At 46.7% G+C, this 276,114-nt stretch overlaps 3 protein-coding genes and 2 long non-coding RNA genes across 11 annotated transcripts; 3 read left to right on the forward strand and 2 right to left on the reverse strand.

Annotated features, from left to right (window-relative positions):
- Positions 1 to 13,528: 13,528 nt before the first annotated feature.
- Positions 13,529 to 96,685, reverse strand: SCARA5 (scavenger receptor class A member 5). Its single transcript, XM_045535294.1, has 9 exons — positions 96,302 to 96,685; positions 92,164 to 92,281; positions 77,722 to 77,850; positions 45,175 to 45,849; positions 40,659 to 40,739; positions 39,238 to 39,336; positions 37,506 to 37,562; positions 20,845 to 21,042; positions 13,529 to 15,668 (listed from the first exon to the last, which is right to left on the reverse strand). The coding sequence occupies exons 2-9, from the start codon at positions 92,273 to 92,275 to the stop codon at positions 15,532 to 15,534; spliced, it is 1,488 nt and encodes a 495-aa protein (XP_045391250.1). The 5' UTR covers positions 92,276 to 92,281; positions 96,302 to 96,685; the 3' UTR covers positions 13,529 to 15,531.
- Positions 42,326 to 43,430, forward strand: LOC123626376. Its single transcript, XR_006730836.1, has 3 exons — positions 42,326 to 42,491; positions 42,802 to 42,922; positions 43,247 to 43,430. It is a non-coding gene; the product is annotated as an uncharacterized LOC123626376 (long non-coding RNA).
- Positions 66,015 to 68,624, forward strand: LOC123626374. Its single transcript, XR_006730835.1, has 2 exons — positions 66,015 to 66,352; positions 67,570 to 68,624. It is a non-coding gene; the product is annotated as an uncharacterized LOC123626374 (long non-coding RNA).
- Positions 96,686 to 110,794: 14,109 nt separating the features above from the next.
- NUGGC (nuclear GTPase, germinal center associated) lies at positions 110,795 to 148,319 on the reverse strand. Of its 5 annotated transcripts, XM_045535541.1 has the most exons (20): positions 148,100 to 148,281; positions 145,210 to 145,329; positions 139,270 to 139,348; positions 136,338 to 136,442; positions 135,633 to 135,741; positions 134,618 to 134,840; positions 133,994 to 134,224; positions 131,711 to 131,920; positions 128,251 to 128,426; positions 126,915 to 126,933; positions 125,610 to 125,699; positions 123,719 to 123,824; positions 122,311 to 122,444; positions 118,353 to 118,517; positions 117,587 to 117,744; positions 115,977 to 116,115; positions 115,071 to 115,179; positions 114,347 to 114,483; positions 112,231 to 112,321; positions 110,795 to 111,040 (listed from the first exon to the last, which is right to left on the reverse strand). In XM_045535541.1, the coding sequence occupies exons 3-20, from the start codon at positions 139,295 to 139,297 to the stop codon at positions 110,901 to 110,903; spliced, it is 2,370 nt and encodes a 789-aa protein (XP_045391497.1). In that variant the 5' UTR covers positions 139,298 to 139,348; positions 145,210 to 145,329; positions 148,100 to 148,281; the 3' UTR covers positions 110,795 to 110,900. The 5 variants fall into 5 exon arrangements, with proteins under 5 accessions (XP_045391497.1, XP_045391498.1, XP_045391499.1 ...); XM_045535542.1 differs by lacking the exons at positions 145,210 to 145,329; positions 148,100 to 148,281 and adding an exon at positions 148,293 to 148,319; XM_045535543.1 differs by lacking the exon at positions 145,210 to 145,329.
- Positions 148,320 to 148,334: 15 nt separating this feature from the next.
- On the forward strand, positions 148,335 to 213,848 carry ELP3 (elongator acetyltransferase complex subunit 3). Of its 3 annotated transcripts, XM_045535548.1 has the most exons (15): positions 148,335 to 148,493; positions 150,336 to 150,435; positions 152,519 to 152,657; positions 155,430 to 155,500; positions 156,456 to 156,519; positions 158,865 to 158,933; positions 160,692 to 160,846; positions 173,238 to 173,399; positions 175,987 to 176,113; positions 184,844 to 185,037; positions 192,627 to 192,717; positions 194,028 to 194,093; positions 195,730 to 195,957; positions 196,833 to 196,914; positions 212,620 to 213,848. In XM_045535548.1, the coding sequence occupies exons 1-15, from the start codon at positions 148,475 to 148,477 to the stop codon at positions 212,694 to 212,696; spliced, it is 1,644 nt and encodes a 547-aa protein (XP_045391504.1). In that variant the 5' UTR covers positions 148,335 to 148,474; the 3' UTR covers positions 212,697 to 213,848. The 3 variants fall into 3 exon arrangements, with proteins under 3 accessions (XP_045391504.1, XP_045391505.1, XP_045391506.1); XM_045535549.1 differs by lacking the exon at positions 173,238 to 173,399; XM_045535550.1 differs by lacking the exons at positions 148,335 to 148,493; positions 152,519 to 152,657 and having other exon boundaries at positions 150,377 to 150,435.
- The last annotated feature ends 62,266 nt before the right edge of the window (positions 213,849 to 276,114 follow it).

Below are 276,114 nucleotides of genomic sequence, written 5' to 3' on the forward strand. Positions count from 1 at the left end.
TGAGCTTTACTCCCCACTCCGAAGACCAAATGAGGAGACTTTGCCAGAATTATAATGTATTTCAAAACCTTTTATATTCTAAAGGGGAAAAAAAGACATTTACATCACTTGTTTGGAAGATATTGTGCTTTGTCCTATTGATTCCTCATATTCCAAATAACTTGTGGGATGAGTGAATTATTTGATTTCTCTTGTAAAGGCGGAAAGCGGAAGAGAAAAATAAAAACTCTTACAATTCCCTGGAGGAACAGCATGAAATTAAAAATGGAAAACGAGGCAGCAGTGACACATTCCATTCACCTCCAGCAAACGCTGCGTAGGATTCGCCTTCACCGCAGGCTCCGCGATGCCAGAAACCAGTGCCGACTCTTTTCCCCAAATGTGACACATTTTCCACAGAACTTGATTCTGATCTTTGCTACGACTGCCTGTGGCCACTCAGTTACTGGAAACCTACCATGCCAGCTCTTTGCTAAGTGGCTTTGGCAAGGCCTTTGTCAGTGTTTAATCATCGTAAGAAAACTCCAGAGACTTTATTAGCTGTATGAAGAATTATAGAGATATTAGCCTCAGTTGGATGAAGTCCAGAGCAGCTGCTCTGCTCTTCAAGTACAGGAGAGTTTCTCAGAGATCTATTACTCTAACAGAAAAGCATCCTGGAATTTTAACCCTAAATTAGGTTAGTAAGGAACATAAGTATTGCTTATTTTTGCAAAGTAGCTGTATTCCTGAAAACAAGTGTGTAAATCTGACTTCCCGTACTCAATCCTGCTTCCCCATTCACACATTATAATTTCAAAAGTGCTTAATCTCCATTTATGGCTAAATGTCAATGTATAGACTTTTATCTTTCAATTCTAGTTCTCCAAGTTTCTTTGACAAGTACTTGAATATGAGAGGTGTAAATACACACTAGGATAGCTGTCTGTGTAAAGGAGTGTTTATCAAATATTTTGGTAAAGTGAATATTCACTCAGTATTTTCATTTTTATATATTAACAGAAATTATGTCTCAGCTCCATCCAAAATGTACAGTCTGGCATATTTAACCTGGCTTCCTTAACCTTCTAAAATGTATTTGCCTGCAATTAATATATATGGCCATGAGTTGATGGTGGTGTTTTGGCCACTGAATGAGATTAGCAAGCTCTTCCTTTCAAAATCATATATAAAAGTACCTCACTGTTGAAATAGGTACAATCAGTACATTTTCCATTAATCATTAAATATATCATTTTCAACTTAATCTAAATCTCAACTTATTCCAACACTCGATCAGCTTACATCACTGTCTCTTAAAGTAAATTTTGTGGAGCTCTAGTTCCCTGCACATGGTTCTCTGTGCCACATGACAAATGACCACAATCTTCACAGCAGGGACAACAATCACTTGGATGTCCACTTCTGGAGTGGCAGCATGAGCAGCTCCGCATCTCCAGCAGAGCAAATGTAAGTGGTGAAAAATATTTTTAAAACCCCAGTATTTAAAATCTCTGGGAATCATCCTAAGGGTATATAGCAAATAGATATAGCCAAGACGACCAGCGGCTGCCACCTCCACCTGGCACTCTGCTCATAAAGCAGGGTGTCACTCAGAGAGAAGCAGGCTGCTGCCCCCACCTGCAGCTCCAGGGCTGTGACTCAGAGACTTCATCCAGGGGGACAGGCAGGCCTGAAGGACAGAGAGCTCCCAAGCTCTCCCCAAAGGAACTGACTTTATTTGAAACAGAGCATGAGGATATTAAAGCCTCAAAAACAATGAGGGTTTTGATGGTAAGCAATTAAGAGGAGGCTGATATTAATAGCTTCGTGAAAGCCACAAACTTTAGCCGTAGGTCAGCTAGTTTACTAGAGAGAACCAGTAAAAGAGACAGCCAAGAAGAGTGTGCTCCTATTGTTAGGACCAAGCTCAAACACTGGCATCAAAAATGACCCTTGCAAGGGAGCTCGCATTTTGTTGGATGAGACTGTGGAGCAATTTGTGCCCCCAAGAAAAGCAGAGAACCATAGAGCAATAAACTGGGAATTCATGGAGTCTAGCATCTGGGTACGATCGGGGAAAGAGAGTCAGAGGGAACCCTGCAAAAAGGGCTCTTGTTAGGAAGACCGTGTGCATGCCAAGGGGCTTTCCCGCTGTGGGGAGCAATAGTCTTCACTAAAATAACCCAGCCAGTTACTAAACAAATAAGCAAGTAACAATAACAAGCCCTAGGCAAGGACAAGGGGTATCAGTACCCAGATATTCTATATTATCTAAAATGTTCAGTTTTCAACTACAAAAAATTACAAGACATGTAAAGAAATAGGAAGGTTTCTTTAAATAAGCAGAAAAAAGTAGGCAATAGAAATTGCCCATAAGAGGGCCCAAATGTTGGATTTAACAAAGTCTTCGAAACAATTATTGTAAATATGTTCAAAGAATGGAAGGAAACTATGCTTATAAAGTACAGGGATGTATAATGACAATGTGTCATTAAAAAGAAAATAAGAAAAAACATAGAAATTATTAAAAAGAACAAAGTGGAAATTCTGGAGTTGAGAGGTACAATAACTGAAATGAAAATTTCACTAGAGGAGATGAACAGTAGATTTGAACTAGCAGAAGAAAGAATCAGCAAACTTGAAGACAGGTTGATAGAGAATGCAATACAGAGAACAGAGAAAAAAGAATTAAGTCGGTCAACAGAGCCTCAGGGAAATACGGGACACCAAGGCACAGCAACATATGCATAATGGGACTACTCAAAGGAATGGAAAGAAAGGAGCAGAAACAAATATTAGAAAAAGTAATCAAAAACTTGGTTTAAAAATAAAGTTTGGAGGGTCCAACGTCTGTAATGATGTAGTAGGGACCCTGAAAAATCTATTCTTCCATAAAAGCAGAGTCCACCGGCAAATATTGTCAAGATTGACTTTTTAAAGTACTCTGAGAATTAAGCAAAGGCCTGCAACAATCTGGAAACACTGAATAAATGTTTCTTTATTTGCTATATACCCTTAGGACAATTTCCACGAAGGAGGGTGGAGGAGAAGGAGCATTTATTTAAAAACAAAAAATCAGGTGAATCCTGGTAAGAAGAATGAAATTTATGGCATTTTAACTTGTCCTATTCTCATTCCCTTTGTCCCCTACTCCATGGTAGCCCTAGAAAACAACCTCACAATCACAGGAGAGGCACAAAAGTTAGCAGCCCAGCAATCACTGGAGGGGGGAAACAGGTTTGAGCTCCCCAAAGCCCTATTCCCAGGGTAATGTCACTATTTGACCCAACTAGCAGTTGCCTGTAAACATCAGCATTCCGGGTTTGTCTTTGTTTGACCCAACACAGAGTTCACTCAGTATGAACAGCCTTTTCCCCAGTGCATTTGTTGAAGACAATCAGTGGCAATTGATAACATCACAGCTGCCTGAGGCAGTACTCACAACTGGGGCAACCAAGAAAGTAACTGAAAAATTTAAAAGGAAGAGCTGGGGAATGAGATATCCTTAAGGGGCTTTATAAAGCTCTGACACATTCCTGGGAATCCAGAAGGCCACACACATGTGTAGGGCTGGGAACATGCCCAGGAAAGACCTGAGAAATCACTAAACTGTCACCTCTTGCTGGCTTTGAGGCTCTGTCTAAGCGGAAGTGGAGGCCACGGCAGTATCACACACCACCTGCCAGAGCACTGAAGGCATTGCCCAACACACAACTTCTTGGCAAAGGCTGGGAGACTTATTGGTTCAAGATATTTAAGGAAATTTCCATCTAACCATTAGCTGACCACTAAGTTAACCAAGAAGAGACTCCAATAGCCATATGCTAAACATAAATTTTACAGAATTCATTCAGGAAAGTCACCAAACAAGCAGTAACAATAAAAACAACAACAAACATCAACAACAATAAAACCCCGTGGAGTGGAGGCGAGGGGAACTGATTTTCAGAATTGCCATATTATATTATTTATATGTCTGGTTTCCAATAAAAAAAATGAGGCATGCAAAGAAATAGGTAAGTGTAGCCTGTACACAGAAAAAATAGCAGTCAATAGTAACTGTCCCTGAGGAGGCCTGGATATTGAAATTATTAAACAATTTAAATCCTATTATAAATATTTTCAAAGAACTAAAGGACACTATGTTTAAAGAACTAAAGGAAGTATGAAAATAATGTCTCACCAAATAGTGAACATTAATAAAGATATAGAAAATATAAAAAGGAATGAAGGCCGGGCACAGTGTCTCACGCCTGTAATCCTAGCACTCTGGGAGGCCGAGGCAGGAGGATTGCTTGAGCTCAGGAGTTTGAGACCAGCCTGAACAAGACACCATCTCTACTACAAGTAGAAAAAATTAGCCAGATGTGGTGGCATGGGCCTATAGTCCCAGCTACTTGGGAAGTCGAGGGAGGAGGATTGCTTGAGTCCAAGAGTTTGAGGCTGCAGTGAGCCACGATGACTCCACGGCACTCTAGCCTGGCAACAGAGTGAGACTCTATCTCAAAAAAAAAAAAGAAAAAAGAGAAAACAAAGGAACAGAACCTCAGAGACCTGTGGGGCACCGTCAAACATACTAATATGTATGTAATGAGATTCCCAAAAGGACAAGAGAAGGAAAGGGATAGAAAGAATATTTGAAAAAAGAATGACTGAAAAATTTCCAAAGTTGATGAAAAATATCAACCTACACATTCAAGAAGCTCAACAAACTCCAGGTGTGAGAAACTCAGAGATCCACATCTAGAGAGATCATAATCAAATTGTTGAAAGACAAAGAGAGAATCTTAACAGCACCCAGAGAGAAGTGATCATCATATGTAAATGATTCTCACTAAGATTAACAGACAATGTCTCAACATAAACCATGCAGGCCAGAAGACAACTGGGTAACATATTAAAAGTGCTAAAAGAAAAAGGCAATGGGCAAAGAATTCTATTAACAGCAAGAGGGAGACCTAGTCGATACTAAAAATAGAAAAATTAGCTGGGCTTCCTGGCACGTGCCTGTAGTCCCAGCTGCTACTCGGGAGGCTGAGGCAGGAGGATCACCTGAGCCCAGGAGTTGGAGGTTGCAGTGAGCTACGACAGAGTGAGACTCTTAAAAACAAACAAACAAACAAAAAAACAGTATAATACTCCTGATAATGAGAATAACCCTGAGACAATTTTTCAGTGAGCCTAACAACTTTCATTTCTCTATTATCAAAATTTCCAATGTTAATGACCAAGGAGTTACTTTTACATAAAACACTTCTTTATAGTTTGTTGATATTAGCCACCTGCAATTTTTGCAGTCTCCAATTTAAACCATCCTTTAAACATATATTTAAATAAATTTTTAAACATAGCTAAAATGTACTTCGAGTCAAATATCTGGCTTTAGATCTTAGGTCATTTTGTCTTTTCATTTTATGCCATCTCCCAAGGCAATCTTATCTTTCTCCATGGCTTTAGTACTACCTAATACATGGCAAGTGCTAACAGCTTCTAATTCTGTATTTCCAGCTCAGTACTTACGTTTTGTGTTGCTTTCCTGACTCCTCGACCCGGATGTCTCAGAAATATCAGAATCCCGGGTTTGGGCACCAAAGGTGTCAGGGTGGCAGTCCCCCTTCAGTTCTTGGTGTGCTCTTGGCGGAAGAATGACCAGACACACCAAAGGGTCAGCTCCAGACTATTATCCAGGTCCTCTGACTCCTTTCTTGGAAAAATCTCCAGCAAGGCCGACAGGACCGAGTCACCTCAGGCAGGGAGCAGTTTCACACCAGCAGCTCCTTACTGTAGAATAAAACGCGTCCCTCTCCGGGAGTGGAGAGAGACAGACCCACTCACTCACTGACCCACTCACTACCCACTGACGCCTTGGATTCTTTCCCTGTTAGCCCAGTCTGGAGGAGGGCTCTTGGGAGGTGTAGGGTGTTATCAAATGATCGACAGGTGTCCTCAAAATTCCATCTGCGTGCATATACACGAGCTCCCTCTAAGAAAGCCCACCTGGCGGGATGAACTGCAATGCAGATTCAAGCTAATAGCGTATTAATTACCCTTAGTTACCCTAGGTCACTTTCTAAATCTTATTCTGCTGGGGCTGGGGAATTCCTAGATTGATAAAGCATGCCCTCCTGCTCCAGGTGTAGCGGTTGCTCGGGATAGGATTAAGGGTGGGGCAGCACCAAACCGGACTGCCCACCCCTATCCTTCTGCCCAGGTGGAGCAATTGCTCGAAACAGCACCGAAGCAGGGAGCCCTTGTCCCGAGAAGAGCGGGAGATCCTAACTATCTACCTAACAGAAGCACCTCAAATTCAATATGCCTCACACTGAACCTATGTTTCCCTTCCCCTTCCAAGTCCAAAGAACCCCCTTTTGCTCTGATGTTTTCTGCTGATGCTTCCAGAAACTTCTCTATCTGCCATCTACAACCAATGAACTTGAAATTCTACCTTCCTATTACAGATATATCTAGAATTTGGCATTTCTTTTTTCTTCTGTTTTTCTTTCTTTCTTTCTCTCTCGTTTTTTTTTTTGAGACAGGATACACCTTTCTTTCAACCGTTTGCTTTGACATCCTCCCTTCTCCCAGTTCTTAATCCCTTTCTTGGCACTTTTTCAAACTTCTTTGCCGCTTCCATCACCATTTTTAGATTTTCATGGTTGAGCTGTGCAATGCCACATACAGCACGTGGCAAAAAATACATTATGTTTAAGACAAGGCCTTTCAAAAAGCAAAAGGTATTTTCTGAGCTAGTGCAGCTGAAGTCATTGGTAAGCTTAGGACTGTTTCGGTGGCCCACAGGGGTGGAGGGGTTGGGACATGCTGAGGAGGGAGTGGAGGTGAGGAAATGGGGTCAGCAGATCAGATCTTTTGAGATTTAGCTTTAAAGAGGAGATAGGAGAGTAACCGGAAGTAGGAACAAGGAAATTGTGATATTAAGCCTTGCGGAAATTTTAGAATTTCTAAATTAACACTTGACTCTCTTTATTCACACACATGCACTCAGTGTTCATGAGGTCCTGCTGTGTGACAAATACTGTGCTACTTCCCGAGGAAACAAAGCCAAATAGGACCGAGGCCCCCGACGACAAGCCCCTAGCTATGTACGTGGTTTTCCCATCCATCAACCCAAGCAGAACAGACAGTTCTTATACAGCATTAGGGTGCAGGAGAGTTCTTACTGGTAACATTTTTCGTCTGTAGAAACTGTGGATTTTTTCTTAGACTATACAGGTCATAAAATACTGGAACGGGAAGGGAGCTGAGAAGTCATCTAATGCAAAGGAAGGAACTGGAATCCCAGAGAGGCTACGCAGCTTGCCCAAGGACACATGTGCAGCTAGTGGCAGAGTCGGGGAGAAAGCCCTTATCTTCTGCCTCCTGGCTCGGGGAATTTTCCACTCCCCCCTGCCAGAGTATACACACAAGTGTCAGTTTCTGCATTTCTAAATTCTTGCAGCTTAACCATCCCTTTGAATGGTAATATTAATGACTTCCATGAGTCAGTGCTTATGTTCCATATTCCACCAATTAATTGTAGTTTGGGGTAATCCGTTCCAAGGCCCTGGATTATTAAGTGCAGTGTTGGCTGTTCTTTGAAGGTAATTCCTTCCAAAGCTTGGACCGATTACACCTAATAGATGAGAGTTGGTTGAATTTGTCTCTAAATGTCCTTGAATTGAAAATCAATAGTCCTGTTTGTTTCCCCCATAGCGTGGCTACAGGAGCAACCATGGCATTGGGGAAGTGGATGCCCCAGGGAGTGGTGGCAGCCCTGCTGTCACCTGGTGGGTGACAGGCTGCAGCGGTCTGTTCTGGGAGTTGTCTTTTGTTATTACAGCTAGAGGTATAGAGGTGACAGTAAGAAGAACTTTTTATTTCTGTCCTTGACGCCCTCGCCCCTCCTTCCAGCCCCAAGCAATCTGGATTGGGCTCCTACCATTTGGGAAATATCGTTTTCATTTGGGAACCAGGAACATCTACCTCATCGAGAACTGCTTATGTCCCCAGCAAGCAGCAGGTCAAGGAGAAACTATATATATAATATCTTATATATATATAAAATCTATGGTACAAAACAGCGATTTTCATGCCCAAGGCTTTTGGCAATCAGATCACTCTTTGGTGGCCTCTGCCATTTTCACCTGTCCAGGAGGTAAAAGCCAGTCCTGCGCTGCTTGCTGTGTCTAGCAGTGTGGCCCTGGGCTAGTGATGTCACCATGAAACGTCAGAGCTGGAAAGTGTACAGGGGGGAAAAATAATGTCCCCTCTGTCCTTCTAAGTTCTTGGCTGGTGCTCCTGTAACGAAAGACAGATTAACAAGAGAAAAATGAACAGGAGTTTGTTCACGTGCCTGTCTCGTATATGCGTGGGAATGTATACACTTGTGGTGGTGCCTGCCGCTCTCCGTTTTATATCCTCACCCGTAAAATAAGGAGGTTGAATACTTCTGAGATCCTTGCCACCTCTGACATTCAATGCTCTGAAGTCCCTTCCAGCCTTGCTGCTCTAGGTGGCTGTGGACAAGTCGCAGCGTCACCTGGGAGCTATGGGAACGGGGAATCTTGGGCCCTGCCCCGGACCGAATGAATGAGAATCTGCATTTCAACAACATTCCCAGGGGATTCCTATGCACGTAAAGTCCGCTTTAGAGATCCAAATGATCTTGGCTCTGGACATTTTGTATTTTCCCTAACGCTTTCAGTTGTCTTTCTCTCATTAGCCTGCAGAGGTCACCAGAGAGCTGAGCGGTGGACCTTTTCCCTCTAGCTTTACTTACTCTTCTCCACCCTCCTGCCCTTCGAGCTCCCTTAAAGTCTCCGGCCTGCTACAAGGACACGGGCTGCGAAGCCGTCCACAGTGCAGATACCTCCCAGGAAAGAGCTGGACCCGAGGGCCCCTCTTGTCTCGTGGGCAGACTCCGCTGGAGTGACTGTAAAGAAAACAAAAATCTTGTGTTTCCTTGCAAAGTCAGGCAAATCTGTGGTTAATAATGCCACTCCAAGAATGTAATCTAATGAAGGATAATTTATTTTGGTCTTAGAATCTATTTACTAAGGCATTTATAATGTATTTTATTGTCAATCAATTCCCTACAATTATAAATAATGACTACCTGATAAACCAAAAGCCAGTCTTCCGTGTTATTATACAAAGGATATTATTTGTATAATGCTTCAATGTTTGTAAAATACTTTCAATTTCCCTTTATTTAAATCTTCTTAACACAAGGTGTATAGGATACTCCATTTACAGAGATGACGCTGAAGCCAGAGATGCATCCGGTAACTCGTGGAGCTGAGACTTGAACCCGGGTCTTCTAACCCCACATTCCATGCTCTTTCCTATTTTGCCAAATAGTCTCCAGTAATTATGATAAAATTCCTGCTCCATGATGGCATCAAGGTATAGTCACCCACCACTGAGATGTTTTATCTGGGGATTTAACATTTTTACCTACTAATATTTTTTTCATCACTGCAGTTTACCAGCAATAACTGATCAGATATTGATCCATTGTGTCTGCGGTTGGGAAGATGCTACAGTGCAAAATAGACTTTAAAAGTAATAATCCAAAATACCCCAGGACGGGGCTCTCTCCCCAGAAAGCACAGAGGTGCCCCCGCTAAGGTGCCCCCCATATAAATTCTCTTTCCCCTCTCTCATGCAGGAGAGGATTTTACCTTCCCTCTTTTCTCAAATATTAAGTACTTAGTGTCTCAGTCTTTTGGGGCTGCTATAACAAACCACCACAGACTAAGTAGCTTATAAACAACAGTAATTTATTTCTTACAAGCCTGGGGGCTGAAGTCCAAGATCAAGGCGCTTGCAGACCCAGTGTCTGCTGAGAGTCCACTTCCTGGTTCACAGACAGCCGTGTTCTCGCTGTGTCCTCACAGGCAAGGGAGCTCTCCCGGGTCTCTTCTGTAAGGGCACTAATCCCATCCATGACGGCTCCACCCTCATGACCTGGTCACCTCCCCAAAGCCCCACCTCCCAATACCATCCCCTTGGGAGCTGGGATGCTACATCGGAATTTAGGGGGAAAATAAACAGTCAGCCCATAGCACGTAGTATTTATCAGGTGCTGATGAAACGGTGGACAATAAGGCTCAGTTCTTGCCTTCGTGGAGTTGGCAGTCTATCGAGGACATCAGACACTGGACAAAGAGTGATGATGTGAAAGGGGAAGAGCTGGGTACCGTGACAGCTGACAAGGGACACACCCCAGTGTGGGCGTCAGGGAAGGCTCCCTTCAGAAGCAGTGATGTCTGGGCTGAGCCCTGAAGGACAGTTGTGGTAAGGGGTGGCAGCAGGGCGGTGGGACAAGCTGGGACTGGGGGGATGGCCGGGGCCAGACGGTCGAGGGCTCCATGGACCCAAACACCCTCCTTTCTGTTCCAAAATTTCAATGGACGTATTCTGCTGCTATTCATATCTTTTGAGAAGCTTAAACTGTAACACTGTGATATAATTTTTCATTTCTTAAAAATGTCTGAATTAAGAGTCTACCTGGAAGTGAGGAGACATGTGTGTTTACGTCTAAGTTCATTTGAGCATTGAACTCTCGCATTTATTCTAGTAATCTGTCCACAGAATATTTGGGGTTTTCTATGCACACAATCATATCACCTGCAAATACTTAGTTTTGTTTCTTCCTTTCCAATCCTCATGCATTTTATTTCTTTTCCTTTTCTTACCGTGCAGGTCAAGATCTCTGGCATATTACTGAAAGGTAGCAGAGATAGCTGTCATCTTTATCTTGTTCCTAATGTCTAAAACATAGGTTGCTAATATTTACAATTCAGTATGTTTGTTACAGGTTTTTGAAAGATACTTTTATGAGAAATTCTCACCTATCCTTGGTTTGCAAAGAGTTTTTGTTGTTAACGATTATTGAATTTTCTGTATCTATTGAGATAACGATATACTTTTTCTCCTTTAATCTGTTAATATGATGAAATACATGAATAGGTTTTGTGATGTTAAAGCCAAGTTTGCATTCCTAGGATACATCCAACTTGGGATGATGTACAGTGCTTTTCATATTTTTCAGGATTCTATTTGTGAATATTATTTATTGCTTTTGCATCGATGTCAATGGGCAAGATTGTCTTATATTCTTCCCTTTTTCATACGTTTTTGTCTTGTTTTGTGATGAAAGTTATTCGAGTCTCCTAAAATGAATCAGAGCATTTTCTCCTTTTCTATTCTCTGGGAGTTTTTGCATAAGACGCAGACGCTCTGTTCTTCGAATGTTTGTTAGAGCTTCCCTTTGAAGTCATCTGAGCCCAACCTTTTTTTGTGTGTGTGGGAAGATTTTTAATTACAGATGCTATTTTCCTAGATGTTATTGCACGATTCAGGCGTAGAATTGTAGATACGAAGTTGTCAGTAGGGGAGGGTTCACACTGAATAACAAGACGATCTCATACTCAAATCACCTTTCTCTTGTTTCCTTTTACAACAGAATCTGAAGTTCTGGGTCCTCGACTTCGAGCTCTGAATCCTCCCTCATAGGAGGCTCCAGATTGACAGCAAACCCGACTCACATCCTGATTTTCCTCCTGTTAATCGCCTCTTCCCTCAGAACTCCACCTCCTGCCGCAGCCTGAACCAACTCCCTCCTCACACCCACCTGTGCAAATGCAGAGATACCCCTGCCCCGGCCCCTCCCACCCAACACAAGCCTACCCAGGAAGGATCTCAAAAGACTGACCTTTGAGATATGTTCCTTAACTGTCTGGTTTTTCTATGTTCATGCATAAGGTAAGATCCGTGTCTGATCAGAACTAGATTAACTCAGGAAGTAAGTTCAGCATAAATAGTAAGTGACCCTTAATCTTGATCCAGGAAATGTTATTCCATTGTCACGATGGGCGCGTGTTTATGGTGGGACCTGGCTGACATTTCTTCTCTGCATCACGTTATAAAGCCCCAAATGTCAAACAACTTCCTCCTCAGTCCGGTTTGCGGTTCAAGAATAAATAAATATGCAAATGGATTTAGAGAGGGAAGAATTTTTATGCAAAAATAGTTTGGTTTGAAATTCTTTGCCAAGAGAGACTATTTTAGGAATAGTTGCAGACGAAAGGTGCTGAGTAATATGGAAAGGGAAAGAAAGAGACCCGAAGTCTTTCGGGTCATAGATGGACTCATCTGATGATGTAGCAGGTGAATGGATGATAGAAACTCCACAACTTTATTTTTCATTCATTCATTCATTTATATATAGACAGGGTCTCGCTTTGTCACCTGGAGTGCAGTGGCGTGATCACAGCTCACTACAGCCTCAAGTTCCTAGGCTCAAGCAATCCTCCCCTCTTAGCCTCCCAAATAGGTGTGACAACCTACAGGTGCACACCACCATGCCCAGCTAATATTTTAATTTTTTTTGTGGAGATGGGGTCTCACTCTGTTGCCCAGGCTGGTTTTGAGCTCCTGGGCTCAAGTGATCTTCCTGCCTAGGCCTCCCAAAGTGCTGGGATTACAGACATTAGCCGCCATGCCTAGAACTTGGCTCCTTTAAATATTGCAAAAAAAGCTAGATCTTCCAGGATTGGCCAGGGAAGAGTCGTCTCCAGCCTGTTTTGAGAGTCCAGTGGGGATTGTAAGGCATCTGTGATCTTTCTATCTGGGTCGGTCCTAGTTAGGGGGTGTGCTGTGGGCTTACTCTTTACAGGTGGTGCATGCGGGTCATTTGAATTTAAGTACGTGAAGGTAGAGCTGTCTATTTCTGCAGGCATGTTGGCAGGACTCTAGGGCTCAGATAGCTTGTATGCCAACATAATTGCTCTGTGATCCGCCTTCCTTCGAGTTGGCCTTCCAGAATCCTAGTGCTATTGTTTATCTTGCACAGAGTGGAGTGTTTAAGATTTCTTGGATTCGAGTCCTGACTTCCCCATTTACTGTGTGATCCTCAGCGCCTAAGTCTCCTCCCACGTAGAACGGGGCTGATTAGAAGAGAACCGGCGGTTACAAAGATTCAGGGACTTCATTCTTGTAAGGCCCTTAGAGCTACCGCCTGGTGAATGCTCCAGGAATGTAACTATTGTTTCTATCATGTGCTTGTCTACTACTGTTTTGAAGGAAAGGGTTTATGTGCTTAGAGTTTAATCATCTTCATCTCGTCTTGTTGATTATGTGTGTAACCAGAGCCACCTGTGCTATTGTCAACTCACTAGCAATGAAGATGGTATTATATTAAAAAAATTTTTTTTTTTTTAAACAATGAGCCATTTGTGCTTTCCTTAAGTAGCTGGGCAAGCGACCACTGTCCCCTTCGCCTGTGTGTTGCCTGTTGTTGGACATTGTTCTTGTTACACTGACAGCCTGTGGAAAGGGCATTTCGTTACCAAATAAGACTTGAGACATCACGTTCCACCATGTTCTTGGTCCAGACGGCGTCGATCATCATTCAGAAGTATTAAGGTAGCTTTTCGTTAGCCCTCCCCACTGAAAAATGATCAGACCGTCCAATTTCAGTAGCCCTCCCCACCTTCACCAGGTTTTCATGAGAAAGAATGTGATGGAAAGCTTGTTAGTGACATGTTTTTTGGCTTTATTGAAATTCTTTCGTACAAAAAAGGCTGGTCTAATGCATTTTGGGCCAGGCCCAATTTCCTTTAGTCCCTGAAACACAGATCCATGGTCATCTCCATGGCTGCCTACGTGGGTATGTAAACGAGTAGACTTTCACTTTTAACGTTCAAACGCCTTTCAACATTGTTTTCATTTAATGTAGAACGAGACTCCCGTTTTCCCGAATGAAAAGCCCAGAGAGTTACCCGGCTCTTCATCGGTGGAGTAATTGGACTCCTCGCCGGAACCAAGCTGGGAATTTATTCTGTTCAATGCGACATCTTTCCACCTGTAGTATTTCCTAATGCAAACTTTGCAATGTGTTGAGCTACGTAGTAAAGAGTGCTATGTTTATATATGAGTACGTATATTGGCTCTGGAAAAAGATGCATGAGTACATGCGTGTTATGTAAACATAGCAGTCGCTCAGAAGGGAAGGTTCTCGTCGTTGGGACATTAATGAGTAGCAAGCGCATTGTAAGCGAGAATGAACGACCGAGGGCACGTACTGGCTTAGCCGTCAGCCGGGAACTTTGCTGTCCTGCACCAGGAGGGCCCAGGCCCCACTCTGCCCGGGCAGGCCGGCGCCCACCTGACTTGACAGGTGATCGTGCGTCCGAGCCTGTGAGTCTGCGATTCCCCCACGGCGAGGTGGGTCTGTCCTCACGTGCAACTGTGTAGCATCCCTAGTTCTAGAACAAGAACCCAGTTCAACCTCTTCTGTGTTTACAAATCAGGCTATGATCTCCCTGTCACTAGGAGGGGAGGGCTGACAATGAATCCGTAGGGGCCCGAGGCCCCTCACCCTTCCTGGAGGTTACAGGGATCCTCACTTCCTCTCACCCCTGTAGGATGCACCAGGGCGTGTGTTTTCCTGACCACAGACTCACACCGGAAGAGGCTTGGGAGGTACAATATCCTCACCTCCAAACGGCTCTGACCTGGCTCTATCCTGACTGCCTGAGCACGGAGCATCAGGCTCGGTTAACACGGGCGGCTCCCACGTCACCCTCCAAACCATCCCCCTACACAGATGCTCGGCCTGGACGCCAGTCACATCCGATCTTGTGCTCACGCACTGTGGGTTCCAGAGCGCGCAACTTTACAGTCACACGTCTTGCGCCCAAGCTTCTTGCTCAGGGCTAGGAAAGACACGTTAAAGTTCAGCTGGGAACACACACTCCGTCATTCTGTCTTCTGACCTGTGGGCCAGGGGAAGGGCCAGTTAAGTGCTGCCTGGAGGTAAGGTCTTCCCCGGACTGACATGCCTTGGACCAACACAGCAAAGTGGATAAATGAATTTAGCACCCAAGATAGCGTTTGGCACACCACGGTAGTCGTTCAATGTTAGTTTCATTCCCCATCTCCAAATCTAGCTGGATTCCTGGGGGGGACTTGCATGTCCCTCTCGCTCCTACAGCTGGCGTCGCCGTGTGTGACGTCCCCAGACTGACACAGGGTGTGCAGAGGCAGAGAGAAGAGGAGGAAACACGTCATTCGGTGTTGCCTCTTGCTGGAGAGGAAGATAAACTCTTGGCCTAACTGAGGTTTGGGAATTATCTGAAGAGTGAATGATCCATACTATCTCCCATCTCCACGGAGGCACTTGTCTCTGACGCATTCTCAGCATCCATCTGCAGCTAACAGACCCAGGGGAGCACGGCTACTGGGGCCCGATGCACGAGTTCGGAAGGCTGGGCAAAGTCGCGAGCCAGCTGACCCGGGCTCCCCATGCAGGGACCCTGGTGGGAGGGAGGGACGGTCAGTAGATCCCAGAGTCACACTTTGGAGCAGTTGTCCAAGAGGAGAATGTCGACAGGCCCCCACGGCCCTGGGAAAGGGGGCTGGGGGCAGGGGGTGCTAGACTGGGCAGGGCAGGGTGGTCCTCAGGTGGCCCTGAGCCATGTCCCCACCCCAGGGACAGGGGAAGGAGGCTTGGCGCAGGGCCCCAGCCCCAGGCTGAGCCCGTTTTCAGTATCTATTGCACGTCACCCCGGCATCCTCGGCATGACCACAGTTTGTCACCCCCCATTTGGAGAAGCTGCAGCGGAAGATGGTGTCCTCCGTGCCCTTGCAGGCGACGTCGTCCATCCAAATCCTGCCTGTGCCTGCGGAGACAAGTCAACAGAGTTTCTCAGGGGGGGGGAAGGGGGAGCACGACTGTGTCTGCCCTCTGCTGGGCCAGCTCGAATCTGGGGCCTTCCAGCTGCCCTCTCTACCCCACAAAAACCCCATACTTATTTCTAGGTTCAGTTTCTTGAGGACAGAATCCCCCTAATCCGTGGTGATGCTGGGAGTGTCTACAACTGTCTTCTGCATGTCAGGCATCCTACACGTATGTGCTTCCTCTGTCCTCACCATGGTGCTGTGAGGTAGGTATTCATAAACCCATTTTATAGATGGGAAAACTGAGGCGCAGAGAGCAACGGTGCAAGGTCGCTCAGCGTGTAAGGCACAGAGTCTGAACCCAAAGCCAAGTCTTGCTGCCTCCGGGGCCCGTGCTTTGTGTGAGACGCTGCTCAGCGTTTGAGATGCACTGTCTCTCAGTATTGTCAGGCAGGACCTAACTAGAGGGACAATGTCACACTTGTCAGGCAGGACCTAACCAGAGGGACAAAGTCACACAGATCCTGGACTGTCCCGGTGCCCCAGAGCCAAGCCTGTCAGTCCCAGCATCGCTGCTGATCTTCTGAGGGTTACAGCAGCTGGGCTCATTCTGTCACCCCAGCAAAACGATGGCTCTGGAACGGCAAGGGAGCCGGAATTCCACACTAACAGCAGTTGTAGATTTAAGGATACACAGGAGCATCCCTAAACCATAGTAATGAGTTAGTTCTCTACACACAAGGTCCCTAAGACAATCCATTTGACAGCTTTCCCTGCAGCCAGCCCTGTTAACCCAGCTCCTAAGGACCAACCAGCTGGTGTGACAGTGCCACGCAGGGGCCCTACTGCTTTCGTGGGCCCCCCGGGTTTGCACCTGAGCCTGCAAGGCACACACTCGGCACTGAGGTCGCTCAGTGAACAGCAGGGGGACCGGGCGGCTGGGCAGCCCCCAAGAGTGACTGGAGAGGACTTGTCTAGGGTGAGGGGGGCCAGCAGATAGGGGAGTGGGCTGCACAGACGTCACCGCGGGGCTTCACTGAAGAGCTGACAGGGTCATCGCCTGTGGTTCTCGTGGGCTCTCTGGGCTGACGGCTCTGCCTGGCCCCAGATGGTGGGAGCCCATTTGGAAGCCCCCTGGAAGGATCTCTGAGCCCCAGGGGTCCCACGGAAGCAGGGCTGGAGCCTCACCGCTCAAGTGAGGTGTTGGACCCGCGGCATCTGCGTCACCAGGAGTGTTAGAACCGCAGGACCTCGGGGCCCGCCCGAGCCCTCGTGTACAAGTTGCTACTTTCCTTACAAAGCGTGTCCAGGGAACATCTCAGCCTGCTCACCTCTGACTGAATCTACCGCGGGCTCTAAGTGGCTTAGACGGCTTTTTGTTATGCAGGGATTTTCAGCATCTGTTGTCATGGGATTGCCATGGAGTGAATTTGGGGACAGAGCAGGGAGGGGCGGCCTTCTTCCACCGCCTTCTTGGACGTTGTCCCTTCTCCAGAGCCTCCTCCTGGCCTGGGCAGCCGAGGCTCTTACACAATAAGCCCTTTGAGGCAGAGAGCAATCATTTGCAGATTAAACGTCTCCTGGAAAACACATCGGTTTACAAATTACCCAGGAAGAGGCTGCAGGCCCAAGGGCTCTGTGGGATTAGTCCCACCCAAAGCAAATACAGGAGAATGACAAAGAAGGAACAGGCCCAAGGTCACCCAGCCTAAATGCATATATAGGATCTAGAAACTCAACTCTAGCTGCCGTGTAGCCAGGGAGTTCTGGCTAACGTCCCATCATGGACGGGTCAGTAAAATGGAACACGGTCATTAAGTGAGTGACAGTGAATCTCCGCAGTGACAATAGCAGCATGGGCGTCACTGAAGGAGAATTTATCCAACACACCCTCTCTGTTCCTCACACCATGTCACAGAGGCTAGACTCCGCCAGCTGCAGCTTCCAGTCATTGCAGGAGCTTCAGAACTGACATCTGATTGCTCCAAGTGTGGCTCGAGGACCAGAAATGCAGAGTCTGGGGCCCCACGTGGACCCGCATCAGCACCTGCATCCTAACAAGGTCCCGGGACGGGCGAGGCACTTGCTCATCTGGCTCTAGGGTAGATCTGTGCTTCCACACGGGCTGTCTCTTTTCAGCTACGCGACAAAGCCCCGTCAGGCAAGCAGGGTGGGTCCTATGCTCCCCGTTTTACAGATGAGAAAAACGAAGCAAAGGTGCCGTTTTATCTAGAGGAGGCCACGCTGAGACCAGAGCCCCGGCTGCCTGATGCTGGCGGTACTAGGAGCCGTGTGAAGCGGATGCTGCTTGGGTGAGTGTAGATTTTATTTTAGCCGTTTCATCCATTCATTCCACAAATAACTCAGGGCCTCCTGGGGGCTCAGGACTATTACGAATGTTTGGAATATTTCAGTGAACAAAAAAAGACAAAACAAAAGCAATAAATCTCTGCCTCACCGAGCTAATGTTCTATATGTTTATTTAGAGTAATATTAATAGTAGGAATAAGTTACACTGAACCCTGCAGGCTTCCATCTGGGTCTCTCGGGCAGGCAGGACAGATATTTACTAATAACAGATGTTCACAGAAGAAAACTGAGGCCCCAGAAAGATTGAGTGACACGTCCACTGTCCCATAACTACTGAGGGGAAGAGGCCACAACTTGGCCTCTGATGCCCGGCCAGCCCAGTCCTTGCTCCTTACACAACAAAGTCTGCGGCCTCATGCCTGTTTTTGTAAATAAAGTTTTATTGGAACATGGCCCCATTGTTTGATTAGATACTGTCTATGGTTGCTTTCCTGCTACAACTACAGAAATGAGTAGCTGTGACAGAGACCACCTGGCCCACAAAGCTTAAAATATTTATTACCTAGCCCTTTACAGAAAATGTTGGCTGAGCCTTGCACTAAGCCACCTCCCAGTACTGGAGTCTTATCTTAGGAAAAGGGGCAAAAATGGTAAAAATGATATAGTTATTAACAGAAGTGAATACTCTCAACCCTCCACCATCCACTCTGCCCTACAAATTTGTCTGATGTCCACCCATCCTTACCTCCTGTCTGTCTGTCCCTCTCATTGGGGGATGTTCCCTGCTGGTCTGAGGCCATTCCCCTGCACCCCTTCCCCCGTGCTAGATCCCACTCCCACCCGTGACCTCTAGAACCCACTCCCGCCATCACCCCTCCACCTCCACATTTGTGTCGCTCCCTCTCTAATGCCTCCTGGACCAATTCAAAATTTAAAACATCTTCAACGCTCTCCCATTTGGGTCTTTCCTTGTTTTTCCCCAGAGAAACAGATAATTTGATTACTAAGCCCTGTCCAGGAAAAATTTTTATGGTGCCAGACCCCTGGGAGAACTGCCAGAGATTGAGGACATCTTATATTACACTGGGCAGGACTCGGGTCAGGCAGACACTGGGATCCCTCCGCTCCCTCCCTTCCTTCCTTCCCACATTTATCCAGTTCCAATTATGTCCCAAGCATAGTGTTGGGTTTTGGAGCTATAAGCTAAAGCCCTCAAGATGTTTGCAAATATATCATCGACCAGGAGAGGTGCTATGACAGAGAAGTGCACAGAGGACACTGTGGGAGCAGAGATTAGGGGTGCTCGCATCATGGGGGAGACGATGGAAGTAGCCAGAAAGCTTCCCTCCAGAGACAGTAACTGGGCTGACTTTAAAAGCTGGGTAGGAGTTCCCTGGCTGGAGAGGGAGGGAAAGGCCTTCCAGCGGGAGGATGGCATGTGAGAAGATGAGACAGCATTATCCGTGCCCCAAGGGCCACAGCAGATGCACAGGACAGGACAGGGTGACAACGTGTGGGGTGGGCAGTGGGTGGGTCAAGAAAGGCCTTGGGTGTGGAACTAAAGAACCAGACTTGGTCGAGAGAACAAGAAAGATGCACTGAGGATCCAGGCAGGGAGGGACCAGAAAGACCCAGCAGCACGAGGAGGAAGGCCACAGGAGCCAGCCTGCAGGTGTGGTGGCCGCAGCAGGGTAGCTCATGGAGGATCAGAGCCTCTGCTACATCCACTTCCACTGACACCCACCTCCACCCGACACCCGCAGAGAAGTGGGCCCACGCTGCCTGCATTGAGCTAATTGCTTGACATGCAGGGTCCCATTCAACAATTGCAATAGTTCTGACACAGTGGAGAACTGAAGCTGAGCTTAGCCAGCCAGTAAGCAGCCCCGGGATCCTGCCATGGGGGGCTTGAGTCCAGAGCCTGGGCTCCACCCACGGCTCTCCCCGTCCAAGCAGGAATGAGGGTGGGCACAGGTGAGTAGGACGCTGGAGGGTGTGGGCGGTGGCCATCCATGGCTCAGCCGCTGCCAGGAGACGTGGGCCTGTCCTCCCCTCAGCCCCACGGCTGCTGCACCCTCAGAGCCCTAAGGACACTGCTGAGAATCCCCCTCTGAATTGCACATGCCGTCCTCAGCACCGGGCTTGTCAGCTCTGTCCCCCAGCCCTGCACCCCTCGCCTGGCCCATGGAAGGTGCCCGAAAACTGCTTGTGGAGGGAAGGAAGAGACGGTGGGTGCAGCCTGGGCTGGCAGAGAGAGCACCAGGAGGCCGTGGCTGTGCCAGGCCTGCCCTGCCCGGGCCCCCATGTCCCTCTGTGCACCGTTAGTGCCACCCGGCCTGCTTCCCAGCCAACGTCTTGAACAGCACACGAGTGAGATCAGTCAGTGCACTACGATGGGGACATAGTGCTGCGAAGTTTTTTCTACAAATGTTTCACTTCCACTTAGGTTTCCCAACCTCTCTGTGCCTCGGTTTCCTCATGTGAAAACCAGGGGTGGAATCTGTGTCTCCTTCCCAGCACTGTGTGGATGTGATGAGTGAACACTTGTCACGTGTTTAGAACATAGTTCTGTGCAAGAGTTAAATAGTAACAAAACCGTGGCAGAGACAAGAGAGCAGTTACAGAGATCTGAAGAGCCGGTGGGCGGGAGACCAGACCTGCGCGGGAGACAGGACGGGGGAGCCAGGACCAGCACGGGGAATAGACAGACAGAGAAGGAAGAAATGAAGACAACTGGAGACAGTTGCCTGGGGGACAGCGAGTTCCCGCTGCAGAAGTATCTGGGGCCAGGCCAGGTGACACTTGGCAGAATCGTAGTCGAGGGGGCTCAGGCTTTGGAGCGGCCCGTCCTAGGCTCCGGAGCCTTACCTTGCCCGAAGCGGGCGGTCCGGTACACCTCCTCCACGCCGCGGAAGCCCAGCATGCGGCACACCACGTCCCCGTCCTTCTTGTCCCAGCCGTCGTCGCACACGGTGCCCCAGCGCCGGTCGTGGTACACCTCCACGCGGCCCTCGTGCGGGCCCGAGCCGTTCACCAGGCGGATCAGCATCGGGGCCTCCACGACACCTGTGGGAGCAGCGGCCGTCACCACTCGGCTCCGGCACAGCGGGGCCGCCCTGGGACCTCCTCTGCCTCCCCTCCACCCCCGGGAAGGAGGCAGAGAGGCTGGGGCTCCAGCCACGGTAGGACCTGGGCCCCAAATCACCCTGTGTCCCTCCAGCCCTCTGTCAGCCTCCCCCACTCCCCACCTTTTTTCCAAGAGCTTTTTTTTAGAGAGCAGTTTTAGGTTGACAGCAAAGTCTGAAGGCACAGAGAGGCCCCATGCACCCCCACGCCCCCAAGCACAGCCTCCCCACCGCCAGCACCCCCCAGAGGGGAGCATTTGATGCCATCGTGGAACCTACACCAACACGTCCCTGTCACCCAAAGCCCAGAGTTTACACCAGGGCTCCCTCCCAGTGTTGTGCCTTCTGTGCCTTTGGACAGATGTATAATGATGTGACTTCATCCTTACAGAATCCTACAGAACATTCTCACTGCCCTGAAAATCCTCTGAGCTCCCTCTCTCCCTCCCTCCCTCCCCTGACCTGCGGCAACCCCTGATCTTTTACTGTCTCCACACTTTCGCCTTCTCCACAATGTCGCGGTTGGACTCATACAGAAAGGAGCCTTTTTAGATTGGCTTCTTTGACTTAGTGCTGTGCATTTGAGTCTCATCTGCAACTCTTCATGGCTGAGCTTCCTCAGTTGATGAGATATTGGAGTGGTCAGTGGGTCTGGAGTCTGGCTGCACTTCAAGGCCATTAGGAACGCCAGATTCCTGGGACAGCTCAGACCGACTGCATCAGTCTTGGTGGCAGGAGGCAGGGGGCTGGATCTTTCCAAATACGCCAGGTGATTCGGAGGGAACTGGCCTGTGGACGAGCGTTTGGGAGAGCCGGACTCGGTGATCAGTGAGGCTCCTTCCAGCTTCAACCCTCGGGGACTCCAAGGCCAGGGAAGAGGTCAAGATCGTTGTTTTTTGCAGCCAGAAACCACCCAGAACATGAGGGTGGGGGTGGCAGACACTGAACTGTGACCTGTGATAAGTGGGTCACACAGTACAGGAAACCCCCTCGTGAACTGCCAGAGAGAACAGCAAACCCGCCAGAGTGCTGCTCCCAGTGGGCACTGCACCCCTGCACTTCTTCTTTCATCTGGCAAGGCGGGCTGGGGACTCCCCCTTCTAACAGCTGTGACGTGGCAAAGGCCTTCACCTGCCCCTGCGGGAGACGGCAGCCTGACATCTGTGCCCATGAGACAAGGAGAGAACTCAGAACGAGCCACGTGCCTGGGCTAGGGAAACCCCAGAATGTTCTGCGCAGGGGACCAAGGAACCACACCGTCCCCAAGATGCTGGAAGACTTCAGCGTGATGACTTTGAAAGGCCCCTGTCACTATTTAGTGCATCGGCTGTGGATCCTTCAGCCCTGACCGGGTAGATGACCCTTCTCCCCGTACAGACTGGACTGCAAACGCAGCCTCCTGCAGGCTGTCAAAAAACAGGCGGAGGATGAACAAAAGAACATAAAAATCTGGAGAAGGAGAGCGCGGAGAGAGGCCGGAGGCCAGAGGCCGAGGCTGAGACAAGAGACTCCCTGGGAGCCGTCAGGACAAGCTAGCCTGGAGCCGGCAGCATCCGGAGGGGCCGGCCACCTCTTGGGGGCCCTGGGGGGGCTGGGGCTGAGTCGTCAGCCTTGGCTTCTCACAGACCCCCTCTGCCCACACCGTGTCACATGGCAGTGGCCAGCCGGCCAGCCTCCACTCACTCTGCGCTCTGGCTTTTTACCCAAGTAAGCGACCGAGGGTCTGCTGGAGAGCTGTGGGCACACGCGTGACCAAAGTCCCTGCCCGCATGGAGCCGCCGTTCTAGGGGGAGACTAGCAGCAAGGTGAGTAAGCAAACAACAGCCACAGCCGTGGCCAGGCAGCGGCGAGGGCACAGGGGGGAGCGGGGCAGGGGCTCGAGTGGAGGGCGAGGGCGGGTGCCCCTTGGATGGAGACCTAAGTGCTAAGGAAGGACACGGACTCCCCACCTCACAAGAACCCCTCTCTGGCCTAAGCTTTTCCTGTCCTATAGATCTCAGCTTACATGTCCCTTCTCCCAAAAAGCCTTCCCTAGTCCCCACACCTGGGAGGGGGTGTCCCTTCTAGGGATATATACTTATTCCTTCATATCATAATTGCCTCTTTGCCGTCTTGGGACACGGGGAGCAGCCCCCCCCAAGGATCACGTGCCTGATACGGTCGGTGCCTGGTGCGCTGAGGTACCCGGACAAACTCAGCCAATGACGGGGACCCAGGTGGGCAGGAGCTGTCTGGAGGACACATCTCCCCAGAGTCCAGGGCTGTGGGCTCCTCACTACGTCACACAGCCCTTCTAGTCACCGGCTTGCTGGCTTCTCCTTGTGACATGGCTCTGGGTTCTGCACCCAGAGCTCAGGCTGTGGGTGCAATGACCACACGTGCCAAATGACAGAACAGGGATGTGGTCTGTCATGTGGTTATGGTGGGTGCTGGAGGAAGTCTGGGAAATGTCACTTGGAGGCTGAAATATTGAAATTCCCAGGAGGTTTCAATGTATGTGGAATGACAGAAGAATATTTGGAAACAGGACAACTTTAAAAAAAGTAAAACACATGGTGATCATCATGATGGGACTCAGAGCATCAACTGCAAGGCCCAGGGCCCGAGCTCCCCGGGCACCAGGCAAGGTCATGGCCCCCAGGACTCCCGTGGTCCCCTAGTGGGGACCCCCCGCACCAGGACCACGTTGCTCTCAGGGCTGACAAGTGCCCAGGAGGGGGGGGAAGAACCAGTGAGCACCTGGCCGAGGCTGGAAGAGGCACCACCCACCAGACCCCAGTGTCGGTTCATCGGGCACGGGAGCCTGGTCCTCGTCAGGCATCCCCAGACCCAGGGCTCCCCGCCATGGGGCAGCACCTCCTGCCCACGGGGTCAGCAAACGCTGCCTGCCCAAAGGGGGCAAAATGATCCTGGAAGCCACATCGTCTGACCTGGACTCATGCAAATCCGATGGCACATTTTGCTGTAGCTCAGTCTTACAGAGCATGGCCCTAAGCTGTGGTTCTTTGCACGCTTTCCCCCCACTAACAAAATCTCAGCTGCCGCAACCTCTGTGGGAAACCGCAGACTGAGGTTTGATCTGCTTATGGCATAGACTGCCCCGATTCAGGAACTCGGACCGTCCGGGGGGCTTCTCCACCAACAGTGTCTCTGGCCTCCTTTGCCCTGAAGAGCTATGGGGGGTGGGGGGTGGGGGGTGACAGGCGGGAGCCTTCCCCAGGCCTGAGCAATGATGCCGCCTCCAGCAACGCACTCGGGGGTTCACCACACACCCTCCGACAGCGACCCCCTCTCCAGCCTGAGAAGGACGTCACGACTTGTTCAGAGGTTTAGGTTTCTGCGGGCAGAGGGTTTAAACTCTGCCTTTTCCCAGCAGTTTCTGCCCCCAGGCAAAGCTTTCCCACCAAGCAACCAACCACGCTCAGAAATGCTCTCGGCCGCAGATACGTCAGCCCCTACTTAACCAGACGGGTGCCTGAGAGGTGACCTCAGCCTGGTTTGCGACCCCCCACCCCTCAGGACACTTCTTGCTAGTCCAGGGAGCTCAGGCGCTCCACCAGGGTGGTCCCTGCAGGGCACTGGGGCTCCTTGCATGTGACAGCGGAGGAAAACAGGAGGCAGGTTCCTGACTGTCTAAAACTCAGGCCTGTTGCAACAAGGGACAGTCCAGTGAGGGGCCAAATGGCGAGGACACTCACGATGAATGACAGGACCCAGGCTTCCAACGCTGCAGCCACTTCCCCTAATAACATTGACCGGGAGGCTCTCATGGAAAATCCTTCCTGAGCAAACGGAGGTCAGCAAGCCCCAGGGAAGCCCTGTCCCCCACCAGCCCGATGTGGGGTATGGTTTGGATTCACCGGGTGAAGAACAGGGCACTTCCTTTTGTCCTGTGTCCCTAGAGACTGCGCTCTTCCTGTCCACGTGCCCACAATTTGCAAGTTGAGAGGGCAGTACTGACTGCAAGGCTGGCCCCACCGGCTTTGGGCACGCACGGCTCTGGCACGTTCCACCTCTTGGCTGGAGAACCCGAGCTTAAGGGAAACTGAGTAGCTGTTCCTCACCCAAAAAAGGGAGGCCAGGTGGGGGCTGTTTGAACTTGACAGCTTGTCCCAATCCTCAGCCCACAAGTCTCGGGCAGGGCTTTTCTTGCACCCCCACCCCGCCTGCCACAGCAGGGACACCCAGATGTCCACAGGGCTGGGTCTCTGTTCCTCTTTGCCCTGCTGGCCCAGAATCGGGGAACCCTGGGCCCTACAACACCCTATGGCAAAGGGTCTCCCCTTTTGTACAGAGAAGCAGACAGGGAAAGGTGCTTCCAAATCAAAGTCCAGACCAGAAGCCTCACTGCCTGGTCTTGCTGTGTAACCGGAAGAGAGAAAAGTGACGAGTGACAGTGACATGAGGGAACCCAGGGCGGGAGACGGGGCCCGTCTGGCTGGGCGGCCTCCCGCCGTCTCCCAGATCAAGGGACTCATCATTTCAGCCACAAGTTTTCTGCATTGTCAGTGTTTCCAACCTCTGCGTGGGGCTTTCTGCCTCGCTGCAGCCCAGGCCACAGGACCCCTCCCCACTGCCCAGGCCACCCTGGGACCAACCCTGTGGCCCTCCCTCAGCCACCCTCCTGCAGCAGGCCCCGGATCTCTTAGACCCTGACCCGGCTCCCCAGGAGAGAGGGCGGGGCCAGGTCAGAGAGAGGACCGTGCTGTGGATCCGGAGCGGGAAGCTGGTGTTGCCCGAGGCCAGCACCCACAACAGCTTCCGTCAGCCTAGTTGTGGGCGACAGATGTCCCATCGCTTAGTGCTTGGAGCTGCTTTTAAGTCATTGTGACACAGTCTTTGGGCTGTCCAATGACCACAAATGACAGAGCAGCATAAAATTTGCCAGCTGGCAGAGACCTGAAGATGATGCAATTCGTGCTCTTCACGTGGCACACGCGGGAGCAGAGGCCCAGAGAGGGGACATGCCTCACCACGTCACCCCACAGCTGGTAGAAGAGCTGGGGCCGGAACCTGAGACTTAACCCCTGGGCCAGTTCTCCATCTACACCCCCCCTTTCTTTCCGGGGTCCTTCACTCTTCATAAGATCTCTGGGCAGGGCCCACTAACCTGCTTCCCGGCTTCAATGCGAGATGCCATTTGATGCGGCAGTTCCATGAAAAGCCACGACTTTAACCCCGGAACCGCAATGCTTCTACCTACGACTCACCAAGACCGGGAGGGACTGTGATCCTGGCTCCTGCCGAGTACGCATTTCAAAATGAACATGTCAGTGATTCCAGGCAGGGGAAGGAAAACCCAGCCTGAGCTTTTGAAGAAAATAATAATATTCACTGACGTCCAGGGTGATTCTACTTCCTGTGCACAGATTTGGGACCCTAAAAATGCATCATCAGTATGAGTTCTTTACACAGGTCTTTATCAATGTCTGTGTTTCTTTTTCTGTTACTCATTTATTTACCCACCAGAGGCACGTCTGGAATCCCGACCACATTCCAGGGTTGCACTAGGCCTGAGGACACTGGGACAAATAAGTGTTGTCTTTGCCCTTGCATCACTGAAATGAACGAAAGGCTTAAAACGGATAAGAAAGACCATGGAATGTCAGAGTTGGCAGCGAACTCAGGGACTCCCAAGGCCAAACCCTGCATTTGAAGAAGAGGAAACTGAGGTTGACAGAGAGCATAACCCGCTATTCCCGGGATGCCAGATCCCCCTCGTTCTAGCCCCTGCTCCCTCCCCCGCCGGCCACTTTCAGCGAGAAGCCATAATCCCGAGAGGAGCTGGTCTGAAGTTACAGCAGCAGGGCCCGGGGCAGGCGGGCTGGCACCCTCAGACCAGCCGAGCAAGAAAAGCTCTTGATCTGTGAGGGTCACGTGCACACACCCTGTTTTCCCTTAGGAAGAGAGATCATGTCCCATTTGTTCACGGCCCCTCAATGCTTAACATCACGCCTGGCTGGCTGACAGCCTGAAGAATCGTTTGCAGAGTGCACGGCGTTGGGTGGGTGCATGACTTCCTTAGCGGCACGACTGGAATCTCCTTTGAAAGGCCTTGGGACTCCTGTCCCTCTCTGGCTCCAGTGTTAACCGTCAGTGCCTGGCTGTTCAGCATAGGTGCCGTGCCCGCCCCCAGGTCCCCCCACCTCCCGGTGGGAGGGGCAGGAACGGTGCTGCCCCAGCCTGCAGACCGTGGAGTCAGTCAGCCCCGCTGGAGAAGAGTCCCTGTGGCGGTGGCTCCCGAATGGTGGCCTCGGATTCTGAACGACCTTCTCACTCCACCTCTGCAAAGCCCACAGGTATTATGGAACCTGGTCCTCCAAAGTCTCCTCAGGGGTCCTCACAAGAAACCCCCTTTACTTGAAGTGACCCGGGTGAGTCCCTGGTCCTTGCCATCAGAAAAGCCCAAAGAGAGCACCCGTGAATCCCACCACGGGCCCACCTACGGGCTGATCCGCTACTTGCCTCCTCGGCCACCGGGAGGTCAGGGAATTGGGATGGAATCGAACACGGTTGTGGTGATTCCTGGGAGGAGGAGACTCGAGAGGGTGGAAGCTGCCTTGTTCTGGACTCAGAATCAGGGTTGGGATCTGGCTCCACCACCAGCCAGATGTGACCTCTCCACACTGACCCTCTTATTGAAATGGGTATGACGGTGGCCGTTGGGGACAGCAGGGGGTCAAAGACTTGGCACATCATGGGCATCCATAGCCGTGAGCGCCCACGCTGGCCGCCCGGCAGTCTGCCCAGCAGGGCATGGGACCTCTGAGGGTCCATGCGTCGCCAAGGACGGCTTGGACACCAGTGGCCGAGTAGGATCGTATCCTTGAAAGCCTCTTTGTCCCCGTGGGGAGTGGGAGCGAAGTGCTCACAAGCCAGCTGGATTAGTCTCCTGACTTCCTCTGGGCTCCCCAGGGCTCCGCTCCTGGCTCCTCAGCATATTAGGGGAGGGGGGACAAGGACGTCCCACGAGGCAGAAGACCGGCTCCTGCTGTCAGCAACTTTCTGCACAGGATGCAAACTGGATGGGACTCGTTAAGCAAGGCAGCTCTGGAATGGTCCGGGAGGGCTGAGGCCACTCTCCGGCTCCCGGCTCAGGCCTTACGAACCTTCCTGCATGTGGGGATTCTCCTCCCAAAACAGACATTTCTTTGCTCTCTCTGTCTTGTAAATACTCAGGCAGGACGGCAGGGGCCCGGGCAAAGCAGGCGGGGGCTCACCCAGAGCCCCAGAGCTGGAGGGCGCCTTGGACCCTGGAGCTGTCCTCCCCCACTTCAAGTGCGGGAACCCTGTCCTCGCTGTGCCACGCCTGACAGCTGCTCGTCCTGCCGCAGGGAATGGAAGGGAACTTGGCAGGGTCTCTGGGGAATCTGCTGCAGGATTTTAAAACCAGCATCTGGTTTCATTTAGGAGACACTGGCATCTCTGGGTGTCCGCAGTGTGTTTTTATCTGATTATGCTCTCCCTCATTTTACACCGTGTGCTCTGGGTTTCACAGCTCTAATTGGGGAGTGAGAGGAGGAATATCCTTCTCTTTCTCCCAGCAAGTGGCTTTATTACTGGGAGGGCCACTTAGTGGCCGGTAGCTACCACCTCTCAGAACCGCTCTCCAGGGCTGAGCTAACCTTGGCACTGTCTACTGCCCGCAGGGCTCGTCAACACCCGGCTCAGAGCAGCCTCCAAACCCGACTACAACAAAGCCAAGTCCTGGGCACTGCCCGGGAGAGAGTTCAAGTCACATATGAGCAGGGAGGAGAATTCAAGTCTGTCTACTGAGTTCCCCCTCGCCAGGCACTGTGCAGGGTGCTGAACACATGCATTTTCTCGTGTGTTCTTCCCAACAGCTCCATGAGCTGGTTACTACGGCTCTCATTTAAGAGAAGAGAAAACAGGCCCAGAGAAGTCCTGTACTGTGCCCAGGGTCACACGGGCTGCTACATGGCAGAGTCAGAGAGAAAGAGCAAAGGCCTTTTATTTTCAAACCACAGAGCCGACTCCCAGGCTGAAGACTTAACACAAATATTTACCAACAGCCCTCTCCAAATGTAAAATGATTCTCATCTCTCACAACAGCCTATGTCCTCGGCCGAAGGGAATGAGTCTTAGACTTAAAGCGGCGGTTCCCGTTCCATGTAGGAATCACCTGGGAAGCTCTGACACCCGCCAAAGCGAGGGGCCAGCTCTGAACAATTTGCAGGTGATCTTAATGCACAGAAGCACCGTCAGAGAGGACGGATCTGGGATCAAGCCCTGGCTACACGACTCCCCAAGTTGCTGGGCTTTGCGAGAAATGCAGATAGATGTCACCTCTTCTGGGAAGGTTTCCCTGACCCATGGCCCAAGATGTGCTCCCCACAGACGAGAAATATTGCACTGCAACTCCCTCTTCCTCCTCTCCATGCACCCCCAGGGCAAGCTCCCTGAAGGTGCAGCGTTCAGCATCCTTGTGGTTCTCGGTCTCACCCCCTCTTGCAAACAGACGCACTCGCAGCGCACAGCAAATCGTGTGGAATGAACGAGCGGGTGAACGAATGGATGAGCGACGCTCGCAGCACTTCAAGGGGCTCTGAGAATGGAACCGATCACCATATACCCCAGAACCCGCTTGGCAGTGCATCACAAGGGCCCTAAAGCTCGGGGAACTTTGCTTCTAAAGGAAAGCAGAGGAGAAAAAACCCACCCTAAGCCTGGAATATCACAGCTCCTCTATGTTTGTGTCCCCTGCCTCCCAGTCCCCCTGCCAAAGCAAAACAAGAGGGAAGAGAGGAGGTTGTGGAGCACAGAAATAAACACTTGGGGCTGGGAAAATAGGCTCTGATTTTCTGCAGCTGCAGAGTAGAGCCCCAGGGATAATTTGGACCATCTGCCCATTAAGGAAGTTGAACTTTCATTCTCTTGTAAAGAAAGAACTCCCCATGCCCCCAGCCGGCCCGCAGCACGGGGGCTCTGTGGCCCCACCTTCCTGAGACCGAGGTGACAGTGCTCAACGGGAAATGTGATCCATATGGGAAGGACAGGAGCCATCCCAACAGCAAAATAAGGAATTTCTGGTCCGGCTCTCCTGCAGGGCATTGCTTTCAAAGTGCGGTCTGGCCTGTGGGTGTGCGTTATAAAATGCGATTTCCTGATGGGAATCTGCCCTTAACTTAATAGGGTCCTTTGCGACTCTTCAAAGCACTTTTATTAGCCGGTCTCATTTGGTGTTTTCAGCCCTGCCCTAAGGTGGGTGGTGGGAGCCCCGTTTTATGGGGGACAAAGCTGAGACCCAGAGAAGGGAAGTGACTTTCTCCAGGTCACGTGATAAAGGGGCCACAGCCGGCCCACACGGATGTTTCCACCGCTGTCCTGCGTCTCTGCTGGGGTCACACAGGGTGCTCGGGACCTTGTTGGGCAGAAGCAACAGAGATATCTCCCGGGTTGTCATCGCTCTGATGAGCCACCCTGGACTCTGTAACTGTGAACTCACTCCTTTGTCTCCCCAACTGTGTTTTATATTCTTTGGAAAGTGGGAGTTTGTCTGATCTGATTTTGCTATTCCTGGCTGCCTGGTGTTCAATAAAAACCTGTCAGATCGAATAATAAATGAAGAGTTTCCCTGCCCGGCCCTGCATGGGGAGCTCACCCCGCTGCGGCGGGAGGATGTCATTAAGGCCCAGAAGCTCTGCTCCGAGTGGGGTTTGCAGGAATTTCCTGGGTGGCCTGGGAGGACAAGCCAGTCCTTTTCCTCCCTTTTGCTCCCAGGCCTCTCGAAGGGCCGTGAGAGGTCGGAGTCAACAGGCATTTAGGACCAGAAAGAATCCTGGCCCTGCTGAAGGCCCGTTTTATCAGGCCTGTAGCCCTCCTGGCAAACACCCCGGAGCAGGTGCTGGCATTTACAAAGCTCCTTCTCAAAAGCTTTGCGGACCAACCCTTGTTTTTATCTCCAGGCCTGGGGCTAGTGGCCTTTCCTGGGGGGCTTGTTTATCCCCCCTGCCTTCACTCACCCTGTCCGCACCCTGCCCTGGGGTTCCTTTCTCAGTGCTGCTCCTCCAGGTCCTAGGTCTGAGCCCCTGCCTGGGATGCTTCTCAGCCCTGAGCCGCAGGAAGTCCTCAGAGGCAGGCGCTGCCTGGAGAAGAGGTTCGCCACTCTCTCACTCCGTGGCCTCGGGCAAGGAATTTAACCTCTCAGGCGGTTTCCTCCTCTGTCAGCTGGGGGAATGGCACATGCCTCAGTGAGTTATTCTGAAAGACCAGAGCTCAGTGACTGGGGTGGTCGGGCTCAACAGTAGTGAACTCAGTATAATCCCAACGATCGTGGTGGGGAACCAGGGCACTGTGGCAAGTGGCTTGTGTGGCTTCTGAGTCAGCGAGGAAGCCAGCCACATGCGCCCCCTGCCACAGCCGGCTCAGGACCTCCCCACGAGGGCTGGGCTCTGCCTGCCCTTCCTCCTTCCGTCTGAGTTGGACAAACAGCTCCCTGAAGAAAAGAGGCTGAAATGCAGGGACAGCAAGTCCAGCTAGATAGCTGCTCCCGAGCACCCCGAGGGGTGTCTTCCACGGACAGGAGGGGACATGGAGCTGTGACGTTAATGCAGTGGCAGCCACAGCCGACCCACTTACATCAAAGGCACCTGGGGACCCCCCCACCAGCCTTAATCCGAGCTCCTACAGCCCCGTCACCTCCCAGCACAACCGAGAGCTCAGGGTCACGGGGATTAAGAACAATTCCCAAGTGTGTCTGAAATGTTTCCTACATAAACAAACCGTTCCTGGCTTTAATGTGTACATCTCAACCTAGTCTCCATGTTTCTTCGTACAAAACCCACACCAAAGATCCAAATTTCACTACTTCTGTGCTTTCAAGGCATTGTTCTTGTAGAAAATTTCTGCACTCACCTTTAGTTTGAGGTTTGAATCCTAAAAAGAGTTTTCTTGCAGGGCAAATCCCAGAAACCACTGCCTGTCTGCTTAAGGGTAAAACTGGTTACCTTGACCTGCAAGCACACAATGCCCCACGAGGGCAACAGTCAAAGCCGGGCAGCCGCACGGGCACACCTGACCGCCCCCTACAAACACCGCCCTGATTATTTTCTTCCAGCTAGTAGTCCTCAGGCTCCGGCCCTGGCTCCTGCTTTCACTTAGCACACACTCAGAAGACAAATATTAGTGGTCCTGTTAATGACCTCTTAGGATTACCAAGTGGGGACTTCGTTTCTCCTGCCTAAGCATATTCTCCTCGCCGGGGCACAGGCCCAGCACTTGTGTCTCCCGCTCTGGCCGGGGATGCTGAAATGCCTCCCCCCAACACCCCTCCACCTGCCCTCATTTTACCACCGGACCTCTTTAAGGGGCCTTTAATTTTTCCAGGTCCTCTTGAATTTGTGTGAAGCCATCAAACCAAGCACAACACAGATTAACTGGAATTGAACTGTTTTCTGCACACAGCGTCGTGAAAGCTCTCCTGGAAGGGGTCAGGGAGAGTCACTGGATTTCTTTCTGGAAGGCTTAGGGTAGGGTCTTGGCAAACTGGAATGCCTGGAGGCCAGATCCTGTCCTCTGCACAGAACAGGGGAGAAAAGAGGAAATTGTGGCTGGGGAGGCTGAGGGACTGGCCTCGGGGCCACACAGCCAGTCGGGTCAGGAGGGGACTCGGATCTCAGTTTGCTTCGGTGATATTGTGATATAGTAAGAAATACACATTTGGTCTTCACTCCAGCTCCTGGCCAGAGCTCCTGAAATTCTTGTAACTTCCTAGTGATAAGTGTGATAGGTGCATCTTTTATTATAATATTTGCTTTTTGTCCTTACTCCTGAAATAGCCCTGGAGCATCCTTTGTTATTTATAATAAGCCCCTTTCAACCCCACCGGAGTTTATGTTAATGAGGTGACCTTTGGAAAGCCCCTAAGGATTGGGGGCAGGGGCTGGTTGTCAGGGGTTTCACCTGAGCAGAGGGTTGGAACTTTCAGCCCCACCTCCCATGAGAGAAGAGGGGCTGGAGATTGCGTTCAATCACCAGTGGCCAAAGATTTAATCAATCGTGCTTATGCAATGACGCCTCCACAAAAACCCCCAAGGACAGAGTTCAGGGAACACCTGGGTGGCCGATCACCTGCAGGTGCCTGGAGGGGGGCACGCCCAGGAAGGGGGTGGGAGCTCTGGGCCCCTCCTCCCATTCCCTTCCCTGCACATCTCTCCACCTGCTGTTCCTGAGTGGAATCCTTTATAATAAACTGATAAACATAACTGCTTTCCCACATTCTGTGAGTCATTCTAGCAAATGATCGAACCTGCAGAGGGGGTCATGGAACCTCCAGTTTACAGCCAGTTGGTCAGAAGTTCCGGAGGCTCAGACTTGCAACTGCAGCTGAAGGCACACCTGCTGTGCTCAGTGTCCACGGTCACCACGCGGGTAAAGGCAAGCAAAGGGGGGAAGGTGGCCCAACCGGGCCTGTCTCAGAGCCACAGAGGCAGGTTAAGGCGGCCAAAGCCTGGCGAAATTAAGAGCAAAATCTGAAACAGAGGAGAGGACCTTAAAACAGTAACTGAGAATTGCTAAGAGATTAGCACCTTCTTACTAAATAAACCACTAAGAAGAAACACAGTGGCCCACGAGGACCCAGGCTGAACAGAACAAAAGATGGCAGCACAAGGTGTGAGAGTGTGGACTCCAGGCCAGACAGACGTGATGCTGTCCTGGCTCCGTCCCTTACAGACTCCGGTGACCGAGGGAAAGTTCCTAATCCTCCCCACCCTCCGCCTCCTCATCTGTCTAACACGGACGTGATCTGCCTCCCGAACAGCCTTGTGAGAACTAAGTGACGTGATGAGCATGGAAGCGTCACTATGCACAGCACCGGGCACAAGTTTAATAATAGTATAATATCATGGGAGTGGATAATGTTTCTTAGAAGTGCGGCTCGCTCTTACGTCTTGTCGTTGCTGCAGTATGAAAGTTATGTAAGAAATTGAGGACGTATGTGTGGTTAAATCAATAAAGAAATATATTTGCATATAAAAGGTGCAGTGGCTTTTATGGAGGTGCCCAAGATGAGGCTAACTTTTGTTAGCCCGGGGCACCTGGTGCAGCCAACGCCAGGCACAGAGATGGAAGGAAAGAAGCCCACAGACCCTAAAGCGCTCTCTTTGCCACTTTCATTCTAAAATATAGAAACATCTCAGCAACTATGGGAAAAACTGTCTAGAAACTCCCTCCCCTGGTTATTTTTGAGTTGACACCGCACACTGGGCCCCCCCCAAACTTACTTCCCTAAATATTGAAAACATGCAAAAAGCATTAAACATCTTTCAAGTGCTCTGAGCCACCGATGGTAACTAACAACAAGCGCTGGTTTAGAATTCACCCGTGTCATCTGCATATTTTTTTCCATGTGAAACCAAATTGAGAAAGGTTTTTTTAAGCAATCTGAACTTATATCCTGCTTTAAATTCACACTGTGGGACTTAAACAAAACCGAATCCTTTACCCACCCCTTGCTTGCAAAAATACTATTTATTTTTTTTGCAAACGGACCATATACTAGGGTAAAACAAATATCTTTCTCTCTTGAGATGTGTATATGTAACTTTTTTCTTTTCTTTTTTTTTTTTTTTTTGGCCAAACTTCCAAAAGCCAAACATCTAACAGAATGACTTATCACCCTGGCCCGAGTAAAAAAAAAAAAAAATCTTTGTTTCTCATGGAGCAGGAATCAGGAGATCTGGATTCTAGACCCAAAGTGGCCATGACCCAAGCGGGTGACCTTGGGCCTTCCCTCCGTCTCTCTGTTGCTGGTCTCTGTTCATGGACTGGTGGGGTGGGGTGGGGTGCAGACGCGGAGAGGAGCTGATCTGAAACCCATCCAACCCCCAAAGCCTAGGACTCCGGATCAAAACATGGGTAAACAATGGCAAGAGTTTTGTTCTGAAAAATGTTTTACTATTGACTCAAATGGGTCCTGAGAAGCCTTCTGAGTCGTGCCCTCCTCAAACAAAAGCCTCAGATTTCCATGAGCCAAGGGCGGGGTAGCTACCTTGTTTTCCCACCGATCCCTTTAATGTGGTAACATCCCCGCCTGCTGGAAGTTTAGGTTTCTGCTGCTAAAGGTGTGCACGGAGGGAAAGGTGTGTCTGGGAGAGGTTTAGGGGCCTCAGGCAAGGCCAGGTCACCAGAGACCAGCCCGGCTGGGGGCTCCCTCCCCACAGCACTGGCTTTTGGAGGAGGGCAGCTCCCGGGTGCCGAGAGCTCTTTCTTCCCACGCCGTGGGTCCTGCGCTCAGGCCGCCCCGGGCTCGGGGAGTGACTAAGAAAGCCCCAGACGTGGGCACCGTGTCTGTCAGAATTTCCACACTTTCCTGAAAGATGAGCCTCGGCGCTCTGCTCGGAGCCCGGGTCTCAGGGGTGTCCTTGACGCCTCTGGGCCCCGAGTGCCTCGGAAACATAAGCATGGCTTTGGCGTGGCCAGCGGTGACTGCGGGCGGGGGCTGTGGGAAGACGACCCCCCGCGGCGCACAAACCTCAGCCCTGAGTAGCTTCGGGCTTTCTGGTCAGCCCGAGGCGCTGTCGGGCTACCAGTAAAAGAGGGAATCCCTGGAGATTGTAAGACGCCCGGCCCTACCGCCCGAGGCTGGGGCCTAAGCTTTCGTCCCGGCGTTATCGGAAGTCGGGGGCTGGGTGTCCAGGTTAGAGGAGGAAGGCAGTCCTCCCCCCTGTCCCCCCTGGGCCTCTGGAAGAGGGAAGATGGAGGTGGCCTCCCCGTGCCTGTGTCCTGCCACTCCGTGTGCCCCCTGCTGTGAGCAGCCCCCTGGCAATGCAGCCGTCTCTGCCGAGACCCCCCGCCTTTCAGCTCCTGTGCCCACGGAGACCGTCCGGAGCGGGATGGGGTGGGGAGGGGGTCACACCAGGGAGCAGGAAGGAAAAACGCAGAGCTCTGTGCAAGCTCAGGCCCTCAGCCCCGTGTCTGAGTTCCGGGCTCCAGTGAGGGTGTAGCCTCTTGGCGGCGGGAACGAAAGCCGCAGTCCCCAGGGAGAGCCGTCCAGAGCTGATCTCAGCCTCTCGCCGTGCAGTCACGGGGCTCCAGGGCCAAGTGGATGGGGCGCCCTTCCCCCACACCTCCCCACCCTTCCCGGGGAGCCCCACCACTGTGGCCCTGGCCCCCACCTCCTCACGCCATGCCCCGGCCTTGGAGCCCGGTCCAAGCGCAAAACCCACTGAAGCAAGGTCCACACGGACCAAACCATCCTCCCTAGCAACGGTAACTAACGCCCTGCTAGGTCGGACCTCCGCCGGCCTCTCTCAAGGCAGCTGCAAGAACAGCTGCCCAGGCCGTCCTGACAAGGACCCCTCTGCCATGCGGGCAGCGTTTCTGATCTCCCTCTCCAAGGTCTTCTTTCCACACGGTTCCTCCCTTCCTGCCCACCCCCGGCAGGAGTTGTTTATTTCTCGGAACTAAATGCCACGAGCCTTCTCGGCTACCTCGGCAGCCTCCTTCCAGACGCAGTCAACACACAGAGCAGGAGAAAGCGGCGCCCCGAGGACAACGTTCGGGTCCCAGCCCTTCAGATACAAGAGCCTTAGCCGGGCTCTGGCAGACGGCCTCGTCTAGCCACACTCAGCCAGTCAAGCCCTCGCAGGGGACTCCAGAGACACTGCAAAGCACACAGATTGCTTTGTGGGTTTTAGCGTCTCAGTGAGGTGCGCACGGGAAGTCCGGGATCGGCCTGGGCACTTCCTTGGTTTTCCTCTGCTGGCTCCATCACTCTAGAGGACAAAGTACTGTCACATGCATTGTTCCCATGTGATCTTTAGTCACCGTCCCAGGGCAGGGGAGGGCAGAGGAAGCAGCAGGTAAGTTAAGTGTCCAGGGGCCTTGGGAGGGTCCTTGCCAGGAGCGAGGGCTCCTTCTGGTCCCGGGGTGAAAGTGTCATTTGAAAGACCTACTGAAACCAACCAAGATCGGCCTTAGGGAGGCCCCAGCCTGGGTCCAGCTTGTGACTCTGCAGTGGCGCCTGTCCCTGAGTGTGCACAGAGAACCTGTAACGCAGGCTCTGCTTCCCCGGGCCCAGTCCTCACAGACGCCCATGGAGGGGTATGCGCTTGTGCCCTCACATGGGGTAGCCACATTTCAGAGCCCAGCTAATACGACATGCTGGTTTTTTTTTGTTGTTTTTTTTTTTTTGAAACTTGGCTAGGAGACTGTGTTCACTCTTCTCTGGTATCTCTCCAAGATTCTCCATGTAGCCCTCTGGGGGGAAAATAAACCCCAGAAAAGAGTGGCACAGCTAGGTAAGCTGGCTTCCCTTGCCAACATTTTAGGAAGGACCCCCCATCAGAAAGACGCCCGTTCCTGCCCAAACTCGTGGGGCTGCTTGGGTGACAGCTCCCCCTGTGCCCACAGCATCCAGGGGCCCCAGCAGAATTTCCTTACTGGCATCCCCGGCTCTGTCTCCCTTCTCTCCTTTTTCTCCTTTTGGGCCTCGGTCCCCTAAGAAAAAGAGGAAGAAAACCGGCGTTAGGAATGGAAACAAATCCTAACTGAGACTACAGTGTTATCTGCAGGAGACTTACAAACCCAAGACCAGAGAAACCCTCCGGCAGGAGCCAAGAGGGACTGGGCAGGCCGGGTCAGAGCACACAGCCAGGTCTGCTGCCCGCCCTGGGCACCCGGGATGGGGAGGGGCCCGCTGAGAAAGCCTCACTCCCTCCTAGTTAAAGCACAAAAGAGCAGCATCTACCAGCCTCAAAGGGCACGTGGAATTCAGCAGGAAGAAGACAAAGCAAAGACATTCCCATTCAACAGTCAAGGTTGTAGAAGTCCACATCCAAGCACGAGGACAAACAAGGCAGGGAGGCTTCAGTTACGGAAGAGAGAGGCGGGTTATATATGTCAGGCAGATTTTCCTGTGGGAGAGACCATAACACATGGTGTGAGTTCCCAGGGAACTGTGGAATTTCCTTCCCAGGACATGGTTAAAGGAGCAGACTTCTTTTCCCAGCTGGCATCTCCCTCTACAAAGAAGTAGAAGTCCTGGCACCACTCAGTGGGCATGAAAATGATAAGGGACTTCTATTCCAAAGACCTCCAGAAAGACATCTTATAAATCAAAAGCCCATGGCATACTGTTGGTATAAAACACAAGCCAACAATTTCCAGGGGAGAATGCCAAGGGTGATCCAAGTTTTGAAAAAAATCACAGGCAACCTTATGTGTATACAGGAATGTGCTTAGAAAAATGTCTGGCAGGATGTGCTCCAAGGTGTCTACAGTGGTTACTCTAAAGAGTAAGAACTGAGGGGGCAAAGGGTAAAGGATTCACTTCTCGCTTTTTACTTTATGCATTTTTATATTGTCTCATTTTTTTAATAAGCATGTGCTGCTTTTATAACCTATTTTAACACCAATTTTTTCAAACGGGATCATAAAAGAAAGGAAAACTTCATCCTGTTTCAACATCAACCAAAAAGTAAAATAAAATTTCCCAGTGATCCAAGATCAAGGGACCGTCTTAGACACAGGGAAGGAAGGATTAACTGGATTTTTTTTCTTAGTTTTGATTTAGCAAGTGAAGAGCAGGAAACCTGGGGAAAGAGCATGAGATGTTCATCTTCTGTCGTGAAGACAGGCGATCTGGACAATTCTAAGAGGAGCGTGGAAAGACTGACTATAAAGCAGGTTCCCCTAAAGATGAACACGGGGACTGTCTATACGAAGGAAAAAAAATCAGAAGAAACATTATTTGGAGATGCAAATCTGAAAACTGAATTGAAGTTGGCATCTGGCAGGTCTGGGGAGGAGATCTGCTGTGGGCCTGTGGCCTCTGTGCCTGTCCCGCGGGTCCCCCGCTGGCCTCCTTACGTCACATGTCTGGGCTGCAAGTGGCAGCCTTGCATTTCTAGGAGGACTTTAGCATCTACAGAGCGTTCTCACACCCACGTGCTCACTTACGTGTCCTGGCAGCCCTGTGAGATACAGTGTCACGAGGATTTCTACTTTTATAGAGGAAAAACGAATGCTTCCCAAGATGAAGTGACTTGCCCAAGGTCGCTCTGTTGGCCAGAGGCAGAGTGAGGACGACAGTCCTGCCCCGCCTGCTCCGGTGCTGCCCGCCAGGGCTGGTGCTGCCCCGGGCTCCGGGGTGCGCTGAGAGATCCGTTATTACCTTTGAACCCGCGTATGCCCATTGGTCCTGTGGCCCCCAGCTTCCCTTCGTCACCCTTGGGGCCAGGCAGCCCTGGGGTACCTCTCTCCCCTGGCAGACCTGGGGAGAGACGAGACGAACAGTGGAGTCTTGGACACAGAGCAGGAGGGGCCCCGGGAGGTCATGGTCTGGTTCAAGGCTCAGTCGCGAGCCCCACAGCCTGGCGTCCCTAGGTTCACGTAAAGGTGCCGCAAAAGCAGAGTCCGGCAGGTGCAGACAGACCCTGCCCAAGAGCACCTTTAATCCGTTAGGCTCGGGTCCCTCCCCCAGAAAGGTCCTATGCTGCTGTGAGTGGTGGCGGGGCGGGGGTGCCAACCTCCTTTAGGAGATGTCCCTTTGCCCTCCGGCATGCTGGAGATTTGGATTCACCAAACCTTTTTTTTTTTTTTAGCACTTTCTATGTGCCAGGCACTGCTCTGGTTTGCTTTTCACAATGTATCTCATTTAATCGTCACAGCAAACTGGGAAGTATTATTTCACCTGTGTTACAAATGAGGCAACTGGGGCCCAGAGAGGTGAAGGAACCTGGCCAAGGACACACAGCAAAAAGTGTTGGAGCAGGACCTGAGCCCTGCTCTTCCTGAAGTTCCAGTTCATGGTCGGTCAGCTCTACCTCATGCTGGATCCAAAGGGCTCACTGGCACTTAGGGAGGGACACAAGATTGGGCACGATCAAACAGGAGGAAGATGAACAGCTCTTCATCCTTCTTAAGAAAAACCAGAAAGATCCCTTCCCTTTGGAGGTGGAACAAAAAGAACGAGGCCAGGGGTCAGGAGATGGGGGGGTGGCCTGCTGCCGGGTCCGGCCCCAGGGCTCCCAGCCACGAGGCCTGTGGCCGCAGCGGTACTGATTGCACCACGGAGAGCCAGCATAAACAAACGCCCGCTAGAGCCTGGCCGGGGCCCACAGTTATCTCTGCAAAACATAGCGCCCTTAATTAACCCACTAATTGTTCTTTCCTGCTTGGAATGCTAGTTGGCTTTCCTTGGGCTTTTTTGTGACACGCAGAAACCTGTCTGGCGGTAATTAATTATTCCTCCAGCGCTGATGTCAAATGTCTGGGAGAGGAAGGCCGCCCGAGGAGGGAGGGAGGACCTCAGGGAGCACTGCCTGAATTTGCGTCTCTTCCCTCCTCACACCACATATCTGTTCCCAGAGTCCAGTGGCTCCGTGGCCACAGAGTTCTGGATCTAGCGCAGGATGTGCGCCAGGCTCTGACCTGGCGATTCACCAAGGCAGAAGAAGTGGTTCCTCAGCCCGAGACCGAAGCCGAGCTGACGGGGCGGCCCTGGGAGCCCCACCCTTTATACCAACGAGAAAGTGGAGAGTCGGGGAGGATTTGGGGGTCTCTAGGCACCCCCCTCAGGGGCTTCCCCATTACCTCGAAGTCCAGGCAATCCAGGGATGCCAGGCTGGCCTTCCTTTCCTTCATTCCCCTGATCACCTTTGGGTCCCGGTGGCCCTGGAAGGGTTAAAACAGCACCAAGGTTAGCGGGGTTCATTCGAGAGCAGGGCCAGGCCGTCTGGAGAGGAAACAAAACTCCCTCTCTGAGGAGAGGAAGGGTTAGCTAGCATTAGCTTTGGAAGCATAAACGGTGACCCTAACCCGGTCTCGGGGGGCATCAGGGAAGGCTTCCTGGAAGAAGTAACATTCAAAGCGAAATCTCAAAGAGAAACAGGAGACAGCTAAGTAAAGGGAGGGGTGGGAGTATGTTAGGGAGCTAATGTTTGTCCCCTCTCAAATGCATATGTTGACGGCCTAATTCCCAATGTGAGGGGTTTAGGAGATGGGGCCTTTGGGAGGTGATTATGTGTAGATGGGGTCATGAGTGTGGGGCCCTCATGATGGGGTTGGTGGTTTTATAAGAAAAGACACCAGGGAGCCAGGGAGCTAGTGTGCACATGCACCCTCCCCTCCCTCTTCCTCTCTTTCTCCCCCACCTTCTCTCTCTCTCTCCCTCCCTTCTCCCCCCATCCCCGCCCCCCCCATGGAAAGACACAGCAAGAAGGCAGCAGTCTGCAAACCAAGAAGAGAGCCCTCACCAGAACCTGACCCTGCCAGCACCCTGATCTTGGACCTACAGCCTCCAGAACCATGAGAAATAAATGCCTTGTCCCATGGTCATAGCAAATGTGTTCTCTCTTTCCTAACAAAATTGCCAGCTCCCAGAAACAGGACCGTGTCCTTTCTGTCCCTGTACCAGCTGGGAAGCCCCAGACTCAGGCTCTTGCCTCCTGCTGCTTCGCAAGAGCAAAGGAGGCTCGAATCACACTGGACTTGGTGGCACGGCGTCCCCTCCCCCAATTCACGTCTACACAGAACCTCAGAATGTTACCTTAGTTGGAAATAGGGTCTTTGCAGATGTAATTAGTTAAGATGAGGACTGGAGTAGGGTGGACCCTAGTCCAACGACTGGTATCCTCATAAAAAGAGAAAACAGAGATGCGGAGACGTGAGCAGAACACAACGTGACACAACAGAGGCAGCGACTGGAGTGATGCGTCTACGAGCCGAGGATTGCCAGCAACCACACGGGTTAGCAAGAGGCCAGCAAGGACCCTCCTCCAGAGCTTTCTAAGGGAACTCAGCCCCGTGGACACCTTGACTTCAGACTTCCAGCCTCCAGAACCGTGAGAAAATAAACTTCTCTTGAGCCACTAAGTTTGTGGGGCGGCAGCCCTAGGAAACCAAAACACGCACACTCACGGCATAGCAGCAACGTCTTGCACAATAAATGCTTGGTGAGTGAATGAGCATGTGAGGTCAGAGGGTGTTAATACACACAGAGCAACCGGGCAGCCAAGATCGAGATGTACTGATACGTTGCACAAGTTGGCACTGTCCTCAGACCCTAAGCGAAGCTGACAGCTGTTTAACAATTCAATGGCGCAGACACAGAGAAAAGGCCATCGACAGTGTTTAAATGCACAAGTTATATAAATCATTTAAGGAGGACCGGGTTTCGTAGCCATTTTCCTCTTTTCTGTGAAGAAAAGCAAAGTTAGGCTGGCCACACTGTTCCCAGTTTTCAGACCACAGGGTTGAGACAGAGAACTGATGGGAACGGGCCTGAGATGACACGGCCACCTCCCCTCGAGGTCAAGGCTGCAGCAAAGGGAACCAGAGAGGGTGGCTGGATCTCGGTTGCTAGGACGGACCCGACCCCACTTCCCCCTTCTCCGCATCCTCCGGGCCTCCCCAGCGGGAACCCAGGTGAGCTTTTCCACTTCTTGATGTTTTATACCATCACATTCTTCGTCTCTTCCATCGCCAGGGTGTGCAGGTAGCTGGGACAAGGAGGAGCAGCATCCTGGGGTCCCCTCTCAGGGCCTGTCCGCCCGTCTAGCCCACCGCCCTCACACGGCCCCTAGTGCAGCTCTGCCCTTGCCTGGCTGCCCACTGGAAGCTGCTTCTGAACAGAGTGGAGCATCCGTGATGGAGCCTTCGGGAGAAGCACCAGGGTTTTCCTGGGGACCAGCCCATGGGAGGGAAAAGCAACCCCTTCTCCCTTCCTGGATCCTAGAATACGTGCCAGGGGCCGGGGCCTGCGTGTGCTGGAATCAGGGGTGACCCACCAAGAACAATGATCAAGGCAAGCAATGAGCCCTGCCTGGAGCCAGCAGTATGGCGACCACAACCGTAAGGTAAACCCTGTCCCAGAACCACGCGAACCCCCGGGCGCTGACAGAGAAGTGGCTGGGGCAGGGACTGCCAGCCCCACATCACAGCCAAGGAGACTCGGGCCCAAACAGGTGCAGGGACTGCCCCCGGCTGTGGTCCTCTGGGCCTCAAGGGCAACGAGCATGGTGGCGGGGCAGGGGGCAGCCCCACTCCCTGCCCAGCAGAGCCGGGGGGTGGGAGTAGAGGTGACCGAGTGCCACACAGACTCCCGGGGATCCCTGCCCCGGCCGCACTTCCCAATCCCTAGTAGAGTGGCAACACTACTTTCCATGTCGCTCCGTTCACAGAGATGGCCCCGCAGATCTTCAACAGACCCTACTAACTACTAATAGAAGCCAAGGCCCCAACGTCAGCCTGGAATCCGAACCCCAGCCCGCTCCTCCATGCCTTTACAAATATCTGCTGAACTGGACTCTCTGCTAGATCGTGTTTTTTCTTGAAAAAGCAGCCCACAGATAAATCTGCTTTGCAAACTTGTTTTCACGAATCCAGAGATGCATGTTCTAGTTCCAGCTGGGCCACTGGCTCAGTCTTTGACTTGGGCAAGTCATTTCCCCTCGCTGGGCCTCAGAGTCCCCAACTGCAAAACGAGAGGATCCGATCAGACAGTGTCAGAGGTCTAGCACCACTCCCAATTCCAGGATTCTGGAAAACTTGCAATCTAGCAAACAGCCATCCGAATGTCGCCGAGGGGCTGTGCCTGCGGGCTTCGCTCACACCTCCCCCCCGTGGGCCGCCTCCCGCTCTGATAATCTAAATTCTCTGCTGCTTTCAAACCCACAGACAGATTTCAACAGACCGGGTTAATGCTAAAAATCCAAAACAGAAAACACAAAGCCCCACTACGGATATCCACAAAGACAAACTGGAGACAAATCTCATGGAAAACTGTATAACAAAGTGAGGGAATAAAAACCATTTGGGTCAAGCACAAGAATAATGTAAATAAGCTCATGTTTGAAAAATACACATAGTTGGGTATCTGTGGATTCTGAGCCAGGAAAGGGCAAAAGGAGAGAGAGTAGTGTGTGCATGTGCATGTATGTATATATGCACACACCTGTTTGTGCATACATGTACATCTGTGCACATGTGTGTGGGTGTATATATGTATGTGTGTGTACCTATGCATGTGTATATGTATCTGTGTGTATATGTGTTTGTGTATGTTATACCTATGCATGTGTATATGTATGTATGTGTGTGTGTATATGTGTATATCTGTGTAGGTACAGGATAAAACAACTATCTTGGATGCTAATCCACCACATTGACTTCCAATTAACCCCTGTTCTGGGAATCCCTCTAAGATTTCTATTGTATCTACTGTTACTGTGAATCTTGCCCTTAGGTCAAAACAACCTTGACCATGAATCCTGCCCTTAGGCAGATCCACATAGCGTTCATGTCTTCCCCTGAGTGGTCGACTTCAATTGTCCTACACACTCCTCCTCTGTGGTATATAAGCCCTGGGTCTGAGGTAGCCGCCCAGGGACATGGCTTCTGTTTGAAAGTCCCTGTTAAATGTTTCTTTCTTTAAAAAATGGATTTGTCAGGCTCTTTCTTTGGCCTCTCAGCTTCCTCAGACTTTAGGGGTAGGTTTGAATAGACGTGCTCACTGCAAAATATGCATGTGTGTGTATATGCATATGTGTATGCACATACGTGTATACACATGTGCACACGTGTCTATGTGTACGTGCAGGTGTATATACATGTGCGTGTGTAAGCGCGTATATGTGTATTACGTATGTGTGTGCACGTGTCTGTTTAAAGACCTTAAGAGAGGAACTGCACAAAGCTAGGGCAGAAAGGCCACTCTAACAGCAGCGTGGGAAATGCATCTGGTGAAACACCCTCGTCCGACGCCAGGGCAGAGTTTTGTCTTGTTAGAGTTGAATGGTGATACATTCAGACGTGCCAGCAGGAGTCTTGTAAATCATGACCGTCATGCCTAGGGGTGTGGACGCTGCGTCCACTCTCGGCCCTAGGGAACTTTATACCAAGGGGAGAGGCCTGTGCAGGCCTTGGAAGTGGGCACAGGCCATTTGGGCAGAAAATTCCAGAGTCCTGTAGGGCGGGACTTAAAGGAGGGGGTGTGGGCTGGGAATGGCCCCTGCACCTGGGGATGGGGGACCTGGGGGGAGGGCGCGCAGGAGGAAGGCCCGGGCAGGAGGGGCCCTGGAGGCACTGCGGGCTTCGGGCCCGGCGGTACCTTTGGCGAGGGAGATGTTCCTCAGCGCGATGGAGTGCTCCCAGTCCTTGAGGCGCAGGTCCTCGGTGACGGCGTTGAGCACGGCCAGCTCCTGCTTGAGCTGCAGCTCCATGCCCAGGTGCGCCAGCCGCATGCGGCGCGTGTCCTCGCTGGCGTTGCTCACCAGCACCTGCAGGTCCCGCAGCCGCGTGTGGTGCAGGGCCACGTCGTAGGACAGGCTGTGGTTGAGGCCGCGCAGCGCGCCGCCCACATCGGCCAGCTCCTCGCCCAGCGCGCCCACCCTGCGCGCCAGCCCGTCCAGCAGGCCCGCGTGGCGCCGCAGCAGCAGCTGGCTGCCGTTGCTCTCCACCTGCAGCTGGTACAGCTCCAGCTGCGCCGCGTCGCTCTGCTGGCCCGTGCGGTCCCGCAGCAGGGCCACCGCCTGCTCCGTCTGCGCCGCCTGCGCGTGCAGCCCCCACAGCGCGCCCTCCAGCCGCTGCACCGCGCCCGCCAGCGCCAGCAGCGAGTCCGACTGGTTCTGCAGCGCGTCCTGCACCTTCCACACCTGCTCGCTCAGGTCCGCCTGCAGCGGAGCCTGCAGCAGCCGCAGCTGCAAGTCCCGGAAGCTCTCGTTCAGCCGGTTCACGTTCCGAGTCAGCGCCTTCAGGTCGTCGGGGGAGCTGCGGGGCCTGGACACTGCGGGGGGCAGGGGGGGAAGGGGAGAGGTCAGCGGCTGGGAGGGAGGTCTGGGTAACACAAGGCAAGCCCAGCCAGAGCCGGGCATGCAGTAGCTGCTCAATAAACGACAGATGAATGAAAAGCAGAGGTGGCTGACGTTGAGTGCTTTGATAGATCCCAGGTGTTGCGCTAAGCCAGCTGTCCCCAACCTGTCTGCACATAGAATCACCTGGCCAAGTGTCTCACCTGCAGAAATTGTGATTGAATTACTCTGGGCTTCAGAATTTTTAAAAGATCCCAAAGTGATTGCAGGGGGCCAAGTTTGTGAACTGCTGTGTTAGTCTAAGCATCAGGTATTAGGTTGATGAATATGAAACTGCCATTTTTTGCTGTTGAAAAGTGACCGTGTATCAGCAGTTTCGTGTAGGTCAACTTAAGACACTGGGTGTTGTTATGCTCTCAATTTTAGGAGTTAGGTACCTGCTATGGTCTGAATTTGTCCTCCCCAAATTCCTATGTGGAACCTAATCACCAAAGTGATAGCATTAATAAGAGGTGGGGCCTGTAGGAGGCAATGAAGTCACCAGGGCAGAGCCCTCATGAATGAGATTAGTGACCCTATAAAAGAGGTTCGAGGGAGCTGTTCTCTCTCTCTGCCTTGTGAGGACCCATAGAAGCCACCATCTATAAGAAACGGCCCTCCCCAGGCACGAAATCTGCTGGCCCCTTGATCTTGGACTTCCCAGGCTCCAGAACTGTGAGCAATAAATGTCTGTTGTTTATAAATGATCCAGTCTAGGGTATTTTGTTACAGCAGCTTGAACGGACTGAGGAAATACCATTATTACCTCCTTTTACGGTTAGAGCTGTGAACGTTGCCCCGGGTAATGATTTGCAGCAAATAAATCCTAACCCAAGGGCTTGCTCCAGAGCCCAGGGGCTTTCCCTCCAGTCGGCTCCAGAACTGCCTAAAGGAATGTCGTCTCCCCCCCACATGCTACAGCAACGGCCCCTCTGGGTGGGCGAAGACTGCCTTCACATTGACACCCTCTCTTCTCCACATCCTCCAACCCTTCTTCCAGTCCTCTATTTCCCTCTTCAGCAAACGACCATCCCGTAACACCTTCCCTTTCCTCATGGACAGGTTTCCTTACACGGCCCTTTCACAACACTAAGAGGAGGGAAGGGTAGCTTCATCACTATAACCCAGCATCCCTGTGTGTCCTGGGAGGTCGTGGGCTGCTCTGACTCGGGTGTGCTACAAACCCTGGGCAGGGCTGTCTAGGTATGATCGCTCACTGCCTGCTGTCCCCCGCTCTGCTCTGCACACAAGAGAAATGGAAATGGGGCTGGTGGGGGGACGGGTAGGAGGTGGGGGCAGACGAGGCACAGAGGGAATTCTGTGTTGAGGATCTTGGAGAGTAACGGGAACGTGACACACAGCGTGTTCAATAATGAGAAAAGTAGGACAGATTAAGTTCCCTTCCAGACCTTCATGCTGGGAAAGGGGACATAGGTTGTGGGGGTTCTTGGGGATGGGAAGACCAGCTGCTGCCATCTTCCAGTGATGCTTCTGGAAGCACACAGCATTGGTGGTGGCCACCCTGGGGGAGGGAAGTCATTTCAGATTAGGTTCAGAGACTCCTAGGAGGGGCCTTGGAGCCTCACTCTCAACTCCTCCCCCACCCAGCACTGTAACCCAAGAAGGTCACACAGCCGAGGGTCTCTGGTCCCCACTTACACCAATCTCTCACCTTCCATTAGTGCTGACGGTTGGAGCACTCTGCTTTCTGTTGAGACTCGAAAGTTGCCTTCCCACAGTTTCAATCCACTGACCCTGCCCTTTGGTGTCATTTAGAGCTAGAAAAATATTGTTTTCCACAAGGCAGGCCTTCAGAATTTGAAGAGTTACCATATCCTTGTTCATGATAAGTTTTCGGATTTGAAATCTGCAGTTCCTTCATTTATTTTCTCATGACTCGGTTCTGAGCATCCATACAACCTGGCTGCCCTCTTTTCTACACTCCCTTAAAATGGGGTATTCCAAGAGGACAGACTGGGCAAAGTACAGAGAGTATCCTGGTCACCTCCTTCATGCTGGGTGTGAGACTTCTAGAAAGATGGCCCCGCCTGGGCTCTGCTTGGTGTCATCAGGGCTTTGTAGACTTTAACCAGTGGGTTGGCTCTCTGCAGTCTCTGGTGAGCTGGACATTTCCCACATTTTACAGATGAGGGGGCTGAGGCCAGGAGAGGGTAAGGGACCTTCCTAACGCCATGCGTCCCACCCCCTGCTCCAGGGGTTCACACCACTGTTGTACCCTGGAAGGCTGACTAGAGTGGTCACTACAAGGAAAGGTTCCCAAGGAAACAAACTGATGGCCCAGTCACAGCCCAGGTAGCTGCTAGAATTATCTGCTGAAGAAATCATCCTAGCCCAGGATTTTATTCTAGAACCAGTGTGTCTGCCCAATATTCGACCTCAGTTGGGTGACAAGTATTGAGGCAGGGCTGTTGGAGAACAGAAAACCCGACAATTTCATGGAAGTGCTTCTCATGATGCTCCTGGAGCTCCAAGACACACCATAGCTCATCAAAAGTAGTAACAATACTCTTGAGTTTTTAAGTCCTGGTTTTAATATTGGGATCATGAGTGACAAAGAGAAATAGCGCAACCTCCTGGATGGAAACCCCAAGACTGATTTAAGGCCACATTTGCCCAGCTCCCCTGGTCCCTGCTTCCCTCTGCAGGGGTCCCCGTGCCTAGCTGGTCCTCTGTTTCCCAGGAGGCCCCTCCCTGCCCACTAGCCACCTCCTCTCAGCACCTGCCAGCTCTGGGCCCTGCTCCCTGTGCAGGAAACCGGACTGAAACTTGGTCCATATGGGGACGGCTGGCAGTCAGCTACCCCTTCCCAGAGAGTTCATTTGGGTCCTTTATTGTTGTTCATTGCACAACCAATATCCACACAAATCCAAATAAAAGGGAGGAAAAATTCTTCCACCATCCCACAACCTCCAACAGAGCACACTGGTTTTCTTTTCACTTCCCTTCCCTAGCTCCATCCATACGCATGCCCAATCTTCACTATTTGATTTCTGGCTTTTTCCCCCCACCTAATACAATTATTATAATTATTTCATAAGCATTTTCCCATCCCTCTCCCTGTCTTTCGTAATTATAACTTTGAAGACTGCATAAAAGTCCCTCAAGGGGACACATGGATCCAACGCTAAGAGAACGGGTAAATTATACTCATGATAAATACATGCAGAAAAGACTTCCCCTGTTTTGAAATTTTTCCTAATAATAAATTCCCAGCTGGATTAAGAGGTCAATACCACGGAGACTTTTATGACTTAAAAATTCCAGCCAAACTACTTTCCAAAAATCCTATACTAATTTATGTTTATATTAGAGACTTTAAACTTTGCTCATGAATCTGCCCTTTTCTGGCCTTGTCGTTGCCTAATATCTTGGAAGAGTAGATTACGCCTGCTAGTCCTAAAATCATTCCCTGCACCCCAGGAGGGCAGCACGGACCCGTCCTCTGTGCCTGTGCAGCCCCTGCCAGCTAAAGATATTAAAAGACCCTGCTGCAGACTGAATTGTGCACCCCGCAAATCCACATGTTGACGCTCTAACCCCCAATGCAGCTGTATTTAGAGACAGGGCTTTTAAGGAAGTAATTAAGGTTAAAGAAGGGTGGGACTGGTGTCCTTATAGGAAGTGGAAGAGACACCAGGCGGAAAGGCCATGTGAGGACACAGCAAGAAGGTGTCCTGTAAGCCAGGAAGAGGCCTCAGGAGGAACTAACCCTGTGGACACCTTGATCTCAGACTTCCAGCCTCTAGAACTCTGAAAAATAAATGTGTGTTGTTTAAGCTACCAGTCTGTGGATTTGCTCATTCAGAGCTGCTCTCTGGGCTTTAGAAGATTAACACTAGTTAGTTTTTTGGGGGGACCAGCTTCATAATTTGCAGGGCCCAGTGTACAGCGAAAGTGTAGGGTTTTCTGGTCCAAAAAGCAGGAAAAAAGCTGCATCCTTACTGCCCTGGTCTCTCCCTTGACCTGCCATGCTGTTTTTATTTGCTGTTTACCATTGCAGTCCCTCGGGCGTGGGGACACGTGGGGGCCAGTGCAGACCCTCACAGGCACCTGGGGCCCTGTCCTGAGACTCATCACACATACGGGACCTGACCCTGACCACCCCCACTGCAGGGGGCTGAGACCCCAGCTGGGTGCTGAGGGGCTGGTGGGAGATTGGGCAGCACAGAAGCCGGGGCGCCATGTCCCCAGCACAGACTCCACTGTCCCACATGGGACTTCACTGAGAAAACACAAATTTGAAGATAAATCTGTCACCAATTCCAGGAGGGCGATGGCAGAGCATTAAACCCCGAGGTGGGCCCTGGTTTTCTCCTACATGAACGAAGGCCCCTCCCTTGCCTTGGTGCTCCCATTGACGTGCTCGCTCGGCAGTGGCATCTGGCCCCACCCTTTCCCACACTCTGCCCACGAGGAGATGTCCTGTGAGTCCTGGTACCCGCCTGCCTGCCTTCCGTGTCACCGGCCTAAAGAGAAGGCAGGACTCGTGGGGGGGCAATGCAAGAGGCATGGGCTCAGAGCCACCTCCTACTAGCAGGGTGTCCTTGGGCTAGGTACCGAGTTGCTCTAGTATGGGTTTTTATATCTGCAAGATGGTGACTCTATCTGCCTGCAGGGTTGGGGCGACCTCGGGAGGACTGTGAGGCACCGGGCAACGTGCGCTCCACCATCGCTCCCCTAGAATGAAGGAGGAGAGAAACTCCATGCTATTTGGGGGGGAGGGGCAGCAGGGCCTTCGGAAATGGAGTAGCGTGAGCCTGCCTTCAGCCCTGCCACCTTCCAGAGCTTCTCCATCTGAAAATGAGCGTAACGATTCCCACTTTCTTAGGGGGCTGGGAAGAGCAAAGGAAGCAACTTCTAGTAAGAGAATAGAACCAAGCTTGGTATACAGTAGATGCTTAATAAATGCCATCTCCCTTCCCACTTCCCCTGCTTGGAGTTTGCTGTGTGACTGACTATCCCGGCAGCGGGTTTAGAGGACAGAGCACTAGAGTAAGGGACAGATGGCCCGAATTCACGCTTATTTTGCACTTCAGGCAGCCTCTTGACTTCCTGAGCCTCTCCTTTCTCGTCCATGCATGAGATGACGGCTTGTCCTCCCCACTGCCCAGGCTCAGTCAGGTGAAAGGTCAAGCGAGGCAATGCACGGGGAATGCTAGGCAGAGATAAAGGTGTCATTCACATCGATGCCCCAGGTTGAGGTCACTACACCTCCAAGAGAGCGCTTAGCTTTCGTCCTGCCTGCCCCACACAAGGCCCAGCTGGCACAGTAGGTCCGCGATGTTCGGGGAAACAGCCCGTCTGGTAGGTCACATTTGGAGCACCCTAACTAGCAGATGAGTACTTTTTTCATGGACATAAAGGACAATTAAGGAATGGGGGGCCGATGTGGGGCTGGAGTGCGGGTGGGAAGCACCCCCAGCTGTGCAGCAGGCAACCCAGCCCAGGCCGCGGCCCACGGCGACTGCATATGTCAATCAACGTGATCGCTGCATACACATTAGTACATTAGCTAGCATTCACAATCAGCACTGAGTCAGCATTCAAATTGGAATCCCTACTGATTTCTGCCAAGCAGCCTAACTCAGCCTGGGTTTATGACAAGGAACTCGCCCCCTTCAAAGCTTATTCCATTCTTGTGTGTCTCTGACCATTGCAGAGTTTGTCCTCTACCTCCCGCCCTGCCATCGGCGTGGCAAAGTGGAACCAAACTGCCGGCGCCCCCAGTCAGTCACCCCTGTCTACTGTCTGTGTCACCTTGTGAGTTATAGAACCTTTGTGTGCCTCAGTTTCCTCATTTGGACCATGAGGACACTAATAACATTTATCTCAAGGGCTGTTCCAGCCTTCAGTGTATTAATACAGAAAGCACTTAGAACGGTGCTTAGTGCATAATAAGTACACAGGAAATGCCAGTTATTATTGTTATTCTGTGATTTATTTTCCCATTGGTGAAAGGATAAAAGTCGAAGAATAATTAAAACACATTAAAAGTAGATAGGCCAGACGGAGCGATAAATGAACTGTTTGCATAAACATGAATTAAGAGAGCCACACTCAAGGCAGAGTTGTTCCCCGTCGAGGACGGCAAACATCTGGAAGGAATTAAATGGGGGAAGAGGGTGGGTGGTGGTGTGCGAGTGAGCAGAGAACATGCTGTGACTGTTGGAAGGAGATAATTCATTTCTGGGGTGTGCAAATGACCCCCAAAAAGGAGGTCATCCTAGGCTTATACAGCATGATTTTACCCCCCAAAAAATTTCTGATTAGCCCAGACACCTAAGATGTCTATATCATTCCTACGAGCTAATACATCACCTTGCAAAGGCCACTTCTAAAATGCAGTAGAACAACATAAAAAATACCCAGGTATCATTTTATATCTGTGAAATTAACAATGTGAAAATTGTGATGGTGCAGTGAGGTTACTCTGAAATCAGCACCTTTTAAAATCTATAACGTAAATATAAATTAGTGTAACTTTTGGGGGAAGTAATTTGGCTGGAATTTTTAAGAGTCATAAAAATGTTTATGCCTTTTGACCTACTAATCCAACTTCTGGGAATTTACTATAAAGAAAAATTTCAAAAGAGGGTATAACCTTTCTGTATTTATTTGCCATGACTGAAAAAAAAGATTCCACAGTAAGAGAATGGATAAATTACAATGTGTTCCCTTGTTATAATTATGAAAGACAGGGAGAAGGATGGGAAAATGCTTATGAAATAATTATATTAGGTGGGGGAAAAAAGCCAGAAATCAAATAGTGAAGATTGGGCATGCGTATGGACGGAGCTAGGGAAGGGAAGTGAAAAGAAAACCAGTGTGCTCTGTTGGAGGTTGTGGGATGGTGGAAGAATTCTTCCTCTCTTTTATTTGGATTTGTGTGAATATTGGTTGTGCAATGAACAACAATAAAGGACCCAAATGAACTCTCTGGGAAGGGGTAGCTGACTGCCAGCCGTTCCCACATGGACCAAGTTTCAGTCCGGTTTCCTGCACAGGGAGCAGGGCCCAGAGCTGGCAGGTGCTGAGAGGAGGTGGCTGGTGGGCAGGGAGGGGCCTTCTGGGGCACAGAGGACCAGCTGGGCACGGGGACCCCTGCAGAGGGAAGCAGGGACCAGGGGAGCTGGGAAGAGGGGGATGGGAAAAGATGTTGCTGAATTCTGGGCAAATGTGGCCTTAAATCAGTCCTGGGGTTGCAATCCAGGAGGTTGTACTATTTCTCTTCGTCACTCATGATCCCAATATTAAAACCAGAGCTTACAAAACTCAGAACGTTCTTACTACCACTAATAAGCTGTGGTGTGTCTTGGAGCCCCGGGAGCATCATGAGAAGCACTGCCACGAAATTGTTAGGTTTCCTGTTCTCCAACAGCCCTGTCACCCAACTGGGGTTGAATATTGGGCAGACACACTGGTTCTAGAATGAAATCCTGGCATATGGTGATTTCTTCAGCAGATAATTCCTGTGGCTACCTGGGCCATAATTGGGCCCTGGGTTCATCTCCCCCGGCAACCTTTCCTTATTGAGACCACTAGTCAGTTAACCTTCCAGAGTGCAGCAGTGGTGTGAACCCCTGCAGCAAGGGGCATTAGGCAGGTCACTTACACTCTCCTGGGCTCAGTCTCTTCATCAGTAAAATGGGGGTAAAGTCCAGCTAACCAAAGACTTCAAAGACCCAACCCAATGGCTAAAATCTGCAAAGCCCTGATGAAACTAACCAGGGCAAGGCGGGGCCATGTTACTAGAGGTCTCACACCCAGCATGAAGGAGGTGATCCTTTTACCATCCTTTGCCCAGTCTGTCCACCCCTTGGAAAGCCCCATTTTTCTCAAGCACCACCTTCTAAGGGATGTCGACGGACTGGAGTCTGTGCAGAAGGATTGCTGACACCCACCAGAAGCTGGAGAAATGCAGGAAATAGATTCTCCCTTAGAGCCTCCAGAAGCAACCAAAGCTGCCAACACCTTGACATCCAATATCCCACCTCCTGAATGGGAAGAGAGTAAATCTCTGTTGTTTTAAGCTGTCAACCTTGTGGTAACTTGGTACGGCAGCCCTGGGAAGCGAATACAGGTATCTCATGCCGGTTCCTCTTGGCATTAGAAACAGGTCTGTGCAGGTGATGAGTGTCATTAAAGAGGAGGACGGCACAGCACCCAAACCAGGCTGCCTAGCAGTGACAGAAATGGCCAACAGGGGGTTTACCAAGAGAAGAGAATGGGGGTCTCAGTGGGTGGTCTGAGCACAACCCCAGGAAGGGTGGGTCTTGAGCCAGGCTGGTGGGTATCACCCAGAAAGACCATCTGCAGTGACAGCACCCCAGCCACTGGCCTGGCGTCTGGGAGCAGGACTGGAGCGAGGGTCTAGTCTCTCAGGGAAGAGCTGGCAAGGGCAGGCAGGTGGCGGCACCAAAGCAGAAGCCAGCCCTGGGGCCAGAGGCACAAAGGGATGCGGAAGGCTGAGACCCAGTGTGTGTGTGGGGGGAGCAGCTAGGTCCCCAGCACTGGCCGGAAGTCCGGGAGGGCCAGGGAGCGCCCTGAGAGCCCTGGGCCGGCACCAGCACATCTGGATTCTAGGACCAGGCTGGTGGCCACACCCATTCCCACCAGCCACGGGGAGGGCAGGGGAAGTGGGTTGTTCAAATTCCGCCTGCTCTGGGCTGCATGTGGCCGTGGGGAGGGGCTGGGGCATTCACTGGGACATGCGGAGGAGGGCAGCAGTTCTGTTTTTTTTTTTTTTTTTTTTTCATCTTCTCAACCCAGTTTTTCCCAACTCCGGGAAGAACTGGGAAGAGAAAGCCCTATTTTTTTTTTTTTTTTAAGTACCGCATTTCTAGCTCGGCAGGAAACACAGGATAAATATTTACAGGCTGGAGACCGAGTTCTCCTTGGTGCCCACGGTCCCCCAGGCCCCCGCGCAGAAGCAGGAGGGAACGGGAGCTTTCGGCCCAGCTCGGCGCGGCAGGAGGCCCTGGCAGAAGCCAGACAGATGCAGGGTCTTTGCGCAGGTGGCCTGTGCAGCCCGATGCAGGGACAGTCTGGAGACTCGGCCGCCAGGGGCAGAATTGGGGTGCGGGACCCTGGACGCCTGCCTGTGCCGCCCTTCGTCAGTTCAGAGGCGGGTGGGACACTCGAAGTGAGCAAGGAAAGGTGGCCAATTCTGGGTCCTGTCGGCAGGATCCGACAAACGAGGCAAAGGATGCACCCCAGTTCCTAACAGGCCACCGACCAGTACCCGTCTGCAGCCTGGGGTTGGGGACCGCAGCCTCACAGGATGGAGAGTGGGGCCAGACACAAGACACAACACAGAAATAAAATGCACAGGACTTAGCAGCCTCTTGGAATTGGAGGTTGAAGAAGAGGAAGACCTTGGTACTGGTGACAGATGCCTGGTGAAATGCAGTCCTCAGCTCTGTTGGGTCAATACGCTTATTGGTGACCAGCTGCAAAGCTGGCAGCAACAATATTGTAGATGACAAAATCAAAACTCAAAATTATCTTAACATGTGAAACCTCAGCAGAAGAGGATTATCTTATATAAAATCGACCGACGTGATATTTTGCATTTACAATCAGACTCTGAAAGAGACCATTGGATTCAACAGCTGTCAGCTCACACTTATCAAATTCCTGTCTATTCCTCAGACACCCCACAAGCACCCTGCCCTGTGATCCTCAAAGCCAGCCTCTGAAGTAGGCATTGTTGTCCCTATTTTATTTTAAATTTTTTTTTTTTTTTTCCCAGAGACAGGGTCTCACTGCTGCCCTTGGATAATGTCCTTGCAGGGTCTGATGATTCAAGTTTAGAAACTTAAAACCTGTGGGGCACAACAATATCAATACATGTCACACTACTGAACTGTACACCTAAACATGCTTAAGAGTACAAATTTAATGGTATGCGATTATAACCACAATTTAAAAAAAAAACCATACTTTCATGGGTGGTGTTGGTGCTTTCTTGAAGTTATTTCTAGAAAGGGGCCCTCAAAGACCTACTAACTGAGTATAGCTATCAAAAAATAAAACCCTCTTCTGACAAATTCAGACCTTGTTCTGAAAGCTCACGAGGAACGCTAAGTCCCTTAGAGAGAAATGACTTCCCCGGGGAACCTTTCTTTGCATTTAAGCGAAATCCTCATTGCTCTGCGATACAGCAAAGTCCCGCCTACCATGCAGCAGCGCATCAGGAAAGAGCGGCGTGAATGCTGCTCTTCCAGAGCTCAGAGTCGACCTTATTATCTCCAGCAGTTTTCAATCTATTTGAAAAATTAAAGGGGGAAAAAAAAATCCTAACTTGTGAGATATTTCACTTTGTACCCAGCCCTTTTATATAAATGTAGCACCCGCCCATCATAAAGCAGCGACTACTTCCTGGAATCTCATTTCATCACTCAGCCGGCAAATGGGCCATTTGTAGATTTTTAAAAAACACAAATAAGTGGTTTAAACTTTATTAAGAAAATACATGAGACAGCTTCAAGACTTATTGCAGAGAGATTCTCTGTTGATGAAATAATGAGGTTCTGAATAATTAATGGGAGAGGAAACTTCCATTTACTCAGCACTTATTGACCGTGGGCACCATGTTGGCCTCTTTACTATATATGGACTATCCAATACACATCCAGATCTTTTAATTTTTATAGCAGTCCTGAGAGATGGATGCTGCAGGGAAACTTAGGGTTTTTGATTTGCAGGCAAGATACTTACATCAATGTGAAAATTAAATGTCTGTGGTGGAACATAGGCTGTTTGGGCCCCACCATCTCAAATATCGTCCCCTTCTGCCAGCCTTGAGAAAGGCTGGGCCTGTGGCCAGGGATGTCAGGGAGATGAACCGTGTGGGCTGTAGAGAGATGACCATGCAGGCAGCAGTGTCAGAGCTAGGGTCTGTGCTCACACGGCGTGGACCACCTTTCTCTCAGTCCAGCATCGCGGTTTCAACCTCCAGGTCAGCGAATGCACCCTGACTTTTCCACGTCCCCCAGCGGGGCCTCTCGTCCCTGCCCTTTAAGTCCACAAACACGCACTGCTGGTCTCAGCAGGACTCAGACCCGAGAGTGGCAACATCAGGCCTGAGAGGTACCTTGGCAACTATGCGGATGTCCCTCCCTATTTTACAGGGAAGCAAACGGAGTCCTAGACGGAAGAACACTCAGTAGACAGAGGTACAGGTGGGACAACTAGCCCACCTAACTGGACGGCAGAAGAAAGGAAGTTAATGTTAACGGTGTCTACTAAGTGCCAGACCGTGGGCTAGGGGCTGCATGTATTTTATCTCACGTGATCCTTTGAGGTCATTGTCCACACGTCCAGTTTAATAGGGGAAGCTTACAGAGATCGAGCAGCTTGCTCAGGATAACACCACTAGTGAATGGCAAACACCGAACTCGACCCCCCGACTCCCCGGCTCCCTGCTTTCCTGCAGCACACCCTCCGCCCCTGTCCCCAACTTTCCCGCAGCACACCATCCGCCCCTCTGTCCCCAGCGCGGCCGTCGGAGGCCCCGTCTACACTTCTCCAGTCTGCCTCCTGGCCGGAGTCCCACGAGGCTGTAATCTGAACCGAGCAAGGGTGGCGAGCGTGTTTCTCTGTTTCTATCTCTCTGGACAATTTGTTCTGTAAGTGCTTGTTTTCAAACAGCTCAACATCACTCCCCCAGGGCTTCCACGCCGCTTTCGTTGGGAGCAGTGTGAGCTCTTCCCGTTGGCGATTTTCTCAGATCCATCTTTCTTCGCTTGCTGAGCCTGTCATAAAGTATTTTGGGGAGGTTGGAAATCATTCTCACGAATAAGCATGTGAGGAATCTGTGCCGGACTTGCCAGGAATCTCAGCATTTATTGGGTTTTCTCTCTCGGAGCAGGAGGTTTGGAGCCCACGTGTGGAGTTTCTCATGTCGCTGTTCTTCAGAGAGTGGACTCACGGTGCAGTGAGATCGTAGATGCTTTCAGCTGAAAATGGCCTTAGTGATAATTCAGTTCTCACTTTCAGATGAGCAAAGACTGAAAAAGGTGGCATGCAATGTCACCTAGATCACTGGTGGCAGAACCAAGGCTAGTACGCATATTTCTCGAAACCCAGTTCCTATCTTTCCACTATACCACACTGCTGTGGAGGAAACCAGCATTATGCATCCACTCACCCACCCATCCATCCCCCCACCCACCTACCCACCCATCCATCTAAATCATCACTGACAATAACACAAAAGGCAGTTCCACCCAAACAGGCAGAGTTTCTCCAAGTTAACAAACATTTTCCAATTAAAAACATTAACACTAAGAGTAAGAGTCACTTTGAAAAGATTAATCTGTCCCTAGAGCATTCTGCATGATGAGGTTGGTTGGATAGCTCAGTATCGTAAAAGTATTTATTAACAGGATTGCAAAAGTCATATGAAGTCGTGGCCGTGGCTGTCATCCATCACAATGTGGTATGATGTAGATTTAGAGGCTTTTCCACACAAGAGAAGAATTTTGATGACAACTTTTAACATCTTGTAATAAAAAAATAACCCCACCACGAGGCATGCGTCTCATGTTTATAATTTTTTAAAAAAGCTGACAGCTTTGTGTGAAGTGCAGACGATGATAGAGAAGAAGTGGATTTTAGAATTTCATAGACTCTGAGAATTAGCTGGGGCCTTAGACACAGTTAGATTAGAAGGGAAGGAATATTGAGCTTGGGATCCAAAGGCCTGGGTTTGAGTCTCCTCCACCACTAACTTGCTACATATTCCTGGACAAGGGAATTTGTCTTTTCAAGTCTCTCACTTGCTATCTAAAAATGGAATTAACAACATCTGCCTCACGGGGTTGTGTGAGGACTAAAGAAAAGCGTGAACTCTTAACTGAGGACTTACTATGTGCCAGGAATGGTGCTTTGTGTTTGATGCAGGGTTATCTCATTTGAGGAAATGGAAGAGAAACCCACATATACGGCAAAGCCCCACTCAAGTTCAAACTGTGGACGTTATTAACACCCTTCCTACGTACACCCACGTACTCCCCTCTCTTCACTGATTATCAGATCTGTTGGCATTAATAGTCATAATGTCCCATCACTGGGGGACCCCAGTACTGCTCCCTCTAGGATGTGGTAGTTGCTCGGTACTTTCCAAAGAGATCCAGGGCACTGTCTTCCCTCTTTTCTGCCACCACCATGAAGATGATGGGCAGAGGCATTCCGGCACCTCGACCTTCTCCATTAGCTCCTCTCTGGCTCTACCTGGATCACTGTCGTGCCTGGATTTAGAGCTGCTGTCCAGTGCCCCAGGCCCCTGGGGTGGTTTATCTACTTCTATGCCCACCAGTGATGAGCCCTGGGCACCCGCATCTGCCCCCTTCCCTGTTTTAACTCCTGGTCCCCACGGCACTGCAGAAACATGGTGCTGACTCGATCCTTTCTTCTGCCGCTTGAACATCCCTGGGGCTGGGCTGCCTTGCGTGGCTTGGTGGGCTAGAAAAACATCCCCTTAGCTGCCATCTCAAAGCTCCTTCATGCTACGTAACACCCGAGCTTGCTTTGCCTCCCTCACTCTTAGAAGCAACTCTGTACCCACTTCACCAGGAATACGAGAGCCGTTCCGCATGAACTCCATCTCCTCTGCACCTGCACGGTCTCCTCTAGGATCAGGGCGAGAAGCATCCCTCTCCCTGCTCAAGGTGACCTGACCTGTCCTCCGTATGCAGGCAGTAGTGGGAGAGGTGCAGCTCTGGGATTCCTTTAAGGACTCATGTGTGACAGGGGCACCAAGTGGGAGGAAGGGTTGGGGTCACCCCCTAACTACATAGCCCTTTAAATATTGAAGACAGATCCCCTTTCTTTAAGGTTTCAGTTCCTTTATTACCAAAATCATTCTTCCTTGAATGTGTTTCAGTTTGAATGCATCCAAGGGCATGCTGGTAAACGTGTAACAACAAGTTCTCCAAGGGGGAAAAGAGCGAGCCCACTTTGTAGCGCTTGCCGATTTCTGAGGTGTAAATTCTCCCACTATGGTCGATTTCGAGCTACCAACGTGACATCACTGAACATAGAGCTAGGAAAAGGTACGCGTCGGAGCCAATTTCAGCACACCACTGTCTGCGTCCACCGTGCACTGCAGTGCCCGGAGAGGAAAATGACACTGAGGAGGGTTCGAAAAACCACCATTTTATGGACACTTCTGTAATAACTGATTCGGTCAAGAATTATCAGTGGATGCTAAAATCGCTGAAGGATTGTTGGGAAGCAGTAGACTGACACAGTATCAAAGCAACTCCCCGCAGATTACTTCTTCATTAGAGGGAACAAAAGATACCTTTACAGGAGGTAATTCTGGTGGGTGTCACCTTAACCAAACTTACTGTTGCCAGTAAAGGAACAAATTGACACAATCTGCCTCCTGAGCAGGCTTTATAAAGTGTCACTGCCAAGAATGTTTAACCTATATCAACCACGAGGAAACAATTAAATAAACCCAAGTTAAGGGATTGTATACCAAGTGACTGGCTTGTGTCTTTCAAAAATGTCAATGTCATGAAATACAGTAAAAGACAAGGAGCGATTCTAGACAAAGGAAGACTCCAGAGACATGACAACCACATGTGTGATTCTGGATTGGATCCTGCATCAGGGTTTTAAAAATTGCTACAAAGGACATTATCAGAGCATCTGAAGAAAGCTAAATATGCCTTTTATACTGTATATATAATAATATTATATCAACATTAGATCTCCTGAATTCAATAATTGTATAGTGGTGATATAACAATGTCCTTGTTCTTGTGAATACATTCTAAAGTATTTATTTTGGGGTGAAGTGTGCAACATACTGTCAAATGGTTCCACAGAAATTAAAATGGTAATAACAATTGGGAGAAAGGGAGAGAGAGAGAAAATATAGTGAAATGTTAACAATTGATGGACCAAAATGAAGAGTACATAGGTGCTCATTATAGCTTCCAACTTCTCTGTAGGTTTAAATTTTTTCCAAAACAAAAAATTGAAAAGAAAAAAAGGGCAAACACTACGGAGTTGTTAGATAGCAGCCTGTGTGTGGGTTACCACATAGAGCCAAACAGGACTGCAACCTCCCTTATTCCATATCCTACGTCTCTATTAATGTGACTTTGATCTCAATAGCTTGTGGTGGGCGGCTGTATCACACGTTTACTCATCTGGAGCATCCTGCCAACTCAAACCCTCAGCTTTGCTTTAAAAATCGTTGTCAAGCCACATCTTCCTCATTCTGCAGTGCACTCCTGCATGTTTCTCCACACTTACTTATCAGGCCTGAGCCATCTGTCTGGGTTTCAGGCTCCTCTCGGGTTCTGAGTCTGCATGCCTTTGAATCCAATGCAGACCTCTGTGAACCACAAAAGACATAAACATGCCATCTGGGATTGAACTACATATAAGAAAAATTTATTGAGCATACACAATGTACAAAGCAGTGGGGTGGGTAAAAGACATTGACAATAATAAATGTGGCTTTTTTGGTTTTTGTTTTTTTGAGACAGAGTCTCACTCTGTTGTCTGGCTAGAGTGCCGTGATGTCAGCCTAACTCACAGCAACCTCAAACTCCTGAGCTCAAGCGATTTCTCAGCCTCTCGAGTAGCTGGGACTACAGGTGCGTGCCATCACACCCAGCTAATTTTTTCTATTTTCAGTTGCCTGGCTAATTTTTTTTTTCTATTTTTCAGTAGAGATGGGGTCTCAATCTTGCTCAGGCTGGTCTCCAACTCCTGACCTCAAGCGATCCTCCCGCCTCAGCTTCCCAGAGTGCTAGGATTACAGGCGTGAGCCACCATACCCAGTGCAATGTGATTGTTAATTGTAGCCTTGTGGAAGATAAAAATCAGGCCTTATACTTCTTGGGTCACCCTATACCACCCCACGGCAGTGAGCACATATTAGGTGCTTAGTAAACACATGATTTGACCTTATGATACAATTAATAATCAAACGTATGGAAAGCTTTATGAGATCATTAGCTATCAAAGAAATCCGAGATGTTTTTTTAAAAAAGAAACTCTCTAAAACTAAAGGGACAGTGCTACATCATGCTGGCAAGACGATGGTGAACATCAGTGTGTTTGTACGTTGCTGATGACCGTGCAGAATACTTTTGGAAAGCAATCTGGCAAAATGTATTAAGAGCCATAAAAATGTTCACATCCTTTGTAAAATAATCTCGCTCCTGGGAATTTACCCTAAGGACTAATCCAAAGGAAGGGAAATGCTATAGCACAAAGAAATGTATTGCTCTCTTATTTGTAGCAGTGAAAACCTGGAGAAGTCGTAAATGAGCAATTAAGAATAATTAAATTATGGTCCATCAACTAGATGGACTTTGATGAAGCCCTAAAAAGACAACTGTGAGGTCTGTTACGTAAAAATGCAGGAAATGCATATGCTATAATAGTAAGCAAATACACACACACACAAACATAAGGATTAAAAGAAAACTGAGATCGTTGACAACAGCTGACTTGAAAGGAGTGGAATCATGAGTACAGTCCCCCATATCAACAGGGATCGGTACCAGGACCCTCCATGGATACCAAAATCCCCTCTGCCCAAGTCCCTTAGCTGGCCCTCCTGTACATGCCAGATCTGCCCACATGGATTTAACCAACTATAGTTAGAAAGAGGCCTCGAAGGAAACCAACCCTGCCAACACCTTGACTTGGACTTCCAGCCTCTAGAAGTGTGAGAAAATAAATGTCTTTCATTTAAGCCGCCCAGTCTGCAGTATCTTGTTACAGCAGCACGAGCAAGCTAATACAGACCATGACAGACACCCCAGCCGGGCAGGGCTGACTTGGCTCTATCTAAGACTCTGACCAGAGCCCTAGGCACAGTGGCTTGGTCATTACGGACACCACCAAGCGTGCCCAGGGGCAGAGAGAATCTGACAAGGCTTTTTTTGGCCACTTTCAGCCCCGTGAGTGGAATGTTCACCTTTCTGATTCAGGGGTGGGGGGCCCTGGGAATCTGCATTTCTAAGAACAACCCCTTCCAGCCCCATTTCTGTTTTAGCAACATAGTGGAGCTGAGATCCTGTAGGATGATTAAATCCATTGTCCCTCTAGCTTTTTTTCTTTTCTTTTCTTTTTTTTTTTTTTCTATTCTCCAGCCTCTTCTGTCCCTCCCAGCAAATGAGGTCCCAGGTGGTCAGAATGTCCTGTTGGACTTTGAAGTGAGAGCTGGTTTAAATATCCCAAGGGCAAGCAATTCTGCTGCTGGGGGGGTTCCCGAAAGAGCTGAAGGCGGGCCTCGGACAGGTATTTGCACACCGTGTTCCCAGCAGCATCATGCTCAATAGCCGAAAGGCGGAAGCAACCTAAGTGCCCTCCCACTAACGAGTGGATAACAGGGTGTGGCCCCTACGCACACGGAATATTACTCAGCCTTAAAGAGGAAGGAAATTGTGACATAGGCTTCAACACAGATGAACCTCAAAGACATTATGCTACGTGCACTAAGCCAGTCACATGAAGATAAATACTGCATGACCCACTGATATGAGGTCCCTGAAGGAGTCAAATCCACAGGGACAGAAAGTAGAACAGGGGTGCCAGGGTTGGGGGAGGGGAGGGCTGGGGCGTCAGCGTGTAAAGGGTGCAGAGACGCAAAGAGCTCTGGAGGGGGACGACAGTGATGGCTGCATAATGACGTGACTGTGTTTAACGTCACTGAAACTTACACTTAAAAATGGTTAAAATGGTAAATTTTAGGGTCTGTGTGTTTTACTGCAATAAAAGAATTCCAAAGGGTAACTAAAGAGGGGAGCTGGGTGGGTGGGGGCGGGAAGACAGACTAAGCCTCGGGCTGGGCCACAGGACTCCTCCCCAGGGTGAGGGTGGCGGCAGGGGAGGGTCTGGCTGGATGCAAGGGCGCTCGGGCGTGATTACTCAGCCTCAGCCAGTCCCACCCAAGGCCGCCTGACAGATGGGCCCGCTGGGATGGACACAGCGAAGCCCAGGCTCGGCTTTCACAACCGGGGCCTGGCCTGGGGCCGGAGAGCCGGAGCCTTCTCTCCCCTCCCCCATCTTCTCTTCCATCAGATAAAGACACGGCGGGGCCTGGGGTGGGACCGTTCCGTGGGCAGGTCGGGACGCCAGGCAGGAAGGGCACAGCCCGGTCCGCGTGTCAGGGTTTGTGTGTCTGGGGACCGGAGAGCTCCTCAAGCTGGCCGGTCCCACGGGGCTTGGTGGGTAACGTTCCCAAGTCCCTCTCCAAGGAAGAAAAACAAACAGCTGAGAGCAGGCGGCTCCGGCCGGGCCGCGTTCCAAGACTGAGAGGGGAAAGAAAGTCTTCCAGCCCCAAACGCCTAGTTAAATGGAAGGCCACGGGCTACGTTCTAGAATGGGCACTTTTCCATGAGCCCCGGTTTTATCAAGGAAATTTAAAAATCCGTCCTTGAGAATTCATGCGTTTTGCTGTGTAATTTGCAACGTGATAGTTCAGCCCTTTTTGCACATCTGTGTGTATAGTTTAGACTGTAAAAGCAGACGTTGTGACAATCCACACGGCCGGGCTGTGGGAACCGACCCCGGCGGGTGGAACAGAGCGCCGGCTTGGCACCAGCCTTCCTTGCGGGAACTCGCCCTCCTTGTCCCCCACTACTGGGTGCCTCAGTTTCCCTGTTGACTTCTTGCCAAGAGGCCGGTGGTACGGTGGATGGAACGGCGAGCTTTGGAGACCTGCGGCCCAGGCCTGTTCTGGTCACCTGTGGGTAGAGCCCTGCCTGCCCAGAATTCAGGTTTTAAGCAGATCTGCCGTCACTCACTCAGTGGGAGCCAATCATGTGGGGACATTGGGGGTTAGCGGGATGAGCTCTCGACTAGGAAACCGGAGTCCAACCTCAACCACCAGCGCCATTTAAATTCAACCAGCACCTGTTTATCATATTGTCTCCTATGGCAATGATCAATGTCACTGGGCCTCAGTCTTGTCATCTGTAAATGGGGATAATGACATCTCCCAAACAGCACTGAGTGAAGATCAAGTGACCCATCAGATGTGAAATATAAAGGTTACTGGAACGTGACAGTGGCACTGGGTGAGGCTGGCAGCTGCCACGTGGGGAGGTGGGGGCCTTTGGGACACTGCAAATCGGACAGCTTGGGAATCAGGCTGTTGTGGCCGCACGGTAAGTCAGGGTGTGGGGACAGGCAGTGGCATAGAATGACCCCAGCCTGGTAGGAGGGCTTTGCCCCAGGGAAGCTGTCATGCCCACGGTGACCGGAGCCAGGTGGGGAAGCCCCTGCCTGCCAGGGCTTCAGGTCCGGGCCATCTCCCCTGGCTCCTTGCAGGGAGAATGGGGCTGGGAGCCCTGAAGCAGCCCAGTGCCACCCACTGGCCACCTGGGAGTGAGTCCTTGCAGCCAGGGGAGGAACAGAGTCACCGAGGAGGGGAAAGGGCTTAGCACATTCCCACTGCCAGCTAGAGGCCAGCCCCAGGGTCTGCGGCAGTGACACCAACACACTCATTGCCATTAAGTCACTCGTGTCTGGCTTTTACAAGAGCCAGACCGTGAAGGTGCCAGGAACATGGACGTCTACCTGGAACCTGGCCCAGGCCCCTGCTGTGCGAGGAGAACCTCGCCTTCACCCACCCCCTTCCTGCACCATTATGGGCCCTACGCCCAGGCCTGGGGACACCCCAGCCTGCACACCGAGTTCCAGCCCCCACCTGACACCCGCGAGCAGCTCCCCGTTGCCACCCTCTGCCAGTAAGAACCGATCCTAAGGAAATGCCTGCCCCTGAGGACAACGGTCTGTGTCCAGGCATTATTCATGGCAGCGAAACACTGTGGGACAAATTGGATTTTTGTTCCCTCTCCTGTCACCCCTTCCTGGTCGTGACACACCCAGTTCCTTTTGGGACCAGGCTCAGGCCAAGCTGGGGTAACCGAAGGGGCCTTTCGTATCAAGCCACAGGGAGAAAGGAAGGCAGGAGCTGGCAGCAGGTCTCGTTTGCAGGTTAAATGTCTGACATGCAAAGACGTGTGACCCAGAGCAGAGCAGGGAGGGGTGACTTCCTCTGCCCCTTTCTCTTTCTGCAGCCTCACCCAGAGGGAGACCAGCTGGCCTGGAGGCTGACAACAGGGGCCAAAGCCTAAGAGGAAGTGGCAGGACAGGAGGGGAGGGGACTCGTGGGGCCAGGTGGTTGAAGCCACACGGAGGCCCAGGGCAGGGCGGCCTCTCAAGGGCCCAGGGGGACGTGCTGCAGGGGCCCTCTCCCCTTCCCACCCACAGAGCACTCGGTGGCCGCGGGACACTCCCTCGGGGGCCTGGCCAGCTGCAGATGCCCGTTACTCCACTGTTCCACCCTGTCCCTCAGGGGCACAGCTGGGCGGGAGTGTCCAGCAAGAGCAACTTCGTTTAGAAAACGACGGCAAGTGCGTGTTATTCACCCAGGTGAGGAATAAGGAGGCTGGGATGAGGGGACAGGAGTTGGGTCTGGGCCCGCTGAGTGGGACGTCCCCAGGGCCCTGTGCGTGGAGCTCCGTAGGGGGCAGCCGCCTGCGTAGACAGAAGTCAGGACACGCACGAGGCGGCCGAAGCTGCAAGCAGGTGCACGTCGGGACGCTCGGGTCAAACCACTGAGGTGTGTCCTTGACGTGGAAGAGGGGCGTGGGGGCCTGTGCAGGGAGTCCCCATCCAACAACCCTGTAAGGGGAAACTCGAGCATTCAAGTAACGATTTCACTCCCACGGAAGGCGGAAATGTTTGGTTGTAATTAGCAATGCCACAGCTTCAGAACCAAGACAGGTGTCAGAAAGCCTGGGTCAGAGTCAGAGTAGAGGGCCGGCTGGGACCCCTCTGGAGGGAGGCAGGGCTTTCCGGGACATCGGAGCCTGGGGTGCAAGTCCCACTCCGTCCGCTCCCTGGACTCTGCTCCATTTCCAAAGCTAAGGGCAGGACTCATCCTCCCAGCTCCATTTCAATTGTAATTCTGCCTCTCCCTTGCTTTGGTCCTCCGGGCACCGGCCCGGCTTCTGTCTGTGGCTCTTCAGGGACCTGGGGAGCCTCCCCTGGCAGGGATCTCACACCTGGGGAGGGACTAGAAGATTCCAGCCCGGCACACCTGGGGGAACGCTGGGGACCCCTCCACCTGGACAGTCAGCACGATGCCGGAGGCTGCGTTCTCGGGGTTAGACAAGATTCCTGTGGCTTTTTAAAAGGACAATCCTATTAACAACCCAACAACACTTGAGGAAATCAAAGGAGAGACATGTGTACCCGCAAGCCTTCTGCTGGCTCTGCCGCAGCTCTCGTTTCCCCGAGTCCCCTCCGCCCTCGGCCCTAGCGTGCACACGCGTGTTTGCACGACGGCGCTCAGACCGCAGACACACGCTGTGCTCTTTCCTCCTAACATGATTTCACAAACACTCTCCCACGTTGCTCCACAGCCATCATTTGAAATGGCTGCGTAATATTCCTGTGCTGAGTTACCATGATTTAGCCAAACAAATCAGCTAAAGGCGGCGCGTTTAGGTTCTTTCCAGTTTTGAGTGATTAGGAATAACGTTGCAAAGGGTTTTATACACGGGCCATTTTCCTTCTTTGTAATCATTTCCCGGAGACAAATGGAATAGGATTTCTGAGCCAAAGGGTATAAAATTCTTTTATAGAATTTTATAAAGGACATCGACTTCCTCAAGGAACCCTGCTTGTTTGGACACGCGAAATGGCCGCAGCCAACGGTCAGGGGACAAGTGTTAATGGGTAAATAAGAGACGCCTTTCCTCGGCTCCTCCCGGAAAGAGACGGTTTTCCAAAGCCCTGGCAGATCACATACTGCAAATGTTTCACAGAGACGCCGCCAGACCCTGTTGTTTTTGACAACAGTGACGAGGAGAAACAAAGCGCTTGCAGACGGCTCCCTCCCGCGTGACTCAGCGTGGCAGGGGCTCTTCCCACCCTCACAGGCGGCACTTTCATCTCCCAGAAGTCACTTCAGACACTGTCTTCACTGCCCACCCCGTGTTCATCCAGGGGCTACGCTGGGGAGGGGGCTCCAAAGACCCCTCTAGGGACGAGGATGCCCAAGACAAGGGGCGCTGGCTCTGGCACCCCCACTGGGTGACTGCTAAGCTCGCACCGGGGCTCTCGGCAGGAGAAACAGGGCAGGAACCCCGGGGAAAGGTCCCCTGAGCTGGAGTGGGGCCAGGCCTGCTCCTCTTCCGGGGTTCCTGACAAGGGGAGCCTGCGGAAGCCGCCACACAGCAGGGGGAGGTGGGAACACGGAAGGGGCCCCCTACCCCAGTTCTGTGTCCCCTGGGTCACTCCAGAAAGGACCTCAGGGAACGTGGGGCTCTCAGGAAGGAGTGCAGAGAGGGGCAGAGGCCCAGGGATGCTGCCAGCTGCCGGGTCACATTGGCTGCCCCGCTGGGAGGGCAGTTGGGCAAAGGAAGACTTGGATTCTCCGTCTCTGAGAAGCTGGATATTATCCGAACAAAACCAACACGACATCTGTCACAGTTATGGGCCACCAGGGTCTGCTGGAACCAGAGACCAGAGAGAGCCACCGCCCACCAATGCCAAAACCATCACTCTGCAGACATGAGACTGGCTGGTAACCTGAGAAACCCTCTGCCTTCCTGTCCTTCCTCCTGCCCCCTCCCAAATATCTGGTACCAACTCATACTAGAAAATTATTCATTGTTTATCTGAGATTCAAATTTAACTGGCTGCTATGTTTTTATTTGCTAATGCTGGCCACTGGAAATGACTGGAGGGGTCCGGGGAGAGATGCTGGGGGCCCCCCAGGGCTTCCTATGGCATGAGCGTGGCAGGCGGGTGAGACAGACCCCGGGGCATCCCGTGGTCTTTGGTTCCTACAACCAGACAGATCACGGTGCCATTTACAGAGTTGACGAGGATGGAGGAGAAACAGGTTTGGGAGGGAAATCAAGAGTTCTGTTTACATGCTGCATTTGAGATGATTATTAAATAACCCAGGGGGGGATGGCACAGGAGGTAGTCAACATATTAGTCTGAAATCAGGGCAAAGGGCAAAGGTGAACGCCAAGATGGAATCAGTGGAACTTGATGAAGGTCGCTAGGAAGAGAACTCAGTTCAGGAAGGGAGGAACTCAGTTCAGCCCAGGCCTGAGCTCCTGCCTGTGCCAAGATTTACAGGTGAGGAAGGTGTGGGCAGGCAGCAACGGACACCAATGATCGCTTCACTGAGCTGAACTGGGACCTCCCAGAACATTCTAGTACCGGGATTCTGAGATTTACAAGGAAACATTTAGAGCACCAGGCATTGTGCAAAGACACTTGACCTGTTGTCTCACTGAATCTTTATAATACTGACAATTGATCATTATTCAATTAATGGTTAATTTTAATGATTGTTAAAGATGAGGCTCAGAGAAGCTTTAATAGTTTCCCTAGATCACAGCTCGTAAATGGTCAAGCTGGTATCTGAACTCAGGTCTGTCCGGTTCCCAAATGTCATTCTACGCTGTGGTTTGTGGCATGTTTTATGCACATCTGCTCTACCAGTCAGTGTGATCTGCGAGGCAGGGGCCTCTCCATGTCTCCCTGTGGCTCACACAGTGCCAGGCACACCATTGGCGCTCAATGAGTGTTAGTTGCTTTGGATTTGACGGGAGAGAGCTCCACGCCCTTGGGCCAGGTTAGCCAAGGCACGATGCCTACAGGATTGCCATAGAAATTGCAAGAGCTCATACCTCCGTCTCTGCAAAAGGCAGAGGACCAGAACTTGTTGGTTGCTCAGCTTCAGTCCCAACCCAAACTCAAAGGCACCACTGAATGGCAACATCTACTGGATAGCCCTGGGCACACGCAGCAGAAGGCAGTACCAGAAAGCAGCGGGAAAGGTGGGTTTGGAAGGAACAAAGGCGGAGCCACGGAGGGGAAGGTGCAGAGCTGCGGAAGGAGGCGAGGGCTAACTCTAGCCCGTTCCCAGGTTCTTTTTGCGTAAGTAGGAAGCTCCTTTCCTTGGCAAGGTCTGACTGCTCCACAACCCCTCTCAAGTTCCCGCCAATCCTGGCTCTGGGAATAGAAGTCAAAGCACCCGACAAGTCTCCCTCCCGATATTCCCGTGGAGCTGGTGGCTCGAGGGCTGGGTCAGCACCGGTCGGCGGCAGTTACACCGGTTATAACCACTTAACAGACGCCGATGACGCTTCCCGTGTCGAGCACCGTTTTAGGCAGTTTACACTAGAAGTGAATCCATTTCATCCTCACCACGACACTTCCAGGTGGGCAGTGCAATCTCCTCCGCCGCACAGAGGAGGGCACTACGGATCAGGTAGGTTGAATAACTTGCCCCGGGCCACACAGGAAGCGGCAAAGCCGCTATTTGTACCCTGGCGCCCTGCACTTCACCACCAGGCGCTACATTCCGCCTCAGACCAGGAGGCTGGGAAAAGGGAAGGCCCAGAATAGCAGCAGTAGCCCAGACGCAGACTGTGGGCCGCAGGCAGGGACAGGCGACCCCGCTGAGCTCAGGCTCCTCACCCATAAATTGAACACTTTCTGGATTCCTTAGATTGTCGTAAGGATTAGATGACCGAACGTACGTGAAAATCTTTGAAAACTATAACACACGATCCAGAGGTGAAGGATGAAAGGGCTACTTAGTGAGCAGTGAAGCCTAGAGCAGGGTTGGCAAACGTTTTCCGTGAAGGGCCAGGTAGTGTTAACAAATATCTCAGGCTCTGCGGGCCACGCGGTTGCCATGTAGCCACTCAGCTCTGCCACTGAGGTGCCAAAGCCGCTATAAACAACGCATGCACCCTGGGCAGTGGGCTCTCTCCTGGGGACGTAGGGTCAGAGCTGTCTTGGCCCTTTCTTCTTCCCCTCCCCCGGGCCTGAGGTGAGATGGGGGTACCTTCTGCTGGGGCAGCTGACAGCCGGGGAAGCCGACAGAGCCATGGCAGGTGCTGGGGAAGAGTGTGAGCATTCCGGGTGAGAGTGGTCTGAGTCTAAGGAAGAGGCTGGGGCGGGGGGACTTCAAGGTGACTTAATCTGCTGTCCCGGGATGCAAGCAGCAAATTGCATGCCTGGGCTGGTGAGCCTTCGGTCACTTCCTCTGGGGAGCTGCACTCGTGGCAGCAGGCTATGGAACGAGGATTGGGTTGGGACACTGGCTCAGATGTGACTGACGGCACAAAGCTGAAAGGGAAAGATAAATGACATGTGTCCGAATCCAGAGTCAAATGGATCCAACAGGCTGCAACACTTGGCAGAAACCAGGGTGATGACACGGAACTGGGATTACCGACAAGGTCTGCATTGAAGTTGAAGCAACAACAAAACCAACAAAGTCAGTTGTACCGACATCGAATGGGGGAGCCACACAAGGCAGTGTCTCCTTTGAAAGAGATCTGGGGGTGGGCAGGGAGGGGAATTGACCTGATCATTCCCCTGCATAGTATTCTTCTGTTTGGATATAAGGTCGCGTATTTCTGAGTCATCGCTACAAAGGCTCATGCAAATCTAGGCTACATCAACAACCACGGGCCACATCAAACGTGGTCACAGCCACACACCCAGCCCTGGCCAGGCCACGCCAGGAGTAGTGTCTGATTCTGTTTACCCCTCACGCCTGCAGCCTGTTGGGAGGATGGCCACTGGATTGAGGCGTTCGGTTTAGTTCACCCATTAACTGAGCACCTGCTACACGCAGGCATCATGGAGGTACAAGGGGAACAAGAGGTGGTGCCTTGTCACGAGAGCTTTCTTGGACTAGAAAGGGGGCTGGCACGTGAGCTGATCATTTCAGTGCAACGTGGCAAGTGACAAGAGGGGGGTGGCATTCACAGAGGTGTCCCCACCAAGTCTGCCGAGCTGCCGCTGCTGGCAGAACCGGGCTTGCTGTCGAGCAGTCGTGAGGAGGAGGAGAAAGCCTTGTTGGGAGTGGCTCTTGCCAGGGGAACTAGAAACAGTTCACGGGATGGTCGAGGAGGAGAAGGAAGATATTTCTGTCGCTTGCGGGTGTCCTTCAGGGAAAGCACCACACGGCGTCTGTCCGGGAAGCAGTGAGGGAGGTTGTGCAAGCCGCCCTCTGCGGTCCCTGCCGGGGCTCAGCCCCTGGGTGCGACGGGTGGGGCCGGCCCGTGGGGCTGCCTCCTTCGCTCTCTGCACTGCAGGGCTGTGGTGCTGGGGACAATGTCCTGCTCCTGGGCTCACTGAGCCCTGCGCTGTCCGGTACAGCCGGGATCCTTAGACAGTGTCTCTAGGCTTCCCCGGTGTGTTTATTGGAAACACGTGGGGTGCTGGCCCGCGCTGAGCATGGTTCTCTCTGTTTACAAAGTCACTAAGTGCTCGGGCTAAACAAGTAGGTCTCTAAGCCTTTGCTATTCTGAAAGCAAACTCTCTGATTGTGTGAATGATAATATTTAGTATTTATTGAATACTTTTCATGTGCCCCGCACCAAGAGTTTTCATGTACTATTTAATTTAATCCTTACAACAATACTATGGGGTAGGTGCCATTATCATCCCATTTTACAGATGAGGAAACCAAGGCTCTTAGAGGTTAAATTATTTGCCTCAAGACGATAGAGCCATTCAGTGGCACAGCCCTGAACCCAGAAGTTTGACTTCAAAGCCCATGTCCTAAAGGGAACATAGCTGTTCTCTTGGAATGCCTGAAAGACACAGAGAACCACAGAACTATCCTTCAGCCCATTGTTTTTCAGACTACAGCTTATATTCCATCCATGGATTATGAAATAAATGGAGGGGTTGTGATCTTTTAAAAAATAGGAAGCCATCAGCATTCACCACAAAGTTAAGGGTGATCACAGTTACGTTTCCATGTGTGCATTGGTTGTGATGTAAAGTGTGTGTAGGCCACGGGCAAAGAAGTTTGAGTCCACCAACCTCGTCTAAGCTGCTCATTTTGCAGCTGAGGGCACTAACGTTCAGATGGCAAAGCAACGTTCCCAGGATTACAGAGCGTCAACAGATGACTGGGACTAAGTCCCGATCTACATTATCAAGGTTAATTGACTGCAAAGAAAACCAAGAAAAAGCAAAAGGAATGATACGAATAGTAGTGATAATGCTACTACTAACAGCTGTTTCCACCCTGCTCTAAAGCGGCATGCCAGCCACTTAGCTATATTACCTTACTTAACCTTCAGAACGACCCAACCAGGCAGGTACGTACACTGACTTCCCACATTTTCAGATGAGGAAACTCAGGTACAGAAAGGTCGAGTAACTTGGCCAGTGTCTCATAGCTGGAGACGGGGAAGCCGGGCTTCAAGCCCAGACAGGTTGGCTCCAAATCCTTACTGGTCACCAGTGTGAAGTATTGCGTGATCCTCCCTGTCTTAGTAGTCTTTCTAAATGCCATGATGTTAATACAGTGTATAGCACGATGCGTGTGCATGAACATAATCAATTACACACCTGCTGCTTCTACTGGCCCAATGTCCCTGGGTGGCGATTCCATGTTCATGTCATTTAGATACTTGGTTGAAACTGAAATAATCATCTCTTTTCCACAAATATTTTCCAGGCTTCCTTGTCTCTCATTCATTCATTCACTCAGTCATGTATTAAAAACATCATGCACTTGAAGACTCCAATAAAATAGGCAATTTTTTGTTTTATTTTTAAAGACAGGGTCTTGCTCTGTTGCCCAGGCTGAAGTATAGTGGTGCAGTCATAGCTCACTGCAGCCTCAAACTGCTGGGCTCAAGGGATCCTCCTGTCTCAGCCTCTCACCTCCCCAGAGCTTCTACTTTCTTTCTTTCTTTCTTTCTTTTTTTTTTTTGAGACAGTGTCTCACTCTGTTGCCCTAGGTAGAATGCAGTGGCATCAGCTTAGCTCACAGCAACCTCAAACTCTTGGACTCAAGCAATCCTCCTGCCTCAGCCTCCTGACTAGCTAGGACTACAGGTGCATACCACGATGCCCAGCTAATTTTTCTATTTTGAGTAGAGACGGGGTCTCGCTCTTGCTCAGGCTGGTCTCGAACTCCCAAGCTTGAGTGATCCTCCTGCCTCGGCCTCCCAGAGTGCTAGGATTACAGATGTGAGCCATCCCCCGGCCAGAGAACTTTTTCTAAAAGACAAAAGTGTGCATAATACTCTTCTTTGTTCCAAAAAGGATTAAGGCAGTTTACAAGGATACATAAAATACACCAAGATAAAAGGCAAGAACAAGATCAGCAAGAACAAGCGCAGAGACACTGGATGGGACCAGGAACGCAGTTCTCGGGAAAAGCTTTGCGTACAGTCTACACACTTGCTATGGGGGGACCACAGATCTGCCTGCAGGTTTTCATTTTAATTACCTGTTAAATTCACACGATCTACAACAGGATGACAGCTGACTTTCGGTTTGTGTTAATTACCTCCTTGAAAGTGATTTTGATGACGTTCAGACTCACAGTCTCTGTAAGGTGAAAACAACTAATTCCTCAAGGAAAGCGTGCCTCCTTCGCAACGGAGACAAAATAATTTTGGCATGGGTGCTGTGTGACACATTGTGTGATGTAACTGCGTCCTTACAGTAAGCACGAGGATGAAATGTCACGGTGTTGTTTCTGACAGTGTCCTAAAAATGGCTGATGGCATCATGCTCCTGTTTCCCAGATGCATGGTGGGATCCCGCAGCTACGGCTGGGATGGATGTGGGCTCTGAGCTCTCTGCTCTCTGACTGCAGAGCCCAGGGCCAGACCAGCTTAAAACACAGAGTGCAGAAAGAGGGGTGCTCAGTTCAAACACATTTTGACGATTCTCCCCAAGGCTGGGGTCTTCCCCAACCAGGCCAGCCCACAGGAATTGGGCCAGGTAACAAACAAAATGTGAAGAGATAGAAAAGCTTGGAGGAATTTGGGAGTGTAAGGACTCGACTGTTTAGCCCCCAGGGGGCTGATGGAAGGCTGTGAGCTGAAGGGCTGGAACCCAGGGGTGGGGTGAGAACATCGGAGGAAAGTTCCTGGGGGGACGCCGGAGTGGAGGGCTAGACAGGGGGTGGAAAGCCCAGCTGAGGGAAAAATCTGTGCAGTGCCTGGATTAACCTTCTGACAGGGGAAGCTGGGTGATGCATAAACACACAGTATGGTATTTGCCTTTTACTTAATATTTGCGCAAGGAGATGAATTGAGAGAAGTCCCATGTGGGGCTCCTAAGAGTAATATTGTGAAGTAATTAGATTGGAATTTTATAATATTGGAAAACAGTAAAAGTAAGCATTTCTACTCCAATGAGATGTTGCTAATCGGGTATTCAGACATGGCACTTGGTTGCAGTGGATAACTCTGCCATCCAGTTGCAGGATGCATGAGATCTGTGTTGATAAGGAGGTTCTAAAGTTGAAGAGTGGTTTAAACAGATCTCCTGTACATGGCGACCTCTCCAGAGCATGGGCAGTGGATGCCACCCGACAGGGGTGTCCCAAGACCAACAGAAGGCCAGGCCAGCTCTGGTTCACACTGAACCATGGCTCTCCCCATCGTCTTGGTATTTGCTGAAAGGGAGCATGGCTGGAGGACTTCCACCAGGTCACCTGAAGAAACCTCCTCTCTTAGATCAGACAGAGCCTCTTTAAAGAACCCCAGACTCATCTGCCCCACTGCCAAGTCCCCTCCCTGTGGGAGAGGCAGCTGGTGACTACACTCTCTCATTGGCTACCCTTGTCACACCTGTCCCGGAGGCCAACAGGATCATCCAGACAAGAACCTGAGGAGGTGACAGAGGCCACATGCCCAGAGCCAAGAGATAAAGTTCAACCCACTCAAACTTTTTGTTTCACACAGGCAACATGGTACCCAGAAACCTCAGGATCAAAGGTGATTATAATGATCAAAAACCTCCCTACATTTCCACCTGGAATGACAAAGGAAACGTGGCAATATTTTTATTAAATTGGGAAACCAGGTCCCACCCTCCTTTCTGAAGCTTCCAGGATGTCATCATAAACCCCATCTGATCTCCGAGCTGGCGCGGAGCCTTTCTGCATTACACTGGACAGCATGACTTGTGAGAAAATGCTGGTCTATTTTGAATGGGAACATCCACCCATTCGTGCTAGTTCTACCCTCTGCGGTCACACAGAGCATGTCCACCCTTTCCCCATGGCAGCCCTCCAGACGCCAGAAGAGAATGGTGGCTCTGTGCAAGCCTTCTCTTCCCCAGCAGTCGACGCCCTTCCAGGCCCTCCAGGCCTCCGGGGACCTGCCCCAGGCCCCCCACCAGCCTGGTCCCTCTCCTCCATCTGTCACCTCAAAGTTCTTGTTCTGCAGAGCTTTTCAGCATCTGTCACCTCAAAGTTCTTGTTCTGGTTTTCCTGCTGGGCTGAAACGCTTTCCAAACATTCCAGAAATTTGTTACGGTCTCAGCAGCCAAACCCACAAAACCCAGATCCCAGGCTGTCCCTTAGCAGCCCAAGAACATGCTCAAACCATCCTCCGGCTGGCTTGGCCCATGATAGATCTTGCTGGACACTATTCTTTGGTCCCTGGGATGCATCGTGAGGGTCTCTCACTGTTGCTGTTGGCCGGCCCCTCTAGGTCACTGGCTGGGGGACAGACACCACCCGGATATGTGGCCCTTCCCTGATCGTGGAAACCTGAAGGCACTAGTAGCATCGAACGTCCCATTACAACACCCAAGTGACTAGTTCCGCTTGATGCAAAGCGAGTCAAGACCCGGGAGGTCCTGGGCATTTGCCTCAGGATTTCCAGCAAAAGGTCATCTGTAAGGGCTGAACCTCCAGATTCCTGCCCTGAGGGTCACTCAAGGACCCCACCCTCAGCACTCTGCGTCAGCTCTGCCTGGCCCGCAGCCTCACTCCCACCAGCCCCTCCCTGCTCCACGCAGCAGCCACACTGGCCCTGTGCGTGCCTGCTGCTGTCCGCACCCCCCCCCCCAGTGCCCATCACGTTCCACCTCGAGGCAGGGCTTGATCTGCATGACCCTGTCTCAGTCCCTAGGCTGAAGCCTCCTTGAGAGAAGCCCCCAGGTCTTATTTAGTTGTGTCCCCAGTCCTAGCGGAGCCTGGTGCAAGGTAGGTCCTCACATCTGATGTGTTGGTTGAAATAAACAGATCCTTGGCCTTACTGGGTCGAGCCCCACCTATGGGAAAGATGGGAATTGAGCAGCCCATCCTCCGGGTGGGAGGCAGGAGGAGACCCTCACAGCCATCTCCTTTACCATCACCAACTTCACAGGGACCTGTGAGTGGGAGCTCACAGCCTAGGGCCAGGACGCCTCTCCGTTTTCTCCTTTCTGAAGCCCGAGTGCTCTCCTTCTCCCTGGCTGGAGAATGTGCTCCAAGCCTCAGCCCATCCCCTGCCTGTTTTGCAGGCAGAGCCTGGCTGAACTGGGGCAAAGCCATCCTACCCACAGTAAATGCAAGGGGCAGCAGGTTCACCACGACCCCAAGTCCCTCATGACTGTTTTAATGTCACCCCAGGACAAGGAGCTAAGAAATGCCCAGCCTGCTCTGTGCAAGCCATCCCCCAGAGGTCCTGGGAGGCCCAGTGGAATGCACAATGTACCATGAAGATGCAGGAAAAGTCAGAAGCCACTCTGAGCAGCTAGGTCCCTACTGCTGGACTCAGAGACCTCACCAGCTCACATGGCCCCTGCCAGCAATCCCCACACAAAACCGGCAACGCTGCTGAAGAGCTATGCCTGGTCGGGAAGACCAGCCAGCTTCTTCCTCTGTGGTTTCCATGGTGACAAGGGCAGTGTTCAGGCCCATGACAGTGGGAATGAACAGCAGAGGCTTCAAGTCTCCCTTCCTCATCCCAAAAGGCCGGGACAGAAAAGGGTTTAGCTCTTACCTGCTAAGATAAAGATGCCCACGAGAATCAGGAAAACCAGCAGGTAGAGCCCCAGGACAGCATGCTTCAGGGCCGACAGCGAGCCCAGCTGGGTGCAGCAGCCGCCCGCCCGCCGTTTGTGGCATGGACCTGGACAACAAGGGTGAGAGGAGGAAATAAAAAAGACACTTGAAAACTCCATAAGCTATTTTTTTTTGGTCCCATCTCTTCCCGATGCACACATGTTCATGTGGAACCTCTCATGCCCCTTCTGCACGTCTGTAACGTGGCCATCTTGGTGGGGAGCTTTCCAGAAGCATCACAAGATGTTCAGCCTCCAGCTCTCCTCCCACCTCTGTGCTCAGGACCGAGCCAGAGGACACATCCACAGCTCATGTGCTCACGCAAACCACCCTCTTGAGCCAGTTCAGGCAGCAAAGAACATCAAATAGGCTTGGATATGTGTCCTTTAAGAAACATCATTGTCCCATGGGACCTCTGGGACATGGAGAGAATTTAAAACAGGAGTTGCAAGCTCAAACTGCTACAGTAGCCAGGAAGGGATGGGAACAGCCAATGAAGCCCTGGTGGGACAGAGGGGAACAGACAGCACGTGCCCAGTCTGGGAGAGGCTGCCATGCAGGAGTGAAGACCCGGTGCTGCCAGATCCAGAATTTTCAAGACATCTCTTTATTTTTAAGTGTTGGCAACTAACTCAAAAAACAAAACACACTGGAGAATGTAAACAAAACACATTTGCAAGCCGGTTCTGAGCACCAGCTTGCAACCTTGGGTTTAGATTTACTGGTAAACATGGTAACTGCATCCTGTGAAATGACACAAGACTCCCCAGCTTCTGCCCAAAATGGAACAGCGAACCACCATCACCGTAGTCGGCCTTGCGGACCACGGAGTCCAACCCCTTCAGTTTACAAAGAACGTTGAATGGCGGTTAGCAGCAAACCCTGCCTCGGGACCCCAGTGATCTTTCAGCTGAATTTGTCCTTCAAGGCAGCCTTCTCAGACAGCCCATGCAGAGGCCAGGAAACTTACTAACCTCCACCTGCCCTGTGGACTGAAAGTGGAAGGGATGCTCTCCCACCCTGATGCCAGCAGATGACTTAAGAATTGCATACTTTCAAAATATGCATGTCCCTGTAATGCTTATTCCCCACCCACTGCAGGTGAGAGCCCCCTCCAGAGGGACTGTCGCCCACTTCGAGAGTGTTGCTCCCTGAAGCCTGTTGTGTGTGAAGAAGGTGTCGGGGCAGAAAAAGGTTGGCAAGAGAGGTTGAGATGATTGATATTCAGAAAATGTCTTGAAAGATGGTGTCGAGTTTGCAATTCCTTGGAAGGCTTGCATTGGCAAGGAGGTACTTCCAGGGCTACCTATTACGTCTCAGGTAACATGACTATCTCCTTGGCTCGGGAGGTTTTGTAACCACAAGGGAAATGGTGGTGACTATCGATGCCTTAGCACCCAAACAATCCTGCTCCCTTGAGAGGTATTGTTATATAAGCAACATTTTCCCATTCACTCTGTTGTATTGCAAATACTGCTGTAAAAACAGCTAAGTAGAACTACTACGTAATATTTCCATAAAACATTGAGTACAGTGTGGAACAAGTTGTCAAGAAATACATATTCAATAACCATTCTCATTAACCCTTAAATGTTGGCAAATTTTGAAGAGTTAACTTGATCTTCCTAAGCAAACTAAGACTTGACCAGAGCACATGTTTCTAACTCACGCTAAATATTCTTTTCTGGGATTTTCTATCCCTTTCCACACAGTAGGATCTATAACTGGTTTTGATCCTAACTATGTAGGTTTCTAGTCACATTTCATCTGTTTTTTTCTGGTGAGAGGGGCTAGCTGCCGGGTTGCAACTTATCAGAGAAAAATCCGTCCCTCAAGAGCCAGAGTGGCGGAAATAGCGTCGTGTAATATTATACAAATATTGGTTTTCATGCTTCTGATGGTTGTTCTAGCTCTTCTGCTTTGAATCCTGTTTCCTCTTTAGCCTCACGGCAGAATAGGAGGAGGAAAATCGCACAGCTATCAACACAGCCAACCCGAATGGTGCCTTAGTCGTCTGCATGTGTGTTGCTAGCTCGCTGTGGGAGTGGGTCAAGTTGCAATAATATTGCTGTATTTATCCCCACTAAAATAGTTCCACTGCCCTCTAACTAAGGCTGCCATTTAACAGCGAGCACCCAGCCGTGACAGGTCCCTCAGTCAACCAACACAGGCAGCATAGACCTTCCTCCCTGAGAGCTTAGTTCTTTCAGAAAAACTTGATTACTTCGCACATTAAACCAAATCTATTTTAAATAGAACATAATAAGGGTTTCAAATAGAGATTTTCCACAAGCGGTTAGACAAGCAGAACAGGAATGGCCTGGCAAGATGCTCAGAGAATATAACTGCAAGGGAAAGAAGACAATTTAAGAGAAGGACAAGTTATTAAGGCTGCCCAAAACACATTTATTGACTTTTTTTTTTTTCCAAGTGGCAGCAGCATGTTAGCTGGGTAAACCATTCAAATTATTTAAGCTTAGTGACAGATTAAAAACACTCCAAAATGATACAATTGGCAAAGCCAGAGCAAAAAGTACGCTTCCTTTTTTGTTAAAAATAACAATAACAAAATAAAATACATGGACTATATCAAGCCATGAAAAGACATGGAGGAATCTTAAAACCATATTACTAAGTGAAAGAAGCCAGTCTGAAAAGGCTACATACTATGTGATTCCAACCATACAATATTCTGGAAAAAAGCAAAACTATGGAGATGGTAAAAAGATCAGGGGTTGTCAGGGGTTAGGAAGAAGGGAGGGCTGAACAGGTGGAGCACAGAGGGTTTTTAGGCAGTGAAACTGCTCTGTGTGACACTGTAATGGTGGACACATGTCATTATACACTTGTCCAAACCCACAGAATGTGCAACACCAAGAGTGCCCCCTAATGCAAATGGTGCACGCTGGGTAATGACCAGGTGCCCGGGCAGGTTCACGGATTGTAACACACGCGCCGCTCTGGTGGGGGATGTGGACGGTGGGAGCCGTGCGTGTGTCGCTGGGGTGGGGTACATGGGAACTCTTTGTACTTTACATTTAATTTTCCTGCAAGCCTAAAAATGCTCTTAAAAAAATAAAGACTATTAAAAATAAAAGTAGAGGTTGGGACTTAAGGACTATAGGGATCCAAACTGAAACAGACATTACTGAACACCCACCATCGACTGCCCTGCTCTGGTAGCCTTCAAGATGCCGCCATGGTCCCTGCCTCTCTGGATGGTTTGTGAGACTGATAGGATGTGGCAGAAGTGATGGCATGTCACTTCTGAGACGAGACAAAGACACTGTAGCTTCCTTGTTGCTCACTGTTTCTCTTGGAACATGCATTCGAGGAGAAGCCAACTGCCATGTCATGAGGGAGAGGCCCGGGTGGTGAGGTGCTGGGGCTTTCTTTCAGCCAACAGCCACATGAGTGAGCCCGGAGCAGACCCCCCGCCCAGTCAAGCCTTCAGATGACAGCAGCCTGGTCGAAATCTCGACTGCAACCTCATGAGGGACCTTCAGCCAGAGCCATCCAGCTAAGCTGCTCCCAGATTCCTCCCAGATTATATTTTACATATAAAACAACATATTTTGTGCAAAATTTGTATCTGAAAACAATTAACAAAATCTTAGCTTTCCTTACACTCCCATGACTTCCTCAGAAACTGTGAGAGGAGTAAATTCCTGTTTGCTTTCTGCTGCTAAGTTTTGGGTTAGTTTGTTACGCGGCAATAGATAACTGATACACTTATCCTAGACACTGGGAGACGCAAAGATAACAAGCTGCATGGAGAGAGACTTTGTCAGTGTCATCCACTTCTAACTTCCCAGCTCCCAGGCCAGTGCCCGGCCCACGGTGGATACTCAGAAATTATTTGCTGAAAGAGAGATTAAGGTACAAGCCACTGCCCTTCAGATTCTCCCCTTAGAGGGGAAGAAGACACACAAAAGGGAAACTACGACTCAGGGAACAATGAAGGAGTGCAAGAGAGATACGGCACGAGCGACGTGCTGCAGGCAGAGGTGGTGTTTCGTTCCACGCCAGAAGTGGTCGCAGACTCTGCGTGGAGGCTGGGCTTGGAGGACAGGCCTTTTTAGATGGGCCAAGTTCCGTTTTCTTTTGCTTCAGTGTCATCATCCAATTTATCATTTGAAAACTGTGACATTGCAAAGAAAACTTTCTTCTTCCACGTGAGACAGCTCTGAAGAAAGTACCAGATGAAGCTGTTCGTTGTTAGGCATAGCTGTTTTCAGACACAGGCACACACGACACCAGACTGATAGGGAAAATGGTCAACAACAATGATAAGGACGACAGCAATGACAATGACAACAGCAACGACAACTCTCCCAAGCTCTAGCGAAATCACAGGAGAGGTTTCTCCATCTTGCAGTGGGCTCCGGAATTGCGTTGTGGCATCTCCAGATCGGGAAGCCGAGGGAAGGGGACTCAAGAGGTCTGGAGAGGGCAAGGCTAGTGTGTCCAAGAGAATAAATAGAAACTAAAAATTAAATGCAAAGCGACCTGAAGAGCCAGCCCAGGATGCCCTGAGCATGGAGCACACACAGCCCTCCCGTGATTGCGGGAAGCAGGGCATGTGGTTCCCCACCCTCCGCATCCTCATCTGCACGCAGCCCAGCATGCCTGGGCTCTGGTTTTCTTGACATCACTCCACTTAAATTTAAGTTTAAATTTATTTAAGGAGACTTTATCACCATAAATGGAAATTTAATATCTTCCTATTACACATTAAAATAAACACCTAACTATTAAAATAACAAATTTATACCTATGCATTGCTCAAAGTCACCCTGAGTACCTCTGTGTCGTATACAGCCACATTCCAGGAAACGCTGATTTTAATAAAAGGGATCAGCTGTGTCACAGTTCAATGACAAGTTGCAAGAAGCAAGCTGATGTATACCAAGGAAATTTCATTTGTAGAGAAGCAAATACCAAGCTTTAGAGGTTCAAGATGAAGAGGGTTCTAGAAGGTAGTACGTTGAGGATTAAGTACCACCAGAAGAACCCGGCAGAACCTTGCACGCATCTCCAGCACTATCCTCATCACGTACATTGTCTCTTCACGTCTCTGGCTGCCCCACTGGTCTCTGAGGTCCTCTGAGGCAGGGCGTGTCCCCCATCGGCCGGCACAGGGCCCAGCAAGCAGCAGAGCAAACACACGTACACGGCATTTATTTTTGTTGCAAAGACTGTCTTTTACTTTTGCCTTATGCAAATAATCGACAAATCCCAGGTGGATGGAAAAACATATCTTTGAAGCAAAATTTTGATCTGAAAAGTTAATCAAAAGCTGGGCTCTCCTTGTATATCCACGGCATCTGATTGCCACTTTGTGCCCGTGCAGGTAAACCGTGGGGCGGTTCGCTGGACCTGAGTCAACACCTTGCTCCCAGTCAAGTGTTACAGTCACACGTGGAGCCTCTTAGTCACACTGAGGCCGGAGCCCTCCCCGTGGATGTTCTCATTCTGATTGAGTGAGGAAATCACAGAGCTGGGGCACGGAGGTTGCAGATCTGAAGCATTTGTCATATCAAAAGAGAATGTGAAGACACATTCTTGAAAGTGAATTAAAAGTCTTACTATTACAAAAGCTCAATTTATAAGGGTGGGGGACTCTTTGATGTATTTCTAATAGGACACATTTAAAATGGGGTTGTCTCAAACGATTTTATCATCCCCAGAGGTTAAAACTGTGAAGAGTTCCTTTTAATAAGAGGAACAAAAAAATACCCCCCAAAAGTTTTTGCTAAAATACTGTACGCTGGGGCTAGGGAGGTTCTTGGCAGCAGAGATTAAAGAACAGGAAAGTTTATAGAAAAAACACTCAGCCCCACAGAGTTGAGCTGAGGATGAGTATGGAGATGGTGCCTGATGTCAGTGCCACAGTGTGGGGGCAGCCTCGAAGCTCTGGAGCCCGGTTTCCCGGTATTAGGCAGTGGCATCTGTCACCCCTACGGGGGGAAAAGCATGGATTTGGGGCTCCTGTAGAGGTGTATCCAAACCCTGCCTCAAGGCCGGGCGCGGTGGCTCACGCCTGTAATCCTAGCTCTGGGAGGCCGAGGCGGGTGGATCGCTCGAGGTCAGGAGTTCGAGACCAGCCTGAGCAAGAGTGAGACCCCGTCTCTACTAAAAATAGAAAGAAATTATCTGGCCAACTAAAAATATATATACAAAAAATTAACTGGGCATGGTGGCGCATGCCTGTAGTCCCAGCTACTAGGGAGGCTGAGGCAGGAGGATCGCTTGAGCCCAGGAGTCTGAGGTTGCTGTGAGCCAGGCTGATGCCACGGCACTCACTCTAGCCCGGGCAACAGAGCGAAACTCTGTCTCAAAAAAAAAAAACAACAAACCCTGCCTCTGACATGCATTACCAGAGAGACCATGAGAGAGATTCTGGACGACACCCTTTATTAATTCATCCTCTCCTTGAGAAACTAGTATTTCAATTTCTTAATCATCATTTCAGAGCATTTAGGGAGTTATCTGTTTGAATTTGTCTCCCCCTTTAAAAAGTGTACTCACAAATTGGATCTGATAAAAACGAGTATTTATTTCCAAAGAAACTAGCTCTAAATATCACAAACAACCGGAGGCAGTGATTCAATGGCACCTACTTGAGTCTTAACAACAAACAGTCATTTTCTTTTTGTTCTCTTTGGTCCCACAGCTTGTAAACAGCAGGTGGAGACAAGATTTTTTGTGCTGGGAGGGACCTCGGAGCTCAGCTCTTCCAAGGATCCTCACTAAACCCACCCAAGTCTGACCTCATGGTCATCAGCCGCCTCATGCTCTCTGGTTACTCACGGCTCACATTGTTCATTGTAACGGCAGCCTCGAATAACCCCTGTCTTTGAAGCTGCCACCACTTTCTGGCTTTAATGGAAACCGCAGAAAAGGAAAGAGGGAAGGTGAGGCAGGGACACTGCCCAGGACAGCCACCCACCTGGAGTCACAGCGACCCAGGTAAACAAGTCTCACTGGAGCCTGGGAGGGTCCTAAACTGTGACATTGTGAAATATATATTTGGCCTTTGTCCTGAATCCTGGCAAAAACTCTCCTAAATCTCTTGGAATCTCCAGAGTGATAATGGTGTCTTTTGTACACTAGTGAGACGGCTGGTGTCTGGGGGCCCCTAGGTAGCCTCAGAATCGGGGATGGTCGCTGGAGAGTCGAGGGGTGATTAGATGGTTCAGACGTTCAGCCTCATACCCCAACCTCTGGTAGGAGAGAGGGGCTGAAAGCTGAGCTGATCACCCCTGGCCAAGGATGGAATCAATTGTTCCTACATAAAGAGGCTTTCATAAAAACCCTGGAGGACTGGGTTGGAAGGACTTCCGAATAGCTGAACGTGGGCAGGTCCCTGGAGGGTGGCCGCCTGGGGAGGGCAGCTCTGTGTCCCGCCCCAGCCCTCCCCCCGTGCATCTCCTCCACCCGGCTGTTCACCTGCACCTTTTGCCACAGCCTTTGTAATAAACCTGGAAACACGCAAAGGGCTTCCCTGAGTTCTATGAGCCATTCTGGCAAATCAATCAAACACAAGGAGGGGGTGTGGGAGCCCCGATTTACAGTAGGTCGGTCAGAAGCAGAGGCCACACCTAAGCCTTTTGTATACAAACCAACCTCCCACGCCAGGCCACTGTCCGCCTGCCCTAATCGCCCCCCAGGCCAGGTACCAGACCACCAGGGACGGCCCCGACACCCCAGACCCTGCTGAAATTACTCACACTGGCTAATCCTAAGCCCGCTCACCCTGCCTTGCCCATTCCTTCCCAGAAACCTCAGCAAAGCCTCCTGCCCACATTCCCCTCCTCCCCCTCTGCCTCCTACCCACCCTGGCACATCCCCGGGTGGCCTGCGTGGCAGTGGGGTGCCCCCTTCTCTGGGAACTGGGACAAACTTTCCATAGTGCTCATCTCCGGACGAGTCTGTTGGCCTTGCCACACCCGAGTAATCCTCACACCTACACTTTAAACCTCCAACAACGTGACACAACAGAACAGCTGCCACTCGCCAAGTACCTACTCTAGGCCCGTTTGACACCTGAATTCTAAGCACAATGAGAAGTCGGGGAGGAGTAGAGCAAGGACAGTTTGCTCATCATCTCGGCAGACTTTTCTGGAGCAGGTGCCGGGGTTAAGCGAGCCGAGCTCCGCAGCCGGTCTCCGCCCTGACCGTCTGGCTCAGCCATGGGAGGGGCAGCTCCCCCTCCTCAAGGCACCTGGTCCCAAGACCAAGGATACACGCATCCTAGAGCAGTGGCTGTTTGCGTTCTCTCTGCTGTCATCCTGAGACAGGGACCTGAAGAGCAAGAAGTGGGCGGCAAGCCCGTGGGAGACAGCAGGGGGCAGGAAGACCTAGGGACACCTTGTCGCAGGCTGGGGCCATTGCTGGCCCCGGGCAGCTCTGTGGCTAGGCCTGGACATTAACCAGGAACCAAGCCTGCAGGGCAGCGGCCCGGCCAGCCCTCCACGGACAGGCCTCTTCTTCATGGATGTATTCAGACCTCCCAAAACATTCTGCTGAATTATGCCACGTGGACATGGGGACAGGCGGGCACTTCTCTGACCTGAAGTCAATTAGTGTCCAGGCATCCTGCAGAAGCCATCTGAGACCTGGTCATCTCGCTCTTGTCCAAACCCACTTGAATGAGTGTCTGTTTCCTGCCAGCTGCACCTCCCAGAATAGTTCATTCTGCCTGTCCCTGCATTCAGCCGCTCGTCCCCATAGCTCCACCTGAGCCTCACTATGGCCCAGAACAGCCTTACCTCTTAACCGTAACTGCCAAGAGTCCACTTTCTGGCCACCACCGGTGTCCCTGCTCTCCCAGCCCTCACTGCCAGGCCTGGCTCTCCCATCGCGCGCGGATCCCAGGCCTGGCTCCCGAAGAAAGGCAGTTGAGCTGTGAAGAGGGGCTGGGATTTAAGGACCAGGCTCCACCTGACTAGCCAGGTGACCTCGGGCAATTTACTTCACCTGAGACCTCATCGTCTCCTCCATCAACAATCAGGGAGCAATAACACACACTGTGGCTTAATGGGGACAGTGTACGGAAGCCCAGCGCACAGCCGTGCAGCATCACCATTGCTGATGGACCCCACCACCCTCCCCCAGGGTCCCCAGGCCCCCTGACCTGCCCTCCCCGAGAGCCAAACGTGCTCCAGACCTCTGATGCTCCAGGACAAGACCCCCCCTCCCCGGGCCCACACGAAACTGTGGTGGGTGGGGCAGGTGTCCTGGGACTTCGGGTGCTCCTGGCAAGACCCTGCCCCCACACCTCACAGCCCTGCCGTCAGTCTCACCCTCCCTGAGTCCCCGGTCCTGGCTCAGAGCAGCCCCCCTGCCTCAGTCAGGGCTGCGAGAGCCGAGCTCACAGGCAGCAGGGATGAGCCGCTCGCGGCTCTGGAGGCTGCAAGTCCAAGATCGAGGCACCGGCAGCCGTGGGATCTGGTGGGGGCCCGTCTCCTGGTTCCTAGACGTCTCCTCACCGTGTGCTCACACGGCGGAAAGAGCGTGCGAGCGCTCGCTAGGGTCCCTTTTATAAGGGCAGTGATCCCACCCACCAGGGCTCCACCCTCATGACCGACTCACCTCCCACAGGCCCCACCTCCTGACCTCATCACCTTGGGGGTTAGGATTTCCACATACGGATTTGCTGGGGGCACACATACTCAGTGCACTGCACCCACAGAAACTCCAGGACTCCCAAGACCCCCTCTGTCACCCACTGTCACCCCAAACAGCTTTGTTTATCCACCTCTGTTGAAAGATGAAGATGAAGAAATGAATGAATGAATGAATGAATGAGCAAGGGAGTGGAGGCCAGGAACCACGAGATGGGACAAGGAAACACGTCCCTTGGCCCCGCCGGCCACAAACCTCCGGAAGCAAAGTGCCTCCGATCGGGACAGGGCAAGGAGAGACTCATGCACACCACGGAACCAGGAGCCCGCGGGACCCGGAATATTCCTTACGGAGTCTACATTTGGGAAATGGGACTCAGAGAACGTGCTCCATTTCCCTGAGTATCTAGGCCTCGTGAAAAGCCCACTAACCAAACTCTACTTTCTTCAGTTGAAGGTTAATGATCCCAAAGGGTCAGGGCCGGGAGCGGATACAGGAAGCTGGAAGGAGAAAATCCACGCAGAGAGGGCGGCTTGGGAGGAGCTGTGCCCTGTGGTGGGAGGACAGGACCAGCCCGAGGTGACCCCACGGGGCAGACTGAAGAACAGAGAGGCAAAGAGAAGCTGCCACTCGAGCCTGAGTCAATGTGGCCAAGGTCACACGGCTCGTGTGTGGTCTGTGGAGTCCGGCCCGGCCCGGCACACGCAACACCCTGGCTCTTCCCCCTCACCAGGCTGCTCCCACGTGCTGGAGGGACGGCCCACTGGGCAAGAAAGACCCCTGTGACCACGGTCACTCTCACAGTGCTTTGCATGCTGCTCTTGCTTAACAGGGAGAGTCCCCGAGTGGGCTGCTGCTCTGAACGGGTTAATAGCCCTATTCCTCTGCCCTAGCCAGACTCTCCAACCTGTAGAGGGCAGTGACCTTCCTGAGACCCCAGCCAGGCCCTCCCAGGAAACCCACGCCCACCCTCAGCTGCGCCAAATGAACCGGGGAGATTTGACGGATGGGAAGGTAGACCGGGGGCTCCCCTGGGAGACTAACGTCATTTCACGGGGAAGGACACAGGAACGGGGAGTCCGGGCTGACTCAGCGAGCGCCGGGCTGCAGGGCCAGGAGCATGTGCAACTCATTACTCCCGGGTCCCTTGTGCGCCCAGGGATGACGCCACGAGAGGTGGGGGGCAGGCAGGACTGCAGCGTTTCTCTGACACTAACAGCTCTCTCTGGCACTCAGTGCCGCGGAGGAGCCACCAGCCGGACCCCACCCACTCCCAGCCCGGCCTCCTCCTCGGCCTCCCGGGCCAGATGGGAGAGGCCTGGCTGCATGGGGGAAACTGAGGCACAGAGCGGGGAAGGGAAAGGGAAAGGGGAAGAAGTGAGGGGCAGGCCCACTGCCCAGTGAGAGAGTGAGCGCCCATCAGGGGCGGCTCGGCTAAAGAACCTTCCAGGCCCCACTTGGGATTGGCCCTGCCAAGCTGTTCCAGCCCCACAGGTGGATGCCAGCCAGGTGAGGAGGACGGTCCCTGCCCTTCTTCAGCCTTCCCGTCAACGCCCCCAGGAGGACACTGATGGCGGCTAAGATGGGACGAAGGAGGCAGGTTCCCATACGTGGCCTCGCCAAGGCATGCAGAGCAGGGGAGCCCCAGGGGCGTCACGGGGCAGGGGCTGCATGGGGGCCGCCTTGAAGGATGCGGGTTCCTTTCCGAGGAAGGAACCTGCATTCCAGGTAAGGAAACTCGGAGTCAGGTCCCAGCTCTGCCACTGACTACTCCAGTGGCCTGGCACGTCACCAACAATCACAAAGACGTCCTGAGCACCTGCCACCCACTAGGTCCCAGGAGAATTCAAAGGAGAGCAAAACACCTTCCCGACCTCAGGGAGCTTCCAGTCTGGTCAGGTGGACAAGCACAGAACGGGCCGGATAAGCTGCGTCAGGGCAGAACAGCTCACCCCGACCCAGCAGGAGAGAGTGCGGTTAAGACTCGGACGCTGAGACTCGCAGGGACAGGCCTGGGGAGGGATCCAGGGAGCAGGGGAGAGGGTGCTGCCTGGGGGAGAATTTGGGGTGGGGTGTGGAGATTGGGGACTCCCCGGGACGGGGCACAGGAGCAGGAGGTGCAGCAGACCCCGTGCATTCACCTAACACCTGCCGCCCTGAAGGTCCCACCTGCACTCACGTGAGTCACACCTTGCACTCCGGCTGTGCTTGTGCAGCTTGGCCGCCCCATCCCAACACCCCCACGGCCCCTCCCCGCCTCCCACCTCTGGCCCCACATTTGAGGAGTATGTCCTGGGGGGACCTGGAGCTCCTCCCAGCCAGGTTCAGGGGGGCTGGCTCCCCCTTCCTTCCCACCCAGCCCTCCCTCTGCAGAGAGGAGGATCAAAGAAGCAGCAAAATCCTTCAGAAACAAAACCAAATCTGGCTTGAATTTCCCCAAGTCAAGCTCCTCGTTCTCCTCTGGAATGGGAGGGAAAGGGGAAGAAATCAAATCGGAAATCTACAAGCTTTTAAGTTCCTGGTTTCATCTCAACACTTGGTTCTGTCTGGGTTTCTCATGTCCCAGGAACGAGGAGTGGGGGAGACCGAGAGAATTCAGCTATCAGTTTTAGAAGGACCCCTCTGTTCATTCATTTATTCATTCATTCCACATAGACCCAGTGAGCACTGACTGAGCGCTGGGCTTCGGAGACATCAATGAACTAAACAGAGATGCCTGCCCTTGTCCTGCCCGTATTCTTGGCGTGGGGAACAGACGATGAACGATAAACGTAATAAATAAGGTTACAGTGTGGTAGAAGGAAATAGGACGACAGAAGGAGAGAGAAGCAGGGAAAGGGGGATGGGGGCGCAGGGTGACAGGAGGGCCTCCGGGAGGGGAGCAGGCGGGGGCTCAGGCCACGCTGGAATGGGCTGTGCACCACAGTCAGGACAGCGCCCTTCTGGGGCAGAGGCCCCGAGAGCAGCCAGCAGGTTCACAGTGAAGGTCAGCGGCAGTGCCGACCCGGCAGTGCGGAGGGGGAAGGTGTCAGGGCCTGGGTTCGCAGCCCTGTTGAAGTGGGAGCCACTGACTTGGGGTTTAGAAACCACACGCCTCACTCTGCGGCCAGGTCCGCTTTTACGCACAGAATTTTAGAACCGGACAGGACTTCAGAGATACCCCCTGCGTCCCCATGTGGGCGATGAGGACACTGTGGCCCAAAGACACTGGGCCTCGGGGGACCTCACGCACGGGACACTCGCTAGCATGGCTCTCACACTGCCCTCTGACAGGTGGCCCCAAAGCCAGGGGCCCGAAAATCACAGTGGCTGGGGTTGCTGTTATTTTTCAGTCCTTCTGATCCAAATGAGCTTTTTCAATCTGGGGTTCAGAAAAAGGGAGAGTAAGAAGAGGTAAGGGGAAGAGGGTAGGGTGGTCCCAGTGACAGCCACCATGGCCCCCTGGGCCCCCAATCACCCCACTGTGCTGTGCCCTGTTCTTTCTGGCCAAACCAACCCGGCCTCTTACTGACATGCCCGGCACGTGGCCGGCAGCTTCCCGTTTGCGGACGCGCTGTCGGGGGCTGAAGAGGGCGGCACCCCCGGGCCTTCCCTCTGCCAAGGGGCAGAACCAGCGAAACACTGCCCGGCTGGGCATCGCGACGCTGGCGATACTCTCCCCGCCTCTTTTCTTCTCCAACCTCTTCTAGGCTCCGAGGCCTTTTCCAGGAAACTGCCTGCTCGCCTTCAACATTCACACCTGTCTTAGCCTACTTTATACTTTGGGCAACTGTTCTCCTGCCAGGCCCTTCTACGGGGATCATAAGCCCTTTGAGGGTACAGGCTGGTTTAATCTCTCGCGGGGCCCTAAACCACAGCCTGACGCGTTGTGGGGGCCACAGGGGTGGACGGTTCCCGCGGGCAGGTGAGCAGGAGCCCAGACCTCCCGTCTCCTCCGCCTGCACCTTGCGGGGGGACAGGCAGGCTGGGAGCAAGAGCGGAGCCCCTGCCCGTGAGCTGGCAGAGTGGAGCACGGCCAAGCACGGTGCTGGGGGGAAACCGCGAGGAAAGGCCCGTCTCCGCGCGGCCGTAAGTCTTCGCAAGACTTCTGCAAGCTGCACTCTGTGCCTCTTCGAAGTGGGGACAAAGGTCTCCTCTCCAGCATGCGCTGCAGTGGGGAGCACATTCGCTCACGTGCAAGCATTTATCAGGCACCTAAGGAGTGCCGAGCCCTGTGCTGAGTGCACAGGAATCAGGCTGCCGGAACAGGGCTCGGGCTCCTCCGCATCAGTTCCATCTGCAGTCTCAGCAAAGAACCAGCCCCCGAGATGCCTCCTGGGCCAAGGGCAGCGGAACCCACCTAGTGGGGGCACCTTGGAGAGGCGTGTTTGCCCCTCACAGACGCTTCAGGGAGGGCAGGGGTGGCCCCTCTCCTCACCTGGGCTGATTGGTTCAGATACCCTCGCCTGACCCCAGCCTCACTCTCTGGGGACAGAGGGGCTGCCCTCGCGGTCAGCCGTCTTGGCACGGGAACCTCTGCCTGACTGGCGAGTGTGTGGTCCTTCCTGCTTTTCTCAGCTTCAGCATTTTACCCATCTGCAAAATGGGTACTCATCTTGCTGCTCGGACAGGTTTGCTGAGACGCGTGAATGAGAAAAACCATGGAAAAGCCCCTTTGAGGAATGGAGTTCAACACACGCAGCATTAGACAGGGAGGTCACTCGCCCCCCGGCCAGATCTGGCAGCCCAGGACTGAGCCGGAAGCACTCACCGTCCTCACACAGGTTCAGCTTGGACAGACTCCTTCCGTCAAAGGGCTCCTCGAAGATGGAGCTGGTGTCGCGGTCGCTGACGGTGTGCAGGTACATGGCTTTGTTCTCCATCACGTCCTGCAGCGGCGGCCGCAGAGATGGCGAGAAGGGAGGAGAGGAAGGACAGGGCAGGGGAGAGAGAGAATCAACCACAGGTGGAAACGAACGAATGTGTAGAACCAGATGCCCACCCGGTGACCCTGAGCCTGAACTCCGGGACCCTCTGCTCATCCACAGGACCCACATGCCACCCTCCAGGCCCCTGGAATCCTGAGTCCCCACCCCAACTTCCTCAGTGCTTTGGAAGACCAGGGCTCTTTGGACCTTCCCGACTGGGGGACCTCCCCTTCCTTTCAGCCACCCTTGGTGGGGCTGGGGCCACGGTGGGCCATGCCAGGTGGGGGCTGCAGGAGGGGACCCTGCTGACCCAAAGGTTCACCGGGGAGAAGTTCTGGAGCCCTCCGGGGTTCTGTTCTGGGTTGGAAAGGAAGGAAACTAGACGTGTTGAGAGGGGCACAGAGACACTGGCCAACCCAGCAGAGAAGACCAGAACTGCTCCCCAAACCAGCTGGGCTGGTGTGGTCAGAGGAGCTTGGCTCAGCGGGACCACAGCAGGAATTCGTCTGGCCCGGTGGCACCTGAGGAGCAGACAGCCTCTGTGGGGACCCCCAGACGCTAAAAGGCTGGGGAGCCGTAGGCAGGGAGGGCTTGTGTCCGGATGGTCGCTGAGGCTGCCTCATAGGGTCTTTGGCTCTATCCACCCCGCAGGGTTCCAGGAACGAACCCACTGATTGACTTGGGAAAACCTGTGCTCCCTGGAGCAAAACAGCCCATTTACACGACAGTGTGAACAACACAATCCCATTCTGGAACACATACGTGTGTGACGTGTATGCAAATGTGTAAATGCAAGGCTGCCCGGCTGGAAGGGAGTATACAGATTTTCTATTTCTTTTTGTTTGTGGATTTTCTGTGATGCATTTGCATTCTTTGTGTAATGAGAAAAGTCCATTTTTCAAGCAAAATTATGAAGTATTTATTTACATAAAATACTGGATTTTTGCTTTTCTCACATTCATGCTCACTGATTTTACAGATTACTCTCTGCTTTCCTCTCCGTTCCAGCCATGAGTTTATCTCAATCTCAACATCAAACCCAAAACATCCCATCCGCGTTTTAAAAATGAATCCTTGGGAGGTAAAAGCCGTTAGGAGGATGGGTCCCAGGCCCAGCACGGAGCAAACTCAACCCTGCGACCCGAGGAGCTGGGGGAGAACATGGCGCCTGGCGGGTGGTGGTGGGGGGACGACGCGGTTGATTGGAAAGCTCACTCAATCCAGAGGCAGGGTGGGGACAGAGGCAGCCTCACTGTTTCATGAACAGGGGCAACGAAGGGGGAGGCTGGCCGGGTCGCTCCACCAGGCAGAGCAAAACATAAACCCCTGGTTTTCATGCCTTGAACTTGGCCTCCAGAGACCTCTGACGTGAGGGCTGAGAAGAGGCCAGAACTGACCAGTTGCTGTTTGACTGTCCTGGCAATGCCACACGAGGGCTGGGGGCTTCTGCTCTGATCTCTTCTTCACATGCCCCACACATGGGTGCATGCATGCACACGCACACACACACACTTGTGTGCACACACACAGAGCCATGGTGTTCCCAGTCCCTGCGAGCCTCTCTTCTAGCCCATGGGAGGGACGGAAGAGGGCCGGGTCCACGGCTGCAGCAGGATCCCTCCTCCCTGTCCCAGACACCGCCCACCCCGGCTTCGCCGTGCCGCGTGGTGTCCAGTGTGCTGGTCTCCCCGTCCCGGCCCTCCACCCAAGTCCTCCACCCAGTGAGGGCCTCTAGGTGGAGTCCCGGATAGCTCCGTCACCGCTAAGCTGCAGGGGACCCTCCCTTGTTTTACGAGCACTGAGTGAGGGACCCTCCCTCTGGCCTCGCCCCTGGGGAGCCACGAAGCAGAAGCCAGCGTCTCTTCTGCCTGCGACGACCCTCTCTCAGCCAAAGGCAACAGCCACTGCTGTCCAGAGGTCACGCAGGGCTGGACAGGCGCTGCCCTGTGGAGGGGAGGTGTGGGGCCCCACGGCCACGTCCATCGTCCTCCCCTTCTGGTCAGCCCCCGGCCAGGGCTGGAACGTGTCTGGGGGGCGGCCCTCCACCCCTCAGCTACAGGAGCAGGAGCCCGGGGGGCTGCTGGGGAGAGGGGTTTGGAACTGCACAGCTGATGCCGCTAATGTTTGTTACTTGGAAATGAAACCTAAGCACGTTCTGTCTGCCCAGGTTTTATTTGGCGCTGTTTTTCTTTCTTGGGAGTGGGAGGCAGGCATCTGGCCTCTCAGATCACGGGTCTTGTCGCCTTTGGACCATGTTTGCACTCTCGGGCAAGACACAACCAACGGTGAGAGTGGAGACAACAGTGCAACCCCCCAGGCCAGTTGCCCCCCGGGATCTCCCTGTGAGCTCCTCCCAGCAGCACAGTGACAGTGGCAGGCAGGTGGCATTCCCATTCCGTCACTCCCACTTTAAAGTTGAACCAACCAAGGCCAGAAAGGCAAGAACAACAGAGAGCAGTGCAGGAAGAGGCACCAGGCAGGGGCTTCCCCCGCGGGGCCCTGGCCCAGCCACGAGGCTGCTGTGTCCGGGAGGTACATGCCAGCCCCTTTTGGGGGCCACCTTCAGGTGAAGAGGATCACACCCCAGAGAGCCAGCCAATGATCCCAGCAGGTGGGGGCCCTGGGGCTGAGGAGAGGCTCTGAGAGCTTAAAGGGAAGAGACAGGGCAGGGGACACACGAGCAGGGCGTGGAAGCCACAGTTAACCTGTGGCAGAAATCCAAGGACCTGGACCTCAATGCTTCAAGTCAGAGGGAGGCCTCCCTCTAAGCAGGGAGGGGACACTCCACTTACCTCTTGGAGTGTCACGATTCACTCCCAGGCAATTGCCCCCAAGGCACCAAGGATCTACTTCCAGATTCTGCATTTTAGAGCTAAAAAAGCCCTCGGCCATCCGTGCACCCCTCCCTGGGCTCTGTGCAGGCACGTGGGGAGTGGGGAGCACAGAGGCCAAAGGCTCCCATCCTGGCCCCTCTTTTTATGTATTTCTCAGGGAACTTGGCCCAGTCAGCTGACCTCATTCAGCCTCAGGTGCATCACCTTTACCACGGGACGGTCCACAGCTGCCAGCCACTCGGCATCGCTGTGAGCCTCACATGCGAAAATGCTCGCAGAAGGGCTTTACGAACAAGGTCACACAGGGGAGCTGGTGGCAGAGTCTGATGAGAACCAACACCCCCCACTCCGCCGGCATCTTCGGACCCTGCCGAGAAGCCAGACAGCGGGTGTCTGGGCTCCTGGGGCCTCCCTCCTTCCCAGCCAGTCCCAGGACCAAAGCTGCTTGGGGTCCCTTGCAGAAGACAGCGGTGAATGCAGCCCAGGGCTGACGCGGGACCCTGCCTCTCCAGGTCCCTCTCTGGGCATCCGAAGGCCTCAGTGAGTCTCCCTGCTGAGGGCGTGGCAAGAGCCTCACTGCTGCTCCCAAGACGGTGTCTCTGGGTTCCAGCAGTCACCGTGAAGGTGGCCCCCTCCAGAGAGATGATCACTGAGTAGGTTTCACACGCCTTCCTCCTCTGACTGTACTTAGCCAACCTAAATCATAACCCAAAGCTGGAGAGGTGCAGATGTTTTATACGTCACCTCTCCCTTCACGTCCCACCACTGGGCACGCACACACACACACACACACACACACATGCACACACGCACATGGACAGGAGCTGTCACCTGTACCATCTGCTCCCTGAATCAGCTCTGGAGCTCTGACAGGAGCCAAGCAGTGTTGCCACCAAGGCAATAGCTTCCCTCTGGCACCCCAAATGCAGGCTCACGCCCCTCAGCCCAGGCAGCTGGATAAGGGCCTAGCCGATGTCCACAGGCTCCGACAGGCGGGACCTTCCCACCTGGAGCCGCACCTCCAGGCAATACATCCTGAAGATCCCCGAAGTTGGTTCTCTGCTCCATCCGGCACATCCCTGTGTGCTCCGGCTGCCTTAGGGACATCATGCCCAGGAGACAGGACAAAGTTAGCACGGAGACTCACCTGAGTGCCCCCTGGCTGAGGCCACAGAGCCCGTCCTCTCAGTTCCCAGCATCTGCCATGGTGGCTGGAGAGCCGGCTGCCACCACACTGAGACCCAGGCAGCCCCTCCGAGCTTGTCCCCACAGCCAGCCAAATGGAGACCGAGTCATAGAACGAGGCTGTAGGGGCATCCAGGGACCCGACGCAGGGCAGGATCACAAGGGTCACTTCTGCAGGAGGCAAGACTCAACCTGTGGCAGAGCGGGGGTCTGTGCCTGGGAGACCCCGAGTGGGGGTCTGCGCCTGCAGTCCCTGTCTTGGCGCCCCGCCTCGGGCAGCAACCTGGAGATGTCCTGAGGAGGCACTTCGGCGGCGCTGGGTACCGGCTGAGATGTGGCCTGTGGCCGCTCCCGCCGCCGGCTTTATAAGCTAAAGTTCTTGGAGCAGTTGCGGAGCCTCCCGTGGCGGGGTCTGGGACACGGCCCCCCTCTCGTGGCCAATCTGAGCATTACAGCCCCGCGCGGGAACGCCAGCCCGGCCCGAGCCGCGCGCTCAGCCTTGGCCTTGGGACTCCCCGCGCCTGGTCTAAGGCCCTGCTCGAGATTCTTTCTGGAACGCGGCTCGGGGAATGGCAGCTAGACCCTGGCTTACAAGCCATGCAAGAAAACCAGTCTTGTAAATTTATTTATAGGACAGAATTGGCATGGCCTGATTCATTCACCAAACTTGACATAGAATTACTTCGTGTGGTTTCCTGGAGTCCCATCCACCCCCCCCAGATGACAGACTGGCCACGCTGGGGATGTTCAGAAGGCCCCTGGGGTCTCAACACTACTTAGCAACAAAGCCAGTATTTACGACGCGCTAACACTGCATGCAGGCCTGGGGACACAGGGTCGCCACAAGCCAGCACGGGAGGTGGACTCAGGCACAAATAGCTGTAAACCTAAGCACAATCCTTGATGTTTGAAAAAGGAGATCTAAGCAAACGTTCAGGGAGCGGCTAATTCAGGCTGGGGTGACGGCAGAGGAAGGCATCAGGAGACCCCCAAAATGGTTTGCACCACCTCGGCACAGCCCGTGTACGCAGGACGGCCGCCGGAGGACAGTGCTCTGAAGGTGACGTGCATAAATGTGTTTCTGTTTGTTGGGGAAAGATTCGGCCTCAGTATTTCAGGGTCAGACTTCGTCCATGAGAAGTGCTCGCCAAGGCTCAGCTCTCCTCGCCGTGCGGCTGCCAACCCACAGCTGAGTCAGAAACGTCTTAGTCATCTTCAGGACGGCCCTCCTGACTGTCCCCGGGCAGCAGCTGCAATGTGACTCTCCATTTTACAGGGAGAAAAAACATTAATTCTATAATTATAATAATAATAAGGGGAGAGGAGGGAGAGAAAGAAAAGGAGGAGACGAAACACCTTGTAGTCCACACCACGTGCCGGGCGACTCCAGGTGCTTCTCACATATTCACTGTTGCTTCTCACAACAGCCCTGTGGGGTTGGCACCGCGACTGCGCCCGTCTGCAGGGACAGAGATGAACTCACCTGTCCAGAGTCACACGGCCTGTCAGTGGCAGAGCTGGGATTCAACCCCAGGCAATTCGACTCTAGGGTCTGTGCCCTTAACGACTTGCCTCTCACGAAAAAGAATGTTTTTGTCACCCATCAATTCACCAGCATTCCTAGGAATGTAATCTTACAAGTAGCCAGAAATGTGCTCAGAATGCGACGTCCGGAGACCTTCATTGCAGAGATGCGTATATTCACAGGAAATATTGTTGTTAGTGCGACGGTCTAAGTGTGTCCCCCTGAATTCGCATGTTGGAAACTGAGTCCCCAACGCAACTGTGTTGGGAGGTGTCACCTTTGGGGAGGTGTTTAGATCGTGCGTCTCCACCCTCCTGGGTACAGCAGTGCCGCTGTGGAAGGGGCTGGCGGGATTGGGTTCACTCTCCCTTCTGCCACGTGGGGACTCCGTGTGTGACCTCGCTTCCTTCCTCACTCTCCGTGCACCTCCTGCCATGAGCGGCACACTGGGCAGTGTTCTGTTACATGCGTAGAACACAGTTTGTGTACCCATTCTCCTGTGGATGGGGATTTGGGCTGTTTCCGATCTTTGTCTGTATTGAATGGAGCTGCCAGAACAGGCCAAGGGGCAGCAGGTAATGAAGAACAGGCATGGCCCGGAGAGGTGGATTTTCAGTGGGTCAGGGTCCTTCGGGCAGATCTTAGCTCAGATGATACCTTCCTGCCACCTGAAATCAGAATCGTCCGGAAAGCAGTTTAATCACAGATGTAGGCATTTTTTCCCCAGAAGGTGTTATGAGAATGTGGCTGCATTGATGAAGGCGGGTAGACTGGACTCCTGACGTAGCTCGGTCTATGGAAATAAAGGTAACGAAATCCAAGTGCTTACAATGGAGGGACCGAGCTTTTGAATAACGGAGAACTCTCTGCAGTGGCCACATCCGTTCTGCTGTCCACGCAGGCGCTGGAGACAGAGGAGGCAGAGCAGACCCACTCACGTGCCTCCCGCTACCTTTGAATATTTCCCTTGAGTGTCCCAACGACTCCATCTCCTAGGTGGGGAGGGCAGCATCACCCTCCTCGTTCCTCGTGGAGACACCGAGCAAGGCTGAACCCGTGGCCTCTCAGACACAGCGTCCACAACCATCCTCTCCCTCCCGGGCATCTACCGATGTGAGGATTCCTTCCATACATTCAGTCATTCACTCAACAAACATCTGCTGTGCACCTTCATGCGGTGTATTAGTCTGTACCTTCGTGCAGTGTGTTAGAAATGTTTTTACAGACACGAGTTAGACCCGGCCCCATCCTTCAGGATCTCAGCCGAGGGGAAGAAGGCACGAGAGTGGGGACTTGCAGTCCTGCAACCCTCAAGGGCTCGATGCCGCTTCTGCTGCCTGTATTTCAAAACTGCATTCTCAGGCCTGACTTTGTTTTCTTTTCCCCCCTCCAACAGGCATCTTTCTTAAAAAAAAATGCTAGAAAGTTTAACATATCCAAAGAAAAATGGACAAATCGTAATTGTACAATGCATACATTATTTTACAAACTGAATAGATAGACTTGTGAAACCAGCACTTGGGGCAAGAGTAGAATATTCTGTGCACCTCAGAAGCCCCCCTTGTGTCCCCTTCTGGTCACCAAGTCCCCTCCCCAGGGTAATCACTATCTGTCTTCTACCATCAGGGATTATTTTGCCTGTTCTTGAACTTCATATATTTAAAACTTTTTTTTTTTATGTATTTATTCACTATGGTTTGCTATTTCTTGTTTAAACCTTTTAAAAGTTTTAATTGTGATAAAATACACATAGCATAAAATTTACCATCTTAACCATTTTTTCTTTTCTTTTCTTTTTTTCTAGAGACAAGGTCTTACTCTGTCACCCAGGCTGGAGTGTAGCAGCACAACCATAGCTCACTGTAACCTCGAATTTCTATACTTAAGTGATCCTTCTGCCTCAGCCTCCCGAGTAGCTGGGATTACAGATGCACACCACCGCACCTAGCTTTTTCTAAAAAATTTTTTGTAGAGAAAAGGTCTCACTATGTTGCCCAGGCTGGTCTCAAACTTCTGGTCTCAAGCAAGCCTCCTACCTCAGCCTCCCAAAGTGCTGGGAATATAGGTGTGAGCCACCATGCCCAGCCCCTTAACCATTTTTAAATGTACACTTCAGTAGTGTTAAGCATATTCACATTGATGTGTAACCAATGTCCAGAACTCTTTTCACCTTGCAAAACTGAAACTCTGTACTCATTAAACAACTCTCCACACCCACCACCTCCCGGCCACTGGCAACCACCATTCTACTCTCTGTCTCTCTGAATTTGACTGCTCCAGGGACTTTGCTACTTCTTCATCTGTGGCCTGCTTTACAAAAATACATTCTTCAAAATTTTTACTTTAGCATAATATTTTTCATTAGTTTTTAACCTGGTTCACATGAAATGTAAATATTTCAGAAACAATTTTTGTCTATTGGTCACAAACCAGTGTTTATCTTTTCTTGTTGTTCAGCTTTGTAGAAATACCTTGGTGAAAAGAATATAATCTTTCAAAATTCAGAATTTAGATTTGCTATTTTTTGAAAGTAGCTTGTTTAATTATACAATGAATTTCATCAACTTAGGTCTTGTTCAGGAGATAGTTTGGGTAAAAAGTAATGATTATACACACTAAGTGATAGAAGAATTTAGCATTTGTAAAATTTTGTTCAATCAATAACATAAATGTTTCCTGATTTATCTGATTGGTTATCTCAAAGCAGCACCCACCTGCTCTTAACTGAAATCCACCAACCACCTGGAGCCACCAGGCTCCCACCTCCTGCCAGCAGTAGGTAATCTCGGGAGGGAAGACAGAGCTGAGGAAAGGGGCCTCCAAATCCAAAAGCAGCCCAGCTGGTTCAATTTTTTTTCAGATTTCCTCCTCTATAATTTTTTGTATCCCCCTCAAAAAATATGTACACTTTATTAATTAGAAAAAATGCAATAACCTCTATAAAGGATGATTCAGAGATTATCCTCAAGCCACCGATAGTCCAGTGGGGAGGGCAGGCATGTAAGTGACAAATGCCACTGTAACAAAATGCTGAATTAGGGACAAAGCCCTAGACTTAACAGTGTCAAGTCCCGGACTTTAATCTGACCATTCCTAGCTGCACAGCCTTGGGCAAATCACTAAAATTCTTGGTCTCGGTGTTCTCATGGGACACAAAGATAATAACCCCAAATTACAGGGCAGTTGTGAGGACCAGATGGGACAAGACAGTGATGGAAAGCCCACTAGTCTCACGAGATGTTCCTAGGAGTCCCTTGAAAAAGGGTTCTCTGGTGAAAGCCAAAGGCATTCCTTTATTGCGGGACTTATCAGAGCCTTTAAAATGCTACTGAGCATGGTGATGCTCCAAGAGGGGGATGCAGCATTAAGCCTTCTCCATTCTTACTTGAACGCAGAGAACAGGGCCTGTTCCACAGCGCACACTGGGGGAAATTCTGAGCTAGGGCAGTGAAAATGACTTGCTCATAATTGAAAACAATTTCAGGAAAATGTAAGCCTTATTACTCTTGAGTGCTGCACAGTAAAATATGCCTCCGACTATTGGAGTGTGAGGAGGAGCCATCTGTTGAGAGGACAGGAAGACCATCATACCTGTCCTGTTCCTGAGGGAGGGACCATGTCCCATTTGTCACGGTCTCCCATCCTGCTGCACAGCTGTGTGAATAGAGTGGCCCGAATGCCTTGCTCAAGGCCAGTGCTGCCCACGGCCTGGGTCACCCTCCATTCTGTCCTCTTCCACTGTGACCCCCACACTGCTGCTCTCGTCACCCAGGCCAGTACACCCACCTGCAGGGCTTTGCCCACTCCCGCCCTCCAACACCACCCCGAAGGTTGAGCTCACCCTTCAAGACCAGCTCGAGCCCTGACTCTCCTCTGCAGCCTTCCCTGCTGACCGGGCCCTGCTCCCCTAGATGGATGTTGTCCCAGGGGCCGGCCACACGGTCAGGGGCCCAACAAAGTGCTTCAGGTTGCTCTGAGCTCGCTGAGGGCCAGGGGCATGTGTGATACTCCGTGTGTCCCCTTCGACATCTAGCCCAGTGACAGGCCCAGAGCAGGATATGAACCCCCACTTACTAGCTGGTTACATGGATGGCAGGCCCCAGAGACACTCTGTGGATTCTAAGGCACGAAGCCCGATCCTGACTCCCATCTCCACCCTCCCCAGCTCGGTGGAGGTGGGCAAGTCACAAAACCTCTTAGCGTCTGAGTTTCCTTGTCTGTAAAACCGAGTTACTACTTCCTGGCCTTCCCATCTCAAGGGTGATTATGGGGGGAGGCGCTTTGAAAACTCTGAATGCGCGTCGCAAACGTCGGCCATTGTTGTTATTTTTCAGAACTGACAGCCCCTGACAAACGGAGCATTAATCACTATGTGGCTCTCTCTCCGGTGTCCAGCTGCCGACAGCTGGCGCTGAGTCTGAGGCAGTGGGAGCAGGAGCCTCTGCCTGGTGGAGCTCCCTGCTCCACCGTGGAATCCACCCAACCATCTGCTTCGTCTCCATGAGCTCGGCTCGTTTTAATTTATTTCCCAGGAGGTGTGGGAATGATGGATTGCATGAGACAGCCCAGGTTTTCTGACAGGGGCCCAAGGCTGTGGACAGTAAAGCGGATCACCCTCCTCCCTGCTGTGTTCTCAGGCCGGAGACCCCAGAGCAAGGCTTACCGGGAGCTCCGTATATTGTCACACGCAACAACCCAGGATGCCCTTCAAGAGGATCTGTCTCAGAGCTGAGATGATGTATTAATAAGATTTGTCTGAATTAGATGATGAATTTGAATTAGATGATGAAATAATTTTAATGTGAGCAATTTGTAATTGGTAGCCAAACATGTTGGCTCAAGTGAATCATAAGAAACTTCTCAAAACAGGGTGAGACTTTGGGCCAAAACTCTTAAGAAGAGACTTACTGGGATAAGTGTAAAACAGACACCAATGTTGGAAAAACGCACTTTCCCACACATAGGATACGGGATACAGGGATTCTCTGGAGCGCGTAAGAAAAAGTATCACATTTTGGATGACTTTAAGGTTGATGTAGGTCAGCAAGGGTTAAGGAAGACAGCTACAGGTTGAGTAGTATCCCTTATCCCAAATTCTTGTGACCAGAGACGTGTTCTGGATTTCAGATGTTTTCAGATCCTGGTTCAGGATCCCTTATTCGAAAATCCCAAATCCAAAAGGCTCCAATGAGCATTTCCTTTGAGTGCCATGTCAGTGTTCAAAAAGTTTTAGGTCTTGGAGCATTTGGGATTTTGGATTTTCAGATTAGGACACACAACTTCTATTTCAAAACTTAGGCTGCATTAATAAAAGCATGATGAGCAGAAAAATGGAGGTTACCGAGCCCTTGAACTCTGCACTGATGAGATCATACGTTCGGTTCTAGGTGCTTCTGATTGAAAGATTTAGCCACCAACTTAGAGGGAGCCCACCAGGGCAACCAGGGGGGAGAAGGGTCCAGAAACCAACAGGAGAGGGCAGTGTTGAGCCCAGAGAAGAAACTCCACAAGGGGCCTGATCTCTGTTTCAGATATGAGAAGGGCTGTCATGGGAGAGGTATTAGGTCTTCTCTGAACTACCCTAGGGGGAGCGCAGAATTCCACTTCACATATGGAAGCTGTTGTTCACCACTGAGCTGTCTGGACCCGGCACCCTGGCTGGCAGCTGACTGGAAATTCCCACCATTAACGTTATTTCATCAGAGCCTGTGTCGTCCCCACTGTACTCACATCGCCGCAGAGAGGTTTTCCACACGGGGTGACTGGCTGGACCCAGTGACCTCTGAGATCGCTCCCCAGTCCGAGCGGGCCTTTACAAGGAAACTTCCTCCGCCTTGATACAAAGCAACTTACAAATGACTTTGCTGCTTAGCTTGCTTTGGTTGGGGGAAGGAAAGAACATTCCATGCATGCTTTCAATAGTAAGAACTAAAACCAGGAAATATTATATTCAATAAGCATAATAAAGTAATGCTAATAAAGATATTTCAGCTGCATATTATCCCAGAAAGAGAGAAAAAAACGAAAAAAAGATGAAGAGAAATTGAGGAAGAATGACGGAGATAAAAGAAAGGAAAATAAGGCAAATAAATGGGAACATGGTGAGAGAGGGAGAGAGGACAAAGATGCAGGAATAGAAAGAAATCAGAATATAAAGGGATATAATTTCTTTCTTTCTTTTCTTTCTTTCTCTTCCTTCCTGAAACATGACCCATCTGAGGGTTAGTGCAAAGTGGAGGTTTTATTTTTTTTCTAATTTAGATTTTATATGTATCAAAGATATGCATGAATGCATTTTCAATAATTTTTAAAATAATCGAATAGTTCTACAAAGCTTACTATGAAAGCAACAGCTCCCTAACCTCTCAAACCCATACTCGGTTTCCCATGGGCATCCACTTCTGGTCCTCTGACTGCTGCTTTTTATATTTATCTCCACCTTTCTAAATAATACACTTATACTGCTAATTCTTTTTCCCCCAGTTCTACGCATTATCTATTCCAACTGTAGAGAAAAGAGTTGGCTCTCTTTTGCTCCATCTCCCACCCATAAACATGCCTTCCCCCATCCTTCTAGGACAGTTTTGTCGTACTTTCATTTCAATAATTTTTCAGTTTACTTTATTACGATTATGTAAATACTATTCACTGCCAAGCTATGTGGAATATTTTCTTCTATGTTATTTTCCTGCCACTTCCATCAGTCTCTTCTCAATACAGTAAAATACATCAGCTATTCTATGAATTTTATCTTTCTGTAGATATTGCCCCAAACTTTCTGATTTGCTTCATACTGGACCAATTACTCTCTATACCTAGTTCATGGCTGTTGTCCAGACATTTACCTTCCCCTTAACCCTGGAGCTTCTGTTTGATTCTACCTCGGGTTGGAGGCTCTGCTTTCTTAACATTCTGCTCTCTTAACATTTCTCTTTCTTAATTTATTTCCTTTTCTTAGTGGAACACATCTATGATGGAATACATCTATAGAGACCTTGCACGTCTGAAAATATCTTTATTTTTATCCTCACCCTTGAGTGATAGTTTGTCCGGGTATAAAATTCTAGGTTGAGATATTTTTCCCCTCCCGATTTGGGAGTATGGGCTCTGGATGGGTTAATTTGCATTTGAAAAGCAAGCTTGGCTTGAGAAAAAGTTATTTACCATCTCTAGGAATCGGTTAGCCCCATGAGGGGCGGTCCCTCCAGGGTCAGCAAGGTCCTAGATGTCAAAGCACCAGAACACATAAACTAAAAGACATGGTTAATACAGAAATACAATGTACTTATCCTTTGGGCTAATGTCAATTCAAAGTGAGTCTGTGGGAAGTCTCAGAGAAGTCCTGCCTCAGTGTTCATGACGCTGCAGGTCTGATCTCTCTCTCTCTCGCCCAAAAGAATAAGAAGAGAAGAAAGTGTCAGAATAATCTGTCCCTATTTCCACAGTGCACTCCAGTGACCCCTCTCTGCTCACAGCACTGGGGGCCGCCCTGGGGAGGGAGGGTAGCTTCCGCACACAGGGAGTGGCCGGCATTGCAGTATCACATCCCTGTGTCCCTCGGCACATTCCTTGGAATGTGTGAGCATGCGTGTGTACTTCTCAGGGTAGATCCATTCCTAATTCAGTAGTTTCCCCAATTCCTCAATTCCCACTGCAATTTATTATGCATGGAAAACTCAAATTGAAGTTCAAGACAGTGGGTTAGAATCAAGTCCTGCTGGGCGTGTCTGTTCCCCAAGAACCACTGACATAAGCAAAAAAGGGCTGCTGGCAAGGGAGAGGGAGCATTCTGTGCTTCAGGTCACATCTCCCCTTCTCTGGGGTGGGTGTGTTTGGCCGCCTTCCAGCAAGTGCTGGCTCTCTGCCACACACATGCCAACACGCCCAAGAGAGCAGACTGCGTGCACCAGGATTTTAGCACGTATAAGGAACAGGCTCATGAATCTCGTCTCTCTCTGGAAATTTTTCCAGTCCCTTGAATGAGTACGAGGCAGCTGCTGAGGACCCAGACAACAAGATCTCAGCTGGCGGCAGGGACTGAGCCAGGAAAACTGCTCCTGAGCAATAACAGCCCTTCCACCCTGGTGTCCCCAGGTTCCCACGAGGCACCGATGAAGCCAGCGTAGCAGCAGGCTCCATGTGAACGGAAGCATCATGGACTCTCCAGTTGGTCCCTTTCCTTGGGTGGCTGTCCACTGCCGCAGCAGAGGGGAGAGAGACCCTCTCCAGCCCCATCTCCCCTCACAGCCCTCCACACAGCCTGTGATCCCAGCAGGCACATCCTGGAACAGCCAGAGATTCTTCCAGACGGATTCTGCAGTCCCTGCCAACACATGTTCTCTGACTGTGGGTTGTTGATTGACAGACCCCTCCTTTGGAAACCATCCTCCCTGGGGGCAAGGTCTGTTTCCCTGTTTCCTTCTCTGAGCGGTCCTCTCCCCACCACATCTCCTGAAGTCGGGCACAGAGTGCATTCCACAGCACGGCTGATCTGCAGGCTGGCAGCAGTGTCAGGAGACCATGGGCCCGTTGCCAAGGGTTGAAGCCCAGGCATACAGGTGCTGACATGCCAAGTGCACACCCTTGGCCTCTCTGGGCCCTGGAGGCTTCCCGGCCCCGTTAGCACTGACACTCCTGTATTCAGTACTGCACACTCGAGCCTGCAGTCTCATGTTATTAATACGAGAATAGCTTGGCACACACTCAAAGACTGCACAGGGGCTCCCAAGCTTCCTTCCAGGCTCCAAGCCTTCTTTATGCCTAATCCTTTCTAATGAAGAGCGGAGAGTGCTTCTCAGGGAATCAGGGGACCTGCCATTAGCAGGATGTTGGAGGAACATTGAATTCTTCAAGTATACAGCAGTTTTTCTCAGCATTGCCAATTTCTTCTGCATGGAAAGGAACTTTTGCAGGAACTCGAGAGTGAAAGGAATGAACACAGAAAGGTTTGCCTGGTGACCCAGGGATGCTCCAGTGCACAAATCCAGGGGGTGCCACTCACATCGTATTCATTGGGAGTTGCTGCTTCTGGGCTTGTGCGGTGCGGCCACCTGCTCTTGCCTTTCTGTTTCCTCTCCCAGTCCCGTTGTCATTCAGGACACAATGCTCTACGCCTTTGGCAGATTTCAAGTTATTCTCTTAGAATGTGAGAGCCAGAAGGGGCCACTGGGTTTAGTGACATCTTTTCCTTCTCTTTGTAGATGAGGAGGCCGTGGCCCAGAGAGGTCATTTGTCCAAGCATCCTGGGCAGAGGCGGGCCCTGGATCTGGGGCCCTTGGCTGCCTCTTCCCCTTTGCTGCCCTGTGTGGGGGCCACGGGCCAGCAGAAGCAGCGGATCTGGGGGCCTGCTGGAAACGCGGCTTCTCCTGCTCCAGCCCCAGAACTGCTGAATCAGAACCTGCCTTGGAACAAGACTCCCTGGTGATTTGCACATGGGTGTTGAAGTTCAAGAAGCACTGACCTTCCCACACCCAAGATGAAATGACAGAGACCTCTAAATGCATTCTTGTTTTCAAAATAACCCACATTTCCCACACTCCGGAAGGAAATGGACTTATAAGATATTGTAGGGGGAGGAAGGTAAGGGACAGAGATGAGTACGTTTTGCAAAGCTACTCGTCTGGAAAACCCTGCCCTTCCGGGGAGATGGGCTTGGAGGGGACGTCCATGGGACACGCTCACGGGAGCCTGGGGAAACGGGACTCCAGGGTCCTCTCTCATACTTTGACTTACGCAAGTTTTTGTTTTGACTCCTGCCTGATGCAGGCACAACCTCTTCACTCCTCGTCCTCTTGACCTCAAGAACGTGACCCTTTGCAGAGGGCAGAGACCTTGGGAGAGCGAGAGGCCTTGGACTGGAATGTGGGGCCAGCAGCCAGGCCCAGCTCTCTGGCTCCCAGAGCCGGCGCTCGCAGGAAGAGGCTCAGCTGCCCGGCAGCAAGCTCCATTCCCCTCTCGGAAGCCTCTTGGCTCTTTGCACCTCTCCTTGGGTTTGGTTTTGGTATATAGATGTCACCCTTGTCCCTGCTAGAGTGCAAGCTTTCTTGGGGCGAGACTGCTGCTTCTACCTCGTAACTCCCACCGGCCTTGGTTGAACGTTTTTCATATTATATTTTCCCTCCTTAAGTGGCTTACTAGATATATCTATATTGTTTTTGTAGTGGTGCCTCACTAAGGCAATACTTTTTTGAACAGTCTCCTTGATGCCCCATGTGTAAGAAGGTCTTTCCACTCTGACAGCTCTAGCTTGAGGTGAGCTTTGGGGATCTTTCCGCCTACTTCTCTCCAGTGGTTCCTTCCTTATCCTTGGTAGTTTTCTCACATGTCTGTGCTAACCAGTATCCAGATAAAGACCAAGAGAGACCAGCTTTGCATCTCGGGAGCTCTCTGTTCAGCTCTCTTCTCCATGGTACTCTGCCCTGTTTATTCTTCACCTTGGCAGCCTCAAACTCTGGACTCTGTCTCCTCAATTCAGGGAGATCACCCAGCTCTTTTCAGTTCTCTCTCCCTGTGCTATGGCCCAGAAACTCTGTCCAGGCAGTAAGATGGGGCAATTGTAGGGCTCACCTTATCTCCCTTCTTTCAGGGATCATTGTCCTGCACTATTTTCCCATATGTAAACACTTTTGTTTCATAAAATTTGTTTTGTCGTTGTTGTTGTTGCTGTGTAAGGCCAGAGGGTAAATCTGGTCCTGTTACTCCATCGTGGCCACAAGTGGACGTCCTATATACATCCCTCACTTGAAATATGAAAAGTGAACTAACCAAACTGCAATAGAACTCTATGTACTTAGAAGTTTAAAATGAAAAGGAACAACTGAGACCTACCCACATGGCTGAATTTTTTTTAATCTCACTTAGGCAAAAGATACTAAAACAGAAAGAGAGGGATTTAAAAATCCTAGAATTTTAAAGTAAAAAAATTTTTTAAGCATCCAGTTCATCTCCTTCCTTTTGTATATGAGGAAATGAAATCTTAGCAATGTTAAGGGACTATCAAAGGTCATATTAGTTAGTACTGGGCAGAGCTGAGATCAGAACCCAAGTCTTTCAACAAACATGCCACTAAACCATGTTGTTTCTATTATGCCCATAAACAATTATTATTTGTCAAGTATTATTAAAGTACAATTTGTAGATACTTTGTAAGCTTTATTCTAAACTTCCTGACAACCCTGGTAGTGTCAGGGTAGGTACTTCCATTATCGCCATTTTACAGATAAATAACCTGAAGCTCAGGGAGTTAAAACGATTTGTCTAAGACCCTTTAATGGAGTCTCCTCGGTTAAATGATTTTTTTATAATAATATTAAGATGTTATTTGTCTTTTTATCATGTTGACACTTGTAATAAACGTGTAAAATTAAACGCAGATAAAACCACTTGTACCTTAGCATGAACCACAGCAGTGGCACCAAACTGTCACCCATAACTCGTGTTTTTCATCATCATGTGCTTGTAGTTTAAAAAAAAAAAAACAGTATTGCATTTAAGAATGTTCTTAATGAAACAGTATGGTATTAATTCTATTAAATATTGACCCTTACACAGATGCCATTTTATCATTCTGTGTGGCAAAATGGGAAATATACCTAAAGTACTTCTGTTGCCTCCAAGAAATTTCCTTGAATGCTTGAATTGGGAGCTGAACCTGACACTTTTCTCGTGGAACATCATTTTTACTCGAAATAACAACTGATAAACTAAGGTTAATATGTGGTTACATGGTGGACATTTTCTCAAAAATGAAACTATCACTTCAAAGAAAACTGAAAAATTGTTGCCAATGACAAACTTTTAGAAAAAAATGGAATTTTGTAAAACCTGTATCCTCTCTTGTGAGCTTGACAGCTTCCCAATACTTCAAGACTTTCCTGATAAGATTGGTGGACATATTAACAAATATGATTTTGTAGTATTATACAATAAAATGCATCAATGTTTGGAATATCAGCTTAACTCATTGAACAAATATTTTCAAAATGACCAATGCCCAAAGCCACAAAGTAATGCACGGGTGAAAAATCCATTCAAAGCACAAGACAAACCAATGCACTTTAACGTAACAGGCTATGAAAAAATGTTCACCAATACAGTTTTAGATTCCACGCTCCAACTAACCTTTAAGAAACTACCATTTGTCAAGATTGCAGTATCAAAGAGCATCCAGAAATTACCTGAAAAGGCTATAAAAATACTTCTCTGTATTCCAACTGCGTATCTGTGTGAGACCGAATTTTCTGCATACACATCAACCAAAAGACATATTGCAAGAGACTGGAAGCAGAACCTGGGATGAGAACCCAGCTGTCTTCCATTAAGCCAGAGAATAAAGAGATTTTGCAAAAGCGTAAAACAATGTCACTCTTCTCACTACATTGTTTGGAAAATAGCCTTTTTCATAACAGTGTTACTTTTGTTAACATGTAATGAGTTTGTTATTGTTACTTCTAAATGAATTTGTAAATAATTACTTAAATTTTTTCTGTTTTAATTTTGAATACAGTAAATATAAATATTTATAACCCACATAAACCAAAGCTCCTTAGGGTTCTTTTAGAGTGAAGGGTCCTGAGATCAAATGTTTGAGGAGCGCTGGTCTTAGCACACCTGACAGGTAGTAAAGTCAGGTCTGTGTCCCTCTGGCTCCCAAACCCATGCTGTTGCCCTGACACAATGTTGCTCTCTTACCCAAAAGTCTCCCATTAAATTGAGAAATAGGATTGGGTCCCTAAAGCTTTGTTTTATAATTTTTCCCCATAGTATTAAAGTTTTTCGATGTGTGGATATTTTCCTTTGGTGAAGCACAAGTTTCTTGTCCTGTGCTTTAGAACTCCATTAAAGATTCAAGATGACTCTTTATTGGCTATAAAATAAACTTATGCCAAAAGCAATAATATATTGAGTTTTGTATTGTATATAAAGCTCAAATAGTTGGGAGACGTTCTTTATTAGATTTCACGAAACAGGAGTAATTCTGACTCTTTGGCTCTGGGCTTACTTTTCATCGCCTGGCACTAAGCCCCAAGAACTGAAGCTATGCTCTGGGGGAGCCCACCTTGCCGGGGGACATCCTCAGGAGGAACTCTTGCATGCCCCTCCTCAGCAGCGCGTTCTCGGCGACCTCCCTCAGGCTTCTGTGCAGCTTCTCCATCTCCTTGTATTCACTCTTGACATCTACGGAAGAGCAGAAGGGGTGCGTCAGGACTTGGTGTCCTTTTCAGCAATGTCTCCAGAAAACAAATCCCCCAAGAATCCTGTCACTTCTCTCAGAACATAAGACCTGGAGTGGCGCTTGGAGATCAGATAGTCCAATTTCCTTGTTTCGTAATCTGAATCAAACCAGGTGTTCTTCCTCTTACCTGAACGCTGTTCAGAGCTAGAGCCCTGAGTCTCTCTGTCTTGCCCCTACAGCCAGAAGCCTCCCTCCTCCAAGCCGCCTCTTAAATCCTGCCCAACTGGACCCTCCCAGGACCCGGCTTCCATGAAGCTTCCCCTGTGTCCCAGCCCTGAATAACCACTCTGTCTTCTAAACTTCAAGAGTAACCATCTGGTGCCTAAGTGGTTTAAGTGTCACATTTCCAGTGAGACCTTCCTTGACCACCCTGTCCCCTTCCCCAGCATGCCCTCTCCCCCTTGCCTGCTCTATTTCCCTGCCACACATTTTACTAATTAGCTTGCTCACTGTCTGCCTCCCGCCCACTGGGCCATGAGCTCCTTGAAGGCAGGAGTTCTCATCTGTACTGGTCACTGCTGTGTCCTTGGCACCTAGAACGCTGCCTGGCACCTAGGAGATGAGCAGCGTCACTTGTTGAGAATGCTACTCTCTCCAGTTCATAGCAGGGGGCCTGGTGGAGCCCATGGCATGAAAGGGAGGTGGCTGCCCGCAGTGGGGCACACACAGCTGGTGCTGCATTCCCAGGCTCCTGGTGGATTAAGAGGAACCTTTCTCCTGCACCAGACAATGAAGATTTCCATAAGGAGGTATCAACTTAAAAGAAAGGCATTACGGAGACAGTTGGGCAGAGCTGTGGATTTACTTTTGCCACTTTGCAACTATGGGACCTTGGGCATATTACCTACCTAATCTGAATCTGTTTCTGCATCTGCAGTAACATCTATCTTGGAGAGCTAACACGAGAATTCGGTGAGACATTGTGTACAAAGCCCAAGTATGATGCTCAGTCTCAGTCAGGAGCTTGGCAAGGGGGGTGGGGCAGTCACCATCATCAGCAGCATCAGCATCAGCATCTCATTTCTTGCCCTGGACATTCTTCCTGACTTAATTCCTTTAAATTCAGTTAGGGCCAAACACAGCCAGGGGTGTCAGCACAATCACCCTTTACACAAAGGTTTTACGCGTTTACCTGCAAGCTCCTTGAAGAGACCGTCCCCCTGGGACGAAGCCAGGGTCAGCATGGTGGCGATACTGCCCATCACCCTCTCCGTGATCCCAGTCTACACGACAAGGACATTCACTCTGTTAGGATGGCACAACCCAAAAGTGACTCTTGCCAGAGCGACCCCACCCAGTCCCCTAGCTGGAGACGACACAGGTGGCGTCACCTGCCTCGGCATCTCCTTTCCTGCCTATGGAGACTCACGGGGGGATGCACCTCTGGTGCTGACCGACAGAATCAGGAACTACAGAGGAAGTCAGGAGTCGTGAGGAGAGGACGGCTGCCACAGAGATGGAGAAGTAGGGAAGAGCTGGTCACCACCCAGTAACCTCTCTCGCCTTCAGTCACTGGATAAATGTGCACTGGAGCCCACTCTGTACAGCACACCTTACTTGACACGTCAGATTCTTCTTCCCGACTGCCCGAGAAGTGTCTCAATCCTATTGTCAATGGAAACCATTTTCTTCCCTCTTCCATCTCTTGCCCTCCTTTGAAAAACATCAGACTCCTTCCTCTAGCCTGGCAGAGGGTAGTTTTGAACTTGGATCTCCTGACTTCAAATCTCATGCTTTTTCTGCTACATGCTAGACCAAGAACCCTAAGCTTGGGTCTCAGCTGTAGTTGTGAGCCTGGGGCCAGTAAATAAACCCTCCAGGCCTCAGCTCCTTGTCTTTAAGATCAGCGGATGGGAGATCCACAGCTCCTCAAACCACCTCACACTACAGTGAAAACAAATCAGGAAGCCACATTACCGATCAATTTATCAGAGACTAATCAGTATATTCAACAAAGCATTATTCCCTTCTTCAATTCATAAGAACATTGTGAAGAGGTAATTTTTAAAAAATCAGTATATCTTCAAACATTAAGTATGTATAAAAAGAAATTCCATCTGTTATATAGAACTAAAATATTTTAAGAATTAAAAGTTAACTGTTATTCTAAAAAAAAAAGTCAGGGAATAAGTTTTAACCTCCCATGTTTCTGTCATTTAAGATACATTTGTACACGGTCAATACACTAATTGCTTTTTTAGGGGAATTATTTTCTTGGGCACCTTAAGATCCAATTTCTATGGACTCAATGGGGACATGGGGATTGGCTCTGTAGAGTTTGGCTAATTTCCTGTCAATGTATTTGTAGACTGTGACAATATGTCAAGTGACTGAAGCTAAACTGCTGCTGGTGAGATACTGCTCAGCCTATGGGAAATGACACGCTTTGCACTGTGGAGAAGGCATTTTCCAAAACTGCAGTGGGGGGAGGGCAGGAGACTGGGCAGAGCAGGCTGGAGATGACACGAGGCAGCTGCCCCAAGGTGGACGGAGAAAGCAGCCGCCGGCTTCCTCGTGGTTGGGAGGGCCAGCTAGCCCAGGCTGAGGCACAAGAATCTGGAGCCTCACATGGCCAGGGAGGGGGACAACAGTGCCCTGGACTAAGACAAAGGATTTCTACTGCTTGGGGGAGAAGGAGCGTCAAGCTGAGAGACCAGGCTGAGGCAGGATGGTCCAAGTGTCCTTGGCAGAAGCATTGACGTCTGAGGAAACTATAGGACACCTTTTCCACGTAGATGGCATCAAGGCCAAACGTGTGCTAGCAACCATAACTGACCCACCTAGTAGTGCACTGACATTTATTTATTGACATTTTATGTAGGCAGACATTTCTGTCATTAAAAAAAAATCTGCCTGGAGATTATGCTATTGTTGGAAATGCCAGGGCCGCTACCTGGTCCCACATCCTGGCCTGCATCTTCCTAGCTGTGTGGCCTGTTGATACACCTCTCGTGCCACAGTTTAGTTCTCCATGAAAGGAAAACAATGACAGCACCTACCTCACAGATTTGCTGGGGATTAAATAAGCTCATGTCTGTGGGACGCAGCAGCAGCAAGGCCAGAACGTAGAACACAGAGCGCCAGTGGCCCCTCCCCCAGCACATGGGCACTGGCTGGGCCCACTGGGCAGAAGGCATCCGGTCCACAGGGCCCGAATACCTGCTGTTTCCCCCACCTTCTGCACCACCCGCCTCCTCTACCCGCCGGAGGCTCCTGGGACTGGGGCTGAGGCTGAGGCTGCGCAATACCTTCAGCTGCTGAAACTGGTGCTGCATCCTTTCTTGAGCCCTTTCGAACATGCCCTCGGCCACCTGCTGGTCCACCCCTCTTCGGATGACATCTTTCATTCTCTCACATGCTTTTTTGCCAGTGATCTGAGCTGCCTCTGGCAAAAATGATAGCCACAAGGACTCGCTTAGACATCTTTGGAATCAGAAAGAAAAATAAGCAAGCAAGCAAACAAAAATATATTTATAGATATGTGTGTAGGTATACACACGTCTATACAAAATAGTATTTTCAATATTTAGATACTAAATAGCATTCAGAAAACCTCATGAGTGAATTAAGCAGAAGCTAACAAAGTCACCTCCCCGCTGCCTGCAAATAAAGGCGCTGTCAAAACAAGAAGGAGCCTGAAAGCCAGTTCACAAATAATTGGAGAAAATAAAAATGACAACTGGATGTGGATTTTATAGCTAAATCAGCTGAGACACAGCATGGGAAGGAGAAGCAGTGTGTCTGGACAAAGGGTGGACAGAAAGAACTGGAAAACACACAGCTAAGAAGGGGTCCTTAATCACCTCTCCCCGCCCCCTGCAACCATGGTGGCTTCAATCTGTAGACTGAGGGTGTGACGAGGACTTAGGATGCAGGAGGCCAAATACTTTGAGGGGAGCAGCGGAAAAGGAGGCGAGGGGCGCTGACAGAAAGACCCCGAGCGAGTGGAGCTGCTGCCCCGGGAGCCCCCACCTTCGTAACAGGGCTTCAGGTCGCTCTGCACAGAGGTGGCGAGCGACTCGTAGATCCTCCTCTTCCTCCTGAGGATGTGGCCCTCCAGGCCTCCCAGGATGGTGCTTATCTGAGAAGCCATATTAACAGAGGCCATTTGTGACCATTCCTTCAACAAAGGCAGGTCAAGGGTCCTGCTGCGCGGCCCCCATTCCCTCTGCCCCGTCATCTCCACGACCACGCTGTGAGCTTCTCGCGGGCACGAACTTTTCCTAAGCATCTCTGTACCCCAGAGTGCTTCCCACAGAGCCCAGCACCCACAAACTACTCCATACATATCTGCTGAGTTGAACTGGGCACAGGCAAGGTTCTGGAATGGGCCCTCTTTAGGAGGCAAGGGGAGGTACAAGCTATTTCCCTAGGATTGCCATGTCATTTGGGCCGGCTCTGGAAGAAAATGAGGCTCTGGAAGAAAATGAGTCACAGACCAGAGTCTTGAGGCCTCAGAACTAAAAACCGACCTGCAAAAAACTGACTAACTTCCTTCAGCATCACTGCTTTGGATACTACTTCGTAATATTGGCAAAAACAATAGCGAGGTTACTGAAAGCGTCACAAGGTGATGCAAGTTTTCATACATCTAAGGACTCTGAAGATTCTTCCTGAGCACTGAGCTGGCTTTACGATCTCAGCATGCACTATCGGTTGCTTCACAGTGGAACGGTGCCTGCTACCTCCGTGGTGATCTTAGGGCCACTGCTCTCCCCGGGTCCCCACAGGTTCTGTATCACACAGCACCTCCTGCAAGGTGTCCAGACCCCAGACACTCTGTGGGAGCAAGCGGGGAGAAATGGGCCACCCCAAAACCCACCTTGGAAGAAAGCCACACCCAACCTCACTGCCCTCGTCACTTTATAAGGAACTTACCTCCTGAATCAGGAAATGTTTTTTATAACTATCATATTTCCAGCTATTTCTTATCCCGATTTCTGTCATTTTCTCCTGCAGGGAGTGCTTAAAAGCATCTATGTGAGGCATCAGAGCTGAATCAGTGGCCTTCCCATTTCTACAGAAGAAAGCAACAAAAAGGTTAGAGACAAAGGAGGCTGAAAAAAACATGAAACTAGCTGGTTCCTTATATTTATTTAAGAGAAATGGGACAAGATCTAACAGTTATCAAATTCCTACAATGTGCCAGCCACTGTACTGTGCCAGGCCTGGGACGTGAAAACCAATGAAGTCAGTGCGATCCTGCTCATTTTACAGGTGAGAAAATCGAAGTTCAGAGAGGACTGCTAAGGTGTCCAAGGTCACATAGCTAGTAAGGGGCAGAGCCAGGCTTTGGACACGGCTTTAACCTCAAAACTCATAGTCCTTCCACTGCCAAGGAGTTTCCACTTGAAAGGGTGGGACTTGAACTACACCTTAAAAGATGGGTCAGATCTGGGGCAGTGGAAAGGAGGAAGAATTATTCCCCATGGGACACAGCGAACACAGTTGTTTCAGAGTATCCTGGGAGGAGGAAGTGGCAGGTCATAGAGGAGAGAGCACAGGCTTTAAATCCTGGCTCTCTACTCGTGAGCTGGGTGACACTGGGACAGCTGCACAGTTCTTTTGAGTCTCAGTTTGTTCAGATGTAAAAAGACAGAAGCCGCTTCACAGGGTCAGTGGGAGCATGCGACGAGGCGACGCATGGGAGTGCTTAGCATGGCGTGCAGGACGCCGCAGTCGCTCTTTGCTACCCGCCGGGCTGGCTACAGCAGAGGGCTGATCTCGGGCCACAGCGCAGGCAAAGGCTGGCAAGGGAGTGGGAGGCAGGTGGAATGTCTCAAATGCCACTGGAAGGAATCTGGAGTTTATCCCACAAACTTGTAAACAGGGTGGGGTGGGTGTCAGTGGAATGGCATGATCCAAGACATGTTTAAAGGAAGGTGAGGGCTGGGTAAGATCCAAGCAAAGGTGGGAGAATGGTTCACACAGTGACAGGTGAGCAAGGAGGTGACATCCCAGCGGGGAAGGAGAAGGTAGACCGGAGACAGGTGGCTGCACTTGGGGACTAGGAGCTCTGTTTCCGTCAATGGAGGAAAGAACTGGAGGTCAGGGAAGGAGGGAAGGAGGGGGCACACCCCACCCCCCACCCCACGCCAGACCCAGAGTCCTTCCTGCACTCAGGGAGCGTTCTGAAGGCCATGTGTTTGCTTAATTCCCCTCTCTCCAATCAAAATACCCTGTCCTGGGCCCAGATCCACAGGAAAATTTATCCCCTGCTGCACGTATGAGATATTTGAAAAATAATGGGAATCATAATATTAGTCTGAAAGCAACATCGCAATCTGTACTCCAGGTCACCATGAGAAATTTTAAAGTCAACCAAACCAAGGCGGCTTTTGTGTTTTGCCAAAGACTACGCTTTCCTCCTCAAGTTACAAGCTACTCTTTACACTTCAGGTCCAGAGCATAAATTCTTAAAGACGAGACTCTGGCCCAAGATTCCTCAGACATTTGTTCAGGAAGGCGCACGATGAAAGATCCTTTACCTAAAAATGCCTCCAAACACAGGATCGATCTGGTCATAGATGGGCTGAGTGATGGCTTCGTTCAGATCGATTCTGGCCAGAGTCCTGGAGGCATAGATGCCATTTTTCAGGCAAACAGCTTTCAGAGTCTGGTGAAAACCTTGGTTTCCTTTACTCCTCTGGATAATCAAACAATAAAAATAGTGGAGTTAACTAGAAGGTCACAGGATCAGAACTGCATTGCTTTGGCCAAAGACTGACGCCAAGAACCACAGGAAAGAGTAGAGACAACATGATGTTTAAACATACACTATTAGGCTAAACGAAAAAGGGCAGTGGTCACGCCTCCAGGTTGGCCGGGCACCCCACAGTTTGCATGCCAAGTGGGAGGTTACAAGATGTTTTCTCATTGTGTCATCTAACTGATACTGCCATCAAGGCAGCAAGATAGGTAGGGCCAGCATTTAGCATCCCCATTTTACAGAAGAACAACAAGAGGTTTTTAAATGGGTTTAGGGCCTTGCCCAGGACTACAAAGTGGGTGTCTGGTGGGGCCGGCATTCAGATCAAGACCCTCAGACCCCAGAGTCCAACTCTGTCTCTGCTGAACCGTGTGCCTTCCTTGCTACTAGGGATGCACAGTTAATTCCTTGCGTGAAATTCTCACTCTCTCCTACTCTCTTCTAGCTCTTTATTTCCTTTGAAAGCAGTGGGATTGTGAAAAGGCAGCTTGGCGATTAGGCAGACCTCACTGGCCGCCTGCGTCTTCCCTGAGAGGGTCACTCACCACCAGGCATGCTCCAAGGATGCGCCGGTAGGAAGCCCTGGCGGCCTGGACCCCGTCTTGCAGAGGCCGCTCTATGCGGGCGAAGCACTGCGCGATGGCCTTCTCCAGCAGCTCGACCTTCTCCTCCACAAACCTCCGCAGCCCACTCATGTGCAAGTGCTCACTCTGGGGACAAGGGGCAAAAGGAGCATCAGGCCACCCGCTCCCCTAAAGGCTTTCTTTAAGCCTGTCACCAACCTGCTATTGAGCTTATCTCCCCAAGTCAACTTCTCTTTATTGTCCCAATAAGGCCTCCCTTGGTACAGAGTCCCCTGGGCTTTGTGGGTCTGGAGAATAGAAAAACATCTGCCTGCTACACTCATTTCAGATGTATAATCCATCAGGCTATTTGGAGAAATAACTATCCACATAAAAATCCGACTGTTATTAAAACAGAGTTTTCCAATGACATCCAATTCTACAAACATCTAATGAGCTTTGAATTTGCACAGAGCAGTTTTTGAAGATAGAGTTTCTCAAACTTTAATGTGCATACGAATCACCAGGTAATATCCTTAAAATCTGAGGGCCTGGGATTCTACATTTCCAGCCAGTCCCCAGGTGATGCTGATCTTAGGGGCCCTGGGCCACACTTGGAATAGCAAAGCTACAGGAGCACAGAAATAGAGCCATGGTCCCTTTGTCAAAGAATAGAGTCTGGTCAGAGAGAAAAACATATATTTAAATAATACATGGAAGTGACCACCAGGGACAGCCTTGACCTCTAGGTTCCAAACTGGGAACTCGTAGTGGTGTTCCCTGCGTGAACATGGCAGACCCTGCAGTGCCTGCGGCAGGTGGAAGCCACACTCCCTAGCTTGGCACATAAGGGCCTTCACAGCTGGGGCCTGACCAACCTCTCCATCACCACTGTCTCTCTGTTTGCCTGACACATCCTCCCAAGCAGCTGCTCCAAACTTGCTACCATTCCCCAAACATGCCGTTCCTTTTGAGAACCCCATGCCTTTGCACATGCTATTCCAACCTCGTGTCCTTCAAGGAAAGCTCAAAAGTCACCTCTCAGGAGATGCTTTCCCTGACTCCCCGGGCAGGGGTGGGGCTCTCTTTCCTGTGCTCCCACTGCACTTTGTACATTGCTGAGTATGGCATTCCTCCTACCGTGTGATGTCTCTCTCATTCCGTACGTCTCCTGCCCTGGACTAGGAACTTGCCGCAGGGACAGACTGTTATTTGTGTTTGTTTATTCCAGGGCATGGCACAGAGAGCAAAATCCATAAGCATTCATGAATTGAACAAGTGGCACAGAGAAACTGCTAGATAATGTCAGCTTTTAAATTCTTTCCCAAATAGACATAAATAGTTCTCAAATTGATGTATGACCTTATATAGGTGACTTTTAACTTCTCTGGTTCTCAGCTGCATCATCTTTAAAGTAAGGGAATTGGGTTGAATGATCTTGAAAACAACCTTAAATAAAATCTGTGAATCTCAGAGTTGACGAGCTTTAGAGTTTGTGGACACCATTTCGCATTGGGCCCATCCTAAGGGTTTTCCCAGTTTTCACCATCAAGAATTCTTATAAGCCATACTTGTCCCCCCACCACACCCAGAGTGCCCTTTAGACTCTTTTGAATTTGTGGTGTCCCTGGTGATCAAAATGGAATAAGAAAAAAGTCATGGGAAATAAATCTACAGGCATGAACCTCACAATGTCTCATTCTCAATAAATCCCTATTGATTAAACAAAAGAATGATAAGAAAGGAAAGGATTCATTGAAATGTCACCATCAACTTCCTATTGATTCTTAAAATTAATGACTGTTCATTTAAAATCACTAACTACCCTTTTCGGTTTGAGTCATAATCTTAAAAAAAAAAAAAGATCAATCATGCATATATTTAGGTTTGATTTTTCAGAATTCAAAGAAACTGACAAAACTCTTGCCTTCCAACTTTCCGTCCAAAGAACTAAGAATAAGACTGATATCTAAGGCCAAGGAATTTGAGGAGAGCTGCTGGTGACGCCCTCAGATGGCTGTCACAGAAGTGCCACTCGGCCCCCTCCTGCTCTGTGTTTTCCACGGCCTGGAATCCGGCTGCAAGGGTGGGACTGAGCCCCTTTGGGGGCTTACACGCCTTTTTTAACAAAGAAGAGCACGTGGAGAGGGCATTTCCGGGCTTAATTGCAAAATGCCTTGCCCTTATATTTGTAAAGTACTCCAGCCACACACAGCACCACGTCTGATTCATTTTCCATGAATACTTCCAAAAGCAATCTTGTGCTGGGCAGAGAGACAAATTTCACCCTGAAGAACTTTTTCGGGAAGTTGGAAGGTCAAACTCTTCCCCAGCTATTTCAGGGGACAAAAACCAAATTAGAAAATCTCAGATTCCAGGAGTTTTGTTTTGTTTTTGTCTCATACAAGTAGATCAAAACAAGGCCTAAGAAATACGATGAAAAAGACAGTGAAGTTTGCTCTATATGCCCCTTTTATACAGAATCTTCAAATGCGGGTGTTTGGCCACAACCAGAGACCCCTCTCTAGTTGGCACTGCTTACTGGAGTGCCTGCCTGTCCCTGCCACCCCACAGGCTCATGCCAGGCCTGCTTTCCCCGTTCTCAGGACCAGCTCCTGGGCCTCACGGAGCCCTACTAGTGCACGTCCTCTGCCCCTTCCCTGTTCCAACCTAACAAGAAGTCAGACGACTTGATTGTGCAATTCTGATGGGTAAAGGCAGTGTGGAAACAAGTGAAGACCACCCAAAGAAGAAAAGCAAAGGCTCTTTATTCAGAGCTTGCTAAGCCAGAGTTGGCCGCCTTCACTTGAGTTTGGCAGAGACTCAAAAGCAGGCAAAGGAGTCGGAAAATTTTATAGTGGACAAAAGGAAAGGCTTCAGGTGTGCCCTGGTTGGAGGCTGTTGGCCTGGGGACTCTGTAGGCGGGCTAAGTAAAAGCAGGGCAGCCCGTGTGGTTGGTTAGGGGTACACATTTGGCTTTCTGTGATGGATGGTAAATAAATTGGAGGCAGCGACAAAGATCAAGTCCTGGCCATTTGGGGCCGATTGTTACAGAAGTTACTGTTTAGCTCCCTGGATTGTTACTAGAGACAGCAATCTGACTTCCTGCAAGTCAGACTGGCTTTCTGGGCTATTTATTATAGATAAGGAGTTTCTAGACAGGCTGCTACAGGTTGTGGGTTAGAGTTCTATTTTCATGTATGGTCAGGCCCTTGTCCAGATGTTTGTACATTTCAGCCTCTCACAAGGAAACAACGCAGCTGGTAACTGATGACAGCAACAGGTTTTTCTCTAAAACCCTCCCAAGCCTCTAATCCAGCAGCTTATCCTTCTTATTTTAGTGTAAAAAAAAAAAAATCAAAGAGATAAATTTGTCCATTACTATGAGAAAAGTTATTTTTAACTGGTCATTCAAAAGGCCCACATTCTAGGCAGTAAAGATAAATATCTAACTCTGCTGGAATTCCCTCTAGTTTCCTTCCTCTGGCATTATTTTACCACACTGCTCTGGGTTTGAGATTCCGACAGCACCAGAGCATGAAGGAAATTCAGAGACAGACCCAACGCTTTTGCACTGCATGCATAAACACGCCTCTCCCGGGTGACCCACAAGTGTCTGCATTCCCCTAGAAGTAAACCAAACCACTGCTGCCCTCGTGAGAACACACCACCTTGTTCAAGTCTCAGGAGAGAAGGAAAATAGCTACTCTACTTTCACATTTTCCCCTCTGCCCATGTGTCTCAGGTAAAATATCATTCCTTTTTCTTTTACTCAAATGTTATGATTTTAACGCTCTAGTTATCCTTTTGGCCTCTTAGACTGAGTTTCGTATCTTTCTTTGATATGAAAAGAAAAAACGTAAGTTACTTTTCTAACTCAGTGAAAGGAAATGCTCCGCCCAGGCCGGGAAGAGACATCTCAGCCCCCTGTCTTCCATACCGGCAGGCTCTGCGCGGAGTTGAAGCTGTCTGCGAGGAGCAACAGGCCGAAGGCTTCCGTCACGTACTTGGTCACCGTCCTCCTCTTCTCGTCCAAGAGCCTTTTCCTGATGTATTCTCTTAACTTGGGGATTTCTGGAATTCACAGGCAGCACAAACAATTTTAAAAGGCCAGAAGTTCGTAGTCAACAGAATTCATAAAGGTTCAAAGATCCGGATGGTGATGCAAATGACCTAGAGTTGAGGTCCCACGTGGGCTGGCTGCCCACTAAACCAGCCTTTCGGAAAACCACTTTTCCCATGTGTAGGATCAACAAGAGTGAATGGTAGATCACCAATGCTGAATATTAATTTAATTTAGCTGTATAAAACAAACCACACAGAAAAGTACAGGCTGGTTGAAAAAAATAGGCACTTTCCTTGAGACTGGTACTCACCTGCAGGTTGAACCAAAGGTGCTCACACTTCCAGAGTCTCAGCTCTTTGGTCTCCCTAGATTGTTCTATGTCAAATAACCTAATATCAGAATAGTCTATTCTTGCTGTACATAGGAACAAGAACCTCTGACATGTGATCAGAAACTTGCCTTCGTCCTAACGCTTGTCAGTCCCAAGATCATAGATGCCACCCCACCACCTTCCCCATCCTTCCTGCCCAGGGCCATTTTTCTCTATTACTTCTTCCACACACCATGCCAATTTTGTATTTTATACCCTTGCCCAAGCAGTCCCCACATTTCTGGGAACACCTCACACATTCTGCTCCTTAGCCTCCGTACACACACACATACACACACACACACACACACACACACACATCTAGTCACGTGCATGCACGCCGTAAGCCATGTTGAGCTCAGATGCAAGCCCAGCCCTGAGCCTGCCTGCCCACCTGGTCTCCACAGCATGCTCTGGTCCACACAGACCTCCAGCTTCCCTGGCCTTCTGTCGTGCTCATAGCCAGCACCATCTACCTAAGCCTTATGTTCACTTTAATTTTTGCACTTAGGTTAATATAATATTAGCTCCTCATCTAGATTTTTAAGTTCTGTAAAGAAAGAGACCATGCCTTCTGCTTTCCCTGCCTCACAGACAAAGCATACATTAGACACTCAGAAAATAATTCTGATACCCATAGCTGGGGTGGGGAGGAGGACTCTTACACCAAATACTAAGGAAATGACAACCTGCTCACTTGACTTAATCCATGGTAACATTTGGAGAAGAGAGGAATTGTGGTCTCAGGCACCACAACAATGCAGAGAGAAAAAAATATATTTGCAATAGGTATAGAAATTGGCAAGCCGGAAACATTTTTTACGTGGCACAAAAAGTTCTAGAGCAGGAAATTCGAAGTGCTAAGTTTAATCTTGAGAATGTTAGCGATTGAGATTAAAAAACATAAATTACCAGTTTCCTCCTCCGTGAGGAGTGCCTGCTGCCAGTACTCCTGGGCGCTGACTGTGTACACTAGATCTGAGGCTTCCAGGACCTTGAAGTCACCTGGCAATTTTCTCTGAAATGAGAGGAGCACACAGGAAACACAATAACTCAACCATGGCAAAGGAAACAATACACGGGCCTCATGAGAGCCTTCAGCAAATTTCAGCTCATTCCCTTTCAGTTCTCCAAGAGCCCCATAAAGAACAGACAATATTCTAAATGTCTAGTGTGGCCATCTGCCCAAGGTCAGAAGTTATGAGGAAATTGCTGCATAGAAATTATTCTCTTGGGAGTTAAAAATACCAATTCTAGAAGAAAATGTATTAAAAAAAAAAGTTCAAAAGTGTATTTAAATGTTCAGAGGGGGAAAAGTACCAGGATCATTTTTGGAAAAGGCAGTGGTGTGCTGGAGACAGCTTACAGTAGCTTCTGAGAGCTGATTGTGCACGTCACTTCCCAACTCTGCATTCAGGGACATCACACTGGTAGCTTAAAATTGGCAATGGTGGGAGTATTTACACCATAGGAATTGGCAAATGGTACAATGGTACAAACCAATTTTTCGGGTTTTTTTTTTTTTTTTTTTTTTAAACAAAGAGCTGGTTGTTAAACATTTACCAGTACAACACAACACAACATTGGACAAAGGTTCTATAAAAGTTTCTTAGTTGAGTGGTTAATGAGTGATTATATATATACATTTTAATGCAGAGTAATGTTTAAGTAAATGATGGTTTTAAATGTCAAGGAATTAAGAATTATGTAAGAAAGTCTTTTTTATGATTAGAAAAACATCATCACTGAGAAGTCATACTAGAATCATACATAAATATTGTTCCATAATCTTTTATTCTTCTCACTTAAGAGAAAAAATATGCACATCTAGACTGTGCATGTGTGTGCATGGGTATTTTGAGGGGTAGAAAACAGTAGAGAGTTGTCAATCTTCTTCTGATACAAAGATATAAAAGAGCTGAGTGAGTAGAGGCCCTGTAATCCAATGGGACCCGTGAGAAGCCATGTCTCTGGCAAGCTGTAAGCGTGTGTGGTTAAGACTGGACTAGAGACGCCTGTGTAGACGGCCAAAAGCCCCCATGACATAGAGTCAGGGCTGAAGCATAAAGATCTGCTGAGGTTATTTACTCTTTCTGATAGAGTTTTGAGTCTAGGAAAAACTTCAGGGAAAGCCGAAACTATTTTCTACTGGAAGGTGAAACTAATGTGTGGAATTAAATTTAAGTAGGGTTCTAAAACAGTTACAAGAAAGGAGTATGCCTAGCTATGTTTAATTGTTTGTATTACTTAAAATCTTGCTCTAAAGTTTGTATAACTTTTCAACAAAGTATGGAGGGTTATATAACATTTAGTCTTGTTATTATAGTAAAAAAGGAATATTTTTGTAGTGTCAATGAAGTGACCACAGTATGCAGGTTCCATATTATTTTAAAAAAGTAGTAGAAACGTTTATAGCTGGAGGGTGGTATCCAAGATGTTAGTAGATACTCATCAAATTATGCTATAGAAAGGTTAGACACTGTTCTAATTCAAACATGTGGCTTGTTATGACAACGTATAGCACAATATATTAAAGTTTGTAAGAGGATACTGTGTATGAGAAATGAGAAAACCTGGAAACTAAAAATAGAAAGGATTTAATTTAATTTGCATTTCCCTGATAGCTAATGATGTTGAGTATCTTTTTTTTTTAATTTCAAAATATTAAGGGGGATACAGATGTTTTTGATACACAGCTTGCAAATTAAAACCATAATGAGACATCACTACACAGCTATACATTTGTTTCTCAGAATCTGGTGGCTGTGAAGCAGAAAACACATAGGGAAATCCAGTAACTCACCTTCAGTTTTTCCTTGAGAATTCTATTCCTTTGTAGTTTTATCATTTCATTTCTTTCCAAAACAGCCTCTCGCTGACTTTGAATAGCTTGCTAGATTGCAAAAGAAATAAAAGCATCCAAGGAGTCCAAGGTTATCAACAGTGATGAAATGGTAAGAAGCAAATTTTTTGGCAGATCTTCACTTGGCCCAGACAGTCAAATAAGCACACACTGCTGACACTTGAACAGCAGGGATGTGAACTGCACGGGGCCACTTTTACATGGATTTTTTCCAATAAATAGACTAGAAAAATTTTTAGAGATTTGTGAAAATTAAAAAAAACTTCTAGACAAACCTTATAGCCTAGAAATATCAGAAAAATTAAGAAAAAGATATGTCATGAATGCAGAAAACATGTAGAGACTAGTTTATTTTATCATCTACTACCATAAAATATATACAGTTCTATTATAAAATGTTAAAATTTATCAAAACTTACACACAAACACTTACAGACGGTACATGGCACCATTCGAAGTCCAGAGAAATGCAAACAAATGTAAAGATGCAGTATTAAATCATAACTTCACAAAACTAACTGTAGTACATGCTGTACTCCTGCTATAATTTTGTAGCCACCTCCTGTTGCTATCGTGGTGACCTCAGGTGTCGCAAGTGTCTGCTTAAAGCACCATGTGAGGCTAATCATCTCTGCATGAGCAGTTCATCTCTCCAGTAAATTGCGTATCACAGAAAACAGTGATCTCTAGCAGTTCTCATCGTGTTTAGTGCAATACCATAAACCTTGAATAACACCTCGGGACCCATACGAAGTGCCACTTGTGATGATAGAGGGGCTCCCAAGAAGCAGAGAAAAGTCATGACATGACAAGAAAAAGCTGAATTACTTGACATGTACTGCAGATTGAGGTCTGCAGCTGCGGCTGCCCACATCCCAGACAGATTCATCCTATAACAGATGAGGTAAACCTACCGTATTAATAAACACAGTACAGTACTGTAAATGTATTTTCTCTTCCTTATGATTTTCTTAATAACATTTTCTTTTTTCTAGCCTACTTTATTGTAAGAATACAGTATATAATACATAAAACATACAAAATATGTATTAATTGACTTATGTTATTGGTAAGGCTTCCGGTCAACAGTTGGCCATTGGCAGTTAAGTTTTGGGGAAGTCAAAAGTTATACACGGATTTTCAACTAAGCAGGTGGGTGGCACCCCTAACATCCAAGTTGTTCAAGGGTCAACTGTAATATCAACCATAAAATGTATTATTTAAAAATAACTAGTTCATACTTACTTTTCCCACCTTTCTTTCCCTGAAATGAAATTAGAAAAATGTAACAATTACTTAACTTTTCTTATGTGTCATGGCAGTCCTTCCCTTGCCCTGAAAGCGGCACATACTGTCTTGTCTCTGTGCCTTTGCAAAACTCCTTCTTAGATTCAGTGCTTTCTCTCCTCACCCACCTCCAGCGTCCATTTGGGAAACAAGTGTCTTTATTTCTCAATGTTAAGCCAGTGTTTTATCAACTATGAAATTTTCTGTGACCTCACTCCCTGTCGCAGTCAAAAATGCAGCCCTCTCACCCTGGGTTCCCACAGTGCTTTGCTTGTCCCTCACGTAGGACCTTTAGCCCTCTTCTAGACGGTGAGCTCAGAGACTAGACAATGTGCCTCTGAATCTGTAGGCTCTACCACAGTGTTCAATAAACACTTACTAAATCTGATTTAATTATGTTTAGTTCTAGTGTTGGCACCAGAAAGGGAGAGCTTGAGATATTACTCTGTGCTGGGGGCAAAGTGGGAAAAAACATGAAGCTAAAATTCCAGCCTAGACCATGAGAGCAAGCGAATTCCTGGAGGCAGCAGTCAGACTGAATGAAGTGGCGGTGGGCCAAACGCCCTGCGTACCCAGGACAGCCCAGCTCACACCTGCTGATCCTCACTAAGGACTAATAACACCCTCTTCATTCTCAAAAGGGTCCCAATATGGAAGATAAGTTACAGTCTTCCTAGTTATGGGGGAACAGAGATCTACAAGGAAATCAACACTATTAACATCTACTGAGATCTAAAATGCTTCCCTTTCATTATTATTTATTAGAATATGACTCTAGGAGAATGCTTCTACTTTTGGCCAAAGTCCTAAAACTTTGAGGACCTCCTCTAAATGAGCTAAAGATGTGGGGAGTAAACAAATATGAAGCAGAATCTAATCCATCAAAGCTGCACCCTGACAGATGGTATTACAGACAGTGCCCCCAGGTGTGGGGCTGTCTACACTCTCCACATCTGCAGGGACGGGTGGGCCATCACACTGCATGGTCCAGGAGGTGCCATGTGCATCTGGTATGTGTGAGTGGTGCCCCTGGAGCCGCATAGATAATGGGTAGCACTAAGCAGCCACCTTGGAAGGGAAGCCAAGTGGTCCAGGTTCCCAGGACAACCTCCACAAAGGTCCTCAGGTCCCAGGAAGTCACCCACCCAGCCTTTTCTTTCATCACCAGCAGTCACTTCCCAAAGCCCAAGATGCCCACCGCAACATGAAGCCAAGCTCTGTCGTTACCGTACTCAAGACCCAAGGAGGAAAGCCCCCCACTGGGGCCCACAACCCTGCAGGCCCAGCGTGATACCTTAGGTATTCCGGCAAGTGGAGTTTGTCAGTCTTGGTGACCACCAGGGCCACGTCCCTGCAGAAACCCCGCTGGCAGGCTTTGATGCTCTCATTTAGAAGGTCTTCGTGGGCTTTGTCCCCAGACACTCGCTCTATGTCGCTGATCACCCAGATCGCTGAGCACTTGTCAATGGTCTGCAAAACAGGACCACGGCATATGTCAGCACAGGAACTGTGTCTGCGTTCTGGAGGACCAAGTCCTTAACGTATCATCACACCCAGCCCCAAGTCCCACCTCTCACAGCTCCCATCACATTCCCTGTGCACCAGCTGGATGGAGCTACTCGCGGTTTCTCAGATGTGCTGTGCTCTGTTAACTCACAGGGCCTTTGCACTTGCCACAACCTCTGCTTAGCCTCCACTTGTCCTTCAAGATTCTGCTGAGGACCCCCTGAGGATGGGCTGGCCCTCCCTCCTCTGTATCCTGCAGCACCTGGCCTTACCTACTGTAGAACCTCTCGAGCACAGTGGCTATACCGGGTCTGCTGTCTGTCCCCCATGGGAGGGGCTGTCTGTAACTTTCATCCTGAAACTCACACCACCTCAAGCCCAGTGCCTGGCCCACATGAGAGGCTTTGTAGAAGCTCGTGGCATTAATAGAATTAAATAAATCAGTCCCTCAGTCCCAGATCCATAGCTGGCTTATTTTACCTAAGTTGTCCTCTGAGGAAAATTATTGTTTTTACAGGACTAGTTTTGGTGGTGCATCTACCCCAAAGCTGGCAGGAACCTTGTAGCATCGTTTTGCTGTTCAGCTACCTCTGCGTGTTTAGCACACTGCCACCACATGGCAGCAGGGAGCCAGAAACAGTATGATTCAAGCTGCAAAAGCCAACAAGCATGAAATTACAACTTCTTATTAGCATAAATACTGCTTTATTAAATATGCAACTTTCATGTGACAAGTAATCATGCATCGCCCCATGACATTTCTCCTATTGTGTTATTTTGCTTGTCTTATCTCTGTGCAAATGAAAAGCTGATCCAATTCAAGGATTGAATTTATTCATGGTGCCTCAAAACAGTGCTCTGCACATAAAGGTGTGACAAGCTTGTGACTTGATAATTAAATCATTATCTTGCTTTATATCAGTGTTTTTTAACTAGCAGAGATTTCATGCTTTAAGGATACAGATAGTCCCTAACTTAGGATGGTTTAACTTACAATTTTCCTTTTCAACTGGACATAAGCTCATTTTATAAGATGGTTCGACTTACGATTTCTGATTTACAGTCAGCTCATCAGGATGTTACTCCATCATAAGTCCAGGAGCACCCGTATTTGGCAATCTGGTGACATTTTTAATTGTTACAACTTGGGGGGTACTAGAGTGGGTAAAGGCCAAGGATGCTGCTAAACCTCCTCCAATGCCCAGGGCAGCCCCCACAACAAAGAATTATCTGGCCCCAAATATCAAAAGGTTGAGAAACCTTGATCTAGAACAGTGGGTTTCAGCTTGTTTTTAGCAATGGAGCCTTTTTCAAATAAAATCTTAGGAAGAATTCCATGATATAAATTTGATTTTTAAAAGTGAACTGCTCTGGTTGAATTGGGAGTAGAGGATTTGGAGCCACCATCTGCTCAATGCCGGCCCCACCCTCTGTCCGTGAACCTTTTGGTTCCATAGATCATTGCTTAAAAGGCATCAATTTCTCAGGTTAGACAAACCCTTTCAATTACAGGCACGTTAACAGGCCCAAGAGGTAAAGAGACCAGCTCAGGGCCATGCTACTATGCTGACTGTCCTCTGTATGTGAACAGACTTAGATTTAGGCAAGAAAACAACCACTGCTGTCCTCTTCCCAAATTATAATCAACTTAGAGAAGCTGCAGGCTCTGCAGTGTCAGCAATGGGCAGTGAACTGTCAAATCGCACTGCAGGAAGTGGTGAGGATACCAGGCTGGGAGCTCCTCCAGGGCAAGGCCTCTTTCACCTTTGTATTACACCCATGGTCCTAGTAAACCACTGGTACTTTATAAATGTTTATTAACATAAGAAAAAGACTGTAATCATAAAGGTTGCAGTGGTTAAATTTCAGGCCCCACACAAAGCTCCTAACTGCCAGGATTTAATCAAATTAGACTTGTAGAAGATGCAACAAAAGCATTTCTGTAAAACAAGAATGACTGGACTTAGACCCCTACTTCCATGAGGTGAATGGGTCTTGGAGGGATTAGGTGACATGCCTAAAGTCACACGACTTCTGAGTGGCAGACCAGGGACGTCTGAAGTCATAATAGCTTTCAGGGAAGGCAAAGCTGGCAGCCTGAGCGATGCGGGGAGGGCCACTGTGCTCTGTTCTCCCTGAAAAGAGGGGAGTCTTGCTTGAGTAAGTACCTTTTTGTGAGAGGACATCGCAAAACAGCAAGGACGCAGGGGAGCCGAGGCCAAGCAGAGCTCGCTGGAACCATCCCCATCGCTTCGGCCCGACCTCTCAGACTGTTTTGAGCCAGATCTGCTGGCTGGATAAGCTGCCCAATGTATCCGAACTGGCCGCAGCCCCGGCTCCATCCAGAGAGAGGCCTGGCGGCCTCCCTAGGCCGCTGTTGCTCCCTTGGCTGGGTCTGGAACTGGCCAAGGTTGGTGATTCCACTCACGAGCTGAGACTTTGCAGAAACTAAGGCTCATGTGGCCAGAGCACAGCCACTGACCACGGGGAAGGACTCTGGGATTGCCTTCATCTGAAAGGAAGTGCATGCAGGGGCTGTCCTGGGAGGAGGGGTGGCAGAGAGAGCCCCAGCCGGGAAGTTCAGAAGCCGGCTCTCCAGTTCAAATTCCATCACTCCTGAGCTGAGTGGTCTTGGGCAAGTTACTTCCCCTCTCTGAGCACTCATTTCTTCATCTGTACAAGCAGGGCAGAGGCTAGATTACCTATAAGTGCTCATCCTGCTCTAGGTTGTGACTGGAAATTATGGTCACAAAGCTCCCTTGGCCCACAGTCACTCATTTAGCACAAATTTGCAGAGTTTAAAGAACTGAAATTTTTGGCAGCTATTGTGCTGCTCACGACTCTGATGCTGGCCCTGCCTCCCAGACCCTGCCATCTCTGGCTCTGTGCTCCTGTGTCCCCACCCTGTGCTCCAGAGTTCCTCTGCCCAACACGCCCTCTCTCTTTCTCTACCTGCCACGTGCCCCACTCTGTCCTTGTTTGCTCTGCCTACTCCTGGGCTGCTCTACTGCTGGCTCTTCTCGTATCACATACTCTCATTCCAGCTACAAAGCCTACCCTCTGATTCCTCCCTCCCAATTTTTCTGGCCACCTGTATCCTGATATTGTCCTGAGGCTTAGGACATAGAAAACAGAAGAATTTAATTCCAATGAACTCATAAAATCCCTGAAGCTGAAGGCAGACCATTCTTTGTTGCTTTAGAAAGAGTTGAGGGAAGAGAGAATGAAGCCCTACAAGAGACAATCACCTTTTTCCACATCTCGTCCCTCTTGCTGTTGAAGTCGCCTGTGCCTGGGATGTCCACCAGCACGACCCCTTCCGGGATCAGCTCGGATTTGGGAAGAGTCACTTCCACGTGTTTGATCAAGGGCCAGATCCGAGCCTCGGGAGACTCTCCATCCCAGCCTCTCCTCTGGGTCCGGATGTAGGCGTCCAGCTTGTCAGACAGCTCTCCTGCCTGAGGAAGAAGGACAAAGTCACGCATACCAGCCATTCTCAGCCCTTTTCTCCTGGGTTGGCTGCGATGCACGTCCACGGAAGGCACGCCCAGTAATGGGAAGGCGTGCAGGACAGTGGCGTCAGAGGCCTGCGATCCAGTCTGCAAGGCCTAGACTTTGACAGCCGGGAAGGACCCTGAGGATCAGGAAGTTCGAGCTCCTTAACTTACAGGTGGAAAAACCAAGGTCAGCTCAAATGGGACTTCGGGGAAATTATAGTATCACTGCATAAAATTTATCTTCTAAATTCCATTTAATTCTAAAGTTAATGTAAGTAATATGCAATTTTCTAAATTTTATAGAGAGAAGATTCTCACATGGCTAATGTGAACAATTTTAATTACCAGAAAGCCAGCAATGACTATAGAAAATTGACAAATATGATGACTGTATTTTCCAAATTGAAAATTGATCTTAAAAAAAGGTTTTTAAAGTTTATCGCCCAAGTACAAAAATATCTTGATAGGGAGGCATTTCCAGGATGTTTTAATGATGGTGGGTGGGACAGGGAATTCTCAGCCTACTGTTCTTACTTAAACAAGTCTTGGGACAATGACACATTCATTCATACAAGCAACTATGGTAGCAAATCTCAACTGGGGTACTTCAGGGGACAGAAGATTTGGGGTGCATAGTGGTCACTGTTAAATAAATATCTACAGAATGGTCCTGAAAGAAAGATAAGAATGTAAACTCTTAAGAGAGTTTAAATTAAATCAGTGGATTTGTTGCAATCTGCATAGGGAGGAACAGATTTCATCAGTTCTAATCAAATGACAAACTGTGAAAGAGGAGATAATAAAAGCTCTTTAAGATATTTTAATGAAAAAGTAGAGCAGATGTGGTAAGAGATAGCAAAATACTTTGAGAAGGTTTCATTCATTTGATTTCTAAGTGTACCTGGTCAAATATTTAAAGTAATTTGGGGGACTCAAATACATTAAACTTTAACTGTAATACAAAAAAAAGCCTAAGGAAATTTGATTAATTATGTAAGTAGCATTAAATATTTAAGGAAGATTTGCTTTGTTAATCAGGAGATGACTGAAAATTCAATTTTAGGACAAGTATAAGCAATTGTTCTCATTTTGTACAAAAACTGCCAGATTTATAATTAGAATAACAATATTTTAAAAGTGAAGTCTAAGATAGAAGAAAAACTAGTTTTTTAAATGTACAAATTTAATTAATTGTTGGTTTCACAAATATTTTGTTTTAGTTTAGAAATTGAATTTTAACTTAAAATGAATACTTATTATAAAAGCAAGAATATTGTTCTAGTAGTTGCCTATCTAACATCCATCTTGTCCTCCTCCTATGCCAGCAGAATCCTGATTTTTTTGTCTGTTTGGGAAGGCAGTGGAGTGAGACTGGTCTAAGCAAATCATGACAAGTCTGCTTCCTGCTTTCTCTAGACTCCCTTTCAGCTCGGAAGGGCCATGTGGTCCCTCAGTTCTGAACAATGAAATTTACACAGAAATTTTTCAGAGGCATTTCTAGGAAAGCTTTCACTGTCTGATGAAAGGGGAAATGTGGTGGGTGGTGCTGACTTTTTATCCACTTCTTCCTTCCAGGAGGCCGGCTGTGAAGTCTCCCACTTCATTAGCAATCTTATGAGGATGACCGAAGGCCAAGGGAACCAAACAGATGCTGACCTTGACATTGTTGAGTCACTAAACCAACCCAAGACCTCAAGTATTTTCAAACTTCTTATATAAGAAAATGAATAAACCTCTATTTGTTTAAGCCATTATAAGTCATTTTTAAAAAGCATTTGTAGCCCAAAGCATCCCTAATTAATCTTCAAGTAACTGTAACTGGTCTTTTCTGTGCACACAAGCTCCCCCATCCAGACACTAAAAAATCCCACGTGACAGCCATAAATAATGAAAGATAACTTGGGTCATGGATACTGCTGATCTGGGTATCAACTTATTTCTAGTAAAAACACTGTACATGAGCAAGTCCCCTAAACAGATTCAACTGTGATACTTGAAACCACTGATGAAATAAAAAAACAATCTTGACGCTACCTCTTCTGCCTTGAGGGTGATGATTCTGGAGGTGGGAATCTTCCCCTTGGGCTTCACCCTTAACAACTGCTCATAGCTCTTACTTTCCGCACCATTTCCATAAACCATTTGTAGCTTCCAGATGGCTTCCTCCACTGCGTCGTCCCTGTCCCATGCAGCCACCTCGTCTCCGCCCAGCTCCTCTGTCCCGTGCAGGAGTCTAGTCAAGTTCTTCAGTTCCTCCTTCCACTCCTGCCAAGACACAGATGTAGAAAACAACAACCAAGGGAGAAGCCCACTTCCCCCTGCGGAGGGCCAGGGGACTGCATATTTGGGAAATCTAAGATCATCTAATCTGGGGGCCAAAGAAGGAAATGGCTTGCCGAAGTCCCAGAGTGAGCTGTGCTGGGACCTGGGCTAGAACACCCATCTCACCCTATTGAACCTTCTCGTTCTGCAACATGCTCTTCTCGTTCAACAAAGGCATGAACTATATTTACAAGGAATATAATGTTGATCTCTGAGAGATAGTGAGAAGGAAAGAAACTAAGGGAAGAAAGCAAGGGAAGAAGGGACAAAGGAAAGGAGGAGAAGGAAGGAAGAAGGAAGGAAGGAAAGAAGGGAAGGAGGGAGGGAAACACTTACCTGGTCGGAGAGAAGGTGGATTTTGGCCTCGTACTGCTCACGGCAGCCGGAGCTCACTTGTACGATGCATGAAGTGCATATATTTTCTCCAGACACGGGCAGGAACATGGCTTGCTGGATGATGGCATTGATGAGGGAGCTCTTCCCAGCTCCAGTGCTTCCAAATAATCCAATGTAGATTGGGTCCAATGATGGCTTTTCAATCAAGGCAAGAAGCCTATTTCTGGATCGGTTTTAAAAAGTACATTGTCATGATTATCAAAGTGTAGTGTGAAGAACATCGAAAGAAAATGCAAAAGAACTGAGTTCTAATCCTTGGCAAGTCACTACATCCTTCTGAGTCTCTGCTCTTGCCTCAGTCGGGGAGGATATTAATCCTTGTTTACTACACAGAGTTGGCCTGGAGATCAAATGGGATTATACAGAAACAGCCGGTAATTCTAATTCTCCACAAACCCTGTAATGTCTATACAGATGTGAGGCACCCTTGTTTATGTTCTGTGGAAACTGCATATTCTAGAAATGAAATTTATGCAGAGGTAAAGTAGTATGAGGAGCAACACAGAGTCTTACTGAGCAGGAGAAATTGTAGCTTTGGCACCACTCGAGTCCTTCAAGTCGGCGGGACACAAACAGCTGGGACTAGCACAGCAAGGTCGGGTTCTGGGCCTTCTCTCTTACCAACAATGCGACTTTGCTCAATGTCTTGCCCTCTCTGAGCCTCAATTTCAGCAAAATGGGAAAGATCCTGGTAGCTCCTACTTTATAGGGGTGTTGGGAGGCTTAAATGAAATCTGATCCATGTAAAGCACTGACACATTACCTGACAGCAGTGGTAGCTATCAGAATGGCAATTGTCACTTATAATAATAATGGCCCACAGCTACAGAAATTTTCTGCCTTCTTTGCTTAGTTTCTAATTGAAAACTTCTTTTCATTGTTGGGGAAAAGCACCTACAATCACCTAAGGACAGACACCAACTTAAGATTTCAGGGTAGCGGATTTCAGACTCACATCAGATACTTGACTCCATTAGGAATGCTGTCATCCAGGAAGACACACTGAATGAGTTTCTGGTAAGTGTTGCTCAAAACCCTTCTCGTCCGGGACTCTAATTTTTCATCTGGAATCAATAGAAATGTATTACCTGGGAGGTACTTGGCAGGGATCAAGTACTAGGTCTCCAAAGGAGGAGTCTGCTGAATATTACAAAGAAGGAAAAAAATAAATGAAATGAGAAGCCAATTAAACAAGATAGCAAGTTATCTGACACTAGAGACGATGGCTCACGGGAGATAGCAGTCACTGATTCTGAAAACCTCCAAAGAGCAAGGTTGCTCTGAAACTCCTTGTAACAGAATTCACCGTATGCTTTGCCGTGGGCATTAGCCCCTTTTAGATTCTTCCCTCCTTTGGTCATAAAAAGAAAAAAATGCAAGGATATCATAGAAACACCCACTAAAGCACCAAACTAATCATTTTCACAGTCTTTGTTCTAATCAGGAAGAGGTTATTTTTACCCACAGACACCTGGAGAGAAATTGTCAAATTACATATTGCTGCAGAGACTTTGAGGCCTCCCTTTCTGAAACAGGTTCATTTCCAGATGTTTCACCTGCTTTGAAATCTAACCTTCTCTTCCTTTGAGCATCTTAACATATTTGGAAAAGAATAAAACCACGTTAAAACCAAGCTATACAACAGTGTCATGACACTCACATTCCTTAAGAGCACACTGCTCCACGGAGGGAAATGCTCGGAACCGCTGGTCTCGATCTGATCGTCTTCGTTTTTTTATTGGTTCATTAAATAAATCATCTTCAACTAGAGATAAACAGAGGTTATATAAAATTATAGATCTTGGAGCATGGTGGCTTTGTCTCACCTCTGTCAACACACAAACCCAAGGAGTCTCAGAGGACGCTGCCACTTTGCCTGCCCATAAACTCATTTGGAAAAGAACGCTGTTCAATCGTTCCAGATTGGTTCCTGCTTCTCAGAGTCACCAGATTTTTTGCATTTAGTTCCAAAACGTAGAGTCCAACCTATATCCCGAGATGAAAAGTTTCTATTTAGAAGTCCTCAGAAGCCAAAGTGGCTGGACATTCTTCAACAAATGCTAAGTTTTAGAAAATCAACCAACTGTGTAAAGAAAAGCCCACGGCGGAGCTAAGTGTGGGGTGAGGAAAGGCCTCTGGGACGTCTTTTCAGACTGGGAAAGAAGTTAATCAGAGTAGAATGCAGAGGGAAGAATGGGCCATGTGACCAGGGCAAATCACTTCTTCTTGAGCCTCAGTTTCTTCATCTGTAAAATGAGATGAAGACAAAAAACAAACATTACAAGAGTTTTGGAGGGTACCCTATAAAATGGATGCCCCTCAGAGATTAAATATGGGGGAATTTTTTTTCCCCTTCATCACTGAGAGACATTAGCAGCTGCTTGCTCACGTAGGCAAGAATAGAAATCACTGAGAAGCAGATCTTTGTAGTTCTGCAGCTATTCATTCACTTAAGTGGTTTCCCTTGGTTACCACCAAGGGAAGTGGAGGGCTGGTAGGGCCCATAATCCTAAGAAAAGGGTATAATCAAAATGCAGTGTTTTGGATGGGTTTTAGAAAACACCCCTTGGCGATGTTCACCTTGCCAGAAAGGGCCAATAGGTGGGTCCTTGGGGTGGAGGTTGTTGAAAATGGTCCTAACCCAGTGCTCCTGGGGCTGGCTTGTGCCTTAGGAAATGGTTATGGGGTGAACTGGAAGAGCTGACCCCCCAAGAGTCTTGACACTATCAGCTTATATAAGGAGGGCTCATGGCTCTGAAACTGAGTGTGGCATTAAGAGGCTATCTTCCCTGCAGAACTACAGAGAAGGAGCTTCCCATGGGGACCCAGGATAGCAGCCCAGGCAGAAGGCCCAGCCTCTGCCACTGGGCTCCAGATGCAGTCTCCCAGACAGTTCAGGCAGCCCTCCCCCTCTGTTGCATCTTCCAGCACAAATTCCGCTGTGTTCTGGAGCCAATGCACAACCCACAGAATATTCTAGCGTAGAGCCATGCTACTTGCCAGAGCCTGAATCTCTGCCACCTCATGCTCATGCAGTGACAGGGAGTTGACAGAGGTTATGCTTCAGACTCTTCTATCTCAGACTCTCTAACTCATGACTGAGCTTGACGCGAAGAATTCACCCTGGCTCTGTTTAAGAGCTGCATCAGACTAAATACCAAGTTTTGTCCAGCTCTGTGGCTGGACTGGAGAGGAAGAGGCAGAGAAAAAAGGGCATGAAAGAGCATGTTCCTCAGGCACCCAACCCAGCACAAGCTGAAAACACTTTAAACTGTGTTCCAAAGGGCAGCTCAGAATTCCAGGATGTTTCCATGACCTGTCTGTGGAGAGAACCTGAAATTATGTTGACTTTGTAACCCAGGAACCCCTTTTTGTAAACAATGTTTGCATAGTCTCTTAGCCACGTGCACAAAACAAGGGACAAGTCCACACATCCAGGGCCTTACTTCAACTTTATAAAGACTGGCAATTCATCTGGGGTAAAAGATTAGAAGCTTATTTCTCAACTAAAGCAAAAGCTAAGAAGTCAGCTAAAACGGGGTTTAAAGCTTTTTCTTCAAAAATGCAAAACCTAGAAAGGAGAAAATACTCCACCTTGGATTTATACTATTTAAGGGTAGAATTTTTATATCAAATCAAAACTGGAACAAACTGGCCTGAACCTGGATCACAGCTCTTATTATTCCCTTTCAATGCTCAAGCACCCCCTTGCCTTTGCCAGCTTCTCCACCGAATTATCCCAGAAGGAGCAGCAGGGGTGGATGGCCATGCTCCAGAAAAATCACTGTCTACCGCTGCTGTTTCTTCTTGCTGCCACAAGGTGTCACTTCTGAAAAACTGAGCCTCCAACAGCCTGAGCTGAGATGCGGGTTCATTATATTGCCAGCGACTGCCGTGGATCATCCAGGCAAAACGATCCCACTGCACACAGCTAAGCTCAACCAAGAGGACCCCGAAGTTGCGGTTCTTTCCGTTTGCGTTCCCAGCCATGCTCCAGATGCTGGCCACGACCCCACTGACCCAGAAACACTGCTTCCCTTTCCCCTGGGCGGATTCATGCCCTGGCGGTGAGGAAACTTTTCCTCTTCAGTCCTCAAAACACCCCGTTTGTTGCACGTGGGGCTTAAATCCATGCCATCCTCCCAGGGAAGGCGCCTTCGTACCAACCTTCTGAGGGAGGGAAGCCACCCACGCCACCTGCAGTGTGGGTCACCCTTGCAGGAGCAGCCCCCACGTGCCTGCATCTCCCGTTCCAGGGAAAGCCACCTGACGTCATTCTGGGGCCTTACCCTTCCTATCGTAAGAAGGGCTACCTTAGGAGAGTTTTTGAACATTCTTTTTTTAAAAGGCAGAAAACCCCACAAATTTAATTTCTGGCTGAGCCGTCCACTTCATCATGAACAGGCTATTTTAGTTATTGTTGAAATAACTGAAATCCACTCACTATTTAAACTTATGGTAGGAAAGCAGCCTCTGAATAAAGAGCAAGGCACGGTGACTCCAGCTAAATACAGTCTCGGCCCATCTGCCTGTGACCACAGGACAGTGTCAGCTCCTATTTGCTCCACCAGGGGACGCGGCAGGGCTGTTACCTGAGTGTGGCTCCTCAGTGTCTGCCATTCCCTGGAGTGATGTGATGCCCGCTCTGTCCACTTAGGGCCAGTCGCCAGCCTGAAAAGACAAAGTACAGGTGGGGTGGGGCAGCGGAATTTGACAATACAAAAAGGAAAAACTAACAGCATGTGGATCTTCTTGTATGTTGTTTGTGACCATTCCAACTTATCTTTGAATCCCTCAAAAGCCCAGTACACTACTTCATTTGAATATAACAAAGATCGCTGCTTGACCACAGAGGGAGAACTGGACCCTCAGAGGCTCCCAGCACAGGGCACTGCACACACAGGGTGGGGATCCACTATCCTGGAGCTTCTTTGTCTCCACCCATACAGGAGAATCTGGGGAACAAAGTGGGGAACACCCCAAATGCTCACTCTCCATTATCTGATGTTTCTGTTTGGGTCACTCAGCTGTGTATTTCAAAAGCAGAGTCACCAGCCCTTCTGAGATCTGCAAAATTCCTCCTGATCTGTCAACCCCACTAGACCTGCAGGTCGTTAGTTAGGGAAACTGTGCCTCATTTACATATTAACCCCAAATTAAAATCATGACTCATCAGTCAAAACAGTCCCTTACTTCTTGGTCTGGCTTGCAGATATTAACTGGCTCAATAGCTGCTGTATTTCATGGGTGTTGGCTGAATGTGGTGAGAATCCCTAAGATGTGCGAGGTCCTTCAAATCCCAAGTTTCTATGTTTTTTTAATTTTTTTTTTTTTTTTTGAGACAGAGTCTCACTCTGTTGCCCGAGCTAGAGTGCCGTGGCGTCAGCCTTGCTCACAGCAACCTCAGACTCCTGGGCTCAGGCAATCCTCCTGCCTCAGCCTCCCGAGTAGCTGGGACTACAGGCACGCGCCACCATGCCTGGCTAATTTTTCTATATATATTTTTAGCTGTCCGTATAATTTCTTTCTCTGTTTAGTAGAGATGGGGGTCTCGCTCTTGCTCAGGCTGATCTCGAACTCCTGAGCTCAAACGATCCGCCCGCCTCGGCTTCCCAGAGTGCTAGGATTACAAGCATGAGCCACCGCGCTGGGCCTTGTTTTTCTAATTTTTTTTAATTTTTAATTTTTTAAGAGACATGATCTCGCTCTGTCACCCCGGCTAAAGTGCAGTAGCACAATCATAGCTTACTGTATCCTTGAACTCCTGGCCTCAAGCAATCCTCTCATCTCAGCCTCCCAAAGCACTAGGATTACAACTGTGAGCCACTGCGCCCAGCCCCAAGATTCTGTGTTCTTACTTAAAATGTTCATCAGTAAAGCTGGTAGTGCAAGTGCTCTATAAAGTCACTAAATTTCGTAAGAGACACAGCAATTTCCGATTTGAAATGCTGAGTTGGAAATGCTAAAGTACATCAAAACCTAGATGAGTTAAGAGAAAAAAGGGTAGATTAGCTCTAACATGGGCAAATACACAGTAATACGTGTCAATAATTCCTAGATACAAAACTGGGAATTACCCCTAGGAAAGAGATCTGCTGTTTCACTGAGCCATTGTTGAAGAAAGTGCTGGGCACATATCATCACAGTGGACACTGGAACCAAAACAAAATGCCTGATCTTACAAGGGACAGACCCACTGCAGACCTCCAGGACAACTTGTGTTCTGAAATTCAAATTCCAGGAAGAAAGAGTGGAGCCAGATGAAGCCCAAAAGAGCTAACAGACCAAGATGATAAGAGTTATCACCATACCAACAGAGAGGTCAAGGCCCTTCAATCTGAGAGGGAAGTGGGTCAAAGGGCATAAAATCAAAGGGCTTGGAGTTTAGAGGAGAAGATGTGTTCACTGAATTCTGGAATGCGGTGGTAGTATTGCCTTCTTTCAGAGTCACGGGAACGTCAGTTCATGTGACTCCATTCACTACCTACAGCACACAGTGGCCGGCAAGGGCTGCCAGCATGGAACCACCAGGGTTGGACTGGGTTTAGTTGCAACCAGTGGAGACACCAAACCGCAAGCCTCCCACTGTAGCTGCATCTGTGGTACCAGCAGGGGTCAAAAATTTCAAAAGTAACTGAAATGTGGAGTAACTGGAGACTTTCTGAGATATGGCTGTGGTGAACGGGGCTTTGAATCCCTTCTGCCCATGTTCAAAGACTGCCAGGAAGGAATCATTTGACTGGCAAATTAAGACACTGGAAAACAGAAAGGGATCATTTACAAAGAGGCTAAAGGACAGAAAGAAATAAACACCGAGTACTTAAAAAGGAAAAACTTATAAACAAAAGAGGGGGTAGTTAGGTATAGACACTCGGTGTACAGTTGCTGTGTTGAACTAAATGATATGGTGGGAAGGGCAGTAGGCTGCAAATCAGGTGTAGAAGGTTCTAGTTTGGGCTTTGTCACCTATCAAAAGAGCTGTAGGACTTTGGACAAGCCATTGTACCACTCTGGGCCTCAGGTTTCCCATCTGTAAAAGATTAAACTAGTCCTTAAAGTGTGAATGTTCTCTGATCTAAACTGGTCCTAAAAGGATGTAAATTCTCATTTTGAAATGTCACTTGGCATTGAAACCAGAACCGTACCAATGATTAAGGCTTCTGTGTAGCTCAAAGTAGTACAACTGAGGGTACTATTATTTCAAGTTCATTTTGTTAGGGAGAAAATGACCTGCAGGGGTAGGGTCCTTCCTCAAATTATTCCGGAGTCCACTTGCCCTCAAAGAGAGGTAGTGATGGTGGTGCGTATTGTGAAAATTTGGTTTCTGTGGAGAAGCCATTGAAAAGTCCAAATTCACTGTTCAGATAGGCAAGGTTCTGCCCGTGTGGTTTATTTTACTTGTATTTCAACTATGTGGTTAACACGTAAGTTTTGCTTTTAGTACTTATTTACATTCATGTGCACTGAGCCTAAGAATAGCACCTTTTAAATGAGACTCTGCACATTTAGCTAGATATGGGAAGGTCATACAGAACTGGTTTCCTGTTAAATAACTGTGACTTTTGACAGTTATTCTTGCTTCTCTTACTCTCCCTTTCTTCTGTTTGTGTTTGCTTGTTTTCTTTTCTTATAGGAAAATAACAGAGGCAACAAATCATTTCTATACTAGAATAGCTGCACATAGTGAAATTAAATAAAGAACACTAGGGCCCCTTCTTTTACAGATATGGACACTGAGGCCAGAGAGGGGAAAGGAACTTGTCCAAGGTCACACAGTAAGATCCTGGCAGTGGAGACTCAAACTCAGGTTTGACTCTAAGTTCAGTGTTCCTTTCATTACACTAAGCAGTCTGTAATAGACACTACTTAAACAAACCCTCTGGAACTTGGCTGTAGGAGAATGGAGGGAATAGTGCCCACATTTGAGGGTTCTCTGAAATGCATGACACAGGCATGCCTTAGGAACGAAGGCTGCTTATATAATTGCACATAGGAACTCAATCTGCAGCTACTGCCTGCAAACTCTAAGATGTCCTCAGCAGTAAAACAGGCCAGAGAGAGAGAGAGAGAAAATATCAGAGCAGTACACCTTCACTGCATTTGTTTTGTGTCCAATGCAGAATGACAAATGTCCTGTTCTTTCTTTTCCCCTAGTTCTTCCCCTTTAGTCAGAATCTCATCTCACCCTACCTTTTCTTGCACCATTACATCTCAACATGATTCTCACTTTCTTTTAATTTCCACCACTCTCCACCAAAGCAGCACTAACATAAAAAAAATCAAATATTTAAATTAGCAAGGTTTCTTTAAGGGACATTTTGATCATTAACACTGGTTTATTCCTACTTTTAATAAATATGCGAAGTTCTTGGTATACAGTAAGCACTGAAAAAATATTCATTGAATGAATGAAGTATATCTTTTAAATACATCTTAGATGGTAAGATCAATAATGGAAAGGATTCTATTTATTGTTTTATTCATTCATTTATTCAACAACCGCTTGCTGAGTGTCTACGATGTGCCAGGCACTGTTCTAGGTACTGGGGAGACAGCAGGGAACAGACTGGGCAAGGTGTCTGCACACCGGGCATACCTTCCAGACTCTGAATGGTGTAGTGGAAATCCCTGAGGATTTGGAGTCAGAATGCCTGGATTTTTGCTCCTGCTCCCATACTTCAAGGTAACACTGAGCAAATCACCTGATCTCCCTGAGCCTCAGTTTCTCCACATACATAACACAATGGTAAAAATACCTACATCAGTAGTTCATCATGAGGATTAAATGTAATAATGCATGCAAAATTGCTGTATGGGCACTTAAGCATTGGTACAGATGTTATTTTTACAATATTTTGTAAAGGCAATTAAACTAGAAATCAGCCCTAGTATTCACCTGGGCCAGGTCAACTTAGTTTGGCGGGAACAGATGCCACCTTTACTGAGATCCTGACTCCCACTCTTGTCTCCACTGGTCAAGCACCTTGAGGATGCTCTACCATTTTCCTTAAAGGGTCTTTGGTCAGGTTTTTTCTCCCTCCCACAAGGAGGCAGACTGAAGAATAAAATGAAGAGGAGGAGATTCTTAATAAAATGATGGAAAGTTGATGACATTTAGGATTTACATCTTTTCTCTTTAAGTTTTAGGTTTAGGTTTAAGTAACTGTGGTGTTAGCAACATCTAACCACCTCAGTGGCCGTTGCACTGTTCTTCCAAAGGAGGGATGTCCCAGAGGAGCAATTTGAATGCATTAGCTCAGAAGCAAAAAGTGAAACAAGGACCTTGAAGACTCTAAAGGGACAGAAGTATGTTTTCAGCATTAACACATCAGCTAACATGTTTGACGTTAGAAGTGTGTGTTGTCACCAGAAGCAGTTTGTGTAGAACAGGCATTGGGATGGCATGTTTTTTTCCTATCCTTCTCCCCTAGGTAAATAGGTAAGTAAAATAAGCAGATATTTTCATAACGTACTTTATCAGATTCTAATGAAATGAATTTGAATCTTCTCATATTGCTCTCTCAAGCTTGTCAAAGCTAATGAGGCATAAAATGACATTTCCCCTGATAATATGAATATCAGGAATTCATATTATCACCTGCAACAACAGTGCCTGCAATAGCTGTTCTCTTTTGGGAGGAACAACCACTGACTTGCCTAAGACCATGCTGTTAAGTAAAATTCCAACTAAATCCTGATTCTCCCCATTTCTAGTCCCACTGGCCTTCACATAGCAGAAAAGTAAACACAAAAGTAAAATTCACTTTCCCTCAAGAAATAACTTACTCTAAGAAAATCAAGTGAGGGAGAAGAGACAAATGTCACATACAGAAGAATTCCAAACAATTTATGTAACTACTCCCTGATCCTTAAGTGTATACTTTGCATACTGACTTCCTTCCAAAGAGTACAGTACAGAGACTAGGGTGGAAAGAGTCCCTTTACAGAGGAGAAACTTGACAAGCACTGCTTCAGCCAGGTGACCAAGGTCAACAGCAATAGGTCATGTTGATGCCTTTGATACGATATGATGAAAACGCACTTTACCTCTGTGATCTTCCTCCCCAACACCCATAACGCCAGTCTCATCATGAGAAAAACATCAAACAAATGCCAATAGAGGAAAATCCTATAAAATACCTGACCAGTAGTCTCCTCAAAATTGTCAAGTTCATCAAAAACAAGGAAAGCCTGAGAAACTTAATGTTACAACCAAGAGGAAGCCTAAGGAGACATAACAACTAAATGTAATGTGGTATCCTGAATAGGACCCTAGTAGAGAAAAAGGACATTAGATAAAAACTAAGAAATCTGAATATAGACTTTAGTTAATAATGGATCAGTATTAGTTCATTAATTGTCACAAATGTGCCACACTAATAGAGAAATTGGATGCAGATCACATGGGAATGCTTTGAACTATCTTCTCAGTTTTTCTGTAAAAGTAAAACTGTTCTAAAAATTAAAGTCTATCTTTTAAAAAAAAATCAACCACAAATTACAGTATAAATTACATAAAAGAAACAACTTACCAGATGTCACTGCAGGGGAAAAAAACAAATTTCTGCTTCGGTTCCAAAAGTCCACAAAGGAGATGGTGGCGGCTTCTCTGCCTTGGTACAGATATTTGGACCTAACTGGGGTACGTGGGTCTTTGGGGCCACAGTTGCAAAGCCACATTTATACAGCAGAAGTGAAACTGACTTGCCATTAGAGGGCTATTTACCACAACCTCCTCCCTTAGATACTGATTTGTGCTATTTTCCCCTTTCACTTAAACTTAAATTATGTGTGAATTGGGGATCTTGCATCATTCTCTGTCTTATTCCTACAAGCAGGCAGATCTGCCTTTTCCTTCTCAAATAGATTGCAACAGCCACCCTAAGGCATCCTTTCTTTGAGGGGGAAAGCTATTCAGACCATCTGGCTCACTTGGGCAGATAGGAAAATGCCCCAGTTTCAAGAGAGATAAAGCACTGGTTCCAAGACACCCAAATATAAGACATAACTGGGAGAGATGGATGATATGAGATTAAAATAAATAAAAACATTCTTGATGCAAAGTCTTGAAACTCACCAAAAATAAAATTCACCCAAACTAGACTGGCTTTAAAAAATAGGGTGGGTTACCATCTTCCTAGGAAGTTTATGAGTGGTTCTAATTACAACAAAGGAGTAAAAATCTAAACATCCTTTATAGAGTCTTTGATTTAAATGGCTGAGAGTATTTCTGGTAAATAAAGGATGAGAAATGTCCCTCTGGTGAATATTTAAGAGTTCCTTTGTTAAATACTTTACATTGTAAAGTAGGAGCTGCAGGGTTCTAGAAACTGAAGCAGTAGCTAAAACCTAACAGGGCTGGTAGAACTGTAAATTGGTACAGCAAAAAAATAAAATAAATAAATTTACCAAAAATAAAACAACATTGGATTGTTTATAGAAATGAGTGGCATACAGCTTTAAATCTCTTTCTGAAACTTAAAAGTTAAGTCTATAATTTTTAAAAACTCAGAAAAAAGTATTTTTAAATTGCTATCCCAGAGAGAAGAAAATAGAACCGAGTCTGCTTTGCTGTGTCTGGCAATCCAAACAATCACACTGAGTACAGGGGAAAGCTATTCTCTGAACCTTCAGCCTCAGGTTGTATGTTACACTCAAAGGCCAACTCAGCCATTACCAGAACGACCCTCAGTAACTGTAGATATTCTCCATTTCAGCTAATGGAAACTACATTGTTCCAGTCCTTTGGTCCAAAAGCTTTGGTGTCACACTTGATATTGATGTCTGTCTTTCTCCCATATCCCACATGTGATCTGTCAGGAAGTCTTATTAAAATCTTCTAATTATGTCCAGAATCTGAATGCTTCTTACCATCTCCACTGCTTATTAGCCTGATTAAAGTTAAAATAATCTCTGGCTTCATTTAGTGGTTCCTAAACTGCTGCATATTGGAATCACCTAAGAGTCTTTTAAACATACCAATGCCTGGCTCCCACTCCTTGATATTCTGATTTAATAGGTATGGAATGTGACCCGGGCACTGGGATTTTTCACTGCTCTCCAGATGATTCTAACGTGCAGCAAAGTTCAGGAATCATTGGGCTGGGTGAGGTAACAGCCATTTCTATGGCCCCTTGTAGTCTAATCTCAACACAGTAAATAAATATGCTTTAAAATTATAGTTCAGATCAGATAATTTCTTTGCTAAAAACTCCAATGGCTCATAATCTCACTTAGAGTAAAAGCCAAGAGCTTTTCAATGGCCTGTGAGGTCTTACAGGAGCTGCACTGTTCCCACCCATCCCCCATTGCTTCTCTGACCTGTTTCACCTTGTGGCATTCATTGCTCCATTGACATTGGCCTCCTTACTTTCCTTGAATACACCAGGGATCCTCTCACCCTAGGGCCTTTGCACTAACTGCTCCCTCAGCCTAAAATACTCCCTCCCCAGATATCTGCATATCAAGTATCAGCTCAAATAACACATTCTCAATAAGGCCTACCCTGACCCCTATTTAAAGTTACAACTGTACTATTCTATCTATCTTAGGTCAAAGAGTGATGAGGTGGATGATGGTGCCTTTAAATAAGGAAGAGTGTGTAAAGAGCAGATTTGAAATAAAATCAGAGTTCTGTTTTGGACATGTTAAGTTTGACAAGCATATTAGACCTCTAACAAGATGTCAAATAGGGCAGATGTTGGGGTTGGACTCTAAACCTGGGAGCAGGTAATGGTATTTAATGGAGCTCTCTTGGGAGAGACAAGGCTGAGTGATCCCCGGAGAATACTAATATGAATATTTTGAGGTGAGACAGAGAAGTCCATGAAACAGACTGAGAAGGGGAAGAAAAACTAAGAGAGTGGAGGACCCCATCATAAACGATTTTCATGGAGAGAACTTATATTCATTGGTAGTAGGATGACAACAAGAACAGAAAAATACCACTGAATTTGGCAAGTTGGGAACTCACAAAGCTTGACCAGGCCAGTTTCAGTGTCACAGTGGGGTCAAACACTCATTGTTACCTCAATTCTAGTGGGAAGGAACTGAGGATATGACATAGTCCTATCTTTAGGAAAGAGAGGGATTCTTAATCTCTGGCTTATGGACAAAAGAGATCATGGATGGGTTTCAGGAAAACACCCTCCCAAGTGCTGTCTCCAAACTCTGCAAAGTTCTGTGCGTGCGTTTTTCGGAAGAGACATCCCCCACACCTTCCATGAGGGTTACTGAGGATATATGCCATTCACCTGAGACCAAGGCGACCAACTGGCCTCGAAGCCTGCACGTCAGATTGTTATTTGATTCTTGCCTGGTCGTTTCCAGTCTCTGAATTTAAATCCCACAACACGACGGGGTTCACCGTCGCGTGGTCTCGCCCACGCACGCTCCCGCCCAGCTTCCCCGGATGTGACACACCTGAGCTACTCGCCAATTTGGAGACCACCCACTTCCACACTCTCAGGCCTCCTGGCGCAGCCTCCACGCAGTTTTGTCCCACAGCTCTACTGCCCAGGTCGAGCTCCCTAACCCCGAGTCCCACATTCCGTACAGACGCTCCCCTGTGGCCATTGCGTCCCGGAACGCACAGCCCAGGCCGCCCCTCTCCCACCTCCCACCGGCACAGCGGCCGCGGGTCGGGGTTTTGCGCGCGCCATCTTCTGGGAAGAGCCTTACGATACATTCACCGTCATTTTACGACAGATCGGGGTTGCTTTGTGGCTGTCAGCTTTCCCCGTGGTCTGAGTTGGAAGCTGTAGTACCCGCGGTGGCATCTTTTACGGCGACGCAGAAATGAAGCAGAAGCGGAAAGGTATGAAAGGGGAGGGAGAGGGGAAAATGGGGGTGGTCGGAAAGGGGCGAACGCTCGGGCGATCGGATGCTGAACCCGACTTTTCCCGCGGGAGTCCTCTGCCCGGTCCGGTTGCACACCACGTGGGGTCAGTCTGTCGATTTCAGCCTCCTGCCTTCTCGTTTTCCCTGTTGTGTGTTTTAAACTAACCTACCCTTTTCCTCTTTGGCAGTCATTATATGTCTTTTGCATAAAGGGCAGGGAAAGCTTTATTCCAAAGTACGCCCTCAAAGGAGTTAACGCGGTCGGTCGATTTAACGAGTTCTCGGACTCTTAATTTGTTAAGATTTGTTTTGCGACATATTTGATGTTTGTTTATTTGAGAGTTTCTTTTAAAGCCTTAAACTAAAATATGAAAAACCCTGGCAGATTCTTGGATTCTGTGGGATAGTTGTGCATGCAGTTACTAGCATTAGTATTACCTCCTGAGTTAGCATGGAGCAATTCCATCTTTAGTTTTCAACAGGGTGGAGTCAGTTTTAAATTCTCTCCCAAGTTCTATTCTTACCTGTGTACACTCATTTGAGCAGTCTAATAAGGTAGATAAGGGTAGTTGGTTATCGTAATAGCTACCATTTGTTGAGCCTTTACTAGTATCATCTCCATTTTACAGATGAAGCTGACATTGAAAGAGTTAAGTAACTTTCCCAGTTCAAAATTATACTTAGGAGGTGGTTGGTCAGGCTGTATCTATGACCTTAAAAAACATATAATGAAAAATAAGTGTGTCCTTAATCACTGTGCCTCTTGGCATTAACTGCCATCCTTCCAAGCAACAGCTCCAAGTGTTTACATTACCTTGGATTGTCTTGTTGCATCAAATAGTGCATACCCCAAATTAATTTATCTCACTCACTTGCTCCTTTTCAGTCTGTCAGGCTTCTTTTAACTTCATCAGTCACCAAGCCTCATTAGTTTTTACTTAGAAATTGCCTCTGGAAATCGTTTATTCCTCCTCATTCTGGCCACCATCATCCTAACCCACCTTCATTAATAACTAATATTTGAATAGTACTTTGGCTTTCATATACATTATTTCAGTTGATTCTTAAAATGGTCTTGTGAGATTTATATGTATTTTTCCAATTTTACAGATAAGGAAATGAGCAGTCAGAAGTCATTTATCTTCCCTTTATCACACAGCCAGTAGGGGTTGGGACTGGAGGCTTTCTCAAATCTTGTGGGTTTTTTTTTTTTTAGACAATGTTGCCTTTCAAGAGCCTTTTACTTAGTATCCAGATTATATGCATTCTTTTCACCTTCTGAATCATTCTTTTGCCCAGGCTGGAGTGCAGGGATATGATCATAGCTCACAGCAACCTCAAACTGCTGGGCTCAAGCAATCCTCCCACCTCAGCCTCCTGAGTAGCTGGGACTACAGGCACTCGCTACCATGCCCAGCTAATTTTTTGTTTGTATTTTTAGTTGACTGGCTAATTTTTTTCTGTTTTTAGTAGAGATGGTGTCTGGCTCTTGCTCAGGCTGGTCTCGAACTCCTGAGCTCCAACGATCCACCTGCCGTGGCCTCCCAGAGTGCTAGGATTACAGGTGTGAGCCACCATGCCCGGCTCTTTGTGCTTTTAAAGGGACCTTCTCTAATTTATGGGTAAAGCCAGGTTTCTTTTAAAGATACAAAAGATACGATTAAATCGTAAACAATAAAGGTTTAGTGTCCTGTAAACTTGAGCTTTTCATCTGACATATTTGGAATGATTTTGGAAGGAAAACTGCTACTAAATCGAGTTTTTAAATCTTTATTGAATAATATGATTTTTGACATTGTTGAATATTACCTCTTTGCAGGAGATCTCAGCCCTGCTGAGCTGATGATGCTGACTATAGGAGATGTTATTAAACAACTGATAGAAGCCCACGAACAGGGGAAAGACATCGATCTAAATAAGTAAGTGGCTCTATAAAAAGGGAACAACCTTGTTCTTAGGTAGTAGAGCTCTTTTATGAAATTATCTAATACTACTTGTTTTCTATCTCATGTTTCCTTTAGCTAAGAATTTTAGCTTTCCGCCTGGCCCTGTCACTCATTTCTATGTGGCAGAATTGTCTCATAGCCTAATAATACTAATAGTTTCTGACATTTATTGGGCACTTACTATATTCCAGGCACTGTAATTAGTATATTGTATATATTAGCTCAGTTAATTCTTTCAAAAACTGCATGCGGTAGGTACTGATATCAGCCTCATTTGACAGGTGAGTATTGTGAGGCATAGAGAGGTTAAGTAATTTGTCCAGGGGTCAATAACTAGTTATTGGCAGAGCTGGGATTTGGAATTAGGTCATCCGTCTCCAGATCTGTCTTCTTGGCTACATCGCTTCACGTCTCATTCTTCCCTACTGTCTCAGCAGAAGCAGCAGCTCTCTCTCTACCAGGAAAAACCTCCCTTTGCAGCCCTTGATCTAATCCAAGCCTTCCCTACTTTAGAATCCCTTTACATGTTCATCCACTTCCTCTCCATAATCATGTTCAGCATGGTCTCTGCTACCTTCAAATAAGAGTGGTCTTTCATCTCTGCATCTGTTTTTTTAACTATATATTCTTTCTGTATAGATCTTCCCTAATGAAAAGGTTTTTTTCCCAACCCCAGCTCATCTAATCACCCCATGCATGACCTTTTCATAGACCCTGTTCTCTGTCACTTGAGATACTGCAGTATTTTACTCCTTCCTTGAAACATCATGGTTGTTAAACATTTGCTAAAGGAATAAATGGGTCAATAATTATCCTCTTTTGACTATGCAAACATTATATTTTACTGATTTTTCTACAGTGTCTTTAGCAGTTTTCCTTTCTGTTTTTTGTTGGTTACACCTCTAATTATACAAATCTTTAATTTCTCGTGAACATTTCTATTTCTTATATATGAATCTCTCCTTAGCACATCTCAGAACTCTGGAAGCATTCATTGTTGGGAGTAGGGAGGTGTTTTTTCACATGTGTTTTCATCATTTATACGTTTACTTTTTTTTTGTATGCCTGTCTGCAAACATGCAAACATAGAACATGAAATGACTATGTCTTGTACATTCTGACATACCAAGTACTGAGGTAGTCTCTTGTGTACATTAAGTATTCAGTTAACATTTTTGAAAATATGTGAGCACCCCACAGGTATTTCTAGATGGATTAAAATTAGAAGACAGGGTGACTGTTAAGGTTTGGCTAGCAGGCACAAAAAAAAGCAAAGCTGGTAAAATTATAAAGAAAAGCAAAGGAATTATTAGTCAGGACAAAGGTTACTTCGGGGGGCTTAGACATGGGGTTACAATCGGTAAAGGGCATACAGAAGTCATTGCTTTATAATTGTTTGTTAAAGTATATTTTTATGTTCTGTTCTTTATGTATGTAATATTTTGTATTAGAGTATTTTTAAACTTTCAAAAGTATATACTTTATTTCCTATTTGGTTCTGCATAGCTTTTCTTGATTTTTTTTTTTTTTTTTTTTTTTTTGTCTAAGACAGTAGTTCTCAACCAGAAGTGATTTCTTCCCCAGGAGACATTTGGCAATGTGTAAAGACATTTTTGGTTGTTACAACAGGAAGGAGGGTACTAGTGGGTAGAGGCTAAGGATGCTGCTGAGTATGCTGCAATGCACTGGACAACAGAGAATTATCTGGTCCCAAACGTCAAGTAGTGCTAAGGTTGAGAAAAGGTAGAGTCAGAACAGCCCTTTGAAGCTAGATCACAATTTTGAACTAGACCTACCTCGAGTCATTGTCCTGGGCCCTTCTCCCTCCATAGTCCTCTGGTTTTCCTTCTGGTACTTGAGGGTGAGAAGAGGAAATCATTCACTCATGAATTTTGTTCTTCCATTTCCTGATATTAGCAGATTTAAAGCCACTCTTGTCACATGGTGAAGGGATAGAGGAGTGATAGGAGCTAATGATGTTATCTGTAGGTCATCCTTTTAGTAGCTTGTCCTTAAAATATTGTGATCTTGATGATGCCAGATGCTTTACTTCCAGGGTGAAAACCAGAACAGCTGCCAAATATGGCCTTTCCGCACAGCCCCGCCTGGTGGATATCATTGCTGCCGTCCCTCCTCAGTATCGCAAGGTCTTGGTTCCCAAGTTAAAGGCAAAACCCATCAGAACTGCCAGTGGGGTGAGTGATTCAACTCATGACATATTGACACTCTGTATCTGTTCTGGCAGAAAGCCCTGCCTCCATGTAACACCCAGGTAGTGAGGTGGAGGTGGAAGATTCAGACTAATGAAGTCCTTGTATTATGATCTGCGCTGGAGTTGTGGGCCATCTTAAGCTGGTAGCATATAATTGATGCTGATAGAAGGTACCTTTAAGAGGTAGTTAGTGGTGCAGAGTAGTTCTATGTATGTTAATTGTGAGTGCCATGGGAGTCCAGAGGACAGAGGTGCCCCTGCAGCAAAAGAGGCTAAGGAAGGCCCAGGAGAAAGCATGGAGCTTGCTTGACCTATAAGCCAAGAAGAGCCATGGGAGTGAGGGCACAGGTAGTTAAGGCACAGAGGTAGAAATGACAAGAAAGGTGTGATGCATGTGGGGAACAGCGAGTACGCCAGACTGACAGCAGCTGTTAGTTCATTTGAGAAAACAGCACAGAACCTGGCCTGTATAGTAGACTCTCAATAAAAGATTGTTGAATTGGACTGACCTTCTCAGTGGTATGAGATTTCATGAAAAATTATTTTGGGGTTTCTGTAAATCACTGTTTAATAAGTTAAATCTTAATTTTTATTATGAAAAATAATCACAAACTTATAGAAAAGTTGAAAGTACAGTACCAAGAACTTTATTCCCTGAACCATTTGAGAGTAAGTTACAAAGCCTATGCCTTTGAATACTTCACTGTATATTTCCTACAAACAAGGACATTTTCTTACATCACCACAATACAGCCATCAAAACTAGGAATTTAATGCTGATACATTACGGTCATCTAATCCTCAGGCCTGATTCAGAGTTCACCAGCTGTTTCATTAATGACCAGCTGGACCCAGTTCAGAATCACGTGTTGCGTGTAGTTGTCAATGGCTCTGCAGACTGGACACTTGCTCTGTCTTTGCTTGACTTCATTCCCTTAACACTTTTAAAGATTTCAGGCAAGTTATTTTGTAGCATGTCCCCCAGTTTGGGTTAATCAAATGTTTCACCATAATTAGATCCAGGTTATGCGTCTTTGGCAGGAGCATCACACAGGGGATACTGTGTTCTTGTTGTCTCCCGTCAGGTGGTACAGTTTCAGTTTGTCCTGTCACTGATGTTACTCATTTCAAGCAAGGTGATGTTCAGCAGACTTCTCTGTAAAGTTATTTTTTTCCACTTTGTGATTAAGAAGTGTCATGTGGAGAAGTATTTTGAAACTAGATAAATATCCTGTTCCTCATCAAACTTCCAGTTCACTCGTTCATTTATTTGTGTGAATGAATTAATAGTTTCCTATTTGGTGGGTTATAATCTGTTACTATCAGTATTTGTTTTGATGTACAAATTATCCTAGATTTGACCAGTGGAAGCTCTTTAAAGCTGGTTTCTGTGTCTTTTTGAAATGTCCCCATCATTCTTTGAGCAGTTTCTAGCTTTCTGGCACAATGAAATGTTCCAGGCTCATCTTATACATTCTTTGCCCCAGCCCTGGAATCAGCCATTTTTCTAAGGAGCCCTGGTTACTTTTAGTGGAGAAGGGTATTTAGAAACGAAGATCTTAGTGCTAGGTGTGCTTACTGCTATTAGGGAGTTGCTGCTCCCGGACCCTCTCAGTGGACCAAGCTAGGACATATGTGTGCATAGCTACATACATACATGCACACACATAACACATTGTCATTTACATTTATTTGTATATCAATCTATTCATGTTGAAAACTGAGTTCACAATACCTTCCATTCTGTCCAGCCCACAGAGTTCATTCTAGTTCTTTCCCTTTCCATATTTATAACTTTGTTCTCTGACAGTGAGAAACCTGGCTTGCATTAGCTTTAATGTATATCCTTATTTGACCAACTGCTTCAGATGTACCCAGGCTTGCATCTCTACCCCCACTTCCTTTGCTTACTCCACTTAGTCTCTGTCAGACCCCTCTGAGACTACTTTATGCACAGACTCTGAAACGTTAAAGTCCCTGACTTGATACTCTGTGCTATAATACTGAGATCTAGTGTGTCCATGAGGAGTTTGAATTATGAAGGTTAGGTTTATATATAATTTCACAGAATTGCATAAAGTAATTTTTTCTTGTAGTCTGTTTTTGTAAAACAATAACTCAGAGAAAGAATAAGAATCACTGTGGGCCGGGCGCGGTGGCTCACACCTGTAATCCTAGCACTCTGGGAGGCCGAGGCAGGTGGATCTTCTGAGCTCAGGAGTTCGAGACCAGCCTGAGCAAGAGCGAGACCTCGTCTCTACTAAAAAATAGAAAGAAATTATCTGGCCAACTAAAATATATATAGAAAAAATTAGCCCGGCATGGTGGCACATGCCTGTAGTCCCAGCTACTCGGGAGGCTGAGACAGTAGGATCGCTTAAGCCCAGGAGTTTGAGGTTGCTGTGAGCTAGGCTGACGCCACGGCACTCACTCTAGCCCAGGCAACAAAGCGAGACTCTGTCTCAAAAAAAAAAAAAAAAAAAAGAATCACTGTGGCTTTAAAAATTAATTCCTTATTTTGTACTTAATTTATTGTATAATATATATGTACATTTTAAGTTTACTAATATTTAAAAGGGGTCACCCTTGGACCCAGTGCCCAGCTTAGAAACACAGCATTATCAATACCTTCAAAGCCCCTCCTGTGCCACTGTCTGTTTGCATTCCTTTCCCTCCTTTTCAGGAATAACCATTCTCTAGAATTTTGTACTAATTATTCTATAATACCTTTTTTAAATTAATCTTTCTTTTATAGATTGCTGTTGTAGCTGTGATGTGCAAACCCCACAGATGTCCACACATCAGTTTTACCGGAAATATATGTGTGTAAGTAGGGTGATTTTGTTAAGGTGTTGTGTGTGTATTTTAATCGAACTAGTATGTGCCCTTGAGCCTTTGATCAGTACATGCTGGTAATATCTAAAACTTTGATTTAATAGATTTGTAGAATGTAAGAGTTGCCTAAATTCCAAATGTCAGAAATTTAAAATGAATCTAGGGTCGGGCTCGGTGGCTCATACTTATAATGCTAGCACTTTGGGAGGCCAAGACAGGTGGATTGCTTGGGGCCAGGAGTTAGAGACCAGCCTGAACAACAGAGCAAGATCCTGTCTCTACCAAAAATAGAAAAATTAGCCTGGCATGGTGGTGCTTGCCTGTAGTCCCAGCTACTCAGGATGCTGAGGCAGGAGGATTGCTTGAGCCCGGGAGTTTGAGGTTGCTGTGAGCTGTGATGATGCCACTGTACTTTAGCCTAGAGCAAGACCTTTAGCAACAGAGCAAGACCCTGTCTCAAAAAATAAAGAAAGAAAAAAAAGAATTTGGATGAGAAAAGTATCATAATAAAAAATTATCCTTGTATATAACCTGTAGATTTCTGAAACTTAGCTATTTGGAAGAATTAACAGAAGAGTATGCATGATTCTAGGTAGGAAGATTAAACGGGAGAAAGATTTTCTTGAGTGTGGCTACTAAGAGAGCACTGAGTGTTGATCCAAACTTAGGGAAACTTTGTTCCTGTTATTTGCCCCTAAAAGCTTAAACCTCTAAAATAATAGTGACTGCAGTATTTTGAAAATGAATGTAATGGTGTTCCCTGACATATTTATCTTGTTTACTTGTTATTAGAAAATACATTATTTACAGATACTGCAAAGGTAGACTCTTCTTTGAAAATGAAGCTCATTTGGTACCAGGATTTCATGAAGACTGTAGATGGTTGAACTCGACTGTTGAAATGAGTTTCGCATCTGACATTCTTGTTCCCTTGTTATATTGGCAGATACTGCCCTGGTGGGCCTGACTCAGACTTTGAGTATTCAACGCAGTCTTATACTGGATATGAGGTGAGGTCATTGGAGGTTGTCCTGATGAAGTGTTACTTCATACTTTGCCCATGCTGTGGTTGGTGTGGTTTTACAAGTACTGGCTTTCTTAAAATTTTTATTTTTTTCCTGATTATAAAAGCTATTCATTCACCAAATGTTTGCTCAGTGTCTACTACTGCCATAGCTTGTTTTAGTCACTGGAGAAATACTTACATAAACCGTTATTATTAATATATCTAGCACTGTACAAATGGGCACAGAAGGCCCAGAGACACACTGCTAATAAGTGACAACCAGGTTTTGAACTCTGTGCATCTCACCACTGCATTGTACTGTCTCTTTAGCAGGGAAAAAACTGACAAGGTCCTTGGTTTTGTGGAATTTACATTCTGATAATGGAAGATAGACAGTAAAGAAACAAACAAAAATACCAGGTACTAATAAATGCTAAGCAGAGAAGTGAAATTAAGGAAGATAATGGGAGCTGGAGAGAGTTTTGCTATGGTGGTTGGGAAGGGATTCTCTAAGCAGACGATGTTTAAGCTGAATCCTTAATGAAAAGGAGGAGTCAGTCCTGGGAATATCAGGAAAGAGCGTTCCTAGCAGAGAAGTAGCTAGAACAAAGGCCCAGGGTGGGAAAGGGGGTGGAGTATTCTGGAACACAGTGGGTGAGGGAAGCACGAGGTTGGGAGACAGCTGAAGTGAGGGTTTATAAGCCAGGGTGAGTGAGGAGTCTGGGTTTTGGTATAGGTGTCATGAGAAGCCATTAGGATTTAAAGCAGGGGCGTGATACAGTCCGATTATCTTGACGGCCACGTGGAGAAAAGGTAGAGTGAGGACAAGAGAGAAGCAGGAGACCAGTGAGCCACTTTTGAAGGAATATCCTCCTCAGAAGAGGTCAGAAGCCAGCAAACCACGTGACTTTTTCTTCTCATATATGTTTTCATTTTTTCCCGGTTTTCCAGGGTTCGGATTTTTAAAAATATAAAAGGAATTATTCAGTGAAAGGGCTCTCATTCCTGCCCCCTAGCCACCCTTTTCTGCTCCGTCCCTGACAGTCAGTGTTATCTATTTCCCCTGCTTCCTGCAAAGATATTTTAGAGGAACACAAGCATGTACACATTGAGTATCCCTGATCCGAAATGCATGGGAACAAGGAGTGTTTCACATTTCAGGTTTTTCCAGATTTTGTTTTTTTTTTTTTTTTGTTTGTTTTTTTTTTTTTTTTTGAGACAGAGTCTCGCTCTGTTGCCCGGGCTAGAGTGAGTGCCGTGGCATCAGCCTGGCTCACAGCAACCTCAGACTCCTGGGCTTAAGCGATCCTACTGCCTCAGCCTCCCGGGTAGCTGGGACTACAGGCATGAGCCACCATGCCCGGCTAATTTTTTTTGTATATATATTTTTAGTTGGCCAGATAATTTCTTTCTATTTTTAGTAGAGACGGGGTCTCACTCTTGCTCAGGCTGGTCTCGAACTCCTGACCTTGAGCGATCCACCCACCTCGGCCTACCAGAGCTAGGATTACAGGCGTGAGCCACCGCGCCCGGCCTCAGATTTTGGAATATTTGCATGTATAATGAGATATCTTGGGGATGGGACCCAAGTCTAAACATGAAATTCATTTATGTTTTATATACACCTAGCCTGAAAGTAATTTTATACAATATTTTAAATAATTTTGTACATGAAACAAAGTTTGTATTAAGTAATCACATGTGGGCTTTTCCACTTGTGGTGTCATGTCAGCACTCAAACTTTTGGATTGGGGAGCATTTGGGGTTTCAGATTTTCAGATTAGGGATGCTCAACCTGTTCGTATTCTTAATCCTACTTTCTTATTTATAAGGCAGCATATCAAAACACTGTTCTGCACCTTGCCTTTTTCATTTAATAATACATCTTAGCAAACATTTTATATCAGTACATTGTTTTGTGGGTGAAGAGTATTCCATTGTATGGCAAGAGTATAAAGCTATTTGTTAAGCCATCACAAACTATGTTGTATTGAAGAACCTTATTTAAAAGTTATTTTACCATAAAACTCTTCTGAATAATGCATGCACACCTATGTCTGTGAGTCGTAGAACACTTTGGCGACCCTGGGCATTCCATAAGTATTTACACAAAAGACAAGCACGATCCAAAGAGACACACTGCTGTTAAGATACTATGACAGGGGAAGTGGTGACCAGCCAGATGCTATTTAGGACATTATTTTGAACTGAGAAAACAAGATAGGGTACAAGCCAGGTTTTTAGTATTCAAAACCATAGAGAATTTTATTTCTAATGCAATCCTTCGGAAACTACCTTTTACTTTTAATCTGATGCGAGCATAACATTATTTTTCTCCTTTTTTCTCAGCCAACCTCCATGCGAGCTATCCGTGCCAGATACGACCCTTATCTACAGACAAGACACCGAATAGAACAGGTAAATTTTTTAAAAGCATTTTTTAAAAAATAGATGTTTACAGTTAGTAAGAAGTTATTGTTGCTTGATTTGGATTGAACCTGGAATAAGAACTAAAAAGGTGTTTTTCCCTTTTGTGTTTTTAATATCTGTCTGAGGGTGGGAGACTGTTTTGCAGTGGCTAGCAAGGTCAAAAATAGTACTTATTTAGAGACTATTATTTTTTGACAGTTTGATGTTCTCTAAATTTCTTTGAATTTGCAGAATGTCATTTATAGTATGAAATTTATGGAGTGAGAGTGTGAAAGTTTTCAGACAAGAGTGAATGGGTTGAATTTTATCTTCTAAAAGCCAGATCAAGAAATATTGCGAGTGGTTTACCCTGTGGGAATAGGGAATTGACTACAAAGGGGTACAAGGAGCTTTTGGGGGTTATGGAATTGTTCCATATCATGGTACTGGTTACATAATTCTAAATATTGATCAAAATGCATCCATTGTGCACTTCAAGTTAGTGGGTTTTATTGTATATAAATTATACCTCAATATAGCTGATTAAAAATAAATACTATATAAATTACCTTATACTGTTCAATAAATCTGAACATTAATACAGATTTTCTTTGTTTATAAGTTTATTTTAAACTTGTCCAGTTTTAAAAATGTAAAGCACTGTCTGTAGTTGTAATAGTAACATGTGATAGGGCAAATACAAAATCTGAGATAGAAAGTAATACATGCCATAGTCAATACGTTTCAGACATGTGCCAGATTGTCACCTCTGGAGGTTCTGATTAAGCCTGGTTCAGGGTCCTAGCAGGGTATTCTGAAAAAACTACCAGGGTGATTTTGATATGTATTCATTGTAATCAACCCTAGATATGGAAATAGAACATTCTTTTAGTGTTGATATGTATACACACATGTATATATATTTTTTGTATAAATTGTAATTTGCCATTTTCAAAAGCAAGTATAAAAAGGTGCCTTTTTGCCCCTATTAAGTGTAGACCTCCTTTACATACAACATTCATTCTAGTTCATGATTTGGTAATTTTCTTAACCCTGTTTTTCCCAAGCCTAAGATATGGTGAGAAATTTAAATACCTGTTTTTAAAAATTAGCATCTTGGTATATTGTAGTTGACAAAATGAAAGATTTGTACCATTCTACACCCTAGCAGGGGAGACCTAATATTTCATTTTTTATCAGACTTTTTTGTTTTCCAGAAAGCAGGCTTAAAGTGCCAAGACTGACAGAATCTTCAATTTTAAACTGCTTTCTTTTTTCTTTCTAATCTAGTGTTCTTTTTTCTTCCATTGTATCAAGTCCTGATCATGTTGCATAATCTTACATATGTAATTGTTATATAATCATAAATGCATCTTTTTTGTCTTTAAGGCTTATCACAAAGTCTGGCATAAAATATATGATCGATAAATATTTATTTTTTTACACATATAATATTTATCTTTATTTTTTTCTAGTTTACATTCTTTGTGCTTTTAGATTTCCACTTAACTCTGTAGGTATTCAAGTCAAGCTTCTTATTTATTATTTTTAATTCTCACTCTCCCTCCTTAATTGAGCTGTAATTATTTTTTTCTTTCAGACTTGAGTCTATTTTTTATCCCCATAATTAGGTAAATATATTTAATTGGTTCTCATTTTTAAACTAGACTGATTAAAACACTGCAAAGTAAAATGAGAAATTTGCGGTGCCTTCTTAGAGTAGTTGCTTATATCTCTCTAATACTGATGAATTTATATGTGTTTCAGTTAAAACAACTTGGTCACAGTGTGGATAAAGTGGAGTTTATTGTGATGGGTGGAACGTTTATGGCCCTTCCAGAAGAATACAGAGATTATTTTATTCGAAATTTACATGATGCCTTATCTGGACATACTTCCAACAATATTTACGAGGCAGTCAAGTAAGAAATTCTTATTTTATCATTGTCTCCAACATGGTTGTCAGTTTATCCTCCTAGTAGTAGCCTGTGAAAATTCCTTCTGCTTTATATCCACATTCTTATTTCTTATAGTCTCTCCTGTTTTGTGGGAAAGAGTTATTTTCATTGAAAACAAGGAAGAAAAAATAAATATGGTCCATTGACATAGTAGTGTTCTCAGAGATATTCACAAAATAAGGTCTGTGAAGATCTTTTCAGCCTTAGGCTGGTCTAAACTACACGAGTAGTTTTGATTGGGCTAGTTGAGTTTTCAGCCCCACAAGAAGAAGACAGGGGATGCTGTTTATTTGAAACATTTAGCTGTCTTAAAATCAACAGAACAAGTTACTATTATTTAAAAATCAATTTATTAGTAACTATTATTTAATAACTATTAAATAATGTTTATGATTGAAATCTTAGTCTGTTTTGTGCTGCTATAAACAGAATACCTGAGACTGGGTAGTTTATAATGAACAGACATTTATTGGCTCACAGTGCTGGAGGCTGGGAAGTCCAATATCAAAGTGCCGGCATCTGGCAAGGGCTTTCTTGCATCGTCACATGGCAGAAGGTGAAAGAAGCAAAAGGGGGCCTAACTCACCCCTTTATAATGGCATCAGTCCCACCCGTGAGGACAGAGCCCTTATGGCCTAATCACCTCTAGGGGTCCCACCTCTTAATACTTTTGCAATGGCAATTAAATTGGAACATGAAATTTGAAGGGAACAAATGTTCAGACCACAGCGGGATCATTCACTCATTCTGGATTCTAGTTGACAAAATTATGCATTCTTTTGATACCTCGTGTCTTGATTTTTAGAAGGAAGAATAATAATTTCATATGTAGTTCAATGATTTAAGAAGTGGAAGTCTTAAAATAGTTTTTGTTTTCCAAAGTTGCAGGAACACCTGGATAGTTACTGATGTCCTATTTCTCTTATTTGCCAAGTGTTTCTAGGTACTAGGCACTGTTTTAGACCCTGGGAACAACGTGGTGAATAAGACATTGTTCTTGTCCTTATGATGTTTACATTCTGCTAGTTTGACAAATTACAAACAAGAATTGCTATGATGGAAACAGACAGATGTGATAGAAAATAAATAGGTTATCTCTAGGGTAACCCTAGAGATAACCTATTTATTCTCTAGATGCAGTGGTGATATTTAAGCTGAGACCTGAAGTATAAGGAGTCAGTAAGACCAAGTGCAGAAGTGATAAGATAAAGACACTGAAATGGGAAACAGCTTCGGGTGGTCTAGGAACACAGAGGAAGCCAGTGTGGTTAGATCCTAATGAACAAGGGGGAGAATGTCATGAGATGAGGTTGAAGTGTTAGATAAGGGTCAAATTATATATGCTTTTGAGGAGTTGAAATTTCATTTGAAATGCAGTAGGAAGTAGGTGAATGGATTTAAGCAGGGAAGTGACCTACTCTGGTTAATGGGTCAGGCCATTCTGGCTATTGTCAGGCTAACGGATTAGGCCAGTACAAGAGTGAAAGTGGGGAACCAGACAGGAGGCCATCTGATTATACCCTTCCCAGCTCAGACAGGGGTGGTGGCAGTAGTGACGGAGAAGAGATTGTGTTGGGAGTAAGAAAGGGAGGGAACTGAGCATGACACCCAGGTTCTGCCTGGCAGAGTGGCAGGAGGGCAGAGCTGTACACTGAGATGAAAAAGGCAGAGGGAAGAGCAGGTCTGTGGGAGAAAATCAAGAGTTCTGCTTTGGGTGTGTGAAGTTTAAAATGCCTGTGATGCATTCAAGTGGAGATTTCAGTGGGCTCTGAATCCAGGATAAGTCTGAGGGTAACTGTACAAAATTGGGGATTATCAGCTGGTAGATGATATTGACAACTGTGTAAATGGATGGGATCACCCAATGGGAGAGTCTCAGATCTCTAAGGTGTACTAAGTGAAAAGCAATTTTTAGCTTAATTCTTCCAGTATGGTCCCACCATTTGTGTGTACATGCACATATACATAACTGTAAATATAAATGTAAATATATATATATGAATTCATAGACTGATGGTCATCATAGGCCTTAGAGCTGAGGAGGTAGGGACATGGGAAGTGGAAGTAAGGGATGTTTGCATCTACTCTGTATGCAGTGGGTCAGGCATTGTCATGGGTATTTTATTCACATATTTATAATACAGTAAGCCTTTGGGTTAAGTATTCAGATTACTCTTATTTTACAGGTGAGGAAACTAAGGCACAGGGAGATGAAGCAGCTTGCCTAAAGTTGCACAGGAAGTTGGTGGACGGGAGATACAAACCCCAGGCAGCTTTGTTTTCAGAGCTCGGACTTTGCTGTAACGCTAGGTGTGCTGGTTGTACACATTTGAGAGTATGTATGTGTAAGTGTGTCTTTGTGTATGCGCACGTGTGTGCACATCATCAGAGCTTGAAAATGCTGGAAGCAACGTGGTCTCTTTTTCCTTGCCCCTCCCCCACCACCTCTAGGCTTTTCTCTGGCTTCTCTTTTATATCAGGGGAGGGGGAGAGGGTTGTATAGCTAATTATGAGGTTGTTCAAACAGTGCCACCTCGGGGTTTTTGTGAAGGGTAGGACCAAATTTTGAATGGACTTACAGGTAGTTTTCATCACCCTGTAATTAAAGCAGTCCTTGTCACATAGTAGGCATAAGTAAATGTGTGAATGAATTTTGAATGAATGATAACTTATTGATCAAATATTGATAGCCAATGACCTAGGTAGGGCTACCTCTTGGAATTGGAGAGAGGGACATCTTTTTGTGCCCTCCCTACTTTACCCATGCCCGCAACTTCCTTTGCTCTCCTTGGGTTTGTACAAATGAAAGGAATAAAGGTTTTTTTCATATGTTTAAGTAAATACCAAGGTCTCTCAAGGGGCCCGTGTGAAAGGTTTGGCAGCTGGGAGACTGTGTGTGGACAGCAGCCCACTTTTTGATTGACTCTAGGGAATGTGACAGATGGGTTCTGTGTCCATGAATCTAGATGTGTAGTGGTGTGATCTCTTCCTCCTACAGGGGGTTTAGTAGCAGATGAGATGGTGACTGCATTTTTATTCCTCATTCAAAACCTTGATCATTCATGAATGTGAGTCATGCTTAGCAAAATGCTGAAGTCTTCAAACTTTAGAGAAGTAATGATGCAATCCAACTCATTCCTATTAATAATACTAAAAAATCACGGTATAACTTAGATAAAATGTAATTTGAAGAAAAACCACCTTAATTAATTCAAAGCCCCACGTCAGTGGAATGGCAGCAGTACCTCAGAGGGTGTCTGCCTACAATTCATTCAACTCTGAAAATTCCCTAACAGGAGGATCTATCAAGACCATTAAATTTTTCTTCCCAGGTTGACATACTTATATACTCCTTTCTCAGTGCAGCCATTCTGATGTTGCAGACCCTGCATCTTAATGGGATTGAGCTATGAATATCTTAGACCTGGCTCCCCGACACCAATAAATGTTTGCCACTGAGCTTTTCACAGGCCAACTGAGATCTGTATAATGATTTTTTTAGGATGCAGCCGGTTTGACATTTTCATTGATTAAAACTTTTAAAATGTTGCTTTATTCTTGATGTGACGTTTTTACCTTTATTTTTGCAGAAATGTCCTAGTGCCTAGGGGTGCTTGACGTAAGTTGTCTGTTACTGGGGTGAAAATGAGGTTACATACTACAACTACCTAGCTTAGATCACTATGTGTTTGTAGAAAGCCCTTCGGAGAAGAAAGCCTCTTTGAGTCATGAGCTCCGCAAGGCCAGTGTTGTTTTGTTTCTGTTCCTGAATTCACCTCAAGAGGACAACAAACACTTTACTTTCAGATAAAAATTTATATATGATTTGAGTCTTCATTGCAACAAATCTCATAAATGGCTCTTGGGAAATAATAAAAATACAATCTGGGAGCCGTAAAACCATCCACAAACGTTACGCTGTATTCTGCCAACACACGCTTTACATGTTTTGCTCTTTTCTCTTGGTCTCTATACTTTTATGAGATAATCTGAAAAAAGCCAACGTGTGGCATATTGTTTGCTTTGTAGAGGTAAATTTTTACTACAAACTCCCCATAGTCAGAGTTCCTATTTGTTTTGAGGGAAACTTTGTATTATTTGAAGAAATAGTAGTCTGGTTTGTGCTATAGAACTAGAAACAGAAAATTATTTTCAAATGTTAGCATCATTGTGAAATAAAGAGCAGCCCAGAGAAAATGGTTTGACATAATGTGTGTTCACTGCAGAATCTGTAGACTTGGCCTTGCAGTTCCGTGTTATCTTGCACAGAGTATTCGTAAAACTGGTCGGTTTACCCACGTAGCCCCCCTCTCTTAGGTGCAAGGTGATGAACTTCATGTTTATTTTACTATTAGTCAATATTAGTTATTTTTGCTTGCTAGCTACATAGATATAACACTGCCTTCTGTTAGCTTAGCAGGGTTTTTTTTTTTTAAGCTTACTTTTCAATTAGGTTAAAGTTTATATATTGTGACAGATGAGTCAACAGTGTTTAAGGATAAAAGTCTCTGTTCAAATTAGGGTCATGGTTTACTACTTATTAGCTCAGGGGTCCCGCTTTGCTTTCATATGCCTAACCTGATTAAAGTGTTGCTTCTTACTTAAAAGAGTGGGAGTTAGGGTAAGGAAAATCCCCAGCAAGGTGAGCCTAGTTATTCTTTATGGCGTTAGTAGCAGGCAGTACATTCTATCCTTGCAGATGGAAAAATTGGAAAGCTGAGCGAACAGAGTTCAAGGACAAAGCAGGTATGGTTTCTGTGAAGGCTCATTAAATCAAGCAAAGTGCTAATCAGTCATCACTATCAGCTAGACGAGACTCTTCAGTAGTCTCCAGAGAGCAACAATTACTGGTGACTGTCGTCCTGTAACAATCACAGCTCTGGAGGTGAAAAGGACCACAGTGGCATCTGAGTCACCCATTGTTGCAAATGTTGCCAGATAACTCAGAGCAATCTTTTAAAATAGTTTTATTCCTTTTTAATCAGCTTTGCCCAGAAGCAGTTTTGCATTCAATCTTTAATGCTCCTTGGCTGTTTTCACAAGATGCGATTTAAAAGGGTAGTTACACCCATCAAGAAGTGAGTGAGTCATACTTTCTCCCTGTGGAATTTTTAATCCATTTCCGTTCCTTCCTCTTTTGCCCCCCTCATCAATGACTTTAAATCCTCCAACTATGTTCTTACATGTCTTGGAAAAGCTAGAGTGGTCAGTAATGCTGGGTACCAGGGCCAGAAGGCAATTTCTTAGACTTACAGAGCCATGAAGGAAGCAAATGCAACCCAGGGAGGCGTGGAAGTGACTAAGCCCCTTGCCTTGCTGCCCTGGGCCTCGTCTCTGGCAGGTGCCTCAGGGACCCCCTACATTTCTGGGATTCAGCTCTGATAACTCCCTGCCCCTCACTTTATATATTGAGCACTTCACTTCCTCCCTTGGTCCCGCAGATTTTCATAGATCGTGACCAGGATCTTTAATATTGGCCAGCCAACCTAGGATACAATATTTATTAATCATCTTAAAAGAGATGATATTAGTTGTTTTTCTCTGAGCATTTATTTGAAACAAACAAAAATTGAAAGAATTTTCCATTGGGCACCCACATATGCGTCACCTAGATTCTACAGTACTTGCATTATCATGTTTCTACCTGTTCCAGTTTCCATTCATCATTCTCTCTCTCTCCCTCTTTCTTTTTTTTTTTTTTTTTGCTGCATTTCAAAGTAAGTTACATGCTTCAAGTACACTTCTCAGATGCTTCATCATTTGCTAGCATTCACTGTTGGTGGTGTTTTTCTTTTGAAGTAAATTTATATCCAGTACAGTGAAATGCAAATATCTTAAGTATAGCATTTGATTGGTTTTGACAAATGCGTATACCTGTGCTGCAAAGCTCCATTAACATGCAGAACATTGCCATCATCAGGAAGTTGCCTCAGGCCCCTTCCCAGTAAATCCTCCCCTGCACCTCCCAGAGGCAGCCATTTTTCTGATTTTTTCCCCCACCATAGATTAGTTTTGCTTATTCTAGAACTTCATATAAATGGAACCATATAGCATATGCTCTTTTGTGTAAGGCTTCTTTCACTGAGCATAATATTTTGAGATTCACCAGTGTTGTTGGGTGATTCAGTAGTTGTTACCTATTTAGTGCTCAGTATTCCAACGTATGTGTAGACCACAGTTTATTCTATTGATGAACACCTCAGCTGTTTCCCAAAGTTTGTGGCCAATATGAATAAAATTTCACTGAACATTCTTGTGCAAATCTTTTTGTGGATACATGTATTTATTTCTCTTAGACAACAAATGGAAGTAGAATGTTTTGTTTAGTTTTGTAAGAAACTGCCAGCCGTTTTTCCAAAATGGTTCTACTATTTGTACTCCCACCAATAACATATGAGCATTCGGTTGTTCCAACATCCTCACCAACATATGGTCTTGTCAGTCTTTTAATTTTAGCTGTTCTGGTGGGTGTGTAATGGTTCATTGTGGTTTTAATCTGCATTTTCCTGATGACTAATGATGTTAGGCACTTTAGTATATGCTTATGCTGTTTGAGTATATTTCCTTTGTGAAGTCTCTGTTAAAATCTTTTGCCAATTTTTTATCTGGTTGTTATATATCCTTTGTTGGATCTGTATTTTGCAAATATGAAAACCCAGTCTGTAGCTTGGCTATTCATTATATTAAGGATAGAACGGTGTCTTTGAGCAGAAGTTTTTAATTTTGATAAAGTCTAATTTAGCAGTTTTTTTCTTTCATGGTTATTGCTTTCTGTATTGTCTCTAATAAACCATTGCATGTCCCCTAGGCACAAAGATATTCTCCTGTGTTTTCTTCTAGTTCTAGTGTTAGCTTTGATATTTAGGTTTATGATCCATCTTGAATTAATTTTTATGCATAGTGTGAGGTGGGAGTCAAGGTTTCTTTTTTCCCATATGGGTATCTAGTTGTTTTAATATCGTTTCTTTAAAAACTTTCCTCTCCCGTTTGGATTATATGGTGTCTTTGTTAAAAATCAAATGACTTTATGAATGTGGGGCTGGGCTCTTCTGTTCCATTGATCTTTCAGTCCTTATGCTAGTACTATACTGTTCTGATTACTATAACTTTTTAGTTTTAGTTTTTTAGTATATCTGAATTCAAATAATGTAAGTCTTCCAACTTGTCATTGTTTTACAAGAAGGCTTTAGATATTCTAGGTCCTTTGCATTTCTATGAAAAATTTGGAATTAGCTGGCCAATTTCTATAAAAAAGTGTAATGGATTTGGGATTGTGTTAAGTCTATAGAACAGTTGGAGAGATTTGACAATTTATGGAGTCTCCTAATTCATGAACATAGTCTATCTCCTTATTTACTTAGGTTTTTGATTTCTCTTAGCTATCTTCAATGTAGAGATTTTGTATGCATTTTGCAAGAATTTTTTCATATATTTCAATGTTGATACTGCAGTAAATGGAATTTAAAAATTTTTCATTTTCAAATTGTTTGCCACTAATATATAGATAGGCAGTTGATTTTTAATAAGTTCTCTTTAGACTTCGCTAAATTCACTACTTAGTTCTAAAAGTTATTTTTGTAAATCAGTTAGGATTTCCTTCATAAACAATCATGTCATCTGCAAATACAATGAGTCTTACTTTTTCCTTTTGGATTTGTATGCTTTTCTTTCTCTTGAATTATTGCAGTGGCTAGGATATTCCGTACGTTGTTAAACAGAAGTGGTGAGAGGGCATCTGTGTCTCGTTCCCACTGATACAGGGAAAACACTTACTATCGCAACATTAAGTGCAATGTTGCTTGTGGGGGGGTTTGTAGATACCTTTATTGGGACGGAAAAGTTTGTTGAGAGATTTTATCATTAACTCATTGGTCTAATGCTCAGGCCATGGACTGGTACCAGTCAGCAGCCTGTGGGCTGGAGACTGCAGTTGTAGGGCACAAGGGTCCTTGTTTAGTCTCTAAGCTACAGTGTCGCCAGGTTAGATTTTCATAGGTAGTACTCATTTAAATATCACATGTTTTTCTGTTACCTCAATTTCTATTGGGCACAGCACTATTAATTTATAGACCCTCTTGACATAACCACCAATATTGAGGGAAACAAATTTGACCACCATTTCAAAAAAAAAAGGTATTTTGACATCCCCAGCCAGGTATAGTGGCTCATGCCTATAATCCCAGCACTTTGGGAAACTGAGGCAGGAGGATTGCTTGGGGCCAGCTGTTAGAGACCAGCCTGTCTCTCTCATATACACACACACAAACTGAAATCTTCAAACACACCAAACATCCAAGTCAGTTATTCTTAAGTCTAGGATATCACTAACACAGCATTGGGCAGAACATCAAATTTTATTGAGGTATTTTTCAGATATGATAATAGCAAAAAAGGGAATATTTATTCTGTGGTGCTACTACTGAGGAATTACACCAATAACTAGAGACGTTATTGTCAATCCAAACAAATCTTTGTCCAGAGAAGTTTATAAATTCCACTGACTTGTTTTGGGACTGTAGCTGCAGAAGAGAGTTTGTATTTGTGACTGATAGAAATTAATATTTCATCTATGTGCCATTATTTACTTTGCAGTGTAGTTTGAGCAGGTTGAGTTTGAGGTTGTGAGATGTCCATGTTGGAAATGTTCTGTAGGCATTTCCGGAAGCTTGATCCTAGAGCTCTCATGAGATTTCAAGCAGGACAAGGCTAAGGCACATCCACTTGTAGTAATGACAGAGATTTTGAACGAGGAGCTGCAGGAAATTGATAGTAATGAGAAGTGTTCTCTTTGATGCCACAGCCTGCTTGGAGTGAATCAAAAGACAGTTCCCAGGAGAAAAGAGAGAGATTTAAAGTCAGTGTGCTGTCTTCTATTAGTGTCCCCCTGGTTGGGGCCCTTAGAGCAAGGAGACACTAGGTAATAATAGTACTTTTGTAGGTCACTTTCTTCTTTCCAGAAATAGAAGCATGCTTCCCAAGAAATAATCTATATCCATTTATGTTTCTGCCACTTCTAGCTTTTTGTTCTGCGGTGGTTCCTACCCGCCGGCTAGATTGTTATGCACATCTCGGACAAGAACTGTTGTATTTTTACCTTCTGCAGAATACCTGGCCTAGTGCTAGGCACCTTCCAGGGTCGACTGTTTGCAAAAGGAAAGATAACCAGTAGATTCACCTAGCGGCAGCTGTGGGAGCGAAGAGAGATCTCTGTTGTTCCCAGTCGTGCCTAATTTATTCATTTTTCACATTTGTATTTTTTTTTTAGTTAATGGAGAGTTTTTAGCTGAAGCCTTTAAGCAGTTAACCTCCAAACGTTCTCAAGCCTACGGCCGTTCCTGAGCGTCCTGTCTATGCGGAGAGGCAGACGTATCCACAGACAACACGAACTGCCTGCAGTATGGGCAGGGTGCGCTGGGAACGGGAGCACCAAGTTCTTGCTGAGGGGCTCTGGGAGGATGTTATGGGAGGAGAAATGTATTTGAGCTGTGTTTTGAAGGCTGGGTAGCATTTGGTTTTTGTTTGCTTTTAAATTCCCAGATTATTGTCCCATTTCTCTTCCCTCCTGCTCCCTGCCCCTCAATTATTAAAAATTCTGTCAACCTAAGTTGACAGAATTAGTGGGTTAAGTTATGCTTCACAGAGAACATTAGCGTCTTTTATAGCTGGTGCCACTCCTGTGGCGTACAACAAAATCCATATTAGTGGGCTCTGCAGGCTTAGGATGAACCTTTGTTTGTAATTGGAATTGAAATCCAAAGACCCAAGAAACTTGCTGGCATTGTCTCGTAGAAGTTCCTGTATGCCCAAGAACTTAAGTCTGGGCCCCTGGAAGGTTCGGGAGTTGAACTAGGTACACTAAGGGAGAGCCTTAGTCTCGGATGCTTTCTCAGTGGTACAGGGATTGTAGCAGCCATAAAATGTCTGCTCAGGTTAGTTGAAAGCCTGAATGCACATATTTGCATATTAAAGAAAAGTTATATTGATATGTTTACATCTTGTTAAATGAAGAGGCAGATTTAGTGACATAGGACTATATATAGCATTATCAGAAAATCCTAATAAAAATGCAATGAGCTTGTAGGAAAAATGACCATATACTTTGTTCTTTAGGAAAATATTCCCTTCATTATTTTTGTTGTTCAAATTTGATATGAATTTCTGTGTAATTGCTGTTCAGATGAAAATACAGGTCTGAAAAGAGGAAAATGGTAAAGCCTTTTATAAATATAAAATACTGACTTTCTCCATTTCTGCTTTCTGCAAAAGGTAATGACTTTTCCCCCCAGAGGAAAGACATTTTTGAAATGGAGTTAAATTATTATTTGAAAATAAGGTTTGCCTCTATGTCCTATACTATGTTCTGACTCCTTATACAGAGACCTCATCATTCTTGTAGCAGAGTCCTCTATATGTCCTTGGGGGGGACCCTTGATGATTCGTGCAATAGAAAGATTAGCAAGTAAATTTTCTCTCTCGTCTACACAAATTCCCATTTGTGCAATTGCCTACCCACGAGTTTTTCCCAGTGATGCAAGCTACTATTATGCCACCAGGCTTGCTAACTTAATGGCATCACTTTTAAGAAATACTACAGGCTTTTTGAAAATATCAATTAATAAGAGGGTTTATGATATAATTTTGGAATGCCTGCTTCTAGAATGTTCTCATTTCGGTTTAAAAAATATACTCATTTAGCACTTTGTGTTTTTTCCAACCTTTGTATGGTTTGCTTTCTCCATAATAATATTTATTTTAATCTAAAAAATTGTTTCCCTCAAACCCAGTAATTGATGTTGGAGGAAGATGAGTTATATCTATCCTGTGGCATCGTGTACTTCCTGCTACTGCATGCCTTGGTACCCACCTATTTGAGAGGTGTGCGACCTGCTGATTCTGTTGTTTCAGAGAAGGCAAATGATTTCTTATCCTGTCTCAGGCAAAATTTGATAAGGTCTGGGCCCTTTATTCATCTTTTAGTAACTTTGAACTAGTTGTTTACCTTTAGTCTTGTTGCCTCTGGTAATCCTCTCTAAGACCTCATGGAAGACAGAAATGAACAATGAAATGTCTAGAATTTGAAAGACTTTAGAATTTGTCCTCTGGCCCAGTGATTCTTAACTTTCTTGGGAATTATTAACATTAAGTAAGTCACTTTTTATTGATAATTAAGAATGAAGGAATGAGCCTAATGGAGTAGTTACAAAATTATAGAAATTTTATTATTTTACTTTTCAAGAAAGAGCTACCAACTTCTTTGGAAATAAGGAAAATAAATGGCAGAAAAGGCTTCCTTCCCCCTCCCCAAAGAATTAAGAAAGTTGTGGAAGGATGCACTGAAGATGTTTGGGTTTGAGAATTTAGAGATGTTGAAAAGGGTAGAAGTCTGATGTCCCAGACTGAGTTGTCTAAGCAGTGTGGTCAATGAAATACAGAGTAAGGATTTTAAAGTTAGATGGACTTCAGATCCTGACTTGGACTTTATTAGCTGTGTACCCTTGGACAAGCTGTTTATTCCCTTTGAACTTCAGTTTCATCATCTGTAAAATGGAAATAATAGGACACACTTCATGGAGCTGGTGGGAGATTCAATACTGGTAGGGTGTATGGCACAGAGCTTGGCCCACATGGCCTCTGAGTTCCTGTCTCCTCATATCACCGCCCCCCAAGCAGGTGGATCTTTACTTCTCTGATCTTTGGCCAGCATTCAGGCCATTAACTCAAATAACTTGAATCTAAAGCAGTAATCACTCACTACTCTGATATCTGGTTTTAGTGAAAGGCAAAATGATTCCTAATTTTGTAAATCATTGCTAAGATTAATAGGCTTGGCAGAAAGACTTTTGTGTATGTCGAAGACCTTTTGTCTGAATTATTCCTATGATCATTACACATCACCTTCCCCTTCCCTTTTTCTTTTATTTAAAATGACTCTAAAATATGGGGTGGGAAATAAATAATGCAGACGGTTTTGCTTATGTGAAAAACGGTTGCTAGTAATTGAAAAATAGGTTTTCACAGTTGAAATCACTGCTTTCAAGGATATTATGGTTGCTGCATACTGCAGGAGAATAATAATGATAATGGTAATAATATTACTATGTGCTAGTTCAGTCACGTCAGTCCTGCGAGGTGTAGATACTATTATTATGCTCATTTTGCAGATAAAAACCGAAGCACAGGGAAGGTAATCGCATCGCCATTTGCATAGTTAGGAAGTAGCAGAGCTAAGATTTGAACTCAGTCTGGCTCCACTGTCTCATACCAGGAGGACTGAGAGAAGGCAGTCAGTCCCTTGAGAGGGAGTAAATGTCCTAAAACCTGCCCCAGGTTTGTTACTTTTAGATTTGTTCTACAGGTATTCTGAGAGAAGCCTCACAAAGTGTATCGGAATTACTATTGAGACCAGACCAGATTATTGCATGAAGCGGCATTTAAGTGACATGTTGACCTATGGCTGTACAAGGCTGGAGATTGGGGTGCAGAGTGTCTACGAAGATGTAGCCAGAGACACTAACAGGTAAGATGGTGGCAGGTGATCTTGAGCAAGCCTTCCTCTGTCCCCACCAATTTTCTCTGCATTCATACTCATCCTTTCTTCCTGCCTACCGGTTCTTAGAGGAAGAGGTATGGGCATTCCTCCTTTTCAAAGTCCTTTCTTCTGTCCATGCTCTTAATTCCATTCCCTCTTTCCTTCATTTTTCAGTCTTTCTCCACTGACTCTTCCAGTAGCCTATAAACATGCTCATATCACTCCCTGTTCTTGTCATAAGCAGCTTTGTCCATGTAGAAAGCAGAAGGCAGGATTCAAGGTCAGTAGTTTAAAGCAGGAGAGAAGGCCAGGAAGAATGGAGCAAAGGAAAGGGTTTGAATAAAAAGGAAGTCAAGGTGAGGTTTAAGAGATTAATTTTTGTGGAGCAGATACCAATTGGCAGGAGAAAATTTGGTGAGGCAGTGGATATAAACTTTGAGAAATTTGGGAGTACAAGGTAGGAAAGAAATAAGAGTTGGTAGAGCCATATGAAGTTCTTTCCCTCTAGAAATACAGCATTGATTTGAAGAGAGAAAATACCTGTGAAAAGTTAACTGTATGAGGAACTTTATAATTAATTGCTAAATTAATAGGAGATGGTGCGGGAACATCAGGAGTTCATTAGGCAGCACGGATCATTAACCAAGAATGGTAACAGCGGGCTTCAGAAGGAGGATGTGTTGGATTGGGCCTTAAAGACCCCCATGCTGTAGTGGGATTTGGGTAGACATGAATGGGGAACTAGGGAAACACACTGGTCAACATCTTAGAAACAACCCAAAAAATGCCAGGCTGAGGAGTGTGGAATTTTCTCTTTAGGTCATAGAGATCTGTCGAATATTTGTGAGCATAGGGAAGAAGAATCTAATGGATGTCATGCTTGAGAAAGAGTGACCCAAATAGAATGCACTCCTGTGGGGTAAGACTCGAGCCAGGAAGACTGGTTGGGGTGTTGTCGTAATCAAAGGCTATGCTGGAGAGATACCTGTGGAGAAGGAAAGAGTTTCTTGAAGGTCAGGGAAGCTTTCTGAAAAAAAATGGCATCTGAGCTGAGACTTAAAGGAAGATTAGGAATTAGGTGCAGAAGAGGAAGATTGTTTCAGGCAGAAAGAAAATCTGAGCTAACTCCCGAGGATGGGTCCATGTGGGGAGATCGGAGTGGTTTAGTTTGGTTAGAGAGTGAGGTAGGAGAGTGACCAGAGGGGAGGCTGGAAAGCAGGCCGAGGGGCCCTGGGGGTCGGCCCAGGGAGGCTGGGCTCTGATCCAAGGGCAGCGGCAAGCCATCGATGGGCTGGAAACTAGCTAAGCTGTGAGAGGGGCATATCTGCATTTTAGAAAGATGGTTTTAGTCGCCGTGTGGGGCATGGATTAGAGAGGAGCAAGCTGGAGGGGGACCAGGTAAGAGACTGTTGAAATTAAGCAAGAAATACCGATGTCCTGGAGTGAAGTGAATGGTGGCGCTTGGTGACTGTTGAGAAATGAGTGTTGGAGAGAATGGGAAGTCAAGGGGCTTGGAGGGAAGACAGGTTTCATTCTGGATATGCTAAGTTTAGATTCTTGTGGAACAGCCAGTCGAAGGTTTGCTTTAGAGCAGGGATAGCCAATAGAACATTGTGCAGTGATCAAAATGTTCTATGCCCGCACTGTCCAAAGTGATAGTACAACTGAGGAACTGAACTTTTCATTTTTAATTCATTTAAATATAAATTGGAATAACCACATGTGCCTAGTGGCTACCATTTTGTACAGTGCTGCTTTAAAGTACTGGATATTTGGGTGTCATATTCAGGAGAGAGGCCTAGCCTCGTCTTGGAAATTTGGAAGTCATTAGCAAAAAGCTTAGAAATTGAAGGCATGGAAATGGATGGGAACATCCAGAAAGAATGAGATGGAGTACACGGTTTCTAGGATCTTTCTGTGGTCAGTAGGAAAGGAGTGCGGCAAGGCTTCAGTCTTTTGTTGCCCAAAACTATTACTAGGGCTTGCTTCGTGCTTGGTTGTGGCACTAGAATGCTAAGTTAGGATGGTTTATCCACGTGGCCTTCTCACCACATCATTCTCTCTTCCCGTGTTTTTTAAAGGACCCTCCAAACCCACTAATGAAATCTATTTTGTATAATAGGTTTCACTCTTCCCCTCTCTCTGCAAATAATCACACAACATTTTTAAAGGAAAGAGTATATAGCAAGCTCCTGCTTCTGCATAGTTTTGAGCCCATTATTCCTGTTTTTAATATAGATATTTACATAAGTAAGCTTATTTTGACTGATGATGCTAAACCAAATAATTTTAATATACATTAACTCTTGTTACCCCTGACATTTACTTTCAGGACGTTAAGTAGGTGCACAAGGGAATTTCTGAGAAATATCTCAAAAGGGAAATGATTTACTTCCAGGCCCCCTCAGAGGTGAGAATGTAAAAAGTGACTTTATGAGTTATTTTTCCCCCAGCCATAGGAATTTTGGTTACAGAATTTCTGCTACATGTCTCAGAGATTGTTTTCCCTCTGCTGCTGGTGTTGACTTTGTTGCCCATTTATTTGTGTAACAGGTGGTGACTTTTCTTTTCTTAGGGGCCACACTGTGAAGGCGGTTTGTGAGTCATTTCACCTGGCCAAAGATTCCGGTTTCAAAGTTGTGGCTCATATGATGCCTGACCTGCCAAATGTGGGACTCGAAAGAGACATTGAACAGTTCATAGTAAGTGTTACTTCGGCCAGGCCCGTTTAGAAAGCTCCTGCCTGCTTCTGCTCACCTCTCTGCTCTTGCTGTTTGTTTACTGTAGATTTTTTCCATTATTAAAGCAATACATGCTCATTACAGAATATTAGAAACACAGTACAGTGAGAGAAGTCACATAGAGTCCCGCCAGACAACACTCTAACATTTTAATATATTCTTTCCAGATTTTTTTATGCATAGGCTTTTTTGGGTGTTTATGCATCTGTAACACAGACATGCTAACATTTGCAAATGTATGGGAGATAAGTGAGAAAGCTATTAGAAGAATTACCTAACAAGCATTTCTCCATGTTGCAGCCTGGTCTATGTTAACATGCTTGAATATCTGTTTCATTTAATATGTCATACCTTGCTTAACCATTTCCAGATTTTTCAAAAGATAGATAAGATATTACCAGTTTTGGATATTATAAATAACACTGCAGGTAAACAACTTTACCCGCCTATCATTTTTTTGTAGTATTTATCTCTTTATGATGAATTCCTTAGAGTAGAATTATCATTAAAGATATAAACATTTTAAGAATCTCACTACATTATGATACTAAATTGCTTTGTAGAGGGTTGTAACAGTTTACACTTGTTTCAGCAGGGTGGTAAGAACTTTTTAGGTGAAGAGATTATGGACTCATTTTTATTTGTTGCAAATATTTTCCCCAACCTATTTGGCCATTCACTTTTGCTTCTGTTGTCAAAGCCATCCTCCACCCCCACCCCCCCCCAAATGCTTCTAAGCTCAGAACTGCCTTTCTGTTTTCTTCCAGCTTTTCTGGTCTTTGAATTTTAATACCTAACTTTAACTCTGGAGTTTTGTTTTGTTTTGTTTTCCCCTCTATTGTGGTTTCTTTTTCTTTCTTTCTTTTTTTTTTTTTTTTTTTTTTTTGAGACAAGAGTCTCACTCTGTTGCCCAGCCTAGAGTGCCGTGGCATCAGCCTAGCTCACAGCAACCTCAAACTCCTGGGCTCAAGCAAGCCTCCTGCCTCAGCCTCCCCAGTAGCTGGGACTATAGGCATGTGCCACCATGCCCGGCTAATTTCTTTCTGTTTTTAGTAGAGACGGGGTCTTTGCTCTTGCTCAGGCTGGTCTCAAACTCCTGAGCTCAAACGATCCACCCGCCTTGGCCTCCCAGAGTGCTAGGATTACAGACGTGAGCCACTGCGCCCAGCCTGTCCTTGTTTCTTTACCTGTGTTAACTTTGTTATGGGAAATGACACTGGTCAGGCCCTTTGTTTTTCTTCAGATTCTCAAACAGGGGAAACATGTTTTAGGGATGTCCTTTTAATGAAGATGGTGGCAATATTTATCAAGTTATTTCATCTGTAGAAATACTTTTATTTTGTTCTGTTTAGAAAAATGAAATTCACCATGACTTATTTGTAAAGTTAATAATTCTTTCTTTCCTTTTAAAAAGTTTATTATTTTTTTAAGCTAGTGAAATGTCAGCTGAAGGCCTGTTTATAAGACAGCATTATTTACAGATCTCTGTTAGTAATCCATCCATATTGGTTGTGTAACAGATTTTTAATCTAGTATCTTCCCCTCAGTAACTAATAGCCAGGCACTTAGACACCAAGCTAAAAGGCACCTGAAATACACTTTTCTTTAGGACAGATCCTAGGTGGCCCCGTAGTTTAGCCAGAATTTATAAACTTCAGGAGCTCTTGAGAAATAAGGTATGTTTAATACCATAGCAAATAGCTGAGTCTTGCTATTCATTTTCCTTAGTGACTTCAAAGTAAAGGGTAGTTCAGTAATAATATTGTGAAGACAACCATTCTTGTAAACAGATTTATCTGTTTATCTTTTTGGAGAAACCCACAGGGAATATGAGCAGATCATATTTCTTTTTTAACTGCATCCTAGTAAATGAGTGACAAAATGGAGCTAAAATGAAAAATCTGGATTCTCTAGAGAAAAATTCTCTGCAAATTAACTTATAAATTGCCTTAAAATAGTTTCTACAAATCAATACGAAAAGACAGCTCAGTAGGAAAATGGGCAGAAAACTTGAACAAACATTTCACAAGAGAGGGTATTCAAACAGCCAGTAAACCTGTCAGAAAGTTCTCAAAGTAATCCTTACAGAAATGAAATTTAGAACTACAATGCATTACTGCTGTATACTCACCAGGATGGCAAAGAATGGCTAACATTTTAAAAAGACAGTATTAAGTGTTGGTAAGAATTAAAACAACTAGAACTCTCAGTTACTGCTGGCAGAAATGTAACTTGGTACCTCCATGTTAGAAAACTGTTTGACAGCGTCTGCTACAGCTGAACAGCCCCCCCCCATGAGCCAGCGGTTCTGCTAGATGTATACATATCCAAGAGAATTGCACACATAATCACCAAAAGACATGTTTACAAGTTACTGTTGGTAATATCATTAAAGTGGAAAATACCTAAGTGTCTATTAATAGTAAAGTGCACAAATAAATTGTGGTGTAATCATGTGGTGAAATACTATAAAACAAGAATAATTACAACTTCATAGAACAACATGGCCAATTCTATTCAGCATAATATGGAACACAGCAGGCAGATCCAAAAGACTGCCTACCCTATAATTAATATGAAGTTCAAAAACACAGGGTAGAATTTTAACTGGAAACAAGTATCAGGGGGACTGCTGAGATTCTGATAATGTTCTTTTTCTTGATTTGAGTGTCTGGGTGCTGGTTACATGATTTGTAAAAAACTATCAAGATGTATACTTACAACATGTACTTTTCTTTATCTGACATATACTTCAATAAAAATTTACATAAATTTCAAAACACAAAGATTTTGTACAAAATCTTTGGGGAGGCTATTTGAAATTCAGAGCCCTTCCTGACTTAAGCAGTGTTTTTTGCACTTTAACAACTTTTTATCTTACTTTATTTTATTGTCACATCTGCCCAGAATTCCTTATTAACAACCCACATATGTAGTTCCCTAAATGTATTTTGTTGCACAAGAAAGGTTGCTAAGTCAGGGACCTACTTGTATAATTGCAAAAGTCTACACAATTTTCTCTCCGTAGAAGACAGGATTCCTAGCCTGCAGTGGATTTATAAAGCCACAGTCTGGCCTGCTAAGATAGGACAGTCTCTGGGGTTTTGTGCCTATGTGTGTTAGTTGTAGATTGGCTTAGATCTCACACCCTGTTGTGTAGGTCAGTTCTGTGTCACTAAGAGTGTGGTCCTGCTCACTTGCTCTATCTCTTGTAAATTTACATTCTTAACAGAGTAGTAAGTGCAGAGTTTGTAGTTATATCTGATAAATAGAATAGCATTTGCTTACATTTTCCAGTAACTCAGCTTAACTTTTGAAATGAAATTTTTTTTCTTATAAAGCTGAAAGTCTATCTTTGCTGTGATGGAGAGTGTTTAACATCTTAGGAATTTATCCTGCTAGCATTAACTTCACCTTCTCCATCTATCCACAGATAGGACTTATTTGTTACTCAAAATGACTTTTAGCTGTGTTGGTATTTTAGTCTTTAAAAAATTAGACTGCTCCTGGATATCTGCGCTCAGGTTACTGAACATGCTTGAAGAATGTCTCTTTCTCTTGAGGAAAAATTTATCTGCAGACACCTCCTGTCAGTCACTAGGAACGGTTCTCTGTCATTGTCTGCCCCGCCCTTTGGATGCTCAGGCGTTCTTGCTTCTCCACTGAGCTGTTTCCCCCAAAAGCCAACAAGATTAGGTTAAGGGACGGCAGGCGTGGTTGGAAGTGTTTGTTGTTGCTTGTTTTGTTTTTAATGTAAAGGCTTGTCACTTAAGGTGATATTATAGAATATAGGCAAGTATAGAATTATATCGCCAAAGACCACCTGATGTTGCTTCCCCAGACCAGGAAACAAGGCCTGCTAAGATTGAGTAACTCGTGGTCAGAGGCCCAGCGTGGTTGAGTACCTGTTAAAGTCAGCCAGGTGAGTGTCTAGAAGCCAGGCTGTTAGCCACACACCCTTTCCATTGTCCTTTTCCAGGTTCCCTTTCTTAGGCAAAGCAAAGTCTGTTTTGCTGTGAACCCCTACACAAGAACTGAATGGTATTGAAATCCACACAGAAATCTTGGCAGAAATGGCCAAGTTGGATCTTACTGAAACAAAGCTTCACAACTCCCCCCTTTTTTAGTTATCTTTTCGTTTGTATCAAAGTAAAACATGCGTAATTATAAATGTCAAAATGCACTGTAAGGCCGGTAATGAAAAGCAGTGCCTTCCTTCAGATAGGACCGGTCTCTCCCTCGTCACTGAGTGTCCCCACAGCACTTACCGACGCTCCTGTGTCTCTGCCTCCCACACATCCTCCTCACAGCCACTGAGACTCCCCTCTCAAATGTCAGAAGATACCGCCTCACCTCCAAACCCGAAGGATACTGCTCCACTGCCATCTGCAGTTGTTAAAGACCATTTCCATTTTGGGATTCTCACCGCCTGCCTTTCCTCACTCTCCTGTCTCCTGGTTCTCTTCCTACCTCTGGGACTGGTTCTTCTTAGTCTCCTCTGCTGGATCGACTTTCTCCTGCCACCACTAAACAGGGGCTGTGTCTTTTGCTATCTGCCGTCTGCTTGCCTTCCCTCCCATGTTCTAACTCTGCTGCTTACACTTCAGTGAGTCTCACATCTCTCTCCAGCCTTAAGCCTTAGGCTCCTAAGACCGATTGCATAATGCTCTTCAACAAGCCCCAGATGCCTAACAGGTACTTCAGACTTAATGTGTCCATTAGTAAGGGCATATTTATCCTTTCCCCTCATGGTCTTGTTCTTTTGTGTTTTCTGTCAATGCTTTTTGTCCCTACCATTCACCTCATCTCCCAAAGCAGAATGTTGGAGTCATTCAGGAGGAAGTGGAGAATATGCACACTGCAGCTGGACTGCCCCTAGTGCCATCCTGGTCTCCCTGCTTAGTAGCAGGCTGTTTAACTGCTTTGTTCCTCAGTTGCTTTGTCTGGAAAATGAGGCTAATTATGGTATCCGCCTGTTGTGAAGATTAACTGAAATAATACACACAGCACACTCAGGAAAGCATCTGGCACATAGTGAGTGCTCAATAAATATTTGCTGCCGCTGCTGCTATTGTGATTCCCCCATGGCCTGAATGCCGTCCTGCAGGAGGGCCTGTCGGTTACCTCCACACGTCCTTCAGAGCTGCCCTCCTCATCGTCACAGCCTTAGTCCCTCCCTTCATCAGCTCCCTGCACAGTTAAACAGCCTTATGACCAGTCACCCCGATACCAGCCATGTTCCCTGCGGACACATCATTCACATTGCAATCAGGGTGATGTCTGTTAATTTTTAACTTTTATGATATAAAGGCTATCACATAATAAAATCATTACTAAGTAATATTTTAAAATCCAGTAGTGCGAAATAAGTCATATCAAAAAGCAGTAGTCTTCTGCTACCTTTTAGCTGTTGTAGCTGGGTTTTGGTTTTCTTTCCCACTTTTTTTTTTTTTTTTTTTTTTTGAGACAGAGTCTTGCTCTGTTGCCCCAGCTAGAGGGTGCAGGGGCATCATCTTAGCTCACTGCAGCCTCAAACTCCTGAGCTCAAGTGATCCTCCTACTTCAGTCTGGAACTCCAGGCATTCGCCACCACAACCGGCTAATTTTTTTTTTTTTTTTGGTAGAGACAGGGTCTCGATATCTTGCCCAGGCTCGTATTTCTTAATACTATGCTTGGATTACTGTTTCTTGGTTTATCAATTTTAGGTAGATTCACTTGTCTTGCATATGGTAGTTGAAGATTTAATTCTTTTATACTCTCCTCCCATTCTCCCAGTATCTTTTATATCACTGTTTTTAATTACCAGTGTTTACATTATAATTCCTGCATAAATTATTATTCACATGGAGCCAAGTAATACACTGTCCTTAGTATGCACATACTTACCAAGTGTAACAGGAACATTTCTTGAATAACCTTGTTTTTTGTAGAGTTAGCAGTTCTCTTATTTTTTTTTTGTATGCTCAATGTTCTTTGTGCCTATAACTTTCAAAGGTACACACTCAGTGTTAAAGCTCTCGCAGGGGCCTAGCTTCTCAGATATTCCTATCAGTTCCTTTTCCAGCACAGAGACCCAAGTCCCGGTGGTCCTGTCTTCCAGCTCCAAACTGGACTGGCCTTTCCCTGGGCCTAGTTCCCAGGTACCCGCCCTGGAGCTTCCCTCCCCTGCTCTCCTGGTCGCATCCTTTGTTTTGTGTGCCCCAAGTTACCCTCTTTATTAGTGCACTCCTTCCTGTCGCTGAAACACATTCTCCAGCAGCTTCCTAATCAAAGATTCATCGTGGGAAATAAACCCTTCACATGCTTGAAAATGTCTGCTCTACCTTTATGCTTAAGAATTCTAGCATGAAAGTCATTTTTCCTCAGATTTCTTTAGATACATTGTACCATTGTCTTGTAGCTTTTAGCATTGTTGTTTTCATTTCCAAGAGTTCTTTCTTATATTCTGGCTTTTCAGTTTTCTGTAGCATCCTATTCTTGTCTTCTGAATAAATTAATTATAGGTTTTGTTTTTTTTTTTAAGTTTTCTTTTTCTTTATGCAGTACCTCTGTTTCCTCCACGTGTCTTTTTTTCTTTTTGTTTTGGTCTGCCCTTCACATTCTAGGCTTTTCCCAAGTTTCTGATGATCCTTAGCCAAATGGCTGTGCAAGGTCTATGTGGCCATAGCGTAATAAGCTCTCCTTAGGGAATTCCTCAGAGAGTATCTTGAACTCTTATGTGGGGCCATTTGATTAGTCCAGAGATGAACTCTCCAACTTCCTGCTTGGGGGTGGGCAGCCTGGGTAAATCATGGGAAATTGGCTGCTCAGATGCAGGGAACAAGACAGAGTCCACCAGTTTATGTGCTGGCTTTGCCACTTTAGCCTTGCTCCTCACCTAGGCCTGACTGGGTACCTGGAATCTCAGAGTCCAGGGGTACTCTGGTTTCTCCAAGGACTGAACCGTCTCATGCCTGTCCGAGAAAGGCCAGGGAATAGGGGATAAATCCCTCCACGTACGGACTCAGATCCAGTGCCCCTGTTTTTATTTCCAAGTCTCTCTCCCATCCTGCCCAGTTCATGGTACTTGTGATCCGTGAGCCTTCCTGGGACTCTGTAGTGTGACTGAGCTGGCCTTTTGTTAGTATCCTCTTTTGCAGATACTTTGCCATTTTCCTCACTTGCAAAATCATTTACCAGGCTTCTATCCTGTTTCTGTCTTCAAAGAATTTGTGGCCATCACTTGTCCCCCCTTGCCTTCTTTCGTGTTCTCTTTGTTCTTCTGGGTTTATACTTTTTAAAAAATTACTGTCATTTTAATGTGATTTGGAGGGAAAGGAGAGAGACACATATTTTAATTCTCCATGTTTAACCAAAAGTCCAGAACCAATTCACTCTATCTTCATTCTTTAAAAAGGTATATATCAGCCCATATGTCTCCTAAACTTATACGAGTACTAGAAGTATTTTTCTGAAATCCTGTGCTCAAATGTAGATTCAGACTAGGTAGAGAATGGCTTCCATACCCGTTATTTGTGGAATGGTCACAGGATATTTATTGAAGATATGATGACCTTTCAAAATACTATAGGAAAAGTTACACAGTTACAGAAGAATATCTCTGAGACCAAATGGTACACAAAGAAAACAGCATTTAAGAATGTCACAGAAATCAATGAGAGTGATCAAAAAATCTATAGTTACATTTCTCTGAAAAGCAAGTTAAACAATGGAAAGCTTTATAAGAATAAGGTAGCGGAAGATAAAAAGCATTTTTACAGCTTGTAAGATACAGCCCTGTTGGCTGGGTAGACACTATCGCCACGGTGAGGGTCAGAGGGAACTGTGTGAATCCACCTTCATTCCTGCAATACATGCCGTGCAAGACAACATGAGAGCAATTATCAGTGCAAAGTCATGGAAAAGAGAACGCCTGGGGTCTCCCTGCTGTATCCCAAATAAAGAAAGAAGGCAGTCAGCTGGGCTGAGGTAGTGTAAGAAATGCCTATGCCAAAGTAGCTGAGTGAGATGCGTTGCTCAGTGTCCTGAGAACAGATGGACAGTGTAGAGCCCAGGGTAGAAGTGGTGCCAGTTGGCCTGAGGACAAAATAGTCATATCCAAGGAAACTTTTTCTGTAAAGGGCCATATAGTAAACGTTTTAGGTTTTGTAAGCCAGATGATATCTATCACAGTCCCATTATTAAAGGAGAATATTGTCTAGAGGTGAAGGCAGACATTGAGTAGATTGTCCTACGATGATGTTACGGAAGAGGTAATACAGGGTCCAGTGGAATTTTCTTAAGCAGGGCAGCTAGTATTTGAAGGTCAGGAAGGCCTCTCTGAAGAAGTGACATTCAAGCTGAGACCTGAAGATTAGCTAGAAGAAAATCTGATGCACTTTCCAGGCAGAGGAGATTGCCTTTGCAGAGGTGGAAAGGCCAGGTGGTGAGGGGTGGCATGAGATGAGATTGTGCGGTAGACAGGCACTAGTTGGCGAGGGCCTTGTAGCCCAGCACACACCTGCTTTGCTCCAGTGAGGCCACAAAGACAGTGAGTTTCTGCTCTACTTGTACACCTGCCCTGCTTGGGAAGGGAAGGCAGCCCCAGGGCCTGCCAGGTGTGTCAGAGATGCTGGCCCGGGATTGAGACTTCACCCTGGGTGACCTCTACATAACTAATGGAGAGATGATTTTCTCTTCTCTATTCACAGGAGTTTTTTGAGAACCCTGCTTTTCGTCCTGATGGTCTGAAACTCTACCCTACTCTGGTCATTCGTGGAACTGGGCTTTATGAGCTTTGGAAATCAGGAAGATATAAGAGTTATTCTCCTAGTGACCTGATTGAGTTGGTGGCTCGGATTCTAGCCCTTGTGCCTCCGTGGACTCGAGTATACCGGGTGCAAAGGTAGTGTGTTATCTTTTATTCTGAAAATAATTGGCGACTAGTTGATGAGAATAGTCTGAACTTATATTGAGGGTTTTGAATTTATTAAAAATAGGATACCTGGAATGCTATCTGTAAATAGAGTGGGATGGAAGTGAACGGACAGCATGTACAATGAGCCCCTTTGCCAGTATCGTGTTTATTCATCTGTCCATTCACTCGTGAGCCTGGAGTGGAGTCATGATGGTAAACAGGCATGGTGCTTGCGTCTAAGGAGCTTACGAGCTAGATCGGGGTCTGATTCAGTCTAAATACAGTCATGGGTGTAAGAAGAGAAAGTGTAGCCACGTGTCCGGTCCCTGTTCTAGAGCCTCTGAGGGAAAAAGCAAGAGTAGCAACAATCATTCTTTACAGACATTAATGTAAATGTAGAGAATGTGACGTATTCTGGATGGCATGAAAAAAATAAAATAATCCTCTTTTCTTCCTAGAAATTTGTAACAAAATTGGAAACAAAAACACCACAATTTTGTTTAGGAATTTAAAACACTTCTGAATAACTCTTGACTAAAAGAAGAAGTCAAGTTCTAGTTATAAAATGTTTACAAAATAGAATGTAATAAGTCAAAACATATTTGATATGGTCAAAACTACTCAAAGGAAACACTTCCATTATTTAACATCTTCAAACTATAAATTGTCCTCAGGCTCACCGAGGACACTACTAGTTCCATTATTTTAAAAGAGACCAAACCACTACCTCTTGTTTTACAGGATTCCATTAAATTTTAATTCACCCACCTATTTGTGAAGTAATAGAATGTCACTTCAAAATCTAAAGCCTACATCCTCCTTCGTAAACACCTTAAGTGACATATTGGTAGAGAAATATAAGTGACAGTCTGGCTGCTAGAACTAGAGCTCGTGGAGTCTTCTCTGGGCCGAGTCTCCCCAGGAGGGCTGTAGTGGGGTCATGGCGAGGAGCACTGAGAATGGGGAAGTTTCTCCAGCAGGCCTCCCGTGGCTTGTCCGTAATACCGTGCCTTTCTCATCACACGACCTTTTGGTCATTCTTCCTGGTATGACCCCTTTACACTTTTCCTACAGAGATTATGTTTGCTGCTCTTACCTTCTCCAAGTCCTTATTTTCTCAGTTGGTGGTAGGCCAGGACAATGGCCCATAATGATATTTCATACTCAAATTGAAAAACAAAAATGAAGCCCTAAGAAAAGCAGAAGGCAGAAGTGAATGGATTAGAAAACCTATAAATTCTACATAATCCCAATATGATCTGTTTTGGAACATGTCAAGGTAAATCGAAAGTTTATCTGCAAGGATCTGTGTTCAGACCTAGCCAGGAAAGATCTATGAAAGAATGAGGAGGAATCCTCCCGACCAGATGTTGAAAAGTTCTGTACAGCTACAGTAGTTAAAGCAGTGATACTCATGCCAAAAGAGGCAGAAAAATATGACAGTCTGCAAATACTTCCCAAATATATAGAGGAATCTGTTATGTGATACAGGAGTGTTAGTGAGAAAGAGAGAGTTTAGGCAATAAGTGATGTATCTGGATATTTTAGAAAAAAATGCAGCTGTTTTCTATGTTTCTACTTTAATCCCCATAGATTGAAGATTGGGAAAAAAAATAAAAGTAGTAGAAAAAATTGTTGGCAATATGTAACGTTAATGATTCCCAAATTGATCTGGAGATTCAGCACAATTCCAATCAGAATTCTAGCTGGCTTTTTCATTGAAATTGATAAATTGACTCTAACACTGAAATGGAAATGTGCGTGGACCTCTTCCATTCCTGGGTTTTAAGAGCCAATGTGTGATATTTGTTCTTATACAAGTTTCCATTAGAATTCACTTTTTTAATGCAGCTTACTGTAGACTAATATTCAATAAAGCAGTTGGTTTTCTGTAAACATGGGGAGGATTCCTTCAAATATATTGTGTTACTTTGTGTTTTGCATTAGGTATGACTGAACTATTACTGTGGCCCCCTGCACAGGAATTCATTCATATTTACTATATTTTGCTTCTTGCTTTTTACCCATTTTTGCTTTCACATTTTCTTTGTATGTACTACATTGAAAAATGGTTCAGATTTATTTTATATTGTAACCAGCTTTTTGTTCTCAATAATCACTAAAATTCTAGACTAGGCTTATGCAGTGCTGAGTAGGGAATGAGATTTCATTTACTAGTCAAAGTATTGTGTCTTGTGTCTCTGCTACATACTACCATTCAGTGATCCCAATACATTTTTGATAATGTGATTTTATACTTTTTCCCACCAGAGTTTGTAGAATATTACTAATTATCTAGAACTTATGTTTTCTTCCTGATTTCTAGCCATATAGTACTATATTAATATGAACAATAGTGTTTTCTTTATGAAACTACTAAATCACTTTCAGAATATGTGTCAATAACAAAATTACATTATTTCTTCAAAGAGTTCCTTGTACAATTGGGATACATCTTTACATAGCAGTCCATTTTATACACTGACAAATATGCTGTCTGCATTTTTGCATTCCAGTTTTTGTTGAAGACTTGGAATAATCTTCATGGTTATAATTTTAATGGCAGCATAGTACTATATCATTTTAATTTGTCTTATTCAGTAAACTGTTCCCATTTTTAGACATTTAGGTTACTTCTAGGTTTCTTTTCTTTTCTTTTCTTTTCTAATCATTATCCTGGCATCCACTCCAGCTAAAATCCATATACATAGAACTTTTTACTGCTGTTGAAGTAGTGTAATCTATGAGAAAAATTACCCATAGTAAATGATCTAAGCGTCTTTTTTTTCTCAATATTGTTATCCTATCTTAAATCCCTTCTGGAAACAAGGGTAGTATAAGTAAATGTTACATTTTTGCTATGTATATTGATATGGTTTTCCAAAGAGATTATACCAATTTAGAGTAAATAGTCAGTGGCTTTATCACAACCTCTACAGAGTTGGATGGTTGTAGTATTCTTTATTTTCTTTAATTCAGAGAATTAATTTGCATTTCCCTAGTTATTGGTGAGGATTCATTTTTTTCCCTTGTAACTGATTATTATTTGTGCTCTTTTTATCAGTTGTCTATTTATATCTAATTTGGCTATCATGGAATTTGAATCATAAAGAAGGTGCTTTTTACTGAAATAGCTCAAAAAGTTTACAAATCTTACCACATTTTGAATTCTCTCTTCTCACCTGGACAAATAGCTGACTAGGGAACCAAAATGCCACCTCCATGTATTGTACACTTAACACTTAATAATACTTCAATAACTCTGTCCTAGTGAAACAGCTTCATATCTCTGTTTATTTTTTTTTTCTTCTCTTTTTTTTTTTTTTGTTTTTCCCGACCCGCCCCTCTGTTTATTTTTATATGTTTTTTTCAGGAGACAAAGTCTTGCATTGCCCAGGCTAGAGTGCAGTGGTATGGCCATAGCTCACTGCAGCCTTGAGCTCCTGGGCTCAAGCAACATATCTCTGTTTAAAAATCTTGTATTCTAATGCAAGGTGTTTTAAAATTTATATTCAAATATAGCTAGAATTTGGCATATGTGAAGGAAACTCGTTTAAGAGGTAGATGGTAAAATTTTGAAATAAAAATGCTAAGGAAGGTGTTAATTGGTAACTTAAACATTATATACAAATGCCTGTGAGGGAGGGCTGTTTGGACAATGTTAAGTGGCTCAGAAACCTTCTGATTTGAGTAAAGAGATTCATGGGGGTTTTACTCAGCCGTGTTTCAGTTTCAATCTTAAAAGTTTTAGAGCAATTCTAAGGATGTGGAAAACACCTATTAGCCTCAGGAGTGCAGTTAAGCATCCTTGCTCTGTTTATTTTGAAAGTAGTTGATTGTGTCTTGCTAGAAAGAAACCACTGGCAAAGGAGAAAGGCATCCTCCCAGAGTGTTTACTCCAGATGATTTTAATAATTATAGTGTATTTATTTTTGTTTTAAATCATAAAGGAAAATCATATGTGTCTTTCTGTTCTATGCATTTAGAAAATCTGCCTATTTCTATGTAGGTTCACCTATTGGCAGCTTCTACCAATTCCAGGCAACACATACTGTTGACCAGTGAAGCTCAACTTACAAGGTTTATGTGGAGAAGATCGTAGGAACTATTTTTAGGCAGGTATCACAAGGGAGGAACCAACGAGGAAAGAAAGATAATCTGAGTGAGAATACAGTGTTTCTCACTTTAAGTGATATTTTACTGATCACCTGATGTTTTTAATTGGTTATTTCCCCCACCCTGCCACACCACCACTCCTTTTAACTATTTTATACTATTTAGTTTTATCACAGTTGAGGCAATAGCATCTTACTGGGTGTTTTTGTGACACAGCATCCTAATAGAAGAATCCACATTCTAGCCCTGAAGGTGCAGTCAGTGATTAAATGTAGAATTCTGTCCAGACACTGGATGGAGTCACATTAAAGTGCCGCTGCCCACAGGCTATTTGACAGCTGTCTGCCTCGATGTGATATTTAAATCACAGTGAAACGTTGGAATAGAAACACCAATTTGCAACCAAAACATGTCTCTGAAGCTTGAGAAAATTCAGATCAAAAGTCTAGCCATCACTTGAAAGGATTTTGATGAGCAAATTGCAAATATCCGCGCCTCTAAGCTTGAAATGTTACCTGTTGAAGTAGAAAAATGAATATTCTTGCATGTAATCTCTTCAAGCCAAGAAAGTGAAACTAGATAGAATCAAATTGAGAAACCTAAAAATAATTTTAACTCCTACCTAGACGGATGTGACAAGCTCACATGGTCAGTAATCTCATCTAGGTTTTGAACTCCCGCAGGTAGTGACAGAGCCTATTCATGTATTGCAGATTGCCTACTGCAGTACTTTGCCCACTGAGATGCTTGGTGTGTATAGAATTACCTCCCCTCATTTTCAGTGAAAAAGACTTTATCATTGAAGTTGGCAATTACCACATTTCTATTCCTTAGAGGAAAAACTTCCATCTGGTATACTCCGGGCATGTCACTACCAAAGACCATTAAAGCCACGTTACATTTTTGTAGTGACAGACATACATTTAAGGACATTTATGAACCGTCAGCACCATTGTAAGTCCCTGTGTTACCAGGTCCTCACTGATTGGTCCTCTCTGGTAATCGGGGCCAGCTGCAAGGACATGCAACCTGTGCAGTCTCACAGGGCCTTGTACCTGGCTTAATGCTCTGCTGTCACCATCTTGAAGTTATTAATAGTTTTTTTAACAAAGGGTCTTATGTTCTTATTTTGTACTGGGCCCCCCCGAGTTATGTAGCAGCCTGCTGGTAATTCTGTCTTTCTGTCATACAGGTCTGCTGACCGACACTGTATGATAAAGCCTTTCTTACAGAGGCTACTTCTGTTGAAATTTTTAGTGGCTTTTAAAAGTGCTGGTTTGTTATTTAAAATATTTGTAGAGACCATCTTGCCTTCCCTTCCCATTGTCCGTGGAGGCAGCGCCGCGGAGACACGGCCGGCACCTGCCGAGATGGGAGAGGTGAGGGTGGGAGCGCGGGGGTGGCAGCTCGAGTTGCTGGGAGATTGGTTACATTGAGCAAAGAAGTTATTTGATTTAGCAAATGAGTAAATGTGCTAAGGATATGAGAGCCAGCTTTCTCACTGTCTGAAAGGGATTTACAAATATTTGAAAGGTGAAAGCTGAGAAGAACACCATGTTAGTATTGGAATTATCAGCATAAACTTGTGGCTTTTTAAATTTATGTGTAGAAATAGTTATATATGTATGTTTATGTGTGTACATATATATACACATACGTATATACATACATATATTTCTTAGTAGTGTATACTGACAGGGTCGAAAGGCAGTGACATCCCAGCAGTAATGAGCACAGTGAGTCCCCAGATCTTAGCCTCTAAATACCATTTTCCACTAAAAGGAATCAGGGCTTGGAAAAAAGACTGTTTCCAGGGCTGGAGCAGCAAACATATAAGGGGAACATGAAACATCTTGTTCTAGAGAGTAGCAAAATAGTCAGAATGATGAGGACATGTCAAAAGGACCCAGCAGCCAGCCTGAATGCACGTCCACTGGCCAAAACAACAAATAATGTTACTGTTAGATTACAACTCTTTGAATAAAATAGGAATCCATGAGTCTATACTGTTATAAATAAATGAATAAATGAATAGGAAAGAAAGGAAAGATCTTCTTTACAATACAAGGTCAACTAGTAAATATAGAAGGAATGACAGAAGTAGATAATTACCATTTGGTGACACAGACAGGAATCATCAGTGGATGCAAGGCTGCTAGTTGGAGGTGTGATGAGGAGCAGGATGTTGGTGTGATATTGACACTGCTCCCCATGAAGTGTTACTCAAATGCAAAAGGGGAAACAGTGACTACAGTGGAGACCCCTGGCAGACACAGACTTGGCCAGAGCATGCCCCATGGTGGAACAGGGTCAGCGAAGCACAGCTCCTGGTGTGACTCACTGTGAGGACCACAGCGTCATTCAGTCGTATTTCTGCCAGGAACTCATGGCCTGAACCTAGTCCTAGAGCTTGGACTTGTCTTAGAGTTACAGTGTTTTAATGGAAACTGTGCTTGCTTCTAGAGCCTAATAGACTTATTGTATGTAGCTCTTAATGCTAATTGATTGGCTTTTGATACTTTTGCGGGAGGAATATCTCATTAGAATCAAGTGGATGAATTAGCTAATTGCATTTAACATTTGAAAGGATGAGTGAAAAGAGGAGGAAAGACTCAAGTTGATTCCAAAGCAGAATGAGAAGAAAAGATAATTGGCATATTCTTCACATCTCTCTTCTGCTCAACCAAATGTGAGACAAAACAAATTAGAGACTTGTCTTTGAATGGGAAGCAGATGTGCTGAGTATATTCTTAACTTCAGATTGTTTTTTTCAGCTGTTTTATCTTTAGATACAGATTTTTGTCTAGATGAGGGTGTTGGGGCTACTAAAATGGAACTCATAACTTCAACTTTTGATTGACATCTGCTTGATGCCAGGAAATAAATTTTATCTCTTCTAATCTTTAGGCAAGCTGCTATTCTTCTAATGTAGAGTCACTTTTAATTTAGATTTTTAGGAAACGAGGAAAAAAGATCTATTCTTTGAGACCAGTTGTTGCCTACACACCAGGCTTTTGAGCTTCCCGGTTAACTTGTCATTCAGCAACTGTGTGGGAAAGTGTCTGAAAGCTACCTCGTTAAACAAATTTTGTGAAAAACCATTTATTTCTTGTTTTATTTAGTGCAAATATCTCTTCAGCCAAAAATCCTTACTAATGATTATTGGGCATTTTGGCATTTGTTGTGCCCTTTGCAATCTTACATAAAGTGATTTCCATCAGGTATCTCTCACAAAAACCCTTGAGAGGTTGGTGAAAATCAATTTCATCAATGGGAAAACTGAAGTATGGGGAGGCTCTGAACCTTGCTTCCTGGTTGGGATAATCAGCCTCTGCTTTCCTGGTCTGCTTCAAAGTTTTTTTGCTTTTTTGTTTTTCTTTCTTTTTTAAAAAAAATATCCCTGCCTTCCTGCTATAGGGAATGATTTCTATTTTGCAATAGCTGATGTTTTTCTCCTGCAGAGATATTCCAATGCCCTTAGTCAGCTCAGGAGTAGAACATGGGAATCTGAGAGAGCTGGCTCTAGCAAGAATGAAAGACCTTGGGATACAGGTAAGACTAAATACGGCTGGCAGACCTTAGATGTTGAGGCTCCTGAAAATAAGCACACACCAATCTCTGCCTTTTAAAAAGCATCCCCAAAAAAAGAAAGAGAAAAGGCAGCAGCATCCAAGTGTTCATTAAGAACGTTTAACTGTAGTATTATACATTCCCATGCTAGCTACTTTATAGAACTACTATAGCTAAAGGACAATAGCTACATGTAATGGATTAATAATTACAGAGATTTATGATCCTTGTCCGCTATACAATTTTTGTTTACTAGAATTCATGGACTCTACATCAGGAAAGCATTATCTTGGGCTGGTTCTTAGGGCATGGAAATAACTTTATTTTTATAGAACTGAATAATGAGCTCTTATTTTTCCTCACTGAATGCTATATATATAGCAGTCCCTCCTAAATATACTATTAGTAGAATTGCTTACATGACATCATCAAATTGCCTAGCGTGATCTTTTCTCACTGAAAGAAAATGTTAGAATTCTGAAAAAAGAAGGTTATGGTTTGTTCTGTAGGGAAAATTATACCATATGACATGTAATTGAATAAGGATTTTGTCATTTGAAATGTCAGGTTAGGTAGCAGACACACTGGGTTGTGGGATAGAAGGCTCTCACAGGTGCCTGGTCTGTGCACTGTCACTGTCTCTGGGCAGTTTTGTGCCTCCTGGGGGTGTTCAAAGAGCCATTCCTGATTGTGTTTCAGACTGTGGAATGCATAGCTCTAGCTTCCTTCCTTCCTGCCTTCCTTCTTTCTGCTTACCTTTCTTTCTCCCTCCCAGCCTGTCTCCCACACTGCCCTTCTCTGCAAAAAAAAGAAAAAGAAAAAATAAAAAAAACAGCCATCTTCAACATGCATCTTTTTGACATTTCTAAAATGATACAAATACGGTGATGCGAAGAATGTTAACTGACAAAATGGCGAAGGTTTTAAAAGTGTAGGAATTTGCTTTTTTCTCTTCTATATACCTAGTTTTGGTTATATCCCTTGGGCAAAAGTATTTTTTAATTTTATGACTTAATGTTCTTTACCCCTAAGATGATATTAAATATTGGCTTCTTTTGAATTCTAAATTTATTTTAAAAGCAATACTGTACTGCTTCGTACATTTCCATTCTGCTTTCCCTGTTCTCAAATTTATTAAAGATGGTTTAATTTTTCAGTTCTATTCTTTTATCTCAATGTAAATGTTGTCCAAACTTAATTTTGAGCCCAGGGTTTGACAGAAGGATTTAAATAAAAATTGAATAAACTACCAATTTTATATTTGCCTTCCCCTACCCCCTATTTTTTGGCAGTGTCGAGATGTAAGAACCAGAGAGGTTGGAATCCAAGAAATTCATCACAAAGTGCGGCCATACCAGGTTAGTGTCTTCATTTTACAGAGGGTGGGTTCTGTCCTTAGATCTTTGCCAAGCCTGGACCTGCACCTTCTTACTGATGGGATCGAGCCCTAGACATGAATAACTAAGAGCAGAGGGTAGTTGAGAATTAGATACAGATGTCAAGCCAGGACAGCCAGCTATGAGGGTAGCGGAATTCTAGAAGAGCCTGGTTAGGAGAACCAAGTCTGAACCTCATTCTAGATAGCACTGTCCAGTGCAACTTTCTGCAATGTTGGAAATGTTCTCTGGTCTGAGCCATCCAATATGGTGGTGACTATTGAGCACTTGAAATGTGGCTTGTACAAATGAGAAGCTAAATTTTTAATTTTATTTAATTATAATTAATTCACATATAAATAGTCACTTGGGACTGGTGGCTACCTTCAGATAGAACATAGTATGATCTGTTTATCTTTCTGTGTGTAACTGTTAAACTAATGCCCATCATGATAATCAAATGAATCGATTGGTCCTTATCGACGGGTTCCACAAAAATTAAGTGTAATGTTTTAGGCATTCATTGTATGTAATGAATTAACTTCTCTCTTATACAGGGATAATATCTAGCTATTTGCCAAATCTGTGGGGTCTGATTCACGTGGAACCCCATTTGAGAAAGGCTGGAATAGATGATTTCTTTATTGATGTTTCTGTTCTCAGCATCATTGTTTAATTGACATTTTTCACATTTAGGACCTTTTGAGGGAAAAATTAGACCTAACACATTTTGCCAATTTCATATAGAGTCCAGTTATTTAGGAAGCAGTAAGCTGAGCAGGAATATAAGTGTCTGTCTGAATTGTTCATCTCATCTGGGTACCATCTGCCCATTTGTGGAGTATGTCTGGGTGTGACCATGTCCACATGCGTAGATTTCTCTGTATATGCATATTGTTACATATTGCTTATATTTAGGCAAAGCACAAGGGCCATTTGTACAATGAGTGGAAGAATCAAGAACCTGTGTAGATTGCTGCCACAAGAGCTTTCCCCAAAAGCTGCTCTCCAGTGACTGAATTTTCTTTAACATTTTTATCCCATAATTATGCATGCTATTTTAAGTGTCCTGTGGGATGCCATAAGTGACCAGTGTCACAGTTTCTCCCCAAAGGCAGGTTTCAGTGGAGGAGATAAAGACCAGAAAATGAAACCACTGAGCACCTGACAGTTTTGAGGCCACAAGGTGACCCTAAGGGCTACATATGTGACAAAATTTGTGATTTTACATTAGAAACTCTTTACGGATCCCTGTTCATGGCTCATCTTGAAAAAAAAAAAAAAGATAAAAAAAAGAAACTTCATGGAGAGTCAAAGATTTAAATACATGGACGCATTTACTGAGCTGGGTCTCTGTAAGAATCTCAAGGTTAATGAAGTTCAAATATTTGTGGAATTACATAATTGTTTTCCTTTTGTAATGGTCTATGAACAAGGCATGACCTTTATTTAATCTTGGTGCTACTTGAGAATAGACAAGTAAAAAGAAACACAGCCAGTGCTTATCCGTTCTTTATCCCTAACTGTGGATATTAGCCTAAATAGATACATACAATTACAAAAGTGAACTTGGTTCTTTAATTTTGAAAAATACTTTCTGTGGCTTTTTATTAAACAGGTTGAACTGGTAAGGCGAGATTACGTTGCAAATGGTGGCTGGGAAACGTTCTTGTCATATGAAGACCCGGATCAAGACATTCTGATCGGCCTCCTGCGATTACGAAAGTGTTCGGAGGAAACCTTCCGTTTCGAACTGGGCGGAGGGGTCTCCATAGTCCGAGAGCTGCATGTGTACGGAACCGTGGTCCCTGTGAGCAGTCGGGATCCTACTAAATTTCAGCATCAGGTATCCTGTCTTCCATTCCTGTTGGACTTACAACTAAGAAATTGCCCAAGTAGGAAAAGAGAAAAGGACAGAGTGAGGAGGGGAAAGAGAAGCATAGAACCAGAGGAGCCAGTGTTTCAGTTGTCCAGAGATGTTTGCCCTCCAGATTGCACCCTTTGGGGTATGAGGGGGGAAGAAGAAGGGATAAACCAAGATTCAGTCACGTGGAATATATCAGATTGAACCATATGGAATTGCTATTTTTGAAAGTCAGAGACAATCTAATACTGACAATTTCCTATGAGCCAACCTATTATGAAATCAAATTAGATAATGATATGAGAGCACTTATGAAATATTAGAACACTTTATAAATACAAGCTATATTATATATAGTGGAAACCTAATCCCTAAACAACCTAATAACTTTTTAAAATTTCAGGAAAAAGTGCTAAAACCACTAATGGTGGATATAGTGTAAGCCCCCAAGTTGATGATTTAAGAATCTTGCCTGGTTTCTAAACCCTTCTAGAAAGCGGAGGGGTGATAAATAAATGTTCACTGCCCAGACCTCCATCACCTGGAGATTGCTCAGAACTTACCTAAAAAGAGACAGAAGTTGAGAAGGACTTCCTCCCTTGCTGTGACTAGATTGTATCTTCCGCAGAATGCCTTTTTGTGGCTCTTGTTGGAAAGTTATACCTTTTTTAATTGTCTGCTGCAGTGTACTTTTGGTATAATTGAATGGTTTCTTTTTCATTACTCCCATAAATGGGCTTTTGTCACTCTGATTTTAACAGATTTGAACAGCTACTAAATTATAGCCTTCTTGTTTTATGGCCCCCTCTTAATGGACTTCCTTTCCTCTTATTCCCCCCCACCCCGCCCCCCTGCAGGGATTTGGCATGCTGCTGATGGAGGAGGCAGAAAGAATAGCCAGAGACGAACACGGATCTGGGAAAATAGCTGTTATATCAGGTAACTGGGGGAGGGCCAAGTTCATGATTTATTCAGTTTGAACTTGGTACTCTCTTACCCCTATTTATGGTTATTATGTTCAGAATAGGGCTGAGCTGGCTAATGAAGGATTTGTGCTCAAACAAGAAGAAAATTATGAAAGCAGTCTGGTCGGCTAGAGCTCTCCAAGCTGTCTGAGTTGGGCAAGACGATGATCCATACCCCCTCTTCTTCTTGTCACTGTGACGCTGGTCAGCACGTCAGCTCCTCTGTGTGCTTTGTGCCAGTTGCTCTGTCTGGGAAAGTGGAATTTGACGAGACAGATCCCAGAAAAATGTAAACCAATGTGGAGATTATCACTGTTGTTTAGAAAATCAAAACAGAACTTCAGTTGCCAGAACAGCTTTCAAAGGCAGAGTTCCTGCTCCTTCAGTTTTGTTCTGCATGACTTGGTTCCTGGGGAGCAGCTCTCCCCTCCTTGGGAGTGCAGTGAAGGAACAAGTTTTCCCCAGCCCTCTTAGGGTCCCTGGCTGGGTCTGAAAATCGAACTGACAAAGACAGATTGACAGGAGAAGGCACACAAATGTGTTTAAGTCTTTTGGGACTAGAGAGCCTTTATAAGGAAATGAAGACTCAAAGGAAATGGTTAGACCTGGGCATTTTTATACCAGCTTTGATGCATAGTGTAGTCACAGGAAAACATGAGTATGACAGCGCAAGAGTAATGCCAGGGAAACTGGGCAGGGCCTGTTCGTTCACATTCCGGCTTCAGAGATTTTCCCTCAGGTCTCACCTGAGAGTCCTCTGACCTGCATCAGGGGAGAAGGGTGGGGGAGTGTCATAGTGTCTCTCCTGGACCCGCTGTTTTCTCAGATTCCTTCACCCTAAAATCTCCAATAGCTGAGGCTGGGTTCCAAGTGTGTTCTGAGCCCCGCCAGGAGCTTCCCCATTCCCTGTCTAGGACATCACATAAGTGGGCATGAAAAGGAGACCGTGGTACAGTGTGCGTCGGTGGGACAAGAAATGAGGGAGGTACACTTTCACTTCTACTCTGCAGTAGTGTGTCCTTAAGAAAATTGCTATTCCCAGTAGGAAGCCAACAGGGCAAAGGCCGTGATCAAAATGTAGGTTATGTTTCCTCCAGCATTTTGTTTTTCCACTAGAGTACTGCATTCCTAAAGCTGAAGTACCCCTTCTGAGAAGATAATCTTTCTGAAAATGAAAGTTGAATTTAAAAAAATAAATAAATAAATAAGTTGTTGCCGATCAATAAGTCAATACCCATGCTCAGGTTTTAAAGATTATAATTATGAAAACGTAATGACCCAAGCTCACTTAATCATTTAGTCTGGTTCAAGTTTTTGGCATTATCCAGGCAGATTAATTAAGCCTTTTTTAACACTTCTAGCTTTATGTATTTTTCTCTGTTATCTGTAATCCCACAAAGAAAAGGTAACTGCATGGGGCTCACCTAACAGGCACTGATATCTGAAGTAACAAAATGTTTGCCTCTCCACCGTTTAGCCTGTGGTTGAGCACAAGTACCAGGAAAGGGCCAGACTGACTTGGAGTAATACACTGTGTCAGGCTGATAATATACGCAATTTCCATGTCCCTTTGGCCAGAGCACCATCAGGGTTTTCAGTGAAGTACTTCTGAAACTTTAATGTGCTCATGAATCACCTGGAAATCTTGTTAAAATGCAGATTCTGACTCCTTAGCTCTGAGCGGGGCCCAAGAGCCTACATGCTAGCCAGTTCCCCGGTGATACCTGTGCTGATTGTCTTCAGACCACACTTTGGGTGGCAGCAAGGCTTTAGTATTCTCTTCCCGATCATTAAAGTAATGATAACGTGCGGTGATCCTGGCAGTGCTGCACTCCCCAGGTCCGATGTACATGCACATGATTTTCTGGTGCCTGCAGGAACCTCATCAGTTTTAAAACTGAAGAGCGTCCGTATTCTGTCCCTGCTCTACATTATTCCATTTGCCTTCGTGACACCTACCTCTTTTTAGAGACGTTGCCTGCAGAGAGGGCCCAGAGGTCACACCCAATTGCTCAGCAGAGCCTCAGTTTCTGCTTTTTATGAGCCGGGTGTCTTTCTAAGTGGAAATCAGCATCTGTCCTCTTTCTGTCATATCTACCTTTCTAGCCCTTTGTCATAATTTAAATAATAGCTCACTTTCAGACCATCTGCATGTAGAATTTTTCAAATAACAAGAGACTTGCTCAGAGTAACAGGGAAGAACCTTTGCCCCGTCAGGCGGTGCAATAGCTACTGCAGTTCTAGCAGGGGGTGCTTTTGGCTAGTGGGTTTCTGCAGGAACAACCCTGGCGTGCCTTCTTGAAACGGAAATGAGTTGTTCAGGAAGAAGGACCTGGTGTTACTTCCTGTCACTCTGGCCTCATAGCCCCACCATTGCTTTCTGTAGGGGAAACCACATGGGCCTTGACTTTGACTCACGCTCTGGTCACCCTTCAAATGAAAAACCCAAGAACATTTGCTCTATAGGCAATGCATTATTTCTCCAGTTTAGTAATACATTATTGTTGTATTTAAGTTTTGGAATCAGACACCTTAGAAGTCCATTATTCAGAACTTCAAGGAGGGCAGATGTCAAGTGTTTATTATTATTAATGTTGTTTTTTCCCTTCCATGTTTGCTCCTTTTGCGTTTGGTCTTTCTGACTTGAATACAATGATATGTGTACATGTGTTTTAATTGGTTTTTATAAAAAGTGAAACAGTTATTCTCCATAAGTTGACCCTTAGAATGAAAATCTCTTTATGGTAGTGCTGGTGTTCCTGGGCTGCATTTCGTTAACAATGCTTCATTAGATGAGATGAGAAGAGACACTGACGTGGGAGGGCGGGGGGAGTGCAGGTGGCCAGGATTCCATTCCTGCTTTGCCACTAGTAGCTCTCCTGGTGATCCAGGATGATCTCACTTGATCTCCGTGGGCCTTTATTTCCTTATTAAAAAACAAGTGGTTTAGGTTATCTTTAACAGTTCTGACTCTAGAATTCTGCCCCTTAGTATCTTAACTTCTTTAGTTCTCAACACGACCAATTACGTTTTACTGATTGCATTTTAGGTAGAGCCTTTTCTGATGCCATATTAGGAGACCCTTCAGTTTCATCATTAATGATCTCAGTCTCATTGTAGAGTGTTTGGTGATGAAAATGATGATAAAGTTTCCCACAGGTAGTTAATTCTATCCATGATTTGTGAATGCATATTAACTTCAGTCACAACTGGTGATCCTTTGTGACCTAACCATCCTCCATTTTTTTCTGACCTTTCTTGCAAATCCATCCTTGTTCTGGGTCTGTAGGCTTTTGTATAAGTCATACACAGTGGCGGCCTAGATATTCCGTCCTGGCATCACTAGTAGCTTGAGTAAGGGAGAGACAGAATCATTTATCATCTTGGTTACTCCTACTGGAAGAGTAATGCATTTATGTAGAATTTTTAAAATTACATTCTGATTCATTATGACTTCCCTTTGTCTTGCCAGATTTTTTTCTGTAACTTGGATTTGTAATCTTTGATTCTGCCTCTAGACAATATTATTAAGTACATAGCAGATCTGATTTGAATCATTATCCTTCTTTTCCTTATTAATAAACAAATTATTTTTTATCTGTTACCTCAATATACTTTGTTTACAGATATACACTGTATTTTATAGCTGATTTTTTTAAAAGACTACTTTCTTGTTTATCAAAGTCAAATGAAACACTTTCTTTAAAAGAGAGGCTTTTAAGTTTATTCATTCTATTTTTTTCCAAAGTACATATAATTGTCTTAATAAACTGTTTTAAAGTTAACCATCAACTCTGCATGTGAAAATTAAAGCAAAAATGGAATGTTTAGCCTCATCAACTTCAAAATTACTGTGTACTGAGGGAGCAGAAAGAAGATGTGGCCCTGCCCTCCCGGAGTGTTCGCCTTGGGCTGGGCGACTCACTCAGTCTGCACCTCGTTTACCATGCTTAACTACAGAGGAAGATGAGTTTTCTCCCTACTTAGATTCCAGATTATTTCTCAACTCCAGATTAATTGCTTCAGAGTAAGAAAACATTCTTTTTCTGCATATAAAAATGCATAAGTTAGTATTATAAGAAGAACCAGTTTATAAAATAATGTGGAGGCAGAAAATAACAGCTAATTCCTGCTAAATATCTAAGCAATTCATTAGTCCCTATTAAGTCCAGGTGCTTTAGTACCTTTTAGCAATTTACCCAGATAGAAGCTATCAACACACATCTGTTTAAAGTTAACAAATTTTATTTAAAAACTATGTTTCTCTGCGTAGATGATCAGCATTCTTTCCTTTAAAAATATTAAGATGATGGAGTTTTTCTTTTCCCTCTCTTCTGATGTAAAGTGCAAGGAATTTATACCAGAGAGGCTAACCACAACATTTGCAATGCCATCACTAATAATCACCATGGAAACTGGAGATCTGATGTCACACTGCCCGTACCATTTCCAAAGGGCAAATATAACTGTTGATAGCTACTATTTAAAAAGCCATTTAACACCCCCAACAGAATGAATTTTTTCTTTTGGCAATTTTGGCTAAGTATCAGATCCAATCATGTTACTGTCTCAGTTTGCCAAGCTAATTGCTATGCAGCAAGACGAACAACTATTCCCCAAGCTCCCCTGACTACCTTCGTCATAAGCAGTATTCTATTTGTGTTCTTTCGAGCAGAAAATTAATATGGCCATTGGCCAAGACTTGTACAAGGCTGATAGATCACACAATGATGGTGAGAAATGAGGAAAATTTCTGAATGGTTAATGATAGAAATCACTGAAGTCAGGGACTGATAGCCATTTTGTTTAAATCTATTAAAAAGCCAAAGAAGAAGGAAGGGAGGAAGAATTTAAATATAGGGTAGTTAAACAAGTCACAAAAAGATGAGATCATTCTTAATCATGATGCTCCGAGCTGTATCTATCGTTCCTACTGGTCAGAAAATTAGTGTGTGTGTTACTTATATCATCGATATGGCTTCCTAGGACTGAAATTAATGGTCTTGTACCCCAGAACAATAGATTAATAAAATCATAGGTGGGCAGAAAATAGTATTTGTTTTGTTTCATTAAACTACAAATGGCTGAGATTTACTTACTGCACCCCAGAAACTCACCTGTATTCCAGGCTACTACGCATCACCCTGGTTTTCAGGTGAAGGTTGTTTTATTCTTTGCATTATAATCTAATTGAAAAGGGTACATTTGTAACTAGGTCTGATAATGGACTCCTAATCCTTACCAAAATGCCTAGAAAAGCTTTCTTCCTTATGTCATATCTATTTGCTGATGGACACAGGAAGCCTGCCAAATGCAAACCAGTTTGTGGCACGTGTGCGTGTGTTAATATAGGACTTATCAGAATGGAAGGGGAAAGATTGTTTGCCCTTTTGTACTTTCTGCTTCAGTCCTTTATAAAAATTTATCTTTTTAATACATTATCCCCTAAATGTCCTCTAATTAAATGCACACTTTCTATATTCTGTATATTCTTCTGTTCCATTTTGGTATTCTAACAAGGATCGTACATGTTTCTTTTTTTGGTGCATGTTCCAATGGGATTTATCATTGTTACAATCTTTTTTAAAGATAATAGATGCAACATATGGTATTGCTTTGCTGTAAGAACTCTACTAATTTCAGCAGCATTATTAATCAGACTTGCCTTGATAACATAGAATACTACTTTGCTAGATAACGAATTAGCTAGATGTTTGCTAATTGGTGTCTCTGTTGCAGTTGGCCCGTGGAGGCATTGCTGCCTAGCTCCTCTCCGGAATCTTTATTCCACGGCTTGCCATTTACTCATGTGTAGGTTCATCAGGTACCAGTTTGTAACGCCAGAATATCTATGTTAGTTATCTGTGTTAGTAATACCCCAAAACTTAGTGGCTGAAACAACAATCATGTATTATCTCACAGTTTCTGTAGATCAGGAATCTGAGAGTGACTTAGCTGGGTGCCTGTGGCTCCAGGCCTCACAAGGCTGCAGTCAAGGTGTCAGCCAGGGCTATAATCATCTCAAGACTCAGTTGGAGCTGAAGGATCCACTTCCAAGTTCACTGTGCAGTTCCTGGCAGGCTTCAGTTCCTCACTGAGCCACATGAGCCTCTCCAGAGGTCTGCTTGCTGCCCCCAGTGGGAGTGGTCAGAGAGGGAGCCCTTTGAGATGGAAGTCATCGTCTTTTTGTAACCTAACCTCAGGACCGAGTAAATGAGTCTAGCTCACTGTCAAGGGGAAGGAATTACAGCTGCTCCAGGAACACGGGTTGCCATCCTGCAGCTGTGTAGACTACACTGTAAGTTACCCATGGTAGCTTCTATGTAGATTCTCTATACTGCCTTTTAAGTTACGTGCTTTTATTCTTTGCTCCATACTTTGTTATTATCTTGCTATAGCTTTTTCAAAACATACAGAAGAACCTTTAGACTGCTTGGTTAGCAGACTCTGCTCAGGTATTCTCTGTATGTCCAAGGTGATGGAGAATAACATATTAATGTACTATATTAATGACTTGTAATAACCAACTACTTTGAAGAGCTAACATTCTGCAGATAATCTTTACTTATTAAAGCTTTGTAAGATTTTCTTTTTTTTTTTAACAGAACAGGAAAAAAATTCTCTCAATGATTGAGGGTCGTTGAGTTCATTGATTCATGATTTCAAACATTCAAAATAAAAACCTTTCCCCAGCTTTCTTTCAGTGTGCATTGTTGAGGAGTAAAATATTGCCATCCTACCAGGAGATCAATGAGATATAATAAAGTCTCATTTCAATAGCAAATGAGTGAAACTAATGAATGTATTTCCTTGTATTAACACTGGTAAGCATGTATCCAGCACTCAAATAGTTGATTAATTGAACCCAAACGTAATTAAAACAGTTTCTTTAATTAGTTTTTTTTCACTGATTTTATTAAACAATCATGAATCATCATCTCAGTCTTTTGTATCTAATCCAAAAAAATTAGATTTAAGTTTCAAAGAATTTAACATATTTTCTCTTTTCAAGCTTGACTGCGAGAGTGTGACATGGACTCAATTTTAATTTAGTTCAATAACACATTTCTGGCAATGTGTCCTAACAAGTAAGTTTCAAAGAACAGGAATGCCCTCCAGATAGCTAATTCATTTTCCTGCTTCAGACATGAAAATGTCTAAATTATTAAGGCAGAGTTTTTCTTTCCTTGAAGAATTCCAGGAGATAGAACTCTTCAATTTCCAGGCTCTTAGTACATACTGAGTAAATAACTTGATCAACTAAACTTCCTTCATTATTTCTTGCTTTATTAAATGACATTCATAATTCCATGTTCTTTCTTTGTTCAGTTGGAGTCACAACCCAGGTTATCTTGATTGTTTTTCCATGGACGTGAAGAATTGATTCAGTTCCCCATTTAAACAAGTATTCACATAGTTGAGATTAAGTGATCTTCCTTCTTTTCTTTTTCATTTTAAAAGTTTACTGTAAACTGTACCAAATAGGAAAGTTCAGTAAATGTTAAACAATGAATTGTTCCATCAAGGCCTATATCTCTTAGTTTGTTGCGGCTGCTGTAACAAATACCTTAGTCTGGGTAACTCATAAACGAAAAATTTATTTCTTACAGTTCTGGAGGCCTCATGACCTAATCACCTCCTAAAGGCCCTGCCTCTTAATACTGTTGCGTTGGGGATTAAGTTTCAACATAGGAATTTGGGGGGAACACACAGATTCAGACTATGGCACCCTGTAATCCCCACTCACGTCAAGAACATAACCAGCACCCAAAAAGTACCCTCCCAGTCGTAATCCACTATTCCCCTCTTGCTTCCCCCCCACCCCACCCCCCCCGGCATCCTGACTTTTGGTATTTTCTTCCTTATTTTTCTTTATCTTTTACTACCTAATTATGCATCCCTTAACTATATAGTTTAGCTTTATTATTTTTGTTGTCCTGGCTATTTTAGTTCAACATTATTGTGAGATTGAGTCACACTTTGTGTCACTATGGTTCATTCATTTTCACTAATACATAGGATTCCACTATGCAGATATCTCATAATTTATCTGTGTTAACTCTTGTTGGAAATTTGGGTAGTCTCTAGTTTAGGCTTATGAACATTCTTGGGTATATATTTTGGCACACATAAGCACATATTTCTGTGGAACATATACCTGGGACTGGAATTACTGGGTTAAAGGGAGTGCATATGTTTAGCTAGAAGATTCTGCCAAGTGATTTTCTAAAATGCTTCTACCAATTTTCACTCTCACCAGGAATGTATGAGTTTCAAATTGTTCCAATCTGGTGAGTGTGTAGTGGCATTTCTTTGTGGTTTCAATTTTCATTTCCTGTTGACTGAAGTTGACTAACCTTTTCATGTGTTTATTGGCCATTTAAATATCCTGTTTTCGTGTGTGTGTGTGTGTGTGTGTGTGTGTGTGTATGTGTGTGTGAGAGAGAGAGTTTTTCTCAAATCCATAAGACATTATCATTCAGTCAATATTTATTTAAACGTACTGGTATATTTACGACTTTGCCAGTCCTTGCTGCATCTCTAAAGTAGTTTATTCGTTTTCATTGACATATAGGACTCTGTCATATGGTGTCCCACAGTTTATCTGTTTTACTATTGTTGGATATTTGGGTAGTTTGCAAGCATTTCTTGACTGTTCGTTATTACTCATTTATTTAACAATAATCTGTTGGTAGCAAATTGTTCCAGTTTTAATTGTATGAAAATGCCTTTATTTTTCTTCATGCTTAAAGGAAGTTTTTACTGGGTATAGAATTCTACGTTTGCAGTTATTTTCTTTCAGCATTTTGAATCTTATCTTCCCACTATTTTCTGACTTTTTATGTTGCAGGTTGCAGTCAGGAAATCAGCTGTCTGACTTTGAGGATAGAGAGCCCTCAGGCTTCTTTTATGGATATTTTTAGTACCATCTTTGTTTTTTCAGACTGTCTTTGTTTTTCTCTGGTTTTATATGATGTTTCTAGGTATGGATTTACCCTGCTTGATCTTCCTTGGGCTTCTTTCATCAGTGAATTGATTTTTTTAAAATCCATTCTGAGTAATTTTCACCCTCTAACTCATATATATTGACTCTATCCCATTCTGTCCACCTCTCTTCCTGGGACTCCAGTTAAACATATTTTAGACCTATTTATTGTATTTACTGTGTTTCGTATCCTCTTCCCCACCCACATTATTTTGTTTCTCCATGCTTGGTCGTTAATATGATAGTCAACTGCAAGGTTAAGTCAGAAGAAACTAACTCAGCTGTATCTAATCTACTGCTAGGTCCTTAGCCCATCTATTGATGCTTAGTCCCACTTATTTTACTTTTTTATTTTTATTTTTATTTTTTGAGTTAGACTCTTGCCCTGTTGTCTGAGCTAGAGTGTAGTGGCGTCACCATAGCTCACTGCAACCTCAAACTCCTGGGCTTAAGCAGTCCTCCTGTCTCAGCCTCCTGAGTATCTGGGACTACCAGCACATGCCACAACACCTGGCTGAGTTTTATATTTTTTGTACAGACAGGGTCTTGCTATATTGCTCAGGCTGGTCTCCAACTGCTGGCCTCAATCAGTCCTCCCACCTTGGCCTCCCAAAGTGCTAGGATTATAGGCATGAGCTACCATGTTCAGGCTTTATTTTACATTTTAAATTCTCTGATTTCTGGTATTTTTTCAACTCTGTAATGTCACGTTTTATAGTTTCCATTTGCTTTTAGACATCTTTAAATTCAGCTTCTATCTCCATGAACATAGTGAGCAATAGCTCTTTTACAATTTATGCCAAATGTTGGAGTCCCTGCAGTCTTTTGTTTTTTGTCATGTTGTCCTGCCTCAAAGTGTACCTCATCATTTTTTACCCTTTCCTGAGCATTCTATATGAGAATTTGCTTTCAAGAATACTTTAATGCCTAGATGATGTTAGCTTCCTCCAAGCAGGAGCTATTTCCTTTTGGCAGGCATCTAATAGCAGTAATTGTCCCGGACAAGGCTTATGGTTTATCTGGGTCATCTAGATGTCACCCTGGCCCCGGGAGTCCCTCCCCCTCTGCAAAGTGGAGCCTCTCAGAATACAGTCCCGAGTGGGGACTGCTCTGCTGGGGCCTTATCTGTTCACAGAGTCTCTCATTACCTGCCGGTGTCATCGGACCCTTTCCTGTGATTTATTCTCCTGTTTCTTACTGAGCCCTGTTGTTGAAATGGAAAGAAAGTGACTGTGCTTCAGTTTCATATAGTGATTTATCAAACAAAGGACATTGAAAAAAATGGACACAGATACAGGAGGTGAGTTGAGTGAAACAAGCTGAGGGTCCCTTCTGCACTGTGACTGAAGGGATGTGCTTTGCCAGTGCAGACTTGTCCAAAACTGGAGTTGGGGAAGGCACGTCTGGCCGGGCACGCCTCTTAGCACAGGTGCCATGGCACGTTAGAAATACTTAGGGGCCAAAAGAAGAAAGGAAAAAAATACTTCGGGCCATAGGACCAAGCAGGCTGGGTCTGAATTACAGTTCTACTTCCTAGCACTGTGACCTTGAGTTGTGACCCATTCTGAGACATTTCTCCTAGGAGAGTAATTTCAAAGATCTTGTTAAGTTTTAAATAAGTTGGTGCATGGAGATTCTCTAGCATGCAGTGCCTGGTATATTTAAATTCTCAAAGAAGCTCTTCTTCCTCCAGCTTTATACTTTATGTACTTCTTTTCTTTCTAGTCACATTCTGAAGGGTAGAATACTTTAGTCACTCAACTGTCAAGCTGTTTCTTTTTTGTGAGATGGAGTTAGTCAGAATCACAAGCGAGGTAGCATTTAGGTTCATTTCCTGTTCTTGGTTTATTTTCTGTTTTAAAGGAAAAGCGTACTTATTCTTGGTGTTCTGAGACTCGGGTGTGGAACCTGTCCCCTGGGGGGAAAGGCCGTGGTGACCTGGAGGAGCAAAGCGCCGTGTAGCAGCCAGTTCAGGCACCGCGTTTCTTGTCGGCCCGTCCCCTCCCTGGTATTTTCTCTCTCTCTGAAATAGAATCAGAGCAGAACCTAAGTAAACATCTGAGCTTGTTCCATTTTTATCTTTGGTTAATCTTTTTGAGGTTTTGTGATTTTATTTCTCATTTTTATTAAAGAGCTTGAGCATGTGAAATGAACCTGCTCTTGTAGCCAGTGGCCCAGGCGGTTGGCATGTGCATTTTATGTGATTTCCTTCTGTCCTCAGTACTTGGAATAAGCAAATGTGTGCCCTAAGCAGAATGGTGCACACCTGTCGGCGAGGGAGGTGGGATCAGAATGCAGAGGAGTTCTTCCCCAGTGTGAGGGGCTTGGGCTTGAGGACATTTGGTTCCGAAGAACAATCAGAGATGCTGTGGCCCTGGTCTCCAGGTTGGGCAGCCAGCCTGGGAGCAAGAAACTAGAGATCCTGCTTGGGAAAGGGCTTTCCCTCCACACGCCGAGCAACTCTGCTCCTCTCATCCCTTCCGGGAGCAAGAGTGTCCTCTGCCTTTAATCTAACTGCTTTCCCTGGGTCTGCAGGTGCTGTAAAGTACACAGCTGAAACCATTTTAGTAATTTTTCATATACACAGTAAAGCTTATGCACACATTAAAAAGTTTATTTTCTTCTCCCTAAAGAGGTGTGTGTCTTGGGGCAGAGGTGGAGGGTGGGGAGGTCATCACAGAGGCCAGTCGCTAGAGCGCAGTCTCAGAATGCCAGCCTAGGCACTTTGCATGGTATTCTTGTTCACCGTATCTCCTTTCATCATCATCGAAGCTGGCAGAGTGGTGAAGGTGACAGTATTTGCCTGCCTACGGAGGACATGGTAAATTCTGCTTGTGGGTGAGGTACCAGGGAGGATAGAACAAAGCTGGCGTTTAGACCCCCTGCTTCTTCCATGTTGTGCTAACCTCTGCAGCCCGGCACCCTGAGGACCGCTGCACGGAGCGATTGGATTCCTGCTCGTTCCCCGCAGCCCGGGGATTTGGCAGGACCCCGCAGGCGATCGGTGGAGGGCTGCACGCTCGGCCTGCAGGATGGGAGCAGTTGGGCTGAGGGCTGGGAGACAGCTGTGCCGCCCTGCGCACGTCAGCCCAGGAGGTTGGCTGACGTCAGCTCTGAAGAGTAATTGTTTTTTTTGGCTGGCTAACAAAAGGAAAGTTACTATGACGGAGGACTTTCTAGGAGCCCTGCCAAACCTGGAGAGGAGAGCGGAGCAGAGTAAGGCCGTCACCCAGCCCGGGCGATGGCGTCCCCCCCTCTAAGCTGGCTAAGTGTAGGCACCGATACCCTCGCCAGCCTCCTCTGCAGGCTGTAGAAACAGGAAATCATTCTTTCAAGAAACTAGAGGTACAAAGAAATACAGATGGGGAGTATTTTTGTTCAGATGTTTAGGTGAGAAAAGGCTGGTGTCCAGGCGGCTGGAGGTCAGTCTTCCTCCCCAGGACACGTAAAGCTGCTCAGAGGCCCGGAGGGAGCTTCCCACGCGGGGCTGCTGAGGGCCGTTGAAAACAAGGGCAGGAGCGCAGCAAACAACGTGGCTCTTTCCTTCCAGAGGCCCATGGTGAGGCCGGAATGCCTCTGCCCAAGGTGGGAATAGTTTCTAGGGCACACCCCTATATAAAGGGGAAAGTAGAGGCCCAAGGAGCCTGTAGGCTCAGTTGGAATCATTACTGAGAAATGCTTAGATGCACCCCAGTAAAGCAGCATGCCGGGATCATCAGGGTACTCTTGATCGTTGAACTTTGTCATCCCAGAGCTGTCTAGTCCCGTGTTAGGTGTAAGGAACTGCTTCTGTCTCCCCTCTGCGGCCATTTGTGGTGGACAGGTAGAGGTAGGCTGGTGGCATGTTTTTGGAAGTAAAGCACTTAGGCCAACAACTGCACGTCCTCAATCTGAAAATTGGACTGTCATCTTTATTTGGCACAGGACGTATGAAAGAGCAAAATTAAACATGCGTCCAGGAACTGAGCTGAGCAGAACAAAAAGGAACCGTGAGAGATGTTTGGTAGCTTCGCGCGAGTAGAAAGCTGGAAGCACTCGCAGTCTGGCGGGTGGACGGTCATCGCTGAAGCCGAGCGGCGGGCATAGGGCAGTTCCGTATACCGTCCTCTCCTCTGTCGGATGTTTGACGATCTCCAGGACAAATATTTTTAAGTCCTTTGAAATGGTGTCTGTTTTGTAAACGTGGAAGAGAAATATAAAAAGCCAGAAATATTTCTGAATGATTTGGAGGCAGTTTTTATTAGATAGAAATCATAGTGTAAATCAGGAAGCTGCCTGTACGTCTCTTAGCTAACAAGATGGGAAATTGGTGACTACGTCAAGAAGTCCTGCCCTTCCTCTCGCTCAAATCGAATCGTCCCCAGTCCTGGCACCTAACATAGAGCGGACTTTTTTAATACATCCTCCAGGAGCACATTTCTTTGTATATACACAGCAAAACTAGGGGAACAGAGTATAATAGATCCTCAAACAGTTACTGCACCTTGGTTATATGCCAGGCACTGTAATAAGCCCTGCTGGGAGAGGCCGCTGGCATTAAAGAGCTCTGTTCTAGGAGGGGAGACAGACTCATACGGAAACAAAGCCCAGTGTGGTCACTAAACAGTGGGACGCATTAAGCTGCACAGCCAGCGTGGCGGGAGAAGGCTATGAATCGTGGTAGGGGAAATAGTCCCCTGCAGGTGGTGGTGTCCCAGTGGGGCTTGGAGGACGAGTGGCAGTGCGCTTGCAGCAGGGGCTCCTGCCGAGGGCAGTGGCGAAGCCAGCGCCGTGGGCTCCCGACGCTGATCCTGGACTGTAAAGCAGTTGGGTCAGTTGTGGAAGGAACTAGAGCTGAGGAGTCTGGGCAGGAGAGACTGTATCGGGCTAAGGAGTTGGAGCTTTATCTCGGGTTATGCCGTTAGCTACTCTAAGCAGGAGGGCGGGGTGGTCAGAAACGTCACTGTGAATTCTAACTTTAAATGGTGACTTGACCTGTGTTTGTCTCTTCCTGTCCTCAAGCTTGCTTGTCAGGTATGATGTTTTATGATATGATATTTTCAGTTAGAAGTATCAGAAAACTGAACTCAAAATTCAGCCCGACATGAATGAACCTTGAAGACGTTGTGCTGAGTGAAATAAGCCAGTCACAAAAGGACAAACACTGGGTGATGCCACCGATACAAGGTCCCTAGAGTAGTCAGATTCGTAGAAACAGAAAGTAGAAGGATGCCAGGGCCTGGGAGGAAAGAGTGGGAAGTTCGTGTTTCCTGGGAGTGGAGTGTAGGCCTTGCACGGTGAAAACAGTCCCGTGGGCGGATGATGGTGGTGGCTGCCCCACAATGTGAATATACTGATAATAATGAACTATATGCTTAAAAATGGTTAAAATGGTAAACTTTTATCAGAAATATAATTTGGCCTCTCTTCCAGGTTCCTGACACAGAGCTCCTAAAGCCCTTGTAATCTCCTGAGTTATAGGGGTTCCTAGGAGCATCTTTTGTTCTAACAAGGCAACTCTCAGTGGCTCGTCCGTGGGGTCCGGTCACCAAAGGACCAAGCCAGGACTAGCAGCTTAGAACGTTCAGTGCTCTGGGAGGGAGGGGCTGGAGATTGAGTTACGCCTACATGATGAAGCCTTCATGAAAACCCCTAAAAGACGGGGTTCAGAGAGCTTCTGGCATGGCAGACACATCCACATGCAGGAGGGCAGTGCCCCCCATCTTAGTGGAGACAGAAGCTCCTGTGCTCAGGACCCTGCCGGACCCCCCCCGTAGGCACCTCTTAATCTGGCTGGCATTTGTATCTTTTATCGGATCCTTTCATAAACTGGTAAACTACGGAAATGTTGCCCTGAGTTCTGTGAGCCGTTGTGGCTAATTAGCAAACCTGAGGAGGGGGTTGTAGGATCCCCCGGTTTGTAACCAAGTCTGACAGAAGTTGCGGGTAACCCAGGGACCTGCCACTTCGATTGGCATCTGGAGCTGGGGACAGCCTGGTGGGCTCGAGCTCATACCCCGTGGGGTCTGCGCCAGCTCCGAGTCGTCAGCGTCAGAATTGAATTAACTTGTGGGACACCTGGTTGGTGTCTGGTGTCCACAGGGAGCTGGAGAATTGCCCGATGTGGAAAACCCACACTTTCTCCTCAGCAAACCCACTTCTCTGCCACCAACTTATGAGGAAAAAACTGTTTTCCCATTAGCCCTTCCATACTCTCCGCACTTCTGACACTGACGTGAGTTCCGCGTCCCCTCACTGCTGGGGCTGCGTGGAGATGCCACCTTCCCCGCCTCTGTCTTTCACACTCCAGGAAACCGGAGCGTCGCCTGGGCTCATTTGGAGCGTGGGCATCTCACACATCAGTCCCCTCTTCCCAAGCACCCAGAGTGGCTCCGTGGTGCCAGCAGGATCGTAAATCTACGGGCTTGAAACAGCCTGCACACTTGCTCCTGCCTACGAGTGTGTGTGTCAGACACCAAGGAAAGAGACTTGTTTCTCTCTACGCAGCAGTTTCTATATTTTCATGCAGCTTGAATGCAAAGTAATAAAAATGTTCCAAACTTACTAAACAGAGGCTCTGTGTGGAAGAGAATTTGGTTTGTGGATGAGAGGGGCAGGGTATACAGTTGACAGAAGCACTTACTGATTTTTAAGGGCTACTGAAGTCGCACTGATTGGACACTTTTTTTTTTTTTTACTTTGTTTTCTCTGCAGGGGTCGGCACCAGGAATTATTATAGGAAGATTGGCTACAGGTTGCAGGGCCCGTACATGGTGAAGATGCTGAGATAGTGGCCACACCAGGCCACGTTTATGCAGCGTCCTCCCGGGCAGAAGATGGGGGGTCGGGACTCCTTGAGTGCTCAGCGGAGACTGAGCAGCGCAAATGGACGGCACTGTCCCCCGGCAAGGGGCCTTCACCCTCATCCTTCCGCTGTAGAAACTGGAAACTGCTTTCAGGGCTGGGGCTGGACATCTGCTGACCAGGCCCCTGAGCTGCCCTCTCCTGTGTGTCCCCAAAATAGTCACTTCTGTTTTTGAGGCCTAAATCATTTATCTAGTTTCTAAATTCTGCATGAGGCCCGCAGGTGACCCATTTTGACTCAGACACAGTGACGAAAGAAAACTAATCAGCTTGTCTGGACACCATAACTCATGAAATAAAACTATGGTTGTCATTTGAGGAGCAAACTTAGGAGTAGGTTATGTATGTACTCTAGGGACAAAAAGTCAGATTGGAGCATATGAGAATTGTCACACTCTGATCTCTGGCCTTTAACGACATACGCATTGGCACACAAGAAAATGAGCTTTTGTTTTGGTGGAAATCCTGTTACAGTGCTGATGTGTTGAAATAACAGTGTGACGGGGAGGAGGAATTTCGGTGGTGGCTGTGTGTACAGGCCTGACGACACCCGGCTACCAGCCTTTCCCGGCCGGGAGTCTGCCGTGCAAGACGCGCAAGAGGTTGTATTGCTCATTTCTTATCGTCTGTGTTTCCCACACTCGGCAACTGCGGAGCAGCGCGGGCAGCCGCAGCGCGGAGCCCAGGAGGCGCTGGCTTTTCTGTTCACTCCTGGGCAGGTACCGTCTGACGCATGTGGCCCCCAGTCAAGATTCGCTTCTGCAAAAGCCATTCCCTGCATTTTAATTCTTTAGTGTGGGTTTTGGTTTGTATTAAATGGAGAAAAGTAAGAGTTCAAGTTGTATGTGAAAGCAAAGAAGTGGCAAATGGGATTGGCTTCTTCGAAGGCTCATCTGGTAGATGTGCCTCTTTGGAACTTCCAGGTGATCTACTTGGGTGACTTGGCGCGGAGAGGATCACCTCCCAGATGAAAGGCAAGGTTTAACCTCGGGCCCCTTGGCCCCTGTGGCATTTTGTAAAGAGTGTTTAATGGAATTGATTCCTCTAAAAGGATCTGAAAATAAAAAGTCTTTAACATACAAAGAGTCATGTGGGTTTTTTTCCTCCCCCAGTAAATGCGGTGACATTTGCGGTGCATTTGCATGTTTCTGTTTCCAACCTGTGACACTGCTCGGTTCCTCGGGGGCGCTGCTTGCCGTCCCGTTAAACTGCCCCAAGGCAAATGGCAGCAGCTTTCTCCTGGGCTGGCTGTGGGAGCCACCGCTTTCCACGAGTGTCATTTAGGGAATTTAGCTGCTTCTCAATTATGGTTTTTTTTCCCCTATAAAAATAAAACTATTAAACTAATAAAGCGTACACTATGCGGGCTGTTACACCCTCGTTACTGGAGGGAGAAGCAGCAGGCAGGGCCCTGCAGTCGGTGTCTGGGCCTCCGTCTCCTCATCTGTCCTGGTCACCTAGACTCTCATGTACAAGAGGGTCCCTTGTGAAACAGTAAAAAAAGGCAAGCACGTGTCAAGTGTATTTTAAAAGGTGACAACTTGGAGAAAGATTTCACAATAAAATGCAATTGCGCAGGAACTTGCACCCTTCTAATGGTTCTCAGCCCTCGTTTAATCCCGATTCTCATGTCAGGATCCAGCATCCCTCTTTCCAGCCCATCCGCAGCCTTCGCTGGGGTGAGTCCCTTGTGGCCTGTGTGAGGCTGCAAGAGTTGTGAAGCTTCGCCAGGTGTCGGGGCTTCTGCCACTAGAAGCTTCAGCTTCTCTCTTGACTGCCCAGGGCTTGTCCTGGCCCCCCAGCACCCTGTGCTCTCCGGCCAGTGGCCGCCTCAACGAAAGACCAGCTGGGCACATCCTGGTGGCCTCAGCGCGAAGCCATCACAGATGCAGCTGGAGTCAGGTCTGGGTGGAACGACTCCTTAGCAACCACCCGGGGCCAGGCAGGTAGCGCTGCCGTAGCCCGGCCTTGCCCGATCTCCTGAAGAGTCTAACAAAAAGAAAAAAGATCACGCCGGATCAAAACCAAACCAAAACGTACTTGAAGAGACAATGAGATTTCAAAACTACATTATCACCAAGTGAAAGGGCCTGGTGAAGCCCCGAGTGCCTCAAATTGGGGGATGGATGGACCCCTTTTTCCTGTTTCCCATCACTACTGACCCCAAAAAGTACGACTTAAAAACCGAAGCCAGTTCTATGAAAACATCTTTCAAACTGCAAATTTTCATTGCCAAAGGTGTTTGGGTTTTGGGGGTTCTTTAAATTATTTCATTAAAAACACAAAATTTTGTTCCTAAAGAACTCACAGACCCCCGAGTTGGCAAAGAGCTCGAGGTCTGGATTCTGGCTGAGCCCCTCGTTAACTGTGGAGCTTTGAGCAGACCCCTCCCCTCTCTGAGCTCTAGCTTCTCCCTTTGTAACAGGAAACGGACACCCATTGCTCACGGCAGGCAAGTGCGACAATCAAATGTCCTATGTGAGAAGCATTGCATAGCCTGGACATTGTGTCAGCAGCTGTTACTGCTCTTACAGAGTGGCTTCTCTGCTGGCGTGTGACCCCGGGAAAGTTAGCTCTGCTAGTTTCTCCATCTGGAAATGGGAGTGACGGTAGACCTACCTCACACTGTGGCGGTGACGATTGAATGAGCTCACGTGGGTAGGGGTCTTAGGACAGGGGCTGTCACACAAAGCACACTAGAAAAGCACTGTTATTACTAGGATGTGACAAGTATGATGTTTGGCCCATTTCTTCTATGAGGGAGTGTTGTACCTGCTGACGATAGCATTTCTGATTTTTTGCTAGAATTTCTGGATTTTCCTAGAAGCTGATGTCAGAAGAATAGTATCTGGCGCTCAAAGATACCTACCTCCTCCTCTATTTGGTCTATTTTATTCATATCAGTCTAGGGTTGCAAATCCATGCCTTAGGGGCCCAGATACTAGCTGAGATTGCAGCAGCAATAACCATTTTCAAAGACTACTGTCATTCCGGGGGCTTCCCTGAAAGCTGTCTGATGTCACACGGTTGCTGCTCTCTTCCCCGTGTGACCTGGTGGCTGTGTCCACTTAGGGAGTCCCTCTAAGGGAGCGTGGCAGCCTTTTGTGGCAGGGCTCAGGGGCGGGAGGGACATATTCCTGGATATTGGAGTCGTGTGCACCAGCAATACGTTAGTTTTGGAACTGCCTTCACAGAATGAAACAGTTTATAAACTTTTTAAAGAAACTGATTTTAACATAGACAAATCATCATATCCATGCCTGTAAGCAGCAGCAAACCGGCTGCTTCTCTATATCCTACTTTAGTCACTATTACCCGCGTGTGCAGCTGTATCGCCTGTCTTTGTCTCGAGGGACCTAGAATCCCCTTGCTGTCCACCCGGAAGATTCCTGCTCCTCGTGCAGGAGGAGGAACGGCCATTGGTTGAGCCTCCGGCCCTTCGCATTCTGATCTCCAGAATCCTCCTCGCCGTCCCCAAGGTTAATGAGTCTCTGCTGTTTAACACATGAGGACACAGGCTAGTGTCTTTGTCTCTGAGGCAGATGTCACCAACAGGGCCACTGTGGTGTCCAGTTGTGGTCAATGCTAAAATGTCCAGGGCTCGCACACTCTGCAGTGTGGATAGGACCCGGAAGCAGCCCAACACAGTGGCCCTGGTCTCAGCCACTAAATGCTAAGATTCGGGTTTCAAACTGGAGTCGGCGACTCTGCCCTTGTCACTCCACCCTGCCACTGTTTCCTTTTTTAGGAGAAAAGGTTTCGGTCAGCTTGCATTGAGAGGACACCAATAGGAGTTGAACGACAAGTTTGTGCCTTTGTATTTGCATTTTGCCCTCACAGCAACCCATGAGGGAGGACCTGTCACCACCCTCCCAGGAGGTACAGTTGCAGGCAGGGGAGGCGGCTGGTTTCATCAAGAGCAAATGCAAAGTAGAGAAAGTCTGCTCTTTGCATTAAATGAAAATAGCTTTTGGGGACTCTAAAAATTATGTATGCTCATTATAACAAATGGAAGTGAGACAGAAAAGCACAAAATAACCTGAAATCCCAGCATCAGAGACGGCCGTGGTTAACATAGTGATGAACGTCCTCCCAGCCCTCTCTCCCTGCACACACGGACACACACACACACACACACACACACACGCACACGCCCAGTTTTACACAAAACGGTCATGCTGTGTGGGCTGCTTTGCCACCATTTTAGTCTACAAGATGTAAGGTGAGCATCTTTCCATTTCAACACGGATCTGCTTCACCCTGTGTAATGACTGCCTGACAGTCCGCTGTCTGCAGGTGCCACAGTTGATTTAAGCAGGTCCTTTGTGTCTCATAACCGTTTATATTCCCGTTGTCACAACACCTGAAATCAGGTGTGAAGTGTGAGGGGCTCCACGAATCTGTCAACTCAATCTTAAGATTTGCTTCTTTCATTTCCTTTCTACAAGCATTCACTCATCCGAGGCTGGTGTCCTTTGTGTCCCTCCCTGCTGTTCTGTCCCCAAGCCTTTCAGCCCTCCATTCACAGCCCGCCTCGGGGGCCTGGGGGGGGGGGCCCACCTGTCAGGCACTCGGCCTTTTCCATTCAGAGGCAGCGGCACGTTCCATTGTGAACAAGTCCCATCACACGAAATGTCAAGACGCCTGTGCACCGGCAGGCGCTGGAGCGTGAACATCCTTTATTGAGGTTAGAGGTGACCGTCCCTTATCTTTTCTTCGCTGGTGTAAGCTCCCGCGACAAGTCAGACTCCTCCGCCAGCCGCAGCCCTGCAGAGAAGTTGTCCTCTTGTCTCAGGGCCCATCTTGTCTGCGAGGTTAGAACATGTGGGTGCCAGAGACAGTACCTGCTGTCACCATCGGGGCCAGCAGGGGATGGGCTCTCAGCGCCTGGACCCCCAAGACAGACACCTGGCTTCCAGACCTGCTCCGCCTCCGTCCCGCTCTGCGGAGAACAGGGTCTGGGGCACGGCGTGTCGGGGGTGCCGGGGCAGCCGGGGCAGTAGGCAGAGGGCCATCTACGTCTACCCGGAGAAACGAAGAAAGTGCAGGAGGAATTTGGGGAAAGGGAGGCGAGGATGCATGTGTTCCCACGGGGCCAATGACCCAGGGACACGGCCTGCTGAGGCAGGAGGGGCATCTGCAGGGGGGAGGGGCAGATGGGGCGTGGGCAGGAGACTGTCAGCAGGCAGCAAGGAGCGACATGACGTGGAGTCCTTGAAAAGTCTTTCCAGGCCGGCCGCGGTGGCTCACACCTGTAATCCTAGCACTCTGGGAGGCCAAGGCGGGTGGATCGCTCGAGGTCAGGAGTTCGAGACCAGCCTGAGCGATACCCCCTCTCTACTAAAAAAAATAGAAATAAATTATCTGGCCAACTAAAATATATACAGAAAAAATTAGCCGGGCATGGTGGCGCATGCCTGTAGTCCCAGCAACTCGGGAGGCTGAGGCAGGAGGATCGCTTAAGCCCAGGAGTTTGAGGTTGCTGTGAGCCAGGCTGACGCCACGGCACTCACTCTAGCCTGGGCAACAGAGCGAGACTCTGTCTCAAAAAAAAGTCTTTCCAGACCCTGAAATGCCCCAGGTGAGATGGAGGTGCCAGGGGGCCCTACAGCGGCACATCCTGTCCCATAGTCACCCCTGGCCACCTGGGCAGAGCTGCGGCAGGAGGGGAGGGAGGGTCTCCAGAGACCGCAGGAATTCAACCAACCGGAGCAGGCAACCTGTGCTGCCGCCTGTTTACAAGGCTCCAGGTTGGTGGCCACCCTGCTGGCTGAAACCAGCCCGACACACCCTGGCAGCCACAGATGGGCCCAAGTGAACTCTCCTCGCTACCATGCTCAGGTCTCCACCTGGCAGGGCTGGGAGGGCTACAGCGTCATTGCCTGAACACGTGACACACGTGCTGGCACACGCACTCAGCATGCATGCACAACGGGAACTGCCCCTGCGTGGGATGACACATCTTTTTCTTTCTCTACTACCCCATAAAACCCCACACCACTTTCCCTCCGGGAGACGCTGCTTTGGAGAATAGTCACGGTGCTCTACTCGCTGCAAGAAATTAAAACTCCTACTGATCAAGCCCCGTGTTCCTGTGGGGAGGCGTTTGTTATTCACCAGGAGAGCAAACCACGATCTTTCGGGTCACAGGAGGAAGAGAGCTGGACAGAGCCAGGTGGGGGCACCCCAGGCCTCTCCCACTCGGCCGGGGCCAGAGAGGAGCTGGGACCTGGGCGTGTGATCCTAAGTCTCCCTGAGACCCGCGTGGACTTTTAGATGCCTGAAAATGAGACTTCCTACGGCAGAAACAGGAGTCGTGGGACGGATCTGAGATGTCACGGGCAGGCTGGGGAGGCAGAGTGATGGGACCGTGTGAAGGCGATGCTGGAGGGAGGGAGGGAGGGAGGGAGCTGGTCCCTGTAATGCAAAGTGAAATGGAAGCTCCAGCCGAGCCCCAGGGAAGGGACCCAGCCCAGTGAGGCACCAGCCCTGGGTGGCCGGAGCGCTCAGACCAGCCTAAGCCTCTCATCCAGATGGAGAGTGGAAAACGTCAGGGGGAGATTAAGCAATCAGGGGAAGGATTTCTGAGAGCGTTTGATATGCTAGGAGACCCGCCCCTTTCCTTGAAGAGAAGAAGTGGCAGTTCCCCTCACCCCAACAGCCTTCAGCGGGACCCTCTGAGAGCCAGCTCTGTGTCCCTGCTGCATGGGCACAGGATGTCCCTCCAGGGAAACCCGGAAGGTTCTGACAGTGCCTCCAAAGGAAAGTGGGAGGAATAGAAGCAGGGAGGAGAGACGAAAGGGATCCCCCTCTCTCAGGAGTTGTCTGGACACAGGTGTTTGAGTGTCCCCGGGAACCAGAGAGGAGCCATGCGGGAGAGGGAGCCAGCGCGGGGTGTCCAGGCTTGTCCAAAAGGGCTTCGTGGAGGAGCAAAGAGGTCCCAGCAAGAAGAAACCAGAAGTGCCCCTCCCCCAGATTCCCAGGGCTGCAGAGGAGTAAATGGCCAGAACACAGGTGTGCGACCTTCTGCCCCTCTGAACCCTGTGCAGGACCCAGGGTGTGCAAAGCTGGCATAGGTGACGGCCATGCTCCCAGGGCTCCTCCCACCCTTGCTGCTGTCTGTCCCCAGCCCCCAGGCTTGTCCTCCAGGGAGTGGGGAGGGCGCTGGCACCTCTGCAGCAGCCCCTCCCTGGGAGAGGAAGAAGCCACAGCCTGGAAGTGCAGGTGTTACATGGGACGGCCGTTCTAATCATCGAGAGGCTCAAAGAGAAGGAAGGACACCTGTTACCTAACAGAGGGCACAAAAGGCTGGAGGCCCAGGTCTTCATTCAAGGGCTGGGGGGACAAAATGCAGTCGGCTTTTGAGAACCCTCCCATCAGCTAGACTTACTCAAATAACCGTGACATTCTGATTATGTACATTAGCAGGGCACACATGGACAACATTAGATTTCTATTTTAAATTGAAAAGGATATTTAACTATCATTTTTGTTTTAATAACGCATGACCTCCTTTAAAAACAGACACTTTTTCTTCTGTACTGAGATGTTGGTGCCAGGGGTGGAATTTGACATTTCTCTGGAACTAGATTCAGCCTGGAACCCTTCACCCGGGATTACCGAGTGGGTGAGGCTGTTGCCAAACACAGCTTGGGCTGTCTGCCACCCGAGAACCAAACATAAGAGGTGAGTGTTGGGCGATGGAACGGTGGCTTATTCAAGCGCCAGCAGCCTGGGGAGATAGCGGGCTATTGTCTCAAAGGCCATGTCATGTCCTCTGCTTCCTGAGCAACTTGTATAGGGAAGGGGTCAAGGAGGTCGGTGGCAGAAAGCAAACCTTTGTGCAAGTCATCATGACTTGCTCCATGGTTGTCAGCAAATACATCACCTGAGGGACCTTGTCATCAGCAGTCTACTGTGGCTCTTGATCGGTTTTCCCTCAAGGTCATTTTCTAATCTTGTGCCCGGCAGCCATGTCAGCAAGCAGTGGGTTAATTCTAAACTTTTAAGATAGAAAAAGCCTGAAGCACACTGGAAGCAACATGTCTTCCCGCTAGTGAGCCTGGCGTCATAGTCTGAGTGGCCCTTGGGGTGCGCTTACAAACCCCCACTGTCAGTCACTATTCCATTTCCATGGAAACGAGGCATCAGCGCCATTCTGGCTACTTCCTGCTGAATGGGGGCAGCGAATGGGGAGTTTCCAATACAGTAGCTTGGCATGATGGAGTAAGTAACTTTTAGTTCCTTTTTCCAGAGATGAGAATTAAAGGCTTACCAACAGCCTGATTTAACTATCTGCACCCCTTTTGGATAGAGCAAGTAATTATTAAAATTATTTTAAAAATCAAATAGCACTCAGTGATAATTAATAAAATGCTTAAACCCAGTTTAGCAATATCCGTAAGAAGAGATCATAGGCCATCTGGAATTCATGAAAATAGACTAGAAAACTAGTCACCTGCTGCCTTAAACATAGAACTATGTTCATCTAAGGTGTGTTGCAACCAAGTGGTTTGCTATCGTATTTTTTCCATGCTAGTTTCAATTTGTGAGGATGGATTTATGTAAGTGCAGCAAGAGGAGTTAATTATCATTCAAATTCCTTGTTCAGCAAGCGTATAGTCTAGAGCTATTCTACTGTCTAAAACTATCCAGGCTAGTGAATCTAGTGAATTTTGAAGATTAAGGAATTAGCAGTTTCATTAGCTATTATGATTATGGTCTCGCTTAAAGGAATATTTCAGGTCCCATCTCGGCTGGCAGCTCCAGGTCGTGTCTGGTTTTGGTGCTGCCTGCTTTACTCGACAATGTGTATCCACAGCTTGATACCTGCAAGCTCTGAAGCAGCATGAGTGGTTGACAGCACATCATAAGGCCTCTTCCGTTTCTGCATCATTTGTTGCTTGGGACCTTGTTCTTTCCATATTTTTAACAAAAAACCTGTGTCCCAGATCGAAGGGGTGAACAGGTTCATCCACTGGAAACACCAACATAGACAGAGCAAACTGTTGGGTGGTGGTGAAGACCTGGCCCATCTGCTGTACTTATTATCTTCAACTCATTAGTTACATGGGGGCCAGCGAGAGCCCTAAGGGGGTGCCAGGAGGGTCTCCCAGAGACTCATAGGGGCTCAACTTGAGCCCACTTTACGGGGCCACCCTGATCCTGAGCAGAGCAACAGGTAATGCCCTGTTCCATTTTAAGTCTGTTTCTTAGCAGAGTTTGGCTCGAGTCTTGTTTAACGTGTGGTTCATCGTTTCTGTTCTACCTGCAGACTGTGGTCTCCATGACGACTGTAACTTCCACTTGGTCTGCAGGGCACTACGTACCCCCTGAGCAACTTCAGACACACAGGGAGGGCTGTTGTCACTCTGAATGAACTATGGCAGTCCAAATCGGGGAGTGATCTCTTTTAACAAAGCCTTTGTGGCTTCCGTGGCCTCCACCCATCCGGAACACGTGTCTATAAACACGAGTAGAAACTCATCATTTCCAGCAGCCTTGGGCATCTGAGTAAAGTCCACTTGCCAGTCTTCAAAAGGGCAGATTCCCTTACATTGTACTCTTTGTTTAAGTGAGTAACAGTCAGTCTTAGGGCTACTGTAAGCTCAGGCTAGAATGCAGTGACAAGATCATAGCTCACTGCAGACTCCAACTTCTAGGCTCAAGTGATCCTCCTGCCTCAGCCTCCCGAGTAGCTGGGACTACAGGCATGTGCCACCACACCTGGCTGATTTTTCTTATATTTTTGTAGAGACATGGTCTCACTATGTTGCCCAAACTGATCTTGAACTCCAAGCTTCAAGTGATCCTCCCACCTCGGCCTCCCAAAGTGCTAGGGTTACAGGTGTGAGCCACCACACCTGGCCTGTTTGACATTTTTAAAGATGAAAGTTCAATCGTGTGTTTTCTGGCATTGTGATGATCGAGACACAAGCGTTAAAAATTATCCTAATGACATAAGGGCAGCATTGATCTGTCACACACCTCCCCCCTCCCCGCTCTTTGTAAAAGGGACACTGTCTCACACATTCTGTGCCTCTGCTCCCCTTGCCCCTACCCTGTGCCCAGTGCTGGCCCAGGGTCTGGGCTCAGAGCAGACACTCAATAATCTGGTTTGAAGGGGGTTCAGTCAAAACTCCAGTCTAGACCAGGGAGAGAGCCGAGGGAGAAGGGAAGAGGGAGGAGGGGTCAGGGTGAGAGCAGAAAGATAGAGGGGTGAGCCTAGGAGAGAAGAGTGGAAGTGATGGGAACAAGGGAACCGCATTGCTTGCCTGGCTGTCACCTCCCTGTCCACCAAAACATCGAGGAGCCCACTGGCCCCCACTCATTCAAGCCCAACCTCTGACCTCCAGGGACAAGGGGGCTCCGGCCTGGCCCGCCTCCCTGCGGTTTCCTCACTTTGCAGAATTGCTCAGCTCCACTTACCAGGCCCCCTCTCTGCACAGTCCTCACCAGCCTGGGAGAAAATTGCTTGTGTGATGACTCACAGGGAAGGAGCCATAAAACACTGACTCACCAATACCCCCTCCTGCCCGCTCAGTGGGTTCTGCTTTCTGTTTTCCCTTCCAGAGACAATTTAGGATCCGTTTCTGTGATCTTGGCCCCATACAACAGCTGCCGGCTAAACCCGAGCTCCGCAGTAACCTTTTCCCCAACTCATTGTTTACCTGAAAGTGGCTGTCACTGATAAATGCTGCGCCCGGCCTGGCTACTAACCGAGTTGAAAAAGAAAAGAAAATCAGATCAACGGGAGGACAGATCCGTGCTTGGCTGAGGCCCACGCTGTTTCTAAACAGTGAGCAAGAAGTTCATGCCCCCGCCTGAGACTCCAGAGAAACCTTTCTCCAAGAGGGTTTGAAAACTGTTTAAGAGTGATTGTGAACCGTGTTAACTTTGAAAAGGCCCACGCAAAGGGGAAATGCAACACGCTTTTAAGACATATTAAATCTTTTTGTCTAAAAAATGCCCAGCAATAATCCACATGCCAAAAAATGAATCTAGAAACAGACCTTACACGCTTCACAAACATTAACTCAAAATGGATCATAGACCTAAATGTCAAACACAGAACTATAAAACCCCTAGAAGATAACAAAGGAGAAAAGTTAGATGGCCTTGAGCACGTCAGTGACATTTCAGATGCAACAGCAAAGGCGTGATCCGTGACGAGGCAACTTGGCAAGATGGACTTTAAGATCGAAAACTTCTGCTTCGCAACACACACTGTCAAGAGTGTGAGCAGACAAGCCACAGACTGGGAGAAAATATTTGCAAAAGGCATACCTGATAAAGGACTTATATTCAAAATATACAAAGAACTCTTAGAGCTCAACAGTGAGAAAGTGAACAGCGTAATTAAAAGTTGGGCCAATGAGCTGAACAGACGTGTCTCACCAGGCTACACAGATGGCAAGTGAGTGTATAAGAAGATGTTTACACGTCCTTAGAGAATTGAAAGTTACAACAATATTGAGATAGGTACACACCTATTACAATAAAATGGCCAAAATCCAGGGCACCAAATACTAATGAGGACAAAGAACAACAGGAACTCTCCTTCATTGCTGTGGGAATGCAAAAACTAAGTGTACCATACATACCACACAGCAGGAATGAATGAAAACTTATGTCCATACAAAAATCTCCACACGAATGCTTATAACAGCTTTGATTATTGTTGCCAAGACTCGGAAACTACCAACACATTCTTCAGCAGGCAAATGGATAAATAAACAATGGTACATCCAACAATGGAATATTATTTGGTGCTAAAAAGAAATGAGCTATCAAGCCATGCAAAGACATGGAAGAAACTTAAATACATACGAGTAAGTAAAGGAAGCCAGTCTGAGAAGCTACATACTGTATGCCTCCGACTATATAACGTTCTGGAAAAGGCAAAACTATGCAAGCAGTAAAAAGATCAGGGGTTGCCAGGGGTTAAGGTAGAGGGAGGATGAACAGGCAGAGCACAGAGGACTTTTAGGGCAGCGAAACTGCTCTGCGGGATACCGTAGTGGCAGATACGTGTCATCATACGTTTGTCCAGACCTGTAGAATGTACAACACCAAGCATGAACCCTAATGTAAGTGACGGACTCTGGAGATAATGTAGGTTCATCAATTGTAACAAATGCACCACTAGGGTGTGGGGTGTCGATAATAGAGGAGGCTGTAGCATGTGTGGGGGCAGAAGACACATGGAAACTTTCTGTATTTTCTGTGAACCTAATGCTGCTCTAAAAAGTTAAATCTAGGCTGGTCGGTCACAGTGGCTCATGCCTGTAATCCCAGCCCTCTGGGAGGCTGAGACGGGAGGATTGCTTGAGGCCAAAAGTTCAAGACCAGACTGGGCAACATAGTGAGACCCCATTTCTCCAAAAAAGAGAAAAATCAGCCAGGCGTGGTGGCCCACACCTGCAGTCCCAGCTATTCGGGAGGCTGAGGCAGGAGGATCCCTTGAGCTCAGGAGTCTGAGGCTGCAGTGAGCTATGATGACGCCACTGCACTCCAATCCAGGCAACAGAGTGAGACCTTATCTCAAAAAAATAATAAAATAAAATAATCTATTTTAAAAACCACAAGGGAAAAGATTTTAAGAATAAATTAATACTCGAAGTGAAAAAAGATGCCCAGTGGATAAAGGAGCATGGGAGGGGCTGACAAAGGTTCCTGTGTGCTTTACCGTGTTTCATTTAGGAGTGAAATCGCCAGGCTTATAAGAATGAGTGTTCCTCCGTGGTCCTTGGCATTTCCAACAAAAACCTCGACTGCATGTCCCAACAACAAATGACCACAGGGATCCCCCGGGGGACAGTGAGGCAGATCGTCACACAAATCAAGCTCGGTCCTGACTCTGTCTTGGGACCCGTTGGAACGTGTGCGAGTTCTGCCCCGGCACTTTAACCAGATCATCAATGCGCAGCACCGTGTTCGTGGAAAATTGGTTTTCTCCTTGTATTTTTCCCCCGTTCTTCCCTCATTCTAATCAGCTCCGTTCTTGGTCTCAGGACGTAAACTTTTATCACCAGTTTTTGGTTGAATTAACAAGTGGATTGGCCAGACTGCGAAAAACATTAAGGAAACAGAAAATGCAGCCCAGACGGAAGGAGATGCTGAGCGCAAGGCGGCTCCGTGCCGGGCGTCAGCTGCCCGTGTCTTGATGGACGCCCACGGCATGGCATGGCGGCAACACCTGGGGAGCAGCGTCTCCACGGGGCCGGGCACGGATCGTGCACACAGCCAAGTGCGAGCAAAGAGAGCAAGTGCAGCCATGAAGGAATGGAAAAGGACCTGGCCGGCAATTTGCACAGATCCATGAATAACTAAAACATGCAGAGTCAAACGCATTTGCACGTGTTTGTATGCATCTCAGGTTACATATAAAGTACATGCATAATACACGTAGACACACTCATGGACACATATGTATTGAGAAAAAGATCAGAAAAAGTTCTCCCGGGTATGCACCCCTAGCCAAAATGAAGAAAATAATTTCAGTTATCATTATATTAATATTAATGAGCAAAATGATTGCAATGCAGTGCCAGCTGGTATGTTTCTTGGATGACAAGTTGTGCATGAGTACCTAACTTTTTGTTGTTCTGTTTTCTTGAAGTATTCTGTTGTTAATTACTCTTGTGAAATTATACACCGAATTCCACATCGATAATTATGCTGAATTTGTTCAGTTCCTCTGAATCTGGAATGGAAGCTATAAATGCATTTTTACTAATTTTGTCTTCCTTTTCTAAAAACAGCTGTATCGGGATGTAATTCACATACCACACAATTCACCCACTTAAAGTGTACACATGTCAATGGTTTTTAGTATATTGTGCAACCATCACCCCAATATTTAAAAAGTTTTCATCTCCACAAACAGAAACCCCACACCGTTTAGCGATCACTGTCTTGTTCCCCCATCTTCTCTAGCCCTAAGCAACCACTGATCTACTTTCTGTCTCTATAGATTTGACTGTTCTGGACATTTCGTGTAAATGGAATCATAATACATGATCTTTTGTTACTGGCTTCTTCACTTAGCATGATATATTTGAGATTCAACCACATTGTAGCATGAATCAGTACTTTATTCCTTTTTAAGGCTGAATAATATTCCACTGTATGGGTATATCCCATTGTTCATCCATTTATATCCTTCCATGGGCACTTGGGTTGTTTCCCTTCTGGCTGTTGGGATTAGTGCTGCAATGAACACAATTGGTGTACAAGTGTCAGTGTTTTCAATTCCTTTGGGCATATACCTCGAAGTGGAACTGCTGGGTTTTATGGTAACTCTATGTATAGCTTTTTGAGGAATCACCGTTTTCCACACTGGCTGTACCATTTTACATTCCCACCAGCAATGGGTTCTGTTCCTCCACATCCTCACTAATACTTGTTAATTTTCTTCATCATTACGATTATTATTAATATTACAGCCATCCTAGTGGGTATCAAATGGCATCTCATTCTGGTTTTGATCTGTATTTTCCTAATGACTAATGATGTTGAGCATCTTTTCATGTGCTTATTGGCTTCTTTGGGAAAATGTCTGTTTGAGTCCTTTGTCCATTTTTTAAATTGGGTTGCTTGTCTTTCTGTTGCTGAGTCTGTTTTTTCTTAATTGTTATTGTTTTTAGTCTAATTGGCCCTATCTGTTAGTAAGACCCAGAGGTGCAGATTAAAGTCACGTTCCCCACTATGACTGTAGCCAGATGAACTAGTCTTTGGTCTACGCTGCTGTTCTGTCGTCCTTAACTACAAATTCTGTGATTCTTATGTCATCTGAGGACTCGAATAGGGACTGAGATTCACTCTGTGCACCACTGTAAGACATCTAGTCAAAACATAATCATTGCTTGAATAGAGTTTGATGCAAGGAAGATTATTGTTAATTTTGTGAAATAAAGGGTCTAATCCTCTTTCAATAAAGCATTAACAGTGCTTTGAGCAATACAACTGCAGATAGTTTGTTTTCTTCCTACTGTTCAAAATGCCCCGCTTTAAAGACCACATATTTTTCATAATGCAAGAATTTTTTTTCTAATAATAGAGACATTTTATTGCCGTGAATAATTACTACTATTTCTCAGTTCCATGTCTCTAAACACTGGCTCAGCAGCAACTATCTATCTCGCTTTCAGGATAGTTCGCCTAATCAAAAAGTCAAGTGGAAAAAAAAAAATTGAGGGCTCAAATTTTTCTCTTTCATCCATCACTGGGTCGGCTCTGGAGCGGCAAAATGCAATAGGCATTTACTCTGAATGTCGACTTTCACCAAACTGAAGGGTGTGACCTGGGCACAGTGTAGTGCTTTCCTGAGATAAAATTCAGCAACTGAACAGAGTGGAGTCTATTCTTCTGAAAGCACAGTCAGGAATGCAGGATTCTGAGCCTTGATCCGCTATCAGCTGGCTGTGTAAAAAGTTGGGAAAAATTACTTCCCCTCTCTTGGCTTCCATTTATCTATAAAATGATGAGATTCGATTAGGTCCTTAAGGTCTTTCCACCTTCAGCAATCCATGAACCCCACTTGCAGAGGTTAACAGCCCAAGGAAATTGCTGTTTTGTAGAAAAAAGCCTCTTTTGTGTGCGGAAGAGCATGGGAGCCAGAAGAGGGAGGCAGGAGAACTTGTCCTCGAACAATAGACAAACTTACAAAGATGCGTGAGCAAGGATGTTCTTTACGGTGTTGTTTATAACAGTGAAAATACAGAAACAATGTGATTTTCCGACATAGGGGAAAAATTAATTATGATATAGCCCCAAAATGTAATGTTTGGCAATCATTTAAAATTATGCAGATCTGTACCTACTGACATGATTATTCATAACCTACTAAGTGGAAAATCTACTTATAACAAATGTGTAAAATGTACCTTTGTGAAATATGTATACCTCCACACACCTCTTGAAAGGTTAATGGTAATTATTTTTCTTTTAGTTTATTTGTAATTTCTCTTTTGCTATAATAAACATGCCTTCTTCGTATAATTAAACACACAGGGTATAAGTCAGCATTTTCTAGAGAAACAGAAGCAGTAGGAGATATACACACACGTTCACACACGGACACACACAACCAATGAGTATCTTTTATCTGAAATGCTTGAGACCGGAAGTGTTTCAGATTTTTCTGGATTTTGGAATATTTGCATATACATGAGACATCTTGGAGATGCAACCCAAAACTAAACATAAAATTCATTAATGTTTCATATACACCTTATACATACAGCCCGAAGGCAATTTTATACCATATTTTTAATAACTTTGTGTCCATCCTACCCATGTGCTATTTTATTACCCTTTCTGGGCATGCTTTGCACGGGGAGTCTGGGTGTTTGTGGAAAAGATATATTATGGCTAAGATGGTCTTTTCTTCCTTGGGGGATGCTGAATAAACTGTTGTGCACCTGTGTTGACTGCCACCCATCACACGAGGTCAGGTATGGAATTTTCCACTTGTGGCATCACATCGGCACTCGAAAAGTTCTGGATTTTGGAACATTTTCGCTTTTGGAATGATGGATGCTCAACCTGTATATATACGTATAAACAAAACCCATAGGTTACATACATGTGTGCACGTGAGATTTATTTTAAGGGTTTATTTGGCATGACTGTGGGGCTCACGAGTTCAAAAATCCATGAAACAGGCCAGCAGCCTGGGGGCTCAGGCAGCAGGGGATCCTCGGTCTTGAGGCAGAATTGCTTCTTCTCCAAAGAGCCCGTTTCTGATTTTAAGGCCTTCAACTGATTGGACGAGGCCCACCCGTTGGATAATCTCCTTTCCTTAAAGTCAACTGACTGTAGACGTCAGCCACATCTACAAAATACACCCCCCCACCCCGGCAACAACTCACTTCATGTTTGATCAAACAGCTGGGTGCCATGGCCTAGCCAAGGTGACACACAACAAACCATCGCACAGGAAAATTCTGACACCCAGTAATCAAGTATAATAAGACGGACACATGTCTATCCACCGGGCTCTCCGTGGGCCTGGGCTAGGCAGTCCGGTGCGATGAGGGCCTGTTCCTCCCAAGAGACCTGCGGGAGCCTGGGGGGCAGGGGGCACCTTTCTAAGCCCTGTAGATGGGGAGTCGCCCCTGTGGGAGGGAGGCAGTGTCTGCCCACGGCCAGCAGTGCCTGAGATGATGGCTGCCTGCAACTCTTCAGTCACCAAATTCACCAAATGCCTGTGAATCAGGGCCCCTGACGTGGAAGTGGGAACGCAGGACAAAGCCACAAGCAGAGCCAGGGTGGCGGAAGTCCCAGCTGTGTGAAGGAGTTTGGGTTAAGTTCAGCCAGACACCCCAGGGGTGCAGGAGCCCCCAGTGACAGCCAGTGTTCATAAATCCAGCCTGGGTCTCAACAGCCTTGCAGAGTTCCTTTCTCTCCCCACGCTGGGTGCGATCAAGCGGCACAGACTGATATTATTAATAACACACATTTCATATAGATTTTTAAGTCATTAACAGTTCTAAATTAACCAGCTGAATGATCTCCCCGCACGAAGGAGCAGGCACGGCGGGTGAGGGTTCCGGGCTATCAACTGACTGTTCGGCAGCAGAAGGTTAAAGACAGACATCAAAGAAAGTGAAATTTAAGTGCAAAGACGATATAGACACCAACGAAAGCCTTGCTGCTTCATTTGGGAGAATTACAAAGCAAAAGCAGAGGATCTCTGTGTGTTAATGTATTTTGGCAAACAAGGAGACAGGAGTTATTTCTTTTCTGCTTCTCCATCCTGGCAGAGGATACCCCAAAAGGCTGCCGACACACTCTCTGCAGGGCAGACAGCCCTGGCCAGTGTTTTCACACCTCTAATGCCTTTCTAAAAGCTGACGGGCACTGCATGTTTTCTCGTTGCCTCACACCGTTTTTGCAACGAGCATGCATTACTTTTATCACCAGCAAGAAAAGAAAAACATATATATTTTTTAAATCTGGCTGTGACTCCCGGTTTTTAAAATGCTAATTTGAGGACACATGCTTAGTCTCCCCTCTAATGCAAAAATCTTTTGAAATGATCCAATAGGTATTAATATAGGGGGACCTATCAGTAGCAAGACTGGGAAATAGAGAAGAATAAATGAGCCAGGAGCTCCGAGGATTTCCTGGAAGAATGGAAGCAGACGGGAGCAGGAAAACAGATTAGGAGAGTTTAGACTGCTACAATTTTCTAGAGGATGATTCAGCAGTATATTATAAATGTGCACACCCAGATCTGCGGCCACCCTGCCTGTGGGAATTTATCTCCTAAGGAAATGATGAGACGTGTATGAAGATGTACGTTATAATGATGATAGCCGTGTGTTCACTTTCTATATTTTCAAGGCTTGTTAAATTTTGCCTGTCCTTCAATTAAGCGTTTTCCATTCATGCACTTCATTCTAAAGTTGAAGCCAATAAAAAAGCATTTCATTCTGATCATCGTGCAAATATTCCATGCTGGGCTGGGTCATATGTTAGAATTACATTTATTGCTTAGTGGATTCAATTTCAAAATACCAGGCCACTTGAAAGAGAGTACATATAGCATCAATGACAAATATATTCCCTATTTTGACATTGGCTCCTTAAAATGCCACCTTAAAATGCTCCTTTAAAAATGCCACGTATTTATGTGTCTTACACATTTCTTGTGCAGTTTTTCCCTTATAATTTCTCATTTCCTTTCCTTTTTTCTTTAATTATTTGCCTTTATATTCCCAGTTTTTCCTCCCAGCATTTTAGTCATACTCTCCATTCTACTCCTGGTCCTCTTCTCCCTTGGGCACTGGGAATTCCAAACTCTACCACAAGCTGTCTCTCAGGGCTTTCCTACCTGCCCTCTACAGCTGGAGGCCACTAACTCCATGTTTTCTCCTCTCCTGGTTTACCCTCTTGTTTTGCTGGAAAACATCCTCAAGTAATTTCTTACGAAAGGTAGATAAATAAAATTAGAAATAAAAAGGGGACACAACTGCCAATGCTACAGAAACAAAAAAGACACACTGAATATATTATGAACAAATATATTAAATTTGAAAACTTAAATGGATCAATTCCTTTAAAAAAAAGTGAAGTCTATTAAAATTGATAATAGAAAACCTGAATCATCCCATAACCAATTAACAAACTGAATTTAGAGTTAAAAAAAAGATCTTTCCATGAAGGAGTCAGACTTTAATGGAAAAAAAAAAAAAAAACTACCAACCATTTTAGAAATGGAAACATTTCAGTCTTACCCAAACACTTCCAAGAAAGAGAAAAGGAAGAAATACTCCCCAACTTATCATATATCCTTTTATAACTAGCATAACCTACTCTCACCTTAATATCAAACACCAATGTCTGAGAAAGGAGAGTCACAGGCCAGTCTCACTCATATAAGTCCTGCAGTACAAATACCTGTTGCTCAACACAATCTCCACTCTTCTTCCTGGGCACATAGATTATATTTCCCAGCCTCCTTTGTGGTTTGTGTGACTGAGGGACTGTGTCCTAGCCAAGGACATGCGAGCAGAAGTGATGTGAGCAATTTCAAGCTGCCAGAGTAGGAGACTAGGAGACAGGGCTGAGGCCGGATGCGGCAGCTTGCAGAGTGGGTGCAGGTGTTAAAGTAAACAACCATCGGGCAGAAAACTAACCAGGGTGGCTGATAACCACAGGCAAGAACCGGCTTCGGCTGGCTTCTCAGTTATCTCTGACACTTTACATGAACTTTGGCTAATTACAAGATCATTTACATCATGGTTTTAAAAATTTCTCCATCCTTGAAATCACCATGACAGTTCTGAATAAAAACATAAAATAGAAATAAACCCAATTTTAGGAATTACTACCCAAATTCTATTTGGGTTCTATATTCCATTCCCATTAGGGGGTGTCACATGGATCATGACAGATGCCTCTAAATGATGGCATCACTGTGGATATTCCTACAGATTTGGAGGGCTGGTCCCCCTGTGCCATTTTCAGAAAGTTCCTATGGGTTATTCTTCAGCCTGTTTTATTCCCTTCAACAACTGTTCATCAACCCCAAACTAATTTCTTATCAATTATCAATACTGTGGTCCAGATCACTTTTGACACTAATTTACTGCTTTGGCAGAATTAAATACTTAGTTTACATATTAGCAGCATCCTTGCCTGGTCTAGGCTTTCACCCAATGTCTGGACGTTTTATAGCTGACCATTACATGTTCTTAGAGGGACATGAAACTTGCACTGCTTTGGGCCTCTGAATTTACCGACCTTCAGGTGGGCTGTCATAGCGGCCATCATGACTGCTCCACCATTCCCGAGAAAAGCCTTCCACTGGCGAAGAAAATAGCAACTGAATACTGTGACAACCTCCCCCGCAACAATTCCTGGATGAGAGTACTGTATCATTTTGTGATGGGTGATACAATAAAACCTTCCTTGAAAATGACGACACATTTGCAAGAAGAGAGGTGGTACTATAGTCAATGTCAGAGCCAAAGGGATTTTTCCTCTGAAATTTTAAAATACCCGATAAAGTGGACTTTTTGCATCAAGACCAGTGATGTTTAGAAACCCACCCTGGCACAATTTCAGAGTACTACGATCTCCATGGTACTAAGAAGCTAATCTGGCTTTAAACAGTCAGCCTGTCTCTAGTGTTCAGCTTTACTCACGGGTCACTTGTTCATTGTTTTATCATCACCGAGGATTTTTTCACCCTCATCTGTCATTTTGTAAGCGTATCATTAAAAAAAGCTTTAAAAAGGCTATTTCTAGTACATTATTTTCACTATTAAGTTTTGCTTTATCGAAACAGCTAATGAACTGGGCTATTAATGACAATCATAGTATTTATCACATTTTTGTATTCCACTGTGTTTGCCTTATAAAATACAGTAACCTGGATATGGAGGTGAACTTACTTTAAAATTCTACCACCAAAAAAAAAAAAAAAATGCAACAAAACTGAGTGATTGTGGTATAAAAGGCTGAGATGGAAACATCTTTCATTACAAGCTGAATTGCTCACTTTTAATTTTTAGGTACTGTTGTACCTAAATTAGGTGCCGTTTTACCTAAATTAGACACTAAATCCTGTACAGCACTACTCATAAATACTTACTGGATTTTTAAAAAGGCATTCTCAAAAGCTAAATTATGTTACACAATTGTAACTATGTAGGAAATGTATACATGTTTAAGCAAGAATTTTTATATGGCCTTGTTGGAGGCTGTATGTGATAAATGCATGTCTTCCACCTTAAGTAACAGCAAAAAATTCTTAATAAAGTGTCAGATTCATTCTTGTATCCCATAAGTTCTTTCTATGGTGGTGATAATTGGCTTTGGCCTCAGCTGGAGGTTAAACTTTAACCTCAGCCGTTTGGAGGTCAACCACGATGAACATTCAGCGCATCTCAGTGAATTCCACTTAACCAAAGCCCCCACTCCCCACGTGGGAACGTGAAGCAGCTGAGACTCTCCTTCCCAAGCCAGTTCAACACCGCAGAGTAGTTACAAGCAGCACAGACGCTGCAAGAGGCATAAACGCCAAGAGTTCTCATCTCCCCTTTCCCCAGGATTTATGGGGGCCTCACAGGGAGCAGGGCTAGGTTTTCCCACCCTGCACCAGCGACGTGTGTAGGCAAAGAGCCTGTCTGCAGAGATGGGTGCTTGGTTTCAGAGACCCAAGCACACAAGCGAAACGAAACCCTGTCAACATGAAAGCAAGACTAAATGGCTCTCAGCTGTCCCCGGGGAGAGAGCGGTGGGAGCACCGGACTCTCCTTAGGCTGCTTTTAAAGTTTCTGAAATTGGGCAGTTTTGTTTCTCAGAGGACTTGCGTGCGCAGTTGGGCAATTCCCCCCACACCCTCAGCATAAAACCAAGAATAGACAGGGTTCAGACAGCAACAGAACTTTCTGTGTCTCTTCCTCTGTTAAGACAATAAAACTTGATCAACGTGAAAGGAGTTGGGTGAGTCACAATTTTGGCAGAAGGAGAGAGACATTGTTAAGCAATGTTTATTTTGATTTTGCTTTTCCTGCCGTCACTTCAACCTGCTACCTTTTGCTTTTCAGGCCAGGAGATTTCAGGCCGACCTTGGCCAAAGGGAAAGGGATTTGTGGAGAAACAAAGAAAAAAAGCAAGTTTCTTCCTTTAGGTTTTGAATGCCCCAAACTCTGCTTCCCCTGAGATCTACCCTGCATACTGAAACAATCAGAAAGTGGACAAAACACATGGGAAATGGTTTGCAAGACACTGGGCACCGAGGCAGCGAAGGACTGCCGACCCTGAGCAATGGGAAACAAACAAGCGGCCCAAGATGGCCCCAGGCAAACCTGGAAAGAGTTTCCAGGACAGAGTTGCAGGGTGGAAGCAGAGGGAACTCAGCCCGCTCCTTACCTCCTTACGCTGGGGAGACAGATCCCAGATTCCGGGGCCAAGGAGGCTAGAGTTGGAAGGAGAGAGAGCTGCACAGGCGAGAACTCTGGGGCTCTGCAGAGGGTCCCCTCAAGTACTCAGCACACACTGACGAGCACACACAGGTGAGGAAACTACCCAGGGCTGAGGAGAGACCCACCGGAAAGGATTAGAGAGAACGGAGCCTGGGATCACGCAGGGCGGGGAGCAGTGCTTGGGGTAAAGGCAAATTAGACACGAAAGCTTGACGGTGAGGTTTCAGATGACGGCGCCCCCAGCGCGATTCCCATTTTGAATTGTAACCTTTACGCTGTGCGACACCCCAAAAGGAAGCATTCTTGGCCTGGGAACCAAGAGGTGGCCCCACCTGATACAGGAAAGTGGACCCCCCAAAACTGGGGATCCGACCTGAAGGCCAAGCGGGTTCTTGGCTTTGCACAGGAAAGAATTCAAGAGTTGACGCAGTAAAGCAAAACAAAGTTGTTGGTTTTTTTTAAGTAAGAAAAGAAAAACAAAAGGAGGCTGCCCCCTAGACAGGCAGCCGCTACTTAGTATCTCTTAGAGCACAGCGGGCAGCCCCTTGTGGGTTTCCAGGGTCTTGTTTCGCACCTTCTGTTAGGGTGGGGACTTGTGACAGAGGCTGAGAGAGAAATCTCAAGGAGTAGAATAGTTTTAAGGAAAGAAAGCTTCTTTACTTCCCCGAGGTGGGAAGGGCACGACCCGAGGGAAAGGAGGAAAGAAGGGCCGGCGGGGAGGGCGAGCGGCTCAGGCTTTTAATGCGGGTGCAGGGATTGCTGCCAGCTGCCCGCAAAAGGCAGATGGGAAACGGCTGTTCAGTTTTCCTTTTTTTTTTTTTTATTCCTCTTCCCTGCCAGGCTGGCTTCCCAGGGTCCTTGGAGCACAGCCTGGCGTGTCCAGTTCAAGTGCTGTGACAACAGACTTCATGGGTGGTTAATCAAACAAGTGGCTGTTGTGCTATGATCACTCCCTTCAAAGAGGCAATTATGTGCCATGAGCTTTCTCCTCATTTATTTTTTCTGTTACACAGTTTCTTAGCAAGGCCATCCTATCACCTTCCATTGAATTTCATGTTAAGCGGAGGGAGGGTTATTCATAAGATTTCTGGGAAAACGATGAGGAGCTTCCAGAACCGAGGGTAACTTGTCAATCATACAGGGAAACTTCTAGTAACTGCCACAGCATTTGGAAACTGCCATGGTGCTGGTGGGAGTGTTCTTAGCATGCCAATGCAGCATACGCAGGGTATAATGAGCAGCGAGGGTGACCTGAGGTCATTTTTTCATCACCATCTGGGCTCCAACTGGTTTTGGCCGGTTTCTCCACCAACTCATGTTTTGTCAGAGACTTTGGTTCAGATCTTATGACTCCGTATCCAGCAGGGCCTGCCGGGTTCCTATCTCACTACTGTCACTCTCGGAGCCCCCTGTGACAAGTTTATGCTTCCTGGGCTTATCGTCCCCAGACAGAGAACACCTCTTCCAAGGGACAAAGCAAGATTTCCATTGAAGTGTAAGCTGTCACTGCCACCTGAGTACTTTGGCAACTTGTGCCAAGGGACCACAAGCCAAGAAGGAGAGAGACCACCGTGGCAGGGCCAGCGGACCCCGGTCATCGGGAGAAGACAGGGCTGCCGTACCAATGTGGGGACAGGAGGGGCCACCCTTGGGAAGGGTCTTGACACTCTCTTTTCCAATTCTGACAGGCAAATGGACAAGGAATGGCAGGAATCCCAGTCTGAGAAGGGCTCAGACCCCTCAGAGGTGAGTCTGCGTTATGCCACCAGGTCAGCGGCAGGGCCCCGCAGAAGTGCTCCTTGAGATTGAGGGGTGTCCCGAACAGAGACCAGAGGAGGCAGATGATGAGTCTCGGGGTGGCCCAGAAGCCAGCTGCAGAGGGGGCATTGTAGCTCATCCCACCAACCTTCCTCTGGGACATTTCCCCAAGGAAGAAAAGTGCCTGGGCGTCCTGCAGTAGCTGCTCCCAGAACGCAGACGCAGAAGTGGGTCCCAGCAACGCAATGGTGGACTGTCGTGGACACTGGGATGGGCCCCCCAGACCCACAGCTGCCAGGGCGGCTGTTAGCAGCCAGCCTCCGTCTGCCGGCGTCTTAAGGGATTGCCTCAGAGGCAGACAGCTGCCTTGCCAGGATCACATCACTTCCCAGCCCAGCCACGTCCTGAAGGGCCCTCCTTGCTCCAGAGCCCCCCCATGGGGTTGGCCAAGGCTGTCATGGGGCCTGCATCACAGCCAGATGTCTTCCTGCCCGGTCCCCTCCCTTCTACAGGTGTTGGTCTCAAGCGCACTTCTTAGCCAACATGCTGCCTCTCACACGCTGCAGCCCCAAGGTCACCCAGCCGGGACGCAGGGCAGCTGGTTTGCAACGCAAGCAGCGTGGCCGCGGCTGGCGCACAGCCATCGCACTGTCCTGTCCCCCCGCCCAGGAACTTAGAATCAACCCTGCGGAGGGGGACAAGGCGGAGGGGAAATCCTTAACTGGCTCTGAATCTAAAAGGACTCAGAAACTATCGACGAGTTTGAGACTTTTTAACAGTGACTTGATTTTTCACTATCAGGTAAATGAAGCTTGAGATGGAAGCTATAGGGATTATTAACTGTTTCCTTGCTGTATATCTGAGTCTTAGAAATCCGTACCCATTACAAAATATTTACAATCAGTGGAATTTCACTATTGGAATGAAAGGAAAATCAGAATTATAGCACTTATATAGGCACATGGCCATTTCTGTCTTTTCCCGGGAACTACCTAGTATCCCAGTCTACAAAAATCTTTCTGTGTTTCCAAACATCAAGGCATGGAGCTAAAGAGAAATATCTATAAGTTGTCCAATGAGAAGTTGTTCTTATTCCTCTGCGGCAGGCCAAAAAGCCGCCCCCAAAAAGACGTCTACATCAAATATCTGGAACCTGTGAATGTGACCTTGTTTGAAACAGGCCCTAAATCCAGTGACAAACGTCCTTGCAAGAGAGGGACAAGGGGAGATTTGAGACAGACAAGAGAAGACACAGAGGAGAAGGTGACGTGAAGACAGGCAGAGATTGGAGCGATACAGCCCCAGCCCACTATCAGGACAGAGAAGCTGGAAGAGCAGGGGTGGATTCTCCCTGAGGCCCCCAGAGCGGGTACCCCTGCTGGACTTCAGATTTCTGCCCTCCAGAACTCTGACACAGGACACTAATACATCCTCCTGCTTTCTGCATCAGAATACATCCATAACAGCCATGCACAGTGGCTCATGCCTATAATCCCAGCACTCTGGGAGGCCAAGGCCCAAGATGGGAGGATCTCTTGAGGCCAGGAGGTGGAGACCAGCCTGGGCAACATAGTGAGACCCCGTCTCTACAAAAAATTTAAAAATTAGCTGGGTGTGATAGCATGTGCCTGTAGTCCCAGCTACTCCAGAGGCTGAGGTGGGAGGATCGCTGGAGCCCAGGAGTTTGAGGCTGCAGTGAGTTATGATCACACCACTGTACTCCAGCCTGGGTGACAGCAAGAACCTGTCTCTAAAAAAAAAAAAATTCAGACTTGTTTATGAAGGATACGGCTTTACATTCGTCAGCTGGCCCAAAAGACGGTGGGAGTAGCAGCCTTCCCCGTGCGTAAGCGCTGTGCGGACTGTAACAGCAGAAACGTTGCCCACCGGGGCAGACACAGGGGTATCGATCTGCCTGTGGCTGTGAATTATAGCTCCTCTCCTGAGAGAGTCCGGGGCAGGGGGTGTGGATTTTTATATCTTGAGCCTATTTTAGCAGAGCTGTGCTCAAGGTCAAACAACTTAAAAACCCATAGACAGTCTGTCTTAGAGCCAAAGAATTGATCTCACTGGCATTCTGATGATAAAATGAAAAGGAAACCATTTATCACGATGACATGCAACTGAGGAGCACCAAGCCGGGAATCCGACCTTCTCTTTGGTCCTGTTTTCCCCTGTAAGAAAGTGTTGATGCTCTAGTAAGGATGTCTGAATAAGGAAGGAGAGGCTTAGAAAGTCAAGGAGAGATACTGTTCTTTCCCTTGGAACAAGGAGATTCATTTCACAACACACCGTTTTGACAGTAGCATTGTGTAGAGAGACTATTGTTATCTCTGTCCTCTGGGAACAGATATGGAAATACTTGGCCTTATCTGTGGAGGCTCAGGAACCTCTCCGGGGCTATTTAGCCCAAATCTCAGCATCTTCTCTCTGGGGAGTTGAGGGACAGCCTGGGGTGGAAGGGAAGAAACGAATAAAGAATGAGTTTTTAAAAAGCCTTTGAGAAATCTCCCAAGTGATGGCAAATTATTCAGTGCAAAGGCTTAAAAGTGAAGAGGCAGAGAAGAATAAATGGTATTTAACCCTCTGAACATTCTGAGTCAGGTGTTATTGTGCCCATTTTGCAGATGAGGCAAATGAGGTTCCAAGAGGTTAAAGGACTTGAGGTTACAGTAAGATACAAAGCCAGGATTGGAACCCAAACCTGTCTGACTCCTAAGGCCCTGCCCCTTGAACTCTACCACATTTCCCGAAATAGAAAGGGATTTCTGCTTGTAATAGAAAGAGCCTGCTCAAGGCTCTTCCCACATGGAAAGCTTCTTTCAGAATAAATTAGTAAACAAGGACCCAGGGGCTTTCTCTTGAGATCAAATTAGCAGATTTGTTTGAAGACTCTTTCACTTTAAAATGTACAGGGATGTCAGCTTGAGGCTCCCTGGTGAAAGCAAGAAAAATACAAATTGCTTCTTATAAGGCAAACATTCCATTTGTGGGGATTTAACCTGATGCTCAGGATAGACACTTAATGAAAGATACCGGTACTTCTCTCTCTTAGGGTAACACCAGAGGTAACGGGGTGCTGCCCTCTAGCAACACTGGGGCGTGGCTGAGCCTCAGGGAGAATGAGGAGGGGTGTCAAAGGTCAGGGGTGAAAGGGCACTGGGCATCCACACCTGGCTGAGATGAACTCAGGAGAAGCAGATCATCAGGAAGCAGACCATAATACCCTGGTAGAAGTGATATCATAACTGGAAGTTGATTCAGCACCATAAATATACTGAAAGCAAAGACATGCCGTCTACGAAATAGTTCTCAAATTATTTACAAGAAAAAAAATCTATGCAAGAATTGGCATAAATATATAATAAATGTACTATATTAATATATGCTGATTAAAAGAGGTTTTCCATTACATACTCATAAACACATGAATGTATAATTCTATGGTCTAATAAATTTTATCCACAACTCACATTGGTTATAGTAATTATAAACATTGAATGAATACTAAATTTCCTTGCCTTCTTGGCAATTTGGACAAGTTTTACGAAGATGATTTGCATGGTCCAGGTTTTCTAAAGAGTTCAGTGGGCAAGTTTGAACAGATGTAGCAAAGAGAGGTGTATTCGACACAACCCGGTTAATCTGAGAGCCGCCTTGGAGCCTTTTCCAATTTTGGAAAAGGCAGAGGAGCAGCAGGCAGGGGCGGGGGGAAGTGCAGAACCCACAGACAGGCCTCCAGAATTATTCTGGAAAGAGAAGAGAAAGTAGAGTCATCCAAACCTTAGTGAATATTTTTGGTGGTGGGCGGGAGAGAGGAGGACCCGTGTGGGTGCAGCAGCGGGTACTAGGGTGGCAGCGCCCACATGCGCTTCGAGGTGGTTAATTTTACATGTCCACTTGGCTGGGCGCCGGTGCCCAGCTGTTTGGTCAAGCACCAGTCTAGATGTTCCTGGGAAGTTATTTCTTACATGTGGTTACGTTGAAGTCAGCAGACTTTGAGTAAAGCAGATGACCCTCCACGACACTAACAGGCTTCAGTCCAATCACATGGAGGCCTGAACAGCAAAGACTGAGGTTTCCCAGAGAAGAAACGGTGACAGTGACGGGGCTTTGCTTAAGAAATGGAGAACTATGGAGGAACCCAAGGGAGAGACCCTGAGGCAAGAGTTGCTGGTGGGAAGGAGCTCAGGGGGAGGGGACAAGGTGGAGGGGACAGCTGCGTAATCAAAGAGACCCTGAGGGAAGAATGAAGTGACTGATTGGGATTTTTTAAAATAAAATTTTCTCATGTAGCAAATGTTATTAGCCTCGCCTCCGTCTCTCCAGGACAATTTGAATAAAATTGATAGTCACTAAAGTTTTGTGGCCCTGGAGTTGATTTAGGGAATCCAACAAAGGGCTGATCCTGCTTCAAAGTGAGTTCAGGGTTTGTCCGGGGCTTCCGAGTGTGCCCATGGGGCTCAGGCACATTCCGGATTACATAGGCACCCTAGAACCAAGCCGAGAGCACCCCTCAGCATGACAGCCAAAAGGGAAGTTGCGGGCCGGGGGCAGGGTGGGGTGTGGGGACCCTCCTGGCACAAGCCACGGTGGTCTGCAGAGACAAAGTGGCGGAGCAAGTCTGAAGTCAGCGCTGCAGAAAGCAAACTCCCTGCTCATGGGGAGATATTTTGGACGGACAGACAGGCGTGACTGCGTTGTGGAAACTTAGTAGAGTGGGAAAGCCTGAGAAACTCCTTTGTGAAGTCCCACGAGAAGTAAGTTGCTGTTGAACCATGCCCCCGACAGATGTCTGAATTCTCTGGGAAACTGAATTCTTCCCTAGACGGGGAGAGGCGGTCCACGGAGACTGGGCTGTGCCCTGTCCCATCCACACAGGCCTCAGGCTGGCCGTGGGGCAGGCATGCAGCCAGGACTGCACTGGGGGCTTTCGGGCAGGGAGACTTTTCTAGGAAGGGCAGGGCCAGGGACCATAAAGGATAAACTCTGTTTATCCAGAGTTATGGGTGCTTTGTTACACAGCAAAAGATAACGGATACAGGGTGACAGAACAAGAAAATAAAAATACCCCTCAATTAATTGAAAAGTTTTCAGGGCCCAATATTAAAAGTTACACATGAGTCAGGCTATAACTGGGCCAACTCACTCTGTATGTCAACACATCCAAGAAAAGCAAAATCTGACACCAAATTCTTAAAGGATAATCTTAAAGATGAAAAAAGGGGCTTATGGATTTTACAAGGTATATATACAGAAAGCTTCCTAGAATCCTCTTTGGAACCTCTCCTTATCAAATGTTTTTCACTAACAGTAACTGCCAAATGTCAACCTCTCTCTCCGCTTCTCTCTTCACACACATGCATACGTGTACACATATGCATACATGCAATGCACATGTGCACACATATACACATATATACATACACATATGTACACGTGTGCACACACATGCACAGACATACATAGACACGTACACCAGATCCACTTGCTCTCTAGGAATCAGGGGAGTTAAAAAAAAGAAAGAAAAAATGCTCTTGCACATGCATACGCTCATGTACACACATGAACACATGTATACCTGCAGGTACATACACATACACCATGCACATGCATGTGCACACACATGCACACACACAGTTCCTACCTCCCTGCCACATCGCTCTACCTGCACTCCTCCATCGTTGGCTGTCATCTCTGTGGCAGTGACCCTCCCTGCTCCCCAAAGCCCCCTTCTTCTCCAAATCCCCTTCTGTGCAGAGCAGCTACTTGGAATTCTGATGAAATTGAATTCCAAAATGAATTTGAAATTCATCTGAAATTTGGAATTCCAAAATGAAAATTCCAAAATGAATCAGTCCTCCAGTCATTACATACTCAAGACACAATAGCCACCCTTGCCAAGACAAGTTCCATGTATTTTCGCATCTTTGATATTTTTCTGCAGATTCTACAGTCCAACGCGAAGATGTCCTTTCAGTTCCAGGTCAAAGGTCACATTCCAAACCCTCTATTTTCATTTTCCTCCCTGCCACCCTCCGTGTAAACAAACCAGCAGGAATGAGCTTCTATCTGTGTGGGCCTTGGGGTTATCCTCCCGTCTCGTTCTACACAGGTCTGGCTCCCTCTCTAGTTTATAACCTGCTCAAAACAAGTGCTGTGTCTTATTAATCTTTGTGGCCACCACAGGGTCCAACTCAGAACCATGCACATGGCAGGCATTGCATAGATATTTGTCAAATTGAATATAATTTAAACTAGGTCATTAATTCAGATCTATTCCATTGGGAAAAAAAAAAGCCACATTCCCTGAGATAAGCTGGAGTCATCTGCATTCCAAGTCAGTCCAAACTAGAAGTAACATCAAATAATAAATAATTTTCTATTTCAAAGCTGAAAAAAGTGATAGGATTTGTTTGGAAAGTAAGAATAGGACTGATTTTTTTTCCATCTAGTTTTCAGTGTTTTCCTAAATTGTGTAAATAAATGTGTGCTCATTTTATAATAAAAATTAACTTTTAAATGAGTAAATCAGAAAACTGAAATTGCATTACTATTTATGACATTATGTCCACAGGATAATTTTTCTCAGAATGCTATTAAGGCAGATCTACTTGTTTCTTCAGCCTGAAAGAATCACTGCTTCCTGACACTATCAGCGAATTGTTCCAGCAAAGGGAGAAAAGGATGTTTGGTCCGGATCTCTGGCCGGCAGGAGTCAAGCATGGAAAAGCCAGGCAACCCCCACGCCTGGTGGGCCAGCTTCCCTGTCCCCGGCTGAATCCTTAGGATTTAATCCCCGCCCCAAATTTATGGATGAAATTTTGCCACCACTTCCTATCCTGTTGAATTGTCAAAATGGCTCTAATATCTTTATTTTAAACCTTTTCAAAGTTAAACTTCCAGAAACACTTCTATTTTAGTTTTGGGAGACTTCGTCTTGATCTCCTCTTAAGAGAGTCTAAAGTTGTCTTTAAATTAAAATAAGATCTTAACTCTTCAAATGTGCATAAAAATCCTTCACCTGCTCTAGTCTGCGCTGGCAGCTGCATTCCTAGGTGCCCCCAGAACCGTGTTTCTCAGGGTGGTTGGCAGAGTGCCCGCATCAGAAACACCTGCAGACCCCTGAGCCCACATACGGATCCAGAATTGAAAACAAGTTCTCCAGGGGATGTTCACGTCCAAAAAGTTTGAGCATCGCCACTTCAGAGCCCACAGACTACCTGCTATTCCTCCAAACCTCTGACATAGCATGACATCTACCAACAAGCCCTCTTTCTTCTCCACTGATGCCTGCTTCTTTTTCTAGACCTAGCTTGACTGTCACCTGCCCCATGAAGCCTTTGCTAGCTCTCACAAGCAGAATAAATGATTTCTTTGACTGATCCCCACACTTATCACTTGGTACTATGGTGGGTTGCATACCTGTCTGATCACTATGGGACAGGAACCTCTTTTTTTGTTTGTTTGTTTGTCTTGAGACAGAGTCTTGCTCTGTTGCCTGCATAGAGTGCAGTGGTGCCATCATAGCTCACTGCAACCTCAAACTTCTAGGCTCAGGTAATTCTCCTTCCTTAGCCTCCCAAGTAGCTGAGACTACAGGTGTACACCACCATGCCCAGCTAATTATTAGGTCATTAAATATGGAATGTCTGATTTTGAATCAAAAGTGTAGCTTATCATATCCCAAACAAGAAGCAGTACAATCAATCAAAGCATGCGCCAAAACTATCGACACAGTTTTGCCATCTTAACGGTAGCTTGTTTATGCCAGGAGCAAAGAAGCCTGGAGAACAGTGACAACGAAATCCTGAAAAGCATATTCCACGGCTTGTTGAGAATTGAATATTTTTCTTTGCAAGAAGTGGCCCAAAGCCTGGAAGAAGTGGTAGTCAGTGGGTGCAAGGTCTGGTGAATACGGTGCATGACAGAGAGTTTCCAAGTCCAGCTGCTGCAGTTTGAGCAGCGTTATTTGTGCAACATGTGGTTGAGTGTTGTCTTGCAAGAGGATTGGCCTGTCTCTATTGACCAATCTGGGCTGCTGAATTGCAAGCATCCTCATCGTTTCGTCCAATTGGGTGCAGTGGTCATCACTGTAATCGACTGACCCAGTTTTGTGAAGCTGTAGTGGATAATACCAGTGCTGGACCACCAAACACACCATTAGCTTTTTTGGATGAATATTCAGTTTTGGTCTGTGTTTTGGCACTTCGTCTTTATCCAACCATTTTGCCAAACACTTGCAATTGTCAAAAAGAATCCATTGTTCATCACACATAACAATACAATATAGAATTGGTTCACCTTTATGACATGACAGCAAAGAAAGGCAAGCTTCCAGACAATTTCTCTTCTGACAGTCATTTAATTCATGTGGAACCCATCTATCCAGCTTCTTAACCTTGCCAGTTTGTTTCAAATGATCCAATATTATTGGAATAGTAACGTCAAACCTTGCTACTAATTCATGCTTAGTTTGAGATGGATTTGCTTCCACTACAGCTTTCAGCTCATCATTATCCACCTTGGTCTTGGGTCACCCACATGGCTCATTTTCAAGATTAAAATCATCAGAATAGAACTACTCAAACCATCAATGTACTGTGTATTCATTAGCCACATCCTTCCCAAACATCTCGTTGATATTTTGAGTGTCTGCGCTGCATTGGTTCCAGGACGGAACTCATATTCAAAAATAACATAAATTTTTGACTTATCCATGGTTTCACAAAAACTGCTCTAAAAAAAAATTGAAAGATAATCACAAACCAAAACATGCATTTGAAAGACTGAGGATGTATCTTCACAATAAAAAAAAAAAGAAATGTCAAAGTGAAATGTCAGAAATATCAACTGTCAAACTTAGTACTTAAAGAAATAGGACATTCCATACTTAATAACCTAATGTTTTATTTTTTGTAGAGAAGAGGTCTTGCTATGTTGCCTAGCCTGGTCTTGAACTCCTGGCCTCAAGCGATCCTCCCACCTTGGCCTCCCAAAGTGCTGGGATTACCAGCATGAGCCACCACGCCCAGCCAGGAACCTCTTTTTGGATAAAAAGCAGATTTTTAATTCCTTAAGGTGACCACCATGGTGGTCAAAAGTGGTGGGAATAGTGGCTCAAGGCCAGAACCTTTGCACTATTGTCATCTGGGGCCGGGTCATTATGTGTCGGGGCCATCCTGGGCATCGTAGGATGTTGCACAGCATCCCCGGCCTGCACCCACTTGATGCCAGGAGCACCTCCCAGTTTGGGGCACCAAAAATATCTTGAGCCAGTGCCAAGGGTCTCCCTGCAGTAAGAGAGACTGGATTGGAGTGAGGCTTGTGGGGTCAGACAGAGCTGGGGCCCAATCCAGCAGGTCAGACTCACCCCTCCACCCATCCGGCCTCAGACATCTCAGCTGCAAAATGGGTACCTGACTGTCGTGTGAAACAGTGGCTGGAGCCAAGCGAACGCTCAATAAACATGAACAAGAAGCCTCGTTACCAGGAGTTGAACCCACTTATTTCACAGGTGATGGTGCTGAGGTCAGGCGGCCTCTAGGGCAGGAATGCAGGATTTTCTACCAGCTTGCGTCACCTGCAGCCCACCTGTCCGATTTTGCCAGACCCAATCAGTAACTCCCCCTGAGCAATCGCAGCCACCATCCCTGACGTGTGAGGGCCGGTGGGGAACTTATGCTTTTCCTGTGACTCATTAAAACAAATACACAGCTGTTTAAAAACATTTGAGCTTGTTCTGCCTAAAATTGGTTTTTTTTTGCACCTCCTGCTGGTAGCTGGATATCACATGGGGAAAGGCTTAGCTGCCCATAGGTATACAGTAGGCACTCAGCAAGCCTTAGTTTTGGTTAACGGTGTTTCTACATTGGGTCAGCAAGGGTTTGGACAGGAGCTTCTTGAGAATGGGTGTGTCCCCTTCGCCCCCCAGCAGAGGAGAGGTGAGGGGGCAGGGAAGTTAGGCCAGGTCAGGAGACGTCCCCCTGCCGGAGTCCTGACCGACTGCATGTGTCCAAGCAACGCTCCCTGAATCTCCATGTCCTCACCTGAGAAATGGAGACGGCGCCACCTGCTTCCCAGGCAGGGCTGCCAGATAAAACACAAGATGCCCAGTTACATTTGAATTTCAGACAAATAATTACTTTTCATACAAGTAGGTCCGATGCAATATTGGCGACATACATTTACTTTAAAATTTTATTATTTATCTGAAATTCAAATATAACTAGGCATCCTCTATTTTTTTTTTTTTTTCTTAAATCTGGCAACCCTATCCGGGAGTGTTGCGCAGATCGAGGACAAAGATTACAAGGGCCCGTCGGCGGCGTGCACACAGTAGGCGCTGTGTTTTGTACGTGGCAGCGCACCTGCAGCCACAGGAAACCATTAGTATTACCCGAGCGACAGCATGACAGAGCCATCCGTCTCAGAGGGGCTAAATTTAGCCCTGGCTGAAAACAATTATTTGAGATTTCTTAACGTGCCTCCGAGTAGAAAGTTGGTGTCATTTAAAACAGATCACGTGAGTAGCTTTCCATTATAACTTTATCTTTTCCCGGTTCTGCCCCAGCAACTTTGTAATCTAGCGTGTTTGAAGTGTCTAAAGACTCGGCACATAATGAATGAGGATAATCATCCCTTCCCAGCATGCCTGCCTCCCGTCTGATGATACAGTGTGTCAGCCGTGTGGTCTGACTCGAATGACAATTGACTAACTCGTCTTTCCGCTCAATTAACTTCCAGCCCTCCGGTAGCTGAGCCAGGATTCCGGGCTGCACCTCCGGGCAGGCCCCCTCCCAGCGACAGCCGCAAATCCCACCCCCAGGCCTCACTCGAACGGGACACGTTCTTCATTCACGGATGACTCCCGGGAGCAAATGCAAATGTGACACATTAGCAGAGAAATCACAGGGCACTTAACCGAGGTGCACTTTTCTCCAGTCACTAAAGAGTAAGATGTGGCAGGCTCTGCCGGGCCAGTTGTCCCCTAGTTTTCTCTGTGCTTTTTCCAGGACACAGGGTTGGACAGCTAGAGATAGAATCTCTGAGTTTCTGCTACAGCCAGCTGTGCCCGTGGGACTCAGCTCTAACCCATGGGTTGCAGGTGAAAGTCACGTGTCATTTGTTGAGAATGGGCTAGTCTGGGCTCCCGGGTGAGGCCAGGAGGCAGAAGCCACCTACCCACTCTGGATCAAAACTCGAGAGAAGATTAAACTTCTGTATTCTTGGAGCCACTAAATGTCATCATTGTTGTATCAGCCTAGACTTTACTCCACATCGCTCAGACCAGTTATGCTCAGAGCAGAATCCGAACACCTCCTGCACCAAGGCCTCCAGGACTGCTACGGACCGAATTGTGTCCTCCCCAAATTTCCACGTTGAAGCCCTAACCTCCAGGACCTCAGAATGTGACTATATTTGGAGATGCGGTCTTTAAAGAGGTGATTAAGTTAAAATGAGGCCATTAGGGTGGGCCCTGATCCAGCAGGACTGGTGCCCATACAAGAAGAGGACATTAGGACACAGATACACAGAGGGACGACCAGGGGGACACAGGGAGGAGACGGCTGTCCACAAGCCAAGGGAAGAGTCCTCAGGAGAAACCAGCCCTACTGCCACCCTGCCAGCACTTTGATCTGGGAGTTCTGTCCTCTAGAACTGCAAGACGGTAAGCCTGTGTCCACTTTGCAGTGGCAGCCTGAGCCGGCCAGTAACACAAAGACCTTGCATGACTGGCCCGGTGAGCATGGAGCCCCTACTGCTACCTCCTCTCTGCAAGGTCTCACCTGGCCAACAGATCCAAAGGAAGTGCCCCACCGCGCCCTCCCTTCCCCTCTATTTATTTCCTCCTTGGTTTGGATCTCCGTAGCGTGTTGTCATTTATCCTGCACTCGCGCTTTGGCCCCTCTGTCGCTGTGTGCTCTGCCTCCCGGCAGCGACAACACTCTCCCTCGTCCCCGTTGTATCCCCAGCGTGAGACGGAAGGCACGACGCAGAGGGTGCTCGAGAAACAGGTGTCAAAATAATGAATTGCCAGTGATTTGGGTTCCATATGTGCGCGCTTGCGAAGTCGGTGATGTGAAATTCAACAGTCACTTTAGTACACAGCAGCAAATGTGCAGATGAATAATCATAAAACAGAAGCACTGGGATCCTGGGTGGAGGAGGAAGGGGGGAGAAGAAACATTCACTGGGAATCTTCTAGAGTCTGCCGATGGGAACATGTGTCTTCACTGTTAGGTGGTCGCCACACACATCAACCACCTGTATGGCATCCTGGTGGGTACGGTGCTGGAGGTGAGCATTTTGAACATTTGGTACCTTAGGGTAGTCATACCTTAGCCTTAACCTTCAGGTAGTTAACAACAGCACATTCTATGGTCAAAATATTTTTTAATGCTATCAATTTTGTGTGCCTCTAAGTTGTATATATTGATATTATTGGGACCATCTGTGTAATTCAAGAATTACCCTTTTACTATAACCCTCACAGCAAACCTGTTGGGTTGGTGGGTCCCAATTTAGAGACAAAGAAACTGAGGCTCAGGAAGCCCCATGGCTAGTGAGGGCAGAGGGAGATTAAACCTGCACGGGTCTTTCTACTGCACCAGGCAGCTGCCCCAGGGCTCAGCCAGCCCGTGTTCTCATTCTATCCACGAAAAAATTAAGGTCCCCCAACACAGGTGACTCAGCCGTGGAACGTGGCCCTCGAGTGCCCACGCTAGCTGAGAAGCCTCCCACCCAGCGCTCTGTCTCCCACGTCCCCCAGCACTCACCTTATTCAGGGGTCAGCATCCTCCAGGCAAGACACACCTGTCAGGAACACACCTGTCGCTGACCAAGTCAGATTTATCACGTGTTGCAACCAGGAAGAGCCCGCGTTGTGGGGAGGCGTGGGACGTCCCAGCAAGGGGGTGTCAGAGACGAGTTGGTCTAGGACGTGGGCTTGCGCTAGGCGGCTTGGGGCAGGTTTAAGTGGACAGGGCTTTGCTCTGGATTGCGTGCTGTCGGGAGGCAGGGGCAATTTTGTGACGAGGTATCTGAATCAATCTTACCGAGGAGGAGGAAGGACCAGGCTGAGGCTAACGTTGTCCGTGGTGAAGAAACAGACTCAGGTTGTCTGGGAGAAGGCTGTGTCGCCTTCTGTTGCTTTGTAACAAACTACCACACACAACACAAACGTACTAGCTCCCAGTTTCCGAAGATAATACAAGTCAGAAGTCTAGGTGTGGCCTGGCTGGATTCTCTCTCGGGGTCTCTCCACGGTTCTCTTCGGGGGCTCGGGGTCCTCTCCCAAACACACTGGCTGTCGGCTGAATTCACTTCCTTGCAGCTATCCGACTGAGGTCCCCATTTTCCTTCTAGCTGCCAGCTGGGATCCACTGTCGGCTTCTAGTGGCACCCAGTCGTTGCCATGCGGCCACCACTCCAGCATGGAGTTGGCTTTCTTCCACGCCGACCACAGTGCATCCCTCTAACTTCCTCTTCTGTGACCAACTAGAAAAAAACTCTGCTATTAAAGGGCTCGTGGGATTAGGTCGGGCCAACCTGGGTAGTCTCCCTGTCTTAAGGTGAACTGATTTGGGAACTTCATTACATCTGTCAGTCCCTTGGCAGCAGAGCCTACAGTAGTGTTTGTCGAACAGCTGGGGGGGTGGGTGTGTGTACACCTGGGCCGGAATCTCGGTGGCACCTTAGAATTCTACCTACCGTGAGGGTATGCTTGGTGCTTTGTGGCTTGGGCAATGTTCGTGTATTGCTCATGTTCAGACATAATCATGGAGGGGTCTTGTTTTTGTCTTAATCCGTCGTGGTCCCAGTGTGGCTTTGTCTGCTATGAAGTCTGTGTGATCAGCGGGGGGTACCCAGGCCTTGCCGATGGCACCACGGCAGCACCTGCGTGGCAGGGGCCTGCTCTTCCCTTCCTCACGGGGAAGGGGCCAGCCCCAGCCAGTTGTACAAGTGGGCAGAGACAGGAAGAGCAGTTCCCAGAAGAGGAAAACCCCAGTAGCTAACAGACCCATGAAAAGATGCATAATGTCTTCAGCAGTGAGGAAAATGCAAAGTCAAACAACAAACGAGATGTACTCACACCCACCAGGTGGGCAAAACATTGCAAGTCTGATCAGGCAAAGGTTGGCGAAGATGGAGAGAGACAGGAAGTCCCACACCACACGCAGGAGTCTAAATTGCTGTGACCTTGGAGAGCGATTTAGCAGCATCCAGTACAGCTGAAAATGTGCACACTCTGCTCGGCCAATTCAAAATCTATAAATGCCCTCCAGAAAGTCTTACGTATGAGCACAAAAAGACATGCACAAGGAGGTTGATTGTGTGTAACAGTAACAAGAAATAACCCAATACCCACGCACAGAAGAATGGATAAGTCAATGGTGTTATATTCAGACATCGGAACACCATATGACATTTAAAAATGAAAGAGCTAGAGCTACATCTATCAACTTTGAACAAATGAAACAATGTTGCACAAAAGAGCCAGGATGCAGTGGAACATTTACAACAAGATACCATTTATATAAACTTTTAAAGCAGGCAAGACGACACTTTATAATTTTTATGGATACACAACATATGTGGCAAAAATATAAAAATGTGGATGGGAATGATGAGGGCTGATTTCATGAAGATGACGCCCTCCGGGGAGAGAGGGAAAAAGCTCCGAGAAGGGTACGCAGGAGGCCTCAATTGTATCTGTAACGAGTAATGTCTTTTAAAGAATTCTCCGGCGAATATGGCTTAATATTAAGATTTGATGAAGCTGGATAATGGGTATGTGGGTTTTCATTATGTTATATTTTACTCATATCTGTATGTTAGAAGCAATAAGTTTGCTTTCAGAATTGAATGGGAAGAGGCAAGTTCATTTTTCTAAGCAGGGACGATAGAAATAGCAATGAGAATTAGGTTTGGAGCTACAGCTCTGGGGCAGCAGGGAAGGATCTAGAATGTTATCAGGACCTCCTCCAAGAAAGCGTTTCTGGACCCTACCTCTCCCCCGACTCTGGACTCCTGCAACGTCCTGCATACTCACCTATCACGTGCTTACCATAGAAACTGTCTAAGTGCTCCTAACACTGTCCCACCATTTTATATTTATCTGAATAATATATCTATTTTTATATATATGTAATTGATGCAGGATTTCAGGTGGTTTCTACTTTATTAGGTACTTTTAATATTGCTTGAATGCTTACAAATGAAGAAAATAAAATCTCCCAGTGATAAATTCTTTTACAAAAGAAATTTTTTTTCTCTGTCTTACATGTCTGTGTGCCCATGCCAGAGGGAAACTTCCTTGAAGGCAGGGCCACGTTTCATCCGTATTATTTCCTCCTCCGAGCCTCGTCCTGCCCTGGCTCACGGGAGACAATTGGTACTTGCTGAATGAATGATGGGTGAATGAATGATGGGTCGTTCAGAAGAAAAGCTGAGGTAGGGAAGGAAGGAGGTAACCAGGCAGGAGGAAAGGACAAGAACCAGCGTCCCCACTGGGCTTTGCTGCCATCCCACCCAAACGTGGCCTAAGATGGGAAAAGAGAACCACAATGTAACCAAAGATGCAAAACAAGCAAACGAGGATGCCCCACGTGGCTTCCCTGCACAGACTCACAGAGCCGTAGAATAGGATGCAGCCTCAGAGACACTGTCCTATTGCTCAGCAATGCCAGAGTCCCTCCAACACCACCTCCAACAAACTCCCACCCACTGACTGCCTTCTCCTCCCCAGCCTTGGCCATTCTGTCTTTGGGTGGCTCTGCTGAACATTTCTTTTTGATAAGGGGAAATCTGGTACTCTCCACCCAGATTCTACCTCGGGGGCATTAAATGAAAGAAGAACTTCTAGCCGGGCGCAGTGGCTCACACCTGGAATCCTAGCACTTTGGGAGGCTGAGGTGGGAGGATCGCTTCAGGTCAAGAGGAGTTCAAGACCAGCCTGAGTAAGAGCAAGACCCCGTCTCTACCAAAAATAGAAAAATTAGCTGGGCATGGTGGCACACCCCTGTAGCCCCAGCTACTCAGGAGGCTGAGGCAGGAGGATTGCTTGAGCCCAAGAGTTTGAGGCTGCAGTGAGCTATGATGATGCCACTGCATGCTAGCTGGGATGGCAAAGTGAGACTGTCTTAAAAAAAAAAATTGAACTTCTTTGGAGCCTTCCCTCTGATCTAAGATGGACCTAGGCATGTCACTGTAAATCCTTATGCTTTCCAGCTAATGGCAATAAAATAGCCCAGGTCCCTGGTGTTGTACAGGGTTCCCAGGGGCCAAGGTGTAAGGATGAGTGTGCAAAGGGCATCTCCACCTGGAGACTGAGAAACTCCCCTCGGCCCCTCTCTCCGCCTTCACCCAGCTGTCTTCCCCTGCCAAAGCTCCAGGGCGGTCATCAGATTCCCGAAATTGAAGGAGGGAAGGCGGAAAAAAAAAAGGAGGAGCAAAGCAGGGTTGGGCTGACCCGGGTCTCTAACGACTATAATCCTTTGTGTTTCCAGGTCCTCTCCCAGGTGCTCTCATTTCATCCGCACTGCGACCCCACAGGTAGGTACTGTTATCCCTTTTGAAGGGATGAGGAGAGAGACACAGAGAGGATGCGGGGTTTCACTCCTGAGGTCTGGCCTCAGAGCCTGTGCTCTGACCCCCACGCTGCACGGCCGCCTTTGCACACGAATGCCCAGAACGAGGAAGACACAGCCACGCCCTGGCCTCGCGCGGACCACAGGACGCGGGGACCGCACCACCGCTCACCAGCACGGGGGGCCAGGAGCCCCAGAGTCAGTGTGAACCACACAGTGGGCAGCACTAGGCCTGCTGGCAGGACACAGCAAGCGCCAAATCAAAGCCCACAGGACATGGGATGAGGGCAGGGCCGCTTCCAAAGGGAAGGGGGAATCTGTCTGTGCTCTAGATAGACCACATCCATGCTAATGTCCACATCATGCACGTGTGTGTGTGTGTGTGTGTGTGTGTGTGTGTGTGTGAATTCTTACACAATCTGACCAAAATAAAGGTCAGAGATTTCTTGGACACAACCCTGGCATTAATACCTAACCAGAGAAGCAAATCTAGTTGTGAACTGGCAGCTGGAGTTCTGGGTCCACAGCGCTTGTCATCACTGAGTAAAATACATCTGAGACCCGGATAAGAGGCCGGAGCTCTTCCCTGCCACCTTGAACTCGCCCTCTCTGCTCCCATCAACTGCCTGACGACACCTCTATTTCACCCTTCAACGCCTTGGCCATGCCTCTGCCGGTTTGCGGGCGCAGATTAGTTCCACAAGCTTAAGTAAATCCAGTCCTCATTTCGCAATCCCAGTGTTGTGAGTACAGGCCGGACAAGGGACCACACAGACCTTAGGAGAAACGAGACCACTTTTCTTCTGTGGTTTATTTTTCTTTTTGATACCATCTGCAGGGACATGCTACAGTGACAAATTATCACTGCCTGAAATGAGGAATTTTCTCTCTACTGAACTACCCTCTGAATTCGCAAAATATAATCATATCTGAACGGCAAGGGCTTGGAGAAGGGAAAAGGGGAGAAGAACACGTGACAGATAAAACATGGAAGGACAGAAACTCAGAGACAGAGAATACAGACAGACGTTCAGAGACGAATGGAACAAACACACAAAACCAGCAGACAAAGCAATCACTGGCAGAGGTCCTTTCTCTTAAAGTGACCCACACGGGCCGGGCGCGGTGGCTCACGCCTGTAATCCTCGCACTCTGGGGCTGAGGCGGGAGGATCGCTTGAGGAAGGCAGGGCCAAACATGCTTTTCTCTGTGCTACAAAAGGGAGCCTGGAAGTGGTGGAGGGACTCACCCAGGGTCCTCACGACCCAGCCACGCCCGTGCAGCTCTGCTCGCTTCCTGCCATCTCACCCTGGCCGTGTCCGAGGCGTGGCAGAGCTCTGGTCCTCGCTCGTCTTCCCTCCTTTGCCTTCGGATCTTCGTGGTCGTTAGCTGAAGCGTCACAACGCTTGGGGCCCCACCTCGTCCCTCCCCTCTCCCCACGGCTGACCACTACCCTGAATGCAGGATCTGTCGTGCCCGTGTATGCGGAATAATTTTATTACTTGAACATGTACATGTAAATATCGTAAAGAGTTGTTGCAGATTTCAAAATCTTTTATATCATTCTGCAGTTTGCTTTTTTTCCTTCTTTCCATGATGGTTTTAGCTTGGTCTGTACATTACCTCTGATGCATTCATTTAAGCTGTGGTCATATTCCACGGCCTCCCTGTCTCCAACAGCCAAACGCCTCGCTGAAGGTCCACCTCATCCCTTGCTCCTTCCCTTCCCTTCCCCCTTCCCTTCTTCCTTCCCTTGCTCCTTCCCTTCCTCCTACCCGTCAGAATTTGGAGCCAGATGGGCGCAGCGGTCCCTCCTGTGCTTCCGGTGGGCCCATCCCCTGCTACGTTACAGCCTCCGCCAATTTCCGTCGGGGTTTATCCTGGGTGATTGAATTAATGAGACTGTTGATATAGTAATTTCACTGCCATCTCCATAATTAGTTCTCAGTGGAAGTTGTTACAGTCACAATCTTTCTCAGTGGGAAGAAGGGGAGATACAACTGGAAATGGAGCTTTTCGAAACTACGTGAAGCAGGAAATTTACAGTGAGACCTGACTAATTCCTCCCTAAAAGACCACCCAGACGAGGAAATAAAAGGAAAGTAAAAGTTGCAAGTGGGGCAGGCTGGGAAACATATGTGGGGACGTCATTTTCTCAAAATATTCTGATAAAATAATTAAACTAAATAGTCATTAACTGAACACTATTTTTGAGAAATCTGTGAGAATTACATGGCATCGCCATGGAATAAAATGGCATGTGCTGAACTGCTGGGGCAGGCGGCCATGAGAGCTACCCACTGTCTACGCTCTCCCTCCTACGGGAGGCAGATTGACAGGCCTGGCCCTCCTGTTGCAACTGCCGGTTCCATGACAGTGACATCCATGTCATTCACCCCCAGAGCCGAGCACATATCTGGTTTTCCATTTGTTCAGTGAGTTGTTTAGTGCATGAAGAAAAGTAGCAACAGTGAAGTCCTGTTGGCATGTAAACGTTTTCTAGAGGCTGCCCACGAAAACAGCAATTACGTCAAGCTGCAAAAGTGCTACAGAACAAGCTCAGCTATGGCAGCTACATGTCTACAAATGTCGTTCATTCATTCAGCAAACACCAGCCACGTGCTTGCTAAGCCCAGGGCTAGGGCTTGAGGAGAAAGGGCCTAGAGACAAGGGAAGGAAGGAAATATGGACTGAACGTCTACTCTCTAATTTTATTTATGTTGGATTTCATCTTTATCACACGAAGAAGTGGGTGCAGGCTCCATTTTACTCGTGAAGATGCCAAGTTTCAGAAAGGCTGCCGGCCGGACACGGCCACTGCCCTTGAGCTAAGCAGCAGCAGAGGAGGGCGCACCTCAGTTCCCTCTGAGCCGAATGTCCACGGGCTTTCGGTAGCAGGCAGCCTGATGCTGGAAGACAGTTTCCATGGGTGTCCTACCTTTCTGCATGTCTTAGAGCAGAGGCTCTGTTCTGACTGTCTTTGTCCCAGACTCTTTCCAAGGATGTTTGTAGAGTAAACAGCCTTGGAAAACAGAGCATAAGTCTCCCTCAGAAGCAGAGAGCAGGGCAGATTTGTTCTCTGTTAAGTACCATGAAGATAATGTCTCCTTTCAGGGCAAAAGTCAGGCAGGCTTAAACCATTATAGAAGATTCGGGTTACTTAAGTTTGGGACTCCTCTCTTGAATGCACCCCACTGTGTGTGCAGGTATCATCCGGACATCTTTGCATCTCTGGGGCTTGGGGAACAGGTGTAAATGTTGATACTCTGGCTATAGTCATTGTAGTAAACAATAAAATCCTTTGTCTCTGACCCAGGAGTCTCGTGTCTTCTGCCACCATCCGTAAAAGTCTGTCAAGCTGAATTTATTAGCTTGAAAGTAGAATAAAATCTCAGACCCTTCAGAGTTCTTGAAAAATGACACAGAAAGTAGGGTGGTTTGGGCAATTGACCCTCAGGAAACCTGGGCCGGGGACCCCTGGGATTGGTTATCTGAACTAGTCGGAGTTTAAGGTAGTAAAAAATCCCACTGGTGTTAAGGGATGAGACGTCAGCCGTCCACGCACATCCATTAGGGATGCTTTCAACTGTAAGTAATGGAACATTGATGCTAATAATGGTTTAAACAATAAAGACTTTAATTCTATCATATCACAAGAACTCTGGAAATAAGAATCGCACAGTTGGTATAGAAGCCCAGTGAGCCCGAAGGCTTTTTCATGTTTGGCCACCACCATCCTTAGCCATCACCTCATTGTCACCAGATGGTTGTTGCAGCTCCAGGCATCAAGTCGGGAAGAGGAGGGAAGGGCTGGCACCAGTAGCATCTGTTCTTTTTATCAGAAAAGCAAAACATCACCCTGAGGGCCTACGGATTGGGATAAATCCATCATGATTACTTTTAGCTGGGCAAAGCCTCCCTGCCCCAACAAAATCAGTAAGCAAGAGAGAATCGTCCAGAGAAAATGTGGGTGAATGTTCATCAAGGATCTGACAATGTCTGCTGCAATCGACCCATGAGATCACCCAGTATCCCAATATCTGATCCAGTAACCACATTCAGCTCAAAGTCCAGGATCTTAGGTCCAATGTGCCTTCTCAAGGTCTGGTGACCTCTAAGCTAAAAAGCACATTATTTAATTCACCTGCTAAACAGTGATAAGGAAGGAATAGAATAAGCAAATCAACATTGTTCGGAAAGGAGAAGAATAGAAAAATACAAGGCAGTCACCCATCCACCACCCACACGCCACTAAAGATAAACAGAGCAGACTCTCTGGTTGGCAGAGTGCATTCCTTGGGGGGCCAGCCCTGCAGTCCTTGGTTCTGCCTTTGGAATAATCCTCTCCACCCATTGTCCTCCGTGACCCCTTGTCCCGGCCCTGGGAGGTCTCCTTGCTGACCACCCTCCGCAGCCCCTTGGAGGTGGGCACTAAGGAGGATGCCCTGGGAGTTGCACGGCTTGGTTTTTTTTTTTCATTCACATGTATGTTTTTTATTATTACGAGTAAGGCTACTATGTACATCCTTACACAGGCCTTTATGTGGATATCAGAAGCCATTTTTCACCTATCAGATTGGAAAAGATCAAAACCTTCGATAACGCACCGTGTGGGCAAGGTTGCCCAGGCGGACCCTCTCATAGTGCTGATGTGAGCGTAAACTGTAACTGCTTCCATGGAGGGCAATTTGGCTAAATATATCACTCGCATATGTATGAGTAATCCTGAGATATGTATAGATATCTATCTATATACATTTGGCTATATACATACAAATTGCTCACGCAATAACTTTTGACTAATTGCATTTCGAGGAATGTACCATACAAATGTATTTGCACATAAAAAATGACATTTCTGCAAGATTATTCATCGCAGCTGTGTTTCTAAAGCACAGGATTGGAAACCACCTAAAAAACAGTCAATATGGTTAAATAAAGTATGGCGCATCCATGCAACGATATTCTACGCAGCTACAGAAAAGAATGAGAATGCTCTTAATTTAGATCGCCAAGAAACAGTGTTAAAAACAGGTGCAAAATGGTGCATAGGATAGTCAGTGTCATCTGTGTCAAAAAGAAAGGGAAGTCATATGTCCCTGGGAGGACACATAAGAAACTGATTACAAAGGTCGGTGAAGAGAAAGGGACCCGGGTGACTGTGGCCTGGGCGGGGGCTGGGGCTGGGGGCTGGGTACCCACCCATTCTTCATATTCGAGCTATTTTAATATATTAGCTATTTGACATTTCATACTAAAAACTTGGTAGCCAATGTTCATAGCAGCATTATTCACAATAGCCAAAAGAAGGGTGAATGAATAAACAAAATGTGGTCTCCACATACAATGGAATACTATTCAGCCTTGAAAAAGGAAAGAAAATTCTGACCCATGCGGCAACATGCATGAAAACTTGAGGGCATTGTGCTCAGTGAAGTAACCCAGTCACAAAGGGACAAATACTATATGATTCCACTGATACGAGGTCCCTAGAGGAGTCAAATTCATAGAGACAGAAAGTAGAATGGGGGGTGCCAGGGGCTGGGAGGAAGGAGGATGGGCAGTTGTAGTTTAGAGAGTTACAGAATGTCACTTTCACCTGATGATGGTGATGGTCACACATTATGAATATATTTAATACCGCTGAACTGTACACTTAAAATGGTTAAGATGGTAAATTTTAGGTTATGTGTGGTTTAAAACAATTTTTTAAAATAGACAAAATCAAGTTGAGAGGCAATCTGCAAAATACCCAAGACTCCTCAAAACTGTTCCAGTCATGAAGAGCAAACACAGGCTGTCACAAATCCAAAGAAACTAAGGGGACGTAACAACTAGAGGCAATACGGTGTCCTGCATTGGACCCTGGAACAGAAAAAGGACTTTAGTTTAAAACTCAGTGAAATCCAAATAATGTCTGGAGTTCGGTTAATAGTACTGTGCCAATGCTGGATTCCTGGGTTTGGCAAAGGTACCATGTTCTGTGAGACGCTAACGATCAGGGAAACTGGGTGAGGGTAGATGGGAACTGTCTACACTGTCTTGACAATGTTTCTGTAAGCCTAAAATCATCCCAAAATAAAAAGTGTATTTTAAAAAATTAATCCAACATTTTAGTTGTTTACAGGGACAGGGTTTGTCAGAGGAATCTACCCACCTTGATTTGAAGATGGGAGTCCTCCCCGCAGATAACCACATAACTTACCCCCCATATCCTTCAGGTCTCTGCTTGAATGTCACCTTGGCAAGCAATCTCCCATGACCACACTATTAACAATAGCAGCCCTGCCTCACTTGGTTACTCTAACCTGCTTTTTCTCCCTGGCATTTGTCACCATCTGATCCCCTAAAAAACGGTTTATTGGTTTTCCTCCCCGCCTCCTCCAGCCAGAATGTTTCATGAGAGTAGGCCATTTTGTCCACTGCTAAATTCCAGCACCTACGTGGGGACCTAACACATAGCTGGCACTCAATAAACATTTTCATATGCGTGCATGAATGAGCAAATGAATGTCATTTTCTTTTAAGCCATTTAATTGGGTTTTCTATTACTTGCATCCAATATACATATCCAGTGGCTCAAGTTCACGGTGGGGCAGAGCCACCCTGAAAAGGCAGGGCCACCAAGAGTTGAGGCCCTCGAGGCCGAAGATTCGGGTCACCCTACAGAGTGACAAACCCAATCATCTGAGGTGCTGGTTGATGACAAGGAGAACAAGGAACGGGAGCTGTAGAAGTGATAGTCATAGATAAATAGGACCAGTTCTATAACAGTAATTTTGATCCCGGCCTCTGGTTATGTAGCATAGTTCTCCAAGGCGTCCCAGTGACTGGGTGTGAGCTACCCAATATCCTTTCTAATAAATTACTTTGCCACTAACATTAATCACAATCAGCGTCTGTTGCTCTCAATTAAGGACCTAACATATGAGCCGTTTTCCGAGGATGAGAGATCCAGAAATGTCTAGGCTCTAAGCGCACCTGGAAAATTAATGGCACAGCTCATCAGTGAAGTGGCTGGAAGCATATCAACGTCAATCAGGGGGGCTTTGGTGCTTCTTGGAAAAAGAACTTAAGCTCTATTCTCTGCTGGAGTCCACCTGCATCTTGCATGACATCCTGTCGAGACGGCCACACATGATCCTATGTTCAGGAGGGCTGGGGATCTGTGATGGTTGATTTTATATGTCAACCTGCATGGGCCATGGGGGGGCCCAAATATTTGGTGACACATTATTGTGGGTGTGCCTGTGAAGGTGTTTCTGGATGAGATTAACATTTGATCGGTGGACCGAGTCAAGCAGATTGCCCTCCCACCGCGGGCAGACCTCATCCAGTCCCTAGAAGGCCTGAGTAGAACAAAATCCTGAGTAAGACAAAATTGGATCTCTCTACCTGATGGGCTTTGAACTGGAATATTGACCTTCTCTCGCCTTCAAACTTGGACTGGAGTTTACACCATTGGCTTTCCTGGTTCTCAGGCCTTCGGACTTCAGATGTTGGGATTTCTACGCCTCTATAACCACATAAGCCAATTCCTTATATCTCCCTCTCCATATGTATACGTATACGGAGAGGGAGATATAGACACACACACACACACACACACACACACACAGAGGCAGACCTCATTGTATTGTGCTTCGCTTTATTGCACTTTGCAGATCTTGTGTTTTTCACAAATTGAAAATTTGTGGCAAGTCTGCCAGCGCCAGTTTTCTAAGAGCATGTGCTCGTTTCGTGTCTCAGGGTCACATTTTGGTAATTCTCACAATAGTTCAAACTTTTTTATGATTATTATATCCCTGAAGGCTCAGATGATCGTTAGCATTTTTTAGCAAGAAAAGTATTTTTTCATTAAGGTATGGATATTGTTTTTTAGACATAATGCTACTGTACACTTAATAGACTACAGTACAGTGTAAACGTACTTTCCTAGGTACTGGGAAACCAACAATTTTCTATGACTTGCTTTATTGCAATATTCACTTTATTGTAGTGGTCTAGAACTGAAACCACAATATCTTTGAGGTATATGGATATATATATATATCCTATTTGTTCTGTTTCTCTGACTAATAGAGACCCTTTTGGGAGAGAAATGCTTCTAGAGGAATAAAGAAATGTACTTGACATACTTGACCCAGTAAGGAAGGGATGGGCATTTCTTTAACAAGCGCTATTACATTAAACCAGGACTTTGACTTTGGCCATCCAGCCACAGACCACTTACTGGGCACTTGGAGCACAAATTTTAGGTCCTTTCTGAAGAGAGTTGTTATAATTTTAATAATAAAAATAAAAACATATAAAATGAACAGTGCTCACGTCAAGATCAATGACTCAGATGACAGTTTGCCTCTTTCCCTCTTTGGGTTCATGACAGTTCGTGCCACCAGATTCCATATCTTATTGTTTTCTTCTATTTCTACCTGAGTATAAAACGCAAAGTCCAATTGTAAGTTATTGAGCATGGCAACAAGAGCTTGGCCCTTAGCACTATCTAATAGTGCTAGATATTCGGGTTGAGCAGGGACATGGAAATCATGGAGAATGACTCACTGAAGGCTCCTTTCAGCGCCGGTCAGATGCTAAGTCAATGAGCACATCACATTCAAGAGCTGGAGGATGACTCTCAGCTTGGAATCAGGACTAAATGGATTCCTAATCTCCTCTTCAGAAAGTAGCTTTTCACGCTTCATTGCAGCCCTTGGAGGTAATTTTAAAATACGTCCAATAATACATCATTGATTTCTTTCTCTCTGAGAAGTGTTGCAGAAAACACAAACTTTCTGCAACTGTGCTGTTTGCACCATGGAGAAATTCTGATATCTTATATGCAGTATTCAAATTTATGAGGCAATAGGTTCTAAAGACAATAAACACATCAGTGAGATAAGCCAGTTGAGCCAAGCACTTGAAGTCTCAGGAATAAATTTTGTGGCATTACCAATGTCATGAAGAAATATCTTCATTTCATTCCTGATTTCAAAAACTTTTGAGAGCTGCTTTCTCTTTGACAGCTAGGGTACTTCAGTGTTGAAAAAGTCTTGTCCTAGGTTAGGTGCCCAGTGGGTATAATTTGGATGGATTCACAATTTTCATTACTTTCAACAACCTTGAGTTAAGATCAAGATGCATATCGTTGGCTACCAATTGATCTGGGCAAATAGAGCCATGTGTGGATCAATGTTACAGAGCAAACCTCTATCATTCAATGTATCTCCTTGCTATACATACAGGTAAGTATGTTCAGAGAAGATCCCAACTTGTTTTTGCTATACCATAGCTCATAAACTAATTAGCAACTAAATGAAAAACCTCTTCTGCAGCAATGATGAACAATTTTGCCAGGATTCTCTAAGCTCTTCTCCTCCTCTATGTATCACACACGTACCAGGAGCTAATTCACGGTCTACACATCAGTGGTTTCATCCAACCAAACATGATTATAATTGCTCTTTGATAGTGCCTGTGATGTCCAACAGCATCATCTTTGAAATGAATGTTTCAATAACTTGTTTTGCATTCTCTCCAAGTATATTTATTTATCATCAGTTTTTGGCTGGTTTTACAAGCTTCCCATCAACGATATCACTAATACCTCTTTCTGCTACAGAGACTGCAATCCTGAAGGATGTCTCTGTGGCTTGGGTCTCTCCTCTGCCTTTAGCAACAAAATGAATCAGTCGGAGGTTTACTAAAGAGGTTTCTGTGCTTCCTTTGGAAACAACGCAAGAAATTTGAGAGCTTGTATCACTACTTGACAAAGTTTCATAGCAGACAACATATTGGGAACCAGGGGAGAAACGGATTACCGCCGATAAAATCCAGTTTCTAATTTATTATCCTGCTTCTTATTTGCACTCCTCTTCTGACAAATTGTGCAGTTTTAATTGTTCCAGCACACGGTCACACTGTACAGTGAACCACTTATAAGCCATCTATCCCTCGTAAACTAGGGAAATACGACAACACCTTTCAACCTATAAATATTCCCTTAAATGTTTACTTTCACTGTTTCCAATAGGTTTTTATGAAACATGTTCCTCTCCTATTCTCCGTTTCACTGGTTTTCTATTAATATTAATATCTATTATAATGCAAAAGTCACTGTGACGGATACAAAATTCAACCAATGCAAATAACATGCAAATGACAGGTAAATACATAGACCCAGAAGAACTGTGTTTGTGCACTGAAACGTTGCGGAGGATGATATTGTGAGAATGCAACAATGCACATTTCTTGCAGTATGCGCACAACCTTTGAGAAGATAAACAATGTGCAGTAGTGAGATCTCAGTTACAGTCATAATTAGACTTACAGATTTGTGAAATACTGTGGCCCCATTGTTTTATCTTTTGAAAATAACCTACAAAATCACTTGATAGCTGAGCAGGGACCGAAGGAATTAGAGATCTGGTCACCATGTTAGTCTTCCAGATCACTAAATCTTGTGTTGTCTCCTTCTAAGCCATTAACTCCTCAAGGTTGGGGGCCTTGTCTTATTCATTTACATATCCCCAGAGCCTAGCACAGTGACAGCCACATGACACATCCACAAAGTACTATCTGTTGAGTTAACTTGAACATCTGTCCCAGTTTCTGGCTAGACCGAAAATTCTCCTTGTTAGGATCCCCCCACAAATACCCCATGAGTACTTAATGAACTAAATCAGAGCACTTAATATACCATTCACATGGTAACAAAGAATTTTTCATCATTGTATAGGCAGTGTTGGAGTTTAAGAATCATTTGAGATTAGAAGATCACCTGGCCTCTGATTTCCGTGTATGGATATTTTTACCCAAATGATACCATACTGCTTATTTGATACTTGAAATTCTTATTCATCTAGACCAGAAGAACTCATTCGTATATCGCCAAGGTTGCAAAATTCTATAATGAACCGTGTGAACGAGGCCAAGGTGTTCTGTCAGCAGCGAATGATTCTCACGCCAGCAGAAGGCTCCGCGCTTTGCCGGAAGGATTCCTTCACTCTGACCACGGTGTCAGCTTGTCTCTGAATAAGCCACATTTCCAGTCCAATGCGACGCATTCCTTTCCCAATTCCTTTTGACCTGGCCTCATTAACAACTGTGGCAACCCCACCATGCAATTGCCACGACCCTCTTCCTAGAGGGGATTGGGTTTGACATTAGCTCTCATTGAAGAGAACATCCTTTTCCTAAGTTTGAAAGAAAGGAGAGAAAACAGGAGGAAAAAAAGCCTGCAGAGAGTAAATTTTTAAACCAATAAAGAGGATAGATTTTATATCAGTATGAGAAGAACCATCACATGGTTACCCATTTTCCTGAAAGATGAGAATTTGTCCTTAATCAGCAGTATAGACACCACCCATTCAGGCCACTGTCAGAGAACATAACCTTGAACCATCTACTCTCAGCTCTTTTAGAAAACCGTTGCTAAGAGAAATGATGTTTAAGAATGAGGTGCTTAGAGTCACCCACTTCTGTCTTCAATCTTAGCCATGGGTCAGGTTAAACCACCAAGAAAGCTGTACAAACTTGGCCACCCTGAGCCTGCTCTGTAAAATCATCTTTCTCTGAAATGCACTGGAAATGTTTAATGTCAGCTGTCACTAAGCATCACTACAGGAGATGGTATATGAAAGGTAAATCCGCTTTGGTTATAAATATTGTTATTAAGGACATTACTCAGCATTCCTGTAACAAGGACAACAATAAAAACCCCGTAGGAAGGAAACCTGAGAAACTCATAAACCCGGAGGGGCTGGGGAGACCAGATGACTAAATCCAATGTGATGTCCTGGATTGAATCTTGGAACAGAATAAGGGTATTAGCAGGGAAACCGCTGAAATCCAGATCCAGTCTGGAGTCTAGTTAACAGTTATGTGCCAATGTTAATGCCTCAATTTTGGCAAATGTATCATGGTCACAGAAGATGGAACATTAGGCATTGGATGAGGACTATACGGGAACTCTATTATCTTTACTACTTTTCTGTAAATCTAAAATTATTCCAAGATAAAAAACTGATTTAAAAAAATTGCAGGAGAAGCTTAGAGCCAAGAAAAAGCACATTTCCCAAGAGAGTCGTGTATGCATTCTCCTTTTTAACAGTAAATATCCATAGCTTATTGTCCTTTTTACTTTTGCTGCTCAGATGCTGAAATCCTTTCTACGCTGGATCACATCAATTTCACTAAGGCTTAGGGTGATCGTATTTGCTTTCTCTTTTTTCCTGATCCCAATGTCCTTTTTCTATTAGGAATGAAGCCTAACCTTGCTGCATTCTTGCTGCTGTTGCCATAAACCAACTCTAATCCTTTTAGGAAGGAGCCTCTGCATTAATTATAAACCTGAGAGTTGTCCAAAGGCAGGACAACAAGAGTGGGAGGGCTCGGGGAATCACAGGCCACGAGGTACGGCTAACGGAATCAGGCCTCTCTAGGCAAAGATGACGCAGGGGAGAAATGATGCTCATCTTCGAACGCCTGAGAGGTCGCCCTTGAGAGAGCAGCAGAGACTTGCATTGCACCAAAAGGCCAAATCCCAACCAAGCGTGCACGTGATGGGGGGAAGACCTCAACTCAGCAGAGGGGAGAACTAGCAGAGGTGACGGACCAGGCAGTAGCTAGTGCCCCTTCCCTAGAGCCACCTGCGGAGTGTCGCCATCATGTTAATAGGGTCCCCAGCTGTGCACGCTACACTGCTGCTGCCGGTCGGTCGGCCGCCCACACTGCGAGTAGCGAGGCTCCAGCCTAGACCATTCGTCGGGAATTCCTCATTGAAGAGGTTAAACGAGAAGACCTCTACAGTTTCCTCCAGCTGCCAAGCCCGAGATTATATAAAAGTGGTTCCTACGACAGTTCTGGGCGATGATCACTAAATGCTTCCGCTAGAGCAGTAGGGGGCCCTTTGCAGCCACCATCTCTTTTAACCCTCTCAACAACTCTTCCAGCCGCTCCCAGGAGAGTTTCTGACCCCTCTCTCCCCACCAACCCCACCCCAAGGCCTTTTCCTACGGCCCTTGTCCGCAGTGGCAGTGTTTGCAAGCCGGCTGCCACGTGATGTCCCAAAGGAGCGTCTGAGACAGCTACCTGTGTTGTTTTGGGAGGAGGTGTGCGTGACGGAGTCAGGTGACCGATTTAGTCAACAGCCTGGTCCTGGCAACCAACTTAATAGTGTGTTGAGAAGATGCCAAGTGTATCTGCGCCGGCAGGAAACCCACTTTCCCTCGGCGTCCCTAGCTCCAGGCGGAACTTTCTCTTCTTCCTATATTTGAGTTAACGCCGTATCACATCTACAACGTGGCACCCGCCAGCTGTGTGGCCTTGGGCCAGTCACCTTCTGTCTATCCGTCACGCTTTCCAGGGGCGTAGAAAACTATCGATTATAAATGGAGGTGGACTGATATTTTCAACAACATCCAGAAATCATATAATGAGCTAAGCAAGGATCATCTAAATGTTGCATCTGGAGCTTTGAACTTCCCTTTACAAAGTCCTCGTTCACCAGCAGCTTTATTTTTCACCCTTCACACCACACCGCCTGCGAAGTAGTTATTGACCTACATTTTTCAACATCTGCAAAACAGGGCCATGGGACTCAGCCGAGGACTCAGCCCTTCTCACCACTGTCCAAGTTCACGAGAGTAAAGGGCTCAGTTAGGGGCAGGGCAGTGGCACTGGAAATGGTGGATTGTGGAGCTGTTTGGGATGTTACCAGGGTCTGAGGTCCGGTTTCTGGAAGGGACTGGTGACATTAAGCAAGAGATGTCTAAGAAATGCATGGCGCTTTGGAGTTCCCACGACACTCTCCCTCCCCGTCTCTCCTACCCGGGCTCCAGCAGCCTCCCTCGGGTGCCACTCCCCTACCATCCCATCTCTTCCCCGTGGGATCCACTCCCAGTGCTCCCAGTGCATTTGCCCACTGTCTCAAGAACCTGCAGTGGTTCCCAGTTCAACCCGTCAGATTCCTGGCAGCAAATGGAGAGGGAGGGCTTCTGACCACTAACAGTCCTTCCACTCCAGCTGCATCTGTCCCCATGTGGGCCCTGGGGCCAGCCAAGCTGTCTCCCAGCACACGTGCTTCCTGGCTCAGTCCTTTGCCCCTGCTCTCTTCCTTCACCAGCATCCTCGCTTTCCTCATAACCCACCTCGGAACTCACCTCTAGAAAACTCAGCCCCCTCAGGGGCTGCTTCATCTGTAGCCCACAAATGACCACTACCAACGGGACATGCCCCCCAACTTTGCTCCCTGGACCCGCCCCCACCACCGAAGGCCAGCAGTGCTAGAGCTGGCCCTGCTGCCCGAGCGACCCCTTCTAAGCCCTCTCATCTAGCGGGAGTTATGGCTCCCTGAATCTCTCCCCACAGATGGCAAGAAGATAGAACTCCGCACGGTGCAGAGACTTCTACCTGCCCATGCCCCTGGTTCCCTCTACCTGCCACCCATTCTCCAAGGACTCAAGGAGCAGAATGTTCTAAGATGTCAACCTCTCACCGAGGCTCCAGCCTCCACCTTGCTGCTGCCTGAATGCCCAGAGGACTCGCAGGTCCCCGGGTGACCTGCCGTCCCTGGTGCCAACAATCTGCCAGAAACAGTGAAGCCTCCAAGATTTCTTTGACTTGGAGAAAAGAGGATATTCAGCAATGCAGAGAAAGATAAAGACTGTCGATTAGATAACTGATGAGACGCCTGGAATTACTCAATGGCCCAGCCGTCTTTTAATTACCTTGAGCACAAGAGATAAGAGAAATGAAAAGCGACAGATAACCCATTAGTTTCAAAAAACCTCCACACCAGATGCGCCATTTTAAGTCCGTGCTCACAAAACACAGACAAGTCCGGCGAAGGGTTCTCAGGAAGGAGGGAAAATCTAAAGAACAGGAAAGACACAATCCATCTCCTTAAACGCTGCGTACAGCACAGTGCAGTTATTAACCACAACTCTCACACTTTTTCCCACTAATGGAAAGGCTAAATCTCTTCCAAGTTGACAATAGGCATCCAAGTGGCATCCAATCACTCCCTAGGGACTCTCTGTTCTTTAGCCACTTAACAGTCACAATAAATTTTTCGGCAGTTCCGTTTAAAACATTATTCTCCAGGGGGTATTCTAGTTTACTTTGAACAGCCAGTGACAAATAGCCCCAACCAAGAGCAGAAAGACTTGATTCAACCCACTCTGACAGGTAGAAAAGTCAGCCCAGCCCCGGTGACTTTGTGACTACAGAACAGCAGCGTGGAGCCAGGCCGGCTCCAACTCTCACTCCGCACTCTCACTTTTGCAGACAAAAATGGTGAGTCCCCGGAAGGAGAAAGGACATGCCCAGGGCCACACAAACTAATTAGGGGTAATTTACACGAGGTCTGGGTCCCTTACCCGTAAGACCACACCTAAGTTGGTTTCTTTTGGGGTTTTTTTTGTTTTTCTGAGACAGAGTCTTGCTCTGTTGCTCAGGCTAGAGTGCCGTGGCATCAGCCTCACTCACAGCAACCTCAAACTCCTGGGCTCAAACGATCCTCCTGCCTTGGCCACACCTATGTTTAAATAGACATTTTCTTTCTACTTTCCAGTTCCTTCTCCAACAGCCTGGGTGGACGTGATGCACCACTCAGGTCCCCTTTGAGGAAAGACGGTGGCCCGGCCGTGCAAAGCATGGTCAACTCAGGGCCACCAGCTCTCAGTTCCTCCAGTGTCTGCCTCAACTGCAGAAGTCTCTGCCACCCAGCGCTGCACCCTTCCCTGGGCAGCCGGCACCCAGTGGCTGAGTGAGGCGGGGCATAAAGGCCCAGCCGTTTCTGCCCAGCAGGGGCCGTGCAGATGGGCAATATTCACCCCAAAGCTCTCAACGGTCACTCTCTCTAGAATGTGGTCTCCCACATCTGCCTTCCCAGCCAAGGATGCAGCAGGGGAAGGAGATGAGACGCCCGGGACAGCTGGACCGTCGCCTCCCAAGCCTCTGGCCATCAACCCCAGACCCAGTGAGGGGCTTCTGTTCTCATGGGATGACCAGGTTCCAGAGCTCCTTGGAGATGTCGCAGCTCCGGTTATCTTACTGCAACCTCATGCACGACCCTAAGTGAGAACCACCTCCTGAGTCCAGTTAACAATAAATGATTGTTTTGTCGGGGGGAGGGGGGAGAAGTCAATGGACATGTGTTCTGAAAGCAAAATGCTCCTCTTGGAGCAAGCAGCCTCCAAGCATGTAAGCAGGGCCATGCTAGGTATAACTCTTTGCCTAAGTAGCTGGAAATGAATGGCTCTGACAACAGCCTCTGGGGCGAGCCACCCAAAGCACTCGGTTTCCTTTAATAGCCAATTATAACTGTCATCTCCGCATGTATCTTAATCTTTGAAATTACTTTTTCAGGCACTACCACCTCTTGGGATAATGGCGCCATAAGCCTCTTCCCTACGAAACTCCTCCAGAATTTGAAAAATAATATGCATGTCCACTTTATCCACTGCACTCACCATTTTAGAGATTCCAATCACATTCACTCTTCATGTTTCCAGAGGGAACAGTCTAGTATTTTCTATCACAACCCCTAATGGCAAACCAGGGTGGCACCTAAAACATTGCACTGGGGAATCAGTGCAAACTTCCAATAAAATGGAGTTTAATAGCTTGTTTGCTAACGCGTGTATGGTTTTCATATGCTTTGAAGACGGCATGTGGGTTTTAATTTGTGTTGTTGAATGTAGGCTCTGCTGAAGTACTTGAAAATAAATGCATCATGCTCTGAACTGAACGTGAAGATTCTTAGGTATGATTTTTATTACACATCAAAAGCTCAATTTTTTTCCTTGGGACTAAAGCTCCGTGATCACAGTAGGAAACGGCGAGGAAGACGCATGTGTGCATCATGCCAGCGCTGCTTAATGCCCTCCGGAGTCGCCGTGCTTTGCCTGCAGAACACAGTCCACGCTGCTCAAACCGGTGGGTGGCCGACACCAGCCCCCAACCTGATTCCCCAATTTCCCAACAAAGCCGTGGGCAGTGACACGTCTCATGTACTCACTGACTCCCGTGCATGCACTGGGCTACCTCTCCGTGTTGCGCCTGTTCCCCAACCCTGCCCCGAGCTGCGGCAGCGCCTGTGTACCCACCCTCACCCCCACACCCACGGCCCCTGCTGTGCTTCCTTTTCAAAGATCTAACTCTTTATAAGGATTGATATTTTACACCCTTTCTTCTTTCTTAGAGGTCTTCTGAAGAACAAAGACAGAATTTACATATTTTTTAATTAAATAAAACTTATTCTATCTTGCAACCCACCATACAGGTCCCCTGGGATCCTTTTTGTCCAAGGGCGACGTATCAAAGACACATCCTGGGATCTCAGGGATCTTATTTTTCCTGTATCTTGAAACATTTTACTATTTCATTATCCTGGGAATTATTGTTACTCATCATTACTCATCGATTGTTCGCAACAATTCCAAAAAGACAAAAATAATTTTTAAATGGAAGAATGATGGAATCATCTAGAAGGACGACGGATGCCGTAAATGAAGGAAATCGCCACCTCTTTCGTTTTAGTGCCTAAATAATTACATCATCTTTCAAGAAGCACAAAAGAAGGCAGGAGATGACACTTCTGTCGTCCTTTTAGCTTTCACTGAACACAATTGACAATTCAGAATTTTTCATTATCCCCCATGAAAGGAGAAGAAGGGAAAATGGACAGAAAAAGACGTTTCAAATTATTAGAGAAACCAGAAGATGAAATGAAAAGAGACAGAGGGAAGCACTCTAGACTCTAATAATGGTAGTAAAATTTATCCTCAGAGTGAAATCGCAGACTACGAATCCTCAGATGACACTATCCTAAGTGAGTTTTCTCATAGTTAAGAATCAATGTGTGGACAATGTATCTCTAAAGACAAAAAGAGAATACAGTACTTTCACCCTGTTAGTCAACAGGAAGGGCTCCAACATGCAACAATTTGTGACAAGAACCTGGACCACTCCGTTTTGCTAAAAAAAAAAGACATGGGGCATTTTTTCATGTTTAATGATTTTCTTTTTTTTTTCTTTTCTTTTTTTGAGACAGGGTCTTGCTCTGTCACCCAGGCTGGAGTGCAGTGGCATCATCATAGCTCACTGCAGCCTCAAACTCCTGGGCTCCAGCGATCCTCCTGCCTCAGCCTCCCGAGTAGCTGGGACTGCAGGCATGCGCCACCACGCCCAGCCCTAAATGCATTTTTGAAGCTTCAAGGGCTCTGGTGTGTTGCAGACAGGGTCCTGTTTCCTTCTCATCTGTGTGTCCAGCCCCTAGCTCGGTGCCTGGCACCCTGCTTGTGTGTTCAATGAATGAGCAAGAATCTGGACAGTCGTGTCGGGGGGAGGGGGTTGTTTGCAGCTTGGTTAGAGTATACACACGCACCAAGCTATGCAACACAAATGAGAACATTTCCTCCGTAGCCCTGAGCCCTGACTCAGAGCCCTCTGGTGCCTTTTGTCTCCAAGCAGCGAGGAACTCAAGCAGAAAATTCACTATTAATGGTTCCATAAAACATGCACGTCCTGGGTGCAGCCCCAGTGAAAGCCTCGTGGCAGCTTGGAATGCAGATGTGTTTCCCCGGGAGGGAGCCCATTCTCGTTTACTCTTATCTGTCACGAGGGTAGGAGCCTGAACCCCTGGGGCCGGGCCTGGGTAACTCTTCAATATTGGCGGGCAAGGCCACAGGAAGAACGTGGAGCAAAGTTGCGGTAAGTGCTGGTCAGTCACTCTGAAAAAGTTCCTTTCCTGGAGACCTGCGCTCAGCTTTGTTGTACAGGATGCAAAAGGTTAATCGCCTGCTTTTCCCTCAGAGAAACAATTCCATTATCTTAACCAAACATGTGGCTTCAGATTTTTTTAGGCACTGTGCTTGTGTGTTTCATCGAGATACATTTGGCAAATAATTTTTCTAATGGTGCCAGCTCATGTGGGTGCTCTTTGATTGCAGTGATGGTAGACAGAACCGGGACTCCCAGCTGCGTGTGCGTGTGTGTGTCTATCTGTCTGTGTGTCTGTGTAGTTAGCAGAGGCCCAGGGTTGGGGGAGGCCATGGGGAAGGGGGAAGGTCACAACAAGATGCTTAGGCAATGTCTTTTAATTGTTGCAGAAAAATTGGACTTAGAGATCCATTATTTTATTTTGCAAAGGACTAAAACCATTTTCTTTTGCAAAAAAAAAATCTATTTCATATTTTCCTCTTCCAGAACCACGAAGTAGCTTTGGGAAGATAGTCATCTTGCATGAACAACAACACAATTTCGTGAAATGGCATTGTTCCAGCTTTAAGCCAGCAACTGTTTGCCGTGAGGAGCGGTGGGGGCAGGGAGGAAGAAGGGCCCCTTTTCCATTTGAGCACAGGTTCAGACCATGGCTCGCTGTCACGTCTGATGGTGGCAGTGAAGGAGAGATTTAAGATTTCCTGATTGAGAAACAGGAAATATCAAGGGATTAGAAGATTTTCATGTGACACTATTTGCTAAAAAAAAATAGACAGCTTTCAGTGCAGTTTCTTGACTCTTTGTATGTCTATTTCTAGCCAGATTTTGAGGCTGCGGTCGTCCACACAGAGCCAGCCACATGGAGACAGATAAGCACCTACGCAGACACTCTCCTGCTCTGTCCGATCAATAAGTATTTAGCGTCAGTCCTAGCTGACCACTCCTAAAATACTGCCGTGAGCATCACTCTGCTCTGCAAAAACGTCCAATGTCTTCCATCGCCTGTTGGGTAAAGCATGAACTACTGAGGCCGCTGTGCAAGGCCTTCACCCAACCCACACTTGCCCTTCTGCCACTGCTCCCTTGCACAATGCCTCCTGCAGGCCCCTTCCCCGTCTCTGCCTACCCAGGTCTCACCGGTCCTTCAAGACACTGCTCAAATCCCACCATCATAGCTGGAGGAGATTCATTGCCTTTAAATGCTCACGTGTCTTCTGCTAACACTGCACCTACCTTCTACATCTTTTTTAGTTCTTGTAGCTCATCTTCCAAGCCGGACTGTGAGCTCTTTGAGTGCAGGAATATTTATTGTATTTTACTGAATCCTGCCCATTAATATGTGCCTTCCCCATATCAACAAATATTTGGTGCCTGATCCATGCATGTGCAAATGATGGACTTCAGTGTGCTGGGCACTGTGCTCAGTTGCAGAGGAATAAGAGAGAATCTAAGTTGTTTCCTTCCAGTGGTTTCCAACCCTCCTGGACAGGCGAGACGTGAAACCAGCAGACAAGAGTAGGAGGAGGTGCTCTGTGCAACGCAAACTGCAAAGCCGGAGATAAGCAATTGTCCAAAGATATTTTTAAGGAAAGTGCCGTAAGTTTAAAAAAAGAAAATTAATGTTTTCCCATTAATTTTGTATTCATGGGGTACAAGTGCAATTTTGTTGCATTGATATATTGCATTGTGGTGAAGTCAGGGCTGTGCCCACCAAGCACCTCCTATCACCCCCCGCCCTCCCATGCCCTGACTCCGAGTCTCCACTGTTCATCGATCCACACTCTGCTTTGTGTGAGCACGTTATTCAGCTCCTGCTTGCAAGTGAGAACATGCAGTATCTGTCCTTCTGTGTCTGAGTTGCTTCGCTTATGATAATGGCCTCTAGTTCCATCCATGTCGCTGCAAAAGACATGGTTTCATTCTTTTTCACAGCTGAATAATATTCCAGTGTGTGTGTGTGTGTGTGTGTGTGTGTGTGTGTGTGTGTGTGTGTGTGTGTACGGATCACACTTTCTTTATCTAATCCTCCATTGATGGGCACTCAGGTTGATTCTATATTTTTGCTGTTGTGAATAGTGCTGCAAAAAATATACAAGCGCAGGTATCTTTTTTATATATTGGTTTCTTTTCCTTTGGGTAGACACCCAGAAATGGGGTTGTTGGATCGTATGGTAGTTCTATTTTCAGTTCTTTGTGAAATCTCCATACCGTTTTCCATACAGGTGGCACCAATTTACATTTCTACCAACAGTGTATGAGTTCTCTTTTCTCTGCATCCTCGCCAATATCTGTTATTTTTTTGTCTTTTTGATAAGAAAAGGCCAATTTTGGCTTACAGCGGTTCACGCCTGTAATCCTAGAACTCTGGGAGGCCAAGGCAGGAGGATCACTTAAGCTCAGGGGTTCAAAACCAGCCTGAGCAAGGGCAAGACCCCGTCTCTACAAAAAATAGAAAAAATTAGCTGGGTATGGGGGTGCACACCTGTAGTCCCAGCTACTTGGGAGGCTGAGGCAGGAGGATCGCTTGAGCCCAGGAGGTTGAGGTTGCAGTGAGCTGTGATGACACCATTGCACTCTAGCCAGGGGGACAGAGCAAGACTCTATCTCAAAAAAGAACAGAAAAGAAAAGACCAATTTTTAATTTGTTATAATGGCTGGTTGTACTTAAGATGGCCTTGAGGGATAATCATTATATTTTGGTTTTGGTACTTTATAGTTTTCAAGGCCCCTTCATTTACATTAGCTGAATAAATTCTTATAACACCGTTGTTAAGTATTATTATGCCCATTTTAAAGAATAAGAATCCAAGGCCCTGGAAGCAAGGTGGTTTGGCCAATATCGAATGGCAGGTGAGGGGTTCAGCCGGGACTCAAACCCTGGCCTTGAGAGTTCAGGTCCAGTGGACGGCTGCTCTTGTAAGAAGAAGAGATGGGACACAGACACACACAGAGGGACGACCGTGTGAGGACACAGCGAGAAGACAGCTGTCCCCAGCCAAGGACAGAGGCCTCAGGAGAAACCAACCCTGCTGGCACCTTGATCTCAAACTTCCAGCCTCCAGACCTGGGAGGAAATAAATGCCTGTTTTTGAAGCTGCCCCGTGTATGGTGCTTAGTTACAGTGGATCAATACGCCCCCTAATCCTCAGACTCGCCCGTACCGAAGCCCAGCAGCCACTCTCCTGCCCACTCAGAACCTGCAATTTGCCCTCAGCATCTTAACATTTCATGCAAATGCTAGGGTACACATCATGTCATCTCTCCGTCTCACCCCAGCTGCCAGGCTCCTCCAGCACCGTGTCAAGGGCCTTCCGATCGCCGAATGGGCTGAGCCACTGCAGGACACACTGTGCTGGTCGCCATTCATTGACGTAACTCCCGTCCCCCAGCCTGGCTTCCTGAGGGTTAGGACACCTTTGGTTCTCACATGTCCTAGCACACACTCGGCTGGATACTCCAGGTAGTAAAACCTACACTCTCGAAGGCAATCGTTGCTATTTGCATTGATGTGGTATTCACCCAACTTCCCCCTTCGAGCCTCGCTCTTACCGATCACTAACGTTCAGCTCGCCTTCCATAGCCAGAAAGCCCACCCAGATTTTGATGCAAAGTTGTGGAGAACTGTGTGCGTGTCTTTATTTTTAAAATCCATTTGTGTTCTGACCTGAAGGTGTTTTAAAATGTAAAGAGGGTTTGCCCTCTTGGAAAATAAGAAAGAGCTTTTCCAGGGGGACTCTGCTAACGTGGTTACTAGGGAGACCAATTGGATGTCGGTGTCGTAATTAATCAGTAAATTCCAAGCAACCAAATACTGGTGGGGGGAAGCTCTT

Source organism: Lemur catta, chromosome 22, assembly GCF_020740605.2.
Source record: "Lemur catta isolate mLemCat1 chromosome 22, mLemCat1.pri, whole genome shotgun sequence".
In the NCBI taxonomy this organism is placed as follows: Eukaryota; Metazoa; Chordata; class Mammalia; order Primates; family Lemuridae; genus Lemur; species Lemur catta.

Coding starts and splice junctions, on each gene's coding strand:
- SCARA5 (XM_045535294.1), bottom strand. CDS start 92,275: ATGGAGAACAAAGCCATGTACCTGCACACCGTCAGCGACCGCGACACC. Junction 45,850..77,721: donor GGGCATCTTTATCTTAGCAG/GTAAGAGCTAAA, acceptor TGCCCCCCGCAG/TGTCCAGGCCCCGCAGCTCC. Junction 37,563..39,237: donor GGGCATACGCGGGTTCAAAG/GTAATAACGGAT, acceptor TCTTTTTCTTAG/GGGACCGAGGCCCAAAAGGA.
- NUGGC (XM_045535542.1), bottom strand. CDS start 139,297: ATGGCAGACACTGAGGAGCCACACTCAG. Junction 128,427..131,710: donor GGGACGAGATGTGGAAAAAG/GTGATTGTCTCT, acceptor CCTGTTTTGCAG/ACCATTGACAAGTGCTCAGC. Junction 117,745..118,352: donor TCCTTGGAGCATGCCTGGTG/GTGAGTGACCCT, acceptor TTGATTATCCAG/AGGAGTAAAGGAAACCAAGG.
- ELP3 (XM_045535548.1), top strand. Junction 160,847..173,237: donor AATATTTACGAGGCAGTCAA/GTAAGAAATTCT, acceptor TTTGTTCTACAG/GTATTCTGAGAGAAGCCTCA. Junction 173,400..175,986: donor GTAGCCAGAGACACTAACAG/GTAAGATGGTGG, acceptor TTCTTTTCTTAG/GGGCCACACTGTGAAGGCGG.